The 276840-nt window shown below is 45.0% G+C and overlaps 8 protein-coding genes and 1 non-coding gene across 11 annotated transcripts; 3 read left to right on the top strand and 6 right to left on the bottom strand.

Annotated features, from left to right (window-relative positions):
- Positions 1-25862: 25862 nt before the first annotated feature.
- On the bottom strand, positions 25863-47845 carry LOC127586076 (proline-rich transmembrane protein 1-like). 2 transcript variants are annotated; one of them, XM_052043881.1, is made up of 4 exons: positions 47542-47845; positions 35000-35295; positions 28975-29160; positions 25863-26626 (listed from the first exon to the last, which is right to left on the bottom strand). In XM_052043881.1, exons 1-4 carry the CDS (start codon positions 47558-47560, stop codon positions 26450-26452), a joined length of 678 nt encoding a protein of 225 aa, XP_051899841.1. In that variant the 5' UTR covers positions 47561-47845; the 3' UTR covers positions 25863-26449. The 2 variants fall into 2 exon arrangements, with proteins under 2 accessions (XP_051899841.1, XP_051899842.1); XM_052043882.1 differs by lacking the exon at positions 28975-29160.
- A 13581-nt stretch (positions 47846-61426) lies between these two features.
- Positions 61427-116769, bottom strand: LOC127586077 (proline-rich transmembrane protein 1-like). Its single transcript, XM_052043883.1, has 4 exons — positions 116485-116769; positions 72681-72979; positions 71170-71349; positions 61427-70025 (listed from the first exon to the last, which is right to left on the bottom strand). Exons 1-4 carry the CDS (start codon positions 116501-116503, stop codon positions 69849-69851), a joined length of 675 nt encoding a protein of 224 aa, XP_051899843.1. The 5' UTR covers positions 116504-116769; the 3' UTR covers positions 61427-69848.
- A 13466-nt stretch (positions 116770-130235) lies between these two features.
- Positions 130236-134659, top strand: LOC127586068 (zinc-binding protein A33-like). The gene is made up of 6 exons (XM_052043866.1): positions 130236-130651; positions 130742-130837; positions 130930-131157; positions 132148-132170; positions 132268-132386; positions 133772-134659. Exons 1-6 carry the CDS (start codon positions 130241-130243, stop codon positions 134299-134301), a joined length of 1407 nt encoding a protein of 468 aa, XP_051899826.1. The 5' UTR covers positions 130236-130240; the 3' UTR covers positions 134302-134659.
- A 6900-nt stretch (positions 134660-141559) lies between these two features.
- Positions 141560-150536, top strand: LOC127586064 (nuclear factor 7, brain-like). Of its 2 annotated transcripts, XM_052043862.1 has the most exons (7): positions 141560-141975; positions 142068-142163; positions 142251-142484; positions 144551-144573; positions 144669-144787; positions 148987-149098; positions 149512-150536. In XM_052043862.1, the coding sequence occupies exons 1-7, from the start codon at positions 141565-141567 to the stop codon at positions 149648-149650; spliced, it is 1134 nt and encodes a 377-aa protein (XP_051899822.1). In that variant the 5' UTR covers positions 141560-141564; the 3' UTR covers positions 149651-150536. The 2 variants fall into 2 exon arrangements, with proteins under 2 accessions (XP_051899822.1, XP_051899821.1); XM_052043861.1 differs by having other exon boundaries at positions 148987-149651.
- Positions 150537-154120: 3584 nt separating this feature from the next.
- LOC127586069 (zinc-binding protein A33-like) lies at positions 154121-159376 on the bottom strand. Its single transcript, XM_052043867.1, has 6 exons — positions 158959-159376; positions 158782-158868; positions 158461-158694; positions 157029-157051; positions 156813-156931; positions 154121-155270 (listed from the first exon to the last, which is right to left on the bottom strand). The coding sequence occupies exons 1-6, from the start codon at positions 159367-159369 to the stop codon at positions 154738-154740; spliced, it is 1407 nt and encodes a 468-aa protein (XP_051899827.1). The 5' UTR covers positions 159370-159376; the 3' UTR covers positions 154121-154737.
- An 8169-nt stretch (positions 159377-167545) lies between these two features.
- LOC127585806 (zinc-binding protein A33-like) lies at positions 167546-193425 on the bottom strand. The gene is made up of 8 exons (XM_052043503.1): positions 193365-193425; positions 191141-191269; positions 181082-181548; positions 180897-180992; positions 180438-180671; positions 177481-177503; positions 177271-177383; positions 167546-170852 (listed from the first exon to the last, which is right to left on the bottom strand). Exons 1-8 carry the CDS (start codon positions 193423-193425, stop codon positions 170344-170346), a joined length of 1632 nt encoding a protein of 543 aa, XP_051899463.1. The 3' UTR covers positions 167546-170343.
- A 4725-nt stretch (positions 193426-198150) lies between these two features.
- On the top strand, positions 198151-198314 carry LOC127586142 (U1 spliceosomal RNA). Its single transcript, XR_007958647.1, has one exon. It is a non-coding gene; the product is annotated as a U1 spliceosomal RNA (small nuclear RNA).
- A 7756-nt stretch (positions 198315-206070) lies between these two features.
- On the bottom strand, positions 206071-237432 carry LOC127585805 (uncharacterized). The gene is made up of 14 exons (XM_052043502.1): positions 236785-237432; positions 231162-231246; positions 229186-229533; positions 226920-227204; positions 225343-225462; positions 222907-222933; positions 221059-221085; positions 218762-219346; positions 213686-214164; positions 213497-213592; positions 213184-213417; positions 209194-209216; positions 208985-209100; positions 206071-206795 (listed from the first exon to the last, which is right to left on the bottom strand). The coding sequence occupies exons 2-14, from the start codon at positions 231223-231225 to the stop codon at positions 206263-206265; spliced, it is 2937 nt and encodes a 978-aa protein (XP_051899462.1). The 5' UTR covers positions 231226-231246; positions 236785-237432; the 3' UTR covers positions 206071-206262.
- A 989-nt stretch (positions 237433-238421) lies between these two features.
- Positions 238422-275726, bottom strand: LOC127586060 (carnitine O-acetyltransferase-like). The gene is made up of 14 exons (XM_052043854.1): positions 275414-275726; positions 270729-271004; positions 267679-267797; positions 265063-265116; positions 262658-262823; positions 259887-260061; positions 257257-257435; positions 252861-252961; positions 251804-251923; positions 250604-250726; positions 247801-247936; positions 245205-245267; positions 243497-243634; positions 238422-239532 (listed from the first exon to the last, which is right to left on the bottom strand). The coding sequence occupies exons 1-14, from the start codon at positions 275441-275443 to the stop codon at positions 239317-239319; spliced, it is 1896 nt and encodes a 631-aa protein (XP_051899814.1). The 5' UTR covers positions 275444-275726; the 3' UTR covers positions 238422-239316.
- Between the last annotated feature and the right edge of the window lie 1114 nt (positions 275727-276840).

Raw genomic sequence — 276840 nt, 5'->3', positions numbered from 1 at the left:
CAACACTTAATTTCCCTACTGTGCAAAAATCTATCTAACTGTGCCTTAAACATATTTAATGAGGTAGCCTCTACTGCTTCCCTGGGCAGAGAATTCTACAGATTCACTGCTCTCTAGGGAAAGCACAGAGAATGTACAGTGCAGGCAGACAATAAGGTGCAAGGTCACATCGAGGTAGATTGATCAAGAATCAATTTTATAATACTAGGGGACCATTCAATAATCTTACAATCTTATAACAGCAGGATAGAAGTTGTCCTTGAGCCTGGTGATACATGCTTTCAGGCTTTTGTATCTTCTGCCCAACGGAAGGGGGAAGAAGAGAGGATGTCCGGGATAGGTGAGATCTTACGTTGGCTTCTTTACTGAGGCAGTGAGAAGTAGTTGAGGGCTCTGGGGAAAGAGCAAGTGACTGGGATGAGTTGGAGAACTCTTTCAAAGACTAGTAGATGCATGATGGGCCAAATTGCCCCTTACTGTGGTGTATTGTTCTGTGACTCGCTGCTAAATCTTCGGGTCAACTTACACATCTGGGCTCCTACTCACCCTGTGTTTCCTTCATCAATGCAGACAACCAGAGTGGATGGCATCCACCAGGATAATGATGGGATCACATATCAGATATCACATATCAGACAGGCAGCATTCACAAGAAAAATATGAATTAAACATAACTTAGACAAGAATTGTACAAGAAACACAATTAGAACCAAAAAAAAGCAAAGTATTTTATTGCAAAATGATCATAATGCAGCTATACCGAGGTAGTGATCAGTGTTGTGCCGGTTGGTTCAAGAACTGAATGGTTGAAGGGAAGTCGCTGTTCCTGAACCTGGTGGTGTGGGACTTCCGGCTTCTGTACCTCCTGCCTGATGGGAGCTGTGAGAAGATGGCACAGCCCGGATGGTCCCTGATGTATTGCACTTGTAGTTTCTTGTATTTCTTGTTAAAACTAATCTCTCCCTGACTCCACCTCCCCCCAAATCAATATGTGGTTTGCCGGTTTAAAGCCCTCTCTCCCAGTTCCACACCCATTAACAATTTCACTGCTTCCAGTTGTGTTTGCCTTGTGTGTCAGAGCCTTATCACTAGATACACAGAGCCGCAAGCTTTATCTGGGAAGGGTGGTTAATGAGTACAAGATCAACAAACATATTTCCAAACAGATGATGTTCACAGTCATGCAAAGTCTGGGGAGGAACAGTGACAGCTTTCCCAACTTTGAGAAGTCCCAATGCAATTGGCAGCCAATGAGGTGCTGTGTTTCCAACACAATCAGCCTGCAATTTTTGAGCTTAATCTTCTGGTGTGAGACTCGAACTTGCAACTTTCAGACTCAGAAGCAGAGCACTACCTATTGACCCACAGCTGATAAGCATATGAGGACATTTGGTTCTTATACCTGTACCAGTTCTTTGGAAGAGCACCTTGATTAGTCCTGACCACCCATCATGCTAATATGGCCTCAAACACCATGATCATTTATACTATATGTCCTGCTCTGTGCATCACCCACATCCCTTCATTCTCTCCAGGAAAAGAGGTAAGTCTCTGTACTTATGTTTGGGAGTTTCACCTTGCAGGAGTCTAAAAGAGGCACATTTGCAAGTTGTTAGTAGTTGATTGGTTTATTGGCTAGTTAAGAGCAGCCAATAAAAAGAAGTAAGGCTCAAGTGGAGTGGCAATTGTGTGAGGGAGGCCAGTGTTAGAGTGGAGAAGCTTGAGGCTTTGCCTCAGAGTGGGGGAATTGAAAAGGAGTGAGTCTCCTCATTTGCTTGTGAGCTTCACTTGTAGGAATTTAAGAGGTAAGTCAGCTGATTGTTAGTTAATAGGTGATTGGCTATTGATCTTATTGAATGGTGGAACAGGCTCAATGGGCCAGAGGACCTCCTCCTGTTTCTTATGTTCTTATATTCATGTGTTTATCTAAAAGCTTCTTAAACACCAACAAACTGCCTGCTTCCACTACTACCCTGGTAACCCTTTCCAGGCACCTATCACCCTCTGTAAAAGACTTTCCACTTGTGCCACCTTTAAATTTCCTCTCTCTGACCTTAAGAGCGTATCCTCTGGTGTTTGATGCTTCTACCCTGGGGAGAAGATTCTGAATATGTACCCCATCTGTGTATTGCATATCACTGATGTATGACATGAAATTTGTTGTTCTGTGGCAGCAGTGCACTGCAAAGTTGTAAAATTGCTATAAGTTACAAAAATAAATAGTGCAAAAAAAAAAGGAACGGTGAGGTAAGAGTTCATGGACTATTCAGAAATCTAATGGTGGAGGGGAAGAAGCTGTTCCTGAACCACTGAGTGTGGGTCTTCAGGCTCCTGTACCTCCTCCCTGTTGGCAGTGATAAGGAGAGAGCATGTCCTGGGTGGTGAGGGTCTTTGATGGATGCTGCCTTCTTGAGGTAAGATTATGTTGAGTGGAGCAGCTTGGATTCTGTCAGAGTGTGTGCTGAGGGGGTGTTTCCTCAGGTTGAAGAGTCCAGAACAAAGGAGCATGGAAACATACAAAAATTGGAGCATGAGTAGGCCATTTGGCCCTTCAAACATGCTTTGCCATTCAATATCATGGCTGGTCATCCAAATTCAGATGGTAATTGGTTTATTATTGTCGCATGTACTGAGATACAAAAATTGGAGCATGAGTAGGCCATTTGGCCCTTCAAATATGCTTTGCCATTCAATATCATGGCTGGTCATCCAAATTCAGATGGTAATTGGTTTATTATTGTCACATGTACTGAGATACAGTGAAAAGCTTTTGTTTTGTGTGCTATCCAGACAGATCATTCCATGTATCAGTACATTGAGGTAGTATAAAAAGGGAAAAAAGTACAGAATATAATGTTACGGTTGCAGAGAGAGTGCAGTGCAGGTGGTCAAATAAAGAGCTAGCACCATGACAAGGTAGATTGGGACACCAAGAGTTCATCTTTATTGTATAAGAGGCGCATTCTAGAGTCTGATAACAGTGGGATAGAAGCTGTCGTTGAGCCTGGTGTTTGTGTTCTCAAGCTTTTGTATCTTCTGCCCAATGGAAGGGGGGAAAGAGAATGACGAGGATAAGAGGGGTCCTTGATTATGTTGACTGTTCTCCCGAGGCAGTGTGAAGTGTAGACGGTCCCTGGAGGGGAGGCTGGTTTTCACTGTTTCATCTTTCTCCCCATACCCTCTAATCCCATCAGCCTTGGGGACATTGTTGCTCCTTCTTGAGGATGGTTAATGACTTGGCTTCAACTGTTTTCTGTGATGGTGAATTCCACAGGTTTACCACTCTCCAGGAGAAATTTCTCATCTCAGTCTGAAATGGCTTACCCTTTCTCCTCCCACTGTGCCCCCTTGTCCTGCTCTTCCTGGTCATGGAGAACATCCTTCCTGCATTTAAACTGACTAGTCCAGTTAGAATTTTGTAAGCTTCTATGAGATTCTCTCTCAATTGTGTAAAACTCAAGTAAATGCAGACCTCATTGGTCCAATCTCTCTTCAAACATCAGCCTGGTGAACTGATAGTCCTTCCATCCCTGGACTCAGCCTGGTGACGGGCAAGGTCTCAGGATAAGGTGGTTGGACATTTAAAGGAGAGATGAAGAGAAATTTCTTCTGAGGATTGTCGCCCTGCAGAATTTTCTCCCTGAGAGCTGTGTTATGGACTCAGTGAAAGTCCCTTTAAGATAGAGAGTGTGTGTGTGTGTATGTGTGTGTGGGGCGTGCTTACGTCAATAGAAGATAAAGGACGTAATGACGTTGTTGAAGAAGAAGAAAGAGAGAGAAGGGAGAGAGACACCAGCCTGCTAGTTTTCTCTATCGATGGATGAGAAACAATAACTGTGTCTGCCACTGAAATCCATGTATGGAAGTTGGAAGTAATCCGGTGGAGTTCACTTTGTTGCTGACCTGTAGAAGGAAACAGGTATTTGTGTGTGGACGACCACGGTTCGGATGCTTTTCGGGGTGAGGGAGTCACTACCGAGTAAACACTGAAGTGTCGTTTGGGTTCCATCGTGGAACATTTGGATTTCGTATTTACTCTCTCTATGTTTCTCTACATCTACGTCTTATCTTAAGACAATGGTGGTTGTTGAAGAAGCCCTTGCTCATGTTTCACCTTATGGCTTGTGGAACTGAACTTTAAGAACCATTCCTGAACTGGGAGTTTGTGACTTTGTCACACACACACGAAGAGTTTAGTTTTGGGGTTAACGTTCGAGGTTTAACATTTTTGAATTCTAACATACTAACATTTTTACTTTTATTTTACGTATTATCATAAGTAGTGATTAATAAAATAGTTTTTAACACTAAATCATGCTCAGTGTGTTTCTTTTGTTGCTGGTTTGTGACAGCTGTGGTGTTTAAGGCAGAAGTAGGAGTCCTGGGTTGTGGAGAAGTGGTGGGAGAGTAAGACCATGATCAGGTTGGCTGCAATTGTACTGAAGGGCAAAGCATGGCTAACTCCTCCCATGTGTGTTCTTGAGCAAATTGAACATCGCTCAGGAACACAATCTAACCTCTGCCAGCCCTGGTTACTGGAGTGATGAACAGACCATAAAAGCATCAAAAATTGGAAAGGGTGGACAGAGGACCAGGCAGTATCTGTGGAGAGAGAAATGGTGATAATGGGATTACTGTGATCCTAATTCTCTCAATGGGAATTCCATGGAATTGTCCTAGTTTACATTTTGCATATTACTACCTTCACTTCCCTGGATCATGGTATAAATCCACCATTTGCTCTCAATCCCATCATATTCCAATGGAAAAAGCAAACCCCATTTCTCGTCACCGACTGTCTGTCAGAACAGTAAAGAAATGCTGCTTTGTTTTACTTTGTTCATTTTGCCTCTGCCTGGTGATTATTACATGCCTGTGGGTGCAGGATGGGGTTAGGACAGGTCCAGTCACAAGCCCCTGATCTGGGGTACTGGGGCAGGTCTGATGGACCGGACAGCCTTTCCCTGTCTGACCTTCCGTGCCCAAAACCTGGGAGAATGCAGACCCTCCAAAAACTGGGTCACCAATAAATTATGATGGTTGCTGGTGAAAATCAGTCATTCACAAAGACTGCAGTAAGTGCCTGACGAGCTGAATACAACGCTCGGAAGTGATATCCAGCTCCTCATCCTCTGCCCTTCTACAGACACCAGCATGTGATAAGTGGCACTGATACTCCATCCTTCGAGCTCCCACAATCAGATTACCCGTATCGGAACTGAATTTGGTTACAGCCTGAGAAATTGTGGTGATCGAGCTCTCTGATGTTGTTTTCACTTTGAAGTGAACAGTTGTCAGTAGCCAATTTCTCCTGCTGAATGATTGATGTGTTCCTGACTTTGCAATGCAATTTATTCCTTTCCTTCATAAGATGGTGAATGTGCTGGATTCTACCTGCACCTGTCACTTGTTACTTAGATTTAGCTCTGAAATAAATACTTGCAGTGAGGCCCATTTGTAATTGACTGCTTATCTCTGTGTCACTCAAAGTAACACACAAACGTGGAGAAGGTTTATTAAATAAATAAATTCAGTATTGTTATACTCATCTCTGCTTCTAGTCTCAAAGTGGAATTCAATCCCCTTTATTGTCTCTCCCTTCCCTACCTTTGCAATCACTTCCAGCTCCTGAATCTCTCCAACATCTACCTGGACTCCTCCAATTCTGGCTCTTGATCATTCCTAGTTTTAAACATCCCATCACACAGTCATGTTTATGAGCTGCTAACCCTGAGAGTGCCCTTTTCAAACCTCTACCACCTCTTTGCTTCTCTGCTCCTTTTAGGACCCTCCAAAAAAAACTTGCCACTTTGTCCAAGCTTTGAGGTCACCAGTCTTAATTTCTCCTGTTTCTCAACGTCAAGATGTTGACTGATCTATAAAACACCTTGGAAGTTTGTGAAAGGATCAAGGTGTTACACAGATAATCATTCAAACCATTTCAGATTTCCAGCATCCTAGTTAGCCTTAAGGCTATTTGGCATTCACATGCTGTCATTTTGGGGGGAGGGTCACAAAATTCCCAGAAAAGTTTGGACCTGAACTGGTCTTTCTGGGGGGGGGGTCACTGTGGCTGTCAATCTTACATTGTCTCTTTGTGAAACTGAACTTCTCTCCTGTTTCAGGCTCAACAGCACTCTCCTGTGGTGAAACTACCAGCATGTGCTTCATTTATTTGCCATGTTTTGGGGTTGCATTAACAGTGAAACTTTAGTTCTTGTTGTCATTCCTCTGCTAAACTGATTGCAAATCCAGAACTTCCGTGCCAGTGGAAACCCTGAAGTTGCTGTCAGCAACTCAAAGAAGCCTTTGCTTCAATGTTGAAATCAATACTTGATTCAACAATGGAGCAAGAATTTTAACAATGGTTGCATGCTTGCAGGGGAAACTTGCCAGCTTGCCCCCATTGTATGTCTAGGGCTGGCATGCATTGTGGCAGGGACTGTGACACCAGGACATGTGCCCTCTAATCTCAGCTGACATGCATTGGGTCAGGTCAGTTGCACCCAGCATACATGCCCTCTGTTGTTTTCCTTTCACTAAGGAGGCTTATTCAGTGATTACAGCATCACATCATTATCATGCTACAGTATTCCACGATACACATTATTTACAGTTTCAAATTACAACAGTTATCACTATCCAGGATGCACTAGTGTCCCTGTTGTGCCCACTGGTCCCACAATCCCCCCATTGTACTGCATGCTCCTTCTCCAGGGACACACAGGCATAGACGTAACCCCAGAAGAGGGGCAGGCAGTCAGCTTGGGCAGACCCGGTGACTGCCCACCACCTGGACCCATGAATGGTCACCTTGCCCGGGCCCAAGAGCAAACTGACCAGGAGATCCCCCAAGTGACCCACCCTCCTGCACTGGGTGACTGAAGATCAGGAGTGTGGGGCTGAAGTGCAGCCAAAACTTGAGGAGCAGCCCCTTCAGATACTCAAACAGAGGTTGCGATCTCTCTCACTCCATATCCACGTGACACACCAACTCCTCCCGGCCCCAGAAATGGCAGGCGGCTGGGGAGTCCATAAACCTACGTAATAATCTTACACAGTACTGCTCTGCAACACGTTCTGCCCCAGCTCCCAATGTAAAAGGGGGAGGACTCCCGATACATGCCCTCTGACCTCCACTGACTTGTACTGAGGCAAGGGGCTGTGGCATTCCAGAGCACATTGCCTTCAAAACAACAAATTTCACATCATGTGATAGTGATAGTAAATCTGATTCTGATTCTAATCTTAGAAGCCTGGTCACTGAACCCGCAGTGCGTGTTGTACTGTGGGACTGTGACATCAGCTGGAGTCAGAATGGATTCAACTTTTGTGGTTGGTGCACAAGGAGTACTTGCAATCTCCCTGCAGAATATTTCTGCTGCATTGTCTGTGCTCGCCCCTCATTACATTTAAGTATCAGTACTCTGGCATTAAATTTGTGGATAGCAACAGTGTTATCAAATAGTGAGAAACAGGTGTGAAGAAGCCACCCAGGAAAAGGAACCATTGTGCCTTATCTGCAAAGCAGCATCTAATCACTGCAAAGTGAGAAACTTAAAAGGATCCCATTGAGTAAATGGCAACAAACTTTCACTTGGATTTCACCCAGGATCAGGAGCTCTGCAGCAGCTTTCTCATTGAGGTGGAGTGTTTGCAGTAGTGATGTGCTGTGTAAATGTGGTGCATGACTTGTGGTTCTTGACCTTCTGACTATTACTGCACCTGATTCCAAGAACCAGTGGGTTTGACCACCCCCAAGGTAGAGCCTGAATCAGTGCTTAAAGTAGGGAGCAATGTCTAATTTAGATTTTTTGCGTGTTAGGTGACATAAAGATCCTCAAAATAGTAAGTTATAAGAATATGTAAACATACAAATATGCGACACACACGTGGTTATGAACACATGCAAGAACCTGACAGGGTTGCTTTCTCAAGTTCAGCAGGTTTTGGAGAGATTTGATTGAAGTTTAATAGTGCAGGTACTTCGCCCAATTAGCAAATTATTTGATCTTTACCCCCAAATGATAGCTGGGCATTTACGTGCAGAGACATCCCACCAATGGCCAAATCAAAAGCAATCCTTTCCAACATTCACTGGATGAAAATGGGACGACTACAAGATTGTTACCTCCAACTTTCCTCCTGCCTCCATAGTCTGTATTGTTACCATAGTTACAGCTGGCAACCTCCTCCCCAGCCTAGGACTTATTCCAGCCCTCTATCTCTGCTCATATTTAAGCTGGCATGCTCTTGTGTTGATGCAGCCAATAATGCGACACACTTTTTGGTCTCATGCTAAAAGACATGCTTCAGAACTGTTACCTTTTTATTTCACACTCTCTGTGGGTAAGCAGCAGTGAGACAATGGCCATCAATGAGCCTGCCTTTAAGAACAGTCGCTCCCCTTCCCCGAATACAAATTGAACTGAATTCTCCATCATCCATCTCATAGGGGCCATTGTTTGATCCGTTCTTCTCTTACCAAGTGTGAGAGTCTCCAGAGGGACAATTACCTTCTCCAGTAGCAGCATGAAGTCACACAGAAACAGATTCAGTGAACAGAATGAGGAGCTTTACACCAGTCTATCACCCACTAATGCTCACAGTTGGTGATTGGAGATATAAGCTCCCTCTAGCAGTCTATCAAGATTGCTTGGCATTGGTCCTAGGTGCTAAGTGTTGGTCTTGGCATGTTCTGGTGGCATTGGCCACTGCTGAGAGGTTGGTAGCCATCTGCCCTGGGCATCTAGTGGACCTCAGCCCAGGCCTCCTGAGTCCTGGGTGTCAGTGTCGCTACTACAACAGATGTGAGGTCCAGGTTAGCGACAGAAGGTGGAGGGTGCAGATGAAGCCTCTGTAGTAAAGCCTCAGTGAGCAGGAGGAGGTCCACACCGGCCAAAGTCTCTCCAGAACAAACCCTGCGACCTGCAAACAGACAGAGAAGGGCAGCGGGCTTTAGTCGAAACCACGGACGGAAAGCCCTTGACTCATTCGAGTCTGCATTTCTGCAGCGCCACTGCAAAACAGTCCAGAGCCCGGGAGGTTTTCTGCATTGAATGAATGCAGTGAAGGGAATGTGGCAGATGGTTTCTGCCACACAGCAAGATCCCATAAACAAGATACCGATCAGCGGTTTTAAGCATGTTGTTTGAGGGGAAAAGTGTTGGTTCAGATGTTGGGGAGAGACTCCCTCCTTTCTAACTCCTTTTTACATCTGCCTGAGAGACCAGGGAGGCAGTCAGATAATGTCTCACCTGTGCCACAGTGCAGCACTCCCATGTCCAGGAGTGCAGAGCACACCCCACTAATAACCCTTCTTGAATCCCTCCACTCCCTCAGTACTGCTTCTCTGGCAGGACCTTATTAATACTGCCTGCTGCAAGTGCAGCTTCCTCAATACTGGCCCCTGGCCAGAGCAGCTCCATCAATAATGCACCGTCCATCAGTACTGCCCCCTCTACCAAATGCAGTGCTTTCTCAGTACTGCCCCTCCAATAGCATAGCTCCATCAGTGCTGCCCTGCTGACTGGGCGGCGCACAGACTTGCCTTCGAGGCTCAGAGATGGGACTTGAACCCGTGAACCATCTGGCCGAGAGGTGAGAGACCAGCTCCCTAAGCCGCAGTTGCTGCCTTCTCCCCCAGGTGATAGGTTGACAGGAAGGACCATCTGTCCAATCTAGAGCTCACCCAAACCGAATGGGATTGTTGCGGGGGAGGTTAGGCAATGGAATGTGGGGGGAAGGTGGCGCTTTGGAAATGAGCCCACATGGAGCAGGAGCCACTGGACAAGTGACGCCCAGTTAGAAGGTCACCGAGCTCTCCATCAATCCAACCTGTTGAGACTTAACAGCAGAACCTAACTAATGCTGGCTGCTTTTGGCTTCTCTCTCTGCTGCGCAGTATATCAAACGTAACGTGTTCTTGCCATGTGTACCTTGATGGGATCCCTAGCTTACTAATCCATTCACTCTGAAGTTTTTGTCTGCACAGCCCCAGACACGGGTAATGTGGATGGTGGGGGAGGGAGGGCAGAAGAATCTGGGTGGGGAACATTGACCAGAGGTTGTGACTCACTTTTCTGTCAAGTGACTTTCAAGAGTTTCACTTACACTGTACAAATGTTAGTCATAAAGAGCAATACAGCACAGATACAGGCCCTTCGGTCCAACCAGTCTGTGCCGACCACCCAACTAGTCCCAATTTCCTGCATTCGGCCCATATCCCTCCAAGCCCAGCCCCTCCATGTACCTATCCAAGTGCTTCTTAAGTGATATTGTTGTACCTGCCTCAGCCACTTCCTCTGGCAGCTCGTTCCATATACTCACCACCCTCTGCGTGGGGGAAAAAGTTGCCTCTCAGGTCCTTTTTAAATCCTTCCCTTCTCACTCTAAATCTATGCTCCCTAGTTTTGGACTCCCCTACCCTGGGGAAAAGACTGTTACCGTCCATCTTATCAATGCCTCTCATAATTTTAAACATTTCTATAAGGTCGCCCCTCGTTCTCCTGCATTCCAAGGAATAAAGACCTCACCTGCCCAACCTCTCCCTATAACTCAAGCCCTCTCATCCTGGCAGCATCCTCAAATCTTCTCTGCACTCTTTACAGCTTAATCACATCTTTCCTATAACAGGGCGACCAAAACTGTACTCAGTACTCCAAGTGCAGCCTCACCAACAACTCGTACAAATGCAACATAATGTCCTGGCTCTTATACCGAATGCCCTGATGGACGAAGGCCAGCGTGTTAACACCTGTTGTTGCTGTATATAATGTACAGTATGAGTAGCGTGAACTCTCCCCTCTGAGAACAGTGTACCATCAGCAGTGCGACAACTCTCCTCTGAGAGTGAGGTTGTGGGATGATCCTCTGTCTGACATGATTGGTCATTACTACCCTACCACCATTGGAAAGGATTGGGGCCTTTTGATGGCTTGTCTAATGGGCTGCCCCATCTCCTCGGGTGAGGGCAGTGCATTCCCAACCTCGTCACCAGAGAGATCCTGGGATCCAGGGCTATTTGGACAAGGCGAGGGACAGCTTACCCGCAGGGAGAGGTATGAAGGCATCCTGGTTCACACGCGTCCCCTCAACTTCCTAAAAGTGAGTGGAGCCCATCCAGTTTCTGCACAGAGATCGGCTGTAGCAGGGGGAAGGGAATGGGCTGGTGGCCAACTTCGGGAGACACTGGCACCGTTACCAAGCTGATGACCTCACAGTAAATCTTCTCCGTTGCTATGGTGACATGGCAGGCCTGCTGTTGCTACGATGTCATTACTCATTGCGATTTAGTCATGGACCTTGTTTATTTTTAACACTGTTGCAGAATTATTTCTTAATTGTTCTGAATTTGGACATCGCTGGCAATGCCAGCATTTATTGGCCACCCTAGATGCCCATGAGAAGATGGCAGTGAGCCACCACCTTAATTGCCGTGGTCCATTCTACTTTCACTGAGTCTCTTGGTGACCATTTCAGAAATCTGGGATAGCAGGCATGGTTCCGGCTACTGTAGCTGCGGTGTGCACCATGTACAAAGTGTCTCCATTTAGTTACTGGGGCTGCTCTCCCAAACCCACAAACACCAACACCAAGAATCAATGACAGCAAGCACATGGAATCCCACTCCCTGTGGATTCTTCTCAAAGTCACACACCATCCTGACTCTAAATATAACATCATAAATTATTAAAAACAACCCCTGTCCTTTGCAACAGAAATGCTCCAAGAAAGGGTGGAATTGCCTTGCAATGGTATTGCTGCTGTCTCACAGCTCAGGAGACACTGTTCGATCCTGACATCTGGTACTATCTCTCTAATTTCCATGTTCTCTCCGTGACCCCAATGGGTTTCCACTGGGTCCGGCTTCCTCCCAAATCCCAAAGACATGTTCGTAGGTTAATTGGCTGCTGGAAGTTGCCCATTAGTGTCGGTCAATGGGGAGTTGATGCTTATATTTGAAAGAATAAATTGCATGTCTACGGGGAAGTAAGGAGAGGGGATTTGGGACTAATGGGATTGCTCCACTGTGGGCTGGCATGAACCTCTTGGGCCAAATGGCATCCTCCTATTATAAGACAATTACCATGGTAATCAAACTAACCAGCAGTACAACAAGCATAGGCAAAGTATGAGACTGTTTAGCTCCTTGAACCTGTTCCATTATTCAATGAGACCATGGCTGAGCTGTGACCTATCTCCACATTCTTGCTTTTCTCTCGTATCTCCAAAGCTCTGTCATTCTCAAATTTAGAACTATCAATTGACCTAATAGGACTTTTGACGAGTGTACAAAATTATAGATGATCTGGACAAGATAAATATCAACAGATGTCAAGCAGCAAAACCAAACTGCAAATGCTGGAAATCTGAAACAGAAGCAGAAAATCAGAGGATACTCAACGGGTCATGCAGCATCTGTAGAGTGAGAGAAAGTGGGTTAATATTTCTGCTTAATGACACCATCAGGTGAAGACACAACAGTTGCTGGAAATCAGAAATAAGATATTTCTTTATTAGGCACATGTACATTGAAACACACAGTGAAATGCATCTTTTGTGTCGTGTGTTCTGGGGCAGCCTGCAAGTGTCGCCATGCTTCTGGCACCAACACAGCATGCCCACAACTTCCTAACCTGTATGTCTTTGGTATGTGGGAGGAAACCAGAGCACCCGGAGGAAACTCATGCAGTCATGGAGAGAACGAACAAAGTCCTTACAGGCAGCGGCTGGAATTGAACCCGGGTCGCTGGCGCTGTAATAGCGTCATGCTAACCACTACACTACCATAATAATAGAGTATGTTGGAAACAGCCAACAGGTCAGGCAGCATTCTGGGGAGAGAGAAAGTGAGTTAATGTTACAGCTGGGTGACGTTACATTGAACTGGGCAGTTCTAGTGCTATTTTGTTTTCCCTCTAACTGCCAGCATTCATCTTCCTTTAGTTATCCTCCCTCAGACAGATCAGCTATGTTGAAGCAGGAGTCACTTCCCTCTCTCGGAAAGGACCGATAAGTTGGTAACCTGGGCAACCTTGGTCTCCACATCCTATTGCCGACTGTTTGTTTGTTCTGTGCACCCATCCCTCTTCTCTGCAACATACAGCAAGTTTAATTTCTAACTTTTCCCTAGTTCTGATCAAAGCTCTTTGACCCGAAATATTAACTGTTTGTTTCTCCACAGATGCTGCCCGACTGGCTGAGTATCCCCAGTGTTTTATTTCTGATTGGCTGGTTCATGGACAAGTGAACACCAATTTATTATGGGCAAAAGGCATTGTGGGTGATGTGAGAAATTTCTTTCATGTAGAGATTGGCTTTCTGCTGTGAGGGTCAAAGTCAAAGTTGAGTTTGTCATCCACACAGGTGCAATGAAAAACTTATATGCAGCAGCATCACAGGCATCAGATAAAAAGCATTCACAAAATAAGCAAAAAATGAAAAATTTTTCCAAAATTTTTACAATTACAACAAAAAAAAGTCTAAAACAAAGGTGAATGCAGAGTCTACCAGGGCCTTCAAAAGGGAAGTAGATTAGTTCTTGAAAGAAAATAATTTGAAAGGTTCTGGGGAATGAACAGGGGAATGAGACTGATGGGATTACTCCATCCTTTTATTCCCTGCTGTCCGGCCAGAGGACACAGCTTCTCACCTTCCATCCTGTTAGAACAGAGTTTGCCGGAAACATTCAACAGGTCAGGCAGCACCTGCAGAGAGAGAAACAGAAATAAGCTTTCTGCTTGATGACTTTCATAAGGACTGGTAAAAGTTCAGAGCAAAACAACTTTAAGATGCAGAGAAGGTGGGCAAGAGGACGAGAGCCCAAAGTACGGTCTCTGGAGGCCAGGAGAAGCTGGCTGACAATGGGCACCTGAGTTGACAGTGAGAGGCTGGTAAAAGTTAGTGAATAACAAAAGGTAGGTTTACAAGCAGTAGTGATCTGGGGAAACAATTAAATGTAATGGGTGCCTGGAATGTGCTGTTGTGGGTGGTGGTGGAGTCAGCTACAATAGAGGTGTTTAAGAGGCTCTTGGATAGGCACATGAATATGCAGAGAATGAGGGATATGAACCATGTGCAAGCAGAAAGGATTAGTTTAATTAGATGCCATTAGCTTAATTAGTTCAGTACAACATTGCGGGCTGAATGGCCTGTTCCTGTGCTGTACTGTTCTATGTCGATGTTCTATAAAATAAATTGGTTTATTATTGTCACATGTACTGAGGTACAATAAAAAACTTTGTTTTGCATGCCATCCATACAGATCATTACATCACATCAGTACATTGAGGTAGTACAACGGAAAACAATCACAGAATGCAGAATAAAGTGTTGCAGTTTCAGAGAGAGCCAGACAACAAAGTGCAAGGCACTGACGAGGTAGATTGAGGTCAAGAGTCCATCTTATTGTACTAGGGAACCATTCAATAGTCTTATAACAGCGGGATAGAATCCGTCCTTGAGCCTGGTGGTACGTGCTTTCAGGCTTTTGTATCTTCTGCCCGATGGGATGATGAGGGAGAAAGAACATCTGGGGTAGGTGGGGTCTTTGATTTTGCTGGCTGCTTTACCGAGGCAGTGAGAAGTGTAGACAGTCCATGAAGCAGAGGTCTGACTTAAGAATTTTTTTACATCAATAACTTGCATTGCTGTAAATGTCACCAAGTATTGGCCCACTCCAGTGATGTTCCTTGGAACAGTGTACTCCATTAAAGTCTCTATATAAATGAAAGTCACTGTTATTGAGAAGGCCTTGGCAAAAGCTGAGACAGATGACTGGTTGTATGGTGCTATGCAGTGCTATGCCATTATTTTACCGGAAGGGTTTTGTTTCCGCATTAAATACAAGGTTAGACATCCTTGCTTCAGCTTCATTTGTGACTGAAACAGATGCTCTCACACTAATGATTCCATTCTTCTCTGCTTCATTTGCTTGATCATAGGCTCCAGCACTTAACCACCACACGTGTCAATCTAATGCATCTTTAATTCACAGGATCGCGCTTTCAAAGGCTGCAATAATATCAGCTCTTCCCCCAACCTCCTTGTGCTGCCATCAGCTGTGACGTGGACCTGGCAGTGTTCCACCCATATCTGGCCTCCTTTCCTCCAGCACTTCCCAGCCTGTTGCACCTGGTCTCGAAGCCTGACGCTTACTCACCACGTCTGGCTCTCAGCGACCATCCCTCTGTGAAAATGGAGCACATCCTGTCTTCCAACTGCCAGCACATTCTGGAGAAAAGGGACTGGAAGATGGTGTCGTTGGGACTGCAATAGGCTCCAGCACTTCCATTTATGTGGCAGTTTGCTCCCTAAGTCCAAATGTTCTTGACAGAAACGACATTGCCTAAGATTTTATGCTGAGATACGTATTAGGGCAGCTGACCTATTTGGTCAGAGATGGAGTTTAGGGACTGCCTTAAGGGAGGAAAGAGCAAGGGGATGAGGGAGGGGACCCTGGTGTTTGGGCCCAGACAGTGTAAGATGCAGTCACATACTATCTATAAATAAAGGAACATAACAGTTACACAATTAATTGCTGCACTGTTTGCTGTCACATTGTAAAATACTGCAGCATACAGTCACAGAGGTTGCAGTTACGTGACTTTCACAAGCTGCAGTGCTACAGTGTGCAGTTAAATAGTTATGATCAGAGTGCAGTCAACACGTGCACACACACTGCAGAGTGACAAGGCACATTGTCACAGACTGGAATTCTTGGAATTGGTTTATTATTGTCACTTGTACTGAGGTACAGTAAAAACTTGTCATGCATACTGTTCATACAGATCAATTCATTACACAGTGCATTGAGGTAGTACCAGATAAAACAATAACAGAATGTAGAATAAAGTGTAATGACTACAGGGAAAGTGCAGTGCAGGTAGACAATAAGGTGCAAGGTCTTAATGAGGTAGATTTTGAGGTCAAGTGTCCATTTTATCATACTAGGGAACCGTTCAATAGTCTTATAACAGTGGGATAGAAGCTGTCCATGAGCCTGGTGGTACGTGCTTTCAGGCTTTTGTATCTTCTGCCTGATTTTGGGGGGGGGGGGAGGGGGAGGAGAGAGAATGTCTGGGGTGGGGGGGGGGGTCTTTGATTATGTTGGCTGCTTTACTGAGGCAGCGAGGAGTGTAGACAAGAGTTCATGGAGGGGAGGCTGGTTTCTGTGATGTCCTGAGCTGTGTCCACAACTCTCTGCAGTTTCTTGCAGTCATGGGCAGAGCAGTTGCCACACCAGGCCATGATGCATCCAGATAGGATGTGTTCTCTGGTGCGTGCAATGATCGGTACGGACAGGGTCAGCCCAAGGGTGTGTTGCTGTGCTGTATGACTCTATGACTTTACCAATGTATGGCTGTGATTATATTTGACAATGATTAACACCACCCAGTCCGTCACAGGCTCATCACTTCTTTCCATCCCGTCTCTTCACCGTGCGTTACTTCAGGAAGGCTGATGGCATCGTCAAGGATGCCTGCCACCCTGGTCGTTCCCTTTCTCTCTTCCACCTTCTGGGAGAAGATACAGGAGCTCGAAAGCCCGGACATCCAGACTCAGGAACAGTTTCTTCCCCACTGCTGTCAGACCTCTGAACCAGTCACCTCTCTCACATCCCCTTCCTGGTGGTGCTGCCACGTTCTTGTGCTCTGAACTCTACCTCTCCTGGTTCTTCCACTGTTGTCACTTCAGCATTTTTTTTGCACTACTTCAGATTGCACTAATGTACTTTGCCCCATTCTGCTGTTTTGCACTGGTCACTCTATTGCTGTATTTATTATTACCCTGTGTACTGTTTACTCTCTGAGCTTCATGTGAACAAGGAATTTCATTGCACTCTGGTGGATATGACAATAACCTAATCTGAATCTGATCTAAATGACCAGAAATGGAGGAACACAGAGATCTCAAAGGGAAGTGGGCGGAGAGAAAGTTGCAGGGACAGGGAGGGTGGGACCAATGGATGGAACTGAGAACGAGGTGATGCTGAAGCAGAATCACAAGAGTGAGAGGGGAATGGGACCTGGGGCGAGTCCAATCTGTGGTTTACGTAGAACATTGCAGCACAGTACAGGCTGTTTGGTCCATGATGTTGTGCTGACATCTTATCCTGCTCTAAGATCTATCTAACCCTTCCCTCCCACATAGCCCTCCATTTCTCTATCATTCATGTGCCTATCTAAGAGTCTTTTAAATGTCCCTAATGTATCTGCCCCCACCACCTCTGCTGGAAGTACGTTCCACACACCTACCACTCTCTTTGTAAAAAAAAACCTACCTCTGACATTCCCCCTATACCTTCTTAAAATTATGCCCCCTCACATGAGCCATTTTTGCTCTGGGGAAAAGTCTCTGACTGTCCACTTGATCTATGCCACGTATCATCTTGTACACCTCTATCAAGTCACCTCTCATCCTCCTTCTCTCCAAAGAGAAAAGCCCCAGCTTGCTCAACCTGTCCTCATAAGACATGCTCTCCAATCCATCGAAACAATCCATCCATCCATTGATCACCGGTATCAAATGTTGCTCTGGTTAATGCTCCTGTGAGCCAAAGGTGCTATGTATAAAGTTGCTTTTGTTTCATAGAGTCAGAGTCATACAGCACAAAAACAGGCCCCCATGATAGATGGATGGATTGGTTAGATGGATTGGAGAGCATGTCTTATGAGGATAGGTTGAACGAGCTGGGGCTTTTCTCTTTGGAGAGGAGGGTGAGAGGTGACTTGATAGAGGTATACAGTCAATGTAAAGGCTGTGTGGGGAAGGACCACAGTCTAGGGTCCTTCCACTGCCACACATGGAGGGGCTGGGTTGGTGGAGAAGCTCCTCAAGCAATGAAAGGGTGGATCACCCCAGGGGGCCACATGAGTGGCAAAGGTGCTATGGTTTTTTCTTTTTAAAAGTTTGTGCTACTGAATGTAACGACCATGAATGTAAAGGTTTTGTACTGTTTCTTCTTTTGTCTATTTTTTTACCATGAATAAAGTTTACTTTTTAAATAAATAAAACCTGAAGTTTGTATCACCCTAGAGGGCCACATGAGTGGCAATGGTGCCGTGAACACATAAATGTGCTGACGCTACTGATGCATAGAACCAATGACACTGAATGTACAGACTGAACAACACTAGGAGTACAAAGAGCTTGGCACTGAGTTTTTTTCTTTGGTACATATATATATTTTTATTATGAATAAAGTTTATTTCTGAAATGAAAGAATCCCCTTAGAGACCAAAAATGTATCTTTTAAACATACTGAGCATTTGCAGTGCACAAAGGTAGAGAATTCCAAAGACTTATACCCTTCAGAGTATAAATCCTCATCTCACTACCAAATGTCCAACCCTTTACCCTCAGGCTCCAACCACTAGATTGTGACTCTCCAGACTAACCAAGCAGCCTCTCTCCCACACTCTCCAAAAACATTGTACGTTTAGGCTGGCACGGTGGTGCCACTGCCTCACAGTTCCAATGTCCCGGGTTCATTCCTGACCTCTGCACTGTCAGTGTGGAGGTTACACGTTCTCCCTGTGACCATATGAGCTTCCCCCAGGTGCTCCAGTTTCCTCCCACATCCCAAAAGTGTGAAGGTTGGTAGGTTAATTGGCTGCTGTAGATTGCCCCCCAATGGGTAGGTGAGGGGTAGAACTGAGAGGGGTGGAATTGATGGGAATGTTTATTGATGGGAACGAGTAGATTACAAAGAAATTTAGTGGGGTTCCGGGATTGCTCTGTGAGTTGGTATGGCTGAAATGGACTCTTTCTATGTCATAAGGAGAAATGGTTGGATGGTTTCATGATGACAGTTCTTTGATATAAGGACTGAAAGGGGGAAAGTTTAAAGGAGATATGTGGGGGGGGGGTGTTTTTACACAGAGAGTGGTGGGTGCCTGGAATGGGCTCCCAGAGTTAGCAGTGGAAGCAGACTGATAGTTGTGTTTAAGAGTGAATAAGCAGGGAATGGAAGGAAATGGATCATGTGCAGGCAGAAGGGACTTAGTTTAATTCTGCATCGTGTTCGGCACAGACATGGTGGGCCGAAGGGCCTGTTCCTGTGCTGTACTGTTCTGTGTTCTAATAATCTGGACAAGGTTGTGCTTGTCTTTGTGTCTGGGCAGTTAATTTTGGATATTTTTCTTCTTTTTGTTAAAGTAGGCTTTATGATGCATGTGCCATTTACAATATTGATTGTGAACGATCATGCTGTTTTTAGGTTGCTCCTCATTAAGGGTTGTGACATGTGACTCCCGCTCAGTGTTGCAGCCTTATTCAGTGAGGAGTTTGTCAGAAGCTTGTCTGTCTCCATGGTAGAAAGTCAGAGTGAGGAAATGCTGCCCTGATACTGGAAGTATTGTATTTTATTTATAAAGAACCATTGTTGGTTTAAATCACTATGTTCCAGCATCTTAGAGAGAGAGAGAGAGTGAGAAAGATTATAAACCTGCTTTAGGGTCGGCTATTCATGGGGAGGTTGGAGTGTTGTCTGCCCTGCTGAGTACTGCAGTAAATTCTTTTTCATCTGCAGAATATTTTTTCCTTTGTGAGCACTTTCCTTCTAAGGAAACAGTTGAAATTCACAGTAGTCGGCCGTTTCAAAGCTGCGTTGTCTGCCACAGTACCTGAAGTCATCCATTCCTCTGTCTACCCCTCCCCCAACTCCGTCCCTCCCTCAGGTGAAGAACTTGCATTATTCAAGCTTCACTACAGTTTACTAGCAATAACCCCAAGAGGTCTCAGTGTGCTTTCAGCAATGAAACCAGCTCTGGCGGCTGAGAATCTTGTTCAGAATAGGAATCTGAAAACTTGAGGGAAAGTAAATATGTGCCAGGGTAAAACTACAATAACAACATTCCAAAGACATTTGGATAGGTATATGGATAGGGGGATATGGGCTAAACACGAGCAAATGGGACGAGATTGATGGCACCTTGGTCGGCATGGATGAGTTGGGCCGAAGGGCCTGTCTCCGTGCTGCATGACTCTATGACTCTATAAGTAAACAAAAGAATTAGTTAGCACTGAAGGACAGTCTTCAACCTGAAGCATGAACTATGTTCCTCTATGCACAAGTGTTTCTGAGTTTTTGCAGCATTTTCTACTTATGTCAAATTTTCAGCACCAGCAGTTTTTTTGGTTTCCAATGGTGGGGTTAAGATTGGGCTTGCATGCAGAAGCCCAGCCAATCAGAGAAAGTCATCTGAAGGCACGGAAGGTGGGGGTGATGGACTGTGAGAGGCTGAGATAGAACATAGAACAGTACAGCACAGAACAGGCCCTTCAGTCAATGATGTCTGCTCTGAACACGACGCCAAATTAAAATAGATCTCTTCTGCCTGCACGTGATCCATATCCCTCCATTCCCTGCACATTCATCTGTGTACCTAACAGCCTCTTAAATGCCACTATCGAATCTGCTTCCACCACTCCCCCTGGCAGCCCGTCCCAATCACCTGTCATTCTCTGTGTAAAAAAACATGCCCTGCACCTCTCCTTTAAACTTTCCCCCTCTCACCTTAAATGCGTGTCCTCTAGTACTTGACATTTCTACCCTGGGAAAAAAAGGATCTTGAATGTCAACCCTATCTATGCCACTCATAATTTTATAAACTTCAATCAGGTCTCCCCTCAGCCTCCACCACTCCAGAGAAAACAACACAAGTTTGTCAAACCTCTCCTTATAGCTCATACCCTCCAATCCAGGCAGCATCCTGGAAAACCTCTCTTGTGCCCTTTCCAAAGCCTCCCCATCCTGTAATGGGGCGACCAGAATTGCATTCAATACTCCAAGTGCAGCCTAACCAAAGTTTGAGATAGTGGGTTTAATATCCATGTAAGCCAGGACAAGACCCTAAAGTACTTAAAATGCTATTTAAGTACCCTAATGAGCACAACTGTAGCACAACTAACTGGAATTCATTATGCTATTACATTATGATTTTCCCCGGAGAGTATATTTTATTTTGCCAATATGTGGGGATGTGCAGCAGAGAACTTCTAACCCTAGCCTCGGTCCTGTCTCTGATGTCACTGGATCTGAAGAGTGTAATCTGGGCACCCTGCCCAATGCCATACAACCTTTGGTTAACTTGGCATGAGAGCCGGCAATTGTTACTCAATCTACAGGAGATGTGTGGGACGGAATATGGAAGCAAGAGTTGGGGAAGGAACACAAGAGACAGAGTGTCCTCGACTTACTTGTTTTAACTCATTTTTAGGATCAGTGTATTGTTGGCAAGGTCGCCAATTATTAGTGCATCCCCAACTGCCCTTGAGATGGTGGTGGTGAGATGCCTCTTAAACCACCGCAGTCCTTCTTGTGAAGGTGCCTGCATGGTGATGCTGGGGAGGGAGCTCCAGCATTTAGACCCAGTGATGGGTAAAGGAACAGCGATATATCTCCAAGTCAAGATGGAGGGGAACACACAGCTGGTGATGTTCCATGCACCTGCAGCCTTTGTCAGTCTTGGTGGTGGAGGTCATGGGTTGGGAGGTGCTGTTTGGAATTCCTCTTGCACTTTGTGGACGGGACCTACCCGGGTAATGTTCCCACATGGTCCCGTGGACACTATTGGAACAACTTGGCCAGTAGCCCAGCTGGTCCTGGAGCGTAGATCTTTGGAATTTTGTCTTGTATCATAGTCCCTGCTGCACAGTTCTTGCCATTCATTGTCACTTGGTGTGAATCAAGTGCCTTCTTTGATGATGGGCATCTCAGGAGGAAACCGAGATCCAGTCAATACTGGCTGAACATGGGCACCTTGTCTTCTGTACTCAGAGGCTGGGCCCTGCCATCACCAAAGACAGGGATATTCTGGGAGTCTCCTCTTGTTAGCTGTGTAATTGTCCACCTCTGCATGTGATTAGATATGGAGGACTGCAGGACTTTGGTCTGTTGGCTGTGAGAGTGCTTCACCCTGTCTATTGCACTCTGTTTTTCTTCAGCTCACATGTTCTCCTTTAGACAGTTGGCTCCTCACTTTAGGTATGCCCGATGCTGCCCCCCCCCCCCCCCCCGACCTGTCCTCCTGCACTCCTCACTGAACCGGGGTTGATGACCTGGCTTGGTAGTGATGGTAGAGCGAGGGACATGGTGGGCCGCGAGATCAGAGATTGTGGCGGTGTACGGTTCTGCTGCTGGTGGCCCACAGCGCCTCATGTTTGCCCAGGTTGGACCTGCCAGATCTGTTCTGAGCCTATCCCGTTTAGTATGAATGGAGTCTCACACAATGGAAAGTGTCCTCACTGTGAGGACGGGACCTTGTCTGGTGGTCACTTCTACCAATGCTATCTGCCCCAGGTAGATTGCTGAGAACGAGGTCAAGTAGGTTAATCCCTCATACAGTCATACAGTATGGAAACAGGCCCTTTGGCCCAACTCGTCCATGCCAACCAAGTTACCTGCCTGAGCTAGTCCCATTTGACCCATATAACTCTAAACCTTTTCCAGCATGTACCTGTCCAAGTATCTTCTAAAAGGTTGTAACTGGACCCACATCTATCATTGCCTCTGGCGGTTCATTTCACCACCACCCTCTGTGTGAAAAAGTTGCTCATCAGGTCCCCTTTAAATCATTTCCCTCTCACCTTAAACCTGTGCCCTCCTGGGCCTCCCTTACCCTGGGGGAAAAGGCATTCACCTTATCTATGCCCCTCATGACTTTATAAACCTCTGTAAGTTCACCTCATAGCCTCCTATGCTTCAGGGAAAAAAAGCCCCAGCCTGTCCAGCCTCTCCTTATACCTCAAGCCCTCAGTCCTGGTAACATCCTCATGAATCTTTTCTGCACCCTTTCCAGCTTAATGCCATCCTTCCTATAGCGGGGCGACCAGAACTGCACACAATACTCCAAGTGTGGTCTCACCGATCTCTTGTATAGTTGTTACATGGTGTCCCAATTCCTGTACTCAATGCCCTGACCGATGAAGGCCAGTGTGCTAAATGCCTTCTTCACCACCCTGTCCACCTGTGTCGCCACTCTCAGGGAACTGTGTACCCTGGGTCTCTCTGTTCTACAACACTCCCCAGGGCCCTACCATTTACTGTGTAATTCCTGCCCTGGTTTAACTTACCAAAGTGCAACACTTCCCACTTTTCTGAGTTAAATTCCATCTGCCGTTCCTTGGCCCATTTTCCCAGTTGATCTCATGTTGGTTCACTCACGCCCTGTTTCAGACCCGGTCTGGCACCTCTATCCTTTAGGACTCGGCCAGATTAGTCAGTGTTGCTGCTACCAACCCACTCATGGTGATGGACATTGAAGCTCCCATCCAGAGTATATTCCGTGTCCACGCCATTCACTCTGCTTCCTCTAAGCGTTGTTCAACTTGGAGAGAACTGATTCATCAGCTGAGGGAGGATTGTAGGTGGTGATCAGGAAGAGGTTTACTTTCCATGTTTGACCTGATCCATGAGATCCCATGATAAGTGGATAGGGAGTTTCAGGATTTAGACCTAGCAGTGATGAAGGAACAGCTATATATTTCCAAGCCAGGATATTGTGTGACTTTGAAGGGAGCCAGCATTACAACAGTGACATCTTCAGCTGTGAGCAACCTTGAATTTTGAGAAGGCGCGAAAGAAGCAACCAACATGAGAGCTTTCATTTTCAATTACTGCCCTTCGGGCCGACAACCTTCCAAAGTCGCAACCACTTCCAATTCCGGCCTCCCGCACATTCCCAATTATTTACCGTTTCACGTCGGCAACAGTGCTTCCAGCTGCTAGGATTCCAAGCTTCGAAATGTTGTTCACCTCCAAACCTCTCCAACTCCCTCCTCCCCCCAACTCCTTTCCAAATGCTCCTTAAAACCCACCTCTTATCCCAAACTTTCAGTCACCGCCCCTCGCCATTATGTGGCATGGTGGCAAATCCTTGTCTGGCAATGCACCTTTAAAACCTAGGAGATATCGCTGTGTTACACATGCTGTGCAGAATGGCAAAGTGTGGGAGGTTAGCTGGCTGTAAATTTCAAGACACAACAAAGAATTGGCGATGACCCCTGGTGAAGCCCCATGGGACAGAGGAGGAATCAGATTGACAGTAAAGGACCTGGAGACACTTAGAATATGGAAGTTGATACCCAATACAAGTTTATTGTGACAGTGAGTTAATAAAAAAAGGGTTGACCCCAGTTGCAGGAGAGTGTAAGCTAACCAGATCAATATTTTATATTTGATTTGAATTTGGTTCTTTGGTGACGTGACTCATAGAATGGGAGCATTTCAACATTCCCTCACACTGCAGGAAATAACACAATGGTTAAAAAATCAGTTATCGAAAGATTTTGTAGTGCAAGGAGTAGAAATTCATACACAACAATACAATGGAGACAAAAGGTCCATTCATTTGTTGGGGTCTATCATCTCCGAGGCACAGCCTCACAACGAAGGGACGCCCGCTGAATTTCTTCAGCCAGTGGGTGGTGAACCTGTGGAATTCATTGCTCCAGAGGGTGGTGGAGGCCAAGTCAGTGGGGGTATTTAGGGCAGAGATTGATAGGTTCTTGACTGGTAAGGGGCGGTGAAGAGTTACAGGGAGGAGGCAGAAGAATGGGGTTGAAAAACAAATCAGCCACGATTAAATGGCGGAGCAGACTCGATGGGCTGAATGGCCTAATTCTGCTCCTATATCTTGTGGTCTTTCAGTCCACAGTGTGGGGTAGAAATTTGGGTTCAACAGTGGCACCGAGGGGGCACTATCACTCTGTGGATTAGGTGGCTGAATTGACACACAGTGAAGCTGGCCCATCTGCCACATCACCTGAGATGGATTTCCAGCTCAGAACACTTCACAAGTGAGTTGCATAAGCAGCTTCAAACACAATGATTCCAGACTGACATGAACTAAGCTGTCATTACGGGGCAGCTCATTCGTGATTCACAGGCAGCTGCTTCTCCTTTCAGATCACTTAAAGGGGCACTGCCACCATTCTGATATTTCTGGCCAAACAGCTCATGTTCGACCGTAGGGGGGAGGTACCGGGACACTCGGTGCCAAGGTGGGCACTGCTGATGAAAATCCAGGCCTTACTCTTCCATTATGGGAATGACAAGGAATCCAATGAGTCCCCCTCCCTGAGTTTCCCAAATATTTCTCCTTCCAGGGAGTGAAATGGACAAAGACAGAACTTCCATGTGGGATTTTCTAGCCTAAACTTCACAAGGGGAAAAGATAAACTTTGTTCCTCTCCTGCAGGAAGTCCCAGGCAAAGGTTACTTTTAACCCAATCCCCTCTGGCCATCTGGTGATACCTCCCTGTATGCAGTGTATTCTGTGTAGGTAACTTCTTTACACAGAGGGTAGTGTGTACCTGGAATGAGCTGCCAGAGAAGGTGGTTGAGGTGGGTACAATTGCAACATTTAAGAGGCATTCGGGTAGGTACATGGAGGGGAGGGGATTGGAGGGCTATGGGCTGAACGCAGGCAACTCGGACTAGCAGAGAAGATGCTGTGGTCAGCATGGACCAGTTGGACCGAAGGGCCTGTTTCCGTGCTGTATTACTCCATGACTCTATGGCTGTACTCACCCTGTAATCTGTAGCTGGTCTTATTTGCATGTTGTTCATTAAAGTGTCTATAGTCACTCTACTATTCCCACCCTGTGGAGAGTTAAATCTCTCCCACTGTCACAGCTGTCTGTGATGGTAGTGAATTTACAGATATAATCTGCATTATCTAACCATCCGCCGCATTGCACTTTTCCAGAGAATTAATCCTGCTTCTGTCGGGAGACTCTGCTGTAGATTTCAATATAAATTCTGCTTTGCATAGACTGCAGAGAAACCTTATGAATATTCTGCTTTTCTTTGTTTAAGTAGACAGTTTACAGTGAATGGACTATTTGCATTTTAGAAAACAGCTGTTTATTTTTCACACTTTAACTATTTGCTATTTATATAGACTCAGTCTGAATGCTGCCCTGACTCCAACAAACTGCCTGTCATACTCAGTATTTCTTTGAACGTTCACACAGCTACAGAACTGATCTCAAGCACACTGCAAACGGGGGAAGCAGCAGCACGTTGCTGGAGGTGCAGAAGTCTGCAGGAGTGATTGCTCTTCAATGGTGTACAAGCTGTAGGGTTCAGGAAGAAGTCAGCAAGGCAAGTGGGTTTGTTACATGTGGAAATGTTTGTCTTGAATGAATCAGGGCTGTAATGGATCTGCCATTGATCTCCACTGCCAAAGCTTTGGGATTGCCATCCTTGACTGGACATACTTTGAGAGTCTTTGTCACGTGACCGGCCCAATCGCCAATGTTTGTATCAATAAAAGCAGTTCAAAGAAAATGAAAGTGGATTCTGTTCTTGAATGCCTCGATGTTAAATTTCCTTGTCTCCGCTTGTTGGAGAGATAGATTTGAAACTCCAGGGTGATTGAGAGGAGCTGGCGACCCAACCACTGCGGAGCCACAGTTGCTCGAGCTGCTTCCCATGGGGCTAAGGGCCCCATTCAGCATCGCGGTGCTTGGCCTCAATCGCCACGACGATCACTAGGATGGCACAGAGGACCATGGCGGAGATGCCCACGGCCAGGCTGATGAAAGAGTAGTTTCGAGCCTGGCGGGAGGCGATCTGCGCTGAGAGGTGGTCTCCCCGTGACATTGCTGCCCGAGTCTGCAAAGACAAGAAGGTAAATTGGTAAATTGGTTTATTATTGTCACATGTACCGAGGTACAGTGAAAACTTTGTTTTGCATACCATCCATACAGATCGTTTCATTACAACAGTGCATTGAGGTAGTATAAGGGGAAAGTAGTAACAGAATGCAGAATAAAGTGTTACAGTTACAGAGAAAGTGCAGTGCAGGCAGAAAATAAGGTGCAAGGTCATAACGAGGTAGATTTTGAGGTCAAGAGTCCATTTTATCATACAAGGGAACCGTTCAATCGTCTTATAACAGCGGGATAGCAGCTGTCCTTGAGCCTGGTGGTATGTGCTTTCAGGTTTTTGTATCTTCTGCCCGGTGGGGGGGGTGGGGTCTTTGATTATGTTGGCTGCTTTACCGAGGCAGCGAGAAGTGTAGACAAAGTGTCCATGGAGGGGTTAAAGCTTGTCAGTCAAAGCTCTCCTGCCTTGATTCCTACTCACACCACATCCTGTTCACCCATCACCCTTTCTACAGAGAGCATTTTTTGCAAGCATCGATGTTTATGTGCCTCTGTACTGTTATTGCTGAAATCATTAAGAAATACTGCATGGAAACAGGCCCTCCGGCCCACCACTACCAAGTCCCCATCTCCCCCAGTCCCATTTACCAGCATTTGGTCTGTAGCCTTCTCTACCATGGCAATTCATGAGTTCGTCTGAATAAGTCTTCGATGCTGTGAGAGTACCTGCTTCTACCCACCCGTCATGCAGTGTGATCTGCCTCAGAGATTCTTCCTCGGATCCCCTTTAGACCTCTTTCCCCTCACCTAATACCTTTAACTTTTGGCACCTATTCCTGAGGAAAGTTACTTGTTACTACCATCGGGGAGGCGGTACAGGAGCCTGAAGACCCACACTCAACGGTTCAGGAACAGATTCTTCCCCTCCGCCATCAGGTTTCCAAACAGTCCATGAACCCATGAACACGACCTTGTTACTCCATTTTTTGTTGCACTATTTATTTCTGTATTTTATATTAATTTTATATCTTTGCACTCTACTGCTGCCGCAAATCAACAAATTTCACGGCATATGTCAGTGGTAATAAATCTGATTCTGATTCTGAAAGCTGTCCATTTCTTATCAAAAACACTGTGCATTTCCCCTTTAAGATGGTGTAGAGTTCTGAGCATGCCCAACGTCTCATGTTTACATTATGCTCAACAGTGAGTCTACACAATTAATCACAAATATAGGAGCTGAAACAGTCCTGAGTGCACGATGTATTATTCCTTCCTGGAACCAATTACAATTTATGCCTAACTCTCTGGTGCTTTGTGACAGGTGCTTCATTGATAAGCTTGGTATTTATTTACTACCATTTCCCTAGAGAAAGTGTCTCTAGTCCCACCGCCATCCCCAAGGAATGCCGGAATACTGGTTTCGATACAACAAACTGTTTCAGAGTGCCATGTGAGTCACATGTAGGCCAGGGCCAATATGGATGACAGAGTTCCCTCCCTGACAATGGTTTTTAATGGTGGTCGGGATGTTTCACAATCACCATTACTGAAATTAGCTTTTCATTCAAGCTTTATTTGATCAATTGAATTCCCTGAGCTGCTGTGGTGGGATTTGAACTCCTTCATGAATAGGCTCTTCCAGTTACTGCTCTTACCTACTGATTCAAAGCCTCGACCTCTGATACAAGAGGTTAGTGCTACTCACTGAATCGTGCTTACCCAAGAGGATTGATCCCGATTGGAGTGGGTTAATCCTCATGGCACCCCTTCCCATGCGGAGTCACTCACTAATGTTGGGAAGTGGAGTGTGTTATTGTTGCCAGAGCCGTCAGCACCAGGGAGATACACCAGCCTTGGTGTTTCCTGTCAGCAGGAACACACGGTTTACAAACCTGTTGATAGTTATTGAGCTGTGATTATTTCTACTGCTCACCCGTGGCAAAGTAGGTCACATGGGATTTCAAGGAAACTGCGTGCAGCCCGGAGTTTCTATTCATAGTTGCAAGTGAGTGACCAGCTAATGTGAAGTGATTGACCCTGTCACCAATCCTGGTTCATTTGCCAGATTAGACTCAAAACACTAATCAACGCAGATACAATGGGATAAACAGAGAGAGCATTTGTGGAAAAATAATCTGTGATGCGGCAGAACTGGCTACATTTACAGGTGTGTGAATAGGATTGTGGTGAGGTTGGACTGTAACACAGCATAGCAATCCCACTGAACTCAATTCACTAAATTTGTCATGAGTATCTCTCAGCATTGCTGGAACAAGGCCAATCGGCAGGACTACCTGCTACATTGATGGGTAATCCATGGGGAGTGAAATGATTGAGGCTGGCTTCATTTACCTCCAATGCTTTGATAATGGCAATGATCCCTGTGGGCCAGAAACAGCAAATGGTGGTCAACACAGCGATGGGGAGGTAGTCGTGTGGCGATCTTTGGGGCTCCATGATTCTGAATCCCGAAGGGATCCGGGGCTGTGGGCCATTTGGAGCAATTCCCGGATATCCTGGTAGGTATGGCTGAGGAGGCTGGAAGGAAACAGCACTGTGTTAATTCTTTCTCAGGATGCTTCCTGAGGCTCAATTGGCAGTCCTCTTGCCTCTTGAGCCAGGAGTCCTATGGCAGAGGTTTGCGTGCAATAATCTGGGTTGGCCTCCCAGAGGGAGCAGCGCACTGTTGGAGGTGCCTTTCTTCCACTGAGATGTTGAACTAAGGACCCTTCTGTTCTCTTGGGTGGAAGCGTAAGGTCCCACGGTAACCATTTCTACGAGGAGGTCTTCCCGCTGCCCTGGGATCAACACTTACTCCTCAAAGTCAACGCTATTAAAACAGACTATCTTTTCATGGTCACTTTGTCATTTATGGGAGCTTGCTGTGCACAAATTGGCCGCTGAGTTTCCGGCATGACAACATTGAAATTATTCTTGAAATGTATCCATTGCACGCAAAAACACAGCAAGCAATGTTTGCACAGCAAGATTCCACACAGCCAGGGCAAAAGATTGGCCTGCTCTGCTCTGAAATAGTCATGGAACCTGTCATATCAGTGGATAGACCAGAGCTTGAATTGCTCAACCAAAGGGCTGCACTTCCAACTGTGCAACATTCATGCTGTCCTGCACCAGAGTGCCTGTCTACATTTTCGCGCACTAAACCTTCTGACTCCATTCCTATTCTACAAACTAAGGTACAGCTGGCACTTTATACTCCGCTGAACACAGCTCATCAAATACTGCAGAGTAACTGCCGAGGGCATCCTGAGAGAAATGTTCTCCTGCAACCATAGAGTCATGGAGTCATACAGCATGGAAACAGGCCCTTCGGCCCAACTCGTCCATGCTGACCCTGGTGCCCACCAAGCTAGTCGCATTTGCCCGCGTTTGGTCCATATACCTCTGAACTTTTCCTATCCATGTACACATTCAAGTGTCTTTTAAATGTTGTTATTGTACCTGCCTCAACCACTTCCTCTGGCAGCTTGTTCCATATACGCACCACCCTCTGCATGAGGAAGTTGCCACTCAGCTCCTTTTTATTTCTTTCACCTCTTAGCTTAAAACTTTGCCCTCTAGTTTTTAATTCCCTTTCCCTGGGAAAAAAGACTATGTGTGTTCACCCTATCTATATCCCTCATGATTTTATACACCTCTATAAGGTCACCTCTCAATCTTCTACATTCCAAGCAATAAAGTCCTAGCCCAACCTCTCTCTATAACTCAGGCCCTCAGGTCCTGCCAGCATCCTCGTAAATCTTCTCTGCACTCTTTCCAGTTTAATGATGTCTTTCTTATAACAGGGCAGCCAAACTGTGCACAATACTCCAAGTGTGGTCTCACTAATGAGTTGTACAACTGCAGCAATCTGTCACAACTCCTATACTCAGTGCCCCTGACTGATGAAGGCCAGCACGCCATACACCTTCTTCACCACCCTGTCTACCTGTGGTGCCACTTTCAAAGAACTATATACTCGTACTCTTCGGTCCCTCTGTTCCACAGCACTCCCCTGGGTCCAGCCATTCACTCCATACGTCCTACCCTAGTAAACCAACTCCAACTTCGTTCCACCTCCAACACCCCATGAACTGGGACAAATTCTGTGCTTCCGGTTGATTGCAGGCTAAAAGCTACAAGCCCAAATGATCTGAGGGAGAGCTCTAAGCAAGTTATGGGAGTCCTTTTCACCCTATGCAAACTACCAGAAGCACAATCAACGGCTGACACTGCAGATTTTCCGAATGGTCCAGCAACTTATAAATTATTTCTTTACACATTCCTCTGTGGCCTCAGCCCTCCCCACCCCTGCAACATCCTCCTGCCCTACACTGCTCTGAGATCTCCTCGTTCCCAGCCACTTGCACAGTCCCCAGTGTAATCATTCCACCACTGGAAGCCCTTCATGTCTTTTCCAGAATATCCCAAAGCAATACAGGACCGGTAGAAATTAAATGATGGCCATTGAAACCTCCAAGCTGCCTGGGATCAAAAATCTGGCATTCCCTCCTTAAATCTCTCCCTCTTCTAAGACACTTTTTTGACTAAGTATTTAGTTACATCTCTCCTTGCCTTGCCTTTTGGGTCATATTCTGTTTGATAGTACTCCTGTTCAGGAGGTTTGAGACATTCAATTTAAATGATGACGCTTGATAAACGTATATTCACCCCAAAGTGCTCCAAGGGTGTCAAGGATGAACATGCCTGTGTACAAGTGACACTTCTGCCCACCAGCTCTTCATTTCCAAACCAGAATGCCTTTGATCTTCCAAATCAAAGTCTACTTGTTTGTAGGGTGTGGGCGTCGTTAGTGAGGCTGGCATTTATTTCCCATCCCCAATTCTCCCTCGAACTGAACGACCTGCTGTGTCATTTCAGAGGGAACTTTTAAGAATCGACCACATTGCTGTGGGTCTGGATCACCCCCTGATTGACAAGGGCAGCAGAATTCCTTCCCCAAATGACATTAGTGAACCAAATGGGTTTTTCACCACAATCCAATTACTGATAACAGCTTTGTAATTTCAGAATTCATTCAATTAAATTCATTAAAATTCCAGCTGCTAAAATGAGATTCAAACCTGTTTCTGCATCATTAAGTCAAAGCCCCTGGATTGTGAGACACTATCATGATTGAAGTGTACACCATGGAGAAGTTTCCTATCACTGCAGAGGGGGCTGCCCTTTGGCCCACTGGGTCTGTGCTAGCTACCAACAAAGTAATCCCGTCAGTCCCATTCCCCCCTCCTTATTTCCCTGCAATTTATTCTCTCTCACACGTTCCCATCAACTCCCCTTTGACTACTTTTGATGCAAAACGACACTAAGGGGTACAACAGTGGTCAAATAACCTGGCAGCGTATCACTGTTGGAGGAAACCTGAGGACCCAAGGGAAACCAGAATGGTTGCAGGGAAAACGTGCAAACTCAGCACAGATAACACCCAAGGTCAGGATCGAACCCAGGTCCTTGGAGCTGTGGGGTGGCAGCACCATCTGCTGAGACAGCAGGCCGCCCATAAACCAACAAATTGCTGGAGGAACTCTGCAGGTCAAGCAGCCTCAGTGGGGGGAAAGGACTTGTCGTAGAGTCAAAGAGGAACAGAGTCATACAGCATGGAAACAGGCCTTTGGCCCAACTCGTCCATGCTGACCAAGATGCCCACCTAAGCTTGTCCCATTTGCCCCCATCTGGCCCATATCCTTTCAAACCTTTCCTATCCATGCATTTATCCAAATGTCTTTTAAATGTTGTTATTGTACCTGCCTCAACCACTTCCCCTGGCAGCTCGTTCCATATGTACCATCCTCTACATGAAGAAGTTGCCCCTCAGGTCCCTATTAAATCTTTAACCTCTCACTTTAAGCTTATGCCCTCTAAATTATGGTTCCCTTTTACTGGGGAAAGGACTGTGTGCATTCACTCCGTCTATACCCCTCATGATTTTATACACCTCTCTAAGGTCATTTTCCTCCACAGATGCTGTTCGACCTGCTGAGTTCGTCCAGCAGATTGTTTGTTGCTCCAGATTCCAGTAAGTGCAGTTTTCGGTGTGCCTACAAACCAATGTATTTTCTAAAGAAACTCCAACTGTACAAATTGTCTCATTCTTCTTCAGTGGTCCCCTGGGGGGGGAGGATGACTTGCCTTTGCTCTTCTTCCATGGGCTCTGAGGTGGCTGCTAGTGATGGATCCTTAGACGAGCTTGAATGTCAGTGTGAAGCAGAGAATCTTGACACACCTCCCTGGGCAGCTGCACTCAGAAACTCTTAAGTGGTCAAGAAAGGGGTCTGCAAAGCAGCTGAAGGTTTTCCTACACCTTTCTTGAACTTTCAATGCTTCTCGAAAGCTTAAATGTGCAAGACCCCTCAAGCGACAGCGCCTCTGGGGTCTGGGACACAGCAAGTGAATCAGAACAGAGGGGCTGTGCTATCTATAATCAGATGCTCCATGAATAATTCAGAATCTCCCACCTAGTGCCAACCAACCGAGTAACACTCTGTGGCTTATTGCAATTGGCAATTAATTTACTTTTCCTCAAAAAAAAATTGAAACAAGAGGGTTGTTTGCTTCAATCTTTACCTCATTTCTAAATGTCACTGCTCAGGAGGTTAGCACTGGGTGGGAAATTCTGAATTATTCATGTCACCATTGTGCATCTGATTAGAGGCATTCCCTGTGCTGCGATTCAGTGGCTGCCTCTCAAACCCCAGGAGTTCTGCTGCTCCATGGGTTGAGGTCTCACCTCTTTAGTCTGTCCTTTCCCAAGTCACGTACTGGGGCTTCTGAGGAATTGTTTCTCCCTGTGGTACTTTCCAGTGGTTACAGCACTGTGGTTAAATTATTGGCCAAACACAAGAAACTGTGACTAATGAACCAGAAACAGGGTTTGAATATCATTAAAACTATAACCTTTTTTCTATATATCCACTGGAATGAACGGACGAGATCCCAATCTGTCACAAAGAACGTACAGCATGGAAATAGGCCTTTCGGTCCACTGAATCCATGCTGACCTTCAAGTACCCATTTACACTAAATCCCTCTTTTATTTATAACATAACATATCTTTACTAGTCACGTGTACATTGAAAGACACAGTGAAATGCATCTTTTGCGTAGAGTGTTCTGGGGGCAGCCTGCAAGTGTCGCCACACTTCCGGCGCCAACATGGCATGCCCACAACTTCCTAACCTGTACATCTTTGCAATGTGGGAGGAAACCGGAGAACCCAGAGGAAACCCACACAGACATGGGGAGAACGTACAAATTCCTTACAGACAGTGGCCGGAATTGAACCTGGATCGCTGGCGCTGTAATAGCGTTACGCTAACCATTACACCCATTCCCATCAACTCTCCACAGATTCTACAACTCACTCACACACAAGGGGCACTTTACAGTCATCAATTAATCTACCAACCCGCATGTCTTTGGGATGTGGGAGGAAACTGGAGCACCCCGGAAAATTCACCAGTCTCAGGGAGAATTTGCAAACTTCACACAGGCAGCACCAGAGGTTGGGATTGAACCCGGATCACTGGAGCTGTGAAGCAGCTGCTCTACTAGCTGGTCAAATATTTCACCCAGAAGCACCTCCAACACTGTTCCCTCACTCTGACGCTGGATTGTCAACTGAGATGAGGTCGCTGGAGTGCAGCTTTAACCCCCAACTTTTAGTCTGACACATTCAGGCACAGTGGGCAGAAGCTGTGGTCACAAAACAGAACCCGCATTATCCAGCTGTGTACCAACCCCACCTCAGGTCAACCACACACTTCAATTCATATTTCCTGATGACATAAGAAGCCATTGAGCCCAATGAGTCTCAGAGCAGTGGAGACACAAGAGACTGCAGATGCCGGAATCTGGAGCAACAAGCAATCTGCTGGAGGAACTCAGCAGGTCGAGCAGCATCTGTGGGGGCAAAGGAGTGGTCAATGTTTCAGGTTGAAACCCTTCATCAGGACTGAAAGTCTCAGAGAAATCCCATGCCCCCACTTGTTTCCCTCCACCCTCTTCTCTCTGGCATGCAATTTAACACCCACCTGACTCTCCCACCAGCTGCCTATAGTAGAAATAATTTACAGCAGAAATTACCCAACCAATCTGCACGCCTTTGAGATACAGGAGAAAACCAGAGCACTAAGGAGAAACCCATGTGGTCACACAGAGAGAACATAGACAGCACCTGAGATTAGAATCGAACCTGGGTTGTTGGAGCTGAGAAAGTACAACACTACCTGCAGCACCAGTCTGCTGCCCATTTGCTCCCGATTCCCTGCGTTAGTTAAGATTAGCATGACATTCGAAAATAATAGCGAAATAACCACAACAAGCTTATATCAGGACTGGATGACTGGGCGGTACTTACATTCCCAATGGGATAGATGGGAACGAGGGTTGTGTAGGGCTGAAGCTGGACAGCGTAGCCCGGAGGTGGTGGTGCGATGTAGGGAGAGGGACCCATGGGTCCGTGTGGCAGCAGGGTGGTGTATCCTGGGGCTCTGCCATGGAACTGTGTCTCCTGCATGTATCCCCGCTCGCCAACGGGAAGAGGGGGCATCCGCACCTGCACGGAGTAACCTGGGGACGGGGCATTGTGCTGCACCTCAATCACCTGACTGTAGGGGGGAGGCGATGATGTCTGCGGCGGTGCTTCAGACGGATCTGCAACATACAGAAAGAAGGGAACAATTCATTCGCGGCCTGACCCTTGTCCTTCCCCAAACACCACCACGGGGATCAGAGCTTCTTATAATTTCTGTAAATTATCTGACGAAGGCACCAAATTTGCTGATGACACAAAGATAGCTGGGAGGGTAGGTTGTGAAGAAGACACTAAGGAGGTTACAAAAGAGATATAGAGTCATAGAGTTATACAGGCCCTTTGGCCCAACTCACCGATACCGACCAAGTTGCCTCCCTGAGCTAGCCCCATATGGCGATTTTTAGCCCGTATCCCTCACAGAGCATTCCTATCCGTGAACCTGCCCAAATGTCTTTTAAATGCTGTAGTTTAAAGAACAGCTTCTTCCCCACTGCTCTCAGACTTCTGGACCAATCACTTCTTTCATTTCACCTTCCTGGTGGTGCTGCTACATTCCTCAGACCTTAATTCTACCTCTTTTGTCACTTTCTGCACTTTGCACCATTCCATCGTTTTTGCGCTCACCGCTGTATCTATTGTTGCACTCATGATTACCATGTGTACTATTCACTCTGCGAACTTCATGGGAGTAAGGAATTTCATTGCACCCTGGTGTATATGACAATAAACTAATCTGAATCAAATTGTACCCATCCCTACCATTTCCTCTGGCAGCCCATTCCATATCCCCACCACCCTCTGTGTGAAAAACTTGCCCCTCAGGTTCCCTCTACATCTTTCCCCTCTCGCCTTAAACCCATGCCCTCTAGTTCTAGACTCCCCTACCCTGGGAAAAAGTCTGTGACCTTCCACTGCATCTCTGCCCCTCGTGATTTTATATACCTCTATGTGGTCACCTGGTTAGGGTAAGTGAGTGGGAAAAGATCTGGCAAATGGGTATAAAATGGGAAAACGAGGGACTGTCGATTTTGGCAGGAAGAGTAAGAAAACATTTTATCTAACTGGCAAGAAGCTGCAGAGCTCTGAGATGCAGAGGCAGCCGTGTGTCCCAGTGCCTGATTGGCAAAAGGCCGGTGTGCCAATATGGAAACTAATTAGGTAAAATAGCAGACTTTTATTGTTGAAAAACACAATGATGCTGGAGGAACTCAGCAGGCTAGGCAGCATCTGTGGAGAAAAGCAGGCGGTCGATGTTCGAAGGGTCCTGACCCGAAACATTGACCGCCTGCTTTTCTCCACAGACGCTGCCTGGCCTGCTGAGTTTCTCCAACATCATCGTGATTTTCATCTAGATTCCAACATCTGCAGTCCCCTGTTTCTCTGGACTTTTAGTGTTTATCACTAGGGGAATTAAATTCAGAAGTGGGGGCGGGGGTGTGTGGTTATGCTTCATTTAGATAAAGCAAAGATAAAATCACATCTGGACTACTGTGTACTGTATAATAGAACATAGAACATTACAGCACAGTAAGGCCCTTCGCCCTACAATGTTGTGCCGCCATTCTATCCTACTCTAAGATTTATCTAACCCTTCCCTCCCAAATAGCCCTCCACTTCTATATCATTCATGTGGCTATCAAAGAGTCCCTCATGTATCTGCCGGCAGTGCGTTCCACGCACCCACCACTCTCCGTGTAAAAAACTTACCCCTGACATCCCCCTGTACAATGTGTACAATATTAGTCTCCTTATTTAAGGAGAAGTGTTAATGTATTTACAGCAGATCAGAGAAGTGTTATTAAACTGGCTTGTATTAAAAGGAAAGTTTGGACAGACAAGGTTTGCATCAGCTGGAGTTCAGAAGTGTGTGAGGGGATGTGATTGCAAGTACAAGATCCTGCAAGGTGTTGACAAGTTGTGGGAAAATCTAGATTAGGCATCGCCAATTATAAATAAAGGGTTAGACATTTTCAACAGGAATGAGGTGAATTTTTTTTGAGAGCTGTTGGGACTTCCTTCATCAAAGGGCAGAGAAGCAGAGCCCTTGAATATTGTTAAGTTAAAGGTAGATCCATGCTTGATAAGGAAGGGGATGAATCGTTATTATTGGACAGGTGGGATGCAGAGTTAAGAGCACAAGCGGATCAGCCATGCTAGTGTAAGCTTGAGGAGCTGAGTTGCCTGCTCCTGTTTGTACATATACAATGGGCCAAAGCACATTCGGTTCTAAGCAGCAGTTCCATCGGAAGCCATTAGTGATGTCCTCCTCACAGATCAGCTCATCTCTGGCTACTGTGTCTGCTCATTGAAAACCACAAGTCAGGAGCCCATGGAGGAGTTTGGATTTCCGTGCACGCAACTTACTGCTCTGTCACTACACTCGACATGGAGTCCCCATTGACTGCAGCCATTCCTGAACTGAGGGTCTGGATGCACTTTACATCAGACCCCTCAACAGGGACGACCGGTGTAGGCAGCACAACCGATTCACTCCAATGGGCCTGTGACCTTGAGTGAAAAGGTAAGTGGATTTATTTTTCCTCATCTTAGTTTTAAATCAATTTCCATTACTTTAAAATGTTTGTAATGATATCCATATACATTTTGTAAATACGGTAAAACTCCATTAACCCAACACACTCGGGACTTGGTGGTCCTGGATGAGTAGATTTTCTGGACTATCTGGTGTTATTGCATTAATACTCCAACACACATCTTTAAAAAGAAAGTATTAAAAGATGTCACACAGTAGAGCTGTAAATTTTCCAGTGAACCCAAATAGGTTTCAAGGGAGCATGGGAAGCAGAACCAGGTGAATTTCAAGAGATTGTGGGAAACAGAACAAGGTAAGTTTCAACGGAGTGTGAGAAACAAACCAAGTGAGTTTAAAGGGGTCGCAGAACGAGGCCCCAGTGAGTGGAAGGAAGTGCAGGAGCCAGGACCCAGTGAGTGGAGGAGAGCACAGGAACTGGGGAAATAATGAATGGAAGAGAGTGCAGGAACTGGGGCCCCAGTGAGTTGGTGAGCCGTCTGCAGTTGGATCAGGTTACCGCGGGCAGGCCCTGTGGATCGACGGGTGGATCAGGTTACCGCGGGCAGGCACTGCGGACGGACGGTTGGATCAGGTTACCGTGGGCAGACACTGCAGATGGACGGTTGGATCAGGTTACCGCGGGCAGGTCCTGCGGATGGACGGTTGGATCAGGTTACCGCGGGCAGGCACTGCGGATGGACGGTTGGATGAGGTTACCGCGGGCAGGTCCTGCGGATGGACGGTTGGATCAGGTTACCGCGGGCAGGACCTGCGGATGGACGGTTGGATCAGGTTACCGCGGCCAGGCCCTGCGGATGGATGGTTGGACCGGTTACCGCGGGCAGGCACTGCGGATGGACGGTTGGACCAGGTTATAGCGGGCAGGCCCTGCGGATGGACGGTTGGACCAGGTTACCGCGGGCAGGCACTGCAGATGGACAGTTGGACAAGGTTACCGCGGGCAGGCACTGCGGATGGACGGTTGGATCAGGTTACCGCGGCCAGGCCCTGCGGATGGACGGTTGGACCAGGTTACCGCGGCCAGGCCCTGCGGATGGACGGTTGGACCAGGTTACCGCGGCCAGGCACTGCGGATGGACGGCTGGACCAGGTTACAGTGGGCAGGCACTGCGGATGGACGGCTGGATCAGGTTACAGCGGGCAGGCACTGCGGATGGACGGTTGGATCAGGTTACCGCGGGCAGGCACTGCGGTTGGACGGCTGGACCAGGTTACCGCGGGCAGGCACTGTGGATGGACGGTTGGATCAGGTTACTGCGGGCAGGCCCTGCGGATGGACGGTTGGATCAGGTTACCGCGGGCAGGCACTGCGGTTGGACGGCTGGACCAGGTTACCGCGGGCAGGCACTGTGGATGGACGGTTGGATCAGGTTACTGCGGGCAGGCCCTGCGGATGGACGGTTGGACCAGGTTACAGCGGGCAGGCACTGCGGATGGACGGTTGGATCAGGTTACTGCGGGCAGGCCCTGCGGATGGACCGTTGGCTCCGGGATAATCCAGCCCATTATCCATGTAGCAAATATCAGGACTGCCAACCTTCCCACATTCAGGCAGCATCTCCAAATCCTGGTGGAGAGGTGAAAGCGACGGGAAGAGCTGATGATGATGAGGAAAACCGATGGGATTGGGAGGAGGGGTGGAACTGATCGCAGCGATTGATGGAAGTGAGGAGGCGGGTGCAGCTGATGAAAGGATTGCCGTGATGATGGCGATGGATGTGGCCAATAGGTGAGTAACTGGTGACACTGATTTCTCAGCGACTCTACTTCCTTAGAGGTTTAAGGAGATTCAGCATGTCATTGAAGCCCCTCACAGACTTCTACAGATGTACAGTGGAAAGCATGCTGACTGGCTGCACCACGGCCTGGTGTGGGAACTCCAATGCACAGGAACAGGAGTGGGTGGTGGACTTGGCCAGTTCCATCACGGGTACAGCTCTCCCCTCCAGCCAGGACATCTACAAGAGGCGATGTCTCAGGAAAGCGACATCCATCATTAGGGACTCGCACCATCTGGGCCGTGCCCGCTTCTCAATACTGCCATCAGGCAGGAGGTACAGGAGCCTGAAGACCCACACCTCACGGTTCAACAACAGCTTCTTCCCCACTGCCGTCAGGTTCTTGAACCGACCTGATAATCCGCAGCACTACCTCGGACTATATTTCTGTTCCTCTCTCTCAACTTGCACTAGTGTCATTATGTTTATTTTGTTGTGTAAGTTGTGAAAAATTTATGTTAATTTAAGTTTATGTTAACGTATGTTTGTCATGTCTGTAATGTACTCTGCTGCTGCAAATGCTGATTTTCATGGCGTTTATACGCTGTGTATTTATGCCAATGACAATAAACTTGAACTTGGAAAAGAACAGATTGGCACAACAGATGAGATTGAGACACAAGATACTGCGGATGCTGGAATCTGGAGCAAAAGACAGACTGGTGGAGGAAAAACACGATGATGCTGGAGGAACTCAGCAGGCCAGGCAGCATCCGTGGAGAAAAGCAGGTGGTCAACGTTTCGGGTCAGGACCCTTCTTCAGGACTGAAGATAGGAAAAAGAGAAGCCCAATATATAGGTGGGAAAAGCAGAGCAGTGATAGGTGGACAAAAGAGGGGAGGCGGGGTGGGCACAGGGTGGTGATAGGTAGATGCAGGTAAGAGACAGTGATAGGCAGATGTGGGGGAGGAGGGGAGAGCAGATCCATCGGGGGATGGGTCAGAGGTCTGGAGGCAGGCGGCCAGGGGGGAGGCGAGGGGAGGAAAGAGAAAAACAAGGAGATAAAAGTGAGATAGGCTAGGAAAGAGAAGAACAGAAAAGGCAAGGTGGGGGAGAGGGGTTGGTTTACTTAAAGTGGGAGAATTCAATGTTCATCTCATTAGGCTGTAAGGTCCTAAGATGGAAAATGAGGTGCTGTTCCTCCAGTTTGCATCTGGAATTCTCCTGGCAGTGGAGGAGGCCGAGGACTGATAATATCAGTGATGGAGTGGGAGGGGGAGTTGAAGTGACTGGCACTGGGGAGATGCAGATCGCAGTTATGGACAGAGCGCAGGTGTTCTGCGAAACGGTCACCTAGTCTGTGTTTAGTCTCACCAATGTAGAAAAGGCCACACTTGGAGCACCAAATGTAGTAGATGATATTAATGGAGGTGCAGGTAAATCCCTGCTTCACCTGAAAGGACTGTTTGGGTCCCTGAATGGAGGTGATGGAGGTGGTGTAGGGGCAGGTGTTGCACCTATGGCCGGGCCAGTGGAAAGTCCCCGGGGTGGGAGTGGGATGGGTGGGGAGGGAGGAGTGAACTAGGGAGTTGTGGAGAGAGCGGTCCCTGTAAAAGGCAGAAAGGGGTGGGGAGGGGAAGATATGCTTGGTGTTGGGGTCCCGTTGAAGATGGCAGAAGTGGCGGAAAACGATGTGTTGGATGCGTAGGCTGGTGGGATGAAATGTGAGGACAAGGGGGACCCTGTCCGGGAGGGGTGGGTGTGAGAGCAGAGGTGCGGGAAATGGCAGAGATACGGGTGCGAGCTCTCTCAACCCCAGTAGGGGGGAAGCCACGGTTAGTAAAGTAGTTGGACATCCCTGATGTCCTGGAGTGGAAAGCCTCATGACGGAAGCAGATGCAGTGGAGGTGGAGAAGTTGAGAGAAAGCAATAGCGTCCTTGCAAGAGGCAGGGTGGAAGGAGCTGTAATCGAGGTAGCTGTGGGCATCAGTGTGGTTGTAGAAGATGTCAGTGGATAAGGAATCTCCTGAGATAGAGATGGAGAGATCGAGAAAGGAGAGAGAGGTATCAGAGATAGTCCAAGTGAATTGGAGAGCAGGGTGAAAGTTAGTGGCGAAATTTATGAAACTGTCGAGTTCTGCACGGGTACAAGAGGCGGCACCAATGCAGTCGTCGATATAGCGGAGAAAGAGGTGAGAAATGGGACTGGAGTGGGCTTGGAACAGAGACTGTTCAACGTAGCCAACGAAGAGGGCCCATGCGAGTGCCCATGGCTATGCCTTTGGTCTGTAGAAAGTGAGAGGAATCAAAAGGGAAGTTGTTTAGAGTGAGGACAAGTTCAGCCAACCTGATGGAGGAACTCAGCGGGTCAGGCAGCAGCCGTGGATGGAGATGGAGAGTTGTCATTTCGGGCCGAGACCCTTCATCTGGGCTGAAAGATAAGAGGGGAGATAGCCAGTATAGAGAGGCGAAGGGAAGGGGTGCAGCAGGTGATGGGTGGGTCCAGGCGAGGATAGGTTGATGGGCAGAGGCAGGAGGGAGGAGTGGAAAAAGCGACCGAGCCTGGGAGGTGATAGGTGAGGGCTGCGGACGATGGAATCTGATAGGAGAGGAAGGTGCAGCATGGAACCAAAGGAGGGAGGTCGGGAGGGAAGATGGGGAGGCGAGCCAGCGGGAGGAGCGTGCGGGTGATGGGCAAATGGAGTGGGTGGAGGAGGGGAAAGAAATTGGGTGATAGGGGGCTGGGGGGCTGTGGGATTTGGTGGGCGGATCAGGAGAGAGTAAAAAAATGACAGCGAGAGTAGTGAAAGATGAGACTGAGGTTGATTAGGTAAATAGACACAGGGATAAATACATGGACAAACAGGTTGATCTGAAATGGTAAAACAGAAGGACAGGCAACAGCAGTATACAGATTTCTGTTGAACGATCAATAAGAGTTATCATTTTAAAAGATCGTTCTGCACACGGGAGCTCCTGGTTCTTCAATCATGTATTCAGGAATCCAACAAAGAGGTAAATGGATTACGGTTCAGCCAGATGGTTCCTGCTGTGCCTCTCCAAGGGTAACATCCTCCAATCAATTATCACCTCGCTGGCAGGGCTCCAAGCACATCAGGTGCTGCTCACACCTCCACAGAAAGACAAAGAGGCCTCACTCTCCAGTCACATGGCTGCTTGAGGTGGTGCAGTCCTGTTACCGTGTTCCTCCTGCCCTCACAAGTGAGAATGAAGGTTGCTATGGCTACCAGTTCGATGAAGAACAGGAGGAGTTCCTCATTGTCCTGATCAATTTCTGAAAATAATCAGACCTGAGTCACATTGCTGTTTGCAGGATCTTGCTGTGTGTACATCCAGCAGAGTTTTGTTTCATTGGCTGCAAGCTCTTACAGATGTTTCAAAAAGGGATCTGAAGTGGAATGAAATGGTAATGGGTGTCATGAAACCTTGTCACAAAAATCCCAGCTGCTTCATTTCTGTCCTCCAGGGAAGGAAATCTGTTAACTGTACCTCATCTGATGTGTGTGAGACCAGAGCCAGAGGAAAATTGCCTCTTGGCAATCCTCTATAATGGCTGCACGCCACTAATTAGGGATGGGTAATAAATGTTAAACTTTACCAGTCACAACCTCGTCCTTTGAATCAATAAAAAGTCTTTATCTGATTGAATCAACTTGTCCTTCTCTACTCTCAGATGGTGTGGCAGCACACAGTTAGTGCTGCTGCCTCATGGCTCCAAGGATTCCATCCTAACCTTGGGTAGAATTTGCACAATCTGCCTGTGGCTGTGTGAGTTTCCTCTACTCCTGGTAAAATGCAACTGAGGGGAGATTTAATTGAGGCATATAAAACTGAGGACTAGACTGGGGGGGGGGGGGGGGTGGGGGGAACAGAAAGGATCCATTGACAGAGAGGTCTGTCACCAAGGGCACAGACTGAAGGCTCGTTTTATCTGAAGAAAGCAACTGCAGTCCAGATAGTCTCTTCTCACAGCTATAATCCTCCAGCTCTGGCAACATCCTCGCAAACCTCCTCTGCCCTCTACCTTCTGTCACTCTAATTGGAAAGCTCATTGAAAGAGCCAGCACAGGCACAATGGGTCAAAAGGTCTCATATGCCAGATAGCAGAATGCAAGTAACAGCAGGGATGAGGGTGCTACCTTTCCTGCCGTATTTTACCTTACTGCAATAACTCCATTAGCAGAATGGTAACTCTGTCTGCTGGGATACATGGGCCTGTGTAAGGCACTGGATCCACAGTACATTTCATGATGAATACCCCTTCCTATGCATTTAAATTGCACCTTTCCTGACTTGAGATGTCCCAATAATCGAAGTGCAGTCACTGCCATTATATAAGATGCACTGTTGTGGGAACTTTCTGTGCAGCCGATTTGTGCCCAGCAAGCTCCCACAAACAGCAGCAGGATTAGGGCCAGACGACCTCTTGCTTGAGGGATAAGTGCTAAACAGGACACTGGGGAGAATCTCTCACTCTTCTCCAAAGTAAAGGTACTCGGCTGAAAAGGCCTCAGTTTATGCTCTCAATTTCTCTCTCTCTCTTTCTCTTTTCTCCCACCTTCCCCTTTCCCTCCTTTTCTGTCTGTCATTCTCCCCTTTCCCTCTCTCCACCTCATTTTTTTCTCTCTCTCCCTTTCTTCCTCTCTCTCTCTCTCTCTCTCTCTCTTCCCTGACTCCCCTTTATCTCTCTCCCCCATCCCCTCCCTCATCCCCAACCACTCTGCAATTCACCCCCCTCCCAATTTTTTTGTTTGGTTCCCCATCAAGAACCAGGGAAATGAAGACTTGGAATGGACCTGGAAGACAGATTTGGTAGGAACATTCAAAAGGGAATTGGAGAAAGGATGTGGTGGGCCATGAGCAAAGAGCAGCGGAGTCAAAGGTTACAGCAGGGGGAGAGACTAGTCAGCACATCAACCCAGGCTGTGGTCAGTCCAGCTTGTTCCAATCCCTACCCTCTCCTGAAAGCCCAGGATCCCTTTTCAACTCATTGTACAACTCCCTACCACCGTAACAACATCAGCCTCTACCACTCCCCCAAACAGCACATCCCAGAACCCAACCACCCACTGCAGAAAACAGCCGATCCTGGTATCACCTCTGGTTCTTCTATCAGTCATCTTTATTCCAACTTCCCTGGCCCTAAACCATCGATCAATGGGATTGGTTCCTACCCACTCTGTCCATTGCCTCCAAGATGTTAATAACTCTTTCAGTAAATAGGAAGTGATTCATGGGACTATTATTAGGTCAACCACAAAGCGATAAGTCCTTTAAGAGACTTTTGGAGAGGTACATGGAGCTTAGAAAAATAGAGGGCTATGGGTAAGCCTAGTAATTTCTAAGGTAGGGACATGTTCCGCACAACTTTGTGGGCTGAAGGGCCTGTATAGTGCTGTAGGTTTTCTATATTTCTATAAAGAAACAGATAATTCTGTGATTCTATCATGATGGTGCTCTGCAGCATACATGAGTCTGGAGTCTCTCTATCTGTCTCAGTGTAACTGTATCCACATGAGGCCCCTTTCACTGGCTCCAGCAAATGTCAGTTGATATCCACTGATATAGCTTGTCATTTTTTTCTTCAAGTATTCCTCATATCTCTCCCTGTGACCAGTTCAATAAGATGGGCTCTTGACCTCACAGTCTACCTTGTGGTAACCTTGCACCTAATTGTCTGCCTGCACTGCACTTTCTCTGCAGCTGTGACACTTTATTCTGCATTATGTATTGTTTTTCCTTGTACTACCTCAATGCACTGTTGTAATGAAATGATCTGTATGAACAGTATGCAAGACAAATTTTTCACTGTACCTCAGACAATAATAAAGCAATTACAATTCCTCTGCCCCTACTTCCCAGTTCCTTCAACTGCATTTATCCAAAATCAATTAACAAATTGCAATATCATGTTAAGGCATGGAAGGACATGATCCTAATGCAGGGAAATGAGGTTAGTGCAGATGGGCAAAAAGGTCGGCATGGACGTGGTGGGCAGAAGGGCCTGTTTCTGTGCTGTACAACTCGATGACAATGACTCAACTATTTCTCTTGGAAAACGTTGTCTCTCTGTCATACACACCCTGCAGTTCAGGCCTTCTGTACCCAAAGTCAGTCAGCCTCTCTGACAGACCTTTAACTGTATGCAGTTTACTTCTGTCCTTGAGGCAGTCTGTATGTCCCAGTCTCTCCTCCTCCTTATACAGAAGATTTCTATCCATCTCTCATCCTCCTAGTTCTCCACAGCCTCTCTCTCTCCCTCTCGCTCTCTCTCCACAGTGAGTCCCTCTGCGGTACATCCATCCCCCATCTCTCTATCTCTCTGCAGCATCTCTCTCTCTCTCTCTCTCTGGCTGCAATGCATCTCCCTCTTTACTTGGCTGCAGTGCACCTTTCTCCCTCTCTCTCCGCACTGGCCCTCTCTGTTTCCACCTCCACAACCTGTGCCTGGATTATCCAAACATTGCCCCCCTGCTCTGTTCCTGTCTGCAGGCCTCTCAGTTATCTCGCTCACTCTTTCGAGGGAAGGCAGTTTCGCACACGCACTCTGTGGCTATAAACAGACTCACGCCGGCCCTGGCCTGTTTCTGCATCACTCTCCCTGCATCAAAATGCAGATCTCTTCTGCTGTCTTGGTGCATTTACATCAGGAGCAACACTGGCACCGGATATTCCCAGAACTCGAATTTCATTGCCCAGACACCCACGGTTTATAATTAAAATCTGCAAATGGTTTTGGTAATGATTAGAGGCTCTGCGTGAAATCTGCTGTAACGTTGAATTCGGCTCAGCAAGTCGACAGACAAGTAGCAAATCACATCTCCCCCCCCACCCCCCACACCAACAAAAATTCAATAGACGTCAATTAAGTAATAAAATGATGGGCCTTGAAAGCAGTAGCGCCGTGCCACAGTCTTTCAATCTGGCAGAGGGGAGGTTGCTTGTATCTGTTTAATATTTTCTTCCCCTATCCACACCAGCCAAAAACTCCTGCTGCAGGACAGATTTCCCTGTGGAGTCAGGCACCCAGGCTGTGGCCAATAACCACACAACCGAGGAACAAAGCAAGTTATCGAAAAACAATCGAAACCACTGCGCAGCGAGAGGCACATGTCACAGACTCACAACAAATCACTCCCATTCCGGGGGATCCCAGCACACCAGCTACTCACTCTCGTCAAAATGTGCATGGTGGTCGTTATAACTAATACAACGCTGCAATATTAATAGCTAACACCATTACAATTGTTAAATGCGTTGCAATATTTCTGAGTTTAATAAGGTCTTCCAATTACTAACACGAATGGCACGTTGTAGTATTAAAACGATTAATAATGTATTGAAATATTAATAATAATGAAACTAATGTTACGATATTAATTCGATGAACAGGCTGAGCATTTTATTAACGCGCTTAATTTGCTGCAACATTAACACGGTTAATAATGTCATCCAATTATTAATACGGTTAATAACCTCACTAATAATTGGGTTAAAACAGGTGATATCAATAGGTTAATGGCAATTATTAACAGAATTAATATGCAATAGTATTTTACTAACAGCATTCAATCAATGCCATGTTGCAACAATATATTTTCAATAATATCAATTACTATTATATTGCAATATTAATGCAGTTAATACTATGTTGCAATATTACTAGGCTGAATACTGTATTGTAATATTAATGAAATCAATATCGTATCGCACTGTTAATAGGGTCAATACTATGTCGCAATATTACTACGATCAATAATGTGTTGCAAATATTAATACAATATTGCATTTTCAATATGAATATGGTCATTATATTGCCAGTATAACACAATTAACACTCCGCGATATTACTACGATGATTGCAATTATTAATACCATGTTGCAGTATTGTTGCGATAAACATCAGATTGCTTGGGGAATGACGCGCATTTGGTTTAAATTGTCACATCATCGGGACTGTTCCTTTAAATGATCCAAACACAACTCTCACAACCCTCTCAACTCAGCAGTAATCCGATCCAGAATCTGTTTGGGTTTGCAGACGTCAAAGTCAGAAGGGAAAATATGTTTACCTGTTTTTTCAGTAGACATGGTCTCTGTGTTAAAATGGGATTTTAAACAAATACACCAGAAGCCTCACATTTGTTGAGATTAAGGGGGGAAAGATCGATCTAAACAGAAAAAATGAATTCCAACAATCCCTCTGCCTGCCTGTATCGCCTGTTAGTGAGGATTGTACACGGTTGCACCCTCAACCTAACCTGGCAAAGCCTGCTTACCGCTCAGTGGTGCTAAAAGCACAAGGGCCCGCCCATTGATGCGAATACCCATTTCTGATTGCCCCGTCGCCACGTCAATCACAGACTTAGCAGGTCGTTAGTTCTTCTGTGTTCGCCTACGCCTCGCTTAACCCCTTGGCCGACTGGAGAATAGAGACCGCAAGGCAAAGGAACAGTGAACAAGCGGAGGACACCTACTCATTCCTCCACCCCCAGCCTGTTCCAATGTGCAATGAGATCAAGGCATGCACTCTAACGTCATCTGCCTTTTTTGCCCCAGATTCTCTGGTTTTCAATTCCACAGTTAACAAGTGAGCCAGTGTCAGATACCCTTGGGGACAGAAGGATTATTGTTATGTTCTATTATTTTCCTTACAACATAGAAAGAGGCCATTTGTGGACACCCTGGTGAAGAAAGCTCACCAGTGCCTCTGTTTCCTCAGGAGGCTAAAGAAATTTAGCATGTCTCCTTTTGACCCTCACCAATTTTTATCAATGCACCATAGAAAGTATCCTGTCCGGGTGCATCAGGGCTTGGTAAGGCATCCGCTGTGTCTAAGACTGCAAGAAACTACAGAGAGTTGTGGACACAGCTCAGCACATCACGGAAACCAGCCTCCCCTCCGTGGCCTCTGTCTGCATTTCTCGCTGCCTCAGTAAAGCAGCCAACATAATCAAAGACCCCACCCACCCCGACAATCTCTCTTCTCTCCCCTCCCATTGGGCAGAAGATACAAAAGCCTGAAAACACGTACCACCAGGCTCAAGGACCGCTTCTATCCCACTGTTATAAGACTATGGAGTGGTCCGCTAGTACGATAAAATGGACTCTTGACCTCACAATCTGCCTCGTTATGGCCTTGCACCTTATTGTCTGTCTGCACTGCAGTTTCTCTGTAAATGTAACACTTTATTCTGCATTTTGTTATTGTTTTCCCTTGCACTACCTCAATGCACTGATGTGATGAAATGATCTGTATGGATGGCATGTTTTTCATTGTACCTCGGTATATGTGACAATAATAAACCAATTACCAATTTTAATTTAATTTGTCCCATCGTCTATGCCAGTATTCAGAGCAATCCCATCAATCCAAATGGACCAACAAACAAACTGCTGGAGGAACCTGGCCCTCTGTCACCTCCACCTACCACCTCCCAGCTTTTGTCATGATTTCCACTCTTTCTGCCTCCATCTGCCTATCACCCCTCCTCGCCTGCATCCACCTATCACCTGCCATCTCTCGCTCTACCCCCTTCCCCTCACTTCTTTATGCTGGCTACCTCCCCCTATCTTTCAGTCCAGATGAAGGGTCTTGACCCAAAACGTCGACTGTCCGTTTCCCTCCACAGACGCTGGCTGACCCACTGAGTTCCTCCAGCAGTTTGTTTGTTGCTCCAGATTCCAACATTGGCAGTCTCATATGGCTCTATCAATCCAATTCCCTCTCCTGTTTCCCTGTAAACAACTCTCTCTCACATGCCCATCAACTTCACATCCACCTATTCGAGGGGTAATTTACACTGGTCAATTAATCTACCAACCAGCATATCCTGAGATATGGAAGGAAATTGGATCACCCAGGTGAAGCCCATATGTTCAAAGGGAGAACATGCAAACTCCACACAGGTAGCACCTGAGGTCAGGATTGAACCCAGGTCACTGGAGCTGTGAGGATTCAGCATTATCTGACATGTTACTGTGTCACACATTGGGTGTAGAAGTGTTTGCTCTCTGTCCTCTAGTCACTGATGAGCAAAAATAAGTTCTCTCTGCCTCTCCTATCGTCCCCTTTTAACTTCAATCTCCCACATTCCAGTGAACACATCCCCCCGTAATACCTGAAGTTGAGTCCTAAAGAAGGGTCCTGACCTGAAACATTAACTGCCTGCTTTTCTCCATGAATGCTGCCTGGCCTGCTGAGTTCCTCCAGCATCATAGTGTTTTTCCCCTGTCATACCTCCTCCTGATCTCAAACTTGGAATCCATGTATTTCACTGAAGGGTCAGAGCTTGGCACAAACTTGTGAAGGTTGCGAGGAATATCCTTCAGCACGTGTTTGGAATAATGACAACACTCTCAACCTGTCATGGTTTCATCATTAGAGTTCTCAAAAGCATAAAGAGGAGGCCTCTCATCCCCTCTGGCCAGACATTCAATAAGGTTGTGGTTGATCTGATCATTAAGTCATGTTCAAAGAGAGATACAGCACGGAAACAAGCCCTTCGGCCCACTGAGTCTGTGCTATCAACCACCCGTTTGTACACTCATCCCACCCTAACCCATTTTATTCTCCCCATATTCATATCAACACCCCCAGATTCTACCACTCGTCTACACACTGGAGACAATTTACAGTGGCTGATTAACCTAGCAGCCCGCATGTCTTAGGAGTGTGGGAGGAAAATGGAGCACCCAGGAGAAGGCCACCCAGTCATAGGGAGGGTGTGCAGGTTCCACACAGGAGGTGTGAGGCTGCAGCTCCACCTGATGAACCACTGTGACGCTCTGCAGTAGTTTGAAAAGAGACTCAACACAACTGTCTTAAGGGCAATTAGGGAAAGGCAATAAATGCTGGCCTTGCCTGTGATGCCCCCATCCATAAAATAACACGTACAGAAGTCTTTGCCTCAGCCCTGCTTTCCTGCCTCATCCCCATTACCCTTGATTACCCAGTAGTGGGTGCAGCATATTCATTGGGTCAACTTCCTCAGCTTATGAAGGTTCACAGACCTCAAAAATCTGTGTTTTGTCCATTTATGCTGAAACTGGTACTAAATAAATAACACGTCTCAATAACTGCAGTCAGGAATAGCAAACATGAATGGTCATAAAGCAGCTGATTTTCTGATGTTCCTCAGGAAAGAAATCAGTCATTTGCATTCAGACCCACCAATGTCACGGAGTCTTAGCCATTCTCTGAAATAGCCCAGCAAAAGTTTGCATTTCAAGGACATTTAGGAGTGGATATCATTGCTGACCTTGCCAACAATATTCAAATCCTATTGTCAAATGACAATGGTTGACACTGAGCCACATGTTGAGGAAGATAGTAGGCCATTAGGTCGATAATTATGTCACACTTTGAAGGAAGGAATACAGGTGGAAATGGATGGCAAGATTTAGAATTAGAATTCCAGGACTGAGGGTCTAATCAGCTGAAGGCAAGGCTTCCTGCTGAGAGCTGATTATACCACAGGCTGTGCATAAGGGCAGAATCCAAGGATGCAAAACCCTCAATGAACTGTAAGGGTGCAGATGGCTAGAGGGATAGGGAGGGAATTTAAATACTGGTTACAATGCCAGACTGAGGAATTTCATGCCATTGGGTTAAATCTTTGCTCTAAACAAGCAAAAGAATTTCTAGGCTCAAACCATTTTTTTGTCTATGTCACAATAATCATAAATGTTTATTTAATGAATGTCTGATGTTGACAACCCACTCATGCATTAAATTCTATTTGCTCTTTCCAGCCTGTTGTCGGGAGACAGCATTAACCCTTTCACACACGTAACCATGTTAACACTGACTCTGGCTTCTATGGCAACAGATGCATCAGGATGAAACATATAACCAGTTCCTTCACTTTCATGGTTATTTGCTCTCCAGAGTGTCATCTGCAGAGTGTGTTAATACCTTGCTATATTTACTTCTGCCAAGATGTAGTTACTGGTATTGTCTACACCTTAAGCTAAAATAAGTTCTGTGACCTGCTGAGATTGATCAGTTTACACCTTCTTGTTTGCTGGGACAGACTTTCTCACCCCTATCTTCCCATTTAGGTGCAGGCTCTGTTCTCACTGGTGCCAGCTGAGAAGCTACAGTTTGATGTCTGACATTGCAGCCACAAAGTTCCGGTGATTGATTGTCTGTTATCAGGGGACCCGTCTTCTATGGAGGGTACCAGTATTTGGCATTGGGACCAGGGGAAGTCAACCTGCCCCATTGAGCCTGTTCCACTGTTCCTCAGGAACATGGATGATCTTTTCCCTGGGCTCTGTTTTCCTTCCCTTATCTCATGTCCCTTAATTCCTTTAATATCCAGGTATCTATCCTGTCTCTGTTTTGAATGAACACATTGTGGAGCCTCCACAGCCACGTGAGGTGGAGAATTCCAACGATTCACCACCCTCTGATGGATGACGTTTCTCAGTCCTAAATGGCATACCCCTTGTTCTGAGACTGTGAGTCCTGGAGTCCCAAATATAGACTGGAACCTGCTTAGTGCCAAAGGTTTAGATGGGACAGAATTTGTTAAATGTGTCCAGGAGGGATTCCTGATGCAGTATGTTGACAGGCCGACTAGAGGGAATGCAATGCTAGATCTAATTTTAGGAAATGAACCGGGACAGGTGAAGGATCTATTGGTGGGTGAGCATTTGGGGGACAGTGACCATTGCTCCATAACCTTTAAAATTGCCATGGACAGGGACAGGTGCAGAGAGGACAAGAAGGTATTTAATTGGGGAAGGGCAAACTATGAGGCTATAAGGAGAGAACTTGGGAGTGTAAAGCGGGATGTCCTTTTTGAAGGGAAATGTACCATGGAGATGTGGTTGATGTTCAGGGATCTTATGCAGGATGTTAGGGATAAATATGTCCCAGTGAGGCAGAGAAGGAATGGCAGGGTGAAGGAGCCGTGGGTGACGAGAGAGGTTGAACGACTAGTTAGGGAGAAGAAGGTACAATACATAAGGTATAAGCAGCAAAGTTCAGACAGGTCCTGTGAGGAATATAGGTTAGCGAGGAAGGAACAAGAAAGGGCTGAGGAGACCTAGAAGGGGACATGAAAAGGCATTGGCTAGTAGGGTTAAGGAAAATCCCAAGGCCTTTTTCACCTACGTGAAGGGTAGGAGGATGGCTAGGGTAAAGGTAGGTCCGATTAAAGACAAAGGTGGGAGAATGTGCCTGGAGGTGGCAGAAGTGGGAGAAGTTCTCAATGAGTACTTCTCTTTGGTATTCACCAGGGACAGGGGTCTTGATGACGCAGAACGGAGTGCTGGTAAGGGTAATGTTCTCGAGGTTGTAGATATCAAGAGAGAGGATGTGTTGAAGTTGTTAAATAATATCAAGACGGATAAATCTCCGGGGCCTGACGGGATTTTCCCCAGGCTGCTTCGAGAGGCGAGGGAGGAGATTGCTGAACCGCTGGTAAGGATCTTTGAGTCTTCGTTGTCCACGGGGATGGTGCCGGAGGATTGGAGGGTGGTGAATGTTGTCCCCTTGTTCGAAAAAGGTAGTAGGGATAGTCCAGGGAATTACAGACCGGTGAGCCTTACATCTGTGGTGGGTAAGCTGTTAGAAAGGATTCTAAGGGATAGGATCTATGAACACCTGGAGAATAATGGACTGATTAGGGACAGCCAGCATGGTTTTGTGAAGGGAAGATCTTGCCTCACAAGCCTGATAAAGTTCTTTGAGGAGGTGACGAGGAAGATTGATGAGGGTAGTGCAGTGAATGTGGTCTATATGGATTTTAGTAAGGTGTTTGATAAGGTACCTCATGGTAGGCTTCTTCAGAAGGTCAGAGGCCAAAGGATCCAGGGAAGCTTGGCTGTGTGGATTAGGAATTGGCTTGCCTGTAGAAAGCAGAGGGTTGTGGTGGAAGGAGTGCCCTCGGATTGGAGGGCAGTGACTAGTGGTGTCCCGCTGGGATCTGTTCTGGGACCTCTACTTTTTGTGATATTTATAGATGACAGATGAGGGGGTGGAAGGCTGGGTTAGTAAGTTTGCGGACAACACGAAGATCGGCGGTGTTGTGGATAGTGTGGAGGGCTGTCGGAACTTACAGAGGGATATTGATAAGATGCAGAACTGGGCTGACAAGTGACAGATGGAGTTCAATCCGGAGAAGTGTGAGGTGGTACACTTTGGAAGGACAAACTCAAGGGCAGAGTACTGGGTAAATGGCAAGGTACTTGGCAGTGTAGAGGAGCAGAGGGATCTGGGGGTTCAAATTCACTGAAAGTTGCCTCACAGGTGGATAGAGCAATTAAGAAGGCCTATGGGATGTTAGCTTTCATAAATCGTGGGATTGAGTTTAAGAGCCGCGAAGTGATGATGCAGCTTTACAAAACTCTAGTTAGACCACACTTAGAGTACTGTGTTCAGTTTTGGTCGCCGCATTATAGGAAGGATGTGGAGGCGTTGGAGAGGGTGCAGAGGAGATTTACCAGGATGCTGCCTGGATTAGAGCATATGGAATATGAGGAGAGGCTTAAAGTGCTAGGGCTTTATTCACTGGAAAGGAGGAGGATGAGGGGAGACATGATAGAGGTATATAAAATATTGAGAAGAATAGATAGACTGCCAGCGCCTCCTTTCCAGGGCACCAATGCTCAAGACGAGAGGGCATGGCTTTAAGGTTATGGGTGGGGGGTTCAGGGGAGATGTCAGGGGGAGGTTTTTCACCCAGAGAGTGGTTGGTGCATGGAATGCACTACCTGGGGTGGTGGTGGAGGCAGATACATTGGACAGGTTCAAGAGTTTGTTGGATAGGCACATGGAGGAATGTGAGATAGAGGGATATGCGGGAGGAAAGGTTTGATAGTGTGAGGGTGGTTTGATGGATGGCACAGCATGGTGGGCTGAAGGGCCTATTTTGTGCTGTATGGTTCTATGGTTCTATGGTGCTATGGTTCTAGGTTCCTCCCTTAGGGGAAAGATTCACCTCACATCCAGCTTGCCAAGCCTTTTCAGAATTTTGTGTGTTTCAAGAAGATGAAACCAAGGGAGTGTTATGGAACAGAGGGACCTAGTACATAGTTCACTGAAAGCAGCATCACAACAAGATAGGGTGATGCAAAAGGCATTTGGCACGCTGGCATTCATCGGTTGAGGCACTGAGTATAGGAGTTGGGAAGTTATGTTGCAGTTATATACGACATTGGTGAGGCTGCACTTGGAGTACTGTGTACAATTTTGGTCATCCTATCATAGGAAAGATGTTATTAAACTAGAAAGAGTGTAGAAAAGATTTACCAGGATGTTTCCTGGATGTGGGAGGCCTGAGTTACAAGGAGAGGTTGCGTAGATTAGGACTTTATTCCTTGGAATGTAGGAGATTGAGGGGTGACCTGATAGAGGTATATAAGATCATGAGGGGCATAGACAGGGTGAAAGTACATCGTCTTTTTTCCCAGGGAGGGGGTGCTAAAAACAAGAGGGCACAGGTTTAAGATCGGGGAGAGAGATTTAAAAGGGACATTGGGGGCAGCTTCTTCACACAAAGGGTGGTGCTTACTTGGAATGAGCTGCCAGAAATAGTGGTTGAGGTGGGCACATTAACAATGTTTAAAAGCCATCTGGATAAGTACGTGGATAGGAGAGGTTTAGAGGGCTATGGGCCAAACACGGGCAGATGAAACTAGCTCGCTGGGCAACACAGTCGGTATGGACAAAATGGGCCGAAGGGCCTGTTTCCATGCTGCATGGCTCTATGACTCTATGGGATCACCTCTCATATTTCCAAGCTCTGCAGAAAGCAGGTCTGGTCTGTTCAATGTCTCCTCATTGAATAAATCTGTCATCCCAAGAACCAGTCATTGATCTTAGTTGCACTTCCTGTACGGCAAGTATACCTTTCTTTTAGTGGGACCAAGACCATATACAATACTCTAGGTAGAGTATCACCATGACACTGTATAATTGCAGTAAGACATCTTCACTCCTGCACTCCACTCCTCTCACAGTAAAGGCCATCACATAATTTGTCTTCCAATTACATAAGCTCCTTCTCCTTGGAGAGACATTCAGCACAGGGTGAACCACTTCAAGATAAATGGCTATAAAATCACACTGTCCCTCTTCTGAGTTTAATTAAAACATCATTCGAGAGAGGGTTTCGGTCTTCTGCATCTGATATGTGTGACAAAGAAACTGATTACATGCTGCACATGTTGGCAGCGTCAGCTGTGGCTCAGTGGGTAGCTCTTGTATCTCTGAGTCAGAAGATCATGGATTCAAATCCAACAAGGGAAGCTTGGGCACAAAGCTTCAGGCTGATTCCCCCACTGCTGTGCAGAGAGTACAGTGCATTGTCAAACTGCTGTCTCTCAGAGAAAACACTAAAAACAGATCACGCCTGCTGTCTAAATATCCACCTCTTGGCCTAATATTGCCATTTGTGGCTCACTGCCGGTCTTTTTCATTTGGTAGTAGGTGTTACTAATGCTCTACTGTGTATTAGTAAGTAAAGGTCATCTCTTGAGCTTGAGTTTGACCAATATTCTCAGCCCATAGGGTTGCCAGCTAATGGGTCTCTGTAACTCTCCATCACATCACTGTCTCTGATCCACTCAGATGCAGAGTAAGTACAGTGATCAAATCAAACTACTGTCTCTGAGATTGACCAGGATGTTGCCTGGATTGGAGGACTTTTGTTAAGGGGAAAGATTGGATAGGCTGGGCTTGTTTTCCCTGGAGTGATAGAGGCTGAGGGGTGACCTGATACTGGTATATAAAATTATATGAGGCATAGATAGAGTGGATAGTCGGAATCTTTTCCCCATACTGTCGGCATAGGATTACAGTGAGAGGAAAGGGTTTTAAAGGGGATTTGAGAGGAAAGCTTTTTTACACAGAGAGTGGTCGTTATCTGGAACGTGCTGCCAGAGGAGGTGGTGGACTCAGATACAATCATTATGTTTAAGAGACATTTAGGCAGTCACGTTAATAGGCAAGGTGTAGAAGGATACAGTTCTAATGCAGGCAATTTTGGTGTCATTCTCAGAGTTTGCTGAAGCTTGGTAGCCAGTAGTGTGGGACAAAAAAGTTAACACAAGTGCAGTGGCTTGAAGGGCCTGTTTCTGTGCTGTACAACTCCATGACTCCCTATGGCTCTATGACTCTCTCAGGTTGACCGGAATAAAATTGTAACTGTAAGGATAAAATATTTGGCTGGCCTCTTCCCTTGCAAGATGGAAAACACAGTAGCTCAATTTCAATTAAGATCTCTGTGTTTCGGAGAAACTGGTCAAAGTACCATCAGGTTCAAGCACAGCAACTTCCCTTCAACCATTCTGTTTTTGAACCAATCGGCAAAACCCAAATCACTATAGTTTAGGAAAACTATGACCACTTTGATCACTTTGCACTAAAATGGACTTCTGTTTTTTTTTCTGTTATAATTTGTTATTTCTTGTAAAAATTGTGTATAATTTATGTTTTTCTTGTGAATACTGAGGAGATGATGCTCTGCGCCTGTGATGCTGCTGCAAGTAAGTTTTTCATTGCACCTGTGCACACATGGACTTGTGCAGATGGCAATAAACTCAACTTTGACTTTGTATGGACTGAAGCTGGTGAATTCCTTGTGTGCTTGTCTGCACCCATATGACAAGCAATACTGGTGTTTTACCTGTCGATATTGGTGTTTCATTGTTTTATGTTGGTGTGGAGTCTGCATGTGCCGCCTCCTGTGAAGAAGAAAGGGCCTTACCAAAATACCCAATTCATCTGACATGCCAAATGAATGTAGTTGCTTCGAAATAATCAACAACAGTAAATTCTATTGTCTATTATCTTTAACATTGCAAAATGTCCCAAATGTTAATGTCCTCAAACAGAAAATTAATGCTAAGTTACATTAAGAGTTATTAGGCTGAGTAATCAAGAGCTTGGTCAAAGGAGGAGACTTTACATCCATCTCAAAGGAGGACAGAAAGCTAAAGAGGTTATTTCCAGAGCTTTAAGACCCAGGCAGCTAACAGTAGAGCAAATGAATTAGGAGATGAGTGAGAAGGCAGGACTGGAGATATCTCTGGGTTTAATGGTGGGGGAGTGAGGCCCGGAGGGATTGGCAAGCAAGGAAGAGAGTGTTTTTAAAAATTAAAGCCAGTGATTAATGGGTAGAACTTGGAGATAGCCGCAAGCAAAATTGTATTCACAGTTCTAGGGGAGGAGCTCAAGAGCACAGAAAGATTGAAATGGAATCAACAGCAGCTTAAATGCAAATAAACCCTTTTCCTGTCTTGAATTGATCACTTTCTGTAACATCTGAACTCACCACAGTAAACTATCCACTAAATCTCAACCTCCTCACCTGGTCAATCATTCCCACGTTCATCATACCTTCTGTATGATGACCTTATTTAAATCAAAACATATCTGGCCTTTATAAAATGCTCTTCCTCTTGTTCTACCGGCAGGCTAACCTTACCATAATAACCTGGCGAATCTTAATTCTGCCATCTAATGTTTAACATTTACTGTCTGAGATTGCTGAGGGTGCATTTGTGTTCAGGGTTCTGTTAACAAGTAAATTTCTTCTGTACCTGATTGCTGTCTCTGAGAGTTTGGGTAAGGGTTATGTACAATATGTCGGTCAAATTAACTTGATTTGTAATAACTAGCACTGTCCATTTATGTATGATCATTAACTACCATGTGTTCAAGTAATAGTCACCTGGTTTTGTGATCACAATGTCATGATATGATGTTTAGCAACAATATGCAGTTTCAGGCTACTTCTTCCTTAACATTACCACAGTTATAGTAATGCTACCAGAGTAAGTCAGAGGCTATGTGACTCACCCCCTGATATTCCAAAGCCTGACCACCATCTGCAGTCCTTGGTCAGGTGGAATGCTCTCCACTCGCTGAGGTGACTACAGCTTCAACAGTGCCTGAGAAACTAGTCGCCATCCATCCTGAAACAGCCCATTTGATTTTTACTTCATCCCTCACCCGACACATTCATTCCTTTCACCACTGTGGCTGCAGTGTGCACCACTTGCAAGATGGAGACCAAAGAGAGTGCAGATGCCCATACTCTGAAGCAAAAACCAAACTTCTGGAAGGGCTCAGCGGGTCAGGCAGCAACTGTGGAGGCAGAGAGATGGTCAACATTTTCAGTTGAGACCCTGCATCAGGACCATTTACAGGACAGTCTGCAGCAATATGCCAAGGTTTCTTGATGAAAGGGCACTTTTTAATGATATACTATGCAAGGGCACTTGTTAGTGATCTATAGTGTGAAAGGGCATCTGTAGAAGATCTAGTAATATGAGGGGGCACCTGTTAGTCATACAATAGTGTGAAGAGATAATAGAATAGGTGAAGACATAACAGATTGAATTGATGACCTGTTGATGATGTACTGTAAGGTCAGCTATTGATGATGTAATTATGACAGGGATGATCCATTCATCATACAATTGTGTGAGTTAATCTGTTGACATCATGGACAATTTCCTGTGATTTTGCCAGTGATATTGCAACAGGCTGCTGTTGAGCTGAGCTGTGATTGTCATGAATTACCACTCGGTACTGAGGATTAAAAAAAGCAGCAAATGCTTGTAACCTGAAATAAAAAAACAAAATCTGTTGGAAACTCCCAGCAAGTCAGGCATCATCTGTGAACAGAGAAGCAGAATTAACAATTCAAGTCGAAGAATTTCCTTGCGTCTTGGACCTGACATATTAACTCTCTCTTCCTCCACAGTTGCTGCCTAACCTGCTGAGATTTTTCTAGCAGTTTCTGTTTTTATCCCACTGGGTAATTGCTGGTTGGAATACATAATTGATTTTGTCATGTTTTAAAAAAATGCACCCCTGACAGAATAACCTGGAGAATGAGAAGTGTGGGAATCAATAATAACGTGTCATAGTCTTGCGGACGGACAGGGCTGTTACTCCAGTGCCATGGAAGCCACTCAATATAGGATGAACTGGGCAGAGTAGAGGAGGAACAATCAGTGGTTAACCCAGCACTCAGTTGGGTCTGATCTAGATCCTAAGACCATAAGGTATAGGAACAGAATTAGACCATTTGGCCCATTGAGTCTGTTCCACCATTCCATCATAGTTGATTTTTGTTCTCAATTCCATTTCCCGTCTTCTCCCCAGAACCCTTAACCCCCTTACCAATCAAGAATTTATCAATCTCTGCCTTAAGTGCACCCAATGAGTTGGCCTCCACAGCCCTCTGTGGCAATGAATTCCACAGATTTGTCCCCCTCTGGCTGAAGAAATTCCTCCTCATCTCAGTTCTAAAGGGACATTCCTTTATTCTGAGGCTTTGCCCTCGGATCCTGGACTCTTCCACTGAAGGAAACATCCTCTCCACGTCCACTCTATCCAATCCTTTCAGTATTTGGTAAGTTTCAATGAGATCGAGTACAGGCCCAGAAACATCAAATGCTCCTCATGGGTTAAGCCTTTCATTCCCGGGATCATTCTTGTGAACCTCCTCTGGACCCTCTCCTGGGATAGCACATTTTTCATTGATACGGGGCCCAAAATTGCTCACGATATTCCAAATGTGGTCCGACCAATGTCTTATAAAGTCTCAGCAGTACATCCTTGCTTTAATATTCTAGTCCTCTGGAAGTGAATACTAACATTGTGTTTGCCTAGCTGACCCAGCTGGTGTTCAATGTTGTCACGGCAAGCTACCAGTGAGATGCCATTGCCAGCTTAGACATCTGTCATCACCACAAAATTCAAATTCTTCTTAGTGTTACAAAAAAATGTTGATTACATGTTAGTTTTTTTGAGTAATCTCATGCCAAAATGCAGAGAGTAGTGTACTCTGCCCAATACATCACAGGCACATCCCTTCCCACCATTAGTGGTATCTACAGGAGGTGCTGCCTCAAGAAGGCAACACCTATCATCAAAGACCCCCACCATCCGGGCCATGCCATCTTCTCACAGCTCCCATAGGGAAGGGAGGTACAGGAGCCTGAAGTCCCACACCACCAGGTTCAAGAACAGCTACTTCCCTTCAACCCTTCAGTTCTTAAACCAACTGGCAAACCCTAATCACTAAAGTTTAGCAACACTGTGACCACTTTGATCACTTTGCATTGAAATGGACTTTGTTTTTTTTTGTTCTAATTGTGTTTTCTTGTAAAAATTGTGTGTAATTTGTGGTTAATTCATGTTTTTCTTGTGACTGCTGCTTATATGATGCCATGTGCCTGTGATGTTGCTACAAATAAGTTTTTCATAGTACCTGTGCACACATGTACCTGTGCAAATGACAATGAACTCGACTTTGACTTTGACTTTGACAATAGTGATCTCCTGATCTTTGCCAATGTTACTTTTTACTTATTCCTCTGATTATGTGATATTTGATTTTGTCAATAGCGATCATAGTTAATGGGTACATCCCATTAACCCCATGAGTTGCTGCTTGTATGTGACTAAGTTTGCTCACCTTTCTTTTGATTGGCAGAACTCTTTCCCAAAAGTTGACCAGATATTGGGTGATACAGTGGCACAGCTGGTAGAGCTGCTCCTTCCCAGCTCCAGCGTGAGGCAGGTTCGATCCTGGCCTCTGGTGCTGTCAGTGTCGAGTTTTGCAAATTCTCCCTGTCACTGTGTACATTTCTCCCAGGAGCTCTGGTTTCCTCTCACATCCCAAAAATGTGTAGTTAGTTCATTAGCCGCTGTAAATTGCCCCTAATGTGCAAGTGGGGGGTAATTGATGGGAATATGAAGAGAATAAAAATGGGATGACTGTAAATGGATGCTTGTTGGTCAGTGTGGACTCAGTGGACTGAGGAGCCTGTTTCTGTGCTGTAGGACCCTATGACTCCATTGCAACCCGATGAATTATCAGTTATAGCAAGGTCACAGGGGGAGTAGGTATGAACTGTTGAGATCACTGATTCACTTTGTGTTTACAGCTAAATTGGAAGAAACAAGCAAGGCAACAGAGAGCTAAATGGTAAAAATTGCAAATTTTTATTTTTTTTTTGTTTTTGACAGTTCCTGAAGTTAGAATCCACTGAAATTCAACACTGTGTCTTTGCTTGAGTTCGTTTGCCTATTCACTGTTTTATCACATCTCATTCTCAGCATCAGACTCATGCATGCACAACACACACACGTGCACACACACACGTGCACACACACACATGTGCACGTATGCATGCACGCGCGCGCGCACACACACACACACACACACACACACACACAGAGGGGGTGCTGTAATGGTGCTTTTGTTGCTAATGGACCTCTTTACTCAATGGGGAATAGGATGGGGGGAAGATTCTCCTTGGGTAGGTACTGGTAATTATTGGATCACATGGGAACTGTGAAAATTCAGGGGGATGCACACTTAGCCAACCAATTTTCCATCCAGTCACCTATTCAGTACTGACCAGTACCGACTTAGCTCCAAGTAATCCAATAATCCCAAATAACAAGGAAAATCATCCTCCACAATTTGGGCAGGATCTTTGGCACTGATCACTACTGAAACACTGAGGTACGAAGGAGATTGAACCAGCAAACCCTCGCACACACGGTGCTTAACTGCTTGAGCCGATATTTGCAGTGGGGGTGAGATCTCGAGTTCCATGTCTGCACTGAAGAGACCCCTCTGCTGGGTTTCCAGATCTTCCCAACTTTCTCCCACTATTCTGTCTTTGCTCCCCCACCCCTTTGCCTCACCCTGAAGCTTTTGATTTCTGACAGGTTGACGGGGACTATTCGGGCAAGTGACTCCTCACAGCTGAGTCCAATCCTGGCCACAGCCAATTGCCATTCGCCATCAGTAATAAGAACCAAATGTTCCATGCTCCTGGCTTCCAATATCACACGTCACATAAAACGCTGTAATAATGCAAGTTTAGTACTGGCAACAAAAAATGAATTTCTCCCCTATGACCAAGTATCCTGTAAGAACGACTGGTAATAATCAAAAACAGGAAGCCTGGCTTGTCTCCTTAGCTCCCATCTCCAACCCTGCCCCAGCACAGGACCTGATTGCCAAGTTCACCCCTATCGCTGATTCAGCAGATTTGAGTCTACCCTTGCAGGTTGTGAAGTGGCTCTGAGACCACTAGTATACAAATGATAAAACCTTCCCTTATCTAATTTTGAAAGCACTCATAATTTTCGATTTAATGAGAAAATGAACACTTCCATTAACAGAAGGAATTTAATACAAACAGGTTAAGTATTTGCAATCATTACAAAGGTATTAAGAGAAACTGATTGGGTATTTACGGTTGTCAGGGAGTCTGGGACTAGAAAGCAAAGTAAAAAATTATAGCCAATGTTTCAGGACTGAGAATAGGAAACACATTTAAGGCCCAGGGAAATTTTGCACTCTCACAAACTGCAGTTGGTGTTATCAATTGTTACTTTTACATCTGAGGTTGGGAGATTTTTGTTAACTGAAGCTGTCGAGGGATGTGGTAAATGGAATTAAGCCATGATTTCATTAAATGATAGAACAGACTCAAAGGGCAGAGTGGCCTCCAATTGTTCCAAACTTCCTTCAGTGCTGATTTTCAACAGATTCGAGCTGAAGGTGGACCAAAGGCCAAGCTAGCTCAGAACAGGATAGTAAGATCTGAACTCCAGACCCCCCCAGAGTAACTGGAAGACTGCAACATGAGGGAGCCATTCAGTCCCTTGAGCCCGTTCCAACATGCAGTAAGGCAGCAGCTGCTCTGTATCTTCATCAAATCGTGGAGGTTTATGGCACAGAAGGAAGCCGCTTGACCCTTCAAGTTGATACTGACCAAGATTAACCCCAATTCACAGCCCTCTGGATTTCTAAATCCTTCAACACCTTAATCCAACCACAGCGACAGTTTCAATTGGTTCTCTATCTCAGATGACTGGAAACAGGTTTCCACCACATTTTCTGACCTCCTCTTTGAGTGGTCTGTGCCCTTGCCCTGAACACCCCGCCACCTAGTTATTACCCTGTCAACTCCTACCTGAAACACTCTGGCTGGAGGGAATACAAACCTACTCTACATAGCTTGTCCCCATTGTTAAAGTGGTCTGCTTTGGTCATCTTGTACTGTGTCCACCTCTTTCCCTGCACTCTGTCCCGGCAGAGGTGATTTTCCAAACCTGAGTCTGGCAGTGGTGTCAGACTAGATTTGCAAAGGTTGGGTCTGTGCAGACCATGGTCTTCACCTCCCATTGTATGTTCTCCAATAATGAGGGCACTGCAATTTTCCCCGGCTCAGGAAACAGGAGACAAAGCAATGGGGGGAAGCCCCTTCCTATTGCAACCTGGTGACTGCCTGAGTAGCTCACACTTGGATCGGACTGAGTTGTGATACCCTCACTCTGATTTCCCTCCCAGCTGCACCTCCCCTCACTTCACACAACACAAAAATGAAAACTAGCCAGCTGGGAATGATAGCTGAGGCTTTCTGGTGATTTAGGGTGATGAACCATCAGGAGAATGTGGGGACAAAGATAAGGGCTGAAAGCACCAGCCATGATTTGACTTGAAGTACTTGGAGTGCCCGCACTTGGAGTATTGTGTTCACTTGTGGTTGTCCTGCTATCGGAAAGATGTTATTTAAACTGGAAAGAGTGCAGAAAAGATTTACAAAGATGTTGCCAGGATTTGAGAGACTGGGTTATAGGGAGAGGATGGACAGGCGATGACTTTATTCCTTGGAGCGTAGGAGACTGAGAAATGATCTAAAAGAGTGTAGATCTATGAGGGGCATAGATAGGGTGAATGAACTCAGTCTTTTACCCAGGGCTGGGGAATCAAGAACTAGAACACATAGGTTTAAGGTGAGAGGGGAAATATTTAATTGGAACTTTTTTTACACAAACGGTGGTCTATGTGGAATGAACTGCCAAAGAAAGTAGTTGAGACAGGTACAATAACAACGTTTAAAAGACAGTTGGACAGGTACATGGATTAGAAGGGTTTAGAAGGTTATGGGTCAAATGCTGGCAAATGGGGCTAGCTTGGATGGGGCATCTTGGTTGGCATGGACCAGTTGGGCTGAAGGGCCTGTTCCTGTGCTGTATGACTCTATGATTGAATGACAGAACAGGCCTGAAGGACTGAATGGCCTCTCCTAATGTACAAGTAGTCAGCTCAGCAATTTTGTTTGTTAATAGTAGAAGTTTGTTTGGGTCAATAGCACTAAATGGACACTAATATCAGCCATCCAATGTATGTTGGCCTGAATAACGGCTGCAAGGTGTTAGAAGGTCGTGACTGGTTTAGATGGAGGGAAGACGCTCCCATTAGCAGATGGGTCAAAGAGTCATGACACAGGTTCAAGCTGATGGGCTAAAGACACAGAAGGAATATGAGGAAAAATCAAGAACTGGAATGATCTGGCACTCACTGTCTGCAGGGGTGATGGAATCTGGGGAATTAGACAGGCACTTGAGAGAGAAAAAAAATGCACAGGTCCATGGGGAACAAACAAGGAAAACAAGTGAAAAAAACTTGCTCTACAAGGAGCCAGCATGAACTCAATAGGCTGATTAGCCTCCTTCTCTGTTGTTTAGGTTCTGTGAGCAGCCATAACAATCACATTTGTGCAGAGCTAGTGACCAAAGGTACATGTCTATCTCTAAGTCTCACTCTCCAAAGTCAAGGAAGTGTAGCAGAAAATTGTATGGAATAAGTAGCACTGATCTGATCAAACATGTATCATGGGTTACATTTATGCAGAGATTATGTTACAAAACTCATAAATCAGAAGCGTGCACTAATAATCCTAATGATGTGAGTTCATATCCTGACGAGAGGTATTTCACCTCAGCTGTTCAGAAAATTGACCACTGGACAATGTCAGATTGTCCTTTCAAACTCCCAGCTGGTTTACTGTTGCTGCTTAGGGTAAAAACCTGTCTATTATGTTCATTCTGGACCTGGATGTGACTCCAGACACAAAGCAGTGTGACTGATGTTCAAACTGCCCTCTCAAATGTTCTAGCGATCAATAGCCAGCAGCAGTTTCTGTGGGCAGTGCTGGGATCAGCAACCATTGCCAGACTTGTCCAGTGATACCCACATCTTGGGAACAAGTTTCAGGAAGGTTTGTGAGGTCCTGCACTTTCAACACAAAGTGAAACTTTCAAAGTGTTCTCCTCAAAAAAAACTTCCCAATCAACAATTCACTGTGGAATATCCCAACAGATCCAGTTAAATTTCACTGACCCATCCCTTTCAAAGTCACCTTTTCAGGTTACTGAATGGAAGTAGGAGAATTTGCTGGTTGCTAGCTGACAACATGCTATGGCGTTCCAGCTTTAACTCTTTAAGAACATCCCCAGAACCTTTGAGTGAATTACTTAAAATAATTTTTTTATTTGTTCACAGGGTGTGGACATTGATAGCATTTGTTGTTCTTCCTTAATCGTCCCTGAACTGAGAGGCATTTGAGAGTCAAATAAGTTTGTGAGTATGGAGTCACATCCAGGTTATAATATATCAATAATTTATAAAATATAATTTACTTAATCCAGATTTATTTAATCCCTTGTATTTAAATTCCCCAGCTGTTGTGACAGGATACGAACTGATTGCACTGGATCAGTGGGCTGGAATTCTGGTTACTGATCCAGTAACTCTCATATCCCTGGGCATGGGGAATGAAAATTAAACTGGCAGAGTCATTAGGATTATCCCCTGAAGAACAATTTGACATCATCGGGCCTGCTTAATTAACCAAATCAGTTAACTTTTATTGTCCTTTAACAGGAAGCCAATGTATCCTGTTTGGGCTTTTCCCTTTGGAAGGAAGATTTGGCACTCAAAACTTAGCAACTATGTTTGACAACTGTCCTGGGCCAGTTTCATTAGTGTATGGCCAGGGGCCAGTTCCCCCGGCCAGCCTCCCTTGCCCTCCCAGTGAATGACAGGAGCCCACATGCTCACTTGCTCACAGACACCAGATCTGTGCACCTACAAGGCACTATGTCAACCAGGAATGCTTGGTCACTTAAAGAGACAATGCAAATAATAATATTATTAATAATCTATTGGGAGATACCAAATACAGACAGACACCATTATGAGGAGCCCAGTTAGAGGGGCATGTTCAGGGTGAAGGGTGGCTTTGTTCCCTTTGTATCTTCCCTGCCAATGATATCCTACATTAACAACCTTTTAACATTGATGATTAAAAGTCCATTGCATAAAGAGAGACTGAGCCTGAAGACTGGGGAAACACGCAATTCAATTCCCAATGTCCTGTCCTGCCACTTTGTAATGTACTGCACTGCTGCTGCAAAAAGCTAACTTTCATGCCATTTATGCCAAGTGTATGTATGTCTGTAACAATGAACTTGAATCTTTGTAGCTTTGATACACAAGAACACAAGATTTCCCATCCCATTGCAACATTCTGAAAGGATAGTTCCTTGCAGGACACCTTTGTCCACTCCTTAATCACCACCAACACCCTCCCCATCTCCAAAGGCCCTGTTTGTGGAAGCACAGGAATTGGAAGTACCAGCACTTCCAAGTTCCCCTCTAAATCACACAACATCTTGACTTAGAGTATATTGCCCTTTCTTCTTCACCATTGAGTCTCACTCCACGAACTTCCGAAGCAACAGTATGTGGGAACTCCTTCACCAGATGGACTAGAGCAGTCTTTCACCAAGGGCAAGCAACATTTAGATCCTACGTATCAATAAGCAGTGAAATGCCTTGCTCCTTTACTTCCTGTCTTCCCAATACACATTCCCTGCTTGTGATGTGGTCTCCCACACAATAGCACAGTTTGGAATGAATGCTTTGCAGAACTCCTTCATTCAATCTTCTAGGTTGACCCCAAGCTCCCTAATACTCTAATTCTCCGTTATCCTCCACTCTGACCTCTGGGTTTGGTTTCCTGCACTTGTTCAATGAAGTCCAACATCAAGCATCAGCGTCTTATCTTCCAAATGGGCACATTTTAGCCTTCAGAACTGTCAGATGATGGTTCCACTCGTCCCAGTTATGTTCCCTCAGTGCTACCTTTTGCTTCTTGGATGTCATGTTTCTCCACTCTTTCGCTCTAATCCCTTCTAGCATTCAATTTATCCGACCTTCTCCCTTGTTCTCTCCTCCCTCTTACTCCTCCCCTTCATCTTAAAATTTATCTTATCTGAAACTTTTCCCAGTTCTGAGAAAGGATCGTTGACCTGAAACATTAACCCTGTTTCTCTCTCCAGAGATGTTGTCCGACCTGCTGAGCAGTTCCAGCAACATCTGTTTTTATTTCCCATCGCCAGTTTCTGTAATGACGTAGGAAACAGAACCAGAGACGGATGCAGTGCAGAGGGAAGTTAATCCGCCCATCAAACTGGAAACGTCCCTTCAGAAAGAATAAATTAGTCAGTCCCTCACCTAAATGTGGAACAGTACAGCACAAGAACAGGCCCTTCAGCCCAAGCTGTCTGTGCCGACCACGGCGCCTGTCATTTCTTCTCACGCATGAAATGATCCAATTGTTTTCTGAAAGTTGTTCGTGGATTTGCTTCATCTAGCCTCTCTAATCAATGTTTTTCTTTAAAAAGTATCTCCCCACAATAAGCAACTCGCAATCTGCTGGAGGAACTCAGCGTGCAGAGCAGCATCTGTGGGTGGGTGGGGGGAGGAATTGTCAGTGTTGCAGGTCGAAACCCTACCACGGGACTGGTATAGGGCTTCGACCCAAAACGTGGACGATTCCTTCCCCATCACCACCCCCCCCCCCCCTCAGCTCCAACAGATGCTGCTCGACCCGCTGAGTTCCTGCAGCAGATTGTGTGTTGCTCCAGATACCAGCATCTGCAGTCTTCCGTGTCTCCTCACAACGAGCCGGATTTTGTTTTGGTGATTGCCATGAACTAGTTATCGGCCCTGGAAATGGAACCAGTTTCAGAAGAATAGGGAATGTCCATTTGGTCCCTCAAGCCAGGGTTCGTCATCATTAGGACGGTGCCAGTACCTTCGATTCCCCAGTGCCTTAAAATCTATTAAGATCTTGAGCAGGCTCAAGGGACAGAGTTCTAGCGGGCAGAACATTCCAAAGGTTTCCGACTTTTTGAGTGAAGCAATCCTCTCTCTTCTCAGTCCTGCATGGCTGATCGCTTGTCCTGCACCCAGCGCTACCTGCCCTGCCTCTGACTCTGCAGCGTCTCAACCTTTCAGCCTCTGCTCAGCGGGCAATTAATGATGTATTTTGATTAGGAGGAGAAGCCTTGAAATCTGAAGTGAAGCAACAGAGCAGTCAATCAAAGACGCGGCAGTCCTTGCGTTAGCAACGGCGTGCTCTCAAAGCTACCTTCAGAAAGTTCAAAGCTATCGCTCACAGGAGGGAGAGCTTTCATTAAAAAGGAATATAACTGGAGATTGTCCAGGTAGCTTGACGCGAGATGAATGTTTGCTTGGTTATGTTGCTGAGATGGATTCAGTCAGTTGCAATCTCCGGTTGCTCTCCCCGTCACAGGCTCTGGCTGCAGGCGCGACGTTACTTCCCAGACAACAAGAGTCACCTTATTCATACTGAAGGAACCAGATGGATGCTACGCTGGACCAGGTATGCTTGGCTACCAGTCCGAATGGGCTGCAGTTAGACACTGATAGAGGGGGTGGGTTAACCTCAGGCAGAGAGTCCGTGCGTGAAAGATTTTCCCTCAAGTCAGCCGCGGAATTTCCAATCGTAGTTTTATAAGGAACGGTTTTCTTGATGAGAGGTCCCCTCTCCTGCATTGACCCAGTTGACTGCATTTCAGAAGGGCTTAATCGGGAATAAAATACGACAAACCATGCTGACATTTCAAGGAAAAAGCAAGCTTTAACTTTCTGAGGTTGCTTAGAACCTGGAACTGCGGTGACCGTCCTCTCGTTGTCCTGTTTTGCGCGTTTAACAGCAGCTGACTGAGTCCCTCTCTCCCTTTAGCGGGAGGGAGTCATGAATGAAGACCTCAATAGCATCCTATCGTACAAACCAAAGCAGAGATACCAATCACGTATCAACAGGCTCCACATTTGCCAAAAAAAAAGTTTCCCCCACCACCAACCCCCGACCCACCCCAGAGCTTTTCTCCCCCCTCCCGCCCTTGAGCTAATAGTTTAGGGGCTTGTGGCATCTGTCTGCATTTAAATTAAACACATGTAATCAGTCAGACGGAAAACGTTCTCCATCCCGTCGCTGTAGCCAGCCGAGTTAAATAGAAGGCTATTATTTTGGCAAAACTGATTAGCTGTTTGTCGCGCGGATGGTTGGTTAGATACAGACCGGGAGAGGGATAGGATCCGGAGATGGTGAAAGGGGATGAGACGGAGGGAGGGCAAGGTGTTGCGGTGATGCTTTGTCAAGGATTTCCTGCGCAGCTACGCCCGGGGCGGGGCGCGGAGAAGGTGCGGGGAGACGGGGCGCCGCGCTAAGGGTCCCACTCATCGTCGTGGTGTTGGGCGGCGATGACCACCACCACGGTCAGGATGGCGCACAGGACCATGGAGGCGATGCCCACGGCCAGGCTGATGAAGGAGAAGTTCCGGGCTTCGCGAGAGGCGATCTCCGCCGACACCATGTCTCCCCGTGCGATTGCGGTCCGCACCTGTTCTCCGGAGAAATGCCGGGCGTTAGTTACTTTCTGTATTCATAGTCACAGATTCATACAGCCTTGTTCCAACTCGGCCTCGCAGACCAAGATGTTCATCTAAGCCAGTTTCATCTGCCCCCATTTGGCCCATATCCCTCCAAACCTTTCCCAACTACCTCCCAGTCCAAATGTTTTTTCAATGTTGGTATTGTCCCTGCCTCAGCCATTTCCTCTGGCAGCTCGTTTCCCCTGGGTGAAGAAGTTGCCCCTCAGGTCCCTTTTAAACCTTTCCCCTCTCACCCTAAACCTATGCCCCCTAGTTTTGGATCCCCCCAACCCTGGGGTAAAGACTGGTCCCATCCACCTTATCTATGCCTCTCATAATTTTAAACCCTTCTATAAGATCGCTCATAAGATCCAAGGGATAAAGTCCAAGCCTGCCCAACCTCTCCCAATAACTCAGGCCCTTCAGTCCTGACAACATCCTTGTAAATCTTCTTTGAACTCTTTCCAGCTTAATGACGTCTTTCCTATGACAGGGGTGACCCAAACTGGACACAGTGCTCCAGGTGGGGCCTTACCAATGCTTTGTGCGACTGCAGCATAACGTCCCAACTCCTCATACCCAGTGTCCTGACTGATGAAGGCCAGTGTGCCAAATGCCTTCTTGACCGCCCTGTCGAACTGTGACACCTCTTTCACTACAAAATTCCTTTATAACATAGAAACGGCCATTCAGCCTATGCTGGCCCTCAGAGAAATTCCATTCACCCACTAATTTCCCCTGTAACCCATTCTCTCCACATTCCCACCAATTCCATCACCCACCCTCATTGAAGGTAAGTTAAAGTGGCCAGGTCTTTGGGATCTGGCAGGACACTTGGTGCATCCAGGGGAAGCCCCCGTGGTCACAGGGAGAACTTGCAACATCCACACAGATGGCACCGAAGGTCAGGATTGAACCTGGGTCACTGGAGTTCTGAGGCAGCAGCTCGACTCACTGCTCCGCTGCACCATGACAAAGACAACCCAATGGGTGCCAACAGCAGGGAGATTACACTGGGAAGGGGAACAGTTCTAAGATATAAATGGAATATTGGCGGGCATGTTGAGAAGAACTCCAGCCCAGAGTGGGTGAGAAGGCAAGGTGGACACTCACCTGTACGGCCTTGAATATGGCAAATATCCCAGTTGGCCAAAAACAGCACACTGTGGTCAACACTGCAATGGGAAGGTAGTCATGAGGAGGTCGTGGTGGGTTCATCATCCCAACAGAAGGGGGCACCTGCTGTGCACCCGGCGTCATCCCATTGTTTCCGGGGAGATATGGTCCCATATTCTGAGGAAGAGACACCAGTTTCAGATTGTTAATGGAGAGAGTCAGCCCTGAGATGAGCAGCAAAATTCTTGACTCCACTTTCCCACAGAGTAACTGGGGTTTTTGGTCATTCCATATACAACAGGTCCAGATTTCCCTTCACCAGATGTTGCCTGGGATGAAGCACTTCAGAAGTAAGGCAAGACTGTTACCATCAGTCTATAGCATGTGGAAGCACATTAAACCCTCTGTCATATTGGATAACCACTCCACCTCATCAGCCTGTGTAAGTGCTATCACAGTAAGAGCCATAGGGTTGTAAAACACAGAAACAAACTTCCTGACCTACTGTGTCCGTGCTGGGTATCAAGTACCTATTTCTATGAATTGCATTTTCCAGCACTCATCCTGAAGTTTTCTGTGCCATGGCATTTCACGTGCTCATCTAAATACTTTCCAAATGTTATAAGAGTACCTGCCTTCATCATCCCTCAGGTAGTACGTTCCAGATTTCAACCACACTCTTGTAGTGGAAATTTCTTCCTCAAATCCCAGTTAAGTCTCCCATTCTTTATCTTATACCCATGAGCTCTGGTCATAGACACCTCCATTAAGGGGAAATGTTTCCAATTATCTTCCCTGTCCATGCCATTCATAATTTTGTGTACCTCAGTGGGGTCACCCTTCAACCTCTCTGCTGCAAAAAGAAACCCTGCGTAACAGTCTTGCCTTACTTCTGAAATGCTTCATCCCAGGCAACATCTGGTGAATCTCCTCTGCACCCCTAATCACGTGTATAGCAATGAAACTGTACACAGTACTCCAGCTGTGACCAAACTAATGTTTTAAAAAGTTGTACCGTAACCTCCCTGCACATATATTCGTTGCCCCAACTAATGAAGCAAGTGTCCCGTATGCCTGCTTAACCTGTTTATCTACCTGTGCTGCTCCCTTCAGATATGCACACTGGTGTCCCTCTGTTCCTCCCATTTATCATGTATACTGTATCTTCGTATTACTTGTCCTTCCAAAATGCAAGACCTCACATTTTTCAAGGTTAAATTCCTTCTGCCTTTTCTCTGCCCTTCTTACCAACTGATCAGTATCATCCTGCAGCCAAATACTACCCTCCTTACTACTCACAACACCTCAATGGACGGTGTGGTCAAATGTGGCTTGTGGGACCATTAGTCAACCCACCATTCCTTCCTCCCACTTGGTATTCCCATAGGAAACTTCACTCAGGGTCAGTTGTGAAGACTACATCGACCCTGAGTGAACCAACAGAGACAGAATGCAAGGTCTTTCCCTCACCCCACTGTGTCACTCTTTTATACAAGAGCCTTACTCACATTTGCCATTGGGTAGACTGGCACATAGGCACCAGCGCAGGGCTGGTACTGCACGGCATATCCTTGGTGGCCATAACCCGCCAACCCCATTGGCCCTGCAGGGTGATTTGCAGGCATGGCATATCCCTGGGGCACGCTGCTGTTGAACTGAGTCTCCTGGATGAAGCCCTCGTTGCCCACTGCCATCGTGGAAGGGTGCATTGGCATTGGATAGCCTTGTGACGTGCCATTTGCCGAGGCCTCTTGCACTGGGTAAGGTGGAGGCGACATGGGTGCTTGATGCCCTCCATCCTGCAAGGCTTGAGGAGGAAACAAGAACGCAGTTACAGCCAAGGTACAGGAAGACTCCACGGTTCATTGATACCAGGCTAATGGTAAACATCTCCTTACATCAGAGGATTTTCACATGGTATTTCCACCTGCCTGCCCCACAGCAGCCCCCATTGAGTGAAAACATATCCTATCTGTAGTCTAATTCCATCCACCTGCCTTTTACCAGTAACCTTACTGAATCATAGCATTATTATAGCACAGAAGTAAGCCATTGGGCCCATCCAGTCTATCCTAGCTTCTAACAGAGAAATCCATCAATCCTGTTACTGTACTAGCCTGCAAATTACTCTGCCTCATTACCTTTCCCCTTCCCTTCTGAAAGTTGAATATCTTCAGTTAACAGAAGTCTGTGAATCTCTGATTTAAAATTAACCTCAATTGCTTTTTCAGAATCAGAATCAGGTTTGTTATCACTGACATATGTTGTGAAATGTGTTGTTTTGCGGCAGCAGTGCAGTGCAATACATAAAGACGGAAAACTTATTCTAAGTTATATAAAAAAAATAAATAGTGCAAAAGAGGAATAATGAGGTAGTGTTCAGGGGTTCAGGGACCATTCAGAAATCTGATGGTGGAGGGGAAGAAGCTGTTCCTGAAAAGCTGAGTGTGGGTCTTCAGGCTCCTGTACCTCCCCAAAGGTAGTAATGTGAAGAGGGCATGTCGTGAAAAGGAGTTCCAAATGGAGTGTAGAAGTACTTCCAAATTTACTTCAGAAAGTTCTGGTTTCTAATTTTTAGATTCCAGCAATACACTAAACACTGGAGTAAATCAGCGGGTCAGGAAGCATCTATGGACAGAAATGGACAATCGGCATTTTAGACTGGTCCAGATGAAGGGTCTTGACCTGAAGTATTAACTGTCCATTTCTCTCCATGGGCACTGCCTGAACTGTTGAGTTCCTCCAGTGATTTTTGTGCTGCTCCAGATTCCAGCAACTGCAGTCTCTTGTGTCTCTCTTTTCCTTTAATCTCAGATCCAATCAATGGAAATAGTTCCCCTCTGTTGACTCTGTCAGTTCCTCTTAATATTTTGAAAATATCCACAAACCTTCTGAATGCAAGGGAATATACCTTAAATGTCACCTTGTTATTTAACCCTTGGAGTCCCGTGTAAATCTGCGCTGGGCAACAACTCCCAGTGATCCAGGTGTGGTCTAACCAGGGCAGTGTACAGCTGTAATACAACTTCTGTGTTCATACAGAAATATGTAAATTTCTTACAAGGCTTGACAGGGTAGAAGCAGGGATGGTGCTTCCACTGGCTGGGGTGTCTAGACCCGGGCATCACAATCTCAAAAAAGGATGAAGAATCTTTGTAATTTTTTACCCAAGAGAGCCGTTTGACGGCTCAGTCACTGGGTTTTATTCAAGATAGAGGTCAATAGGTTTTTTGGATATTGAGTACATCAGTGGATGTGGGTTAATGCAGGAAAGGGGTGCTGAGGTGAAAGACAGCTGCGATCTACTAAATGATGGAGTGGGTGACGGAGCAAAATGCCCCACTGTTGCTACTGTTTCCCATGTTCTTAAACAGATGATTGCTTCCACTGAAGTTCCTTACAGATGTGCTTCAGTTCCGTGAGATTTTACCATGCAATCAGTAAACTGTGAGCTCTACTTGTAGGCAAGGGCAGGTGGACAGTTTATCCACTGCAGAATAGGATGGAACCAGGAACGGTTGCATTTCTCGATGTACATTAATGGCTTGGTCTTGTGCGCCGAGCACAATTCCAAAAGCTGCAGAGGTCACCAAATTGGGACATGTAGTAAATAGTGGGGGTGACAGTGACCAATTTCTAGAGATTATAGAGGGGCTGGTGGATTGGGCAGACATGTCGCAGATGAAAATTAGTATTGAAAAGTGTCAAGTGAAGCACTTAAGCCAGAAGTATGAGGGAAGATGGTACAATTCCAAACGGCACACAAGAGGCCTAATTGCAGTGCATTCTCTCTTCTCCCCCCTCCCACTGGGCTGAAGATACAAAAGTCTGAAAGCACATCCCATCAGGCTCAAGGACAGCTTCTGTCCCACTGTTATTATTGAACAGTCCCCTAGTACGATAAAATGGACTTTTGACCTCACAATCTAACTTGTTATGACCTTGCACCTTATTGTCTACCTCCACTGCACTTTCTCTGTAACTGCAAAACTTTATTCTGCATTCTGTTATTGTTTTCCCTTGTACTACCTCAATGCACTGTTGTCATGAGTTGATCCATATGAAAGGCATGCAAGACAAGTTTTTTTACTGTACCTCAGTACATGTGACAATAAATAACCAATTTACTAGTTACAAAAGTTCATGGGATACTGGACTTTATAAGCAGAGACATAGTGTGCAAGATCATTGAAGTTATGTTGAAACTCTATACAAACTGCTTAAATCACAACGGTTGCATTGCATCCAGTTCTGGTGATCACACAAGTCCTGGAGATGGTGTAGTGAAAAACTTACGAGGTTGTTTCCATAGATGAGAGACTGCAGCACATGAAGAGACCAGAGTTTTCTATTTAGGAGAGAAAGTTGATCAGATAGAAGTGTTCAAAATGACGTGGTGTCTAGACTGAGTCAATAAAGTGAAGCTATTTCCTTGGACAAAGGGTTGGGAATGAAATTTAAAATGACTGTGAAAAGCATCAGGAATTACATAAAGAAAAGCTACAAAGAGCAGTCATGAACTGAAATCCACTGCCTGAAAGGTGGTGAAAGATGGTCCAATCACTGCTTTCTGAAAGGACCTGGACAGATAACTACAGATCTACATGGCAAGAACAGGGGATGGGACTGACTGGATTGATCTTGTAGCGAGCAAGTCCAGGGTCAATGGGCCAAATGGCCCTCATTCTTTGGTATATAATCATTCAATGAACTTTCGATAGATCACACCAGGAGAAAGTCAAAGACAATAACCAGGCTTCGGACATACGTACGACAAAAGCAAATTACTGCAGATGCTAGGGACATGAATTAAAAACAAAAGTGCCAGCAAGTGAGACAGCAGCAGCGAAGAGAGAAGAAGAGTTAATATTTCAGTTTGATGTCTGTCCTGATGAAAGAACTTTGAACTGAAGGATTTGTTCTATCTATCTCTCCACACACACACACACACACACACGCACACACACACACACACACACACACACACACACACACACGCGTATATATATGTACTGTATATAATATAGGAGATAGATGGATATGCTTGCTGAGATACATATATTGACAACACATATAAATAAAGAGACAAATGGAGGTAGATGGATGGAGTGATGTTTATACAAATGTACAGCATGGATAAACAGATGCACACCTACACAGGCATCTGAAGATGCACAGAGCGATGGTGAATGTGTCATTAAAACAAAACTTGCTTGTATACAGTGCTTTTCACATTCCTAGACTGTTCCAAAGTGCTTCACAGCCAGCAAACTATTTTTGTCAAGTGCGGTCTTTGTTTGCACACAGCAAGGTTCCAGAAACAATCAGGATCTGAATGCTCAATTCATTGGATTTTGGCAGAGTTTGTTGAGGGTAAATCACGGTCAGGGCACCAGTTATTCTTGTGAAAGGATGAGAATGCTTTACCCTCCAGCCCAATAAGGTTTAATTTCAGACCTGAAAGCTGGCACTCTCTCTCCATACCACCCTGAAGCGTCATATTGGATTTGATGTTATAATTTAAGTCTTGGACCCAGAATGTTTTGGTTCGATGCTAAACCACGACCAACTGAGCTTTCTTTGTTCACTTCTTAATATTCACATGTATGGTTCCTAATTCAGAGTTAGATCGAGAATATTGTGTGTACAGAGGTATTGTGAAGTTCAATGTTAGGAAGTTTGTTCTAGGTGAGATCATATGAGAGCATTGAGTTAGAATATCAGGAAGTGTGGAAAAGTGAGGTGGTTACACTGGAAATGTTATGAAGTGTGGGAATAGGTCAAGTAAGCTCAGTTGGTCGTGGTTTAGCATCAAACCAAAACATTCTGGGTCCAAGACTTAAATTATAACATCAAATCCAATATGACGCTTCAGGGTGGTATGGAGAGAGAGTGCCAGCTTTCAGGTCTGATATTAAACCTTATTGGGCTGGAGGGTAAAGCATTCTCATCCTTTCACAAGAATAACTGGTGCCCTGACCGTGATTCCAGCCGGAACTCCCCATCAAAGTCTCTCATTCCTCACCATTTTCCAGATCTAACTTTCTAATGGTTACCACTTTACATTTCTTCATCTTTTAACTCAGTGCTTACTAATATTCCAGCTACAACTTCCTAATATGTTATTCCACAACCTGGATTTAACTTCCTAACATTTCCCACTCTTTGCCTCCTAATATTCTAACTCAGCACTTTCTCATTTTCCCACTCCCAGTATTCCAGGTTAAATTCCTCCTCTGTACTTCCTAACACTGACACACTGTATTTCCTAATATGTCAGAAATATCTTCTAAATATTTTATTCCATACAATAATATTTCGGCTCCAACTCTCTAAAGACCCTCGAGTAAGTGCAGAAAATCTGTACTGCAGAGGTTCCACAGTTGTGGGGTTTCAGCTCTGTTAGACTGAAGAAGCTGGGGTTGTTATTCCTGGAGCAAAGAAGCTTGAAGCAGGTAAAGGGGGCTGGTTTGGAGAGAGTAAACAGAGGGAAGCTGTTCCCGTTAGTGGAGACACAAGAGACTGCAGATGCTGGAACCTGGAACAAAAAACAACCTGCTGCAGGAACTCAGCGGGTCGAGCAGCATCTGTGTTGGTGGGGGGGGGTGGGGTGGGGGGGTAAGGAATTGTCAGTGTATCACATCAAAACCCTGCATCAGTCCTCATCCCAATCGTGGATGGATCAAGGATCAGGAGGCAGAGCTTTATAATTTTGGGCAAAAGATACAAGGGAGAATAGGAAGAATTTTTTTCCTATATGCAGTCTGGCTTTGATTTGGAACTCAATGTCGACAGGGTGAATGGAAACAAAATACATTTTTACCTTCAAAAAAGAATGAAGATACAAAGAATAATTTGCAAAGGATGATTTAAAACAGCAGAGGTATTTGATTGACAGGAGTTGGCATAAATCCGATGGGCTGAACAGCCTCATGAACCCTAAATTATATGCTTCTATGATTTCCAGTCTTCACATTCAAATGTTCATGTTCCAGCTTCCTACTGCTGTATGGCACAGTGCACAACTGCAGTGAACAAACCACCACGGGGTACCTTGCTGGATATGTCACATATTTCAAAGGGAATCTGGCTGCAAGAGAATTTCACTTTAATGCTAGGTCCTGCCACTTGTAATGCTACAAGGATAAATGCCTTCAAGGTGTGGGTGTGAAAGCAGTCTGCCTCTCTCCGCACCACCCGCTTGTGTGATTTTGATTACACAAGTCACAGGGTGAGAAGATGATTGCACTGTGCACGATTCACATTATTAGTGACAGCCATTACTCAGTGAGGAGCAATCTCATCTGAACCACAGGGTTGTGGGTTCCAGAGAGTCAAGGATTTTGGTCCAGACTGATGATTGAGGTAGTGCTGCAGTGTCAGAGGTGCCATTCATTAAAGACTCATTCAAAGCAAAACCCCCTCGAGGGAACATAAAAGATCCCAAGGCCCCATTTTGAAGAAGAGCGAGGGAATTACCCAGTGTCACTGGACACTGAGGGGTTGGGTCCAGTGTAACAGCCTCTCAGACACATAGTTAAAGGAGGAAACATGAGTGGTGTTGACACATTGTAAGAGAACGGTATTGATCGCTGGTACAGTGAATGCAGAGCAAGACATGTCCCCATTGTATTTACTGTATGCATATCATGAATAAGGTATTTTTTTGACTGGTTCCAGACTGTTAAAATTCCTGAAGAAACCACATAACTGGCTCCTTGGCTCAACTTTTCATGGATTTTCAGTGTCCTGCTGGAGTTATGGTAGGAATCTGGTACCAGAATTTAAGTATCTTCCATTGAAAATTGATCCAGTGACTCCCTGTGAACCAGGACCACTCTGATACCAGCTGTTTGTTCTACCCACTGGGAAAGTTTCCCGTCTCTAATGGCTACAGAACCTTGCACAAAATTCAGATTGGGACAATTTCTACTTCAATCACACCTGACACAGGCAATCTGCAAAATATTATTGAATGACTTCACAGGTCTTGCTGTGAGATTGTCTGCTATAGGCTGCTTCTCAGTGTGGCACACCCCCAGCATTAATGCATAAATTTTGACATCACACTCTTCACTTTAAAACGATGATTACTTTTACATGCCTGCAAAGAGGCACATAACTCACTGAGATGGACACACACACACACACACACACACACACACACACACACACACACACACACACACACACACACACACGCGGGTGCAGACGCACAATTCTCATGAGGTCAAGCTCTTTACTGGTACACACTTCCCTCAGGGTTATGGCCTGTCAGTGGGATATGCACTTCACAAGGGCACAGGGACACTGCCGTCACTGTGGTGGTGTGCATGGAGTTTGCACTTTCTCCCTTCAGCTGCGTGGGTTGCCCTCAGGTGCTCCGGTTTCCTTTCCACATCCCAAAGATGTGCTGGTTGTTCGGCCAGTTTGCTCCTGTGAAATGTCCCTGGGGTAAGTGGCTGTGGGAGAATTGGGGGGGGGGGGGGGGGGTAATGGGCATGTGAGAGTGAACAGGATTCAGAGAAATAAATAGGGGATTGGAATTGGAATTGGGTTATTGTTGTCACGTACTGAGAGAAACTTGTCTTGCATACCATTCATACAGATTAATTCATTACACAGGTAGATTGAGGTAGATGGGATTGCTCTGAGAGCTGGCATAGACTTGATAGGCCGAATGGCTTCCTTCTACATTGTAAATAAATGCAAGGTATGAGAAATATGGGACATACCCTCGGGACACATCCTGCATTTCCGTGCACCTCTCACTGCAGCACTCTTCTCACACAGCACTGTCAGTGATACCTCACCTTCATTGATAAGGAAGGCAATGGGATGGCAAATGGGGTCCAGCTGTTACTGTGGTCCAGAGTGGTGGGGACTCCACTGGAGAAGAACATGCTTTAAATGAAAACTTTAAAAGTTCAAGAGTCAGGAAGTTATATTGCAGCTTTATAAAACTCTGGTTAGGCTGCAGCTGGAGTATGCATTCAATTCTGGTCACCCCATTTATAGGAAGGATGTGGAGGCTTTGGAAAGGGTGCAGAAGAGGTTTACCAGGATGCTGCCTCGATTAGAGGGCATGTGTTATAAGGAGAGGTTGGGCAAACTTGGGTTGTTTTCTCTGGAGTGGCAGAGGCCGAGGGGAAACTTGATAGAAGTTTATAAAATTATGAGAGGCATAGATAAGAGTAGGCAACCGGTATTTTTTTCCCAGGGTTGAAATGCCTAATAGTAGAGGGCATGCATTTACGTTAGGAGGAGGAAAGTTCAAAGGAGATTGCGGGGCAAGTTTTGTACACAAAGAGCACAGAGAGTGGTGGGTGCCTGGAAGGGGATGCCAGTGGTGGTGGTGGAGACAGATACGATAGAGGTTTTTAAGAGTCTCTTAGATAGGCACATGAATGTGCAGAGAATGGAGGGATATGGGCCATGTGCAGGTAGAAGGTATTTGTGTAATTAGGAATCATTAGCTTAATCAGTTTGACACAACATCATGGGCCGAAGGGCCTGTTCCTGTGCTATACTGTTTTATGTTCTATGTTCTAAATTGAGCTCCAAACCCACAGTGACTCCATACATGTTTACACACTGCCTGCAGTTGAGCTATGCTGCTGTCATGGTGCATTACTATCCAGCACAGTATCTCTGTTTCCCTCACCACGGATGCTGCCTGATCTGTTGTTTATCCCCAGAACTTTCTGTTTTATTTCTGATTTCCAGCATTTGCAGTGTTTGATTTTATAGCTCCAGGATTTGGTCTCTCTACTGTGTCTGTGCTGTAGTCACATAATTGCACATTAGTTAATTGGAGACGTAATTTCAAGAAAATGCGCTGGATATAATTCTCCAGAGCCTTGACCCCAATGTGTCTTATTTTAATCATTCCCTCCAAACTTGCTTTTTCACCTTATTCCTTTCCATTCCCACTGGGAGAACTAGGCTAAAATTAGTTCAGAAATTTCCACATTGCAATAAGCTCTGTAATGTTCAGCTCATGCAAAACTTCGAGGATCAAAGCCTAACCCACCCTGTTCCAAACACCATCAATCTTGTGCTCTGTGACCAACTCTGAGTTATGGTCCAGTGACATCTCGGCGGTTAACCTTGTTTTTCAATCCTTCCATGGACTCTCTTCCTCCCTGTCTCTGTGACCCCGTCCATCAAACCCCCAACCCTCTTTCATCTCTCTAATGCCAGCCCCTTGTGTATTCCTAACTTCCATCACCCCACCAAAGGTATGCATGCCTTCAGCTGTCCAGGCTGTAAACTTTTCCTTTCTAAATCTCTCCTCTCTCTTTAAGCTATTCCTTAAATGGCTTCTACAAAGCCTCTTGGAATATTTCACTTTGTCAAAGGTGCTAAATAAACACAATTTGTTGATATTGCTGTTTATAAGGCCAAATTAAGAGATAATTCACTTTTTTAAAGCACTAAATCGAGCAAAATAGAACAATTCACACACAGCAACATAACTAAGAGAGCGGAGAAACAGAAGCAAATCACTCCCAGCTCTCTCTCAGCCTCAGCCGAGGCACTGCTGAGGGACATAATGTGTCAGTGCTGGAATATAAAACAGATGGAATTGTATAAATTGAACTGACAAGAAAATGAGAAATAGATTCAATTAAAGGAAATGCTCAAAAAATGGAGGGCAGCTAATCGAGGATATAATTGAACAATTAAGCAGATTCTAGGAGTTTTGTTCATCTTTATTGCATCCAATTTGTGAGCAATCACACCACGCACTCTCAAATTAGTGATGAAAGAGATCAATTTGGAGATGTTCATTGTAATGCAGTAGTTTTATTGTTGGAGGTGTCGTCTTTCGGAGGAGACGTTAAACAAGGCTCCTTTTTCCTCTTAGTTACGAAGTCCGTTATTATACTGAGCAGCAAGGGAGTTGTCTGTGCTGACAGAGCCAATATTCATCACTCTGTCAACATCACTGGAACATGTTATCATAAGAACGCAAGAAACAGAAGCAGGATTAGATCATTCAGCCTCTTGCGCCTGCTCCATTTAGTGATGGCTTGCCTCATTGCCACTCTCCTGTACTAAACCTGTGATGCCTGATTCTCTTAGTGTCTAGAAACTGAGTGAGTGAGCCACCACAGCATAGGGAAATACAATTCACCACCCTCCGGATGAAGAAACTCCTTCTCACCTCTGTTCTGTTTGAATGAATGGGTGCTTGATGGTCGGCATGGACTCAGTGGGCCGAACAGCCTGTTTCCATGCCGTACCTCTTCAGTACTGTGTGACTGACCCTTTGTTTGAGGCTGTGGTTCTGGTCCGAGACACTTTAACCAGGTCTGAGATCAACACTGTATCTGCCCTGGCGAGCTCTGTAATAACTTTGTACAGTTTGAAGGAAATTCATTTAAAATTGGGAGAGTGCAGGCCTTGTCTACTTCATCTTTCCTTACATGATAAACCTGCTTACACAGGAATCAAGCTGATGAAGCCTTGTTGCACTCCTTCCTATCGCAGGAGAATCCATCATTACCTAGTTACCAGTGCATGATGGTTTGTGGGTGTCTGCTGTGTGTGTGAATTGGCTGTCAATTTCCCTGCATTGCAACATGACTAACTTCAAACAGTTTTTCATTGGCTGTAAAGTGCTTCAGGAGACCTAAAAAGGGTAAGGGGGAAGAGATTTGAGAGGGGATCTGAAGGGGACCTTCTTCACCCAGTGAGTGGTGAGTACATGGAATACACTGGAGACACAAGAGTCTTCAGGTGCTGGGATCTAGAGCAACACACCAGGTGCTGGAGGAACTCAGCGGGTCAGAGAGCAGCTATGGAGGGAAATGAACAGTCAATGTTTCGGGTCCAGACCCTCCACCTGGACTTGGAATGCATGGCAGGAGACAGTGGTGGCAGCAGAGTCGCTGACAGCAGTTAAGAAGTGTTCAGATGAGTGATTAAATCATGCAGGCATAGATGGCTAAGGGCCAAGTGCTGGAAGATGAGATTAATATGGACAGTTCCCAGTGGTTGGTGTGGATATGGTGGGCCAAATGGCCTGTTTCTCTGCAGTATGACTGTTTGACTCTATGACTGTAAAAGGCTCTATAGGAATGCAGAATTTCATTTTCTCACCTTATAATGTTCTTGTTTCACAGATGCATTATTTAAGGAGGAAACATAGTGACATTGATGCATTGTAAGAGAATGCATTGAAGTGAAGGTAGAGGAAGATGTGTATTGATTGTATTTTTAATATTAACAAAGTCCATGTTTCAAATAAAAATAGAAGAAAAAAGAAGATGCAAGAGACCTCAGATGCTGGAATCTGGATCAACACACAAAACGCTGGAGGAACTCAGCAGGTTAGGTAGCATCTGCGCAGGGAAATGGACGGTTGATGTTTTGGGTCAAGACCCTTCATCTGGACTGGATGAACAAGGAAGCCATTTTCTATCAAATGCAATGCTGCTGAACTACGTCAAGCTCCGGACAATGGATGTTGGCCTTCATCAGTCAGGGCAATGAGTACAGGAGTTGGGATATTCTGTTGTAACTGTATAAGTCATTGGTGAGGCCGCACTTGGAGCACTGTGTACAGTTTTGGTCACCCTGTTACAGGAAAGACGTGGTTAAACTGGAAAGAGTGCAGAAAAGATTTATGAGCATGTTACCAGGACTAGAGGGCCTGAGTTATAGGGAGAGATCAGCCAGGCTAGGACTTCATTCCTTGGAATGTAGGAGAATGAGGGGGTGACCTTATAGAAATGTTTAAAATTATGAGAGGCATAGATAAGGTGGACAGTAACAGTCTTCTCCCCAGGGTAGGGGAGTCCAAAACTAGGGGGTGTAGATTTAGGGTGAGAGGGGAAAGATTTAAAAGGGACCTGAGGGGCAACATTTTCACACAGAGTGTGGTGAGTATATGGAACGAGCTGCCAGAGGAAGTTGTTGAGGCAGGTACGATAGTATCATTTATGAAGCACTTGGATAGGTACATGGAGGGGTGGAGCCTGGAGGGATATGGGCTGAACGCAGGAAATTGGGACCAGCTAGGTGGACAATATGGTCAGTATGGACTGGTTGGGCCAAAGGGCCTGTAACCGTGCTGTATTGCTCTCTGACTATGACTTTAATGTCTCCTGTGACTCCTTTCTCACTCACAATTCAATGCACAACTCATAACCATTCAAGACCCAGTATCACTGTGGGTCAACATCTTCATGGGATGTCAGTGTTATTGGCCAGAACAGCAGTTATTGCCCTTATCTCCAGTTGACCTGAAACTAAATAGTAGTTAAGTGTCAGCCACATTGCTCTGAGCCTGAGGTCACATAAAAGACGTAATTGGGTCAGGACAACGGATTGCCTTCCCTGAAAGACAGTGCAAACCAAATAGATTCTTACAACAAAATGGTAATCACAGTTGTCGAGATTTTGTATTGAAACACTTGAATTTAAACTTCCCAGCTGTCATGGTGGGATTTGAATTCACGACTCCACGTCAATAGTCTGGGCCTCAGGATATTCACAACCTAATTCCAGTGCTTTCAAACGTCAAAGAGGTGGGGATGGAACATCAATAACATGTATTCAGATCACAACCCGCCCCCACTGAAACATCCCAAAGGCTTAAGACATCAAGTTGCAAGCATTATCCAGACAGCCTTTTACCGTTTGCATTGATCTGTTGACTGGTGTATCTGACCGTTCTATTCCAGGTTCACATTCCCTCTGTTCTTTGTTTACCAGGAAGAGGGCCGGAGGATATCAACGTTTCTCCTCAGATTCTGAATGTGCTGCCTTGGCTTTCTCTCACTCTCTCCCCTTCGCAGCACCCCCTGGATGCGACTTGCCCGTTGCATGAATCAGCACACAGATGCAATCATAAAGGAGAGCGTGCCAGCGTCTTTATTTTCTTAGGAGGTTAAGGAGGTTTGGCTTGTCACCGAACACTCTAACAAACTTCTATAGATATACTGACTAGTTGCATGGTCTGGTATGGCTATCTGAATGTGCAGGAACATAAGAAGCTGAAAAGAGAGTTGTGGTCTCTGTGCAATACATCACAGGCACATCCCTCCCCACCATTGGTAGTACTTACAGGAGGCACTGCCTCAGGAAGGCAACATCCATCATCAAAGATCCCCACCATCCGGGCCATGTCATCTTCTCGCAGCTACCATCGGGCAGGAGGTAGAGAAGCCTGAAGTCCCACACCACCAGGTTCAAGAACGACCACTTCCCTTCATTTCTTGAACCAACCAGCAAAACCCTAATCACTACAGTTTAGCAACACTATGACCACTTTGACCACTTTGTCCTCCAATGGGCTTTTTTCTTTGTTCTAATTGTGTTCTTTCTTGTAAAAATTGTGTATAATTTATGTTTAATTTCTTTTCTTCTTGTGAATGCTGCTGCTCATATGCTCTGTGCCTGTGATGCTGCTGTAAGTAAGTTTTTCATTGCACCTGTACATACATGTACTTGTGCAGATGACAATAAACTCGACTTTGACTTTGACTCTTTAGCAATGTCCCTGAAGACGCCTGGTCCAACTTCAGCCTGAACCTCAGGCAATCTGAATCCCGCCTGCAACCAAAGAACTCATACCCATGGCTTTTCACTCTTGAAGTCAGTTGATGTTGTACAGAAGGAAACCAAGAAACCAACTTGGGCAATGTAACCTCTTACAAACAGTAATGCAATAATGAAGAGTTCACCCTGTTTAGTACTGTAGGATGAGGAATAGATGGGCTCCACGAACTCTAATGGGATATTTATGTCCTCCAGACGTCATATCCAAGAGGTGACAGGGCAGTGACTCGTTCAGCACCGGCCTGGATTATGTTCACGCCTTCTGAATGGGATTTCTATCAGCATCTGTCTTGGAAGAGAAAAGGCTTCCCACTAAGCTGACAGCTGGTTTGCAGCCGAGGCCTGCATTCTCCGTGCATCAAAAGTGACATACTCTAGCCCAGGCTCAAAGCACGCTTGTCTCCACAGTGGTGAAGGCAGTGAGAAGGTTTCCACTGATGTGATCCATGACTCAGTGAAAATCACAGTCACCTTTTGATCAGTTACAGCAGGAGATGGTACTTCAACATATCAGTAGCTACTGCAGTTACAAAGGCAGGTCAGAAGTGGGGTGACTCACCTCCTGACATCACAAAGACTTTCTATCAACTACAAAGGCACAAGCCAGGAGTGTATGGAATACTCTCCACTCACCTGGATGACTGCAGATCCAAGAGAAGTTTGACACCATCCAGAACAAAGCAGCCCACTGTAATAGAATCCCACCTATCAAGTTAATCATTCATGCTGTCTATCATTAATGCACTGTGACTGCAATGTGCGTCATGCCCAAAATGTACTGCAATGACTTGCCTGGTTTACTCTGATAGCATTTCCCAAACTTATGATCTGTCACCACCAAGGACAAGGGCAATAGACACATGGGAACTGAAGGTGTCATCCTGACTTTGAAATGTATAGCCAATGCTTCAGTGTTGCTCTATCTAAATTATGGAACTCTTTCTGAACACTGTAATACCGATCTAACACTTTCCAGCAACAATCACCTGTGGAATGTCCTGCAGACACTGCGGGACGGGGCTCCATGGATACTGTGAGGTGGTTTCATGAGCAAACTATCTAAATCATCTGGTGGAATGCTGCATCGCCAGAACTCACCAAGCACCAAGACCTCGCTTGGCTGGTGGTGAGAGGTGCCCTTAAAGTCAGATCCTTCCTGCACAGATTAAAAATATCATCACCAGTGCATGCTGCCTTTTGGACGGCTGGGGTGGGGAAGAGATGGTCACCCACCTCTTTGCAGATAGAACACAGAGAACATAGGACATTACAGCAAAGTACAGGCCCTTCAGCCTACGATGTTGTGTCAGCATTTTATCCTGCTCTAATATCTATCTAACCCTTCCTTCCCGCATAGCCTTCCATTTCTCTATCCTTCATATGTCTATCTAAGAGGCTCTTAAATGTCCCGCATGTATCTACCCCCACAACCTCTGCCAGCAGTGCGTTCCACGCACCCACCACTCTCTGTGTAAACAACTTACCTCTGACATCCCCTCTATACCTTCCTCCAATCACCTTAAAATTATGTCCCCTCATGTTACCCATTTTTGCCCTGGGAAAAAGTCTCTGACTGTCCACTCGATCTATGCATCTTATCATCTTGTACACCTCTATCAAGTCACCTCTCATCCTCCTCCTCACCAAAGAGAAAAGCTCTAGCTCGCTCAACCTATCCTCATAAGACATACTCTCCAATCCAGGCAGCATCCTGGTAAATCTCGTCTGCACCCTCTCTAAAGCTTCCACATCCTTCTGCCACTGCACATGGATGGGGTAGAGTTGGGTGGAGAAGCCCCACAAACACTGAAAGGGGGTATCACTTCAGGGGGCCACATGAATAACATTGGTTCTCTGGTTTTTAAAAATAAGTTAATATTACTGAATATAGTGAGAATGAACATAAAGGTTTTGCACTTTCTTCTTTTGTACATAATTTTTGTTATGAATGAAGTTTATTTTTGAAATAAAATTATCGATAACCTGTTATAACTTGCTCCATTGCAATGCCTCGCCGACGAATCCCACTGGAGGACAAGGTATTCACAACACTCTCAGGATGACAGTGAAGGACCTCGGCAAAGGGGAGCCCCTTCCACTGGTGAGGAAGGTCCTGATGGAATGCCTCAAGTTCAAGGCCAAGGACATCTACTGCCTCCAGGATTTCCCAGCTAACAGATATCCCAATATCCTAATAAAGACAAATGAACCTAGAGAAACAAAGGACTACAGATGCCGGAATCTAGATGAAAAACACGATGATGTTGGAGGAACTCAGCAGGCCAGGCAGCATCCGTGGAGAAAAGCAGGCGGTCAACGTTTCGGGTCAGGACCCTTCTTCAGGACTGAAGATAGGAAAAGGGGAAGCCCAATCTATCGGGGGGGGGGGGAAAGCAGAGCAGTGATAGGTGGAGAAAAGAGGGGAGGTGGGGTGGCCCAGGGAGGTGATAGGTAGATGCAGGCAAGAGATAGTGATAGGCAGGTGCGGGGGAGGAGGGGAGAGCAGATCCACCGGGGGATGGGGCAAAGGTAAGGAGGAAAGAAAGGTAGAAAAAAGAGGGCTAGGCTAGGAAAAGGAAAAAAAGAAGAGGTGTGGTGTGGGGGCGGGGTGGGGTGGGGAGGTTGCTGCTGAGGAGATTACTTAGTGGGAGAATTCAATGTTCGTGCCATTAGGCTGCAAGGTTCCAAGACGGAAAATGAGGTGCTGTTCCTCCAATTTGCGCTTGGACTTCTCCTGGCAGTGGAGGAGGCCGAGGACAGACAGATCCGTGACGTCCTCTACATTGGTGAGACCAAACACAGACTAGGTGACCGTTTCACCGAACACCTGCGCTCCGTTCATAACCACGATCTGCATCTCCCTGGTGCCAGTCACTTCAACTCCCCCCTCCCACACTCCATCACATGGCCATTTATGAAAATGGACTCTTTGTGGGTAATAATTCTTTTACCCTTCACTCTGTGCAATATTCAGTTTGCAAAGTTTTTGATAACTTGCCTTTTTCTTTCCATGTTCAATATTTGTATTTTTAATTGTGACACATGCTTCATGGCCCTGTTAATTGAAGAGACCAAAGCTCATGTCATCATCAGACTCTTCAAATTCTCCCTCTTCCTTCTTTTCCTTTTTCTCTTCAGCAACAACAGGAAAAGCAGGACCAGCAGCACCCCTGCCGCCACCAGTACTGCAGATCGGACCATTGATGTTAATGTTTGCCAAAGCCTCAGCAGAGAGACTGGGCGGGAAAGGCTCAACAGTAACTCCAGCTGCCCTGATGAAGGCGATGAGTTTGACCTCATCATCGTGCAGGATTAAGGCACTGTGAGCTTGGATACGAGATGCACCGGCACTGGGTGTCTGCGGGTTGGATGGTGTGAGTCGTTGGTTGGGATTCAGCCCTAGCTTCCATTACTTCTGAACCAAATTAACCTCTCGGTCAATTTATTGGATAGCTGTGCATTAATATGAGGGAACAGTCCGTTTAAGACTGGCCAGATTTTCACTCCACTGATTTCAAACAAATGACAAAAAGATCTGTTGTTTCTGCTGAGCAGGTCATTGGCTCCCATGGGTGTTGAATCTGGCACTCCGTTTCGCTTGCAGTGGTAAGTGACACCACTGTCCCAATCAGCCATGCAAGTTGGAAAACCAATCACACACATAACTTCCAAACATTCATAAGATAGTTGTTCATATGGCAAATCCAGCTTGCTCCACCTTTCAATAAGATCTTGACTGATCCTTTGTCTCAAGTTAATTTTCTTACCCAGTCCTAAACCCTGAATCCCTTCATGTCAAAAGGTCTCTCAGTCTCACTGAATGACTGAGTATCCACAGCTCTTTCAAATATCTTCAGCTCCCTGAGTGAAGAAATTCCTCACTGCTTCACTGAGAAATAGCTGACCACTTATCCATCTCCTGATTTTGGTTTATCCTGTCTGAGGAATCAGCATCAACCCAATCGAATCCATTCAGGTGTGCTTTAATGAGATCACCTCTCATTCTTATAAATTCCAACGAATACAGGTCACTTACTCACTTTCCTTGGAGGATTACACCTCATCCCAATAATCAATCCAGTGAATTTACACCAAGCAAGAATATCTGTTAACTCTTTTCCTCTTCCCACGGATGCAGCCTGACCTGCTGAGTTTTTATTTCAAATATCATAGAGTCATAGATCATTGAGTGTGGAAACAGGCCCTTCGGCCCAACTCATCCATGCCGACTGTGTTGCCCAGCGAGCTGGTCCCATCTGTCCATGTTTGGCCCATAGCCCTCTAAACCCCTCCTATCCATGGACTTATCTAGATGGCTTTTAAATGTTACTAATGTGCCCACCTCAACCACTATTTCTGGCAGCTCCTTCCAAATACACACCACCCTTTGTGTGAAGAAACTGCCCTGATGTCCCTTTTTAAATCTTTTGCCTCTGATCTCAAACCTCTGCCCTCTTGTTTTTAGCACCTACCTCCCTGGGAAAAAAAGACTATGTGCTTTCACCCTGTGTATGTCCCTCATGAACTTACATACCTCTATCAGGTCACCCCTCAATCTCCTACGTTCCAGGGAATAAAGTCCTAGTCTATGCAACCCCTTCTTATAACTCAGGCCACTAAAGTCCAGGCAACAGCCTGGTAAATCTTTTCTGCGCTCTTTCTAGTTTAATAACAAGGACTCGCCCACCAACATCTTTCTGTACACCAACATATACTCGTTTTTTTGCTGTTTAATAAACTGCTCTGTCCTTCTGTTCTTTCAAAAAGGGTGAATTTCTTGAATTCTCCTCCATCTGCCACTCACTTAACCTCTCTCTCTCGCTCTGCCTCACAGCTCACGTTCCCACTATTCTCAGAAGACTTGGATACATTATACTGTCATTTCATTAAGATCATTAACATGGGTTATGAATAGTTCAGGCCCCACAAGTGCTGATGTCTCCTAACCCATGTGACCTCTTGCTTTGTAAAACAATTATTTTAGTTTTTGGAATATTATAGAAAGTAGTATCAGTAGGAATTGTAGATTTGAGCTGGCTCCCTACAGACCCTGAACGTTGAGTAAATTTGATCACTAATCTGGTCTATTCTCCTCCCGCGTATTACTGCAATTTAGTACATTAAAAGTCTTACACCTACACATGCTTCCTGTCAATGTTCCCCCATAATAAAGTCCTATTTATAATGGGAGCTGACTGTGTAAACCTGTTCCACTGGTGAGAGGGTGTATTAAGCACAGTACATTTACATAAGCTGTTGCCATTAGAAATCAGGACATGGGAATTTACAATAACAAGGATAGAATGTAGAATTTTCAGTTGGAAACTAAATTACATCTGTATGCCTCAGATCAATCAGCCCACACTTTCTTGGAATCTGGAGAATAGGAGGAGGCCATTCAGCTCCCAAGCCTGTTCTGCCCTTCAGTGAGATCGCTGCCAATCTGTGATCCAGCTCTGTCCATCCACCTTTTCCCCACATCCCTTAATATCTTTGGTTAACAAAAATCTGTGGATACTCAACACCTTGCCTGGTGTCAGCTGCCATTAGTGTGACAGACTCCCAAATTTTGTTTCCTAACTTCACTACTGAAACCCAAGTTCAAGTACTTCCACATGCCCCCAGTTTCTCCAAAGCAAGGAATGAAAGGCTTTGTGTATGAGAAGCATTTGATGGCTCTGGGCCTGTACTCAATGGAGTTCAGAAGGATGAGGGGGGATCTCATTGAAACCTACCAAATATTGAAACGCCTGGATAGAGTGGATGTGGAAAGGATGTTTCCATCAGTAGGAGAGTCTAGGATCTGAGGGCACAGCCTCAGAATAAAGGGACGTCCCTTTAGAACTGAGATGAAGAGGAATTTCTTCAGCCAGAGGGTGGTGAATCCATGGAATTCATTGCCACAGAGGGCTGTGGAGGCCAAGTCATTGAGTGTTTTTAAGGCAGAGATTGATAAGTTCTTGATTGGTAAGGGAGTTAAGAGTTGTGGGGAGAAGGTAGGAGAAAGGGATTTGAAAAAAATCAGTCGTGATAGAATGGCAGAGCAGACTCGATGGGCAGAATGGCCTAATTCTGCTCCTATATCTTACGGTCTTATGGTCAAACAATGGAAAGACAGTTGCTGGAGAGACACTCTCAGTTCCTCTTGAAAACAAAATAAATCACCAGAAACCTTCTAAATTTTAGGATGCAACCCAAACACGGCTTCAGGTGAAAGCTAAATTTCATCCCAAATCTCTGTGTGTAAGTGTAATGATCTGTGAATCAACCTCATCAAGTAATGTTGGAGACACACAAGAGACTGCAATCTGGAGCAAAAATCAAACTGCTGCAGGAAGTCAAGCAGCATCTGTGGAGGGAAATGGACGGGTCGAGACCCTTCATCTGGATTTAATCAACTGATGTTCCCATGTTGTAACTGTTTCTGCGATTCCAAACATTAAAATAATTATTTTATAAATAAAACTTGAGGTTGTGTATGGGAATGGATATAAAATTGATATCCAAGCCAATTTTTATTCTCAACACATGAGGCCAAGGATGTAAATTAGAAGTAAAATTGCTACAAAACGGTGGGATCTTTCATGCCCACGTTTGTTTGCAAGTAAGAGTTGCATATCCACCGTAAAACAGCACCATCAACAATATAGCTCTCCCTCAGTTCTGCACTGGTTTCTACGTGTCAATCTGATGAGATGGCTTATTTATATTTTCCAATAATTGTGATGGTAAACCTCGTATGACCATCTCCCAGTGACACTGTCATTGTCAGACAGCTAATTCTGAAACAGGTGCAGGTTAACTCTTCTCCTGAAGTCAGTTGGTTAGTTATGCAGATACTGCAGATGCTGAAAATCTGAAATACAAACAGAAAATGTGGAAAACACTGACAGGTCAGGCAGCATCTGTGGAAAGTGAAACAAAGTTAATGCTTCAGGTTGAAGGCATCGCTTCCTCTTTCCATGGATGCTGCCTGACCTGCTAGGTGTTTCCAACATTTCCTGTTTTTTATTTTATATAATTACCACCATCTCTCAACCTTTTCCTGCTCTTTAACCTCTCCTGCCATCCACCCTTTTTCTCCCCCTGCCCCTCTTCCCTTGCTCTACAACCTAAAACTTATTTTGTCTCCAACTTTTCTAACTTCTCTCCAACTCTTGCCACAAATGGTCTAGTGGTAAAGTAAATAGCATGGCAGCCACACCGCCCCAGCAATCTGGGTTCGATCCTGACCTCCAGACTGTGCGGAGATTTCACGTTCTCCCTGTGACCATGTGGGTTTCCCTGGAAGATTGCGAAGAAGGACTCATCTCCTCATATCTCGACTCTATCTTGTCCTCCCCCTTTGTCTATTCCCTTCCCACCTACATCCGGGACACCTCTCCGCCATTTTAACCACTGCCTAAAAAGTAGTCCAGATGAAGGGTCTCAATCCGAAATGTCGACTGTCCATTTCCCTCTACAGATGCTGCCTGACCCACTGAGTTCCTCCAGCATCTTGTTTTTTACTGGTAGGTTAATTGTCTGCTTAGTGAGGGTACATAGCAAAATAAGTGAAGTTGAAGCTGATGGGGTATGTGGTAGAGAAAAGGTTACAGGGAAATAAGTAAGGTATTGGGACTTATTGGGTTGTTCTGAGAGCCAGTATAGGCTTGATGGGTCAAATGGCCTCCTGTGTCATATGCAATTTGATATCGATGCTTTCTGACCCGGTGAGTGTTCCCAGCATTCTCTTGTTTTATTTTAGACTTGCAGAGTTTTTTGAACCATAAGTGAACACAAAAAAAAGGAGGTTCTTTGGCCCATGACTCTCATGCTAGCTCTTTGCTAGGAAGCCAAGATTTATCCTGTCACCCAGCACTCTCTCTCAAAGCTTTCCTCTGCTTCAAATATTTGTCAAATTATCCTTCAAGAATTGCTTTCAGAATCTACAAATTATTCCTTGCACCAAACAATGTTCTGATGGTAAACAAAAATCTCTCCTAAACTCCCTCAATTTCTTCGAAAGGTGATTTTTAATTGAGTGACATTTAATTATTAATTCCTCTTCAGAATAAATAATCATACTCCAATTCAGTCTATCAAACTGCCTTATAATTAATAAAAACTCCCGTGGTTCTTACTCACAGCCCTGGTCTGCCATTATTCACATCAAAGAAAGACATTGCGAATAAAGCTTCACAGACTTAATAATTCACTGCTCAAATACAATGAATGTATTTGGTGATTGTTTATATTGCCAGGCCAGTGATTCTCTTTGTACAAGTTCTTTCCTTCACACAGACTGTAGTGAATTGAATGTTGCAGATTGCCCAGTGGTTTTGGAAGACAATTATCACCAATACTCAGATGGACATGAGGGTGAGACCAAGACTGCACAATCTAAACTGGCATCACAATTTTTCTATTTAGCAATCTCTTCCAGGTCGAATGAATTAAATTGATGTCTCACAAGAACAATTGAGAGCCTCTAATTATAATCAGTTGGCCACAAAAGCATGGTGGAGAAAGAACAAGGCCCATTGCACGCTCACAGGACACAGTCATACTCACCCTAAGACATGCTGACAGAAACACTCACCAGCACACTGCACAATTACAGACTCAGTCAATGCACATTCACAGAACTCACACTCAGTCCATTGCACACTTGTGAACACAATAACATGGCCCTCACAGGCTCATTGACCCATTGCAGGCACAAAGACATAATGTACACTCACAAGTAGACTCAGCCCATTGTACAATCACAGCCACATTGCATTTCCAAAGGTACAAGCTCAGACCATTGGTGGTATCTGTGTGGAGCTTGCACATTCTCCTGTGACTGTGTGGGCATCATCCAGGAGCTCCAGTTTCCTCCCATCCAAAAAGTTGGGAGGGTAACTGGTCACTGTAAATTGCTCATGGTGGCAGGGTGTGTGTACAAGAACACAAGAAAAAAGGAGCAAGAAGCTGCAGAGAGTAGTGGACTCTGCCTAATACATCACAGGCACATCCTTCCCCACCATTGGTAGTATCTACAGAAGGAACAGCTTCAAGAAGACAACATCCATCATCAATGATCTCCACCATCTGGGCCATGCCATCTTCTCACAGCTACCATTGGGCAGCAGGTACAGAAGCCTGAAGTCCCACACCACCAGCAACTTGCCTTCAACCATTTGGTTCTTGAACCAACCTGCACATCTCGAATCACTGCAGTTTAGCAACACTATGACCACTTTGACCATTTTGCACTAAAATGGACTTTGATTTTTTTGTTCTAACTGACTTGCTTGTAAAAATTGTGCATAATTTATGCCTAATTTATGCTTTTCTTGTGAATGCTGCTTAGATGATGCTCTGTGCCTGTGATGCTGCTGCAAGTAAGTTTTTCATTGCACCTGTGCACTCTTGTACTTGTGCAGATGACAAGAGTAGGACTTTGCAAGAGTAGGACACTTGCCTCTCAAGTCTGCTTCTCCGTAGCATGTGATCATAGTAGAATTTGGAAGCAAGTTGATAGGAATGTGGGGTAAATAAGATGGGTTCGCAGAGGATTAATGTGAACGCACAGGAGACACGAGAGACTGCCGATGCTGGAATATGAAGCAACACACAATCTGCTGGAGGAACTCAGTGGGTCGAGCAGCATCTGCAGGAGGAAAGGAAGTGTCGATGTTTCGGATCGACACCCTGCATCAGGACTGTGTGAATGAAAGAGCCTGTACAAAGAGAATCACTGGCCTGGCAGTAAAACAATAACCAAGTATGTGCATTGTACTTGTGGAGTGAATTATTAAGCCTGTGAAGCTTTATCACAATGACTTCCTTTGATGTGAGGAATGGCAGGTCAGGCTGTAAGAACCACAGGAGTTTTTGTCAATTATAAGGCAGTTTGATAGATTGAATGCCTCATTAATGGGAACATGGGTGCTTGATGGTTGGTGCAGACTCAGTGGTCTGGAGGTATTGTTTCCATGAAGTATCTCTCTGAGACGTCCTTCGTGTAAGAGGTTCAGACAGGGCAGACTTTGTTAGGTGCATCCAGGAGGGTTTCTTAAATCAATTTGTCGATAGTCCAATGAGAGGAGGGACTGTACTGGACCTGGTGTTGGGTAACGAGCCTGGCCAGGTGACCAACCTTTCAGTGGGAGAACAGTTAGGGAACAGTGACCACAACTCCTTAAGTTTTAAGATAGCTGTAGAAAAGGATAAGTATGGACCTTGCGGGAGAGTATTAAATTGGAGAAGGGCAAATTATGAGAGCATTAGGCAAGAAGTAGGGAGAATTAATTGGGGACAACTGTTTTTGGGGAAGTCCACATCTGACATGTGGAGGGTGTTTAAAGACCAACTGCACAGAGTACAGGACAGGGATGTTCCAGTAAGAAGGAAGGACAAGGATGGGAATGTAAGAGAACCTTGGATGTTGAGAGATGTGGTGAATTTAGTCAAGAAAAAGGAAATGTATGTAAAGCTTAGGAAGCTAGGAACAAGCAAAACACTTGAGGATTCTAAAGAAGCCAGAAAGAAACTCAAGAGGGAAATTAGGAAAGCCAGGAGGGGCCAGGAAAAGTCCTTGGCGAGTAGGATTGAAGAGAATTCCAAGGCATTTTATACATACATCAAGAGCAAGAGGATAACTAAGGAGAGGGTAGGACCACTCAAGGATAAAGGGAGGAATGTGTGCTTGGAAGTGGACGATGTGGGCGAGGTCCTTAATGAATACTTTGCATCAGTATTTACCAAGGAGAAGGGCGTGGCGGATAGGGAGATCATTGTGGAGCGTGCTAATATGCGAGGGCATTTCAAGATAAAGGAGGAGGTTGTGTTGGGTCTCTTGAAGAGCATTAAGGTGGATAAGTCCCCAGGGCCTGATGGGATATACCCCAGGTTATTGAGAGAGGCAAGAGATAAGATTGCTGGGGCCTTGACCAATAACTTGGTGTCCCCTCTAGCCACATGTGAGGTCCCGGAGGACTGGCGAGTAGCTAATGGTGTTCCATGATTCAAGAAAGGAAACAGGGATAATTCTGGGAACTATAGACCGGTGAGTCTCACATCAGTGGTAGGGAAGTTACTGGAGAGGATCCTTAGGGATAGGATTTTTGAGCATTTGGAAAACCATAGTCTAATTAGGGACAGTCAGCATGGTTTTGTGCAGGGTGAGTTGTGCCTTACTAACTTGATTGAGTTTTTTGAAGTGACGAGGGTGATTGATGAAGGTAGAGCTGTGGATGTTGTCTGCATGGATTTTAGTAAGGTGTTTGACAAGGTCTCTCGTGGGAGGCTCACGCAGAAGATTAAGATGCAGGGGATACAAAGTGAATTGGCCGTTTGGATTCAGAATTGGCTTGCCCATAGAAGACAGAGGGTAGTGGTCGATGGGACTTATTCTAGCTGGAGGTCTGTGATTAGTGACATTCCTCAGGGATCCGTACTGGGACCTCTGCTGTTTGAGATGTATATAAATGACCTGGATGAAAATGTATAGGGGTGGGTTAGCAAGTTTGCAAATGATGGTGTTGGTGGTGGTGTGGGTAGCGTAGAAGACTGGCAAAGGATACAGTGGGATGTGGATCAGTTGCAGATATGGGCGGAGAAATGGCAGATGGAGTTCTACCCGGCCAAATGTGAAGTGTTGCAGCTTGGGAGAAATGTGAAGAGACATTACACTGTTAATGGCAAGACCCGTAACAGTGTTGATGAGCAGAGGGATCTTGGGGTCCAACTTCATAGCTCCCTGAAAGTGGCTACACAGGGCATAAAGAAGAAGTATGCTAAGTATGCTTGCCTTCGGCAGTGGAGGCATTAAGTTCAAAAGTCAGAGAGTTGCTGCAGCTTTATAAAACTTTAGTTAGGCCGCATTTGGAGTATTGCATTCAGTTCTGGTCACCCCATTATAGGAAGGATGTGGAGGCTTTGGAGAGGGTGCGGAAGAGGTTTACCAGGATGCTGCCTGGATTAGAGGGCATGTGCTATGAGGAGAGGTTGGACAAACTTTGGTTGTTCTTTCTGGAGCGGCGGAGGCTGAAGGGAGATCTGAGAGAGGTTTATAAGATTATCAGAGACACAGATAGAGTTGACAGCTAGTACTTTTTCCCCAGGATTGAAATGTTTAATACCAGAGGGCATGCATTTAAGGTGAGAGGGGGTAAGTTCAAAGGAGATGTGTGAGGCAAGTTTTTAAAAAGGTTGTGGCGTGTGCCTGGAACGCGCTGCCTGGGATTGTGGTGGAGGCAGATGCAACAGAGGCATTCAAGAAGCTCTTAGACAGGCACATGAATGTGAGGGAAATGGTAGGATATGGACATTGTGTAGGTGGAAGGGATTAGTTTAGTTGGACATTTTATTACTAATGTAATTGGTTTGGCACAACATTGTGGGCCGAAGGGCCTGTTCCTGTGCTGTACTATTCTATGTTCTATGACTCTAGGACTCACACAGTCCATTGGAGACATACAGACACCTTCACTCCAAGTCCATTGTGTACACTCAACTCATTATTCACATTATTATGCACTAAGCTCCTTGCACACTCACACTCAGCCTGCCTTTTGCACGCTCCCAGACACAGAGAGACACAGACAGACAGATAGACGGGCACGCGCGCATGCGCGTGCACACACACACACGCACGCGCACGCACACACACACACACACACACACACGCACACACACACACACACACACACACAATTATTGGTTATTATTATTGCTACATGTACTGAGGTACAGTGAAAAACTTGTCTTGCTTACCATTCATACAGATCAATTCATTACACAGTGCATTGAGGTAGTACAAGGGAAAACAATAACAGACTGCAGAATAAAGCGTAACAGTTACAGAGAAAGTGTAGTGCAGGTAGACAATAAGGTGCAAAGTCATAACAAGGTAGATTATGAGATCAAGGGTCCATCTTATCATACTGGGGGACTGTTCATAGTCTTATAACAGCGGAATAGAAACTGTCCTTGAGCCTGATGGTTCATGTTTTCATGCTTTTGTATCTTCTGCCCAATGAGACGGGGGAGAAGAGAGGATGTCCAGGGCAGGTGGGGACTTTGATTATGTTGGCTGCCTTACTGAGGCAGCGAGAAGTGTAAACAGAGTCCGTGGACAGGAGGCTGGTTTCCGTGATGTGCTGAGCTGTGTTCACAGCTCTCTGCAGTTTCTTGCGGTCATGGGCAGAGCAGTTGCCTCACCAAGCCATGATGCATCCCGATAGGATGCTTTCTACACATATGCATGCGCGCGCACGCGCGCGCACACACACACACACACACACACACACACACACACACACACACACACACACACACAGAGGCACACATGCACACAGGCACACACGCACACACACATGCATGCATGCACACACACAGCCCTGTACCCTCTTGCTTATTGTATCTGTATGTTTAATGTTTTTTCTGTCTAGCGCAAGCCTCCTCCAGCATGGCTGCTCCCCTCCAATTGAATGAAGATGACCGGTATGAAAAGGAACTGCAGATACTGTAAATCTGAAACAAAAACAGAAATTGCTGGCAAATTTCATCGTCCAGCAGGGTCAGTGGAAAGAGAAATGATCAACATTTTGGGTCTGCAACCCATCGTCAGAACCGGGAATGAGAGGTGCAGGTAGGTTTTCAGTGGGAGGGTAGGTGGGGGAGGATTGCGAAGAGCAAGTGAATGTGTGTGAGTCAAAATAGCTGAATAGGGACAGATATCAGCACATGAAGCTGCTAGAACAACAAACAGTGCTGGAAGGACTCAGAAGGTCAGTGGAGGTAAAAGGGTGTAAGTTGACATTTTGGGTCGAAACCCTGCATCAGGACTGAGAGGGAACAGGAAAGATTGCCTGTCTATAGCAGTCCGAGGGATGGTGGGACAGACACTGGTTGGTTATAGGTGGAACAAGAAACAAGAAGCTGGAGGAACTCAGCGGGTCAGGCAGCACTTGTGGAGGGAAATGGACAGTTGACGTTTAGGGTCAAGACACTGCATCTGGACTGCACGATGACTCGTTTCTTGCTCCAGATTCCAGCATCTGCAGTCTCCAGTGTCTCCAAAGTGATAGGTGGAACCAGGTGGGGAGAGGATGATGGGGAGATAGAACTAGGAGGGGGGACGGGGGTGTGACAGAGGCTGCTGGTTCTTCCAGCATTGTGTTTGTTGTTCCAGATTCCAGCATCTGCATTTTCTTGGGTCTTCATTAAGCTGCTCGACCTGTGAAATGAGTTGTTAGTGGTATAATGGTGGATTTGTCAGTGAGGCTAGATTTAGGATTTTAAAAAATGGAAAATGCTGGAAATAATAAGCAGGTGCACTCCTTCTGACCTGGGAGTGCTCAGGGCTCCCTGTGCCAAAAGCAGAGTCATGTTTCAGTCTCCACCCCCCTGACTCTGATGAAATGGAAACTGCAGCAAGTTACATTGCCTGCCACTTGAAAGGACTTGATTTCAAGCCAATTTAATCTCTCAATCAATCTGCATGATGGTGAAAAAAGGAATATTGTGTTGAGTGTGGAGTTTGTGGATTAAAGTTAATCACACAATCTCCAAAACACAGGGCAAGTGACAGATTGATGTGTTTGTTATAGTTCTCGTTTGATACATGCAAGCTGAGCACTCAGGCAGAGCAAATACTCTGGCGGTTCTATTGTCAGATTGAAAATGTAAATTCCTGTAATGAAGCCTGACTTCTGGGCCAAGCACTTTGGTGCGCACAACAGCAGAGTGATAGCAAGTTATTGGATGAGTGTACAGAGGCCTGGACTCTTTCAGAAGCCTGAAATCTTACTAAAACATACAGTATTTTGAGCTAGGTCAAAAAAAACTGCAGCTGCTGGAAATCTAAAATGAGAAGAAAAGATGCCTGAAATATTCAGTAGCGCCAGGCCCTGTCTGTGGGACGAGAAAGAGAATTAATGTATCAGGTCAACTCTGAAATAAACTTCTTTTGTCTGCTTTCCAGTTCTGACGAAGTGTCTTCCACCTGAAATGTTATCTCTGTTTGTCTTCCTACAGATGCAGCCTGATATTCTGAATGCTTCCAGGATTGCTATGGGAAGTGTTATGGAACAGAGGGACCTTGGACTGCAAGCGCATAGTTTGCTGAAATGATGTCACAGGTAGATAGGGTGGTGAGGAAGGTGTTTGGCACACTGGCCTTCACTAGTCAGGGCATCAAGTATAGGAGTTGGGAAGTTATGTTGCAGTTATATAAGATGTTGGTGAGGCCTCACTTGGAGTATTGTGTACAGTTTTGGTTGCCCTGTTATAGGAAAGATGTTGCTAAACTAGAAAGAGTGCAGAAAAGGTTTACCAAGATGTTGCCTGAACTTGGGGGCCTGAGTTACAAGGAGAGGTTGCGTAGGCTAGGACTTTATTCCCTGGAATGCAGAAGATTGAGGGGTGACCTGATAGAGGTAGAGAAGATCATGAGGGGCATAGACAAGGTGAAAGCACATTAGTCTTTTCCCCAGGGAGGGGATGCTGAAAACAAGAGGGCAGAAGTTTAAGATCAGAGATGGGAGATTTAAAAGGGACATCAGGGAGATCTTCTTCATGCAAAGGGTGATGCGTATTTGGAATGAGCTGCCAGAAATAGTGGTTGAGGTGGGCACATTAACAATGTTTAAAAGCCATCTAGATAAGTCCATGGACAGGAGAGGTTTAGAGGACTATGGGCTAAATGTGGGCAGATGGGACTAGCTCGCTGGGCAACACAGTCAGCATGGATGAGTTGGGCCGAAGGGCCTGTTTCCCTGCTGTATGACTCTATGATTGTGAGGGAGCTGAGAGAATAACTGCTGAGAGGATGTTCTGCCTAGTGGGGAAATCTAGAGCTAAGGGGCATAGTTTCAGAACAAGGGGGGTCGCCCAACAAAGATGGAGATGAGGAGCAATTTCTTCTTTGAGGCTTTGATCCTCACTGGCACAAGAACTGAGAGGTTTCCCCCCGGTGTCCTCAATCTGCATCATTAAAACAGGTCATTATCACAATATGGGAGCTCGCAGTGTGCAAATTGGCCAGCTCATCAAAACAGTGGCTGTGTTTCATTAACTATAAAGTGCTTTGAAATATTGCCAAAGGCAAAACAGAGATGCAAATTCCTGTTTTATCTCTCAAATAAATAGGATCCCGCTTGACAGACCACTGCAGTTCTAGATAGTTATGCAACAGCAGAAACAGTAAAGCTGGAAGAACTCACCCTGTCATGCAGTATCTGTGGAAAGAGGAATCAACTAATATGCAGACCCCAGAGACTGCAGATGCTGGAACCAGGAGCAACCAACAAGATGCTGGAGGAACTCAGCGAGTCAGGCAGCATCTGTGGAGGGAGATGAAAGTCCATTTCCCTCCACAGACGCTGCCCGACCCAAATCAGCTAACGTTCCGGGTCGGAGGACTGTCCTTAGGACTAGGGGGGAAGAGTAGAGTGTCACAGTTGTCAGAGCAGAGCTGGATGGAGCAGTGAGGTGTAAGACAAGAGACTATATGGGTGTAGTTAAGCGAAAGAGGTTGCAGAAAAAATTCACAAGGATGTTGCCGGGACTGGAGGGCTTCAGTTATAAGGAGATACTGGAGCAACTAACAATGTGCTGGAGCTTCAGATTCCAGCATCTGCAGTCTCTTGTGTCTCCATAGGGAGGACTGCATAGGCTGGGATGTTTTCTCTGGAGTAAAGGAGGCTGAGAAGTGACCTTATAGAGGTTTATAAAATCATGAGGGGCAGAATGGTCTTTTTCCCAGGATAAGGGAGTCTAAAACTAGAGGACATATGTTTATAAGGTGAGAGGGGAAAGATTTAAAGGGGACCTGAGTGGGAAGATTTTCATACAGAGGGTAGTGGGTATACAGAGTGAGGAACGAGCTGCCAGAGGAAGTGGGAGAAGCAGGTACAATTACTATGTTTAACAGACATTTGGACAGGCACATGGACAGGAAAGGCGCAGAGGGAAATGGGCCAAACTCCGCCACATGTAACTAGCTCAGGGAGGCAACTCGATCGGCATGAACAAGTCGGACAGGAATTCGTGCTGTATAACTCCATGACTCTGTGACGATGGAGATTGTTTGAGACAGGTCAGGTGATATGGAGCATGATTACTGATTGTTGGGGGGGAGTGCACTTCATAGAAATGAAGTGAGAAAGAGACAAAAGGATAATAATGGGAACCAATGGATCAACTAGCAAAACCCTAATCACTACAGTTTAACAACACCATAACCACTTTGATCACTTTGCACTAAAATAGACTTGTGTAGCAACTCACCGTCCGAGCAAGCAAACCGGCTCGGCAGTCGGGTCGCGCGTCGTCGGAGCGACGAGGCCCAAGATGGCCTTGGGCCTTCGTCTTCGCTGAGCGATGGGGAGAACCCCCACGCGGGAAAAGTCTGATGACGTAGCGCATACGTCATTTCCGTTTTCGGTGGGCGGGAACCGTTCCTCTTAAAAGGCCCGCACAAGGCGGGAAAATAAATCAGTTTTTGTTCTGCAGCCCACCGACTAGTGTCTTGCTTTCACATCGCAGTAGCAGCCACTACACTTTGTTATTTTTTTGTTCTTTCTTGTAAAAACTGTATTATTCATGTTTAATTTATGTTTTTCTTGTGAATGCTGCTTATCTGATGCCGTGTGCCTGTGATGTTGCTGCAAGTAAGTTTTTCATTGCACCTGTGCACACATTGACTTGTGCACGTGACAAGCTCGACTTTGACCACAGTTTACCTGAAGTTAGAAAATTCAATGTTCATTCCAGAAACTTGCAAAGTGCCTGGAAGGAATATCAGATTTACATTGGCCTCACCTTGGCAGTGGAGGAGGGTGCAGACAGACAGGTCAGTATAGAATTAAAGGGCAAGCAAGAGGAAGCTCAGGATCTCCCCTGCAGACTGAGCGCAGGTCTGCAAGAGGACTGGTTTTATGCCGGGAGATTGGACTCACAGGGCCTGGGTCAAGGCTTCCCATGGGACCTCCACACAGGCTGGACATCCCATCAGTGGAAACAATTCCAACCCAAGTCTAATCAGTGAGGGAAAGGGAGAATACCAATCAAACATGGCTGTGTGGTCCCCAGCTCACCGAGTCCTTCCACAACTGAATTATTAACCTGATGTCGGGTCTTAATCTGAAACATCAACAAGTCCTTTCCCCCACAGATGCTGCTCGACCCACTGAGTTTCTCCAACAATTCGTTGTTTACTGCAGATTCCAGCACCTCGTTCCACTTGCCTCTCATATTTTCTCTCTCTCTTTGTCTACCTCCATCTATCATTCACATGCAACTCGTCTCCCAACTCCACCACACCCCCTCCCCTCCCCTCCATGGTGCAACCTGTCTGTCGTCTTTCACCCCTCCACCAACCACCTCAGACTCCTGTCTCACTGCTCCCCTTCTCCTCTTTATACTGGCCATTCCCCCTCTCCGCTCTCAGTCCTCATGCAGCATTTTGACCCAAAACCCTCCCCCCTGCCCACAGATGCTGCTCGACCCACTGAGTTCCTCCAGCAGATTATCTGTTGTTCCAGCATCTTCAGGCTCTTGTGTCTGCAAATCACTAAACTGCACTCTCTGCACAGGATCTCTCAAATTCCTTTGCAGCTTTAAGAACACATGATCAAGTCCTCAATGCAGCTATTAAATCCAAAAACCAAAGAATCATGGAACCATGGAATTGTAATGACGTGGATAGAGGACACTCACCTCAGCAAGTCTATGCTGGCTCCTATCTAGGCAGCCCCACTCCCTTGCTCTTTTCCCCCAGCCTTGCAAATCATATACTTTCGAGTGTTTCTCGGTTTCCACAAGCCAAGGTACCAAGTTCCAGATCATCACAGGAGACACAAGAGACTGCAGACGTTGGAATCTGGTGTAACACACAACCTACCAGAGGAACTCAGTGGGTCGAACAACATCGGATGGAGGGTTTCAACCTGAAACTTCGACAATTCTTCCCCCACCCCACCCCCACAGATGTTGCTCAACCCGCTGAGTTCCTCCAGCAGATTGTTTGTTGCTCCAGATTATCACATCTTTCTCTCTCTGCATAAAAATAAATGATCCTCTCTTGCTTCTCTGTGTCTTTGATTCTGTGTTCTCTGGTTCTTGAGATTTCCCTCAATGGGAGCAGCTTCCCTCCATCTGTCCTCGGTAAACAAGTCATGATCTTGGGTACCTCCATCAGGTTTCCTTTCAACCTTTTGTGCTTGTGGAAAACAACTGCAGCTACGCCAGTCTGACCTCATATGTTTCAGTGTTACAGCTCCAAACACCATGGTGCAAGGGGAGGATGGAACTGCAATATCTTATTAAAGGCAATCTGTTTGGTAATTTGGTCCCTCTTTCCTCAGTACATTCTGCAAGGTTGCTGCTGTTGTGGCCATTATCCCAATGCCCCCACCTCTCCCACTCATCCTCAGTGTCTCAGTACAGCTGTGGCCATTTCCAGTAACATCTGGCACTGGAAAACTGGCACCTATTGTGACAAATGGCAGCTGTTTCTTCAAAGAGCGACCTCTGCTAGCTGCCTGCTGCTGCTTCATGCGTTGGCAATATAATTTACATCTCTGAGTTGAAGGCTATAATTACTTCCCACCCTCTGTGCTACCCAGTAAAACATTTTGAAGAATCTGGATGCAATTTTATAACAAAAGGGAAGCTACCAGAAAAAAGATTACAACTGATATGCTTTTTTTAACTCTGTCTCTCGCTCTTGCTCTTTCTCTTTTCCTCTCTCTTTCTCTCACTCTCTCTTTCTCTCTCTCTCTGAAAAATTGAAAATTAAAAGTTGAAAGTCGAGTTTATTGTCATATACACAAATACATGTGTGCACAGGTGAAATGAAAAACTTATTTGCAGCATCATCACAGGCACAGAGCATTAGAGACACAACATTCACAAAAGAAATATAAATTATACCAAATTATGCAAGAAAGAACAGAGTTAGAACAGAAAAGAACAAGTCCATTGCAGTGCAAAGTAATCAATGTGGTCATAGTGTTGTTATACTGAGGTGGTGACTGGCTTGTGCAGGTTGGTTCAAAAATGTTTGCTTGGTATCTGAATTCCTCTTTGCTGTTTCTTATGATCTCCAGGCACCTATAAGTGCTAATAGAATGGGTGAACCACTAAGTTCCTTGCAGACTTTAATCCAACATCACCGGCTACAATAAACATACAGTAAAATTCTGATAACCCGGTACCCAGTTGTTTGGAAGGATCAGCGTCTGGCTCACTTATTATTTCAAAGTGTTTGAGCCAGGAGTCCAGAGTGAAAGTCAGGTGTGTGTATGGCCAGACCTGGTGGTCTGAACTGTAGGTCAGGTGTGTACCTGGATCTGGGGTGGGGACCCGGATCACCAGGGGTCAGGAACATTGGTCAGTTTGCAGCCAGACCTGGGGTATGGAGTGCTTGTATATTTCCTACTCCCTTTAAGAAGGAAACTATAGCCCAGCTAGCTTAATACAATTCAAGGGGAGATTGTTATAACCTATTATTAAATACATTGCAACAGAGCACTTAGAATAAACTCAAAGTAATCAGGCACCGTGGTTTTGTAAAAGAAAAATTAGATTTGATTAACTTATTGGAGTTCTTTAAAGTGACATTGATAAAATGGACTGGCATTTGGAGTTTTAGATGGCATTTTAAATATGCCACATCAAAGGTTATTATGCTAAATGAAATCTCATGGTGTTGGAAGTAACATTTTGGCACAGATAGCAGATTGCCCAGCTAACAGCATGCAGATAGTAGACAGAAGTGGGTCTTTATTTTTGTCGGCGAGACATAACAAGTGATGTGTCACAGGGATTGGTGCTGGGGCCTCAACTTCTTGCAATTTATATACATGACCTGGATGAAAGCATCAATAGTTGCTAAATCTGCTGATGACACAGAAACAGCTAGGAAAGTGAGTGGTGAGAAGGACTTAAGGAGACTACAGAGGAATAGAGATAAACCAAGTATTGGGCAAAAATCCGACAAACAGAATTTAGTGTGGAAAATGGAAAAATGTCCATTTTGGCAAAAAAAATAAGAAGCATGTTATCTAAGTGGTGAGAGGTTGCAAGCTCTGGGATCAGAGAATCTGGTGTCTTCGAGCATAATTTGCAGAATGCTAATTGGTTTATTACTGTCATATTACCAAGACACAGTGAAAAGCTTTTGTTTGCGTGACAATCATACAGATCATTCCAGACATAAGTACATCAAGCTAGTACAAAAGGAAAGCAACAAGAGGATGCAGAATATAGTGTTACAGTTACAGAGAAAGTGCAGCGCAGGCAGACAATAAGGTGCAAGGGCCATGATGAGGTAGATTGCAAGATCAAGAGTTCAACTTTATCGTATAAGGGGTCCATTCAAGAGTGTTATAGCAGCAGGGTAGAAGCTGTCCTGGAGCCTGGTGGTACATACTCTGAAGCTTTTGTATCTTCTGCCCGATGGAAAGGGGGAGAAGTAAGAATGACCGGGGTGGGAAAGGTCCTTCAGTATGAGTCCAGATGAAGGGTCTCGACCTGAAACCCTGACTGTCCATTTCCCTATATAGATGCTGCCTGACTCACTGAGTTCTTCTAGTACTTTGTGTGTTGCTCCAGATTCCAGCATCTGCAGTCTCTCTTGGGTCTCCTTATGTTGGTGGCTTTCCCGAGGCAATGGAAAATATAGGCAAAGTCAATGGAGGGGAGTCTGGTTTGCATGATGACTGCTAGGATGTAAGTACTGCAAAGAATTTGGAAAGCTGACAGATCGTTTTTGTGTATTGTGAGGAGAATTGCAGACAAATGTCAGGAAGTTATGTTGGGATTGGTCAGACCTCATCTGAGTGCTGTGCACAGTAATGATCTCCTTATTTAAGAAGAATGTAAATACATAGGACCCATTTCAGGGAAGGGATAGTTCATTTAAGAGAGAGGAAGTGAAATGTTGTCTGTGAGATGATAGTGAGTCTTCGGAACTCCCTTCCTCAAAGAGCAGTGGAAGCAGTGCCTTTACAATACTCTGAAAGCAAAGGTACATAGATTCTTGATAAGTGAATGGGTGAAAGGTTACTGGTGGCAGACAAGAATGCAGAAATGAGGTTACGGTATCACAGTGATATAATTAAATGGTGGAGTTAGCCTCTGACCTACTCCTGCTCCAAAGTTGTAATGTAAATAAATTGGTAAATTGCTTTATTATTGTCACATGTACCAAGGCAGAGTGAAAAAAATTGTTTTGCACGCCATCCATACAGATCATTTCATTACAGCAGTGCACTAAGGTAGTACTGAGAAAGCAGTAACAGAATGCAGAATAAAGTGTTACAGTTACAGGAAAGTGCAGTGCAGGCAGACAATAAGGTGCAAGGCCATAACGAAGTAGATTGTGAGTCAAGAGTCCATCTTATCATACTAAGGGACTGTTCAATAGTCTTATAACAGCGGGATAGAAGCTGTTCTTGAGCCTGGAGGTACGTGCTTTCATGTTTTTGTATCTTCGGCCCGATGGGAGGGGGGAGAAGAGAGAATGTCCAGGGTGGGTGGGTCTTTGATTATGTTGGCTACTTTACCAATATTGTGGGTTAAAAGTCAATCACGTTGATCTTAGCATTCAACATTCGGACAGGTGATTGCAGCATCTAAGTACCTTTTAGAAGACCCATTTCAGAGGACCCAGGTTTAATGCGATTGCTGGCACGAGGGATGCACTTCCTGAAAGGATGGTGGGAACAGATTCAACAGGAACCTCTTGCCCCCTACCTCAATCCACATAAATAAACCGAGCTGTCTGATCACCAGTGTATTGTTATTTTTGGGAACTTCATTTGCTTTATTTACTGACATTATAAAAACTTCATGTTACCATAAAGACCACTTAATATCTCAATGGCATAACACTATTACAGCGCCAGTGACCTGGGTTCAATTCCTACTGCTGCCTGTAAGGAGTTTGTACATTCTCTCCGGGTGTCTGCGTGGGTTTCCTGGTTTCCTCCCACATTCTAAAGACATAGGAGCTGTGGGCATGCTATGTTGACGCTGGAAGAGTGGTGACGCTTGTGGGCTGCCCCCAGAACACTCTCAGTAACGCAAAAAGACATATTTCACAGTGTGTTTCGATGTATATGTGACTAATAAATAAATATCTTATATCATAAAATACACAAGTCCTTTTGTTTCATCTTCAAGGCTCACTGGTCATTCTCTGCAAGCACAATAGATCAGGGATCACAGGGCACCAGGGAATATCAACAGTGTAAGGATAATCATTTCACTAAGCAAGAACGGCCCATTTCAGAGCAATTAAAATGATAAAAATATAAATATCGCGAAGTAATTTCATTTTAAATAGAAAATAGAGCGATCAGATTCATTAAATGTGTAATTGGAGTTGAAGCTGTTTTATACTGTATTTATGAAACCTAACCTTATTATGGCTCAGACATTAAGGTGTCCAAGCTTTCTAACTACATTGCATAAATTCAGCCTGCAAAATATAATGGGAAACAGAAGGTCACCCGTTAAATTGACGACAACCAGGTGAAGTTAGATAATTCCAGAATAAGTCCACATCTTTGTAGTTTAGATCTCTGCTCCAGGCACAAGTGGACAATCATTTGGTACTCTGAAAGAAATGTGGAGCAATGGACAAATGTAATGAGAACTATCCACAAACAAATTAAATGTGTTGATAATCCCCTTAACCCTGAAGCCCACTCTTGGTCATCTCATCATCTGCACTTTACTTCCTTCTCCTGTTCTTCTGATGACCTGTTCATTGTTCTCCTGATTTCAATTAAACCTGTTCCATCTCTCTCTAATCATTCAATGTTCCTCTTCCTCCATCTTTAGGATCTCTGTCCCACTCTTCAATCTCCAAGTGTCTTCAACCATCCATCTCTTGTGTCCCTCTCATCCCCTCTCCGGCATCTCCATTCCGCCATCTCCAACACTCACGTGACTCCATTCCCATCTCCATCCCCCACTGCCTTCATCATTCCATCTTCCTTGTATTTTATCTATTTCAGAGTATCCATTCCGCTCATCTCCAACCCTCAATATCTTCATCCCTTCATCAACAATCACTCTGTATTTTCTTATATATCCAGTCCTTCCATTTCCAATCCTCCAGCGTCCCCATCCCGCATTTCCAATCCCCCCCCCAAGTCTCTCCAGACCTCAGTCTCCAATACCCCAGCGTCTCCATCTCTCCATCTCCAAACTTCCAATGTCCCTATCCCTTCATCTCTAACCCTCCATTGGCCTCATTCCTCCAGCACGGATATCCCCAATCTTTTTTCAAGACTGTATTAAATACCTACAACCGCTTTTAAGGAGATTTTAAGGAGAATAGTGTACAGTTGCTAATACATCTGACATCTCCCAGCACAGGAGACGGAAATTATTCTATAGGTTTGGCCACAGCCCTTAGCCTGAGAAACTCAGTCTGTAAAAAACAAGGACACAGAGTTCGGCCACACAGCTCACAGGACAAGCAAACTGTGGAGTTTTTCATCTTGAGCTAATGGAAAGCACAGATGAAGCATATTGTTGAGGAATACACATCCCTGGATTTATTCCCAGAAAACCAGATTCACAGATGCCTGATGGTGTGTGAGGTGTGCGACACACAGTTTGTAACAGCACAGGATGTCATTTCCAATGATGAAGTACTGGGTGTAATCCTATGTATTCGAATAAAGTTGTAGGTATTAAACAGACTCTGACTATATTTTAAATCATTGATATCCACAGGCAAAATACATGATTCAGAAATACTCATTTGGAAATGGGTTAGCAGCTGATAAAACCTTGAAATGTCTCTGAGTTGCCATGCATTCACTGGGAAAGATTTCCATTGTCCCTGGCACTTGCTGGAGCACAGAGGTTACATTCCCAGCCCCTCATCTGAGAGCTGCTGCAGTGGTTTCCTTTAGCTTTCTCTACCCTGTGGAATTTATGTAAATTACCCTGCTCCTGCAGGACTGCTAAAGGAAAGGGAGAGCTTCAGGCTCACTGAGCAACGTGCCCACTGACAAGGTTTGTTCTGCCTAACTCTCCGATCATTGAAGTTCTGATGCTTCTGTGAAAAACACTGCGACAGGTGATCGTGTCATCCTATGGATTTGGTCATGTTTCTCGTTCACGTTTCTTGGACGACACTTGATCTCTAAAGATGAGAATGAGACAGAGTACAACATGGTTCCAAGACCAAGTCAGATTAACCTGTGGGGTTTCACACTATGGGTCAAAGGGTAGCAGTTGGAATTTAATCCCAAGTGTATGGTGATGAGGTTTGGAATGCCAAATAAGAGTAGGAGATATACAGTAAATGGTAGGGCACTAAGGAACGTTGATGAACAGATGCACAATGCTGTTCAAGTCCATAGTTCCCCGAAAAAGGCAACACAGGTAAATAGGGTAATGAAGAAGGCACATGCCATGCTTGCCTTCATCATTCGGGTCACAGAATATTTGAGTTGGGATGTTATGTTGCAACTTTACAAAACACTGGCTAGACTGCACTTGGAGTATTGTGTGCAGTTCTGGTCGCCACAGTATAGGAAGGGTGTGATTGTGCTTGAGAATGCAGAGGTGATTCACCACAGTGTTTTCTGGGTGGAAGGATTTTAGTTAAGTGGATTAATTAGACGTTGGTCTTGTTTCCCTTGGAGCAAAGGAGGTTGTGCGGTGACGCGATAGAGTATATCAAATTATAAGAGGTATAGATAGGGTAGAGAGTCAGAATCTTTTTCCAATGGTGAGGTATCAAAAACAAAAGGGCATCAGTTTAAGGTGAGAGGAAGAAGGTTTAAAAGGGATCTGAGGGGTAAGAGTTTTACACAGAGAGAGCTTGATATCTGAAACTCATTGTCAGAGGATGTGGTGGAATTAAATACAATCATGATGTGGCATTTAGACAGACACTTGAATAGGCAAAGCATGGATGGATGTGGCCCTAATGTGAGCAAATGGCATCAGTGTAGATGGGCAGAAGGATCGACATGGACATGGTGGGCTGATAAGCCCTGTGCTATACAACTCTATGACTCCTACCTCCTAGGCAGAAGGTTGTAGGTTTAAATACAGATTGATTGCAGAAACATGGATGGGCATTCAGTGCAGGACTGAGGAAGTGCTGCCTTTTCAAAGTGCACTAAGGACCCATTTGCCTTCTGACAAAAATCCCATGACTTGGTTCAAAGCATGTTACACAGGAAGACAGATTTCTGAGTGATCTCTCAGAGAAAGTGACCACAGGTCCTGGTCAATAATTATTGCTGGATCGGTGCCAGAAATTCAGGTGATCGCATGTGTCTATTTGTGGAAGCTTGCTGTGCACAGATTGGAGTCATGTTTCTCCAGAATTCAAGGGTGAATGCACTGCAAAAAGTCCTTGGTAGGCTGTCAATCTCCTCGAGATATCCAAAGATAACGAAGGGCCTGTTAGAAAAGCGAAGGTTTCTCGCTTTTCTCTTTGTTTATATTAATAGCTTTGTAAAGGCAAAACTTCCTTTCCCGTCACATTACTTCAATCATTCTGATAGTCATGCTTAAACCTGCTATTTCTATTCTCAAATGGGAATGTGGATTAGCTTGGACGTCACAGGCTCCTCGTTCACATCTTGTTTGTTTATTCTCTGCTGTCCACCTTTCTTGGTGAATCATGGAGAATGATTTATCTGTTTGGCCCCTCATTGTCTGTGCTGGTTAAAAAAAGAACCAGCCTGCCTAATTCCGCCTTCCAGCACTGGGACCACGGCTCTTCAAGTACACGCACGGGTACGACTTAAATGTGACAGGCGTTTCTACCTCCACCATCCTTTCAGGTGGTGAGTTCCAGACACCCAATGTCCTCATGGGGAAAAAAAGTCCTGTCTCCTTGCTAACCATTTCACCAATTACTTTAAATTCACACCCCTCCCCCCATCCCTCCAAATTTTTGTCCTGTCTGTGAAGGGAAATAAATTCTTCCTATTTGACTGGTATGGGCCTCTTTTAGCCTTAATCAAATCTCCCCTTATCCTCTGTTAGAGCCGTTCTGTCAGCAAGCCGGGTTGATTCCACTGGGAGCAGCACTGTGCTGCCCCATGTCTTGTTGATGAGCTGGGAGCCAGCCTCCTGGTGGAGGACTGCTCCTGTGAGCATGCTGGAAGAAAGAGTACAGTCCAGGGCACGTGTGACCAGCAATCCCAGGGCAGCAGAATATCACCCTGCTATTTAATTCCGTAGACTTCCATAGAAATGAATGTTAGCCACTGTGTATAATGGGTAGGAGAACAACCCCAGCCTGTGCCATCTTTCTCATGGTTTCATTGTTCATGAACTGGCAACAATCCCCTCTGCACCCCCTCCAGTTCAATCACCTTCCCGTTAACACAGTGATCAGAATGTCAGTAGACTTTCCCAACTCAAACTCACTTGCTCCCCTGTTGCCCCATCTTCCTGCTGCCTTTCACCAGTCCCTTGCTGCAGCCGATTCCTTCGACCAAGTGTATACCGAATATTCTGCAAATATCAGGCAAGAGATGATCAAATAACTGAGAGGTTTGAAAGTCAGGAAGAGGTAGTAAATATGAAGAGAGTTATGGGTTATTAACCTGTCTTGGAAAAACAGATGGGAACTAACTGGCTGTCCATAAATATAATACTGTACCTGAAATTCAGTTCCATTGGAACTAAATAATTTTTCAGTGCCAACCTGCTATGCCTAAAGAAACTCAGCTGGCACTAAAAATGTAAGGGGGAAGATGTGGAAGAAGCAGCTAGCATATTTATCAGTGCATTGTTGAATATATTGGCTTATCTCCAGTTATCATCTGTCAACAAGATCGCAAACAATATTCCTCAGACATAAAGCAGATGAAATGCAAGCATTTTACAGTTTGTGCACATTCTGAATGATTTCTGGAATCTGGTTAACTACAAAAAGAGGCTTCCGGGTCAAGTGCCATCCAGGCAAAGTTCAAGAATCTAACACAGATCTGGAATCAGAGCAAATTCAATCAGTTTTCTGCACAGTGATTGTGGTATATTCCAGAATCTGATTCACAGTAAAGCTGGGGTTCTGGAACTTGGCAGAGTAAACATGGAGCTTGCAGCACTGTGGAATATGGCACAAAAAAGTCAGGTTTCCAAAATGTGGCAAGCTCCAATTAATGCTCTAGAATCTGGCAGAATCTAATCAGGGTCTCATTACAGCAATTGTGGAATTCTGGTACCTGATCCCTACTAAACGTGGGTTTGCAGAATCCAGCCCACATGACTTCACAATCCAGTGCAGAGTGACAGCAGAGTTCCAGAATCTGCTACAAAGCAATCATTGATTCTGCAATCCATTATTAACTGGCAAAGGGAAAGAACTGCTGGTGTGGGTTAGGATGTCTCCAAACAACAGTCCTGAGGCAGGTTGAAAGTCCAGAGCAATCACATGTTGTAACTAGCTCCCACACCACAATAACACAACTCCAGAATCCAGCACAGGCAGCAAGTTGATATCCATCATCAAAGGTCCCCACCATCCGGGCCGTGCCATCTTCTCGCAGCTACCATCAGGCAGGAGGTACAGAAGCCTAAAGTCCCCACACCACCAGGTTCAAGAACAGCTACTTCCCTTCAACCACTCTGTTCTTGAACCAACTGGCAAAACCCTAATCACTACAGCTTAGCAACACCATGACCACTTTGATCGCTTTGCACTAAAATGGCCTTCGTTCTTTGTTGTAATTGTGTTCTTTCTTGTAAAAATTGCATATAATTTATGTTTCATTTATGTTTTTCAATGCTGTTTATCTGATGCTACGTGCCTGTGATGCTGCTGCAAGTAAGCTTTCCATGGCACCTGTGCATACAGGCATTTTTGCATATGACAATAAACTCGACTTTGACATGACTTTGAGCCCCTGTGTATTGTAAACCCAGTGTGTAGGAACCCTGGTCTGTGAATACAGGAACTTGTTAACAGAGGCTTCACCATGAATCTGGAACTGATGCAGAACAATAGAGAAGCAAAATGCTGCAGATGCTGAAAACCTGAAATAAAATACCCTCCCCCCTAGTGTTTGCTGATCATGTTGTCACCACAACAGTGGTTAATGAATGGTTAGTTCAGCAGTCATCCATTGATAAAATACCTGAGCAATCAGAACTTATGATAAGCATGGCTGCTTCACCAATGGCCTCCCTCTGTTCCTAAATCAGGTGTGGGGACGTCCATTCATGATTGTGCACTATTCAATTGCCTTTGCAAGTCCTAAGGAAATGAAGCAGCCCATGTCTGCAAATAGAAAGACCTGGACAACATTCAACCATGGGTTGACACGTGGAAAGAATCATTTGTGCCACAAACGTACCAGGCAATGACCATCTCCAACAAGACCATCTCTAAGCATTTACTCCTGACATGTACCACCATGCCCTCCGCTACCATTTGAGGGGCAAACGTTGACCAGAAACTCAACTGGACCAGACATTAACTACTGTGGCTACAAAAATAGTTCAAAGGTTGGGTGTCCAGTGACAAGTGACTGCCATGGGCTTCAGAGACCAGCCGATGAACATAATACTCTGTTGTTATCACAGAATCAAAATATAACTCGATTACTTTGTGCAAAACCAGCTCTGCCCAGCAATGCTGTAAATGAACGGCGGCCTCTCTGGTACTGGCTATTTCCCCTTGAGCAGGTTTCTGATCACATTAGCCCCCCGCTGCCTGCACAGCTCCAATCTCCAGCAATTCTTAATGAGATAAATAGAGAGATAGATAAATAGATAGTAGATAGATAGAGTTAGATAGATAGAGATAGATAGATAAATAGGTAGATAGATAGATAGATAGATAGATAGATAGATAGATAGATAGATAGATAGATAGATAGATAGATAGATAGATAGATAGATAGATAGATAGATAGATAGATAGATAGATAGATAGATAGATATAGATGGATAGACAGAGAGGAAGAGACGGGGGAGGGAGAGAGAGAGAGAAGAGCTTCAGAAATCAGAGGATCTAACGGCAATATTCAAAACAAACAAATTGTGGATTGCGGGAACTCCGGGCAGATGAAATATTGCTGATGAATAATGTGGACATTTGCCTTGGATGTAATTTCTCTCCACGATAATCCTTTATACGGAGAGATGCACCTTTCGTCACACCGATGCGATTAAAAACCCTAACATTGTTATTCAGATGACCGAGACCCTGCAATCAATGTTTCGTTTGTGCGGCTTCCCACTCTCTGCCAATTTCCAGTTTATACCCCGCACCATAACAGTCACGAAACAGCAAACTGTAAATAGACATCGTGTAAAGAATCCCGTGCACTATCAATTCCTTCACGCCAGGAGATTGTTGCAATTACGGAATCCATATGCCATTATTAAAATCCGGGGTGCCAAAAGATATTGATTTTGATTCCCCTTCAACTACCCCAACCCCCTCGTTGAAGCGCGTTAGAGAAACGCTTACGATCGGAAACAGGGAGATAGAATGTTGCAGTCTGCAGAGATCTGCTTTGATTTAACATTGTTGATCCCGGTGCACTTGACCGGCACGCAACCCATTAAAAAGCAACACAATAAGAGAGGAAAATCTGCTGCAATTAAATAAACAGCTAAGATATTACCCCTAGATCTGACCATCTAACATAGAACAGAACGTGGTGTTAGAACATTGCCTGATAACTGGCCCTGAAATGCATCTCTGTCTATCAGCACACAGCCCGCTGTTGACACACGGAGGAGGGATGCAGAATCACATACCTTGTTTTTCCGTCGACATCTTGCGGGTGAATGGAGAGCGATGCCGCAAGAGGTGATCCAGATGTTGTCCCTTGGAAAATAAACTGGGACCCTCTCAAACAACAACAAAAAAAAATCCGCGGCGAGAAGGGAATGAAGTAATGGTCACGGATGGAGCGGAAGGTTGAGACTTAAAGCGGGACCTGGCTGGGTGAAAGGATCATCGACTCAGAGAGAGCGCTTTGAAGAGCTAAAGGGGGGGGGGAACACTGCGAGACGTGGCTGTCTGATGGGGAGTTTTATCAATTTGCCTCCATGGATGATAATTACCGAGAGTCAATCAAGCGACAGAGGGCGCAATTTGACAAAGCGAATTAACCCTTTCCTACTGTGTTTAAAACACACTTTGGGGTTCTTTTCGCTATTCTTTTGAAATTGGCCAGAATTTATCTCCCAACGTTAACTGCCCTTGAACTGAGAATCATAGAAATCCACAGCGCAGAAGGAAATTCTTCGGCCCATCCTGTAGATGATAGCCTAAAGTGGACTCACTGTTTGTAATGCTCCCCAGCTCCCGATACCTAATCCTGCAGATTCAAGGCTCATCCAGGTAATTTGTAAATCTGGGGAGGGTTTTTGTCTTCCTCAGCCTTTCAGGCAGTGAGTTCAAAAACTCCGTCACTTGTTGACTGAAATAATTCTATTTTGGCTCTCTTCTAATCCTTCCACCAATTATCTTCAATCCGCTCTCTCAGTTACTGACCTCTCTGCTGTTCACCCTGTTCAGGCCTCTCACACCTCAATTAAGACACGAGACCACAAGAAGCAAGGACAGGAGGAGGCCATTAAGCCCTAGACCCCCTTCACCATTCAGTAAGATTATGCTGCTCCAACATTCCTCAACTCCACCTTCCTGACCTTTTTCCCATATCCCTTGATTTCCTTACAGATTACAAATCCATGAGTCCCAGCCTTAAATATACCCAAGGACGCTGTCCCCCACAGGAAATAGACTAATAACATTATAAGAAAATCTTCCTCATCTCAGCAACCAAATGCATCTCCTTATTTTGAGGCCATGTCATCTGGTTCTGGGCCCTCCCGACAGAGGAAACACCCTCTCAGCATTTACCACGTCCAGTCCCCTAACAATCCTAATATATTTCAAAAGATAGTCTCTCGTTCTTCTGAATACCAATTAGAGACCCGAGTTGTTTAACCTTTCTATGCTGGACAGTCCTTCCATAGCCGGGATCATTCTAATGAGTTTTCCCTGAGTCACTTTCAGTGAAATAATATGTTTCCTTAAATAAGGGGAACCAAAATTGTTCACATGACTCTATGCGGTCTCATTATTGCCTTTTACAGTCGCAGTAAAACTCCCTTACATTTATATTCCAACCCCCTTGAAAGCAGAACCAACGTTCCCTACTACCTGCTGCAGTTGTGAGGTCGCTTTCTGTGTTTAATATAGAAGGACCCTGCCAACCCTTTTCTGCAACTTCTCTCCATTTAAGTATCACTCTTCCCGTTTGCTCTTCCAAAATGAATGTCCCACGTTATACTCCATTTACCAACACTCTGCTCCTCACCTAACCTGTCAATATCTCTCTGTAAACGGCGTGTATCCTCCTCACAAATTTCCACCTATTATTGTGCCTGCCTCATATCTGGCTACCACACACTTGCTTCCTTCCTCCGAGTCATATAATGTAAACAGTTGTGGTCCAGCATTGATCCCTGTGTTCACACGTCACCAACCTCAAAATGACCCCCTGGTTCCTACTTGCTGCTTCCTCTCTGTTAACCAATCCCCCATCCATCCCAATAAGCTACCCCCAACACCATGAGCTATTTTTGCGAATTAACTTTTTAAGAAGCATTTTGTTGAATGCCTTCTAGAAGTCCAAATGCAATACATCTTCCAGTACCCCTCTATCCACTATGATCAAGAATTACTCAATTTAAAAAAATCTCGAATACATTTTTTCTTCATAAAGCCACACATTCTGTTTGATTAGGCTGATTGTCCAAATATCGTGCTATTATTTGCTTAATAATTAATTTAATCACATTTCCAACAATCGACGTTAGGCTAATTGGATGTTAACCTCCCTTTTTGTCCCCATCTATTTTTTTTTGAATTGCGATGTCACACTAGCAGTTTTCAAATCCTCAGTTACTTCCAGAATCTAAGGATTGTTGGAAAATTATGTCCAATGTACCCACTATCATAATAGTACTTCTTTAAGGATCCTACAATGCAAGCCATCCAGGCCAGGGGAGTTGTCAACCTTTAGCTCCAACAGTTTGCCTTACAGCGGTTCTCTAGAGATGATGACGGTAGTTAACTCTTGCCCAGTATTATTCAGTATCAATGGAAATTTTCAGTGATTTTTTACTGTAAAGAATGATGCAAAAAATCTGTTTAACCAATGCCATTTTCTCATTTTCATAACTCTTACCCCAGCCTCATTCTCTGGGGGGCCGGGGGGGGGGCAATGTTCATGTGGACCCCTCTCTTCCTTTTTATTTATTCAAAGAAATTCATATTGTCAATTTTTGTATTTCTTGCCAGTTTACTCTAATATTTTATTTTCCTTCTGGTTATCTTTTTGTCCTCTTTGTTGGATTTTGAATTTGTCCCGGTCTTTAGCTTTTTTTCTCTTTCAACTTAATACTTCCTTCACTTCCTTGGTTAGCTTTATATTGGTTCATCCCTCCTTTAGAATCTTACTGGGACATATATTGCAGAGTGTCGTGATTTACCTCCTGAAGTGTCTTCCACTGCTTGCCTACGCTTTTTGCTGCTAATCTATCATTCCAGTCCACTTTAGCCGAGTCTGCCCTCATTCGATTGTAATTCCCTTTATTTATGTTAAACATAGTTGTTTCTGAACCAAGTCTCTCTCTCTCCACTTGAATACAAAATTCTCATACTATGATCATTACTTCTGAGGGAACTTTTGCTCGGAGGTCATTTATTAAACTTGCTTCATTACCCATTACAATCCTCAATCATCAGTGAACAAACATGATGTGTCAAATCTCTCCTCAGTCAATTATTCTAAAGAACATGGTTTCAGCCGAGGTAACCCCCGATTATTATTGGACAGGAAGCTCCAGGATTTAGACCCAGTGATGATGAGTGTAAAGCAATTTATTTCCAAGTCAGGATGGGGCATGACTTGGAAAAGATCCTGTAGGTAGTGGAGTTTCCACGCCCTTGTTACTCTTACCCTTCTTGGTGGTACAGGTAGGATGCAACATCAGACTAGTCCGGGTTTGCATCTGCAATGTATTTTGGAAATGGTACACACTGAAGCCACTGTGTATCACTGGTGAAGGGAGGAGATGTTTACAGTGATGTATGGGGTGCCAATCAAGTAGGCTGTTCCGTTCTGAATGGTGTCAGGCATCTTGACTGTTGCGAGAGCTGAATTCATCCAGACAAGTGGAAGGGATTCCATCGCATTACTTATTGGTGTCTTGTAGATGGAAATCCCTTGGGAGTTTCAGGAGATGAGCTACTCGCTGCGGGATACCCGGCCTCTGACCCGTTGTTTTCGGCACAGTATTTATGTGACTGGTCTGGCTGAGCTTCTTGTCAGTGGGAAACATTAAGATGTTGGGGGATTCGATGATTGTAATGCCATCAATGTCAAGAATAAGTGTTTAGAATTTCTCTTGTTGAAGATGGTCATTGTTTGGCACTTATCAACATATGGCTGAATGCTCTAGAGTCATAGAGCAATACAGCATGGATACAGGCCCTTCGGCCCAACCAGTCCATGTCAACCATGTTGTTCACCCAGCTAGTCCCAATTTCCTGCGTTCATGCCATATCCCTCCAGGCTTCTCCCCTCCATGTACCTATCCAAGTGTTTTTTAAACGATATTGTTGTACCTGCCTCAACCACTTCCTCTGACAGCTCATTCCATGTACTCACCACCCTCTGCGTGAAAAAGATGCCCCTCAGGTCCCTTATAAATCTTTCACCTCTGTTGCCAAGGTCTTGCTGCAAACAGGGGAGCTGTGAATGGAGGTGAACATTGTGCAATCATCATCCCCACTTCTGACATGATAGAAGGAAGGCCATTGGTGAAGTTGTTGAAGACAATTGAGCCTGGGACACTATGCTGAGGAACTCCTGCAAATTATGCTCTGGAGCTGTGATGATTAGCCTCAAGCAAGCCCGACTACCTTCCTTTGTGCCAAGTGTGTGTCCATCAACTGGAGCGCTTTTATTCTTGATCGCCAATTATACCAGTCCCAGGACTGCTTGATGCCACACTCAGCCAAGTGCTGCCTTATTGCGGGCAGACACTCACAGCTCCCCCCTGGAGTTCAACACTTCACCATATGTTTGGACCAAATATCCAGACAACTAGACCAAGCCTCAGGACTGCACTCCAATACCACAAAGAAAACGTCGCAGAACCCCAGAGGACAAGAATCTGGTGAAGAGGAACCAGAGAGAAGAAATCGTTGTGTTCAGACGTTTTTGTCCAACTCACTCACCCGTTATTTCATACGTTGCTCAGCCTCAATGCTCTCCCTTCGGTTAACGGGTAACTGGGCGGAATTAATTCCCAAAGTGGTAGCGAGGCTGATGAAATGCGTTGCTCTTTACACATCAGTAGGAACATGCTGGCGCGGTGTGAAAGGATTAAAATCGGGCGCTGCCGCACCAATTAAAATCTGCAATTTTCACCATCGGCTGCACAACTCAGAGAGCGGCTAGTGGGGCAATGGTTTGGGGAACTGAGGACAAAGGTGTCAGTGTAGAATTAATGTAAAACACATCTGCCATCGTCAAAGTGAGTGGCTGAACAGGTTCAAGGGGACATATCGCCTGCTCTTAATCCTTCATCCGTGCCCATATCCTCATAACCCAAGAATAAGTTTTTTTTAATTGTGTAACTCCTTTGAGCAAATTTTAATGTCTCCGGTGTGGTGAGATTGTGAACTTCTCCGTGAAGATATCAATAAAGTCTTAATCAATCTCGAGCAAATTCACACACTGCCCGCAGTGAGGGAGGGAATTTGTCCAAAACTCGGTTACATCTTTGTTACGCACAGCGACCCTGAAAATTCTTAACCCTTGGAGTCAGCGGCCAAGTCTCTGCACGGTGTGATCAGTGAAAGGGTCCACAATTTTCCCTCTCCGCTTCCCAGCTTAAGTAATAGGACGCCGGGGATTTCCTTTAACGCTAAACAGAAGCTCCGTTTACAGAATGTAAACTAGGAAGAATATTCCTGACGATCAAACCCGCAACTACACGCCAAAAACAGAGCCGGTGGTTTATGGTGATTGGCGGAGTCCTCAGATGGAAGCGCAGAGTGTTTGGGGGCCGTTTGCTGGGTGCAGGAGCCGGGCAGTTAACCGGTCATAGAGTCGTCAGCATAGAAACAAGCCCTTCGGCCCACCGCGTCTATGCATATCTATATAACCCCACCTCCTCTTTCGTAATGCTGATATCCTCCGGGGTTTTAATTCCACATCCCTTGATGCCTTTCTCCTTGACCTACCTGTTCAGATACCTCCAAATGTTGTTACTGTTCCTGCCTCCACCGCCTCTTCTGGCAGCTCGTTCCAGATGCCAACCATTCTGTGTGAAAAATTACCCCTCAGATCCCCTTTCAACCTCCTCACATTCAACCTGTGCCCTCTAGTTTTAGACGCCTCCACCATGAGAAAGTTGAATCTGGTAATCCACTCAATCTATGTCTCTCATAATTTTATAGACATCTATCGTGTCACCTCTCAGCCTCCTTTCCTCGAGGGGAAACAGACCCAGCCTAAATAACCTTTCCTTATAACTCAAACCCTCCAATTCTGGCAACATCCTTGTGAATCTTTACTGCGCCCTCCCTGTCTTCGTCACACGTTTCCTGTAATGTGGCGACCAGAGCTGCACACCGTACTCGAATGACGACCGAACCAATGTTTTGTACAACTGTAATATGACGTTCCAACTCTTATACTCAGTGCCCTGACTGATGAAGACAATCATGCTGGACACAATATTTACCACGCTATCGACAGTGTTGCCACTTTCAGGTAACTATGTCATTGTACACTCAGGTCTCTCTATTCAGCAACACTTCCCAGGGCTCTATTCACGCTGTTTATCCTGCCCTGGTCTCACTTCACAAAATGTATCACTTTCTGCTTGTCCAAGTTAAATTTCATATGCCCCCTTGTTTTCCCGCTCGACTGGACTTAAAATACAATGGCCTGGACTGACGACTCCATGCGTTCAAACCCAGCAAGGCAGAATTAATAACAGTTGATTGAATAAATCTGGAAATCAATGAGGGTAACTCCGAAACTATGAAACCACCGGGGCACTGATATTCCTCAGGGAAGGAAATCTATTGCCACCATCCGATCCGGGCCTGTATGTGACTTCAGACTCTTGAACGCCAAACAGTTCAAAGCCAATTAAGGATGGACATTGCATGTTGAACTGACCAGTGAGACCCACATCCCGTCAATGAGTAATCATGACAATGACAATGAGTGAAATAAGTTGGGAGGGATATTGGTGCAGCCAGATGATCAGCTGATTCGAGTTCAACTGCATGTTTTCCCTGCCATGGGTTTCCTCCTACAGCTCAAGGATTGTTCGGCGAATTGGCCAATGAAAATTGCCCAGGGTATGTAGGTGAGTGGTGGGATCTGGAGGGAGCTGATTGGACGTGGAGAGGATAAAATACCATGAATGAAATAGTTGTTTGATGGTAGGCACAGATCCGATGGACCGAAGGCTGCATGATTCTATGAGAGGCCAGAACTGATGCAGAGTGGAGATCCCGGGAGTTGGAGGGATTGGGTCAGAGGATAGGAAAGGGCGAGGCCAGGAAGCGATTCGAAACATCCAACAATTTTTTTTTAATGTCAGGACATCGCTTATCCAGGAGACAATGCATCTCACTGAACATCTGGGAGCATGCCCAGGGAGAAAGGTTTCATCCACACTGGGATGCCGCAATGCAGCTACTGAGTTGTCGGTTGGGCAATGCAGACTCGCAGCCCCTTTCACCAGCTCAGTATGTCCCGGAGCAATTTACAGCCAGTGCATACTTTGTCCGTATAACTAAATAGTCATAGCTGTCTGGAGGCACAGCAGGATCCCATAAATAGCTATCTGAGACTCGCAATGGAAGAAAACTTTGCACCAATACAAGATGTCCCTAAGCTACTTACAGCTAATTCGCCACTTCTTCAAATATCATCACAGTTTTATGAAAGACACGCGGTAGGTAATTGCTGCACAGCAAGATCCCAAATTAACTAGCTGATAGTGACAAGTAATTAAGCACAGAGTTCAAGTGCAGGTTAACGTACATGTTAGCGTTAGGCAACCGATTTTTGTTTAACTTTCCCCACACCAAACAGCACTGGCCCCTCCTTCCACATTCTTCCCATCTGCCGCCCACCGCCGCTCTCCACCCCACCATCCAATCATCTTTGCCTGTGTTTCCATCCCTGCGAAGACAAAACTTGAGTGCAGGTGTTAGAATCTGGAACAACTAAACAGAACGCTGGAAGAACTCAGCGGGTCAAACAGCATCTGTGGAGGCAAAAGTTGTAAGTCGACGTTATGTGTCGGGACCCTGTACCAGGACTGAGAGGGAAGGGGAAAGATTGCCGGTACATAGCAGTACAAGGGAGGGAGGGGTAGAGGCTGTTCGGTGATACGTGGAACCAGATGCCCGGGGTGGGGGGGGGGGGGTCAGATGGAACCAAGTGGGAGGACGAGGAGGGGTTGGCAAAGATGAACAAAGGGAGCTGCAAGGAAACCCTGGGTAATAAGAGGGGATCGTGGAATCTGGAGCAACAGACAATCCTTCACCAATCCCCCACTGGCCCCTGTCACAACACCCCCACCCGCACCCCACTCTCTTTATTTTGGCTATCTTCCCTCTCTACCCTTTGTCTTAATTCGGGACTTCAACCCAAAATGTCGAAAGTTCCTCTCCCCCCAGATGCTGCTCGACCCGCTGAGTTCCTCCAGCAGATTGTTTGTTTCCTCGGTATTAAGAGTTAGTTCAGCCTGAGCACTTCTTATCATTCTGGACAATAATGCAACGGCTTCTTGGAAACCAGCTAAACCCGCCTTGTGGATCAAGCAGCCATACGAGATGTAACCTAGAAGAACAGTATCTTACGTTCCTTCTCAGTAGTCTACAACCCCACAGCATGAACATTGGATTCCCCATTTTCAGATAACTTACTTCCCCTCTGTCCCTTTCCCTCTCCTCCTGGTCTATCCAGGTCCTCCTACACAAACCCACCCCCACCCCAGCCCCCTGTCTCTTTCCCCTCCCCCACCCACTCCATTTGCTCGTTACCCACACACTACTCCCACTAGGTGACCTCCCTCCCCCCTTCCCCCGTTTCCATCTTCCCACCCCAGCTCCCCTATTTGGTTTCACGCTCCACGTTCCTTCCCTATCACTAAACTGGAAAGAGTGCAAATAATATTTACGAGAATATTGCCAGGACTCGACGGCCTGAGTTAAGGAAGAGGCTGGGACTTTATTCCTTGGAGCGTAGGAGACTGACCTTATTGAGGTGTATAAAACCACCAGGGGCGTAGACAGGGTGAATGCACAATCTTTTTCCCAGGAAAAGGGACAAAAGCAAGAGGACAGAGATTCGGGTTCAAGTTCAAGTTCATTACCATGGCCACACATAAACAGATTATAAATGCCATGAAAATTAGCTTTTTTGCAGCAGCAGCTCAGTACATCAAACCATAACAAACATAAATTACACAAACAGATTATACATGACTTACGCGACAAAATAAACAAAAATAAACATGACGACATGAGTGCAAGTTGAGGGAAATTTGGTCTGAGGTAGAATTAGGGTTTTTCAGGTCAGTTCAAGAAGTCGATGGCAGTGAGAAGAAGCTGTTATTGAACCATGAGGTGTGGGTCTTCAGGCTCCTGTACCTCCTGCTTGATGGCAGCATCGAGAAGGGGGCATGACCCAGATGATGAGGGTTCTTAATGATGGATGTCACCTTCCTGAGACATCACCTCTTGTTGACGTCCTCGATGGTGAGGAGACCTGTACCTATGGTCCAACTGGCTGAGACCACCGCTCTCTGTAGCCTCTTGAATTCCTGTGCATTGAATTTCCGTACCAGGTCGTGATGCAACCAGTCAGAATGCTTTCCACTGCACTTCTGTAGAAGTTTGTCAGAGTTTTTGGTGACGTACCAACTCTCCTTAAACTTCTAAGAAAGTAGAGACACTGATGTGCCTTCTTCATGAGTGTGTGCTGGGCCCAGGATAAGTCCTCCGAGATGATGACACCCAGGAACTTGAAGCTGCCCATCCTTTCTACTGCAGACCCTGCAATGAAGACTGATGCTAGTTCACTTGACTTCCCCTTCCTAAAGTCCACAATCAGTTCCTTCGTTTTGCTGACGTTGAGCTCAAGGTTGTTGTTACCACACCACTCAACCAGCTGACATATCTCACTCCTGTACACCTCCTCGTCACCATCCGCGATTCTGCCAACATCAGTGGTGTCATCGCCGAATTTGTAGATGGCGTTGGAGCTATGCTTAGCCACACAGTCGTTGGTACAGAGAGAGCAGAGCAGGGGGCTATGCATGCAGCCCTGAGGTGTGCTTGTGTTGATGGTCAGTCAGGAGGAGGTGAGGTTTCCGAGCTGTACTGATTGTGGTCGCCCAGTGAGGAAGTCGAGGATCCAATTGCAGAGGGAGGTACAGAGGCCCAGGTCTTGGAGCTTGACGATAAGTTTTCAGGGGATGATGCTGCTGAACGATAGACTGTAGTTAATGAAGAACAGCCTGACATGTAAGTTCGAGTTATCCAGGTGGTCCAGAGCAGAGTGGAGAGGCAGTGATACAGCGTCTGCTGTAGACCCATTTTGGTGAAAGGCGAATTGAAGCGGGTCCAGGTCCGTCCTGAGGCTGGAATTGATTCGAGCCACAATCAACGTCTCAAAGCACTTCGATGTAAACGCTACTGGACGGTGGATTTTTAAAGGGAGAGGGGGGAAATTTCAAAGGGACCTGAGAGACAACTGGTTCGTGTCGAGGGTGGTGAGTATATGCAATGAACTGCCAGAGAAAGTAGTTGAGGAAGGTACAATAACGACATTTAAGAGACATTTAGACAGGGACAGGTTTAGAGGAATATGGCCAAAGGGAAGCAAATGGGACTAGTTTAGGTGTGCACTTGGTCGGCATGGACGTTGGGCCGAACGGCCTGTGTCCGTGCTGTGTTGTTCTATAACTATCTCAGTCCATCATCTGCAGCCCTTTGTTGCCTCCGCCTAGCACCTCCCATCTTCTGTCACTGTTTCCCCTTGCTCCACCCCTACCCCTCACATCTTTTCCTGCCTCTCTCCCCCTCCCCCCTGAATCCAGATGAACGGTCTTGACCCGAATTTCCCTTTACAGATGCTGCTCGACCCGCTGAGTTCCTCTAGCAGATAGGTTTTTTTGCTCAATTTATTCGCAGTCCGTTGCTCCCCTTCCGTCGACTGCCCGACATTCCTCTTTTCTGTTTCAGGCATGTTCCGACTCATTTAATCTCTTTTCAATCGCTCCCCCATGTGGAATTCGCAGGAAGTAGCAAAGGGGACCGTCACCCTCGAGTTCAGTGTCGGTCCCGGAGCGCTGCTGCGGGTTTATTGGACAGTCGCGGTACTGCAGGGGTTCAGCAGCTCCCCGAGAGTGGGATTATTTTGGATCAGTGCCAGGAAAAAAACATTGCTTCGAAGCAACAGATCCAGAGTTTAACCGAAGAATTAATTTGTCCCATCTACCTGGAGATCTTCACCGATCCGTTGTCACTGGAGTGCGGATACAATTTCTGCCGTTTCTGTATCGCAGAGTTTTCGGAAAGTGAGGAGAGAAACTGCTGTCCGGAATGCAGTAAGGTGTTTGCAGACCTCACGCACTGCGTAAATCGGGCCTTGGCAAATCCGGCTGAGAAAGCTCAAAAATTAACGCTGGACCCTGAAGAGCAGGAAAGTAAACTTCACTGCGAAGAACATCAGGAAGAACTGAAGCTGTTTTGTGAAATGGACCAGAAACTGATCTGTGTGTTTTGCAGAGATGCACAGGAACACAGAGAGCACCGCTTCCTGCCGATTGAAGAAGCTGTTGAAATCTACAAGATAAAAAGTAAACATATTTTGAACACATTATTGCTTAATCGGATTTTTATTATTTAGCTCTTTCATTCTCTTTTTCCCTCGCAAATCCAATGTCAGGCTCAGTTGAACGTCCACAGAATCTACCACGAAGAAGAAATCAGCGATCAACGAACTGGAGCAACGACAGAAACAGAAGATTTCTGGAGTTAGGATGAGGTTTTCTCCTTCCACAGTCCTGCTTGTCCCTGATGGCAATATAATAACATTGGGCTTTCGTTTGACAAGGTGTCTCGCAGTCTGCAGTCCCATATCACATCTGAATTCACTAAAATGCAGCAGCTTCTGACAAAGGAAGAAGGGCAGGAGATTCTAAATCCGATGGAAATAAATCTTCGTCATTCAAGAGAAGTTAAATTCTTTGCAGCAGAAAATCCCTAAAAATACAGGAACAGTTGGATGAAAAAAGTGTGATATTTCTGAAGGTGAGAAATTACATTTCTGTTTAGTTCAGTGAAAGTCCACGGTCACATAATGCAACCTCCTCGGGAATTAGACGTTGGCATCTTGACACTGAGTGGCTGATTGTTTCTGAGTTTCAAAGTTTAAATACTCCCCTGAAAATGACACTAGAATCTAGATACACTTGCATTATATGAGCGGGAACAAACGGCGTCAGTGAGCGGGATCCAACGTTGAATTCCAGAGCATGACACTAAGATCACATTTATCATCTGCATCCGGGGTCCATCAGCTGTGTTGATTGACTTTGGTTCAATTTGCTCTGTCTGTCTTTCATCGAGCTCCCATCCTTACTAATCCCATTTACCAGCACTCGATCGTGTTACAGACTCAGTGAAAGTCCCTTTAAGATAGAGAGTGTGTGTGTATGTGTGTGTGGGGCGTGCTTACGTCAATAGAAGATAAAGGACGTAATGACGTTGTTGAAGTCAGAAGAAGGAGAGAGAGAGAGAGAGAGAAGGCAGAGAGACACCAGCCTGCTTGTTTTCTCTATCGATGGATGAGAAACAATAACTGTGTTTGCGACTGAAATCCATGTATGGAAGTTGGAAGTAATCCGGTGGAGTTCACTTTGTTGCTGACCTGTAGAAGGAAGCAGGTATTTGTGTGTGGACGACCACGGTTCGGATGCTTTTCGGGGTGAGGAAGTCACTACCGAGTAAACACTGAAGTGTCGTTTGGGTTCCATCGTGGAACATTTGGATTTCGTATGTACTCTCTCTATGTTTTTCTACATCTACATCTTATCTTCAGACAACGGTGGTTGTTGAAGAAGCCCTTGCTCATGTTTCACCTTATGGCTTGCGGAACTGAACTTTAAGAACCATTTCCGGAACTGGGAGTTTTGGACTTTGTCACACACACACACGAAGAGTTTAGTTTTGGGGTTAACGTTCGAGGTTTAACATTCTTGAATTCTAACATACTAACATTTTTTTTTACTTTTATTTTACGTATTATCATAAGTAGTGATTAATAAAATAGTTTTTAACACTGAATCATGCTCAGTGTGTTTCTTTTGTTGCTGGTTTGTGACAATCGGTAGACTTCTACGTTTTGGCTATTCAAGTTTTCGTACAGATGATTCTTAAATCTTGTGAGAGCCTTTGTCCCCACCACCTTCTTACGCAGTACATCTGAGTGAAATATCCCCTCTACACCTCTTATCATTTACCCTAAATTTATGCCCTTTAGTGTTAGATGCGTTTTCACTCGGGGCTAAAATTCGCAATGCTGGGTGGATCGATCACCATGTTAAGTGGGACAGATTTAGAATAGATGCGGTAACTCAGTGCTGGGTGTCCAGGGGTTGCTCTGGACTATGAACAAGAACACGATGGTATTCTACCACGAATTGCAAACTCTTAGCCCAATATTCCCCTCACTCTGCCTCTACTATTAAGTCAGGGACCCAATCCTGGTTGGATGAAGAGTTTGGAAGGACATGCCAGGACCGGCACCAATAGCTGACTGGAAATGGTGTCCCTCCTCCTGCCGACTGTACCTGATCTTTAGAGCTGTATGTCTTCACAGGTCAGCAAGAGGGAAATCACTTCCACTCTTGGGCCCACTGCAGAATAAGGGAGCTCAAGAATTACATCAGGGTGACATCACAAAATTCTTCACACGAAGAGCACTGGAAAACTAAATATGCCTCACCCTGAAACGTATAATTTAGTCTCTTGGTTCTTCTGCTGCCACGTCTCAATAGTGGTCACAGTATTCGTCACCTCGCAGCACAATATGTTCCCCAGATCCCCTGTTTTATTACAGATATTATTTTATTAACACTTGTTCTAAATTTCTGTTTAAGCATCGTTTCCCACACGTGCTCTAAAACTGTGTTGTATTACCAGTCCGGCTCTTCTTTCCTGCTTCTGTCATATTCAGGCCAGTTTAATGTCTTACCTATCCTTCCTCCTTGTGGAACTCGTCGGTAGTTGCCAGGTTAGATTTACTCTGCTCTTCTGCAACAACATTATCCCGTTTAGTTTTCATACCCTGAGTGCTACAACGCGTTTAGTGGATACATGCGGTACTGCAGTAGTTCGGCAACATACCGAAAGTGAAAGGATTTCGGATCAGGAAGTGCGCGAGTTAAAATGGCTTCAAAACAACAAGTTGAGAGTTTTAGCGAAGAACTAATGTGTCCCATCTGTCTGAATTTCTTCACCGATCCGGTGTCACTGGACTGTGGACACAATTTCTGCCGCCGCTGTATCACACGGTGCTGGGAAAGAGAGGAGAGAAACTCCTGTCCGGAATGTAGAGAGGCGCTTGTTGATCGGACCCTCAGGGTAAATCGGGCCTTGGCAAATCTGGCTGAGAAAGCTCGAAAATTACAGCCGAATCGGAAAGAGGAGGAAAGTAAATTTCACTGCGAGGAACATGAGGAAGAACTGAAACTGTTTTGTGAAACGGACAAGAAACTGATCTGTGTGATCTGTGCAACTGCGCGGGAGCACAAGTCTCACAACTTCATGCCGGTTAAAGAAGCTGTTGAAATCTACAAGGTAAAAGCAAACCTATTTTGTTCGCCTGAATATTTCATTGCATGTTAATGTCTAACTCTTTCATTCTCTTTTTCACAAATGCATCCTCAGGCTCAAGTTAAATCTGCCATAACATCTCTCAGGGAAAAGAAATCGGTGATCCAGGAAATGGAACGGGAACAAAGACAGAAGATTTCCAGAGTCAGGGTGAGGCCTCACCTTACCAATGCCGTCACCTCGCGTCGATTCCTTCCGCGTATTGCATCATAATAATATCGCCTTTAATGTGACAGGAACAGTCTCGCAGCCTGAAGTCCTACATCACATCTGAATTCATTAGAATGCATCAGATGCTTACGGAGAAAGAGCAGCGCTTACTCAGCGACCTCAGAGAAGAAGAGGGGAAGGTTTTAAATACAATGGAGAAACATCTACGAGACATTCAAGTGAATTTAAATTCCATGGATCTAATACTCTCAACGTTACAGAAACAACTGGATCAAGAAGACAACGCGATATTTCTGAGGGTGAGGGATTATATTTGTTTATTTACATAACAGAATATGGGTGATAATTCTGAAATAAATGCGCTATTTGCCGACTAATTTGAACTGATGTAAAGCAGACAAGTGCTTCATCCGTTTCAGGTTGTTCTGATATTGTTACCAAACTAACTGGCCTCCCGCAATATCTGTGCAAACCCACACTACCTGCCTCCCCCCACCCCACCCCCCAATTGGTTGCTGTGGTCTTGACACTAACCTTGTGATTCTTCCGTGTTTCCCACGGTTAATAAAATCCTCTGACACTGACATTAAAATCCATGCACATGCTGAATGTGTCGGGTGTGGTGGGTGTGAGTGAGACTGTGGCTAACATTGAATTCCAGGAATGTTGGTGAAATTTGCCCAGTCAGCTTCTGGCATCAAAACACATCCTGTTAGACATCAAAGATACATCTTTATAGCACATCAGCTCAGCGTCGATGCTTCTACTTCACAAGAACCTCCTCCCAACCTCAACATATATAGGCAATCCATAGAAGGATACGGTCATAACGTGAAAACATGAAATTAGTGTAGATGGTGAAAAAGGTCCATATGGGCGTGTTGGGACAAGACCCCATTTGTGTGTGTCTGACTCTGTGACTCTGTGTTGCACATTATGTTTACTGAAGTTCTCTTGGGATGTAGTAATAACCACTGCAAATATTTGGCGTTCAGTTTTGGTCTTCTCACATCCACCCCATGAAATCCATTGATGTTTTAAAATTCAAATCATTCCTTTCATTTGTCCTGGTAAAAAAAATGTCCAGTGCGTTCAATCCTTCTTGTTAGTTGCATCCCATCAGGTATAACAAAATGTTCCTCCTCCTTGCCTTTCTCCTGTGCTTCTACCTCCTTCCTGCAACTTCATCTTGTTAACTGTGTATCAGTAGTAGCAAGAATTTAACAGCTTGCAACAATTTGGGGGCAGTTAGTCTTAATCAATTCATATATGTGTTTTATTTGTTTCAGGAGGAAGCTTCTCGGAAGAGGAGGTAGGACGTGTTCCTTACTGAAACTCTGCGTGGATTTGTAAAGTAATTAGGAAAGCTGTTCATGTTCATTTCATAATCGGCTGTTTACTGTCCGCAGGATCAGTGAGGAGAATCCTGCAATGTCAGTTGCAGATGGGGTGCTGCCAGTTGCAAAATTCGATCACCCCTTTTTATTGAACACAGTTTTGTGCGAATCATTTGATGCCATTAAGCGAGGTAAATCTGACACAATATTTTTCCTGATTTGTCAATGATCTTTATACACTAGTTGGATGCAAAGAATGGATTGAGATACATATGAAGTTTTATTCCAGCACCTAACCCATCTGCTTGAAAGCATCACTTTCAAATAGTCAACTAGACTAACACAGGAGCACAATAGATCGGCACAGAGACAGGTCGCAGAACCATCATATCATGTTCCCATTCACGCTTTCCAAACACCCAGATACACGAACTGGATGAATTTTGAATCCCATCACAGCGACGGGCAAATTAAATCCAGTTAATTTACTCACTGGGAACAACAAAAAAACTGATATCAATGTGGTGGCTTGGATTGTCATAAAATGTATATGGATCACTGACGTTCTTCAGCAACAGAAATAGTGGCCCCTTCCCATGCGAGCCTGAAGGTGTATCCATGGCCTCGCTTACACTGCAGATGCTGATTGACTGGGACCTGCCCTCCACTAGCCTCACAGTTGTTATAAAACCACCACAGAGAAGCAGTCGAACAATGAGACTGGACAGACTACAATCAGCATTGACCTTGGCACCACATTCAGTGAGAACCACACCCAACCCAGTCGACCTTGCAAGGCTCCCCTCCCAAATAAATTCAAGAAGAAGTGGCCTCTTGTGGCCAAAGCCGCCATGATGCCCGTCCTTGCTTCCCCCTGTAATCTGGAAGCCAGTGCAGTATTTTTTATTTGTGGAACTCGCAGACCTGTCGCAGGTTCTCAAATGAACACCTGCAGCCACGTGTACAGACACACAGCAACACATACATGTATCCGGGTGATAATCACAAAACCAGTGATCATTACTCCAAACAGTACACACACAGAAGAACACACAAGCTTACACAAACACAAGTAGACGCTCTCATGCATTCAGAGAGTTGGAGCCACGGATCCTCAGGTCTCTTTCTCTGTCTATAGACACGGACTGAGCGTTCCCATCGGCTTCTCCTTTCAGTTCCTGTCTCATGTGCAGGTAGTTCTCCTTCACATTCGTCCTTTTCGTTGAGCCTGAAATCTTCCTGGTGGAGCAAACCCGGCCAAGGCTCACAGAGCAGCACAACCAAAACTCCCCCCTTAAATATTTATTAAAACTAAATAAACTCCATGACTAATAAAGCACAAACACTGCAACCTATACAACTTAAAATATTAGAAGTAACTAAAAAAATATATAATGTACAAATATGATGAGATTCTACTACAAATTGCCAGACACTGATAAAATCTCCATACGCCAAGGTTACATAAGCTACATCAAGTACCTCTACCCCCGCCCCCGCCGCCCCCTGAAACCCGGGGACTCTCTAACTGTCTGCTTCTCCTCCCCCTCTCCCCACCACCACCCCGACCCCCCAGTCCCTGTGACCATGGATGTGGAAACAGCGAATCCGGGGCTCGAGGTGTCTACAGATCTGAAAGGTGTGAGATGGAACCCGACCCGAAAGATTCTCCCTAATAACAGGAAGAGGTTTACATACTGGTCCTGTGTGTTGGGATCGGAGGGATTCACGTCGGGGAGACATTACTGGGAGGTGGAGGTGAGGTGGAATCAGGGCTGGAGGCTGGGAGTCGCCGCAGAGTCTGTGGAGAGGAAGAGAGACATCAGACTGATACCGGACACTGGATTCTGGACCATCGAGCGGGTTGATGACGTGCTTCATGTAAACACTTTCACTCGATCTGCTCTCCCTGCCGATCCCATCCCCAAGGTAGTGGGAATTTATCTCAGTTATGAGTTCGGGACAGTTTCATTTTACAATGCGGACACCAAGTCCCATCTCCACAGCTTCACTGGGAATGAATTCAAAGGGAAACTTTATCCTTTCTTCTGGACTTGGGATGCAAACTGTCTGAGAATCTGCTCCGGTTCTGCTCCGGATATGTAAAAGGGTCGCGTCCTAGGGTCGGCGTCAGGAGCGGGGCTCAGGGGCTGTGGGGCAGAAACCCCGTTGACAACAGGTTGGCGCCAAACGGGTCCCATTTAATCTCCAAAGTCCGCATTGTCAAACCCCAATGAGCCTGGAAATAAAACCGGTGTAAATATGAATGTGGGAAGTGTGAAATGGAAAGTCGTTGAAATGCGGTCTATACTTCCGTGATTTTAACGCGTGATCTGTATCCAAAAAACGGAAAAGAAATACTTCTGTGAAAATATAAATTTATTTTGTTCAGAAATATACGTTATTCATGAAATATTTGTGTATATAAAATACCGAAAATAAAAGACACTGCGATGTTTCCTTTACATTCATAATTTCGTCCAGTCTATAAATTCATAGTATTGTCTATAGATTCAAAATGTCATCCAGACAGTATATTCTATGTATAGTACAAATCACCAGTGCCCGTCATGTGCCCCCTTTGAACAACACACCCTTCAAGTGTTTGGGGACCTGTCACACAGGACCCAGCACCTCAGTGTCCAGTGGCAGCAAGTCCTCAGACTGCAGTCCTTCTGCACAAAGCCTTTCCATTAGCTGCACCAACATTGAATTTATCCCTTAGCAAGTTCTGCCTGGAATGTGCCAGGCGGCAGGATTTACTTGTAGATATCTCTCTGTACTGGAAGACAAGCAATACAGAGAGATCCATATTCTCTTTCAACTCATGTCTTTCAACAGCATCTGCAGAATCTCTTGTCTCCCTATTCTCTTTATCGATCCTGAGTTCCGAATTCAGGGAAAACAGGGAGGGTGGGAGTTTATCTCAGTTACGAGTCCCGGACAGTTTCATTTTACAGCGCGGACACCAAGTCCCTTCTCCACAGCCTCACTGGGAGCAAATTCACGGAGAAACGTTATCCATCCTTCTGGACTTGGGAACAAAACTAGCTGAGAATCTGCTCCCGTGCAGCTCCGGATCTGTAAAAGGGTCGCGTCCGGGCTCAGGCAACAGGAGCAGGGCTCAGGAGTTGTGAGGCAGAAACCCCTTTGACAACAGGTTGGCACCGAACGGGATTCTTCGCAGCATTGCCATTTCATTACATTTGATTCCGTCCTTATCTTCAGCAGCTAGTCACACGAGAGCAACTGAGAACCTTTCTTCCTTAGTTATATAGACATTTGCTGAGATATCTCTTTAAATATCTGTCACTACCATTCTGCGGCCTTTTCCTTTAATATATTTTCATTGTTCACTTCAGGCAATTCTAATCTCAATACCATTATAATTGTCTCTATTTCAATTTAGTACAATAGTGTCACACCCAAGGTTTACACCTTCAGATTTTCTTTGAAAGGTAATCGTGTTCCTTCATTTCAACTTGAGAATTTGAGGAGGGGATGTCTGATTGCTCCCCCTGTTCTAACGCGTTAAAAATGAACAATGCACCCAGAATATTGAATTTGCCTTTGAAATTCACTGTAGTGCCGCGTTCAACCAGATGATGGCGAGAGTCAGCAGTCCAAAGGTCTGTGCAGTTTCACGGCATAGGATCCCCACCTGCTGTTGGAAGCCGGTACTGCGAGAAGAGCAGAGGCAAAATGCTGCCACAGTGGAATGGAACAAGGTGGAGATTTTTTGTTGTTGTTCGTTTACGTAATAACAGCAGAGCCGGCAGAGTCAACATATGTTGCCTTCTCTAATGTTTTTGAGAAAGTGGCGATGAACCGCTGCTTTCCGTGTGGTGAAGGAGCCCCCACAGTGCTGCTGAGCAGCGAGATTTAGACCCAGCGACGGCTGATGTATTGTAAAGCCAGGGCAGTTAATGGACGGAAACGATCGCCAGAAACTGGCAAAGGTTTTCCGATCAGTACCCGGAAGAAAACCTGGTATTGGGAAGAAAACCTGGTATTGTAGATCGGGCGACTGATCACTGCCTCCGCACTGCAGTCTTTGCACCGTTCTGTTGGTTTGCGCTCGTCGCTACTGTTTACTCCGTGAGCTTCACGCGACCAAGGAATTTCATTGCACGCTAATGTATACGGCAATAAACTAAACTGAACTAATCTGAATCTGAAGCTTTATTCCCTCGGGACAAAATAATCCCGGGATACTACCATTGCCACACGCCAAAAGCAGACCTGAGTATCCCAACGTTGAGATCTGAACTCGTGTCCACAATAGCTGGAACACAGCACAGCGAAAAACAAGTAGGAAAGAACTCTAGTCGGTGAGTAGGGAATTTATTAACAGGATATTCATCGTGAATCTGGGACACGGTGCAATAAAAAAAACGGCAAAGTACTGCAAATGCTGAAAGCCTGAATTAGAAACCTCCTAACCTTCGTGTTGGTGGAACTTGTAGCAACCAGAGCAGTGCTGAATTCTTGATGGTCAACATTCTTCCATTATGTTAAGAAACAAACATCGGGAATTTACAGACATGCGGTAAAGTATAAAATGGGTACAATGATCACAGAGTGCGGGTGTGTCATTAAATCCTGTTAATTAATAAATAACAGGACTCCCGAGCAAGTTGATTGCTTTTTAACCTAGGAGTTGGGTCTGACCACAGTGTGCAATGGGAATCGCGGATTTTCCACCTGGTGTGCCCTCGGTTCCACGTGCAATTGATTGTTGTACGGAACACCATTGGTTTAAAGAGGATGCGTTAATGTACAGGTCATCGACACTTAGTTTAAGATAAGTTATGACAAAGATCCATAACGCCACAGTCATAGGTTCATACAAACACAGCTCTGGGCCCACATGCCCATACCGACCATCCAGCCCCCATCCTTACTAATCCCATTCACCAGCACTCGATCGGTCGACTTCTGTGTCTTGGCCTATTTAAGTTTTCGTCCAGGTGATTCCTGAATGTTGTGAAGAGACTTTGCCTCTAGCAGCTCCTTACGCAGTCTGTTGTAGATTCCAACCACCCTCTTGAGTCAAATATTCCTCTTCAGATCCCCTGTAAACTTTTCAGGCCATACCATAAACTTGCGGCCTTGAGGTTTATATGCATCTTCACTTAGTGCTAGAACTCACAATCGTTTGTGGAACGATCATCAGGCTAACTGGGACAGATTTAGCACCAGCTTCAGCAGTGAAGCAGCTCCAAACACTATCACTAACTTTTACGACCTCACCAGACTGCACCAACCGGTAGGAACTACAGAACACTCTCCTGAAACTGCTCAGAGAAATTCATCTCCATCTTACATTTGCCTCTTGATGACATGCGAGACACAATCGTAACCGCAAGGTCAACAGTCAAGTCAATATCATTGAAGGTCCGTCTCAGACAAGGTTACATCACTGTTCGAACGGTCTCCACGGTGGTTCTTGCCGCAATGTTGCCCCTCACTTCCAACAAGATACCCCTGTGACTGGAGATAATCTTCATACCTATCGGGAAATTGATCAATCTATGGTGACGTAAACTCCAGATTAAAGGTCACCTCAATCTCAGTGGTTGAGCTGCAGTGTGCAGACGATGCTTGTGTGTTCATGATGGAGACCGAGATCCAAGCCATCATCAACTCGTTGACTGAATCTCACGAGAGGGTGGACCTCACACTAAACAGCCGTAAGAAAAATATCCTCCTCCAACCTCACACACGGTACAACACCGCCCTCTGATGACAAAGGTTCGTAAAGAGACCCAAAACAATTTGGACCACTTCTTAATCCCGGCCCTCATCTCTCACTAAAGGGAGATATTGGGGATGCGATTCACAATTGCCTGTAACGCGCCAGCAAGGCATTTGGCGTTTGAGGAAGAGCTATCTGGATGTCCCAAATCTGCAAAATTCTCGCGTGCATCCGTTATGGTTCTGAGACATCCACTGCCGACAGAAGCCAGTTTAAGGCACTGGATATACATCGCCAAACGTGTATCCGCAAAATCCTCCGGATTCACTGAGGATAAGCAAACCGGTGTCTGTATCCTCTCGCAGGTCAAAACACCAACAGTGAGGTCCCACTCAGTTCTAAATTCAGAAGATGTCCGATCCGAGGCTGGAAGGACATGGTGGATAGTCAGATATTTCCACGGGTCCACAATACTCCTCAACATCTGTCACCTCGCAACACAACATTGTTCCCAGGTCCCCTATTTTATAACAGAAATTATTTTACTGAGTTGTTGTAAATTTATATTTAACGATATTTTCCACGCGTGTTCTAAAATTTATTCCCAGTCCGGGTTGTCTTTGGCTTTTCTGTTTCCGTCGTATTCAGGACAGTTTATTGTTTTATCAGCTGCTTGTGGAATTCGTTGGCAATCGCCTGGTTAGCTTCACCCTGCTCTCTTGCAGCAGAATTATCCACAGAGCGTTCATTCCTTGAGTGTTAGAGCGTGTTTTGTGGATGCCGGTGGTGCTTCAGGCGTTCGGCAACTCTCCGAAAATGAATGGATTTCGTATCAGGAAGTCCCAATATCTGTCACCTCGCAACAATGTTGTGTTGCGAGGTGACAGATATTGGGAGTTAATATGGATTCCAGGTTAAGCGTTTAACCGAAGAATTAATTTGTTCCATCTGCCTGGATTTCTTCCAGACTGCGGTGGGGGCAAGAGGGGAGCTTGCTGGGACCCTGACAGACTTCTGCAGCTTCCCGAACAAGAAGGACAGCAGGATTAAGCCGAGTAACAGCGACCAGCGAGTCAGATCGGTGTTAACGGAAAAGTGTCTGAGGAATGGGGACTGTATATCGTTGTAGTTGTTGTCGTATACCACGTGTACTGTTTACTCCGTGAGCTTCACGCGAGCAAGGGAGCTCATTGCACCCTGGTGTGTATGACAATGAATTAATCTGAATTTGAAGCTTCACTCCCACAGATCAAATTCAAAATCCAGCTCATAATAATCCCGGGATACGACCATTGGCCAAAAACAGGCGTGAGTATCCGGCACATACGGCAATTCTGAGATCTAGACTCATGAGCACCAAACCTGAAACACAACACACCGAAGAAAGCAAGTATGGAAGAACTCTAGTCTGTGAGGGGAGGGTTTGTTAACAGGATATTCATCGTGAATCTGTGGCGCGGAACAATAAAGCAGAAAGTTCTGCAAATGCTGAAAATCTCATTAAAAACCTCCTAAACTTCGTGTTGGCCGATTTTGTGGCAACCAGACCAGCGTTTAATTATTGATGGTCAACTTTCTTCCATTCAGATAAAATATTTAAGATATTTATTTATTAGTTACATGTACATGGAAACACACCGTGAAATGCGTCTTTTTTCGTTGCTGTGAATGTGCTGGGTGCCGCCAGCAAGTGTCGCCACTCTTCCAGCGCCAACATAACATGCCCGCAACTCCTAACCTGCACGTCTTTGGAATGTGAGAGAAAGCGGAGCACCCGGAGGAAACCCGCGCAGACACACGGGGAGAGCGCTGACAGACAGCGGCGGGATTGAATCCTGGTCGAAGGCGCTGTAATAGCGTTAATAAAAAAAAACAAAAATCGGGAACTCATATTGGTACAAAGATCGCCGAGTTGGGAGTGTGTCACTAAATCCTGTCAATTAATAAACAACAGGAGTTCCGAGGAAGTTGATTTCTTTTAATCTAGGAGCTGGGTCTGACTACAGTGTTGAATGGGAGTCACGGACTTTCCACCTAGAATATCCTCGGTTCCACATCCAATTCATTGTTGTATGGAATACCATTCCTTTAAAGAGGGTGCGTTAATATACAGTTAATCGAGGCTCTTGATTTAAGAGAAGTTCTGTCAAAGATCCACGAAGTCTAAAAATATTACAGTGAAGCGTTATAGAGCCATAGACTCATACAGAGAAACAGCTCTTGGTCCCACCGAGCTGCCACCCTTACTAATCCCATTCCCAGCACTCGATCGGTAGACTTCCATTCTTGGCTGTTCAAGTTATTGTCAAGACGATTCATAAATGTTATGAGAGACGTTGCCTCCGCTATGTGTTGCAGATTCAAAGCACTCTCCGAGTGAAATATTCCTCTTCAGATCCCCTCTAAACTTCTTACGCCTTATCCTAAACTCCTGGTCTTTAGGTTTATATGCGTCTTCACTTGGCGCTAGAGCCCACAATGCTTTGGAGAACACTCATTCTGCTAAATGTGACAGATTTAGAATAGATCCACTAGGTCAGTACTAGGTGTCCATGAGTCGCTGTGGACTATGAACGGGAGCACGATGGTATTCTACCACAAATTACAAACTCTTGGCTCGATCTGCCAGTACCATGAAGTCAGAAAGCCAACTCTGGTTGAATGAGGAGTGCGGAAGAACATTTCAGGACGGGCACCAGCGGGGTAAAACTATAACATCCCCGCTCTACAGGAAAAAAGATGGAGATTCTTCTTCTTCTCCGGCGGTACCTCAGGTCGAGGATATCTTGTTTCCACCCCGACTTTGTAGGTTCTTAGACGGTCCATAACACCAACGTGAGAACTGTTCTCTCTCTTACAGATGAGGCTCATATGGTGGGCAGATGCCATCCCGAGGTTCTCAATAACATCCCTCCTTCTCCAGTTCAAGCAGTGGACGGTAAATTTCGGTGGAAATGCTGCAATTTTCATGGCATTTGTCGATTGAGGTAGCGGTATCTGAATGCCTCAAACCTGAAAAATGCTCGTGTGCAGACGGCAGCCTGGGGTCACCAAAGAGGTCTCCATAACCTCCTCCAAATTCACTGAAGATGAGCAAACCAGTGTCTGAATCCTCTCCCAGGCCAAGACCCCAGCACTGGGGACCCAGTTATACTCAGTCAGTTCCACGAATAGGACACGTCACTCGCATACCCCAGAACAAGGAGAAATCTAACTGAAGCATGTCCGATCCGAGGCGGGAATGACGTGGTGGATGTTCAGATATTTCCCCCGCCGTATCTCATCGCCGTATCTGTCACCTCGCAACACAACATCCTTTCTAGATCCCCTGTTTTATTACAGGAGTTATTTTATTGAGTTGTTGTAAATTTATATTTAACGATATTTTCCACGCGTGTTCTAAATCTCCAACTTATTCCCAGTCCGGGTTGTCTTTGGCTTTTCCTTTCTGTTTCCGTCGTATTCAGGACAGTTTATTGTTTTGTCGGCTGCTTGTGGAATTCGTCGGCAATCGCCTGGTTAGCTTCACCCTGCTCTCTTGCAGCAGAACTTTCCGTGGAGCATTGATTCCTTGAGTGTTAGAGCGTGTTTTGCGGATACCGGTGGTACTTCAGGTGTTCGGCAACTCCGACAGTGAATGTATTTCGTATCAGGAAGTGTCGGAAGTTAATATGGCTTCCAGGCAGGAGGTTAAGTGTTTAACCGAAGAACTAATTTGTTTCATCTGCCTGGATATTTTCACCGATCCGGTGTCACTGGAGTGTGACCACAGCTTCTGCCGCCGCTGTATCACAGAATATTGGGAAGGGAAGGAGAGAAACTCCTGCCCGGTATGTAGAGAGGAGTTTGTACGCTGCGTCCTCAGGGTAAATCGGGCCTTAGTAAGTCTGTCTGAGAAAGCTCGAAAATTAAATCTGGATCCGATAGAGACGAAAAGCAAACTTTACTGCGAAGAACATCAGGAAGAACTGAAGCTGTTTTGTGAAACGGACAAGAAACTGATCTGTGTGATTTGCAGAGATGCGCGGGAACACAGAGAGCACCGCTTCATGCCGGTTAAAGAAGCTGCTGAAATCTACAAGGTAGAGACAAACAGGTTTTGATCACATAGCTATTTAATTTCATTTTTAATGATTAACTTTCTCGTTTTGTTTTTTCATAAACCGAATCTCAGGCTCAGACGAAATCTTCTATAAAATCTCTCACACATTATACATCTGTGATCAAGGAAATGGAGCATGAACAGAAACAGAAGATTTCTGGAGTTAGGGTAAGTTCTTTTCCATCCACAGCTGTGATCTTCTGTAGATTTGCTCCCCTTATGGCAACATAATTATACTCAGCTTTGATTTGACAGGACCAGTCTTGCAGTCTGCAGACCCACATCACATCTGAATTCAGTAAAATGCACCGGATTCTCATTGAGAAAGAGAAGTGCTTACTCAGAGATCTCAGAGAAGAGGAGGAGAGGATTGTAAACAGAATGGAGAAAAATCTTCGATACATTCAAGAGAATTTAAATTCTATGGATCAGAAACTCTCGGCGTTACAGAAGCAGATGGATCAAGAAGACTCTGTGATATTTCTGAAGGTGAGGGATTATATTTCAGTCTAGTAACGTGAAATTACACAGTCACAAACTGACGGGTGACTGTTCTGAAATAAATGCGCTGTTTGCCGATTAATTTGAACTGGCGTAAAGGAGCAGGAGCTTGATGGTATTCTTCCACGAATTGCAAACTCTTGGCCCAATATTCCCCTCACTCTACCTCTACTATTAAGTCAGGGAGCCAACCCTGGTTGAATGAAGAGTTTGGAAGGACATGCCAGGACCGGCACCAATAGCTGACTGGAAATGGTTTCCCTCTTCCTGCCGACTTTGCCTGATCTCTAGAGCTGTATGTCTTCACAGGTCAGCAAGAGGGAAACCATTTCCACTCGTGGGCCCACTGCAGAATAAGGGAGCTCAAGAATTACATCAGGGTGACATCACAAAATTCTTCACACGAAGAGCACTGGAAAACTAAATATGTTTCACCCTGAAACGTATAATTTAGTCTCTTGGTTCTCCTGCTGCCACGTCTCAATAGTGGTCACAGTATTCGTCACCTCGCAGCACAATACGTTCCTCAGATCCCCTATTTTATTTCAGATATTATTTTATTAACACTTGTTCTAAATTTCTGTTTAAGCATCGTTTCCCACACGTGCTCTAAAACTGTGTTGTATTACCAGTCCGGCTCTTCTTTCCTGCTTCTGTCATATTCAGGGCAGTTTAATGTCTTATCGATCCTTCCTCCTTGTGGAACTCGTCGGCAGTTACCAGGTTAGATTTACTCTGCTCTTCTGCAACAACATTATCCCCTTCGGATTTGTTATTGTTACCAAAGTAACTGGACTCCCACAATATCTGTGGAATCCCAGACTGCCTGTTACCTCCTGAAATGAGCGTCTGTGATCTTGACACTAATCTTGTGATTCTTCCGTGTTTCCCAAGTTTAATATTCCCCTGAAACTGACATATGCACCCATATGCACTTACGTGTTGTCACTGTGCCTGGTGCAGCGGGTGTGATGGGGACTGTGTCAGCGAGTGGGAACTAAGATTGAATTCCAGAACATGAAACCCACATCAGTTTTACATTTTATTTCTGGCTTCCATCGGTGGTTTTAGTAATTTTGGTGCAATTTGTTCAGTCAGTTCTCTTTTGGCATGAAATTACGTCACATCACAGGTCGACCATTCAGCCCATCTGCCCTGCGTCATCAGTGTTGTAACTTCACAAGAGCCTCCTCACACCCTGCACCTAAAAAAGAGTCTGAAATTCCATTTTTCCTGTGTGCTCAGCGGCTCCAGCTTAAATCTATCATCATGATTTGCTTCAACCACTCAGTGGCAGCGAGAGAAGCAGGCGAAGGGGTGGCCTTGTAAGAGTATAGAGAGTCACAGTTTGGAGCGATAGTCGACTTTTTTTTCAAATAGCAGGGGTATCAAAACAAAAGGGCATCGGCTTAAGTTGAGAGGAACAGATTTTAAACACGAGGTGAGGGGGTTCTTTTTACACAAGGAGTGGCTGATATCTGAAACATGCTGCGGGGGAAGGTGGAGAATTCAGATCTAATAATTACGTTTGCGAGGCATTTGGACAGACAGATATGGGCAGATCATGGAAGTATACTGTCATAATGTGGGAAAATAGAATTCGTGTAGATGAGAAAAAAGGTCTGCATGAACATAACGGCCGAGTAGCACATCTCTGTGTGTATGAATCTGTGACTCTCTGAGTTCCACATTCTGTTCCCTGTAGTACCCCTGGAATTTATTAATGACCACTGCATATATTTGGCATTGCGTTTGTTCTTCTCACAATAGATGTCATTTATCCACATCCATCCGATGAAATCTATTGATAAATTAAAATTCTAATCCTCATTTTTATCAATATGTTCACACTTTCCTGTTAATTGCATCCTTTCAGTTAAAAGTCCTATTTCTGTGGTTCTACATCCTTTCTGCAATTCCCTGTTGCTATCTGTGTCGGTCGCAGCAAGGCTTGGGAATTTTCAGAAGCTTGTAACAACTTAGAGGCAAGTCCTGCTTTCGGGATGTGGAAAGTCAGTCTCCATCAATTCAGATTTGTGTTTTATTGATTTTAGGAGGAAGGTCGTCGCAAGAGAAGGTAGGATATTCTCCTTACTGAAACCCTCCACAGTTTTGTAAAGTTGTCTATATTCATCTTATAACCTAATATTATAATCTATTTAATATTCTTAGGTATAGTGAAAAGGAATATCGATTGTCAGTCGCAGATGATGTGCTGCAGGTTGCAAAATTCGATCACCCGTATTTGTTGAACACGGCGTTGAAAGAAATGTTTGATGCTATTAAGCAAGGTAAATGTGACATAATTCATTTGTTCTGATGTATTCGAGATCTTTCTGTACTAATTAGATGTGAAGAGTGACGATAATAATGGACTGAAGTGGAACTGAAGTTTTATTCCAGCATCAAGCCCAGCTGCTTGAAAGCATCACTTTCAAATGGCTACCTTGAGATGTCACACCCCTAAACAAAATCAACACAGAAGCACAATATATCAATACATGGACAGTCAGATGAACCATTGTATTTTGTGAGAGAGAGAGAGAGAGAGAGAGAGAGAGAGAGAGAGAGAGAGAGAGAGAGAGAGAGAGAGAGAGAGAGAGAGTTGAATTCACTCCCATTTATCCTTAGCCGGTATAGTTAAGTATGCTGTGAAGGGAGACACGAGGGACTGCAGATGCTGGGATCTGGAGCAGGAAACAATTTGCTGGAGGAACTCGGTGGGTCTTGCAGCAGCTGTGGAGGGAAATAGGTGAAAGGCAGGAAACTGGTGAGGCCCAACACAAAATAAAGGAACAGCACCTCATATTCTGTCTGAGTAGTCTACAACCTAATGAATGAACATTAAATATTCCAATTTTTGGTAATCCGGTGGGTTTTCCCCTCCCCCTCTCTAGTCCTCCAGCGCTCCTATTTTTGTCCCCTTTCCCACCCCGCCCCTCCAGCTCACCCTCAACACCCCTGCGCATCACCCATCTTCGTCACCGACCATCTTTTGGTTCCATCCACCCACTCACACATACAGTTCACCCTCGGGCTCTTCTGCACCACCCACTCCCTGGCACCTTGTATAGTTTAGTTTCCATGAGACCATAAGATACAGGAGCAGAATGAGGCCATTCGGCCCATCGTGTCTGTTGCTCCATTAAATCATGGCTGATTTTTTCAACCCCATTTCCTGCCTTCTCCCCGTAACCCTTAACCCCCTTAGCAATCAAGAACCTATCAATCTCTGTCTTAAATACACACAATGACTTGGCCTCCACTGCCCTCTTGTGGCAACGAATTCCACAGATTCACCACCCTCTGGCTGAAGAAATTCCTCATCTGTTTTATTCTGAGGTTGTGCCCTCGGATCCTGGACTCTTTACTTATGGAAATACCTTCTCCACATCCACTCTATCCAGGCCTTTCAGTATCCGGCAGGTTTCAATGAGATCCACCCTCCCCACTCCCCCACCTCCAGTTTTTCTGAACTCCAGGCCCAGAGCCATCAAACGCTCCTCTTATGTTTAGCCTTTCATTCTTGTGAACGTCCTCTGGAACCTCTCCAGAACCAACACAGCCTTCCTTAGATACGGAGCCCAACACTGCACACAATATTCCAAATGCGGTCTGACCAACGCCTTCTCAAGCCTCAGCAATACATCATTGCTTCTATATTCCAGTCCTCTCGAACTGAATGCCAGCATTGCATTTTCCTTCTTTCCCACTGACCCAACCTGTAAGTTAACCTTGAGGGAATCCTCCTGGTCGACTCCCAAGTTCCTTTGCACATCTGATTTCTGAATTTTCTCCCCACTTAGAAAATAGTCCACACGTTTATTCTTCCTACCAAAGTTCATGACCATACACTACCCTACGCTGTATTCCATCTGATAATTCTTTGCCCACTCTCTCTTCCTATCCAAGTCCTTATGCAGACTCCCTGACTTTGCAACACTGCCTGCTCCTCCACCTACCTTTGTATCGTCTGCAATCTAGACCACAATGCTATTATTTCTTTCATCCAGATGATTAATGTATGAAGTGAAAAGTTAGGGTCCAAACACTGACCCCTGCAGAACTCCACTTGTCACCAGCAGCCATCCTGAGAAGGACCCCTTTAAGTCCACTCCCTGACTTCTGCCAGTCAGCAAATCTTCTATCCATGCTAGTACTTGTCTCTAACACCATGGGCTCTTATCTTGTTTAGCAGCCTCGTGTGAGGCACCTTGTCAAAGGTCTTCTGAAAATCCAAGTAAACAACATCAACTGATGCTCCTTTGTCTAACCTGCATGTACCTCCTCAAAGAAACCTAACAGATTGGTCAGGCAAAATCTCCCCTTAACGAAACCATGCTGACTTCGTCCTATTTTATCATATCCTTCCACACACTCCGAAATTTCATCCTTAATAATGAACTCTAAATTCTTACCGACCACTGGTCAGGCTAACCAGCCTATAGTTTTCTGTCTTTTGCCTCCTTCCATTCTGACTCAGCAGTGTCACACTTGCGATTGGGTGTAGTCCATTTGGTCCAGGTGATTTATCCACCTTCGAACTATTCAGCTTCCCCAGTACCTTCTCTTTCGTAATGGCCACTGCACTTTCTTCTGCCCCCTGACTCTGTTAAATATCTGGCACGTTACTGGTGTCTTCCACCTCCACCAATTCTTTGTTTGCCATTCCTACCTCTCCTGCATCATCTACGAGTGATCCAATGTTCACTTTTGCCTCTCTCTGACCTTTCATGTATCTAAAAAAAACGTTTTGAATCTTTTGAATCTTCTTTTATATTATTAGCCAGTTTACCCTCGTATTTCCTCGGTTCCATCCTACCATTCATTTCTCCCCTAATGGTTCTCATTATTGCCTCGTTTAGTTATTCCAGCACTGTTAGCCCTTTGTGTTCCTATTTGTGACCTGTCTTCACACTCCCCTCTCCCCACCATCCGCCTCTCATTGTTTTTCTCTCTCTGTCTGACTCCAATCATCACCCACCTGCCACTGTCTCCCAGCTCATCCCTGCCCCTCCCCTACCTTTCACTCATCCGCAGTCACCAAACACCTCGGGGTTCCTGTTTTGCCACTTCGCCTCTACCCTTTACAGAGGCCATCTCCCCTCTCCACTCTCAACCCTGATGCAGGGTTTCGACGTGAAACGTCGACAGTTCATTACCCTCCCCTCCCCCCGGCCCATAGATGCTGCTCGACCCGCTGAGTTCCTCCAACAGATTGTATGATGCTGCAAAGGAAAACCTACATTGTGTTTAGTTTCCCGGTGACACTCACTGCACTCTGCCCATAATGGAGACAGGAGCTCCTGGTTGAAAGCTATTTCAACACCCATTCCAATTTCCACATCGACCTGTCCGTCTTCGGCCTTATCCACTGTCAGAGTGAAGAACGGCGCAAACTAGAAGAACAACGCCTCAAATTCCGCCTGGGTATCTTCACAAGACAAAGTAGGCCATTCGGCCCTTCGAGTCTGCTCCATGAGCTAAACTAAAACTATCTACAATCCAGTGGCATCAACAATAAATATTCCAGGTTACCCCCATCTTCTGTGTTCTCCTCTCTCTTCCTCCTTCAGCTTCAACTCTGATCCATTTTTGTCTCCTGCCCCACCCACCCCGTCCCTCCAGTCCCCATAACCCATTTTCTTTCCCTTTCCCTCTTGGTTCCATCCGTCCTGCACCCACACACTTGACCCACCAGATCCCCTCCCCTTTCCTGTTTCATCTCCCCTTCATCTCTCCCACAATAGTTCCCATTGTTACCCTCCTTACTTATCAGATTCCAGCCTTTGTCTGAACCTTTACCGTGCCTTCCCCCACCTGGCTCCATCTGCGCTTTCTTTGTCTGCTTTCACTTATCACCTGTCTGCCTCTGCCTACCAACTCACAGCCCTCCCCTATCGCACTTCTTCTGCCCATCGTCCCCCACCTCTCCTCGGTCCACGTCACCTCCCGGCCCCTTGTCTCACTCTCCCACTTTCTTCACACCGGCCATCTCCCCTCTCCACTCTCAGTCCTGATGTAGAGTGTCGGCCCAAACCGTCGACAATTCCTCCCCACCCCCCACAGGAGCTGTTTGACGCGCTGAGTTCCTCCAGCAGTGTGGCTCCAGAAGCCTTCATTCTGATTCCAAACTCTCTGCTTCATCCATCCTTACAAATCCCTGCTTTCCCCTTCCGCTCTCCCACGCCACTCTCTTGTGTCTTGTGTCCCCGCCACTCGCACCCCTTTCTCCTTCTCTCCGTCCCCTTGCCCTTACTTTCCCCTTTGGATGTCTCTTCCATCGATCATTATCCATCTGCCAGAAAAGAAAAGCCCTTGGCGGAAATTTATCCATCCGATGAAGATGGATGAAACCCCGAGCAAGGTTTCTGTCGGCCGCCTGACTGTTCCTGAGGCCGAGCGGCCTCTCCGCCGGGGTCCTGGGCCGCGTTGCCCGAGTCTCCCCCTGACCCCCAGGGGCTCTCTAATTCTCTGCTTCTCCCCCCAGTCTCCGTGACTGTAGATGTGGAAACGGCGGGTTCGGGGCTCGAGGTGTCTGAGGATCTGAAAAGCGTGAGAGGGACCAGGACCTCGAAGGATCCCCCCAACACCAGGAAGAGGTTCACAGACTTGTTTTGTGTGCTGGGATCGGAGGGATTTACATCGGGGAGACATTACTGGGAGGTGGAGGTGGCGGGGAATCAGTGGTGGAGGCTGGGAGTCGCCGCGGAGTCTGTGCAGAGGAAGAGCGTGGTCGACCTAATACCGGAGAATGGATTCTGGACCATTTGGCGACGGGGTAATAAGTCCAATGTGAACATCTTCACTGAATCCCTTCTCCCTGCCGGTCTCATTCCCCGGAGGGTGGGGGTTTATCTCAGTTACGAATCCGGGATAATTTCATTTTACGACGCGGACACAAAGTCCCATCTCCACACCTTCACTGGGAATAAATTCATGGAAAAACTTTATCCTTTCTTCGGAACTGGAGATGAAAACCTGTGGCTGAGAATCTGTTCCCGTTCCACTGCAGGTCTGTAAACGGGTTGGGTCCCGCGACCGGCATCAGGAGCGGGGCTCGGAGGCTGTGGAGCAGAAACCCCGCGGACAACAGTCCGGCGGTGAACGGGAACCACTTAATCCCCAAATTCCGCATTGTAAAACCCCAATGACCCTGGAAATGAAACCGATATATACATAAATGTAGGGAGAGTGAATTAAAAGGCTCCTCAGATTAAGACTATCTATTCATTTATTTTGATACGTTAATTGCGTCCCTGAACCGAAAATACATACATTTGTGAAAACTGTTATGGAGCAAGGGGGAAGCTTGCTGGGGCCCTTTCGGCAGCTTCCCGAACCAAAGGTGAAGTACCCGATGACTGGCGAACAAGAAGGGCAGGATTAAGCCGAGTCACAGCAGGCCAGTGAGGCAGATCCGTGTTATTGGAAAATTGTCTAAGGAACGGGATTTATTTATACTTGGGAAAGCATGGAGAGTCAGTATGGCTTTCATTTCGTGGAAAATCCTGCCTCATTAATTTGGGTGAATTACTTCAAGGCGTATGTTGATGAAGGCAGTGTGGTAAATGTTGTCTGCGCGTCCTTTAGCAGGGCCTTTGACAAGGTCCTGTATGTAGGTTGGTCCAAAGGGTTAGAATGCGTGGGATCGAAGTCAACCTGGCAAGTTGGATCCAAACTTGACCTGGTAATAGGAGACAGAGAATGGAGGTGCAGGGTCACTTTACTGATTGGGAGTCTGTGAGCAGTTGTATACCACGGGGATCGGTGCTGGAACCCGTGTTGTTTGTGACATAGACTATCGGATATGAATGTAAGAGGCAATATCAGTACGTTTGTAGATATCATTAAAAAATTATGATGTTCCAGATACGAGGAAGATTATTTTGAGGTGCAGCATAACCTTGACCAGCTGGAATGCTGGGCGGGGCAATGGTATTTGGAATTTAATCCTCACAAGTGCAAATTGATGCATTTTCGAAGGTGAAATGAGGGCAGAACATGCACGGTTATTATCAGAGCCGGTGCACTGCGACACCTTGGAAAAAAGTCTGCAAATCTCTGGGAGTACACAGGTGGATAAACTGGTGTCTATCAGCCTTGGCACAAAATATAAGAGCAGAGTCGTAATGTTACAACGTTGATTAGTCCAGGACATTCAGCTGTGACACTTCAATCTGTGCTGTTATTGTTTTTACCTGTACTACATCAATGCACTCTGTACTAACCCAATGTAACTGCACTGTGTAATGAATTGACCTGTACGATCGGTGTGCAAGACAAGTTTTTCCACTGTATCTCGGTACAAGTGACAATAATAAACCAATACCAATATACCAATACGTTTTTTTTAACGGCAGGACAATAACCAGACTTGAGAATGCACCGCACGTATCAAATGTGGATGTCAGAGAATACAGAGTAATACAGCAAAAGAACAGAGCCCTTCGGCCCAGTTCGGCGCCGACCGTGATGCCAGTGTAACTAATCTCATCTGCCTGCACATAGTCTGTATCCCTCCATTCTCTGTCTGTTTATGTGTCTGTTTCAAGAGAGATGGTAGATGCTGCAATCTGGAGCGAAAAATAACTGCGACTAGCACCTAGCCGGTCAGTCGGCATCGGTGGAGGCAAAGGGATCGTCAGTGTTTGGGGTCGAGACCTTGCATCAGGACCGACAGCGCAGAAGGCAGATAGCCGGTATACAGAAGCGAGAGGGAGGGGTGAAACAGAGACTGGAAGGGGATAGGTGGGACCGGATGAGGGGTGGGTGGGAATGATGGGCAGATGGAGCCAGGTGGGGAGGGGCAGTGTTCAGACAGAGGCGGGTGGATGATAGCTGGAAAACAAATGGGGACAGAGAGGGAAAAATAGGCCGATTGAACGGGATAAGGGAGGGGAGGGGTGCAGGATAGAAACAGAGGTTAGTGGGTGATAGATGGAAGCAGGTGAGTGGGTGGGACCAAGTGGGGCAGGGATAAGAAAAGTGAACCAGGGTATAAATAAGAGAAGCCCGGGCGGATGGGTGTGAGTGTGATGGGCAGATTGAACCGGGCGGGGGGAGGGTTAAGAGTAAGGACAGGGGCGTGGGGAGGGGGAAAGGAAAGGTGAACAAAGAGAGACTCCGGGTGGACAGATGGAAATGAAAAATAAACGCTGGTTACCTGAAGTTGGATATTTCAACATTCATGTCTAAATGCCTTTTAAACGTTCTATCGTATCTCCTTCTACCTCCTCCCAAGCAGCGCGCTCTAGATGCCTACCACTCCCTGCGTGTAAAAACACTCACAATTTCATTTAAACTTTCCCCTTCTCACCTTAAATCTATGCCCTCTAGTATTTGACATTTCTACCTTGGGAAAAAAGATTCTCATTATCTACCCTATCAATGCCACTGATAATATGTTTCTATCAGGTCGACCCTCAGTCTCCGACGGTGCAGACTCTCCTTACCAGCTAATACTCTCCAATTAACGTAACGTACCTGTGAACCTCTTCTGCACCTTCTCCAAAGCCGTCACATCCTTCCTAATAGTATGGCGACCAGAACTGTACACAATACTCCAAATATGGCCTCACAGAAGTTTGAACAGCTGCCACATGACTTCCTAACTTATGCCCCGACCGATGTAAGCAAGCATCGCTTAGGCCTTCCTTACCACCTCAGTCACTTGTGTAGTAACTTTCAGACAACCATAGACTTCAACGCCAAGATCCCGCTGAATATCAATGCTCCTAAGATTTCTGCCACTTACTGTATATTTTACTTCTGCATTTGCTCTCCCAAAATACATTTCCTCACCCTTGTCTGGAATAAACTCCCTCTGTCATTTATCCAAGCAAATTTCCAGCTCACCTCTATTCTCTAATTTATCTGACAACTTTCCTCACGACCTACAGCTCCATAAATTTTTGTGTATTTTGCAAACTTACAAATCAGATCATCTACATTTTTATCCAAATCATTTGTATATTTTACAAACAGTAGAGGTTCCAGCACTGTTCCTTGTGTAACACCGTTGGTCACAAACCTCAAGACAAAAAACACCCCTCCACCGCCATCCTCTGTCTTCCATGACCATGCAACTTTGTATGCAATTTACCAATGTACCAACTCACTGTGGATCCCATGTGACTTAATCTCCTGGAGCAGCCTGCCACGAGGGACCTCGTCAAATACTTTACTGAAGTCCACGTGGACAACATCCACTGCCCCCCACCCCCCATCAATCATCTTTGTCACCTTCGCAAAAAACTCCGTGAGACATGACGTCCCCCGCACAAAACAATGCTGACTATTCCTAACAACTCCGTACTTTTCCAAATGCAAGTAAATCTTGTGCATGAGAATCTTCTCCAATAATTTCCCTACCACTGAATCAAGCTTTAGTGGCCGATGATTTCCTGGATTATCCCTGTTGCCTTAAGAAAGTAGAGGAGCAACATTGGCTATTTTACTGTCTTCTGGCACCTGCCTTGTGGCTAAAGAGGATAGAAAGATCTCTGCCAAGGCCCCAGCAGTCTCCTCCCTTGTCTCCCTCGATATCCTGGGATATGTTCTACTAGACTCTGGGGACCTAGCCATCTTAATGTTTTTGAAGACACCCAACACCTCCTCCTTCTTAATATCGGCATGCCGAGAACATCAACATACCTCTTCCTGAGCGCACTGCCATCTATGTCGGTCTCTTTGATGAATACCGATGTGAAGTACTCATTCAGGACCTCGCCCACTTACTCTGGCTCCATACCAACTTCCCTCCTTTGTCTTTGAGTGGACCTACCTTTTCCCTAGATACCCTCTTGCTCCTAATATACAGTACGTGTAAAATGATTTGGGGTTCTCGTTATATCTACTTGCCAAGGATATTTCATGGCCTGTTTTAGGCCTCCTAAACCTTGCATATGCTTCATTTTTCTTTTTAACTCAACTTATAATTCTTGCCATCCAAGGTTCCCAAACTTTTCTTCCATCCTCGCAGGAACGTGCTGGCCCTGAACTCTAACCGGCTGGCCTTTAACAGGAGATCCACCCCGGATCTGGTAAAAACAAATACTACACTTGATCTTAGCAAAAAGGCCCAGAAGTAATCTTTACAAATGTTTTACTAATGATTCTTAGTTTAATGTAAGACACAAAGGTGATGGCATGTGGTGAATGCAAAGTATTCACCATGTTAATAAATAGCAGGGCTCACAGGATCTCCATCACTTTTTAAGGTGAATGTTGGGCCTCGGCATTTTCTGTACTGGGTTTCATCCATGTCCCACTGAGGCCATGCTTTTCAACAACTGGCCCTAGCAGCCGACCCTCCCCGAATTGAATGCTGCAAATTGGCACAATCCGGACTGCAAGTATATGTGCTGAGGGATGCTCGGTGCAGTCAGTGCGAAGGCTCTATGGGGAATGACTGCAGTCTGAGGTCCTTTCGCCACCACATATTGAAGGTGTAGAAACATCTCAGACACTTGAAGGTTGTGTCATCTCCGAAGTCCACGCGTGCCAACGACGCAGAATGTGCGCACACTACAGATGTATAGAACCGATAAGATCGTGAATTTTTAAGATTTAAAATGTCTTTATTAGTCACACGTACGTCGAAACACACAGTGAAATGCGTCTTTGCGGATGATGTTGGGGGGTGGGGGGGGGAGGGGCACCCTGCAAGTGTCGCCACGCTTCCGGCGCCAACATACCATGCCCACAGCTCGTAAACCTTTGGAATGTGGAAGGAACCCGGAGCACCCGGAGGAAACCCACGCAGTCACGGGGAGAACGTACAAACTCCTGACAGACAGCGACCAGAATCGAAGCCGGGTCGCTAGCGCTGTTGTAGCGTTCCGCTACCGTTACACTACTGAGCACCGAACGGCGCTACGAATGCAAAGAAAGCAATGCACTGCTTGGTTTAGCATTTATATTTCTTGCATATATATTTCTACGAATAAAGTCTAATTATGAAGTGCAAAAAGATTGTTTCAATCTTTATATTTTCACAAAAGTATTTCTTTTCCGTTGATTGAAGCTATTCATGCGCTAATGTTAATTAATCGCTGTTCTAAATTTAGGTTTCTACATTTAATTTCTTCCACCATTTTATTTCCGGACACAATGGGGTTTCACAATGCGGAATTAGGGGATTAAATGGGACCCATTCAGCGCCAATTTGTTGTCAACGGGATTTCTGCCCCACAGTCCCTGAGCCCGCTCCTGACATCAGTCCCGAGACCCGACCCTTTTACAGAACCAGGGCGGAACGGGAGCGGATTCTCAGGCACTGATTCTTATCCCAAGTCCCGAAAAAAGGATAAAGTTTCTCCGTGAATTTGTTCCCAGTGAAAGTGTAGAGATGGGTCTTGGTGTCCGCGCTGTAAAATGAAACTGACCCGGATTCGTATCTGAGATAAACTCCCACCTTCCCAAAGATTGAATCAGCAGGGAGAAGAGATGGAGGAGAAGTGTTTGCATAAATCTCGTCACCAGCCCGCTCCATGGCCCAAAGTCCAGTCTCCGGTCTCAGTTTAACTTCTCTCTTCCTCTCCACAGACCCTGCGGCGACTCCCAGACACCAGCCCCAATTCCCCTCCACCTCCACCTCCCAGTAATGTCTCCCCGATGTGAATGCCTCCGATCCCAGCACATAAGGCCAGGTGGTAAACCTCTTGCCGGTGTCAGGGAGAATCCTCCGGATCCCAGTCCATTTCACACTCTTCAGATCCTCAGACACCTCGAGCAGCGGACCCGCTGTTTCCACATCCAGGGTTACAGAGACTGGGGAGAGAAGCAGAGAATCAGAGGGTCCACGGGGGTCGGTGGGGGTGGTGGTGGTGGGGAATACTCGGGCAGCGCGGATCCGGGACTGGGGGAGAAGCCGCTTGGCCTCAGGGACAGTCAGGCGGACAGCCCCAGGCTTCACCCAGCTACATCGGACAGATAACAAACTTCTGTCAAGGTGTACTCTGGTCTGTGGAGGTGAGATTGTAAAACGAAAGTAAGTGTCAGTGGGCTGAGAACAAGTTGGGTCGGCCGAGGAGAGTGTGGGGGTAGGGGTGGGAAAAGGGATTGATTTGACACAGAAGGTGCAGTTGGGATTAAGGGTTTACATCAATCGTCACAATTTGTAATGATTTGCAAGACAAGCCTTCGTTAACCTTCAAGGGACAGGGGACAGAACTGATCACCCGATCAAATGGGCCGCACTCCTCCGGCTGAATTGAATTCGGATTCAGAGTCAGAGAGCAATGCCTGTGAGTTGAAGTTATGGTTATCATCAAGAAGTTCTGTAAATGTTTTGGAGTATTGAGAATTTATCAAGGCATGGAATTTTGTGGTAGATTTTCGTTGTATGTGCACAACATATCATTTGTTCAGTTACGTAATATTTTAAATTTTGTTGTTTGTCGTGTTGTTAGTCATAGTGTTTACTTGGTTTTAATTAACTTTCTTTAAAAAAAGTCCTAGGTTGTGATGTTCTGTGAGTCTTGTCTGGTTTATTCCGCCTACATGGTTCCAGGATGAACACAAATAATGATTATGAAGGAGATTTACCTACATGCGAGAGAGGAAATAAAGAGAGAAGTTGCTGAGAACACTCCGAGGTCAGTCAGTGTCTCTGTACAGGTTTCAGGTTTGACAACATTTCATATGGGGAGGTTTGAGAACAACTATAAGGCTATCATGGCCATCAGAGGAGAGATCCGAGTCAATCAGCATCTGGACCACACGCCAGACATGGTAAGTGGGCAGATTCTGCAGATGCTGGAATCTGGAGCAACACACAAAAAAATGTGGCGGAGGACCTCAGCAGGTCAGGCAACATCTGTGGAGAGAAATAAACAGTCACCGTTTCGGGTCGAGACCCTTCATCAGGACTGGAAAGGAAGAGAGCAGAAGCCAAAATGAGAAGGTCAGGGAAGGGTGAGGAGTACACGCAGGCGGTAGTTCGCACGCATTTTTATAACAATCCCAGTCACCACATTGACATTAACTTTTTTTATTCCCAATGTGTAGATTAACTGGATTTAAATTCCCTGGCTACTGCAGCGGGATTTGTGTTCGTGTGTCTGAATGTTTATAAAGTGTGAATGGGTACAGAATGCAGGGGTTCTTCACACAGGGCAGATATTGATTGTGTTGTGTTCTTGTGTAGTCTTCTCCGACCGACTATTTGAAAGTGATGTTTCCCAGCAGGTGGGTTTGAGACTGGAATTAAACTTCAATTTCACTTGTCCATTATTTACATTATTCTTTGCATCTAATGAGTACTTCGTGATCTCTAAGAAATCAGAAAAAAATGAAATGTGTCAGTTTTACCTTGGTTAATGGCATCAAACATTTCTCTCAAAGCTGCGTGAAACAAAAACGGATGATCGAATTTTGCAATCTGCTGCACATCATCTGCTACTGACAATGCCTGTTCCTCATCACTAATTCTGTAAATATTAAACAGCTGGTTATATAATGAACAACAAGACATTTCTGAATTATTTTCTGTAACCATGCAGAGTTTCAGGAAAGAGTATGTCCTACCTCTTCTGCTGACGCGATTCCTCCTGAAATATATAAAACACAAATCTGAATGGGTTGAGACTGACCCTTCACTTCAACAGAAGGAATTTTCCGCAAATCATCACAAGCTGCTGGAAATTCCCAGTTCTCCATGCATTGACACACAGATAGCAAGGATAAATTTCTGAAAGAGTGTATAACCACAAGAGAGAGTACAAAGAGGAAGACAATGTTGTGATAACTGAAAGGATGCAACTGACAGGGAAGACTGAACACACTGGACACTTTTACCTGCATAAAATAAAAGGAACGATCTGATTGTAGACCTTAAATTATCGATGAATTTCATAAGACGTATGAGGAGAAATGATATCTACTTGTAAGAAGACTCAAAGCCCAAAGTATGTAGTGATCATTAATGAATCGACCCCACCCACCCGCAACATTCTTTCTTCTCTCCTCTTCCATCAGGTAGAAGATGCAGGAGTCTGAGGCACGTACCACCAGACTTAAGGACAGCTTCTACCCCACTGTGATAAGACTAATGAATGGTTCCGTTACACAATGAGGTGGACTATGCCCTCACGATCTATCTTGTTGTGAACTTGCAGCTTATTGCACTGCAATTTCTCCGTAGCTGCGGCATTTTACTCTGTACTGTTATTGTTTTTACTTGGACTACTTCAATGCACTCTGTACTAACTCAATGTAACTGACCTGTACGATCGGTTTGTAAGACAGGCTTTTCACTGTACCTCGGTACAAGTGACAATAATAAACCAATACCAATACCAGTCCCAGTGGAAGTTCAGAAGGAAAGTCTGGAATAAGCTACTACGGGAGTGTTTGAAACAAGGATTTAAGGGGGAACTGGATGAATACATGAGGGACCATAGAACAAAAGGCACTTCTGGCGGTAGGGTGGTCCGAAGCTCTTGTGAAGTAGGAACATCGGCACAGAGCAGAACATCCTGCGATCCAGAAGAGGATGTAATTCCATGCAGAATATATTTAAACAAACAGAATGGGCAAATTATACCAAAATGATTAAAAACAGTCGATGGAAGTCAGATACGGATACATCTATTGTAAGCGTCATGTTCTGGAGCTCACTGCTAGTTCCCCTCAGCGACACAGTCCCTCTCACACCCATTACATCAGACACATGGACAGCTTGCTTTGGATGTGGATTTGAATATCAGGTTCAGGGGAACATTAAACTTGCGAAACACAGATAAAACCACACTGTCAAAGTGTCAAGATTGCAACAGCTCATTCCCCAGGGGGTTGGAGGATTTACCAGGGTTGTACGGGTATTGTGAGAAGCGAATCAGTTTGCTCACATTGGTCTGATTTAGATCAGTTCAAGTTAATTGCCATTTATTTCAAAACTGTCACCTACTGCTTTGTGACTGTGCACTTTCCCTGAACTAATCTGAAATACAACCCTCACCTTCAGAAACATCACACCGTCTTCTTGATTCATCTGTTTCTGTAACTTTGAAAGTTTTCGCTGTGTTGAATGTAAATTCTCCTGAATCGCTCGAAGATTTTTCTCCATTGTATTCTGAATCCTCTCCTCTTCTTCCCTGAGCTCTCTGAGCAAGCGCTCCTCTTTCTTGGTGAGAATCTGGTGCATTTTAGCGAATTCGGATGTGATGTGCAAATGCAGAATGCTTGACTGCTCCTGTCAAATGAAAGGGGAATATTATTGCGATGCAATTAGGGCAATAGGTCGACACAAGGTCACGGCTTTGGAAGGAGAAAGCCTCACCCTAAGTCCAGACATATTCAGTTTTTGATGATGCTCCATTTCCTGGAGCTTTCTTGTAAGCGATTCTACGGAAGATTTCATCTGAACCTGAAATTAGGTTTGAGAAAAAGAGAATGAAAAAGTGAGATATTAAAAAAAGCAAATAAATAATCACGTGATTAAAATGTTTCCTTTTACCTTGCAGGCTTCAACGGCTTCTTTAATCGAGGAGAAGCGGTGCTCTCTGTGTTCCCGCGCAGCTGCACAAATCACACAGATCAGTTTCTTGTCGGTTTCGCAAAACAGCTTCAGTTCTTCATGATGTTGCTCGCAGTGCAGTTTACTTTCCTTCTCTTTCGGGTTCAGAATTAAACTTTGAGCCTTCTTAGCCAGACTTGCTAAAGCCCGACTTGCCCTGAAGGTGGGGTCGACAAACACTGCTCGACAATCCGGGCAGGAGTGTTTCCCCGTCCCTTCCCAACACCGTGTGATACAGGAACGGCAGAAGTTGTGTCCACACTCCAGTATAACCGGATCGGTGAAGAAATCCAGGCAAATGGGACAAATTAGCTCATCGGCTAAACTCCTAACCTGTTTATTTGAAGCCATTTTAATTCCCGACACTTCCTGATCCGGAATACTTTAACCGCAGAGGTGTTGAACTGCTTTGCCTAGATCAGCCTCCCACGGAACCCGGAAATAAAACCAGGGCTAATTTAAATATCGGAAATCTGAGATTGCAGGTCACAGAAATTAGGACTGTTGATCCATTAATGTTAATGCGTTAACTGCGCCCGTCAACGAAAAAATTAAATGCTTTTGTGAAAATATAAACATTGAAGCAACGGTCGGCGAGTTCTGAGCTCCCCCGGGTTCTACAATCCTTTGATCCAGTGTGAATGACGCGAGTTCTTTTTTCCCCTCAGAGGCAACGTTCAAATGAGTCTGCGAATGTACAAAACTGCAGGGACTAATGAAATTAGAAATTACCACAAGATATTACCAGGATGCTGCCTGAATTAGAGAATTTGTCTCATGAGGAAAGGTTGATTGAGCTAAGGATTTTCTCTTTGGAACGAAGGAGGACGAGAGGCGACTTGAAAGAACTCTATAAGATTATGAGAGGCATAGACAGAGTGGACAGCCAGCACCTTTTTTCTCAGGGTGGCAATGGCCAATACCAGAACACATCCGTTTAAGGTGAGTGGAGGAAAGTCTTGAGGAGATGTCAAAGGTAGTTTTTTACACAGAGAGTGGTGGGTGCCTGGAACGCTGTGCCGAGGGTGGTGATAGAGGCTGATACAATAAAAACATTTAGGAGACTCTTAGATAGGCCTATGGATGTAAGAAAAATGGAGGGTTATGGGCTGTGTAGGAGGGAAAAGTTAGATTGATCGTGGAATAAGTATATAGGTCGGCACAACATCGTGGAACGAAAGGCCGTACTGTGTTGTACTGTTCTATGTTCTGTGGATACAATGAATGAGTGCTGGGAGTGTGAGATACAAGGAATTGCTGATAATGTGAACATGCTGAATTAATTGTTGAGTCCTGAAGGCCCGGTCAGATGCTGAGGTTCTGTTCCTCAATCTTGTGCTCGGCCTCCTTGCAAAAGTTCAGGAAGTCAAACACAGAGGTGTGAGTGGGAGTGAAGTGGGTAACTAATGAGAGGCAACTGGAAGCTCCGGGTCACCCTTAAAGACTGAACACTGGTCTTCTGCTTTGAAGTCACCCAATCTGCACTGTGACTCCCTGATGTGATACAGAACACGCAGTAATCACTAAATAAAGCACTGTAGGACTGAGGGACGTGGAAATCACCCCTTGATTTTGAAGGAACGGTTGGGTCACAGAATGGTGGGCAAGGAGAGATGTGGCATCTCCCGCTGTTGCGCGGGAAGGTGTTATATGGTGTTGGTGCAGGCCAGTGAGTGGACCAGAGCCTTAGTGGGGGAACGGTCCCTTTGGATTGCTGAAAGATGAGTTTGGAGGAAACTTTGCCTGGTGCTGGTATCAAGTTGTAGAAGTAACAGAGGATGACCTGCTCACTGGGAAGGCTGGTGGGGTGGAGGCCGAACGGAGCCCTGGGTGAGAGGAAAGAGACAACAGGGTAGAATAGAGAGAGACATGACTGAATTTCCAGACAACGCCAGTGGTTGGGAAGCTATGATCAAGGCCTGCTTTTGCTTCAAAGACAAGAATTATTTAAAGGAAAAGATCAAGTATCTAGAGTACTTTTTATTTGATGTAATTGTAGAATATTACTAAACAAGGTGAAGATCGTTGGCCAAATGTCCCTTCACGATACCTAATCCCCATTCTTCTGCTCCTTAAACTTTCCACCCATTCTTTAAATAGAATAAGTGTGCCAGATAATATAAGCAGGGGACAGTGGAGCAGCTAATAGAACTGCTGTATCACAGCTACCGCCATTCAGGTTGAATCCTGACCTCCGGAGCTCCATGTGGCGTTTGTATGTTCTGGAACTTGGTATAGCCACTGCAAAGACTTTGTGGGGAAGTACTGCAGTTCAAGGTCTTGTTGCTACCTCAACCAAGGAGCCGGGTTCTGTGTAACGGCCCCACAAACACTTGAAGGCATATTGAGGAGCGATGGATTTTGCACACAGAATGTGTTAACTTGATGACACTACGAATGTACAGACTTGATAACATTATGAATGTTGTAGACTGGACGACCCCATTAATGTAAAGAAAGCCATATATTGTTTTGTATTTCTTGTACGTATATTTTATGAATAAAGCAATTTTTGGAATAACTGACATTAAAACAGAGATGATACTCTTACATTCAATGTCACGGAGTCCCTAACAGTAGATGCACATGGGAACACTTTTGCTTGAGAACTGTTTGCTTCTTGGATTAACTGAGTGAATTTCCCTTTTGAACCACAGTCACAGTTCTTACATTGTCTGTTCCCCTGGGTTTTCACCAGCAGAGATACAAAGAGACTTGTGTTCACTTAAAATAATCAGCTTGTTGCTAATTGCTTAATATATTGAATAAATTGATCGGATCAGAAAAATTCTGTAATAAACCAGTGCTCTGTAACACTGTACACGACGATCAAGGGAATTTTCGGAGTCATACAGTATGGAAACAGGTCTCTAGGCCCATAGAGTCTGCGCCAACCATCAAGCACACATTTGTACTAATCCTGCACTAATTATATTTTTTATATTCAACTCCCCCCACCCCAGATTCTACCATTCATCTGCACACTAGGGGCAGTTTACAGTGACCAATTAGCCTATCAACAATTGTATTCTACTTCAATCTGCAAACTTCTTATTTAATACAATCATGGACTATTACTGTCTAAGGTGAAGGTATTTGGCCCGTTGTTTCTTTTCTGACTCCCCATTCTTCTACCTCCTTTCCCTTTTTTTTCCACGCACTGGTTGATTAGAACAGTAGTCCAAGAAAATATTAGGATGACACTGTCACTGGAAAGCGGGAACAGTACTGGTGAGAACGGGTCTGTCCCTATATAAGATCGAGGTAAAGTATTGGTGGGCAAAGCTCCGTCACGTTATTATACCCATGTTAAGTTCTGATGGGCACAGGTCTTGTCTCTATATAACATTCACGTTTGGTACAGTCGAACCTGAATCTGAACAAGTTAACATTAAGGTACTGTATCACTGGGTACTAGTCTATCACTATTTAACACCAGTGTAGAGTATCTGTGGCCACAAGTCTGTCACTGTATAAAATGGATACAGTACTGGTGGGCACAATCCTGTCACTGTACAATATGGGTACTACTGGCAGGCACAGGTCTGTCATTGTATAATACTGTGGTGCAGGAGAGCTTGGCACAGGAACCTCAAAATCAGAAGGAGCAACCGATATGTGGCGAGTGAAGTCGTGAGAAATCAACAACTTTTATATTTCTATCCTCAACTGTGGTGAAAATAACATCCTCATGTTATGTGTGGTTTTCATGAAGCGTGTATTAGCCAACGCCCTTGGAAGTGATTTGGCAACAGATCTAGCTTCCTTGCCAATTTTTTGGGCAGCGTTGCCACCGAGGGAATGCAGCCTGATCCGCATTTTCAAATGCATCACTAGAAATAAAAATGGCAAAGTGTTTTCCGTCGGACCATTTAATTGTGTTGGGATTCGTTTGAGTTTCTGCAGTGCACTGAAACAGACATTTTTTTTTGTAATTGTCCATCAGCGAGAATGAAATGTCCTGGGTCTCTTCCTCCAGTATTTCCCATCCACATGTGTTGGGTTAACTGGCCGAAATTTCGTCCTTTCTCTCTCCTTCCTTTCTTGAATAGCCGTGTTCCATTTGCTGTTTTCCAATCCTCTCGAGTTCCCAGGGGATTTACATTACAACCAACATCCCCAGCCCTTTGACTATCTATTGCAATTGGGTCGTTTTTTTGTGTCATTTAACTGTAACACTATATTTTTTTTCTTTTGTTCTTAAATGTGGAAGTAATCTCTCTGGGTGGCATGCAGACTGTATATTGATGACAATAATAAATCAATTACCAATTAAATAATTGTTTCGATGTTGTGCAGTTCCTCTGTTTTCCATTATTAATTCCCCAGTCTCGTCTTCGGTGGGACCAAGATTGTCATTCGGCTGCAGAAACTCTAAATTTTTTTTTTCTGTTTTTAACTTCCTCAAGTAGTCATGAATGGAACACCAGAGAGCCTTTCTTTCAACAGAATATACCTATGCTGAGATTTACGAAATACCTCTTTAAGTATCTGTCACTCCGGTTTCAGAATCTTACCCATTAATATATTTTCCTTTTCCGTTTAAACCAACCCTGTCCTTATACCATTGTAATTCCCTCAATGTAAGTTTGGTACGCTGGTTTCAAGCCCAAGTTTCTGACTCTCAAACTGAATTTGAAATTTGATCATGTTTCTTAATGTTGACGGCAGTCAAAGGGGGGAATCCGATTGCTGACACTGGCACCCAGTGTTGAAAGTGAATACCGCTCCCAGCGTGTTGAACTTGTCCGTGCAGTTATTCATTATTAATCAGTGTACAGTTAACATGGATAAGGATAGATTATTTAATTAGATTATCAGAAGTAAATAGATTAACCAATTACATTTTTTTCGAGAAGGAGTCTCTTGGCCCACAGTGAATGTGCCGGATCCCGAAGCATCTCACCAGTCCCGTGTCCCACATTTAACCGTTCTCTCTCTCTCTCTCTCTCTCTCTCTCTCTCTCTCTCTCTCTCTCTCTCTCTCTCTCTCTCTCTCTCTCTCTCTCTCTCTCTCTCTCTCTCTCTCTCTCTCTCTCTCTCTCTCTCTCTCTCTCTCTCTCTCTCTCTCTCTCTCTCTCTCTCTCTCTCTCTCTCTCTCTCTCTCTCTCTCTCTCTCTCTCTCTCTCTCTCTCTCTCTCTCTCTCTCTCTCTCTCTCTCTCTCTCTCTCTCTCTCTCTCTCTCTCTCTCTCTCTCTCTCTCTCTCTCTCTCTCTCTCTCTCTCTCTCTCTCTCTCTCTCTCTCTCTCTCTCTCTCTCTCTCTCTCTCTCTCTCTCTCTCTCTCTCTCTCTCTCTCTCTCTCTCTCTCTCTCTCTGTCATTCATTCCCGACTGATGTTCTTAGTACCCACCTGGATTAGGGGCAATTCACAGTGGCCAACGTTAAAGGACGGCCTGTCTTCCAAGCTCGATTTGTACGAGTAGAACAAGACAAAGCTGGGTCAACATGATACAGAAACAGAAAATGGAAAACGCTGGAAAAGCTAACTAGGTCAGGCAGCATCTGTGGAAAGAGAAGCGGTTAAAGTTTGAGATCAGTTGATAAGGAGTGAGTACTGACCGTTAACAAGCCGGATTTTGGCATGGACCAGTTGGGCCGAAGGGCCATTTTCCATGCTGTGTGACTCCGTGACTCTATGAGTGAGTAATGGACATAAACATAGTCATGGGAAACGAGGCGAGAACAGTTTGCCTGAAGATGGAAAATTCAGAGATCATTCCAGAAGGTTGCAAAGTGCCTGGACCGAAGATAAGATGTTGTTCTTTTGGTTTGCATCAGGCCTCACTACGGCAGGAGGCCACAGAGAGGTCGGAATAGGAGTAGGAATGGGAATTAAAATGGCATGCCTCAGGAAGCGGATTGAGCTCAGGCGCTCCGCAAAGCAATCGCCAAATCTGCCTTTGATTTCTCCAGTGCACAGGACGCCACATTGTGAGCACGGAGTGCAGTGCACCAGACTGGAAGAAGCGCAGTCGAATCGCTGCTTCACCAGAAATATTCGTTTGGATCCCAGGGATGATGGGAAGAGAAGACCGTCTGCCAACTTGATCCCACATCCCAGTCACATCTTCCCCTATTTGAGGGGTCAACTATCCAGCATTGAAAGGAAAGAAAACTTCTTCATGCAGAGACTGGCGAATCCCTGGGATTCTACATCCAAGAGGGCGGTAGAAGCTGAGTACATTCAGTCGAGAGATCGACTGAAGGTTAGTAGAGGAAAGTGGTTCTGAGATGGGATAAAATTTAAGCCATGATCTCAGTGAATGGCGGAGCAGCGGTTCACATTTTCTCCCACTTCTCCTCTTAAGCATGGATTTGCCTTGCCATTTTATTCGGCCTTCAGCCTGTCGGATTCGACAGAGGAGCGGGGAGAGCACCAGAGATCCCATCAGCAGCCGCTGCGGTGCCGTCTCCTGGCAGCAGGATGTGGCTTTAGGAGCCAGCTGCAGACAACACGCCCCGACCCGTGGCTGGGAACGGCCGCTGACCCTCCGTGTGGCTAAAAGATCTCACGGAATCTCCGCCACGGTCTCTTCACAGAAAGGTTTCGCGGCCCCGGCAGGTGTTGCAGCCAGAGGTGCAGCTTAAGCCACGCCCACTCTCACACCACAGCCAATCATAGCCGGCCGGGCTGCCACAGCCGTGTCGATGATTGGCTGTGAATGTGTCTTGGGGGCGGGCCACCTCCGTGAGTTGGAGATGTCAGTCTGGGGGAAGCGTTGACAGAAGCAGAGAAAATGTCGCACAAAGAGGCAGGTGAACGGATCAAGGAGCCTGTACTTGTCGAAAAAGAGCGACCCGGCCCAACCTGCCTCTTGCAGTGCGCACCCCATGCAGTTCCACTGCGATGAAGCAAGTTGCAGACAGAAGATGCAAAGGAGTTGGGGACGGGACTGGGCATGGGAGAAGGAAAATCCTGACCCGCTCTCAGCCCCGCATCGCGACTGGACATTCTTTGGTCAGAAACTTTTTTTTCACTTTCAAGAATACACTTTATTCACCATAACGTTAGGTATTTATTTTATCATCAAACGAATGCATCCTCTTAAACTACGCTATGGGCCACTCGCGTTCCTGTTGCAAACAATACACCCATGCAGTGTTTGAGAGGCTGTTGCACCGGGTCCGGCCCTTCAGTGGCGGCAGCACTCTGACCCTTCCTCCCAGAGCCCTTGCTGAGGCTGCATCAAGCTTCAGTGCATCCCTCAGCAGTATTCCTGCACCCTGGAATGTGCCAATCGGCAGCATTCCCTTCTCTTGTGTCTCCCTGGCGGACATCACTTTACACTTGGAAGACCAAGAAGTTTCCGGGCAGACCAAAGTGCATTTTTCTCCCATTTGATGATCTTCCAGCAGTTGATGTTTGTCTCAGTGTGTGTCCTGGACACAGCCTGCAGACCGGTGTACACCGACATGACTCCATCACAGAGTCTCCCATTACACAGCTGTCCTTGGTCAGGCCTTTCTCAGCCAGATAGGCTCAGGTAGTTGCCTCGGTCTCTCTGTGCAGCCTTCATTCAGTCAGTTTGTATTTATTCTTCAATAATAGCCTGACGGATGTTTGATATAAAGAGAAATAATCTTTTATTAAAGTTTAAATTTAATTTAAAAAAAGAGCAACCCACCCTCATCAGGAACAAGTTTTTAGACAGTTCCCTCAACCATCACAATAGTTTTACCAACGTGATACATTGCATTCTCTGCCTTTGCAGCTTTCATGAAATCTCTTCCTCTTTAACTCATTCTTCACTCCTGCTGTATTTCCATCTCTTTCACACTCTCACCATTTAGACCTGCACTTCGTCAACCCTGCCACCCATAGGCACCATCCCAGTTGCAATTGACCTCTCTGTCTGTGGCCCCATGCACGGTTACAACAAGGCCCAACGCAAGCCTGAGAAACAGCATCTCATCTGCTGTCTGGGCACGTTGCAGCCTGCGGCACTCAAAAGTCAGGTTCTCCAACTTCAGTAACTTGCTGTTTCTTTCTGTTTGTATAACCACCGGCTACATTTGCTTGCCCTCCATTCTTTCTCTTCCTTTGTCTAGTCTGGTCTGCTGGGCATATCCCAATAGGACACGCCATGTAACATTAGCAACATATTATGCAGACAAAGGAGCATAAACTGATTTTAACTGCCCCTCAACTGCACCATTATCTCACCCTATCAGAGAAATTTCCTTTGCTCGACCCACTGTCCTCCCCAACTTCTCTACTTCCAGGATTAACTTTTTCTCAGTTCCAATGCGGGATTCCAGACCTGAATTGTTAACTTTCTTTTCACAGATGCTGAATATTTCCATCATTTTCCACCTTTTATTACAGATTTATAGCAGCGTTTTTTCGATTTTCATAGATACCTATGGTTGTTTACAGAATACAAATCAATGCAAGATAAACCAGTGAACATGAAGTGTGAGCAGACACAGACTAGGACAGAGATCTTTCTCAAAATTCCTTGCAATCTATATGGAAACACACCCTTTGATTCATAAAAGTTCCAAAAGGTATGAGCTTTTAATTTCACCAGACATAGCAAAACGAAGAATTTTCTTCTGTATTATCTTGTATATTACCCATGACTGCAAGAAATCCCCACCCTGGCTCCAGGGAGGTACACTCACCAATATCTGCACAGTTTACATTTAGGCCCCCTCTGCAGCAGTTCAGAATTCTTGCTGGGGGAGTGGCAACATTTTATCCCACAGAAATAAAACACTTAGTATTATATTTATATCACTTTTAGCAATTTACATAATACAATAATTTGGAGCCTATGATTGACAGTAGATTAAGGCATATACAGGATAATAAAATATTGACAGTATTTTTATGGTCTACATAAATCTGATAGGATATGCAATCTATGCGATACATTGATAGAGCTTTTATGCAACACAATGTATTTAACATTTTGCTGGTAGACTCATATACACACTATAATCGTAAATGGAATTGCTGGAAAGATTCTGTGGGAGTTGAAGCAAATAATAAGCAACACAAAAGTGAAATTGAATTTGTTAGTCATGTGCAATTCAATAATATAAAGACAAGGAATCAGAGCAGGACCCAGCCATTTGATCCCTCAAGACTGCTCTCCCATTCAATAAGATCAGAACTGTTTTCTTGGAATTGCTCCTGTACATTGAAGGGTCGCAAATGTATTTTAAATATCTATTTTAAAAAAAGGAGGGAAAGAGGAAGTAGGTGGATCCAGCTAATACCAGTGGTGGGGAAAATGCTGGAGTCTATAAAGGATAAGACAAGAGGACATTAAAAAAAATCAATGGAATTATCAAGTCATAGAGCAATACATTGGCCAACCAGTCCACACCAACCTTGGTGCCTGCCCATCTAGTCCCAATTTCCTGCATTTTGCCCATATCCCTCTAAGCCCCGACCCTCCATGTACTTATCCAAATGCTTCTTAAATTATACTATTGTACCTGTTTTAACAACTTCCTCTGGCAGCTCGTTCCATTTACTGTCTCTCTGCATGAAAAAGTTGCCCCTCAGGTCCCTTTTAAATCTTTCCCCTCTCACCCTAAGCCAATGCCCCCTGGTTTTGGACTCCCCTACCCTGGGGAAAAGACTGTTACTATCCACCCTATCTATGCCTCTCATAATTTTAAACACTGCTATGATGTCACCCCTCATTCTCCCTCATTCCAAGGAATAAAGACCTAGCCTGGCCAACCTCTCCCTGTAACTCAGGTGCTCTAGTCCTGCCAACATCCTTATAAATCTTTTCTGCATTTGTTCCTGTTTGACCAGTTCCTTTCTATAATAGGGTGACCAAAACTGTGCACAGTACTCACAAGTGCGGCCTCACCACCTGCAATATAATGTTCCAACTCCTGTACTCAGTGCCCTGACTAATGAAGGCCAGCATACTAAATGCCTTTTTCACCACCTTGTTTACCTGTGACACTGCTTTCAACAACAGAGGGACCTAGCAGCACTTGTACTGCTAGGTCCCTCTGTTCCATTACACTCCCTAGTGCCCTACCATTCATAGTATAAGTCCTGCGCGGTTTGACTTTCCAAAATGCATCACCTCACACTTAGCTGCATTGAAATCCACTTGCCACTCCTCGGCCCACTTCCCTAACTAATCAAGATCAGAAATTGGGCAAAGTCAACGAGAATTTTTCAAAAGGAGTTTCTTGAGGATATATCTGGTAGAGTGGATAAGTAACCTTAAGGTAGATGGAACCAGGATTTGGATTTTCATCAAAGGTTAGTGTGCACAACTAAAGCTCATGGTGTTGGGTCAATGGATTGAAATTCATTAACAAGTAGGAAATAGAAAGTGGGAGTAAATGGGTCTTTTTCAGGCAACAACCAGCGGTGTACTACAGGGATCTGGGCCGAGAACTCAGTGATTTATAATACATGAATAACTTGACTGAGGGAACTAAAATATTTCAGAGTTTGCCAATGACACTAAATTGGTAGGATTTGCAATAAAAAGGCTTCAAAGAGACCTCAAGATGAATTAGACACCACATGTGAGTGGGCAAAAGCATAGAGACATAGAAGGCTTAAAAGCTTGTATCAGTGGACAAAAGCATAATGCAGATAAATGTGAAGTTATTCTTTTTGGTAGAAAACAATGAAGGTAGTGTATTATTTAAGTAGCATTAATTCAAAAGTGTTGAGGTGAAACAAAACTTGGGTGTCCTTGTGCACTAGTCACTGAAAGCAGACGTACATGTGCAGCAAGCAGTTCAGAAGGCCAGCAAAGAAACACAGCAAAAACAAAACTGCTGGAAAAACTCAGAGATCAAGCAGCATCTGTGAAGGCTGTGAATAGTTGATATTTCAGGTTGAGACCTTGCATCAGGACTTCGGACCACTCTCTATCACTATCTCCTGGCTGAAAGTGGCACTACAATGAACTGCAGTGGCAAGTTCAACACTGGGGCAATTTTTACTTCCTGACAAAACAGGCATCAGCAACTCGAGGACCCCCCTCGGACACTCATGGAGCAAAGCAGAATCACGAGTGCAGTCAGGAAAGTAGATGGTATAGGGGAGGGAAATGGATGGATCAACTGTCCTCAACAGGGAGTAAATGAAGGATAGGGAGACCTGGGAGACTTCAGTTTCAACCTTCCTAGTGTTTTAATCACAGGCCCTAGAGGTTTAATAATGCTGAATTTGGGGGTTATGTGAGAACTCTTCAACGGGGTTTCTATGACATGCCCTGACCCTTGCTCCTTATACAAACCCCGGGACAGAAACCCTGAGCAGAACTGCAGCAGAATTAAGATCCCTCCCACCACAGTTGCTGCCCGACCTCCTGAGCATCTGCTTTTATTTCAGACTCTCAGTGCGGTCTTTTCATCCAAAGTCCAGAAGAAAGGATAAAGTTTCTCCATGAATTCATTCCCAGAGAAGGTGTGGAGATGGGACTTGGTGTCTGCGTTGTAAAATGAAACTGTCCCGGACTCGTAACTGAGGTAAACTCCCACCTTGCTGGGCATGGAATTGGCAGGGAGTGGGGATGGAGGGGAGGAGTTTGCATTGAACCTGTCACCAGCCCTCCGGATGGTCCAGAATCCATTCTCTGGTGTCAGGTCAACCTTCCTCTTCCTCTCCACAGACTCTGTGGCGACTCCCACGCTCCAGCCTCCATTACCCGCCACCTCCACCTCCCAGTAATGTATCCCCGACATGAATCCCTCTGATCCCAGCACACAGGGCCAGACTGTAAACCTCTTCCCGGTGTCAGAGAGTCTCTTTTGTTTCCTGGTCCACCTCACACTCTTCAGGTCATCAGACACTTCGAGTAGTTTGTTGGCTGTTTCCACATCCAGGGTCAAGGAGACTGGGGGAAGAAGCAGAGAATTAGAGAGTCATCAGAGGTGTGAAGGGAGTCCCTTAGGCTGTAGATGAATGCTGGCCTGGCACTGCTCAGTGAATGAGTCAGGCCAGTGGCCAGGTGAACCAAGTGTTCCCACGCTTACTTCTGACTGCCTTGCAGTGAAGAAACAGACTCCTGAAAGATTGTACAATAATTACATCTGCTATGAATTAACAATCTTGGCTGTGGGGAAGGTTATTTGAGTATCTGGGATAATCCTCTGGCCATAAAGCCACTGGTGTCGTGTTTGTTGACTCAATAAAATGAACCATTCTGAGGGAAAAGAGCCATTCAAAGAAGGATACAGAATCAGAATCAGATTTATTATCACTGATTTGCATGTCATGAAATTTGTTGTTTTGACCCATGGATTACCAGTCATAGAGTTATACAGCATGGAAACAGGCCCATCAGCCCAACTTGTTCCTGCCGACCATGGTACTAGTCCCATTTGCCTGTATTTGGCCCATATCCCTTTACAACCCCTCATATCCTAGTCCATTAACACAATAATATGCAACCAGTGTTTGCTTATGTGCATCTGTGAGGCCACGTACTTACAGAGAATGGGAGTCTGTGGGACATATTTATGGTTCAACAGTCCTAGATTTTTATCATTTATATAAATGTCTTGGATGAAGACTCAAAGGGTATGGTTGTTAGATTTGCTGATGTAAAGCAGGTAGAGGGGTAAGTTGTGAAGTGGACATAAGAAGATTACAGAGGATATAGATGGCTTAAGTGAGTGGAAATGGTCTGAGAAATGGAGTCTAATGTGCGAAAATGTAAAATAGTCCACTTTGTCAGGAAGGTTAAAACTATTACTGTCATATCGGACCCATCTCACAATATTACTAAATGGTGAGAGATTGCAGAGTTCTGAGGTGCAGAGGGATTTGGGTGTCCTAGTGCAAGATTCAAAAAAGGTTAGCATGCAGATACAGCAAGCAATTAGGAAAGCCAACAGTATGTTATTATTTATGGTTGGGGAGTTGAATACAAAAGTAGTGGATGACATTACAGTAGTATTTAACATTATGAGAGGCATAGGTGGATGGTAACAGTCTTTTCCCCAGGGTAGGGGAGTCCAAAACTAGGGGGCATAGGTTTGGGCTGAGAAGGGAAAGATTTTAAAGGGACGTGAGGGACAACTTTTTCACACAGAGGGTGGTGAGTATATGGAACGAGCTGCCAGAGGAAGTGGTTGAGGCAGGTACAATAGTATCATTTAAGAAGCACTTGGATAGGTACATAGAAGAACGGAGCTTAGAGGGACATGAGCCAAATGCAGGAAATTGGGGCTAGCTGGGTGTACACAATGGTTGGCATGGACTCGTTGGGCCAGATGGCCTGTATCTGTGCTGTATTGCTCTATGTCTCTATGACTCCAGTGAGCTCATGCTTCAGTTATATTGGGCATTGGAAGCAGGTCAGAAAAAGGCTCATCAGGTTTGGGCAGGGTTAGTATTCACTGGAGTTTAGAAGAGCAAGAGGGGATTTGATTTTAATATGTATGATCATGAGAGGGCTTGACTGTGTGAATGAGGAGAGGATGTTTCTTCTTGTGGGAGAATGCAGAGTTAGGAGCCACTGTTTAAAAATACATGTTTATCTCTTTGAGGCAACACTTTTCTCTCAAAGGCTGGTGAGTCTTTGGAACTCTCTTCCTCAAAGGGCAGTGGAAGCAGAGCCTTTGAATATTTTTAAGGCAGAGGTAGGTAGGTACTTGAAAAGCAATGGAGTGAAAGCTAATGGGGGACGTGAGGATGCGGGGCTGAGGTTACAGTCAGACCAGTCACGATGTTATAAAATGGCAAAGAAGGCTTGAGGCTCAAGCAGCCTACCCCCTGCTCCTAACTCGTATGTCCACAGTTGAATGTATAGGCTGCATCCCAGCTAAATGGGAGAAGTAAGGATGGAAAGTGTGAAGGCCACAGCTTCCAACCCTGCCTTTTCACTGAGGATGGGAGAATAGGGTGTCTTACACCATTGTTTGAACAAAAAGGAGACAAATGCAAAATTGCAGCCCAGGCAAGTGGACATTGACACTTGGGAATCTCGCAGACATATTTATCCAAGTAACATTAACAGCTGGTAACTGAATGTTAAGGTCCCACCTGAGAGACTTAGAACAAAGAACAGAGAACAATACAGCACAGGAACAGGCCCTTCAGCCCACGATATTGTGCCGAACTATTAAACTAGTAATTAAACATCTAACTAAACTAATCCATTCTACCTACACAATGTCCATATCCCTCCATTCTCTACACATTCATGTGTCTATCTAAGAGCCTCTTGAATGCGTCTATCGTATCTGCCTCCACCACTACCCCAGGCAGAGCGTTCCAGGCACCCACCGCTCTCTGTGTAAAAAAAACTTGCCCTGTACAACTCCATTGAACTTATTCCTTCTCACCTTAAATGCATGCCTTCTAGTATCAGACATTTCAACCCTGTGAATAAGATACCAGCTGCCTACCCTATCTGTGCCTCTCATAATCCTATAAACCTCTGTCAGGTCTCCCCTCAGCCTCTGCCACTTCACAGAAACAACACAAGCTTATCCAACTTCTCCTTATAGCACATGCCCTCTAATCCAGGCAGCATCCTGGTAAACCTCTTCTGCACCCTCTCCAAAGCCTCCACATCCTTCCTTTAATAGGGCAACCAGAACTGAATGCAATACTCCAGATACAACTTGTCAACAAAATTAAAACACTTTCCATGAAGAAACAGTGACTTCATGGACACAAAACAGCCCTCTGGTGATAATACAGAGACTGGTGGTGAGCATTTTGTTTTATGTATTTACTGCAACACAGAAGGAAGGCCGACGTCATTGCCCATCAGTCCCATTCCACCCTCTCCTTATTTCTCCGCATCCCTGTAAACTAGTCTCTCTTTCATACCCATCAACACCCCTTTGGTTATTTTATTTTGCCACTTCCCTACATTAAATAATAACTTATGTAGTCAATCAATCTGCCAGCACATCTTTGGGATGTGGGAGAAAACCAGATAAAGCTCACGCAGTTACAGGGAGAATGTACAAACTCCACACAGACAACAGCCAAGGTCAGGATCGAACCTGGGCCGCTGGAGCTGTGAGGCAACAGCATGAACTGCTTTGCTACTGATAAAGTTTTCAGACTAAAGGGAAGTTCGGAATCAGAATCGGGTTTCTTATGTCATGGAATGTGTTGTTTTGTGGCAGCAGTACAGTGACGTTGGTGCCCGGGCTTCAGTAGACGGGGCAAAAGTTCAAAATTTATCAGTGATATAAAACACTAAAATGCAGTAAACAATTAGGAAGATTGTAGCAGATTTAAGGAGTATTAAAAGTTGACCAATGAGATGGATGATCAGCTGGCAATGAAATTTAACACAAAGGTATGTGGTAGAACAAGCTGAGCAAGCTGTTACAAAGGAACAAGATCCTTATTCTCCCAAAGGGAAAGTAGATAACAGATTGTAAGAAGACAAAGAGTCATTCATATGACCTCTCGAGCCTGTTCTGCCATTCAATAAAATCATGTCTGAACTAATCTTGGCCCCTTCTCAGTTCTCCTGCTTGATTCCCATAACCCTTGACTCCTGTGCACTATTCCCCTGCCTTGAATATGTTCTGTGATTCAGTTTCCATAGTTGGCTGGATAAAGAATTTCAAAGTTGTAGCCCCTCCAGGAGAAATTCCACTTTTTCTCCATCTTAATGGGCAACCTATTGTTCTGAAACTATACCCTTAGTTGTAGACTCCCCCATGATCTCAATGTCTATCACGCATCCTCCTCAGAATATCATATGTTTCAATCACATCACCTCATAATTCTTGCAGACGGCAATGTACAAGTTCAATGCTGCATCACAAGGCAAACCCTTCATTACAAAAAACAAGAGAACCTTCTCTGAACTGCCTGCAACGCCAGTGTGTCCCTCCTTAGACCCCAGCCAAATTCTACTTGCTCCCTAATTACTTGCTCTACCTGCATGCAATTTTTCTGTGTTTCAAGAACAAGGGTGTCCACACCCTGTTACTACTGCAATCAATTCATTCTCTCTCTCTCTCTCTCTCTCTCTCTCCCTCTCTCCCCCCCCCCTCTCTCTCTCTCTCTCTCTCTCTCTCTCTCTCTCTCTCTCTCTCTCTCTCTCTCTCTCTCTCTCCCCTCTTCATAACCTGCTTTCCCATCTATCTTTGTATATTTGTAAATTTGACTATAATGCATTTGGTCCCCTAATTTACCATTAATATAGACTGTATGTAGTTACATCCCAGCCCTGATATCTGTAAGATCCCACTAAGTACAGTTTGCCAATCCAAAAATGACCTATTCATCCATTCACTTTGTTTTCTGTTAGTTAGCCCATGTTTTAATATCAACCCCAGAGTACTCAATCTCGTGGCACCATACTGATTGCCTTTTGAAAATCTGAACACCCCACATGGACTGGTTCTCTTTTATTCCTCTTGCTGGTTACATCCTCAAACAACTAAATTTGTTGAATATGTTTTCACTTTTCTAATACCACATTCACTCTGCTTAATTGTTGTATTATTTTCTGAAAGTCCTGCCCTATTTCCTAGAAAATGGATTTCAGCATTTTCCTGGATTTTAACCCCATGATTTCCTGCTTTTCCTCCTGAGAATCTAAAGGATCTTGGTAGTTCACAACCAATCATCAGCCATCTCTTTTAACATACTGAGACACTGGGTAAGAGGTCCTTGTCATCCTATTGATTTGCCTCGCGTCTTTTCTAGTGATTTAACTTTCTTCCTTTTGCTTCGCCCGAGTTTCTACTTTTGTTGGGAATGCTTTAAGTTCCTTCTGCTGTGGATGGTTAGAAAATATTTGCTCAAAGTCTCTGCCAGTTCCCTATTTCATTAATTAATTCCTCAGACTTATCCTCTTTGGGACTAGTGTTTATTTTATTCCTTTTTATGCACTCATAGAAGCTGTTACTGTCTGTTTTTATATGGAGTCATAGAGTTATGCAGCATGGAAACAGGCCCTTCAGCCCACCTGGTCCATGCCGATCAAGGTGCCCTATCCAAGTTGGTCCCATTTGCCAGCAATTGGCCCATAACCTTCTAAGCCTTTCCAATCTACGTACCTGTCTTTAAAAATTGTACCTGCCTGAATATAATGAAATATTTCCTTAAGTGTCTACCCTTGTTTATCCACCATCTTGCTGCTTATCTGATGCTCTGTGCCTGTGATGCTGCTGCAAGTCAGTTTTTCATTGCACCTGTGAACACATGGACTTGTGCAGATGAAACTCGACCTTAACTTTTAACTTGAATTCTTCCTTTGATCTATTTTCCCAGTGCACTCTTTCTTCATACTTCTGTAATTGACTTGATTTAAGACAATTAGTTTCTGAAAAAAGTTTCTCACTCTCAAAGTGAATGTGATATTTTATTGTGCTATAATCATTCATTCCCAGAGGATATTTAACTGTTATATCATAGTATTCTTATCTCATTACATATGACCATATCTAAGATAGTCTGTTCCTTGCTTCCTCCAGAACACAGTGTTCCAGGAAGCTGTCTTGGACACAGTTCATGAATTCTCAACATTACGTTATTCCATTCTACACAGAGATTAAATTCACCCACAATCTTTCTCACAAACCTCATTAATTCACTTTCACTGTTCTACCACATGATTACTGTTAGAGGGCCTACACACTACTCTCATCAGTGACTCTGTTCCTTTGGTTCTTTGTACATACACCAAAACTAATTTTACACCTTGGAGTAATGCTGGAATCTGGAGCAACAAACAATCTGCTGGAGGAACTCAATGGGTTGAACCAGAATCAGGTTTATTATCACTGAGTTATATGTCATGAAATTTGTTGTTTTACAGCAGCAGGACAGTGTAAAGACATAAAAATTACTATAAATACTATAAATTACAAAATAAGTAAATAGTGGGGAGTAGCAACTGTGGGAGGAAAGGATTTGTCAACGTTTTGGGTCAAAACCCTGCTGAAACAACAATTTCTTTCCTCCCATTCTCCCACAGATGCTGCATGACCCACCGAGTTCTTCCAGCAGATTGGTAATTTTACACCTTCATCTCCCAAGTCTCTCCAGCTGTCGTTTCAATTTAGTTTAATTAAATAAATTAAAATTCCCCGGCTGCCATGGTGGATTCAATCTCTTGCCTCCAGATGTTGGCAAGTTATGAATAGCCACACACAATACATCAGTTTTTGCACCAGCCATGCTTGGTAAACTGGTAATGAGCGCATAAGTAAAACCCTAAATCCAGTCTAAACTGCATTCTATAATTAAGGAGAAATTAAATTTGATGTCATATTATTTATATACTGCAAATCAAGATATAGCATACGTCAGAATAAGAGTTTTACCTGGGTTAATGGCTTCAAACATTTCTCTCCATATAACGAAGAAGGGTTTGTCGAATTTTTCAATCGACAGGGTGCCATCTGCTACTTGCAGCAGATTATATTCATCGCTAATCCTGAAAGTATTAAGCTGTTAGTGATAAATTAACCATGAATTCTTTTCTGAAATATTTTCCCAGCCTGTGCAGAATTTCAGCAAAGAGCATGTCTTACCTGTTCATCTGACAAGTTTGTTCCTGAAATAAAAAAAAGACAAATCTCAATATTCAGGGAATAATTACCTATGCCCAGACAGCAGGCAGTACTCACACACAATTGCAAGATTCTTAGAATTTCATATTTTCTCTGCCACTGACATATAGAAAAGCAATAACACAGAAAGTTAAAGAACCATTGGAAAGACAAACAAGAATGACGACAGGACTGAACAAATGCAAATAACAGAAAAGATGGATGAGGTCTTGCAGTTTGCTTTATATAAGTGGAGAGTGAAAGTTTACTGATTGGGGACTTCAGTTATGAATGGAGAAACAAAGGACTGCAGATGCTGAAATCTAGATGAAAAACACGATGACGCTGGAGGAACTCAGCAGGCCAGGCAGCATCCGTGGAGAAAAGCAGGAGGTCAACGTTTCAGGTCAGGACCCTTCTTCAGGACTGAAGATGGGAAAAGGGGAAGCCCAATAAATAGGAGGGAAAAGCAGAGCAGTGATAGGTGGACAGAAGAGGGGAGGTGGGGTGGGCACAAGGTGGTGATAGGTAGATGCAGTAAGAGATAGTGAGAGGCAGGTGCAGGGTAAGAGGGGAGAGCAGATCCACTGGGGGATGGGTAAAAAAAAGAAGAGAGAGAAAAAAAGAGGCTAGGAAAGGGAAGAAAAGAAGCATGGTGGGGGGGGGGGGGGGTTGGGGAGGTTGTGGGAAAGGGGGGGGATTACCTAAAGTGGAAGAATTCAATATTCATGCTGTTAGACTGCAAGGTTCCAAGACAGAAAATGAGGTGCTGTTCCTCCAGTTTGCGCTTGGAATCCTCCTGGCAGTGGAGGAGGCCGAGGACTGACATATCAGTGGTAGTGTGGGAGGGGGAGTTGAAGTGACTGGCAACGGGGAGATGCAGATCGCAGTTACAGACAGAGCGCAGGTGTTCTGTGAAACAGTCACCTAGTCTGCATTTGGTCTCACCAATGTAGAGGAGGACACACTTGGAGCACTGAACACAGTAGATGATATTAAGGGATGTGCAGGTGAATCTCTGTCTCACCTGAAAGGACTGTTTGGTTCCCTGGATGGAGGTGGTGTAGGGGCAGGTGTTGCACCTATGTGGGGGCAGTGGAAAGTCCCCGGGGAGGGAGCGGGATGGGTGGGGGGGGGGGAGGAGGAGTGAAAGAGGGAGTCTTGGAGAGAGCAGTCCCTGTGAAAGGCATAAAGGGGTGGGGAGGGGAAGATATGCTTGGTGGTGGGGTCCCGTTGGAGATGGCGGAAGTGGCGGAGGATGATGTGTTGAATACGTAGGCTGGTGGGATGAAATATGAGGACCCTATCCCTGTTGGGTCTGGGAGGGGTACAGGTGAGAGCAGAGGTGCGGGAAATGGCAGAGATACGGATGCAAGCTCTCTCAGCCACAGTCGAGGGGAAGCCCCGGTTAGAAAAGAAGTTGGACATCTCGGATGTCCTGGAGTGGAAAGACTCATCATGGGAGCAGATGCAGCTGAGGCGCAGAAATTGAGAAAAAGGGATTGCATCCTTGGGACAGGGTGGGAGGAGATGTAGTTGAGGTAGCAGTGGGCGTCAGTGGGTTTGTAGAAAATGTCAGTGGACAAGGAATCTCCTGAGATGGAGATGGAAAGATCGGGGAAGGAGAGAGAAGTGCCAGAGAGAGTCCAAGTGAATTGGAGAGCAGGGTGAAAATTAGTGGTGAAATTTATGAAACTGTCGCGTTCCGCATGGGTACAAGAGGCAGCCCTAGTGCAGTCATCAATATAGCAGAGAAAAAGTTGAGGAATGGGGCCAGATTGGGCTTGGAACAGAGACTGTTCAATGTAGCCAACGAAGAAGCAGTCATCACTGGGGCCCATGCGAGTGCCCACAGCTACACCCTTGGTCTGTAGAAAGTGAGAGGAGTCGAAAGTAAAATTGTTAAGAGTGAGGACAAGTTCAGCCAGGCAGAGGAGAGTGTTCAAGGAAGGGAACTGGTTCTATCTCTGGTCAAGAAAGAAGCAGAAGGTGGTGAGGCCGTCGTGATGGGGAATGGAGGTATATAAGGACTGGATGTCCATGGTGAAGATGAGGTTGTGTGTGCCAGAGGAATTAAAGCTATGGAAGATTTGGAGAGCATATTATGTGTCACGGACATAGGTGGGAAAGGATTGGACCTGCTGAGCAGGGATTGGCCCTGCTGAGTTCCTCCAGCATCATCATTATGAATGGTTTTGATTGAGTGGATGTGGAGACTGGTATGGGAGGGGAGGGGAAGGATGGGCTTTGTAGACAGTAGCCTCTAAAATAATCCAACAGAGAAGTCAGGGGAGATTTGTTTCAACAAGTTGTAAGAATGGGATCCATAGCTACAGAGAGTGGCTACGACAATCCTGCATTTAAGAGAAAACTGATAAATACATTAAGGTGAATGCAGTAGCAAGTGTTGTTTATGGGGTGATGGGGAGGCTCACGTGGAGCAGAAACAAAGTGGTGTTGAGCACGATGTCTTGTCTTTGTGACATGGATATATTCAAGAAATAGGCAACAGAAACTGCACAAAAACATTTAAAAGCAGTTGACAATAGGTCTAATTTGTCAAATTCTCGAATTCAAGATCAGTTCCCCTACGGATGTAATGGATCTCACACCTACTTTCACTGACGTGCTCACATCATGTCACACCTAAACTGGATAATAAGGTGAGTTTCAGCATGATGTTAACTTTGGCCAACCCAGCAATCATTATAAGTATGAATATTACGGCATGTTATTCCAGGGGGTTGTAGGTGTAGTTATTGTTAGTTGCCAATGAGTCAGTGACAACATCAGATCTGCCCCAGAATATACAGAACAATCAAATCGGTTTAAATGTGTGCCAAATCATTGGGAAATGCTGCACTTATTTAAGGATTCTCACCTACCATTTTGCAACAATGTTCACGTTCACAGAACTAAATTAAAATACAGTCCCTCACCTGCAGGAACACCACACTGTTTTTTTGCTCCATCTGTTTCTTTAACTTTGAGAGTTTCTCCCGAATGGCACTTAAGTTCACTTGAATTTCTTGAAGATTTCTCTCCATTGTTTCCAGAATTCTCTGCTCTTGTTCTCTTAGATTTTTGATGTACTGTTGTTCCTTCTCAGTGAGAAACTGGTGCATTTTAGTAAACTCAGATGTGACATGATTCTGCAGACGACGTGACTGTTCCTATAAGTGAAATATGAAAATTAATAAATGCAAGAGAAAGTAAATCACTGAGAATCCCAAAAAACAACTGGAATTGGAATCGGTTTATCATCGTCACATGTACCGAGGTACTGTGAAAAACTTGTCTTGCAGACCGTTCATACAGATCATTCCATTACGCAGCGCATTGAGGTAGTACAATGTAAAACAATAACAGAATGCAGAATTGGGGACCGAAGACTTTACCCTGATTTCATTAATCTTTTGTTTCTGTTGCTTCTCAGTCTTTGAAACCACTGAATTCTTCTCCATGAGAAGTTCCAGGGAAATTTTCACCTGAGCCTAGGATTGAGATAGAACATCACTGAGTAAAAGCAGCAGAGGAAGAAAGCCTTCAGAAATAATTGGGTAATCAACTCTGCTTTCTTTACCTTGTGAATTTCAACAGCTTCTTTAACCGGCATGAAGCGGTGCTCTCTGTGTTCCCGCGCAGTCGAACAAATCACACAGATCAGTTTCTTGTCACTTTCACAAAACAGCTTCAGTTCTTCCTCATGTTCCTCACAGTGAAGTTTCCTTTCATCCTCTTTCGAATTTAGGCTTAATCTTCTAGCTTTCTCAGCCAGATTTGCCAGAGCCCGATTCACCTTGAGGTTTCTGTCTGGAAAAGTTGCCCGGCATTCTGGGCAGGAATATATCTTCCTTTCCTGACTCTGACTGATACAGGAGAGGCAGAAGTTGTGTCCACACTCCAGAGAAATTGGTTCAGTGAAGAAGTCGAGGCAGATAGCGCAGATTGTCTCCTCACTCCAATCCCAGTCCTGTTCCCTGGAAGCCATGATCACATCCAGCACTTCCTTTTTCAAAACACTTTCAGTTTCAAGGTGCTTCTGAACACCTGCAATTCAACAATTGTCCACAAGATCTTTCACAATTCTCAGGGAATTAGTGCTGAATGTTAGCTTATATCTACAACTATTCGCACTAATAAATTGAGAGCAGAATGAAGGAGTGAAGGAGGAATAGTGTACAAGGTGAATGAGAAATAATTCATCTCGGGCAGGGAGGGTTAGGATCCGTGAAATGGTATTGGCAGGGAGCAGGGAGACTGGGCAGGGATCAAGTGGTGGCCTTGGCATTTTCTTTTTCATTAATTTACAAAATATTGTTCAAACTTCATGACTGTGTGGCTAAGCACAGCCCGAACACCATCTATAAATTTGCTGATGACACCATTGTTGTTAGTAGAATCTCAGATGGTGATATAGGGGTGAGACAGATCTGCTGGTTGAGTGGTGTCGCAACAACAACCTCGCACTCAACGTCAGCAAGACCAAGGAATTGATTGTGGACTTCAGGAAGGGGAAGTTGGGAGAACACACACCAGTCCTCTGAGGGGTCAGCGGTGGAAAGGGTGTGCAGCTTCAAGTTCCTGGGCATCAACATCTCGGAGGATCTATCCTGGGCCCAACACATTGATACAATCACAAAGAAGATACGCCAGTGGTTCTACTTCATTAGGAGTTTGAGGAGATTTAGTACATCACCAAAGACTTTTACAAATTTCTGTAGATGTATGGTGGAGAGCATAGAGACTGGTTGCATCACAGCCTGGAATGGAGGCTCCAAGGCACAGGACCGCAAGAGGCTGCAGAGGGTTGTCGACTCAGCCAGCTCCACCACAGGCACAACCCTTCCCACCTTCAAGGACATCTTCAAGAGGCAGTTCCTCAAGAAGGCGGCATCCAGGCATCCATCACTAAGGACCCTCACCATCTGGGACATGCCCTCTTCTCGTTACCATCATCGGGGAGGAGGTACAGGAGCCTGAAAACCCACAGTCAATGATTCAAGAACAGCTTCTTCCCCTCCACCATCAGATTTCTGAACAGTCCATGAACCCATAAACACTGCCTCATTATTCCTTTTTAAAATTTATATTAATCTTTATATCTTTGCACTGTAGTGCTGCTGCAAAATGACAAATTTCACCTCATATAAGTTAGTGATAATAAATCTGATTCTGAAAGACCAGTTTTTGTTATTCATCCTGACCACGTGGTGGTGAGGTGAGCTGGTCCAGTCTTTCTGGTAAGGCGTTCCCATTGTGCTATTGGAGGATGGCAAGTTCCAGGATATAGACCCAGCAGTGACAAGGGAATACACTTTCAAATCAAATTGGGTTATGTGCGACCTGGAAGGGAACCTGCTGAGGGTGGTGTTATAGGTCCGTGCTGCCCTTGTCCTGCTTGGTGGGAGAGTTTGGGAAGTGCTATTGTAGAAGTATTTGTGAACTATTTATTTTATGGATGGTGCACACTTTGTGCTCTTGGACTGCTGGTGGAGGGACTGAAACTCTAGAGTGGTGGATGGGGTACCAACCAATCAAGATAAGATATCTTTATTCGTCACATGTACATTGAAACACACAGTGAAATGCATCTTTTGCGTAGAGTGTTCTGGAGGCAGCCCACAAGTGTCGCCGTGCTTCCAGTGCCAATGTAACATGCCCACAACTTCCTAACCTGTACGTTTTTGGAATGTGGGAGGAAACCGGAGCACCCAGAGGAAACCCACGCAAACACAGGGAGAACATACAAACTCCTTACAGACAGCGGCTGGAATTGAATCCGGGTTGCTGGTGCTGTAATAATGTCATGCTAACTGCTACACTACCGTGCTTGCAGTTGTTCAATTATTCAGCATGGAAACAGGCCCTTCAGCCCAACTTGTCCACGCCTACCTGACCTCGTCCCATTTCCCTGTGTTTGGCCCATATCCTTCTAAACCATTCCTATCCATGTACCTATCCAAGTGTCATTTAAACATTGTCGCTCTACACGGAAGCCCTACCACTGCTTCTGGCAGCTCATTCCACAGGTCCTTCAGCCACTCTGTAGAAAAACTTGCCTGCAGATTCCCTTTAAATCTTACCCCTCTTACATTAACACTCTGTCTTCTAATTTTAGACTCCCCTACCCTTGGAAAAAGAATGTGACCATTCACCATATCTATGCCCCTCATGATTTTATATACCTCCATGTCATCCCTCAGATCCCTACGCTCCAGGGAAAAAAGACCCAGCCTATCCAGACTCTCCTTACAACTCAAGGCCTCCAGTCTCAGTAACATCCTTGTGATTCTTTTCTGCACCCTTTCCAGCTTAATAACATGCTTCCTATAGTCCCAGTTGATTGAGATCCCTTCGTAATCTTAGATAAGCTCTTCGCCATCACTGTACCACCAATTTCAGTGCCACCAGCAGACTTACCAACCTTGTCAACTGCATTCTCATGTAAATCATTAGTACCAGATGACAAACAACAGCAGACCCAGCTCTGATCCCTGCGACACACCACTGGTGACCGGCCTCCGATCTGAAAAACAACCCTCTCCTACCACCCTCTGAATGGTGTCATGCTTCTTGAATGTTGTTGGAGGTGTAGATTAAATTTTCATTTATTACTATAAAGGGCATTCATCTTTCCCTTTGATTGAATTTACTCACCTAAAGCTGCCTGAACCCATAGCCACATCCCACATCGAATGCTACAAACTTGGACCATCCACTTAAGGCCAAAGTCACTGGCAATTGAGCAGACGCAGCAACAATTTATCGCTCAAGTTGAACTTCGCACAATATTATAAAAAAGCAATGGAGCGTTTAGTGTTGGTGGTGACCTTGAAACAATCCCATAAAGACAAAAGGTTTAAACCAGCTGTTACTGTCGTGGGGATGCACCTTGGTAACTCTACACACCTGAAAAAAACAAGATGCTGGAGGAACACAGCAGGCCAGGCAGCAGTTTTGTGACCCGAAACTTTGACTATCTACTCTTCTCCATGGATGCTGCCTGGTCTGCTGAGTTCCTCCAGCATCTTGTTGTTTTTTTCATCTAGATTCCAGCATCTGCAGTCCTTTGTTTCTCGAACTCTGCACACCCCTTCCTGGTATGTTGGTTGGACTTGGAACATCACAAAGCCAGTTTTACTGTTAACAGTGACAGGAGCTATCAAACAATGGCTTAATGTATTTTTTAATTTATCATTTATAAAATATTTCAGACTGTTGATGTTTATTTCCTTGTTTCCCCAAAAGGTCTCCCTGGTCTGATGATCCAGCAACATCTGAGCAGCAGTTCATCACACACACACCCCAGCTCCCCAACATCCCCTGGTTCTCTCTCACTTTCCTATGGACTGGGGTCAATATGCAGTGGCCAATTGATCAACCACCCCACATGTATTTGCTTTCTCAGCTGGACATAATTTACATTTACTGCTCAAACAACCCTTCCTATCAGCAATCAACTCATAAATCACAAGACAATTTATATAGAGGAATAAGGAAATGGCAGAGAAATAAACAAATATTGTACCTCTACATGAAAGAAGGTGCATAAAATCCAGGGCGATTGAGGGTTGCGATGTATGGTTGAGAGCATTCTGATGGGTTGCATCACCACCTGGTACGAAGGCTCCATTATGCAGGGTTGAAAGAGACTGCAGAGGGTTGTAGACTCAGCCAGCTCCATCATGGGCACAACCCTCCCTGCCGTCAAGGACATCTTCAAGAGGCGGTGCCTCAAAAAGGCGGCATCCATCATTAAGGACCCTCTCCACCCGGGACATGCCCTCTTCACGTTACTACCATCGGGGAGGAGGTACAGGAGCCTGAAGACCCACACTCAACAATTCAGAAACAGCTTCTTCCCCTCCGCCATCAGATTTCTGAACGGTCCACGAACCCATGAACACCACCTCGTCATTCCTCTTTTGCACTATTTATTTTGTAACAGCTACAGTGGGCATCAGACAGTTACTGTACGATGCTGGAGTTTGGTGGTTAAGTTTCTGGGCCAGAGGTCAGAGTTCTGGACCATTGATCAGGAAATCAATCCGTTCAGTGACAGTGAGGGGCAGAAGGCAGTGGGGGGGACAGAGGGGAGGTTGTGGAACATGGAACAGTGCAAAGGAGGCAGTGAGGCGTAACTGCAAGTATCAACATTGGGATTCATACGGTTAGCATTAAAAAAAAATTGTGAGCTACCCTTAGAAGTGGTTTAGGTTATAAATCTGGCTCTTACTACTAAAATGTTATGCATTGATGATTTAAGACAAAGCTGGATAATGCATGAGGGAGCATGGAATGTGTTTCTGATGGGTGTGGTGAGTAGGCTGGGACTAAGTGACCTTTCAGGAGAACTCCTGAAACTGTCAGGGATTGTTGGGCAGGGATGTCCTTCAGGAAATATGTGGAGAGCAGGCATTAATACAAGTGAGGCACAAGAGATTCTGCGGATTCTGGAATCTGGAGCAACACACACAGGAAGTGCTGGAGGAACTCAGCAGGTCAGGAAGCATCTACGGAGAGAAATAAACTGTTTACTTCAGATGCTGCCTGACCTGCTGAGTTCCTCCAACACTTCTTGTGTGTATTAATACAAGTGAGAACCAGTCTTCAAAATAAAACTGTTTAAATGTAAACTAGAAGCAGTAATCAGTTTTGAAATTAAAAGGACAGCTATGCAAACAAACTATCCTGTCTACGGAGCACAGGCTACTGGCCCACAGCAGGAGGCTGCTCAAGAGATTTGGTTTGTAAACTAGCGTGACCGTGAGTCGTTCTCTCTCATACATCAGCCTAACGTAAGAAAATGGGAGTATGTTAACCGGCCTACATCGAACCAGGCATCAGATGTCTTCAGCTAAGTTATTTTGCACCATTGTGACTTAGATCAAGGAAGGTTCCAGAACAGATGGATAATTTTGTATTTGGCACATCACAGTTGGAGGCATATTTGCTCTATCAGTCATTGGGATATTTGTGTACCCAGATAGTCAGCCTTCACAACACTAATTTTGGGTGCCTGAGGTTTCTGTCCAGAAGCTTTCAGATCATCCGTGTGAATTAGTTTGTCCCAACAAGATGGTTTGAATACTCAGAGATATCTTGTCAGTCAAGAGGTGTTCCCATGGTGGATGTGTAAGTTAATGGAACCATTTGTCGGCACCCAAAATATTGAAGTAAACTTTATCTGCATAATTACTGAAGTTGCATTCAAACACCTGTTCTTAACAGTATAAAAACCACATCTCTTAAGAGTTGATTAACCCTGAAAATTTTCTCCTAGAAACTCTTCTTGCCATTCCCGGTAGGAGTTTATCTCCTTTTCCCAGCATTTGAGGAGCAACAAATGTCGTGGACACACTCAGAGGTGAAAGTAAGATGGTCAGTGTCTGACATACTGGTGGGAAAGTGCCCGACACCATCAGGAATATTATCAAGACAACCACAGAGAGCCGTAACCCAGGATAATTGTACTGGTGAACTGGTCGAGGCAGATGAGATAAGTTAAATCCTTTGTGAATCTGCTGCCTTGCTCTCTTGTTCAAACCAACACTTCTGGTAGATGCCTGATTCCTTCAGTCCAGTGAATATCCAGTAAACACTCTGCCATACTCAGGGAATGGAGACAACATAATACTCTAACACGTGGTGATAAAGCAAAAAGAGTCCATGAGAATTCAGCCTTTGTGCAAACCCAGCCAAACTGCAACTCACCTGAAACATTGACTGTTTCTCTCCTCACAGATGCTGTCCGACCTGCTGAGTTTTACCAGCATTTTCTGCTTCTGTTTCAGATTTCTATCATTTCCAAATGGAGCCACAAATAGTGACAGCTTTGCAATTAAGTGCGAGTTCAAATCCTACGGATCCCTCAATGGATTGAGGGAGGATTCCTGCCCGGATGTGGGAAAGACTGCCAGCATTTAGTTTTATTTCAAAAATTATTACTTTATTTGCAACTGCAAATTAACAGTGCATTCGCCATACCAAGTACATTGCACATGAGAACCAGTCTTTAAAAGAAAGTTTAAAAGTAAACTAGAAGGAATAATCGGATGGTTCTCTTTACCTTATATCAGCATGGCAACCATTTTACTCTTTGTCCCTTCCCTGAGTGAAGTCTGAGGGGTCTTTTTAAACATGGGTTCCAACGCCTCAGTGCCCAGAGGCAGGAAGGCCTCCACAAAGCCATTGTAATAGTTGCACTGAACTTCAGTGCACCCCTCAACACGTACTCTTGAACCTTACGATGTGCCAGTTGCAGACATCTCCATGTACTGGAAGACCAACAGGTTTCGGGCGGGTCAAAGTGTGTCTTTCAATGAGATGATGAACTTCCAGCTGCAGGTGATGTTTGCCTCAGTGTGCTTCCTGGGTCACTCAGCTGCTCGGGATGGATCCCAACATAGATCCCTGCCTCCCTTTCCTGATCCTCATGGCAAACGTACATTCCAGAGGGAGATGGGCGAGGATCTCATCTGCACCACAGCCTCGAGGGAGAATGTGGTGGGATTGAGACTCTGACAGAGTAGCTCCTTCACACCAGCAGCCAAGCGAGGTCTTGGTGCTTGTTTGAGAATTCTGGTGATTGGTGATTCTGCCAGGTTACTGTCAAGTAAGTGTTTCATTGCACCTCTGCATCTTGTACTATGAATATGACAATTAACTCATCTTTGACTTTGATTTTGCAATAGTCTGCTCGGGGAAACACCCAACAAAATTCAGTTTCCTTCTCCCTCAGGGTGTCCAGGACTTTCAGGACTGCCTGATGGACTTGTGCTCATAAATGCAGAACCTTTTCTGCAAGAGACAGGTGGTGTGGCATGGTCCAACTGAATGGAGTGTTACACAACAGCAAGGCCAGACCCATCCCTCGTAACACTGGGGATGGGAAGGACCTCAAAACATAATGACACTCAGTGTTTGTGTACCCAGGGTCTGTGCTTGTTGCAGCCACACACAACAATGGCCACCAGGATGAGGGCCTTACTGAGTACATCCCTCTCCCCCTTTCTCTGGAGATCAGTACTTCACACCCCTGTAGACAAGGTCCATTCTGGATCTCTGGATGAAATGGGAGATGGATCAGGGAACTTGCGGAGACTGAGTGGGGAAAAGCAACACTGGGTCGTATACAGCAACACCAAGAGAATTTGCCCAGCTTCTGTTTCACCTTGGCTATATATTCCACACGGCATCTACACCGGCTCCTCCAAACCATGTTCCCAGCACTTCCAGGTAAACAGAGGTGGTGGTGAAAGGATCAATGTACCAGTCAGACCAGTTGCCGAAAAGACTGGCCTCACTGTTGCCGTGATTGACTTTGGCCCCTGAGGACACATCAGATTGCAGGTTCTCAAGATGGTCCATGCACAGGGAGGCTTTGACTTGAGTACATCTGCTGCCTGGGACCATCACCCATCTTGCACCTGCATCCTTCCTGATGAGCTCAGCAAACAGCTCAACACAACTCACAAACAAGACCATGGGGAGAGGATGGCCTTCCTCACTCCACATTTCCCAACCATGGATGAGGGTTACACAGCAGGTGTCCGTAGGGAGAAGTCATATCCAGTGACAGACTGCTTTCCCAAGGTACATTACAGAGTGCACATCCATCTTGTACATGTTGGATATTCTGTCAAAGTCCTTCTCCTAGTCCAAGCCGACCAGGGAAATGTCCACCCTCCTGTACATTAGTGATTGTTTCCCTGAAAAGCTCAAGCCTGACTGAAACCTTCCTGCCAGTTATGGCTTAGATGTGGTCCAGGTGAAGCTACATTTCCTTATGAAATGGAAGGAGGCCATTTGGCACATTGAGTCAATGCCAGCTCATTGAGCAATCCCATTCCCCCACTAACTTTCCCTGTAATCTTAAGTCCTCACATTCCTATGAATTCTACAACCCTCCTACCATAGGGACAACTTACAGTGACCAATTAACCTTCCAGCCTTCCACCCCACCAGCCTCCCATCCAAAAAAATTTATCTGACACTATTTGTGACGTCCAGCAAGATTCCACCACCAGTCTCACCTCCCCCCTAACACCCACCAGGATTTTGGAGGGATTTCTCCCTCCATGAACCCCTGGTCCACCCTTCTGTCCCTGTCCTATGACATTTCCCTGTGCAACCACAGCAGATGTAACACTCATTCTTTCATCTCTTTCCTTCCCAGCATCCAGGGTCCCAAACAGTTCTTCTTTCAGGTAAAGCAATGATCTAATTGCATTTCTGGCAATACAGGGGATGTATTTGGTGTTCACAATGTGGTCTCCTCTACAGTCAAAGAAACAGAAACAGGAGAAAGATATTTGGCTTCATGAGCCTGTTGCCTTTCAATAAGATCTCTTAGATCAGTGATACCTTCCTTCAACAGCCTAATACTCCATGATTTCTTTAATACCAAAAGCCATGTACATGCTGGATTTAGGGAATTGAGTGCAGGTGTCAGGACATCATGTTGCAGTTGTATAAGTCCTTGGTGAATTCGTACTTGGAGCACTGTGCACAGTTTTGGTTACCCTGTTATAGGAAAGATGTGGTTAAACTGGAAAGGGTGCAGAAAAGGTTTACGAGGACATTGCCAGGACTAGAGGGCCTGAGTTATAGGGAGAGGTTGGCCAGGCTGGGTCTTTATTCCTTGGAACGTAGGACAATGAGGGGCGACCTTATAGAAATGCTTAAAATTATGAGAGGCATAGATAAGGTGGACAGTAATAGTCTTTTCCCCAGGGTAGGGGAGTCCAAAACTAGGGGGCATAGGTTCAGGGTGAGAAGGGAAAGATATAAAAGGGACCTGAGAGGCAACTTTTTTAACACCGAGGGTGGTGAGTGAATGGAACGAGCTGCCAGAGGAAGTGGGTGAGGCAGGTACAATAGTATCATATAAGAAGCACTTGGATAGGTACATGGATGGTCGGAGCTTAGACGGATATGGGCTAACGCAGGAAACTGGGACTAGCTGGGTGGGCACCGTGGTCGGCATGGACTGGTTGGGCTGAAGGGCCTGTATCCATGCTGTATTGTTCTCTGACTCTATGACTATCGATCGAACAAATGAGCAAAGGCACACATTTTTACTTCACACTTCCCACATTTATATTTACACCGGTTTCACAATGCGGTTTTTGGGATTAAATGGGACCCATTCAGCACCAACCTGTTGCACATGGGGGTTCTGCCCCACAGCCCCTGAGTCCTGCTCCTGACGCCGGTCCCGGGACCCGACCCGTTTACAGATCCGGAGGGGAACCGGAGCAGATTCTCAGCCATTGCTTTTCATTCCAAGTCCCAAAGAAAGGATAAATTTTTCCCATGAATTTATTCCCAGTGAAGGTGTGGAGATGGGACTTGGTGTCCGCGTCGTAAAATGAAACTGTCCCGGACTCGTAACTAAGATAAACTCCCACCCTCCCGGGGATGGGACCAGCAGGGAGACGGGATCGACAGAAGGTGAATACATAACACCCATCACCCCACCACCAGATGGTCCAGAATCCAGCCTGCAGGATCAGGTCGACCTTTCTCTCCCTCTCCACAGACTCTGTGGCGACTCCCAGACACCAGCACCGACTCCCCGCCACCTCCACCTCCCAATAATGCCTCCCCGATGTGAATCCCTATGATCCCAGCACACAAAGACGCTGGATAAACCCCTTCCCAGTGTCAGGGAGATCCCTCTGGGCTCGGGTCCATCTCACCCTCTTCCGATCCTCAGACACCTCGAGCTCCGGATGCACCGTTTCCACATCCAGGGTCACGGAGACTGGGGGGAGAAGCAGAGAATTAGGTCGTAAGATGACAGGCTGAAGGGGTCATCAGAAGCCATGAGATTACTGTGACAAAGATCGTACTGGTTGCTGGAAAGGATCTGCAGTGGAACGGTTGAATGAGAATTCTTGACCAGTGATCCCGGGGACAATTGTTGGCTATGACCTGCCCACAAGATCCTTCATGCACAGATGGAGCCTCAATTTCACCGCTCGCTACCCTCGAGAGCGGATGGGACCATCGTCCACCTCCTTCCGGACTGTGCGTTTTCCAGGAAGGTCTGGAAAAAGGCGTGATGTTCCTGAGTGAAGATCGCCCCAAGCAGCTGTATAACAGAGAACCCTGTGGTCTCTGGGCTGTTCTCACTGAGCACAACATAACAGAGGACTCTCTATTGGCTGATCCCACTGAGCAGAACATAACAGAGGACTTTCTACTGGCTGATCCCACTGAGTGTGACATAACACAGGACTCTCTATTGGCTGATCCCACTGAGCAAAACATAACACAGGACTCTCTATTGGCTGATCCTACTGAGACCTAACAACAACTGCTTCATGAAGGACAACAACTCAGTGAAAGGTGCACGTTCATCTGCCTGAAATTTATTGGTCTTCTCTTGTGAGGAGTTGTCTCCAAGGTGTAGGAGTACGTGCTGAAGGACGCACTGAAATGCAAAGTAGCCACTGCGAAGGCTCTGTGGGGAAGGACCATGGTGTAGGGTCCTGTTGCCACAGAGTGTCGAGGTGCTGGGTCCTGCGTAACACTTCATGGGTTCATTGTTTAAGGAGGAAACACGAGTGGTGTTGATGCAATGTATTGATACATAAGGACACAAGAAAACAGGAGCAGAAGTAGGCCACTCGGCCCCTCAAACCTGCCCCCCCATTCAATATGATCGTGGCTGACCTACTGCTTTTCTGTGCCAGTTCCCCATTACCGCTAATTCCTCGATCTTTCAAACACTTACCTACCTTCACCTTAAATCTATCTAATGGTCTAGTCTCCACCACCCTCTGGGGCAGAGGATTCCAGAGCTTCACCACCCTCGGAGAGAAGAAATTTCTCTACTCCTCAGCTTTAAATCATCAGCCCCTTATCTTGCAGCTACGTCCCCCTGTTTGTGACTCTCCCACTAGTGAAAACATCCCAACATCTACCCTGCCAAACCCCCTTAGGATCTTGAATATATTGGAAATGAATTGAATGAAACAAAATGTGCTGGATTAATGTAGATAAATCCCAACTGTAATTACTGTTTATATTACGAATAAATTACATTTCGGGGAAAAAGATGATCTGGAGCACCTTGGCTGCACTCCCTCTACCGTGTGTACCCTTCCTCAGGTAGGGAAACTGGACCTAAATGCAGTCTTCCAAACACAATCTCACCAAGGACCTGCATGGACTGGTGTAAGACATGTCTCAACTTATGTGCAAATCCTCTTGCAGTAAGTCAGAATCAGAATCAGATTTATTATCACTGACACACGACGTGAAATTTGTTGTCTTGCGGCAGCAGTACAGTGCAAAGACATAAAAATCTATAAATTACAGAAATAAATCAATAGTGCAAAAAAAAGGAATAACGAGGTTGTTTTCATGGGTTCATGGACCATTCAGAAATCTGATGGCAGAGGGGAAGATGGTGTTCCTCAGTCATTGAGTTTGGGTTTTCAGGCTCCAAGATTCATAGAGTCACACAGCATAGAAACAGGCCCACCAGCTCAATTCATTCGTACTGACCAACACGTCTACCTGAAGTAGACCCATTTGCCTGCATTTGGCCCATATCCCTCTAAACCTTTCCTATCCATGTACCTGTCTAAATGTATTTTAAACATTGTAATTCTACCTTCCTCCACAGATTCCTCTTGCAGCTTGTTCCATATACCCACTGCCCTCTATGTGAAACACTTGTCTCTCAGGCCCCCACTGACCTTAAATCTTCATGCTCTATTAGATTCCCCAACATGGGAAAAAGGCAATTTCTACTATTTACCTTCCTAACAGCTCTCAGCACCTACAGATAAGAAGGATGCCCCTAAACGTCCACCAAAACCTCCCCACCCCTCCCACAGTGGAAGAACCTGCTGCTCCTGCATTGGCCTCATTGGTCACCTTGGGGACGGCAGCCCGGAGTGGAACCATGTTGTCCGTGATCCTGGGGAAGTGCCCAAAAAGAAGATGGCTGCACTTCCTTCACAGATCTGCTCCCTTTTCCTGTAACCTTCCCCTGAATCAGTCATGTCTTTGACTTTCTAGTTGAAACAAACTTGCTTCCCCACCTTGTTCAAGAGCCATTCAGCAGGGGATAAGGCCCTTCAGCCTATTCTTTCCATGCTGACCATCAAGCACCCATTTATCCAATCCCAGACAAAACCACTTTACTCTCCCCACATTCTCATCCAGGTTCTACCCCTCACCCACACACTGGGGGCAATTTACAGTGGACAATTAACCCACCTAACTGCATGTCTTTAGGGTGTGGGAGAGAACTGGAGCACCTGGAGGAAACCCATGTCATCAGAAGGAGAACATTCAAACCCCACACTGACAACGCCCGTGGTCAGGATCAAACCCGGGTCACTGGAGCTGTGAGGCAGCGGTTCCAGCACTGTATGCCCCGTGGTTTCTTTCTTCTGTGGTTGCATCAGGCCAGGCATAGACTCTGACTCCTGCAAATGTCGAGCGTCATTACGTGCTGAGCTTCCGTCAGTCCGGAAGGTTCTGTCGGACATCTGTTGGCAAGGATGGGTGTGGGTGGGGCACAACTTTTCTGTCAGTCAGACCCTGTCAATCCACCAATCCACTGTTCAACACTTTGTCTGAAAACACAACCTTTGACCACGAGTCAAAGGTGGTCAAAGTCACATGGAGGCCAGTGACTAGTGGTGTGGCACAGGGTCGTTGTTGGGACCCTTGTAATTCATTATAGATTTGGATGTGAATGCCCAAGGATTTATCAACAAGTTTGCAGATGACAGGAAATTAGGAAGTGTTGTTTATAGTGAAGAAAGTTATCGTAGATTACAGGGGGATCTTGATCAGTTAGGGAAGTGGGCCGAGGAGTGGCAAATAGATTTCAATACAGATAAGTGTGAGGTGATGCATTTTGGAAACTCAAACCAGCTCAGGACTTGTACTATGAATGGTAGGGCACTAGGGAGTGTCATGGAACAGAGGGACCTAGAAGTACAAGTGCGTAGTTCATTGAAAGCAGCGTCACAGGTAGACAGGGTGGTGAAAAAGACATTTAGCACGCTGGCCTTCATCAGTCAAGACATTTGAGTACAGGAGCTGGGACATTATGTTGCAGTTGTATAAGTCGTTGGTGAGGCCGCACGGAGCACTGTGGACAGTTTTGGTCGCCCTGTTATAGGAAAGATGTTAAACTGGAAAGAGTTCAGAGAAGGTTTACGAGGATGTTGCCAGGACTAGAGGGCCTGAGTTACAGGGAGAGGTTGGCCAGGCTGGGTCTTTATTCCTTGGAACATAAGAGAATGAGAGGTGACTTATAGAAGCATTTAAAATTATGAGAGGCATGGATAAGGTGGATGGTAACAGTTTATTCCCCAGTGTAGGGGAGTCCAAAACTAGGGGGCATAGATTTAGAGTGAGAGGGGAAAGATTTAAAAGGGACCTGAGAGGCAACTTTTTCCACGCAGAGGGTGGTGAGTATATGGAACGAGCTGCCAGAGGAAGTGGGTGAGACAGGTACAACAGCATCATTTAAGAAGCACTTGAATAGGTACATGGAGGGGCGGGGCTTGGAGGGATATGGGCTGAATGCAGGAAATTGGAACTAGCTGGGTGGGCACCGTGGTCGGCATGGACTGGTTGGGCCGAAGGGCCTGTATCTGTGCTGTATTACTTGATGACTAACTCAAAGTGCAGCTCAGAATGAAGCAATGGCTCCTGTCAGATCCTTCATAAGGGGATAAAAAACAGAAGGGATTTCAGGGACCCTCGTGTCTGCTCCTTCACTCAGTGAGATCATGGCTGGCCTCTTACCTCAGAGCCACCTTCCTCACTAACCCCACAAACCCTTGATATTCCAAGACTTAATGATCTCTTCCTTGACTGTGCTCAGTGACTGCTCCCCACAGGCCTCCTGAGCTGAGCCTGCCAAAGATTTGCCACCTCTCTCAGTAAAGGAATCACTCTTTGCCCAGAAACACGCCCTTTGGTCCTACTTGTCCATGTAGACAGAGACCCCTGTCTCCGATGATCCCATTTTCCTGAGTTTAGCCCACATCCCTCTACTCCTTCCCTCATGCTTTCACAAATACTGCAACTGTTCCTGCCTGTACCACTTCCTCTGGCAGATCGTTCCACATACCCACCACCCTCTGTGTGAAAAACTTGCCCCTTGGGTCTCCTGTAACTATTTCCACTCTTACAAATGTATGCCCTCTAGTTTTAGACTCCCCTACCCTGGGGAATGGACTGTAACCATCTCTCCTTTTTATCCCCCTCATCATTTCCTAAACCTTTATAAGGTTTAGGAACCTTTATAACCCAGCCTGCTTCTGAATGGCCAGGCCTTTGTTTTGAACCTGTGGTTTGAGATGACCCAGCCAAGGGAAGCTTCATCCCTGCACCGGCCTAGTCTGTTTCATTGAGACCATCGTTCTGAACCTATGTGAGGAGAGTTGAAGCCACCGGGGGCCTATGTTGTCCAGTGTAAAGTCCCAGCCTGCCAGAACCCTCATTCCACAATAAACCCGTCATCTCAGCAATCAGTCTGATGCACCTCGGCTGCACCTCCTCTGTCACAAGTGTGTCCTTCCTGCAGCGGAGAGGCTGGAGCTAACTGCAATCTTCTAGATGCCATCTCACTGGGGCCATGGAGCAAAGCATGTCTAATCTTAATCACAAATCCACTTGCCGCAAAGGCCAACGTCCGACTTGTCTCATTAATTGTTTGTGTTCCTGTGTGTTAACTTTCAGTGATTAGCGCACAGGGACACCCAGGTCCTTATACCATGAAACGGACTCTGACCTCACGATCAACCTTGTTGTGACCTTGCACCTTATTGAGCTGCACTGTCTCTGCAGCTGTGACACTTTACTCTGTACTGTTGTTGTTGTTACCTGTACTACATCAATGCACTCTGTATTAACCCAATGTAACTGCACTGCGTAATGAATTGACCTGTACGATCGGTACGCAAGACATTTTTCACTGTACCTCGGTACGTGACAATAATAAACCAATCCCAGTACACCTTCCAGACCCTCACCATTGTACAGTGTACCTCCTTTTTTCCATCATAGTGAATGACCTCTGGTTTTTCCACATTTTCTTCCAACTGCCATGACCCCCCCCCCTCCCCGTCTACCTCACCTGTCTGCACCTCTGCAGCTTCTCTGCACCTTTCTTGCCAGTCACACTGCCTCCCAGATTTAAATTATCAGCAAACTTGGGCCACAATTGATCTCCCTCATTCCAAATCATTAATTTTCAATGCAAAGAACTGGGGTTCCAGCACTGATCCCAGCGGAAGGCCATAGTCATAGAACATGGAACACAGAACATGGAAGACAGAACATGGAAGACAGAACATGGAACACAGAACATGGAACACAGAACAGTACAGCAGAGGAACAGGCCTTTCCATCCATGATGTCTGTGCTAAACACAATGCCAAATTAAACTAAGACAAAAGAGATTCTGTAGATGATGGAATCTGGAGCAACACACACAACGTGCTGGAGGAACTCAGCAGGTCAGGCAGCATCTATGGAGGGAAATAAACAGCCAATGTTTTGGGTCGAGACCCTTCTCCAGGACCGCCAGATTAAACTAAATGTCTTCTGCCTGTACATGATCCATACCCTTCATGTTCGTGTGTCTATCTAACTGCCTCTTAAACACCACTGATGTATCAGCTTCCACCCCCACCCCTGGCAACTCATTCCAGGCACCCACCATTCTCTGTGTAAAAAATTTGCCCCACACATTTCATTTAAACTTTCCCCCCCTCACCTTAAATGTATGCCCTCTAGTATTGGACATTTCTACCCTGGATAAAGAAACTGACTGTCTACCCTATCTATGCCTTTCATAATTTTATAAACTTCTATCAGGTCTCCCCTCAGCCTCCAACTTCCAGAGAAAACAACCCAAGTTTGTCCAACCTCCCTGATTGGACAGACCCTCTAATCCAGGCAGCTTCCTGATAAACCTGCACCCTCCCCAACCTCCGCATCCTTCCTGTAAGGAGGCGGCTAGAACCGCACATGACACTCCAAATGAGGCCTCACTGAAGTTTTATACAGCTGCAACATGACTTCTTTCCTCTTATACTCAATGCCCCAGTGATGAAGGCAAGCATGACATGCCCCTCCTTTACCACCCAATCTACTTGCGTGGCCACTTTGAGGGAGCTATGGACTTAAGACTCTGTACATCAAGCCTTCCAACCCAAAAGGGATCTGTATGACTTGTAAGCAATATGCTGATTCCTCATATGTCAGCCGTCATATATTTTCATCTTGTTTCCCAATCTACCATAGCCAATTAACACCAGATGCCCTGCTGAATTGCTCCAATTAACACAGAATGGGTGGCACTGAGTCATTCAGCTGGTGCTGGATCGGAGTGACACCTAGAGGTAGGTTTCAAATATTGCAGGTTGGCCGCCGGCGCGTTGCTTCCTTATAAGGAAGAAATGCAAATAAGAGGGCCGCATAACGTTTTAACAAAACAGCAAGGAAAAATAAACAAATGAAAGGTGGAACATCGATATTAATTACTTTCTAGACTACTAGTGGCAAAGAAAGGCGAAATAAGATGTTAAAAGTCTAGATCGTGTTGATGTTAAAGTGTAATGAGAGTGGTTGGCTGCGAGCAAGCGACCCTATTCAAGCATACTTACCTGGCAGGGGAGAGACCGTGATCAAAAAGGCGGTTCTCCCAGGACGAGGCTATCCCATTGCACTTCGGGTGTGCTGACGCCTGCGATGTCCCCAAATGCGGGATACTCGACTGCAAAATTTGTGGTAGTGGGGGACTGCGTTCGCGCTCTCCCCTGATATCCAACTGAAAGATAGAACTTACGGCACGACTCGCCGTCTGCTACCGCAGCGGGGCGCTTGTCGACAAATAACACGGTAGCGCTGTTACTGCTGTGTTACCAATACTAGTTATTATATACGATGGAGCTGAATTGGTAGAGGGGGTGCGTTGTTTCATAAAGGTGGTCATCAGGATGAGGGTATCGTTGGGTACACTTTTGCCCCCATTCTCAGGGGACCTGTGCAGCGTGACCCGTCTGACTATCATAGCAGAACCAGTCTTCAGTTCTTAATGTAAATTGCAAGCAGTAATCAGTATGAAGTTAAAGGACAGCTTTGCAGATAAAAGCACCGTCCACAGACTGGTGCTCAGGAGATGTGGTTTGCAAAGTGACCGTGAGACGTTCTCGTCTGCATCAGCTAAACTAAGGCAATGAGGTTATGTTAATTGGCCAACATCAAAACTGGCAACATGGGCTAAGTCATTTTACACCATTGTGATTGAATTCAAGGAAGCTTGCAGACCAGACTGCTGCTATTGTCGCTTAGCACTAGGGAGTAATGGAACAGAGGGACTGAGGAGTACAAGTACATAGTTTGTTGAAAGCAGCAGGTTAGTGAAAAAGATGTTTAACACGCTGGCCTTCATCAGTCAGGCCAATGAGTACAGGAGTTGGGACATTATGTTGCAGTTGTACAAATTGTTGGTGAGGCCGCACTTGGAGCACTGTCACCCTGTTATAGGAAGGATGTGGTTAAACTGGAAAGAGTGCAGAAAAGATTTATGAGGATGTTGCCAGGACTGGAGGACCTGAGTTATAGGGAGCTTTATTCCTTGGAACACAGGAGAATGAGGGGTGATCTCACAGAAATGTTTAAAATTACAAGGGGCAAAGATAATGTGGATGGTAACAGTCTTTTCCCCAGGGTAGGGGAGTCCAAAACTAGGGGGCATAGATTTAGGGTGAGGGGGGAAAGATTTAAAGGGACCTAAGGGGCAACTTTTTGGTGGTGAGTGTATGGAACGAGCTGCCAGAGGAAGTGGGTGAGGCAGGTACAATAGTATCATTTAATGCCCACCCTGCCTCCCCTCTTTTGTCCACCTATCACTGCTCTACTTTTCCCTCCTATATATTGGGCTTCCCCTTTTCCTATCTTCAATCCTAAAGAAGGGTCCTGACCCAAAACGTTGACCGCCTGTGTTTCTCCACGGATGCTGCCTGGTCTGCTGAGCTCCTCCAGCATCAGAGTGTTTTTCGTCTAGATTTCAGCATCTCATATCTCTCTCATTTAAGAAGCACTTGGATAGGTTCATGGAGGGGCGGGACGGAGGGATATGGGGCAAGTTAAGGAAATTGGGACTAGCTGGGTGGGCACCGTGGTCGGCATGGACTGGTTGGGCCGAAGGGCCTGTATCTGTGCTGCACTGCTCTATGACTCTATTGAACATGCTCACAGGCATATTTGCTCAATCAATAATCAGGATATTTGTGCACAGACAGTCCTCACAGCATTAATTTTGGGTGTTTGGGATCTTTGCCCTCAGAAGCTTTTAGACCATCTGTGTGAATTGAGGCGTCTCCCATGGATGCTCTGTGCCTGTGATGCTGTTGCAAGTAAGTTTTTCATTGCACCTGTGCACATGACAATAAACTTGACTTTGACTTTGTTAACTTATGTTTGTGCTCGTCTTGTAATGTACTGTGCTTCGGCTGCAAAAACCTAACTTTAATGGCATTTATACTCTGGGTAGATATGCCTATGACAATAACCTTGAGACTTTAACTCGGAGCGGTTCAAATAGCTTACACTGGGGGTCTTGAAGATGACAACACATGGCAGTAGACAGCAATGAGGAGGGTATGCAGTGGTGTTTCTTCTGAGTCAAGTAGCTACACCAAAATCCGAACCCAAGTTCGATTTTCGGTGCTTCTCTTTCAGTTCTGCAAACTAAAAGGTGCTGCCTTCATTGTCTGATCAGCCCATTCATTGCCTGATCACCATTTCCTCTGCTCTCCCCGCAGTACCGGTTTCCAGCAGCAGGTGGGGATCGTGCTCCATGAAACGGCACAGACCTTTTGGACGGCTCGCCACCACCATCTTGTGGCTGGAAGCGGTACTGCAATGAACTGCAAAGGCGAGTTCAACACCCTCCATCCCAAGGATGTTGCTCTGACTCCCCTGTAGTCCCGGGAAGTTCCCGGCCACCCGAGTGCGGACCTAGGGGAGACACGGCCTCCAATCCCAGGCAGGAACAAGCAGTCTGAATGCGGACCTGGGGGTAGACGCTGTTTCCACTTCACGGTCGGCAGAGCATCTCACAACCACCTGCCTCCTGCAAGAATAATGAAATCATAGAAATATTATAACAATTTACAAGGCCATTCGGCTCATCACGTCTGTGCTGCTCCTTTTTGTTTCAAAAATAAAGTTTATTCATAAAAATATACAGAGAATGCAACACAAACGGTTAATGTCTGGTTACATACATAATGTCATCAAGTCAATACAAAGCACCAATGCCACATATGAGACCAAACGATGGACCCATCAGGTGTTAGAGAGGCTGCCACACAGGACCCAGCCCCTCAGTGTCTAGTGGCTGCAGGAGCTTAGACTGCAGTCCTTCCCCACAAAGCCGTTGTGTTGGCTGCACCGAGCTTCAGCACTTACTCCTGCAAACGGGAATGCAGATGCCAAAGTGGGACTGGAGCTGTAAGTGAAAGGGCCACGTTTGCCCAGGAGCCGGTTCACCCTCTGTCCCGATTGGGGAAAATCACTGCTTTCGTTTCCACCCCCCTCTCCCAAGTGCCGGACCTGGGGGAGACACGGCCTTCACCTACATCGAGGACAAGCAGCCTGACGGTGGACCTGGGGGGAGACCACTATTTCCCCGCCCTGTCCCCTGATAAGACTCTCTCTTTACACCGCTTTCAAAAACAGTGGAGAAACAACCCACAGATTGGCGGGCTTGTGTCAGCAGTTTTGTTGTTGAGGGAACTGAATGCAGCTGACAGGGAAGAATACGTTGTTCAAAATGGAACTGGATGTGTGCTGGAAGCGGGAAAGTTTGCAGAGAAGTGGGTTCACTGATTGGGGGAAATTTGCTGCCTTTACTTCCCTGGTTACTGAGAATGTGGACCTGGGGGAGACACAACCCTCACTTGCACAAAGGACCGGCGGCCTGAAGGCGGACCTGGGGGAAGACGCTGTTGTCCCCGCCCCCCCCCCCGTCACCTCCTTTCGTCACCTTCCCACCCACCCCCACCCCGCCATCCGCCAGAATTTCTCTCATTTTCTCTCTTCCTGCACCACCAAATAAAGAAACCATCCGCTGGTGGCCTGGTGAATATCAGCAGTTCTGTCACTGCCCAAGTTTGGATCTAAATATTATGAATTGCACTTAGACAGATCGTACATCAACTATTCCAACTTCTTAAATATATCTTTAGTTTGAGATTAATATTTGTCTACAACTTACCTTAAACAGTAAAGCTAGTCTTTTTTAAATTTTCCTGTTTATTTTGGTTGTAGGTGAATCTTAAGATATTTCTTTATTAGTCAAATGTACATTGAAACACACAGTGAAATACATCTTTTGTGTAGCGTGTTCTGGGGGCAGCCCGCAAGTGTCGCCACGCTTCCAGCACCAACGTAGCATGCCCACAACTTCCTAACTCGTATGTCTTTGGAATGTGGGAGGAAACCCACACAGACACGGGGAGAAGGTACAAACTCCTTACAGACAGCAGCCAGAATTGAACCCTAAAAGTGGATACATGGAGGGACATCCCATACCCATGGACAGGTCACTTGTGGCACCTGAGAGTAGAATCAGAGAACAAATTGGGAGGCCATGTGGCCCATCATGTCTGTGCTACTGGGAAACGAGGCAGATTTATTCCACCCCAGAGTTCCTGGTCGCAGCTCCTCGAGAACGCAGCCAAGTCCTGTTTACATGTGAAGAAAGTTTGTGCTTATGCTGACCTCTCAGGCAGAGGGGCTCCAGATTTCTTTGGGTGACAACTTGTTTTTCTCAGCTGTCCCCAACCCTTCTCTCAATCTCTTCTGCTTAATTACTGACTCCTCTTCTGAGGGAAGTCGGTCCTTATTCTTTACTTTGACTTGTCCCCTCAAAATTTATGCGCTTCGATTAAGCCACCCCTCAGCCTCCCCGTTACTAAAGAAAAACAAACCTCGCTCATCCAGTCTTCCCTGAGCTTTTATTTTTCGGTCTTCGCAATATTTTACTAAATTACTTTGCACTAAAATAGACTTTGTTTTTTTAATTCTAATTGTGTTTTTCTTGTAAAAATTGTCCACGTTTGAAGGATGTCTGTGAGCTGTTTCAACCTTTCTAACATATTTTCTGATTTAAGATTAATATTTGAAATCCATACTTTCAGCTTAGTATGAACCACGAAGCGAAGATAGTCTAAAGAAAGCTCATCTTTATTTCAGTGGTGAGCCATCAAAAGGATGCAGAACATGGAATCTCATGCCCATGGAACACAGCCCCTGTGACCTGTGGGAATACGGGAATCATTGAAAAGTTATAATAAGGCAGGAGAGAGCATGTGGCCAATCACGTCCATACTGGTCGAAACCTTCCAGCAATACTGCAGGTCACAGCTCTTCAAGTACGCATCAAGCAAGTAGTGTTTAAATGTGACGAGGCTTTCTACCTCCCCACCCTGGTGGAAGTGAGCTCCAAACACCCACCAACCTGAGTAAAAACTTCTCCTCTCAACCTTCCTTGCCCTCTCTTCCAAGGAAGTAGGTGCTTGCTCTTTACCCTGTTTTGGTCTCTGATAATTTAATATATCTTCTCACTCTCCTCCTCCCCTATGCCATTTAGCCTACTCTGTTAGGAAGAAAGCAACCTTAGCATATCCAGTCTTTTTTCGTAGCCACTATTTTCCAGTCTTGACAATATCTTCGTAAATCTCCTCTGCACCCCTCCCAGTATAACCACATCTTCCCTGTGACCAGAGCAGTATGCATGGCCCAATTCATTGTGCACATCTAATGTACCCCTCTGTTCTAATAATATTTCTTTATTAGTCACACGGACATCAAAACACACAGTGAAATGCACCTTTTGCATAGAATGTTCTGGGGGGCAAACCCCAAGTGTTGCCGGGCTTCCAGTGCCAACATAGCATGCCCACAACTTCCTAACCGGTCCATCTTTGGAATGCCGGAGGAAACCGGAGCACCCGGAGGAAACCCACGCAGACACGGAGAGAACGTACAAACTCCTTACAGACAGCAGCCGGGATTGAACCCTGGGAGAAGATTTTTTGATAAGTGTTCAGAAAAAGACGTTCATGACACCTGGGGTTTCAGGCTCAGTGAGAAAGGAGGCTCTGTTCAATTAAGGTAATTGATGAAAAACCCTAAGTAACTGGATTAACTTTTCTCCTGCACAGCAAAGGATTGAAGTTTGAAAATGCGGGGATATAGAGAGGGTCGAGGGGGCGGAGTCTCCCCCAATGCGGACCTGGGTGAAGAACCCGCTCTCGCCTCCGTAGGGAACAGACTGGCTGAATGCGGACCTGGGGGGAGACACGGTCTCCCCCAACGATGGGCAACACGGTATTAAAACGAGTGACATCACCCAAGGGCAGTCTACTGATTGGCTGCTTTGACACGGCACCTTTGCAGCTGGATATAAACATCATGAATCGCAATTAGAGGGAAATCTCGGTGGATCATCGAAAACGCGCAACGAATGAGCAGAATAGTCGGCCCATCACGTCGGAAAAGAGCTAGCCCACTTTCCGGCACTAAATGCGCAGCCAGGAGAGTTGTGCCTGTTCAAGTGCTGATTAAATGTAATGAGTAAAGGCAAATTCAACCCAGGGAAATAAAAGATTGGAGATGCTGGAATCTAGATGAAAAACACGATGATGCTGGAGGAACTCAGCAGGCCGGGCAGCATCCGTGGAGAAAAGCAAACGGTCAGAAGGGTCCTGACGGATGCTGCCTGGCCTGCTGAGTTCCTCCAGCATCATCGTGTTTTTCAAATCCAACCAAGGTGTTCGGAAGGGAAACATAAGACTGCAGATGCTGGAAACTGGAGCAACAAATAACCTGCTGGAGGAACTCAGCGGGTCGAGCAGCATCTGTACGGGCAGAGGGATTGTAGACGTTTCGGGTCGAAACCCTGCCCTTGGAAAGTCTCTCAATAGATTCTTAACGGCACCCAGGCAGGTCAATCAAGTGGCATCAGGGATATTTTTCTTGTTCGAGGTGCAGAGTATTGGAACAGAAGGGTTCATTAGACGTGCACAATGCATACTGCTCTGGTCACAGGGAAGATGTGGTTATACTGGGAGGGGTGCAGAGGAGATTTAGGAAGATATTGCCAAGCTGGAAAATAGTGGCTACGAGGAAAGACTGGATATGCTAAGTTTTTTTACGTAACAGAGTAGGCTAAAGGGGATAGGAGAGGAGGAGCGTGAGAAGATAAATTATCAAGCATTGGGGCGAGGGAACGGAGGCGACGTGGATGCGGACCTGGGCGGAGACGCCGCCCTGGTTTGACTGAAGGACACACTCGGGAGGCGGACCTGGGGGAGACGCCGTCTCCGCTCTCCGTTTCCTTCTCTTGGGGCAGCGTCTTAATATTCAAAACAGCCGCGAATTAGTGACATCACGGAATAGCAGTCTGCTGATTGGCTGGTTTGTATCTCCAAGGTGTGTTGCCATCCAAGTTTGGATGTAAACATTTACAATTGTATTTATAGGACGATTGCACTAACTGTTTCATAACCTCGCAGTTTTCCACACTCCATTTCACCTGCCGTATTGTGTCTATATTCACTTGAAGCCTCTTTGCATCCTCATCATCATTGTGACAACAGCAAACTTGGAAATGTTACATTTAGTCCTGTCAGCCAAATCATCCATATAGACTATGAATAGCTGGGGGCCAAGCTCCAACCCTTTGGCACTCCGCTGGTCACATCTTGCCAACAAGAAGGACCAATTCATTCCCACTCTTTGCTTCCCACCTGATAACCAATTCTCAGTAATATATTGCCCGCAATTCCTTGTAGTCCAACCTCAGGTGTGGGACCTTATTGAAAATTTTCTGTAAATCCAAGTGATAGAAGTTTTGCACTTTCTCACACCAAGTTGTCTCCGAGCTGAACGAGCAGGTAAGCATTGGGGCGAGTTCGAAATGATTCATGCTGTCCAGTTCTTTGGACGGCTCACCATCTCCATCTCCTGGTCGAAACGGGCACTACAACAAACAGCAAAGGCGTGATCCCGAGACAGGAGGTTCTGTAGATGCTGGAATCTGGAACAACACACGCAAAATGCTGGAGGAACTCAGCAGGTCAGGCAGCATCTATGGAAGGAAATAAACAGTCGACGTTTCGGCTTGAGATGAAGCGCCTCGACCCGAAACGTCGACTGTTTATTTCCCTCCAGCATGTTCTGTGTGTTGTTCAACAATCTGGGAGCAATTCTCAATCTTAAGACCAGGTGCAGAACAGGCGAGGTTTTCCAGGGTGCAGAGTGAGAGGTGAAGACAGAAGGAATCTCGGGTCCAGGCAGGTGAAGTCAAGTCAAGTCGAGTTTATTGTCACCTGCACAAGTCCATGTGTGCACAGGTGCGATGAAAAACTTACTTGCAGCAGCATCACAGGCACATAGCATCAGATAAGCAGCATTCACAAGAAAAGCATAAACTATACAGAAGGAGACTGTGTGGATTGAGTGAGTGGGGCATGGAGTAAATGAGGGAGGAGAGACCCAGGAGACCATTCAATTTTTATTTACTTTTCTGACCTTTATATTTTCGCTGGTTTTATGTACAGGCTCATTGGGGCTTCACAATGCAGAATTTGGGGATTGAATGGGACCCGTTCAGCTCCAACCTGTTGTCCACGGGGTTTCTTCCCCACAGCCCCTGAGGCCCACTCCTGACTCCTGTCCCGGGACCCGACCCGTTTACAGATCCGGAGCGGAAATGGAGCAGATTCTCAGCCACTTGTTTTCATCCCCAGTCCAGAAGAAAGGATAAAGTTTCTCCGTGAATTTATTCCCAGTGAAGGTGTGGAGATGGGACTTGGTGTCCGCGTTGTAAAATGAAACTGTCCCGGACTCGTAACTGAGACAAACCCCCACCCTCCCAGGGATGGGATTGGCAGGGAGAGGAAATCCAGGGGAGGTGTTCACATAAAACCCGTCACCAACCCGCCCGATGGTCCAGAATCCGTTCTCCGGGATCACTCCCACCCACCCCTTCCTCTCCACAGACTCTGCGGCGACTCCCAGACTCCAGATCCGATTCCCCGCCACCTCCACCTCCCAGAAATGTCTCCCCGATGTGAATCCCTCCGATCCCAGCGCACAAGCCCAGTCCGAAAACCTCTTCCCGGTGTCGGGGACACTATTCCAGGTCCCGCTCAACCTCACGCTCGTCAGGTCCTTGGACACTTCCAGTCTTGGATTTGCTGTTTCCACATCCAGGGTCACAGGGGCTGTGGGGGGAGACAAAGGAGAGATTTAGAGAGGTTCCCCAGGAGTCCAGGCAGAGGGAGCCCTGTTGGTGAGTGTCCATCCCAGCCCTGGTCAGGAGCTCCCTCCCCTAGCTGTGATCCAGAGAGGCACCACATTTCGGCAGCTTCTGAAACCATTGCAAGCTCCCTGCTCACTATACTGGCTGACATAGAATCTCAAGTGTACTTCATGTTTACTTTTCCTACTTAGGCATCAGCATCCTTGCAATTGCTGAGAGACTCTCTGGAGATGTGGGGGGGGGGGGGGGGGGGAGAAACCCTTGGAGGAATCGGTGCTTCTGAATTAATTTCTATGAAAGAGATTTCCCCAAAGGGAAGGGTGATGAGCTAATGTCAGCAGAAGACACTGTGACATCCATGGGGAGAGGTCTTGCCTTCTGAAAATAACATAGCTCCGCTCTGCATTGTAGAGGGCTAGAAACACAGGCTGGCAGGTGACAGGTGAGTCCAGGTGAGAGGGGGAAGGTGGGTGGGTGGAGGAGGGGGATGAAAGGGAGTGACGTGAGAAGCTGGGAGGTGATAGGTGGAAGAGGCAAAGGGCTGCAGAAGATAAGAGAGGACAGTAGACCATGGAAGGAGGGGGGGCAGGTCGTTCCCTGTTTGACGCATCTTAACATGGAGGTTAAAATACCTGAGGATTAAACCCACAAACCTTCCCAGATTACTGACTGAGGCATCTCACTCTCTGGGCCTGAGTGCATTTGGGTGTGTGTATGAATATATTGTATATGGGCCTCTTTAATCTGGCGTCTTGAGATATGTAGGATCGCTCTTTCCTGAAAGTTAATAACCCAGCTGCCACTTCTGCTGAGTCACTTCTGCCTGTGGGATGGGACGTCCCAACGGAGCATCGTGGTGGAGTCTGTATCCTTCAGCCAAAGGAATGAGGCTGTGAGATCCTGGAACAGTCTATAGGACACAAGCTCCCAATCTGGACACCATTCCACAGATGTTCCAGACCACAACTGTGCTGGATCAACGAGGAACATGGTGTCTTGTCGTACCTGAAAACTGTATCCAACTCAATGATCTTGAGTTTGATTTTATCCTGCTTTGATGCAGCAGTTTGATCCAAAGAAATTCTTGATGGACCAATTCTGAGAGCAGTTCAGAAGCAGCTAGGTTTCTTTCAGAGGAGTGGATTTAGAGAAGATGTTTTGCACTTGTCGGAAGAGGAAAATGAAGGTTCATAAATATGAGGTCATTTTACAAATAAAAAATCCAAAAAGAATTGCAAATGGAGAGATGTGAAACTTGCTTCAATGTGTACAGTAACTGATGGAAACCCAATATGAATAGGAATCAGGTGAATGTACAGGCCACATGGGTGAACCGTGACCAATATTAGCATTTTATAACATTTTATTTAATTAACTGATTAAAATTCCTCAGTTGCCATGATGAGATTTGAACTCGTGTCTCCAGATGTAGGTAAAGTACATGTAGACTCTGGAGGGGGCACCAGTTAATTTAACAGTCCCTACAGAAGCTGTAAATGATTCTGTATTGGTTCTGTTCAGAGAAAGACACTTTCTGTTAATTAGTCATAGGCCTGAGTTATGGCGAGAGGTTGGCCAGGCTAGGTCTTTATTCCCTAGAATGCAGGAGAAGGAGGGGCGACCTTATAGATGTGTTTAAAATTATGAGAGGCATTGATAAGGTGGATGGTAACAGTCTTCTCCCCAGGGTAGGGGAGTCCAAAACTAGGGGTGAGAGGGAAAATATTTAAAAGGGACCTGAGGGGCAGCTTTTTCACACAGAGGGTGGTGAGTGTATGGAACCAGCTGCCAGAGGAAGTGGGTGAGGCAGGTACAATAGTGTCATTTAAGAAGCACTTGGATAGGTACATGGAGGGGTGGGGCTGGGAGGGATATGTGTCGAACACAGGAAATTGGGACTAGCTGGGTGGGCACCATGGTCGGCATGGACTGGTTGGGCCGAAGGGCCTGTATCCATGCTGTATTGCTCTATGACTCTAGTTTAAACTGATGCTTTTTAGAATTTCATACAAAATAGAGGTTAGATTTAGTGTATGAATAAAATTTTGGGGTCATTTACATCTATCATTAACTCCAATCTCTGTATCTTTATCTATAAAGATATTTTATTTGAAAAACAAATCAGGATAAAGGAAGCTGAAAGAGGTTTACCAGGGTTAAGGGCATCGAGCATTTCCTTCCACGCTATTTTCAAGAAAGGGCCTTTGAATTTTGTTACGTTCAGGGTGCCATCCTTGACTGACAGTTCCTGGCTCTCATCTTTTATTCTGTAAATATTAAACACAATCACAAATTAACTATCAACACACTTTTGAGTAATTTGTGCAAACTATCCAGAGCTTCGATAAAGAACGTCTCACCTTGCATTACGCCAAGATTCCTCCTGAAATAAGTAAGCACAGATGTGAATTGATTGGGTATGACCATCTGAATTATAACAGATTACTCCTAACTTGCTGCAGGGTGCTGGTAATTACAGATTCAAAATGCAGTCTAAACACAGAGAACAAGTTCAGAAAAAAATCATGAGGAAAATTGATACAAACAACACCAGACAAACAAGAAAGGCTGAGAATGTTGGGGTAAATTATGAAGGCAGATTGCGGATGCTGCAATCTAGATGAAAAACACGACGATGCTGGAGGAACTCAGCAGGCCAGGCAGCATCCGTGGAGAAAAGCAGGCGGTCAACGTTTTGGGTCAGGAGCCTTCTTCAGGACTGAAGATAGGAAAAGGGGAAGCCCAATATATAGGAGGGAAAAGCAGAGCAGTGATAGGTGGACAAAAGAGGGGAGGCGGGGTGGTCACTGTCACTTCAGCTCCCCCTCCCACACTATCACCGATATGTCAGTCCTCGGCCTCCTCCACTGCCAGGAGAATTCCAAGTGCAAACTGGAGGAACAGCACCTCATTTTCCATCTTGGAACCTTGCAGCCTGACGGCATGAACATTGAATTCTCCCACTTTAAGTAATCCCCACCCCCCATTTCCCCACAACCCCCCCCCCCACGCCCACCCTGCTTCTTTTCTTCCCTTTCCCAGCCTCTCTCTCTTTTTTCTACCCCTCTTTTTCTCCCTCTCTCTCCTTACCTTTGATCCATCCCCCAGTGTATCTGCTCTCCCCTCCTCCCCCGCACCTGCCTATCACTATCTCTTACCTGCATCAACCTGTCACCACCCTGTCTCCACCCCGACTCCCCTCTTTTGTCCACCTATCACTGCTCTGCTCTTCCCTCCTATATATCGAGCTTCCCCTTTTCCTATCTTCAGTCCTGAAGAAGGGTCCTAACCCGAAACGTTGACCGCCTGCTTTTCTCCACGGATGCTGCCTGGTCTGCTGAGTTCCTCCAGCATCAGAGTGTTTTCAATTATGAAAGCATTCAGAGGAGTGAATTTGGAGATGTTTTGCACTTGTGGGGAGAGGAACAACAAAAGTTCATAAATATTTGGGTCATTTTGCCAATAAAAACCCCACTGGAGTTCACAAATGGAGAAGTGTGAAATTCCCTTCAATGTGAACAACAGCTCACCGAAACCTAACGTGAATGGGGACCTGATTTTTGTGTGAATCTTTGGAAACACATCGCAGTCCAAATCTTTAATGTTTAACTTGGCCCAGTGCAGAAATAATCAGATGTTGAGATTAAAGATGACAGGAGTGTAGGAAAATGATGGGTGATCTTATAGAGGTGTATAAAATCACGAGGGGCAGAGATAGAGGGTTGGGGAATCAAGAGCTAGAAGGCATAGGTTTATGGTGAGAGGGAATAGGTTTAGAACACAGAACAGCGCAGGAACAGGCCCCTTGGCCCACATTGCTGTGCTGAACTAATTAAACCAACGGCTCCCAATTAATTGAATCTCTCTTCCCTGCACATTGACCATACCCCCTCTCTGCATATTCACGTGCCTATCTAAGAATCTCTTAAACACTCTTATGCTATCAGCTTCCACCCCCACCCCTGGCAGCGCATTCCAGGCACCCACCGCTCTCTGTGTAAAAAACATCTCCTTTGTACTTTTCCCCTCTCACCTTTAAATACCTGCCCTACTAAACAGTTCAATCCTGGGAGAAAGGTACTAGCTGTCTACTTTATCTATGCCTCACATAGTTTTATAAACTTCTATCAAATCGCCCTCAGCCTCTGCTGCTCTTGATTAAACAGCCCCAGTTTGTCCAACCTCTCTGCTCATAGCACATGTCCTCCAGACCAGGCAGCATCTGGTAAACCTCTTCTGCACCCTCTCCAAAGCCCCCACATCCTTCCTGTAATGGAGTGACCAGAACTGACTGCAATACTCTAAATGTGGCCCAACAAGAGTTTTATAAAGCTGCAACATAACTTCCTGGCTCTTGAACTCAATGCCTCAACTAATAAAGGCAAGCATGTCATGCACCTTCTTTGCCACCCTATCTATCTGTGTGGCCACTTTTAGGGAGCCACGTACCTGCACCCCAAATCCCTCCATTCATCAACGCTGTTAAGGATCCTGTCTTTAGCTGTGTGCCCTCCCTTTATGTTGGATCTCCCGAAGTGCTAGACCTCACACTTGACTGGATTAAACTCCATCTGCTACTTCTCTGCTGATATCTGCAACTGATTTATACCCCACTGTATCCTTTGGCATTCTTCTGTGCAATCCACACCACCACCAATCTTTGCATTGTCTGCAAACCTACTCACTCACCCTGCCATATTTTCATCCAAATCATTTATACATATGACAAACAACAGAGGTCCCAGTACAGATCCCTGCAGAACACCACCAGTCACAGACCTCCATCCAGAGCAAGACCCATCCACCACTACCCTCTGTCTTCTATGGGCAAGCAAGTTTTGGATCCAATCTGCCAGGTCACTGTGGATCCCATGCATCTTAATTTTCTGGATGAGCCTCCCATGAGGGACCTTGTCAAGCATCTTACTAAAATCCATGTAGACAACATCCACAGCTCTACCTTCATCAATCACCCTCGTCACCTCAAAAAACTCAATCAGATTAGTCAGACATGACCTGCCCCACACAAAGCCATGCTGACTGTCCCTACTTAGACTGTGCTTCCTCAAACGCTCATATGTCCTATCCCTAAGAATCCTCTCCAATACCCTACCACCGACGTGACACTCACCAGTCTATAGTTTCCTGGATTATCCCTAGTTCCCTTCTTGAACAACGGAACAACATTAGCTACTCACCAGTCCTCCAGGACCTCGCCTGTGGTGAGAGAGGACACGAAGCTATTTGTCAAGGCCCCAACAGGCTCATCTCTCACCTCTCTCAATAACCTGGGGTATATCCCATCAGGCCTTGGGGATTTATGCACCTTAAGTTTTTCAAGAGACCTGACACTACCCCTTTCCCAAACTTGAAGCGCCCGAGCATCCTCGCATGTTCACTCTGACCTCACTATCCTCCACATCCTTCTCCTCGGTAAATCTCAATGCAAACTACTCATTTAGGATCTCACCCACATCCTCCACCTCTAAGCACGTCCCCTCTGTTCTCGCTGAGCAGTCCTACCCTCTCCCTAGTTATCCCCTTGCTCTGATATTTGTGTGGAATGCCTTGGAATTCTCTTTAATCCTACGCACAAGGACTTTTCATGGCCCCTCCTAGCTCTGCGAAGTCCCTTCTTGAGTTCCCTTCTGGCTCCTTTAAAGTGTCCTGTTCGATTCCAGCTTCCTCAGCCTTACATATGCTTCTTTCTTCTTCTTGACTAAATAAACTGCCTCACTCGACATCCAAGGTTCCCGTCCCTTGCCATCCATGTCCTTCTCTCCTGTACTCTGTGCAGTTAGTCTTTAAACAACCTGCACAGATCAAATGTGGATTTGCCCAAAAACAGCTGTTCCCAATTCTCCCTCCCCAGCTCCTGTCTGACGCCCGCATAATTTGCCCTCCCCCAATTTAGGAGGAACCTGAAGAGCAACTTTTTCACACATAGTGTGGTCTGTATATGGAATGAACTGCCAGAGGAAGTGGTCAAGGCAGGTACATTAATATTTAAAAGGCACTTGGACAGATACATGGATAGGAAAGGTTTAGAGGCATATGGGCCAACTGTGGGCAAATGGGACTCGCTTGGATGGGCATCTTATTCAGCATGGAGCAGTTGGGCCGAAGGGCCTGTTTCCGTGCTGTATGACTCTATGATTCGATGACATTCCCAGAGAGGTTACAGGCAGTCTGGTGATTGTGTGACAGAACTGCCCAGAAGAGATAAAGTAATCAATTGGTTTAAATCTGATGTGAATTATTGGAGAATGCTGCCTTCATGACTAAATTCAGGCTCAACATTTAGTAACTCTGTGCACATTTAATGAACTCATCGTAAATACAATCCTCACCTTCAGAAAGAGCATACCGTCTTTTTGATCCACCTGTTCTCGCAGCTTTAACAGTTCCTCCTGAATGGAGTTTGAACGCTCTTGGATTTCCAGAAGGTTTTTCTCCATTTTTTCTAAAAGCTCCCCCTTCTCCTTTTGGAGATCAGCGATTAACCCTTTCTCCTTTTCGGTTAGAAACTGGTACATTTCAGAAAACTCCGACGTGATGCGTTTTTGCAGAATCTGTGATTGGTCCTATGGAATGAAATGCGTCAAATAATAACATGGTCCCGCAAAAGAGACAAATAGAAACCCCAGCCGCGGGAGACTTTACCCTAATCTCAGAAATCTTCTCTCTCTGTTGATGCTCCATTTCCAAAATCGCCAATTTCTTCTTTGTGACAGAGTCTAAAGAAGATATCACCACACCCTGAGATTGGAACAGAATTTTAAAAAAAACACAGGTTAACATATTGGAGCATGAAAAAATATGATAAAATAATCAGGCGTCCAAACCTTTTACCTTGTAGATTTCGACAGCTTCGTTAACCGGCATGAAGCGGTGCTCCCTGTGTTCCCGCGCATCCCTGCAGGTGTAACAGATCAGCTTCTTGTCAGTTTCACAAAACAGCTTCAGTTCCTCCCGATGCTCCTCGCAGAGGAGTTTATTCCCTTTTTCTTTTGTCTTCAGGTTTAATTTCCGAGCTTTCTCGGACAAATTTGCCAAGGCCCGACTGGACCTGAGGTTTCTTTCTGCAAACTCCTCGCCGCATTCCGGGCAGTAGTTTTTCTCCTTCTTTTCCCAAGACTGCGTGATGCAGGAGCGACAGAAGTTGTGTCCGCACTCAAGTGACACCGGGTCGGTAAAGAAATAAAGGCAGATGGGACAAGTTAAATCTTCTGTTAAACTCTCATCCTGCTGTGCGGAAGCCATGTTCACGCTCAGCACTTTGAGACTGGGAGGGAGAAAAAAAAGTTCAGTCTGAGAGTGCTGGTGGATTCCTGCACCACAGATTGTCCACTGAACGCACTGCATTCCCAGGGGAGGAGGGGAGGAGGGGAGGAGGGAGGGAGACCTTGGAGCAACAAACAATCTGCCGGAGGAACTCAGCGGGTGGAACGGCATCTGACGCAGGGTTTCCAGCCGAAACATCGTCAATTCCTTTCCCCACTCGACCCGCCGAGTTCCTCCAGCAGATTGTTTGTTGGTCCAGATTCCAGCGTGTGCAATCTGCCTGTGAATCTGAAGGAATCCGCCATTAATCCGTTTAAAACATCCAGTTGTGCTTCCATCAGACTCGGGCAGATTCCCAACAACTTTCTTCTCCGTAATCCAGATCCCCCCGTGTACAATTGGCGAAGATAAAACATCGCTTTAATGGAACAGCGGACTAACGAGGGGACATAATTTTAAGGTGATTGGAGGAAGATATAAGAGGGGGATGTCAGGGATAAATTCTTTACACAGAGAGTGGTGGGTGCGTGGAAAGCACTGCCTGCAGAGGTTGTGGGGGCAGATACATTAGGGACATTTAAGAGACTCTAAGATGGGCACAATGACAGAGAAATGGGGGAGGGCTATGTGGGAGGAAAGGGTTAGATAGATTTTAGAGCAGGATAAATTTTCGGCACAACATCGTGGGCCGAAGGGCCTGTACTGTGCTGTAATGTTCTACGTTCTATACCTCTGGTTCAAATCCAGGGCCGAGGAGTGGAGAAAGCTCGGAATGATGAAGGAACAAATGTCTGCATTCAGTTAAACCAAATATGGTCCAGAAATCCGCCGGGAGTATTTTTTTTAATCATCGCACAGGACATTGATTTTCAAGTGTTTTAAACTGATGAATGGTCTCTGGTGACAGGTGAAAAAAAATACACCGAGATGCTGTAGGGACTCAGCAGGAGAAAGGTCCTGACCCGAAACGTTGACCGCCTGTTTTTTCCCACGGATGCTGCCTGACCTGCTGAGTTCCTCCAGCATCTTGTTGTTTTTTCGCCTGGATTCCAGTACCTGCAAGTCGTTTGTTTCTCAGATTACAGGTGGTCTTGCCGACGCTCTCCTGTTGTACGGGACAGTCACGTTGGGAAAGTTATGTTTGCCCAACGTTGCAAAGGTGGAATTTCTCAAGAGGACTTCGTGTGGGCCAATAGTACCGAAGGGGGGAAGCCCGCGATATCTTTGTTTTGTCCCCATCGCCTTCTAGTTGTGAAGTAAGTCGCTGCCTCTGTCGTCCGACCAGGCATCTTGTATCCCTGCTCTCCCCGCAGGTACCGGCTACCAGCAGCAGGTGCGGGCCGTGCGCCGTGAAACTGCACCGACCTTTGCCTCTGCAGCCTCTTGAGTCTCCTGACCCTGGGACAGCTCGTCATCATCTCAAAAAACACTAGCACACGGGCCGGGAATGTGAAAATAAAGCAGGGGGGGGGGGGGGAAGCGCCAGAGACACTTAGCACGGGAAGAGGGGAACAGGATTAATATTTCAGGTCCATAACCTTTCATCAGAAGCGGAAAAAAATGAGAAAACAAGCGTGTTTTAAGTGACATAGGTCGTGGAGAACATCAGAGTCAAAAACTATTCCAGCACGGAAACAGGCTCTTCGGCCCTACCTGTCCATGCCAACCATGGTGCCCATCTAAGCTAATCCCATTTGCCCACGATTGGCCCACATCTCTCTGAACCTTTCTATCCCTATACTTATCCAAATGTCTTTTGAAGTACTTGGAGCACTGTGTACAGTTTTGGTCACTCTGTTAGGGGAAAGACGTGGTTAAACTGGAAAGAGCGCGGAAAAGATAGGGCCTGAGTTACAGGGAGAGGTTGGCCAGGCTGGGTCTTTATTCCTTGGAACGCAGGAGAAAGAGGTGCGACCTTATAGAGGTTTATAAAACTATGAGAGGCATCGATAAGGTGGACGGTAACAGTCTTTTCCCCAGGGTAGGGGAGTCCAAAACTAGGGGGCATAGGTTTAGGGTGAGAGGGGAAAGATTTACAAGGGACCTGAGGGGCAACTTTTTCACGCAGAAGGTGGTGAGTATATGAAACGAGCTGCCAGAGGAAGTGGGTGAGACAGGTATAACAGTATCATTTAAGAAGCACTTGGACAGGTACATCGAGGGGGTGGGGCTTGGAGGGATATGGGCCGAATGCAGGAAGTTGGGACTAGCTGGGTGGGCACCGTGGTCCCTTTTAAATCTCTCACCTCAAACCTATGCCCTCTGGATTCCCCAGTCCTGTAGCTATGCCTGTCATGATTTTATACACCTCTATAAGGTCACCCCTCATTGTCCTACATCCATCTTCTTTAATCTTAACTTTTTGGTTCTCTTTCCGTGAGTAAAAAGACTGTGCGTATTCACCCTATCTATACTCCTCTTGATTTATACACCTCTATAAGGTCACCCCTCATATAAGATAAGATAAGATCTTTATTAGTCACATGTACATTGAAACACACAGTGAAATACATCTTTTGCATAGTGATTTTGGGGGGCAGCCCGCAAGTGTCGCCACGCTTCCGGCGCTAACATAGCATGCCCATAACTTCCTAACCTCTACCTCTTTGGAATGTGGGAGGAAACCAGAGCACCTGGAGGAAACCCACACAGATACGGGGAGAATGTACAAACTCCTTACAGACAGTGGCCGGCTTTGAACCCGGGTCTCTGGTGCTGTAAAGCATTATGCTAACCACTATGCTACCTAAACTCTGAGGAATAAACTCCCAACATATCTGGAATTTTAGATATAGGAGCAGGAGTAAGTCACCAAGCCCTTCGAGCCCCCTCGGCTGTTCTACAAAATTCTGGCTGATCTTCTACCTCATTCTTCTGCATTATCCCCATATAACTTAATTCCCTTCATATCCATAAATCTATTGATCTCCTTTCTGAGATCAATTCTGAGATCTGTGACTACCACATTCATCTGGGTCAGGAATTCCAAAGATTCATCAGGCGAAGAAATTTCCCCGACCCCTAATTCTGAGATTTTGACCCCAGGACTTCGAAAACTCCTATGGGGCGTGACAGGCTGGATGCAGGAAGGACATTTCTCCTGGCTGAAACTTTCAGGGATCTTGGGGTGCAAGACTGTACCTCCCTGAAAGTGGCCACACAAGTAGTTGGTGAAGACTTTCCTCTCTCCACAGATGCTGCCCAGCTCACTGAGTGTTTTCAGCAATGTTTTTTTATTTCAAACTTCCAGTTCTGGCATTGCTTGTTTTTTCATTTCTTCCACCTTTATTCATCTCCCTCGAGTTACACGTCCTCCAGACAGATCAGCTTTAACAAACCTTCACCAACAACATGCATGTCACCTGTAGGTCATCAGAGATCCCCACCATCCGGGCCATGCCATCTTCTCACAGCTTCCGTCGGGCAGGAGGTACAGAAGCCTGAAGTTCCATGCCACCAGGTTCAGGAACAGCTACTTCCCTTCAACCATTCGGATCTTGAACCAACCTGCACAACCCCAATCACTTCAGTTTAGCAACACGATGACCACTTTGATCACTTTGAATGAAAAATGGACTTAGTCTTTTTTTTGTTCCAATCCTGTTCTTTCTTGTAAAATTTGTGTATAATTTATGTTTTTTCTTGTGAATGCTGCTTATCTGATGGTCTGTGCCTGTGATGCTGCTGCAAGCAAGTTTTTCATTGCACCTGAGCACACATGTACCTGTACCTATGATGATAAACTCCACTTTGACCTGGATTGTCTTCATCCCCACCCTATCAGTGACTTTCCTTTAACTGTTTGCATTTCTCCCTCTTCTTGCAACGTTAAATGCCTGTGTTCTCATTTCTATGATTAAGGTAATCGATGTTCTGATAATCAACTTGAAATATTAGCTTTGCTTCTCTCTCCACACCTGCTGCCCAGCCTGCTGAGTATACCCTGCTTTTATACCACTCTCCCTACCTTGTGGCTGGGAGCGGATGTTCGGTGAGCTGGAAGGGTCAGTGGCCACAACATTCAGGCAGAAAAGTGGCTCAGGAATCCCTCCGCACTGAAAAATGGAAACCCACCAGAACTCAAGTCCAGGTAAGGATACTATTTTAATAAGTTCAAAATATTTATTCATAAAAGTATCAAATGTACAATACAGAAAATTCAATTTACAAGTTATATTATTCCAATTGCTTAATGTTAGCACAGCATGGATTATTATTTATAAGGAACCAGGGTGCATTAACCAACTGAAGCAGTGATCAAATGAAGCACAAAGACTTTTCATCTCAAACTGTACAGGTATAACGTTTGGCATTGAGGATCTGTTGGAATGCAAATATGTGACTTCAATCAACAACATTCATTGGCTCAGCAACAACGTAATACACTCATTAGCTGACAAAAGAATATTCTGATGCCTCAGAATAAGAAGACCTTATACTAGTAAGCTGCTGAGTATTAACAAATGTATCCTTTTTTTAATATATTCTTTTTTTCCCAGTAAAAAATACTTTCCACAGACCAAGAGTGCTATCTAACACACTGCAGATAGCAGAGGTATATACAACTCCACTGATACTTTGCAATGGAGTATTTCAGCATAAATGCAACTCATTCAGTGCAAACCTGTCATCAATAGGGTTTACTGTTCCACATCCTCCGAACCCTGGTCTTGAGGGTGGCCTGAGGACGTGGCTCTTTATGCAGATCCAGAGCAGAACCAGAGGACATTTTCACCCACTTGTCAACATCGCCGGTCCTGAAGAAAGGATAAAGTTTCTCCTTGAATTTGTCTACAGTGAAGGTGTGGACACAGGTCTTGGTGGCCACATTGTGAAATGAGATTCTCCCGGACTCATAACTGAGATAAATTCCCAACTTCTCGGGGATGGGCTTGGTCGTGAGGGTGACAGGAGTTGAGTCATTTGCAATAAACTCATCGCCATCCCGCTGGATGGTCCAGAATCCATTCTCCGGTGTCAGTTCAACCCTTCCTTTCTTCTCTACAGACTCTGTGGCAACTCCCAGACACCAGTTCTGGTTCATCGCTACCTCCGTCACCCAATAATATCGTCCTGATCTGAATTCGTCCTGTCCCAGCACAGATTCCAGCTCTGTAAAGCGCTTCCCAGTGTCAGGGCGATTCTGCTCCGAGTTGGTCAATCTGACGCTGGTTTGATTTTTCAGCTCCAGCTTTGGATTCGCTGTTTCCTCATTGAGGGTCACAGAAACTAGGGGGGAGAAAAAAAAGCAGGATATTAGATAGTCCTCAGGTTGCACAGCACAGAAACAGGCCCTTCGGCCCAACTCATCCATGCTGACCATCTAAGCTAGTCCCATTTGCCTGCGTTTGGCCCATATCCTTCTAAACCTTTCCTATCCACCGACCTGTCCAAATGTCTTCTAAATGTCGTTAGTGTATCTTTTTGTTAATTTCAAAAATAAACTTTATTCATTATAAAATAATATATGCAAAGGAAGAAACGTTGCAAAATGTTTACATTCATGGTCGTTACATTCAGTAGTGTAAACTTTTTGAAAGAAAAAAAACCCATAGCACCATTGCCACTCACATGGCTCCCTGGGGTGATCCACCCTCTCGTTGTTCGAGGAGCTTCCCCACCAGACTCAGCCCCTCCCTGTGCGGTAGCAGAGGACCCTAGACTGTGGTCCTTCCCTGCAGAGCAACTGTCATTATTGTACCTGGCTCAACTAGTTCGTCTGGCAGCTTTTGGGTGTGCCAGGGGAACCCCAGGGAGAGCGAGTGAGTGAAATCTAAGTGCCCATTATAGTCTTGGGTTGTCAGGCCAGTAGTCCGGTGAATCCTGTATTCCCTTTCTCTCCCGTAGTGATTCACTGAAAGAGTACACCACCACACCACCTTAAACTATTGCAAGCTCACTTACCTGTTAATGTATTTCAGTAAAATGTTCCTACACTTTACAATGCCTGACCACATCTGATTTAACAAGATATTGACCGGCAGGGGGAGTGGGAGGGGAAGAAATTGACTGGAGATCCAAGAAGGTCACCAGAGATACAGGAGACTTTCCTTAGAGTAAGAAGTAACTCTGAAGAACATGACCGTCAGAAGAAGAGGCTGCAGTACATTCCGGCCAACGTTGCCTCCCTACCTCACAATTACAATTTCCTTCCCCTTATTAAGATCCTTCCACACCCTGCCCTCCACCATCTCTCCAAGCACCACCAGCCCCACCAGTCCAAGATCTCTGGACACATCCCATTCTGGCCTCTTGGGCATGCCCAGTTCCCTCAGCCCACCAGTGGAAGCCACGCCTGCTGTTCTCTGCAGCCTCAGCTCCAGAATTCCCCACCTAAACATCACAAATTCCCTCTCACCATCCTCCTTTCAAATCTCCACAAATTCAACCTCTTTGGTGAAGCTTTTGGCAACTTATCTTGACAGGGAGGTACAGGAGCCTGAAGACCCACACCTCAAGGTTCAACAACAGCTTCTTCCCCACTGCAGTCAGGTTCTTGAGCCTGAGAAACCCTAACACCACCTTGCGCTAGATTTCTTCTCTCGCTCTCAACTAATGTTGTTATGTTTTTGTTTATTTTTGAGCACATGTAAATTATGTAAATTTATGTTAATTTAAGTTTCTGTTAACTTATGTTTGTAATGCACTGTGCTTCTGCTGCAAAAAGCTAATTTGCATGACAATTATACCCTGGGTACATACACCTATGACAACAATAAACCCAAATTTGAATTTAACATCCAATGAAACTTTAATCTGATGTTGTTTGACCTGCTGAGACTTCCCTGCATTTTCTGCTTTAATTTAACATTTCCTCATAAAACCTGCTCCTCTGATAGTAACCACGAAGCAACTTTGGATGCTTTATCATATTTAAAAACATCCATATAAATAAGCATGATTAGTTATGTTGTATTTCAGTGGTGAAACTCAGTACTTACCATCATTTATTTCCTGATCATTATAACCTGTTAAGAAAAAAAAAGATCATTTTGTCATTTCATGTTGATCATTATTAGAATCAGTTTTTTTTACTGCAGTAAGTTCAGAACAAAGCGACTTCTCCTTCAGCAGTCTGCACTAAAATTCACTAGGGACTGTGTGATCCATAATAAGGGAAGATTCTCTTCTGGCGATTAATTTGCCTTTATTCACTGTGTCCAAATAGAACATAGAACAGTACAGCACAGGAACAGGCCCTTCAGCCCACAATGTCTGTGCCTACCATGAAGCTAAATTAAACTAAATGTTTCTGCTTTCATATGATCCACATCCCTCCATTCCCTCTAATTCATGCGTCTGTCTAAAAGCCTCTTAAACGCCACTAGCGTATCTGCTTCCTCCGCCATCCCTAGCACCTGTTCCATGCACCTACCATTCTATAAACTCACTTTAAAGCTATGCCCTCTAGTATTTGACATTTCTACCCTGGAATAAAGATTCTGACTGTCCAACCTACCTACACCTCTTGTGGAGTTTGTGTGAAAGAATACGAACAACGTGGTTGTAAAAGGCTGCACCTCCTTGCTGCAGCACCACCAAATCTATCAAGAACCTATAACTGCTTGAATGAATTGAGCCTTGTGCAGGGATGAGTCTGTTTATTGTATCTCTTTGCCTTTGCCTGTCTGCATCTGATCTCTGTGACCTAGCACAGGTCATGGAAAGTTACCGAACAAGAGAAGAAAAACCTATAACAAGAGGGAATTGTAAGAAAGGGGGCGTGAGTTAGTTTTGGAAGAGAGCAGGGTGCTTTCCCTAATTGCTCCCTTGCCAGCAAGACAATAAAAGAAGGATTTCGCTGTTGACGGTGTGCTCGAGTTATTTACACCACTCTCACAACTTTTAAAATTCTGAGGTCTAATCAACAAATGAAACTGAACAATCTCAGGTGCTCCCAACATCAACCCTTAGGGTCATTATTTCATGTCCCTAGCCCATGAAACATTTTAGGTCCATTCAACCACTTCCTACCTATGTTACCACACTCACTGTAATATCACCTGCTTTAATTCGACTGGCAGACTCCCCTTCGCAGTTCGATATCAAGATCTTTTTCTAAAATATCTCATTGTCAGAGACACACAAGAAAAGATTCTGGCCAACAATGCACTGAAGCTCTGTGCCAAAGTTTTCCAGTGGAGGACCACAGCCGAGAGTTCTGCTGCCGAGGGACTGGGTCCTGTGCAACAGCCTCTCAAACACACCTCCATACAATGAGGAGGAAACAGGAGTGGCGTTGATGCATTGTAAGAGAATGGAAAGGATCGATGGTACAATGAATGCAGAGAAAAATTTCCCAAATTATTCAGAACATAAATAGTCAATACAAGTATTTTCTTGGGTGAAAAAAGCAACTAGCTGATCACAAATTCACACTGGCTGGACTTAATTAATCCAAATTTTTTTGTGGTGACAGTTAATTTTATCTTGTAATAACGATTAAAGGAATTTATTCATTACAGCTATAAGCTAGCTGTTTTGTTCCTGTTCCTGTTTTGGAACAGATCGCTTAGCCTCCCCCACAGGCCTCTCCACGCTTCGTAGTTCTTGGGCAAGTTCCGTATACAAATGTGTCTGAAAGACTGTGGTCAGAGCCACTCCTGATCCCATAACATTCCTGGATGCACACACTCAGGACCTGGCATTACTTCAACTTCACCGATTATTTCAGTAGTTGTGAAAATATACAGAATTGCACAATCTTTTCTTCCATTCCTTAAATTCTATGCATTTAAGTTTGATGAGTCAGCAATTGTAAACAGGGATTCAGTTCAGAGAAAACTTACCTTCCAAAGTGCAAAACAACTTCAGTTCTGAAAGTCAAGAACATAAAGATTTGTCAGCCGGAGAGATTCTACAGCTAATGGCACACACTAAAGGATTGTTTGATACTCAGACAAAGAGCAATCTATTTCTCATTGTGCATTAGGGATTAGTTACACATACAATCTTAAAAATAAGTACATTAGTATATAAAGTGTCACATCTTCTACAACTGTGTCTGCAATTCACCAAAGATTTAATTGGCTTTAGAGCACATCAGGACCTTCTGATGTTATGAAAGGTGCAAATTAAATGAAGGCCTTTCTTTTGGGTTTTATATTTGTTGGAGAGTATTCTCTAAATTTCATCAGTGGCAATGAAAGGAGATTACCTGACTATCTGCAGCTTATAAACTAGATTCTTTCCTTATAAAAAGTATATGTCTTAAAACTGTCCAGTATTGTGGGAGATCAGTTAAATATCAGAAAAAAAGTAAGATCAGTCCTTCAGCAACCACCTGATCTCATTGGGAAGTACATTCGTGCTTCCTGTTTTATTTTGCTGTGTGTGTGTGATGGCAAATTTGGGAAAAACAGAAGTTTCACTATTGTTTCAGACAGCCATTTCAAGCACTCACTAGGACACAGTGGTGTGTACACATGCTGCTGTAAATGACTGCTTGATGGAGGCAAGTTACAACAGAACCAAAAGGGAGCTGATGGACATGTGAGAAAATAAGCCTCAGTCCAATGAAAAGGAGATGGATGGGATTCCTCTGCTGGGAAGCAGCAAGGATCTGATGGTCTCCTCCTGTGGTGTAATGTGTCAGTAATCCATGTCTCCAAGACATCACGCCTTCCTATCCTTGTGACCTCCTCCTGCCAGACAGCAACCTCTCCTTTCACCAGTTTCTATGCTCCTCCATCCCCAGTGACTGAATCATCCTCAGTTTACCTTAAGATATCTTTATCAGTCACTTGTACATCGAAACACACAGTGAAATGGATCTTTTGCACAGAGTGTTCTGGGGGCAGCCCGCAAGTGCCGCCACGCTTGCGGTGCCAACATAGCACGCTCACAACTTCCTAACCTGTACGTCTTTGGAATGTGGGAGGAAACTGGAGCACCTGGAGGAAACCCACGCAGACGCATGGGGCGAACGTACAAACTTCTTACAGACAGCGGCGGGAATTGAACCTGGGGCGGTGGTGCAGTAATAGCGTTACGCTAACCACTACACTACTGATCGACCCCTGGTGGCTGTACCTTCAGCTCTGGCATTTCCAACTTAAACCTCACCATCTCTCGACCCTTGTATTTTAAAGCACTCAGCAAAGTCTGCCTCTTTAAACAAAGTTTTCATTATCTGCTGCTATGACTACACAAAACTCAACATTAAATTTAGATTCTTAATGCTCTTGAGAAGCAGACTGAGAAGATTTGCTATTTTTAAAAGCGCTATACAGATGGATATTTTTGTGTTTGTCGTTTAGCTCGGAGTCCAAGCATTGGGAATATCTGGCATATCAATGTCATAGGTCAAAATAGCTGTTTCTTTTTGCTGAAACGGTTTAACTTTATGTTTTGATAATTGAAATCTATTCTGGAAATATTCAACCATTCAGACAACATCTAGCAAAAAAAAGTAAAATATAACATCTTGGATTCACTCATTTCCAATGAAAGGCCATCGACCTGCTGTTAGGTACTGTAGCAGTATGAGTAGAAACATATTCTATAAATTGTCGTTCATATATCTGTGCCCATGCTCCAAATGCACCTATGTGAGCTTAGACTGTGTCTGTGTGTGTGTGGGCGTGTGTCTTTCTCTGTGCATGTCTGTGTAACTGTCTGTATCTGTGTGTGTCTGTCCTGTGTGTGTGTGCCTGTCCTGTGTGTGTGTGCCTATGTGTGTCTGTCTCTGCCTGTTTGTGTGCATGTCTGTGTGTGTGTCTGCGTGTCTGTGCATGTGTGTCTGTCTCTGTCTGTGTGTGTGTCCGTGTGACGTGTAGCTGGGCATGCAGTACAGCCTGATCTCCGATTACATTGGACCTCCTTGCCATTAGACCAAGACCTCATTCTGTGTGATAGATCGTGCAGCAGTCACTTACATTAAAAGCATTCACACACAAGCACCTTCCACTCCTCAGAACTGAGTGGAAACAAGTCGGCCTCGACCACAAGAGACTGCTTGAGAAGAAATCATCTGCAACTCAGATACGAGGTGTGTTCAAAACACTAGGGGTGAAAGTTAACCAGATTCTCAAAATCATATTTCCTATCTAATATTCAACATGCCTAACATTAACTTGTATGGAATTCAATAGAAATGTTCATCAGGCAGGACACTTAATGAAAAGAGTGTCCTCATTAATGTCCAATTTCAACCGACTGATTGTGCTTCCAAGGATTTTACAGACCCTTTAGTGCAATAACGCTGAACTATCAGTTGCACCCACCTTTAACCTTTTCACGCTTTCTTCTGTGGTGAAATACTTCAAAGATAATGGCACCAATCACAAGAATTAAAAACACGCAGAAAGCTACCATCCAAGCATTAATCTTAGGAAAGAATACGCCTGTAAAATAAAATAAAAAGCATCAGTGTCTGGCCCATGGTCTACAATATTGTGCAATGCAACTTGGGTCCCCAATTTATTTAAAGACCTTCAGAGACATCGAAAGCTTTAAACATTGCAAACTGCTGGTCCAGATCACCCATAACTGTATCAAAAATCCTGGGATCAAGGCATTTATTTAAATTGTGGAATATCTATGATCACCGTCACCCAACCTGGGCTCAGGGTTTATACGAAACCAGTTTATTACTGAATGCAGGTCAATAGGAGTTACAATATACTTGCATATAAAATGTTGAAGGAATTAAATGTAAGGAATTAAACTAACCAACTACAACAAGACTTAAGTTTGGTACCACTTGCCAACATTCTGATATTGATATCGATGTATCTGACATTGGGTTCCCAAACTATAAAACTGATGAAACAAGCAGAAGTAGGAATTGAGATTCAATGGAGGGGAGAGATTCTCCACTTAATGTGGCTGCAAAAGCACAGAGCAGAAAGGAAACACTTATATTGCACTTAAAGGAACTTGGAAGAAGGTTAATTAAGAGAAACCAGTGTGTAAATAACTTAAATGACCAGAAGAACATAGATGTCATTTCTTATCCAATGTTGAATCAGTCAGTCACAGCCAAGAGAGCAAAGGACCAACACTATTAACGAAGGGAAAGGAGGAAATCTGTGTTAGATTAGCTTATCCTAGACCTTACTGCTCTAATATTCATTTATTAAACGTGGGCATCACTTGCAAGATCCATGTGTGGCTGAAGTCCACGTGCCAAAGGTAATCCCGCAGTACCATCGGGATTTTAATCCTGCACAATTGAAAGATTTGGCCGTGTCTTGGTAACAGCCTTACAGTTAGCGACATTTGCCCCAAGAGGTGCAGATTGTAGGCTTGTGAAGTGCAGTCAACGAAGCCCTCGCAAGGTGTTGCAATGCACTTTATAGGTGACAGACCAGGAGGCATCAGGGGTGAATGTTTACGGTGACATCTAAGGTATCAGCACAGTATCAGGAAGGCACTGAAAAAATTTGGGGGAAAAAACCTGCAGATGTTGGGAATCTGAAATAAAAACAGAAAATGCTTGAAAACTCAGCAGGTCGGGCAGCATCTGTGGGAAGGGAAATAGTCAATGTTTCAGGTTATCAGAACTGGGAGAGAGGGAGATACAAGTTAGTTTTTAGTCGGGGGGGAGAGGCAGGGGTGTGTAGAACAAAGGGAATGTCTGTGATAGGGTGAGTCAGTATGGCTTACTAGCAGCAGTTACCAGCACATTAAGCTTCTCGTCTGTGTCATGTGTTGTTAATGGTGAAGTTGTGGGACCTGCCCAGAAGGTATTCCCAGGAAGAAAAGGTGCCGAGAAACCCATATCCTGAAACAGCCGGCACCTACCAGTCAGGACGAAACTAAAGTTTTATAACAAGACAATGAAAAGTTGCTCACACACCTGATAGTTGGAGTTGGGCTCCTTCCTCTTTATTCAAAACATTGTTTATCATTAGACAGGAATATCTGTTCACAGAATCACTTGTTACATCAATCTGATTCGAAACAGCAAAAAGGCCGCTGGACTGATCTTTTTGTGTCGTCACGGATTGTCCTGTCACATTTTCTCCATTCCCATTCAACCAATATACAGTCGGCACAGGGTACCAGCCGTCAGATTTACACACAAGACGAACTCCCTGTTGATGGATTCCTTCCAGGTGAATCAAAGGCTGCTGTCCCATACCTGCAATTTAAATATAATTGTCAGGGCAGGATCACACAATCAAGGAAAGGTACTCGATGTTTATTGCCCAGTTGCAAAAATGCACTGTAATTGTAGATGATGAACTGCTTGTAATGCAAGAAGAGAGTAGGACTTAACAAAAAGACTGGGCCAGAGTGTAAAGTGGTGTCCTTGCTTCAGCAACTCATTTGCATTTTCCACAATATTTAAAGATAGAGCCAATATATTTGGATTTTGCATCCCCAGACAGGGTGAAAGCACATCATCTTTTTCCCAGGGAGGGGTGCTAAAAACAAGACGGTTAAAATCAGAGGTGAGGGATTGAACAGAGGCATCAGGGGCAACTTCTTCAGACAAAGGGTGGTGCAGATTTAGAACGAGCTGCCAGAAATTGTGGTTGAGGTGGGCACATTAACAACATTTAAAAGCCATCTAGATAAGTACATGGATAGGAGAGGTTTAGAGGGCTATGGGCCAAATGCAGGCAGATGGGACCAGCTTGCTGGGCAACACAGTTGCTATGGACGAGTTGGGCCAAAGGGCCTGTTTCTATGCTGTATGACTCTATGATTTCTACGACAAAGGAGGTAATAGGAACAGTACCTGTTGTTCCCCCTTCAAGTCACAGACCAACCTGACTTGGAAATATATCACCGTCCCCATACCATTACTAGCCCAAACACAAAGCCTTATAGCTACCTTCTTGAGAACAACAAGAGAAGGCAATGAAGATTGGTCTTGTTAGCAATGTCTACATCCTGGATTTAAGGTGAGAGAGGATAAGTTCAAAGAGTGCCTGGAATGCGCTGCCAGGGGCGGTGGTGGAGTCAGATACTATAGAATTGTTTAAGAGTCTCTTAAATAGGCAAAGAAATGTGCAGGAAATGGAGGGATATGGACATTGTGCAGGCAGAAGGGGTTCTTTAGGCTAGGCATTTAATTACTAAGGCAAGACATCACAGGCCGAAGGGCCTGTTCTTTTGCTGTACTGTTTTGTGTTCTATCCTGAAAAATGAATTAAAAACTCAGCAGCAATATCCACTTCCCTCCCTATTTCTCATGTTATACATGGAAGACTGATTGCATCTTTAATAGCTTTATACTCGAGTTCCCTTGAAATTCAAAGGCCTTTGCAATTCTGCACAAGCTCTTGCCAAGACTGCGTTGTACATAACCTGTTCCACAACATCAAGCATTCCTCTCATTCCACCATCCTCAATAAAATATCCTTCTCCCTGAAACTCCACAAATTTGAAATCCCTCACCACACTTTCAAATTCTACCGTGGCCTTGCCTCATATACCTGTGTATGACCTTCTCACTTTTTATATTTTCCTTCACCATCTCGGCTCCTGTGTTCCTACCCGAACAGAGCCCGGAGTGGCTTCAGACCTATTCTCTGCACCTTTCTGCCTCCTTTCCTCATGCTCTTCCCTGACCATCAAGCTTCGCTCACCTTTGCTCATCCCTCTGCCTTGGCATCAACCACCTTACAAATGGATACTGATCTTGTGGTGACAACTCTGGTTGCAATGATGCAGTTTCTACCTGCAACTCAAAAGATTGGTGGTTTACGTCACCCTTCACAGACTTGAGCACTTTTAAGTAAAGGGGTGAGGGGGAGGTGTTGGGGAGGGGAGGTTTACAGGGGGAGACTGCTCTGCAATCCATGAAACAGTCATTCAGGTGAGGGTTAAACCATTGGCATTGCCTGATCTTGGAGGTGAACTTGGCACTAATGTGAACAGGAGGATATCCCTGGTGTCCTGGCAAATACTTACCCTGCAAACCAACCAGGAGAACAGATTATTGAATTGAACACCTAAAGATGGCTGTGATTTATCAATAACTACTTTTCGGTTTTAGAGATGGGTTTTGGTTGTTCAACATCTCTGAGTTTGCTAATTAATTAATTAATTAATTAATTATATATTTCTATTTTTAAAAAATAATCATAAATATTGTAATTAGAGAGTCTAACCTCCAACTTTCAGCAGGACCTTTGTTTCATCATAGTCTTGTTTGAAATCGATGAAGCACTTGTATTCTCCATCATCATTTGCATTTATTTTTTTCAACTTGAGTGAAGCATTTCCATGGGAAAGTTCTTGCTTGAAAAGCTCTGTCCTGTCTTTGTAAGCTACATCCTGTTTAGTGGGTTGATCATGGCCATTACTGTATAAATGCACTGGTGTAGAAAAGTCATTTTTAAACCATCGAACCTCTAGATCTTTCAGGGATGTGTTTGGTTCCGTTCTGCACTCCAGCAACACATCTTCACCCACTGAGACGATAGGGGAGACTTTCGGCCCAACAACATGAAACTTTACTGGTAAAATAAAACATTTCAGACAACATCAGTTATAGCACAGAAATATTTCTGTTGCAGCATCTTTGGGTGGAAGGATGAGGAGATGCCCAGGAGAGGGGAGGAGGTAGGGTTAGGATGATAACTGTCAGGAGGGGGAATTTAGATCCTTGAGGATTGGGTCAGGTGATTCATAGGGATGGTGGTGAGAGCAGAATAAAGTTCAGTTCCATTGAGTAGTACCCCTACAGAGTACGTAACTCAGTGTTTTGGTGCATGTGGAAATTAGATGAATTTCTAATTCTTGAAGAGAAAACAGGTTTGATTAAAAACCACCTATAGTGGAAACCCATATCAAAACAGGTCAAATTTTAATGTCTAATATCATACGAAGGCTGCAAAATAATTGGCTGGTAATCATTGCACTTCTCATTCATTCTATCTTAATTATGAACTTAATTACCAATCTACAGGTCCCTAATAGTAGGGAAACTGCAGGACTGAGACTCGAAATAACATGGGCTTGTGAATAAGTCATAGGTGACTTTAATCTTACACAAATCAAATAAGCAAAGGTAGCTAAGAGAACAATGTCACGGAATGTATTTAGGACAGTTTCTCAGAGCAAAATATTGCAGGACCAATTAAAGAAGAGGCTGTTTAGATCTGGTCATGTGTAATGAGACAGACACAGGGAAAGAACAATCATAAAATGATAGATTTTCATAATCAGTCTGAAAGTGAGAAACTTGGATATGAAACTTTAAAAATGGTAAATGCAACGATATGAAGTCAAATTGGTTGAAGGAGATTGGGGAAATAGAGTAAAAGTTGATATAGCAAAAAAGCAATGGCAGATATTGAAATAGATATTTTGTAATTATCAACAACATATTCTATTGAAAAATGAAGATACGACATAAAGGATGATCCATCCATAGCCAGCTGAGGATAAATTAAACTCATTGGAATTTAGAAGAATGAGCAGAGATCTTACTGAAATTCATTATTCTGACAGAGTTTGACAGGATAGATGTTGAGAGGATATTTCACCACTTGGGGATTCGAGAACTAGGAAGTATCGTCCCAGGAAAAAGTTTTGCCAACTTTCACCTCTCACAGGGTTGTGAATCTTTGGAATTTTTTACCTCAGTGCCTGTGGCAACTACGATGTTGATTATGTTGTAGGGCCAAGATAGGCAGATTTTGGACTATAGGAGAGTCAGGGGTTAAAGGGCAATTGGTTTCCTGCACGAGACTCCAAGCATGGAATCCACCCAGGAAGACTCCCTTCAAGGATCACACAAAGCTGGTCTCACACTCAGAGTGAAGACCGGCTTCTGTGTGGGAAGCCCAATGTTATCTACAGCTGCACAAGCATCGACAAACAATGTTAAGCATTACAGCTCGAGGCTGTGCATCACTGTGCCACAGGGTTTCATTCTAACAGAGGATCCAGAATCAAAATAGCAAATTCAGTTATAGACACAGTAAATATCCATTCATGATTGTTAATGTTTATCCGATAAGATTCTATTGCATGGCACATATAAACATTTTGGATCCAAGCGATTTAGTCTATTCCAAAAACACGCATTTAATATGCTTACACCAAAAAATGTAATTAAAATAAGAGCAAGATATCTTACCTGATAATACGGTTTGAAGACAGCAGGAAAGGAACAAAATACCGTGGCAACTTCTTTCCCACATTGTAAAGAATTAATTGATCGCCTAAAGAGAATACATTATTTTTCTTGAGTGGAGATAATATCGTCAACATAAATAAGGCATCACCAATAGTTTCCTATTTCCATAATATTTCCAGATTCCACAACTAAGCTCAGCTCATCCACTGATGAAAAGATCATCCATACATAAACAAAACATGAATGAAAATCTTTTTAGCCACCCGAGCCGGTTCCATTATTTAATGAGGGAAACATTGATGTTGGACTGCAGATGCTGGAATCTGGACGAAAAACACTATGATGCTGGAAGAATTCGGTAGGCCAGGCAGCATCTGAATTCCTCCAGCATCGTAGTGTTTTTCATCCATTATTTAATGATTTGTGCCCCAACTGCTGTACTTATGCATGGAATGATCTTGTTTGGATGGCATGCAAACAACACATCTCACTGTATCTTGGTACATATTCAATAATAAACCAATTACCATCTCCAGATACATTGGCTCCCTGGGTTACGAAAGACCTGACTTACAGAAATCTGACTTTACGCAGATCCTCCCAGACTCTGCTGTCAGGTATAGTACTCCAATCTCTTCACCAGGAAACATTGCAGGTATCACCAACAGAACAAGCCAATGCCTTCTCCAAACTCTCCATCAGGAAAGATCAAACATTATGAACCCTCAAGCCATCTCTTGTTAGTACACGTTTTCTTTTATTAAACTACCAATAGTTTTATCACTGATTAGCAGATCAGTTCCCCGTCACTCCAGTCGGGCTACATTCAGACAATCACTTGTCATGGTTCACTTGCTGCTAACACCTCCTATCACCTACAATGACCTTCCCTCACCTATTCAAATCCGTCCCCAAGACCCATCAAGGCTAAAGATTTCATGTTACTATTTTGGAGGGAAGTTACTCATTTCCAACTTACAGAAAATTCAGTTTACAACTGTTGTCAGGAGTAGAATCGTTACGTAACCCAGGGATCCCCTGTACTTACATTTTCAATATATCCCTTTATAAAAACTGCCAATGTCTGATTTAAAATTAATAATTGCCCATTGTCCAAGTAGAAGTTCTCCCTCATGTCACTCCTGAAATGTCCGACTCTCATGCTTAGACATTTTTTTACCAAGTACTTTGTAACCGGTTGCAACCACACAAGTGGATAGGGTGGTAAAGAAGGCAACCAGCATACTTGCCTTCATCGGTTGGGGTGCTGAGTATAAATGTTGGCAAGTCATATTGCAACTTTATAGGTCACAAGTGGAGTATTGTGTGCAGTTCTGCTCTCCACATTACAGGAATTTATTTTAGTTATCTTTATTAGTCACCTGTACATCAAAACACACAGTGAAATGCATCTTTTTGTTTAGAGTGTTCTGGGGGCAGGCCCTTGGAGCAGAGGAGGTTCACCCGGAGGTTGCCTGGTTTGGAGAGGAACGAGAGGTTGGTCGAACCTGGAGAGTCGGAGGCTGAGGGGCAACCTGATAAGGACATGGATAGTGTAGATAGTCAGAGTCTTTTCCTAGGTTGAAATGTCAAATACTAGACGGTGGCACAAGAAAGACTACAGATGCTGGAAATCTGGAGCAACACACACAAAAAGCTGGAGGAACTCAGCAGGCCAGGCAGCATCTGTGGAGGGAAATGAACAGTCGACATTTTGGGCTGAGACCCTTTACCAGGACTGGAATGAAGGTATTGGTCTGAAACGTCAACTGTTTATTTCCCTCCATAGATGCTGCCTGACCTGCTGAGTTCCTCCAGCACTTTTGGTGTTGCTCCAAGTACTATAGGGTATAGCTTTAAGGTGAGAGGAGGAAAGTTGAAAGGACATATGCAAGGCAAGTTTTTTTATACATAGGGAGAGTGGTAGCTGCCTGGAACACACTACCAGGAGAGGTGACGGAAACAGATATGACAGCAAGTTTAAGAGGCATTTAGACGGGCACATGAACAGGCAGGGAATTGGGGGGATATGGACCATGTGCAGGCAGACGGGATTAGTTTAAATTGGCATCACGGTCAGCTCCTGTGCAGTCCTGTTCTACGTGTCCCCAACCAGAATTGGTTTCACTCTATCTACGCTGCCATTTCCCTGTAACATCTTCAAATCTTCAGATGATCTAATTCGTAGGGAATAGTTTACATTAAGACTTGGCAGCCAAGTATCATTCCTGGCTTTGGTCTCAATACCTTAAGCTGTGGTGGACAGTATTCCAGTCCTGCGCCGTGTGTGGTCTAACGAAAGCTTTGTACAAGCAGTGTATCTTCTTCTACAGTGCTCTTGTCCTCCAGATACAAGAGCCATTATTATTCCAATTCTCCCACTTGGTGATCCTGACAACCCACCCCCCCAACCATGCCTCTTCTTTTCTTCCCTTCCCTAGCCTCTTTTGTCTACCCCCTTTTGTCCTCTTTACCTTTGACCCATCCCCCAGTAGATCTGCTCTCCCCTCCTCCCCCACATCTGCCTATCACTATCTCTCTCCTGCATCTACCTGTCACCACCCTGTGCCCACCCCGCCTCCCCTCTTTTCTCCACCTATCACTGCTCTGCTTTTCTCTCCTATATATTGGGCTTCCCCTTTTCCTATCTTCAGTCCTGAAGAAGGGTCCTGACCCGAAACGTTGACCACCTGCTTTTCTCCACGGATGCTGCCTGGCCTGCTGAGTTCCTTCAGCATCATCGTGTTTTTCATCTAGATTCCAGCAGCTGCAGTCCTTTGTTTCTCTACTAATCTCAATGTCTATCTGCTCAGCCTTCCTTGTTATAGCCACCATAAAATCATATTCATCCAAAATCCAGCTGACTGCCTTTAGACCAGAAGATACAGGAACAGGATTAGTCCATTTGGCCCATCATGCCTGCTCTGCTATTCAATCATGGCTGATTGCTTTTCTCACAATGTAGAAGGTGGCCATTCAGCACATCTAGTCCATGCCAGCTCTCAGAGCAATACCATTCCCCAAATTATTTCCCAGTAACCAGTTTTCTCTCACGTCATAAATTTCCCCGCGGGGTCACTCTTGTGGACTGAACATAAATGTCCTGCAAACTGGAGACCCAATCTGTGTTTTGTGTCTTCAGTTTAGAGGACACCACGATGTGAGCACCAAATGCAGTACACCAAACTGGAAGTGAACCATTGTGTTAGCTTGGTGTTTGGATTCAGGATAGTAGTAAGGATAGAGGTAAAAGGGCAATGTTGCTTCTCCTGTGGTTGCATAGGAAAGTATTGTGAGAGGGGAAGAGGTTGTTGGTGGGGTTGGAAGAGCAAATCAGAACATCGCTGATGCAACGGTCCTTCAAAATGCTGAAAGGGAAGAGGGAGGATGCGTTTGGTGGTGACATTATGTTGAAGGTTGTGGAAGTTATAGACAATGGTTGGTAAAGATATATAATTGGTTTATTATTGTCACAGGTACCAAGATGGAGTGAAAAGCTTTGTTTGTGTCCCATCCAGACAGATCATTCCATACACAAGTACAACAAGGTAGTACAAAGGAAAATAGAATGAAGAATATAGTGTCACAGCTACAGAGAAAGTGCAGTGCAGGTACACAAATAGGGTGGAAGGGCTGTGACGAGGTAGATTGAGAGATCTGGAGTTCTTTATCATTCAAGAGGTCCATTCAAGAGTCTTATAATAGTGGGATAGGAGCTGTCCTTGAGCCTGGTGGTACGTGTTCTCAACCTTTTGTATCTTCTGCCCGGTGGAAGGGGGGAGAAGAGAGAATGACCCGGTAGGTGGGGTCTTTGATTTCATTGGCTGCTTTCCTGAGGCAGCAGAAGTATAGACAGTCAATGGAGGGAAGGCTGATAGACTGGGCTGTGTTTACAGCTTTCTGCATTTCTTGCAGTCTGGGCTTAAATATGGAGATTGACAGACTTGGAGAGTGATGGCATGGGGAACAATCCTTCTTCTAGGTGGCACGAGAGGGTATGAGAGCAGAAGTACAGCAAATGGAACAGAGATAGCTAACAGTCCTGCCAACTATAGTGGAGGGTAAGATAGTTAAGCAAAAAGACATTTTGCAATCAGTGATGTGGAAGGTATTGCAGTTACAATGGAGTCAGAGCAAGTGGGAGAAAGGAAAGGAGGTTTTACCGGGAACAGAGAGTCTAGTCAAGATCGCAGTGGTGGTCCTTGGGCTTGCAATGGATATTGTTTGTGAACCCAGACCAAGACAGAAGTGGGGGAAACTGAGCAAAAGACAGAGTTAGACCATGTGAAAGATAGCAGTGAGGAAATTGACAGCAAGGTCATGAAACTTGAGTTCTGGATGAGAATGAAAAGCAGCATCAATTAAGGTATTAATTTCCTGCATTCAGACCATATCCCTCCAAGCCCCACCCCTGCATGTACCTATCCAAGTGCTTCTTAAATGATACTATTGTACTTGCCTCAACCACTTCTTCTGGCAGTTCGTTTCATATACTCACCACGCTCTGCGTGAAAAAGTTGCCCCTCAGGTCCCTTTTAAACCTTTCCCCCTTACCCTACATCAATGCCCCCTAGTTTTGGACTCCCCTACCCTGGGGAAAAGACTTTTAGCATCCACCTTATCTATACCTATTTATTACATAAATATGAGCATATGTATGCATACGCAGTTATGTTGCAGTTCTACAAGTCATTGATGAGGCTGCACTTGGAATAATGTGCACAGTTGTGGTCACCCTGTGATAGGAAAGACACAGCTAAACTGGAAAGAATGCAGAAAAGGTTTATGAGGATGTTGCCAGGACTAGAGGGCCTGAGTTATAGGGAGAGGTTGGCCAGGCTGGGTCTTTATTCCTTGGAACATAGGAGCATGAGGGGTGGCGTTATAGAAGTTTAAAATTATGAGAGGTTATAAAATTATAAGGGGGATGGTAACAGTCTTCTCCCCAGGGTAGGGGAGTCCAAAACTAGGGGGCATACATTGCAGTTTTCATAAAGGGATGTTTTGGTTCAGGAAGTTTCAAAGTAGTGGAGTGCAGGGATATAAATGGGAAGAGAATGGGGAAAGGGAGAGAGACAAAAGTCATGCTAGAAAGTAGCAAGTTCCTTCTTATGAGGACTGAGAAGTCCAAGCCAGTGGAGAAAGGATCGTCAGAAGGTTAACTGCATCTGGCGGACCATGGTCTTTCAAGAAGCACTTAGACAGGTACATGCAGGGGTGGGGCTTGGAGGGACGTGGGCCCAACGCAGGAAATTGGGACCAGCTGGGTGGTCGGCATGGACTTGCTAAGCCGAAGGGCCTGTATCCGTGCTGTATTGCTCTATGACTCTATGGTGGGGTCATAGACAGGTGGCTCCCTCACGTCCGTTCAATATGTATCACCCTTTCACCGAGGGACAAGTCTCAGACACCTCCCTGACCCTCTCCCCATTCCCCTGAACGGACAGACTCGCCGCTCCGGCTCCGGGAACGAAAGCGAAGCCTCCGCCGGAGCCGCCCTCGGGGACCGTGGGCCGGCCCGGGGCAGCAGTTTTCCCTTTCACTGACTCCCGCTGGGAAATAGGAAAGTGACCGCTTGGTGCCAGCGGCTCCCGTGCGGTGAAATGTTCCTGAGCCCACTCACCTGATCAGTCCGTGGAACAGCCGCTTCCCCTCTGGCCGACGCCCTCCTCAAGCAGAACTCGGTGCCCGCACTCTGTCCCCACTCCCCGTGGGGGGTTTGTAACCTGCGCCCAGCAACAACGTGAGATAAACGGCCTCAGAGAGACTTTCTTCAGTGTGGGGTAGGGGGACACCCCACGGGAGGGGGAACGGCAGCGTCTTGCGGATAGAAAAATAATTACACTTCCGCAAAATGGCTCGTAGATGGGCGGGACGGTGAAACTGAAACTGTACCGAAGATTGGAAAGGACATGGGTGTTAACGGCGACCTTTCAGTATGGTTTGTAATTGTTAAACTCAACAGGTAGGGGTCTGCTCAACTCCAGAGTCGCCACAATCCATCACCATCCCTTTGGTCCCTATGTGCGCCTCTCCCGGCAGGTCACCATGTCTCGGAGCGGGAACCCCCGACGACCCAGCCCCTGTGGGTATGGACAGAGCCGCAGAGACTGGAGTGATCCCAACCGAGCTGACTCCGGGCGGATTAGCTCATCGGTCCCAGGCCCTTGAAACCCCGCTCGGAAGATGGTCCTACACAACTGCACCGCGTCTCAGAAAGGCCAACCGTGCTATCGCACACTGCAGGAAGGCGTTTCCTGCATGGACTGCTCAACACACACCCCACCCCTCCTCATCCCCACCTGCCATCGAACACACCCGGGCGGAGGCTTTTTTCTGTGCAGTAGTCCTTCCCCCGTCTACACTGGGGGCCTGGATGGAGAGAGTTGGACATGTTCTAATCAGCAAATTATTAAACTGATTCATGGATTCAAAGTCAAGGTCGAGTATGCACAGGTGCAATGAAAAACTTGCAGCAGCAACACAGGCACATAACATTCATATAAGCAGCATTCACGAGAAAAACATAACTTATACAGAATATTTTTTACAAGAAAACACAATTAAAACAAAAAAAAACAAAGTCCATTTTAGTGCAAAGTGATCAAAGTAGTCGGAGTGTTGCTAAACTGTAGTGATTAGGGCTGTGCCCCTTGGTTCAAGAACCGAATGGTTGAAGGGAAGTAGCTGTTCTTGAACCTGGTGGTGTGGGACTTCAGGCTTCTGTACCTCCTGCCCGATGGTAGCTGTGAGAAGATGGCACAGCCCGGATGGTGGGGATTCTTTATTTATACACGTTGCCTTCTTGAGGCAGCGCCTCCTGTAGATACTCCCGATGGCAGGGAGGGGTGTGCCCGTGATCTATTGGGCAGAATCCACTACTCTCTGCAGCTTCATACATTCTTGTGCATTTGAATTGCACCAGTCAGTCTGTGCAGTGGCTGTCAGGCTCATGAGCAGGGAACATCTCAGCTCCCTGACCTTGGCCTCTAGACTAGCCAATGGCAGGCAGATTTTAATGGCTGGAATTTAGAAATATGCAACATTGTGGCCTCAGGGGAAGTTTGAAGATGGGGCTGAGGGAGAGGGGTCATAATAATGCTCAGTATGGCCATTGACACTTCTTCTGATGCACTTGAATTTCTAGGCATAAGACTTTTTGTTCCATTTAATAACTAAAACTTTTCACAAATGCAAAATAGCAGCAATTCCACTTATTGAAACAACACTTTGAAATTGATACCAATACAAGGAAAAATTAGTTGTAAGAATCTATTTATTCAAAATATTGTTACATCTCACCACTTCTTGTGAATAGAATCATTCACAAACCTTGAAGACTAAGAGAGCCCAGTGTGGCATTTAGCCTGAATACTTGCAAGAAACGTCAAACAATGAGCAAAGTATATGAAATATTCTAATGTTGGGAATGGCAATTATGTTTACTTTCTTTGGATTTGAGCTTCAAATGCAAATCAAAATGCACAAAATGAATATTCCATATTGGTCAACCTCCAATGCAACAGTAATGACAATCCAGATCCCTGTACAAAGGGGTGAACAGAGATAAAGTAATTAAAGAAATGAGCTTTGTTGATTGGGGAACATGCTGAGTTAGAATTTCAATGGACTGTGAACATAAAAGGCAATAAGAAAATGTAAAAATGTGTGTGTAAAGATGATAAATTACAAATAACGGCTGTTAATGTATAGTTGTAACAGGTTTATTGCACGTTTAGTGTTCTATGCAGTGAAAGCAGTACCTTCACATGTTAAGTTGTAAGAGAAGCTGCCAATAAACACTATGCAAAGAAGTCCAATGCAGATAATAAATGAAGCTCACCTTTTCCATCCTCACAAACACACTTCATTTGTAACAGATAAATGCAGATGAATTACAAATGACAACTTGGGGTTCATCAAACATATTAAGGGATATTATACTTTGACCTTTGAATACTGAGACAGAAAGCAAATTTCTGGTTGTAAACAGCTTCCTGCATTGTACATGTATGAATACCATTAGTTCAGCTGCTGGATCCAACAACCATCAGCCTTAATAAATCATGTTAGTTCAGATTACAAGGTGACCTCTCAGTAAAATGCTATATTGCTGTCTTTGTACAGGAGACTGGCTCTTCCTGACCGATTTTCCCTATGTGGTCTGACCAGATGCCTCCATAACTAAGTCCTGCATGTCTGAGAGTGCAGTCTCCAGTGATTTTGAAAACCATTCTGCATTAGTCTCTTCACAACAATTGAATGCAGAGACAGAGAAATTGATGTGATCTTCTAAAGGATTGTACCAAACCCCATATCCGTCTGGCTCCATGGGACCGAAACACATCACACAGTCTGCCCTGGCAGAAACCTATAGGAGAGAACAGGTTCAACATTGAGCACTCAGTCAACATTCAAATATGTGTCACACGGAAATTCATCACTTCTTTTACCAAATTTGTCATTTTGGACCCCAAAAGTTCAGAATACTGAAACCGCATACTGCTGTCAATATATCATCCTCAAGGCTTAACCTCTGACCCAGAGAGCAAGGTGTCAGAGGTTATGCCTGGGTCAACATATCTAGTTTTGCATGCCTGCTGAGGTTGAGAGGATTAACTAAATACTGGGTTGGGATTAGACGACAAAAAAACTTGTAAACCAGACAGAGAACAAAAGGAGGTTGATTGAAAGGAGTTGCTTTGGTCAGGTTGTGGTTAGTTCGACACCATTGATTAAATTATCAAATTCAGCTTGTTGAACCAAAAGCTGCTGTGCATGCCAGTGGCTCTACTTCATTAGGAGTTTCAGGAGATTCTGTATGTCACCAATGGCTCTTACAAATTTCTACGGATGTACGGTGGAGAGCATCCTGACTGGTTGCATCACAGCCTGGTATGGAGGCTCCAATGCACAGGATCGCAAGAGGCTGCAGAGGGTTGTAGACTCAGCCAGTTCCATCATGGGCATAAGCCTCCCCACCATTGAGGACATCTTCAAGAGGCGGTGCCTCAAGGAGGTGGCATCCATCACTAAGGACCCTCACTGTCCCAGGACATGCCCTCTTCTCATTACTACCATCGGGGAGGGGGTACAGGAGCCTGAAGACCCAGAACCAATTATTGAGGAACAGCTTCTTCCCCTCTGCCATCAGAATTCTGAACAATCCATGAACACTACCTCGTTATTCCTTTTTTTTTGCACTATTTGTTTTTGTAATTTATAGATTTTGTATCTTTGCACTGTCCTCATGCTGCAAAACAACAAATTTCACATCATATATTAGTGATAATAAATCTGATTCTGATTTTGAGGCATTGACAAGCCGGGTCGGTCCTTATGACTGTCACTCAAGGGCAAACCTACTTTCTCTTGTCATGGTGGGGAATTGGGTTGGGTGGTAATTGGTGCTGCACCAACTATCCCATAATTTACTCAACTTCAGGCAGTCATGAAGAGCCTTAATTTTAAGACTCCTCATCCTCTTGCTGGATCCACACGCAGCAACTCAAGACTAGTGGGTGACACTGTGGCACAGTAGATATGCCTTGTAGCTCTAGTGACTGGGTTCAATCCTGACCTCCAGAGCTATTTGTGTAAAGTGCACATTCACCCTGTGACTGCATGGGTTTCCCTGGGGTGCTCTGGTTTCCTACCACATCCCAAAGACGTGTTGCTTGGTAGGATAATTGGCCACTATTTATATACTAAATTTCGTATTCAAATAACTATCAAGTTAAAATGATTGTCTCCACATTCAACCTCACATTCAATGTTTCTCCAGTATAATGTTCCTCATATTTCAATCAACTCCTCCTGTTTACATCAACTCCAGACATACCTTTCCTTATTCACAAGCCTGTCCCTCTCTTCCAGCCAGCACCACATCTCCATGTTATTGTAGATCTTTTTGTTTTTCCTGCCCCTCTCTCCACTTCCCACCAATTACTCTGCAACTTTAAACTTGTTTAACTTCTTACTTTTTCCAATTCTGTTGAAAGATTATGAAACATTAACTCTCCTTTTCCAATAATACTATCCAGCATGCTGAGTATTTTCAGTGTCTTCTATTAACGTTTGATTTCAGCATTAATCTAAAGACAATGGATCCACCCCAAATAGGTGGCTCATTTTTGAAAATAGTCTTATCACCTACATTTTATGGTTTTGCAAAATGACACCATCCACTCTGAATCCAGGCTGACACTCCAATGGAATCTCATAGCCAAATTACCTCAGCATCAATCCCATCACTGAAGATTCTGCCTTTTGCTTGAGATGTTAAAATGATGTTCTGTATCCCTATTCAGAGGGACACCAAATATCCCTGACATTATTTGAAGAATAAGACAAGAATTCTCTGGCCAACTTTTACCCCTCAGCTACAACTATCAGTAAATTCATTTGCTAATTGTGTGCTGAGGTACAGTGAGAAACTTGTCTTGCATACTGTTCATACAGATCAATTCATTCCAACAATGCACTGAGGTAGAACAAGGTAAAACAATAACAGTGTGCAGAATAAAGTGTTACAGTTACATAGAAAGTGCAATACAGGCAGACAATAAGGTGCAAGGTCATAATGAGGGAGATTGTGAGGTCAAAAGTCCATCTTATCATACTGGGGACCATTCAATAGTCTTATAACAATATAGGTGCTGGACATTTTTATTCACCTGTCTATTTCCATCTGTTTTTCAGAATTACCTGGCTGTTAAGCCCTTTGAAATTGAGTCACTCAGTGCAGAAACAGGTCTTTCTGTTTGCTATGTCCTCACTAGCCATCAGGTACCTGTCCATAGCAATCCTATTCTTTGCTTTTGCATCCATATCAACTCCTCTCCCCTCCAAATTCTCCCGCCATCCACCTTCACTGGGGGCAATTTCAGTGACCAATTAACCTGCACATCTTTGGAGTGTGGGAGGAAACTGAAGCATCCAGGGAAACCCTTGTGATCACAAGAAGAATATACAATCATATATATGCAACAGGCTCAAGGACAGCTTCTATCCTGTTATAATGACTACTGAACTGTTCCCTGAGATGGACTTTTGATCTCACAAGCTACATTTTTATGACCTGCACCTATTGTCTGCCTGCATTGCACTTTCTATGTAACTGTAACACTTTATTCTGCACTCTGTTATTGTTTTCCCTTGTACTACCTCAATGCACCGTTGTAATGAAATAATCTGTATGAACGGTATGCAAGACAAGTTTTTCACTGTACCTTGGTACATGTGACAATAATAAACCAATTTACCAATCTACACCCTGACAGCACCAGTGGTCAGGACTGAACCTGGGTCTCAGGAACTATGAGACAGCAGGGCTAACCACTGTGCCATTACGTTCTGAGAGTGTGAAAGACACTATAACAATTAAAGATCACCCTTTCTTTACTTGTCCAGCTTACCAGAGAACAGCAGGAATTAAAGGCCTTCACTACAAATTGCAAGGAGATTTTCCTTGAGGTGAGGAAAAACCTACTGAGGACCATGGTTTTAACCACACACCCAGGACATTTCAGCCAAGTATCTCATCATGCCTCATGTACAAAAATTGATTCAGTCACTCTGATGCAGGTGGACACAGCAATTAAATGACAGAAACAAGTTGTTTTTTCATGAAGAATTTCACTCCCTCTCTCTGTTCTTTTTAGCATACTAGCTAATTTGTGCTCAGTTCTGTTCTAAGCATTGTAGGAATATAGCTTGGACATGAGCATGCAAAAAAAATTGAAGTAAATCTCATGATGTACAATTTGAAATTGAACTGAGTTGTCAATTAATATTTAACCACAGATTTCCAAACAAGAGAACATTTTCAGAGCCCATATTGCTATAAATCTATTCGAGTCATAGAGTCATACGGCACAGAAATGGCCCAACTTGTCCATGCTGACCTGAGCTATTTGCTTGCATTTGGTTCATAACTGTTTGAACCTTTCTTAATCATGTACATGTCCAAATGTCTTTCAAACATTGTAATTGTACCTGCTTTCTTCAGTTACAATTGAGTAAATACCCTTGATAATTACAATTCAACTAAAAATGAAATTTACCATAGGACTGTGCTGAAGGTACAGAAGGGTAGATTTTCCAACGCATTATGCCACTGACAGAACCTCGTAGGCAGGTACATTTGCAAAAGCCAATTGCGTGCTGCTTATAATTTTCCATCAGACCTAATGGTACCTCAGACTCTTCAAGAATGAGGCAATGAAGACTGTTTGGGACTAATGGTTTATGGTAATCCCAATGAGGATTCTGGTGATTCAGTTAAAGGGTAGCAGTGAAATTGCTAGAACTCCCTGTTCACAGCTTAGACGTACCTGCCCTGTCGAGAGCCTCCAGTGTGTTGCTACAGCAAAAGATGTGTCCATAAAGATCTCCGGCACACTCAGACCTTCTTCAATAGCCTGCAGCTTCAGCCCCAACAGGTGTCTGTCAATGGCCAACCCTTTAAGTGTCTGGGGGTGAAACAAAACAGGTACATTTGAAACAGCATTCTGTACAAATTCCCAGAACAGATCACAAGTGCTCACGGCTTCAATCATTTTACCTGGTTATCTGTATAAAGCAAGTTCTAGCAATTGCTCAACAAGAAGCTTGAACTGTAAAGTGCATAAAACCATCTAAAGCAGGATGTTTCCTGAATTAAAGTTCCAGTAGCAGAGTGGTTGTTACTGATCAAGTATCTAGAGGATTATTAATCCAGAGATAAAAGTTCAGATACCCTGCCCACTCCATGGCAGCAAGGAAATGCAATTCAATTAAATAAATAATGTAATTAAAACCCTCACATTGGCTATCATGTGGATTGAAACTACCAACTTGTTATGAAACCCGTCTGGTTCACCAATGCTCTTCCCCTGAGGACAGACCCACCAGTGTGGTTGATTCCTCTGTTCTCTGGAATGATGTGTGAAACATTCAGTTCAAGGACCCATTAGAGATGGATAAACCATACTTCTTTTGCTGTCAACATCCACATCCCTCAGAGTCAGAATCAGAAGCTATCCATCAATGACTTAAAAGATCACGTCTCACTTATAACAATCATTTGCTAACAGTAACGCGGTTTACATATTGTTATATATGGTTAGAGAAGACTTACAAGCTCAATCAATATGCCCAATAATAGGAAAGGTATCTTCCTTTGTTTGACTTTGGAGCACAAACCATCATCACAATTTTAATTTCAGGTGCCCTGCTGGAGATCAAGTTGTTGCCTTGAAGTGTGTTGGGACAGGATGTTATTGAGTGTCCACAGTGTTTCCACTGCCTAGAGATGTTTGAAGATACCTCTTGTGCATCAAGTGGCCACATCAACGATGACCAAATAAGACAGGAATTCAGTGCTCCAACATGACATAAATATCAAAATAACCAACACTTTCATCCACTTTGCTCAGTTGGTGGCAGGACTCTTTTTAAGTTCCATTGTCTATCCATTCTTCATTAGACTCTGTTTAAACTCTGGTAGATCATCATGGATCACAGTCTCAATTGCAGCTCAACGGTTGTCACTGTCATGCTCAAGTCTCACCGAGGCTAAAGAGCACAAAACCGCAGGCTGATGGGCACTACGGTACTGAGGGAGTGCAGTAATGTCACTAGTCACACCTTTCAGATGGCCCCTTCTGTTCTCACAGGGGGATGTAAAAGATACCAAGGGTCCACTTCAAAAAATGAGGAGGGGAGTATCCCTGGTACCTGGCCAATATTTAATCCTCACTGAATTAGGATTATCACATTGCTGATTGTGGAAGCTTGCTTTGCACAAATTGACAGCTATGTTTTCTACATTACAGAATAAAAACTTATTTCATTTCTTCCTGAAAGGGAGATGAAATGTGCTGCATAAATGCAATTCTTTCCTTCTTTCACAACATAAATATTTTGTTCTAATCCTTTATAGCTACACGATTTCAGGTAACTCGGTCACCAAACAGCAGCAAGAACTGGCAAACCAGACCCGAGCTGAACTGCAGAGTTCACGGAATGGTTTGGGTGCGGCTTACCCTTATCTTTTCTTACCATGTCAGTATATGCACTGTGGCAGTCAATGGCTCTCCTCAGTGCTGCTATCTTCTGCTTTATCTGAGGGAAGAAAGAAATGCAGTACTAATCATGGTGACACTCAATGCATTTGAGAAAAATAATTCTGTTATTTGTTTTAGAATGCAGTGTTTTCTTGTGTCCTTTGTGCCTGACTGTAAAATTCGTAATCAGTCTGTATCTGATTGGAACCAGCATTGTGGACACAGCATTAACACTGGCCTCCTGTTCTTCAGTCTGAAAACACATTTGGGTTTGAGCATTGTCCACTCATGATGCTCCTTCACACGTGGAGAAGAGATTGGTCAGGAAATCTTTCTGCATGTCAAAGCAAGAGGTTTAAGAAGCATTGTCCAGCGGAACTGTGGCAGGTTTGAGACCTCCACAGTGAGTGATATTGAGCATAATGCACTGCACACATTGGAATCATAAATCTTGGACGTTCTGTTCAACATCATGCAGAAATGGCACGTTAGTTTCAAGTACAAAAAGCACAAGCTTTAATTTGCAATCTCTCACCATGCCAGGGGTTTTGTGTGGGGCCAGCACAGAACAAATGAGTCCTCAGGTGGTGGGGTGGTGATGGGGACTGGTGTACCCTTGATGGGATAATGTATGAAGTTGGGATATTGTATGGAGTTGGCCTCCAGGGGCAGAGATCGTCATTTGTATCACCTCCAAGAGAAATCCTAACTAGCCGGGGGTGACATCGGGACCTTACTTGAAAATTCCCAGGCACCGTTTCATTACCAGGCTCAACAAGAGCTGCTCAGATTGACATGGGCCCTTAAACACAAACGCAAGCTTTCACCCTTCATGGCAGGCCATCTTCTGCCTTCAAAACCCACACTATTTGCGAATTCCCACCAGAATTTCACAATGGTTATGTCAATTGTAACCTTGCTTCCTCTGATATTAATTGCACACCAGTTAGTCAAAGTCAAACTTAAAGTTAAGTTTATGCACAAGTACGTGTGTGCACAGGTGCAATGAAAAACTTACTTGCAGCAGCATCACAGGCACATAGCATCAGATAAGCAGCATTCACAAGAAAAACATAAATTATACAAAGTTATACAAGAAGAAACACAATTAGAACAAAAAAAAGTCCATTGTAGTGCAAAGTATTCGAAGTGGTCATGGTGTTGTCATACTGAGGTTGTGATTAGGGCTGTGCAGGTTGGTTCTTTGATGTTAATTGTGCCTTGCTTGTATTTACACCACCCACTGTGTATTGAGCAACCTCTAGGCTGAAATGGGTCATCAACATTGGTATTGGTTTATTATTGTCACTTGTACCAAGGTACAGTGAAAAACTTGTCTTACAAACCAAACTTACAGGTCAATTCATTACACAGTGCAGTTACATTGAGTCAGTACAGAGTGCATTGATGTAGTACAGGTAAAAAACGATAACAGTACAGAGTAAAGTGTCACAGCTACAGAGAAAGTGCAGTGCAATAAGGTGCAAAGTCACAACAAGGTAGATCGTGAGGTCAGAGTCCATCTCATTGTACAAGGGAACTGTTCAATAGTCTTATCACAGTGGGGTAGAACATAAGGTACTGCATGGGGCTGGTGATTCCAGTGAGCAATCAGTTTTCAGATTTAAAACACTGATGCACAGTTAATAAAAAGGTTGCATGACACAATAGAATTTCTAGTCCATTGGACAATATTTAATTTTTTTTCCTCAACAATTTTCTTGAATGCTCATTCAAGCTTCTGCTGAAAATTTCTGAAAGGAAATTCAGTGAGATAATTTTAAACATAGCAACACGAGGAGGGGGTTTTAGCTCCTCTGCCTGCTCCATCATTGACTGAGATCATGTTTGGTCCAAGACCAAAGTCCACATTCCCATCTTTTCCTGCAATATTGAACATCCCTTGTTAACAAAAATCTATCAACCTCAGACTTAAAATCAACAATTGACCTGCCGCAGATTTCCATTTGTGGGAGAGCTCCCAACTTCTTCCAATCTCTCCAAACTTCATTCTTAGGTCTAATTTTTAAACTCTCCACCCCAGCCCTGATAACCACTAAGGGACAAATAGCTTGAGGGGTCATTAATACCTTGACAACTTCAACTCTTAAACCTAAATTCCAGCAAATACGACCCTATCTTGTGTAATCTCCCCTTATAATTTGAGTCAAGACATCATCTGATAACTCTACTTGCACTGCTTCTATGGACAATACATCTTCCTAAGATACAGTGGCCAGGTCTGCTCATAGCACTCCAAATCCTTCTCCAAGGTTTATCCAGGAGGACTTCATGTCTGGGACTCTTGGTAAGTAAGGAAACAATAGGGGAATACAATATTGTATATGAAGAACATGTTACAAACTGAAAAAGAAGAAGATTTCCACTCTAACCTCAGATATAACAACTCTGCATGACCTCTAAATTCTACATGGACACAGAATTCCAGTGGAATTTTAAGGTCACTATCATATTTTACAGAAAACGACTGTTTTCATCATTGCCAGTTCAAAGGACGGTTAATGTTGAAAAAGTCAGCAGTGGCTGTTAGTCAAACACAAGATATTTTAAAATTTCTACAGACAAATTACCTCTTTTCCTGGATCATCCATACTTTCCACGAACTCCAAGGAATCAGTAGATGATGACCGAACTACATCAGTGCGTCCCAGATGGAAGTTTCTCAGAGAAACAGTCTCACACGTGGAACATAGCTCCTTGTACATTCTGAAAGTGGCAGCAAAGAGATGAGACAATAACTCAGGAGTTACAGGGGGCCGGTCATTTAAAACATAGGCAAGTAGAAATTCCTTTTCGCAGAAGGTGGTGAATCTCTGGAATTATCTACCCCAGAGGCTAGCTCAAGAGAAGTATTTAAAGAGATAATAAATTTTTGGAAGGTCAGGGATTTGAGGGCTCAGGGGAACTGGCACAGAAGTGGAGTTGAGGCCAGCATAGATCAGCCATGATCATATTGAATGGAGGGGGCAAGTTTGAGGGGCCGAGTGGCCTCCTCCTGCTCCTATTTTCCTGCGCTCCTGTCAGGATTCACTAACTGGACAGTTCTAGTAACCAATTTGAATAGATAGTTTGATAGGAACATGACAAATTAAAAGAGGAGCTGGCTCTTCAGCCCCGGCTGCTTGTTCTGCTGATCTTTTAACTCAATGCCACTTTCCCTTATCTTCCCTTAATACAGAGTCATACAGCACAGAAACAGGCCCTTTGGCCCAACTGGTCCATGCTGACCAAGATTCCCATCTAAGCGAGTCCCATTTGCCCACGTTAGCCCACATCCCTCTAAAATGTTCCTATCCATGTACCTGCTTAAGTGCCTTTTAAATGTTGAGCTGCCTCAACCACTTCCTCTGGCAATTCATTTCATATACTGACCACCCTCTAAGTGAAAAAGTTGCCCCTCAGCTTCCTAGTAAATCTCTCCCCTCTCAACTTAAACCCATGCCATCTAGTTGTTGATTCCCCAACCCTGGGAAAAACACTGTGTGCATCAACCTTATCTATGCCCCTCATTATTTTATACACCTCCATAAGATCACCCCTCATTCTCTTATGCTCCCAATGAATAAAGTCCCAACCTCCTCAACCTCTGTCCATAACTCCATCCCTCGTGTCCCAAGTGATCTACAGATTTATCATCCAAAGCAAAGTTTTCAACACTGTACCAACCAGTCTAGGGTATTCTGCACACAGGGACTACAGTCTCATGGTCCCAGTGGGCTGGATGAGAGCAAATGTAACTCTGCTGCGGGAGAGGGGAAGGGAATAGAAAGTAGAGAATAGTAGACTGGTCAGTCTGATATCACATCAGGAGAATATGGGGTCTATCACCAAGCATAGGATGGTTGGAAAGTATCATATTGGCAAGCAGAGTCAACATGTTTTTATAAAAGGGAAAAGGTCTTTCACAAATCTAATAGGTTTTTTTTGAGGTTATGACTAGCAGTGTGGATAAAGGGGGACAGTGGATAAGCTGCATCTAAATCTTCAAAAGGCATTTGATAAGGTACCACACAAAAGGTAATGTAAAAATAAAAATGATGAAAAAACTAAGGTTTTTAGGATAACGATTAGATCTGGAGGAGAGCTGAAAGCATTTCCACTTACCAATCATGGGCCACATACAGAAGATAAATCCATTGGGAAACTCAAGATAAAAACATCTTTTATCAGTGAGAATGGGAACATTCCTACAGGAATAGCTGAGGAAACTCACAGGGAACAGTGGACATCAGGAAAAAGTTGATAGACAAATGAGGGAGAATGGAATAGATGGGGTGAGATGAAGAAGCTCATGTGGAGCATAAATAACTGCATGGAGCAGAAGGGCCAAATGGCCTGTTTCCATTCTGCTATTACTTTGTGTGGTTATAAAGGGAGATGATGTACCTGTGAACAAGAAATCAACTGATTTCAAGGAACGTTAATTTGACCATCCTACATCAAAACTGAAGTCATGTTTAACAAGGGAAGTTAGCGTCACCAGCTTTAAGGTTACACTGAGGAATCATTTACTGTGAAGTACTGAATACTCCAACACCACTGCACAGGAAGAAAATGATTTTCAAAAGTGAAAAATGCCAAGTTGGCCTCATGAAATTAAAATCTTAACAAGGACACCTTGTATAATTTGATACATTACACAGTAGATGTAAGCCACCAAACCTGAGTAAATAAAGCTCAATGAATCTGTATGGATTACTGTAGATTGTTTCATGATACAAGACCTCCTGGCGATTAATGATAGGGTAGAGTTTTGTTTTGAGAGGGGGTGGGAGATGGATGGAGAGAGACAGAGTCAGGATTGGGGTGGGGAGGGGAAGGGGAAGGGAGATTCCATTTCTCACTGATGAAGTCAGACCAACTACAGCAGCTCAAAGTTCTACAGGCAAGTGTTCTTCAATTGAAACATACAAATCACTCCTTCAAAAATAAAACTTCTTTTCACCAATCTTTATAAAAAGATGATAGAAAGTATAACTCTATAAGAAAATGGAAAGCAGAAAACTGCAGACAGTGGATCTCTGAAATAAAAACTGAAAATGCTGGAAACACAGCAGGACAGACAGCATTTGTGGAGAGAGAAACAGAGCTAATGTTTCTGATTGGTGACCTTTCATCAGAACCATTCCTTAAGGAACTTCTTTAAAATGCTGAGCAAAAATACAAAGTGTAAAATTTAAACATGAAGATGATGAAAGTACAAAACAGAAATTTTGCAAGGAAAAGTTAAAGTGTGAAGGCTTATAACAACACCTTACGTCCATATTGTTTGAATAAATTTAGAACACAGATAAAACCAGATTTACTAATAAGCTCACACCAGCTTAAAGGGTTAATTAGGACCCCACCTGAATGTCATCTCAGAGTACATACCTAAAGTAGGCCAACTGTAGTGCCATCTGAACAAAGGAGTCCGGGCTCATGCCATGTTTTTTGGGAAAGTCTTTGCCAAAGTTTCTGTAGGTGAAGCAGCTGATGTCCAAGTCATTGACTAAACTGGAACAAAGGTACAATTTCATCTCTGTGAGTTTTGGAAGTAACTAACCTTAAGACAAAAGCTACTCCAAAAGCAAGAATCTGTATTAATGAGACATCTCTAACCAATATAGGTCGGCACAACATCGTGGGCCAAAGAGCCCGTACTGTGCTGTACTGTTCCATGTTCTATGTAATAATGTGCCCAAGGGTGTTCACAGGATTATCAACAAAACCACTCAATTAGATATGAAGGTGGAGGACCAAAAGCTGGTCAGAAAGGTGGGGTTTAAGAAGCAATTTAAAATAAAAGTGGAAAAACAAAGAGGTTTAGGCAGGGAACCTCCAAATGTAGGACCCTGGCAGCAGAAGGTACAGCTGGCAGTGATGAAGCAATTAAATTTAGGCATAATCAAGAAACTGGAATTGGAAGAGTGGAAAGATCTTGAAGAGACAAAGGGCTGGCAGAGATTACAGGAAAAGGGAGGGGCAGTATAGTAAAAACTGAAGACTGCATCTAGCCCACACAGAAAGGAAGTCGTGTGGTCACAGTGATATTCAGGTAGGTATGGTCTATCATATTGTATCTGCTACAGTGGTTACATTACACAGCATACATGGCATTCCCTTCATCCAGTCACTTCCATAAATATAAAGTTATCTGGAGGATCAGAGTTTTTCCATTGACAAATGAACTTACAACAGAATAGTCAGTATCCAGCACCATTTGAGGTAACACATGAAAGCAAATACTGAATTTAGAATAACATTCAAATTGTCCAAAATATCTTCACCGCTGGTTTATGCAATTTAGAATCAATGATGTGGGAGACACGGTGGAGAAAATCTTCAGGGACACAGTTTCACCACACAGAGAGGAAATCTACCCAATTCTGAGAGATTTTATGCCTTTAAGAGTCATTGAATCCACCAGTCAGGGTGGAAGCTCAGGAAATCATATCTCAAGAGAAGGAATGCTTCTAGGGTGACGGATTCTGCTGAATGACCGCTATACTTTGGGAGCTAAATATCTGTGTTTTCTTTAGGATTCTGCATCCAGTCCAACAGATACACACAGGTAACAACTGTGCTACTCACATGTCCAGATGCTGTTTTGCATGCTCAATGTCCCGTTTTATCTCTGGAGTGATGTAAAAGTAAAGTTTCTTGGGTAATGGCAGAGGAATCATTGGAGCTCGAACTGTATCTGGGTCCTTACTATAAAAGGCAAAGTACGAAATTAAGATTTTGAATCAACGACAATACTAATTAAAAAAAAGACACTACGGTGTGACATTTTTAAAGAGTTAGGTATTACACAAAGGAAATGCAAGATGTGAAATGTTACTTATCACCTTGTTGAGGTTACATGAGCCTGAGGGAGGAACTGTCAACAGCACAGTATGTGTTGCTTCTCCCCATCCAGTACAAAGGGTAGCAGGTTCAGTAAACCGCCTTAAAATTGGCTCTCATCCAACCAACCCTCACTTTGGACTTAGAACCCACTGGTGGAATATTAATTACATTGGAGCACTGCCCAGGGACTTGGACTATAACCTCCCAATGGAAGAGCAGTATTAAGATTGATCAGAAAAGAAATCTGTCTGACTGTGTTTACCAGATCAAACTGAATTTCAAACATACATTAAGTAAGAATATACAAAACGTTCAGCTTCTTGATCAAACTGGATGCGTCCTTATTGCTGAATATGTTACGAATCAACTCATTCAGTGGTCTGCAGACTGAATTCAATTGTTGCCATATTAAAGACACTGGGAAACCAAACTTTCTGATCATTATCCTGCAGTAATTTTTAATAGAATACCAGTCATGAAGAAAGAAAGACCCAGTGGTGGTAAGAATTGAACCACTGTGATATGGATAGGCAAGGTGCTCCTCCTGGTGGTCTAAACCCATTTTACACTAACAAGTTGGTACAAATAAAACAATGGACTAAAAGAATGCAAGTTGTGCACATCCTCTGACATTACCAACCACAACCTCCAGTCTTCTGCCTCAAGATCACTTTCAGGCATCTTCCATCTCTCAAGCTCAGGCAGTACAAGCAAAAAATGGGGTCATATTCAGAGAGTAAATAATATCCTCAATAAGTCACTAAAACAGAGGAACTTGCTTCCTTCTACATTTTCTTACCAATAATCTAGAACGTGGTCCAATATGGTAGCAATGGGTGGACCCTCTGCAGAAGATTGTTCGTAGATAACACCACAGGATCCATCCTCGCCAACAATGAACTGCAATACAACCAGCAACCCTTAGATCCATTGGATACAAGATCAATTAGCAACTAATGATTAATTTGGAGACTCGGCGGCCAGCCATTTTAACCACCATACCAGCCGGGATCTGCCGGCGGCCAGCGATTTTATTTCCACTTCCCAGTCCCTCACTGACACATCTGTCCATGGCCTCCTCCACTGCCGAGTCGAGGCTAGACACAGAGTAGAGGATCAGCACCTCATATTCCACCTTGGTAATCTCCAACCTGATGGCATGAACACTGAATTCTCTAACATCCAGTAAACACTCCCCTCTGTCCCTTCCCGTTTTTTTCCCTGATGAAACTGGGCCCCTTTACCCTCTCCCTTTCCCCTCCCCCACTCTCTCCATGTTTCTTTTTCAATCTTTTTATTAAATTTCAAATTAATTCAAATTGATGTACATAACGTTAATAATTCTACATATGATACAAAGAGATTGGGATAACACTAATAATAGTTGATATTTATACTCACAAGGAGTAAAATATGTAATCTAGACCTCCCGCACTCTTGCTAAGTGTACATGATGGAAAAAAAATTGAAAAGAAATTTAGTTATATGAAAAGAAAACCCCCAAATCAAAAAAAAAGTATAATATTAAACAGAAACAAACCAAAAACTTCAAAGACAAAAAAACTGGACTGATATTTCTTCGATTAAAAAAAACACATTCTCATGTCATCAGCTCCGCTCCTCTATATTCAAAGGTTATTGAAGGGGATTCAAAAACTCTCTCCATCTCCCCATCACCCACACACTCCTCCCATCAGATCTCCTCCCCACTTCTTTCCCTTTATTCCATGGTCCACTGCCCTCTCCTATCAGACTCCATCCTCTTCAGCTCTTCCACCTCCCAGCTTCCTACATCGTTCCCACTCTCCTCCCTCCCTTATCTGCCTATCACCCTCCTCACCTGGATCCACCAACCACCTGCCAGCTCTTGCTCCACCACCACTCACACCCCCCCCCCACCTTTTGAAACCAGCTATCTCCCCTCTTTCTTTCCAGACTGTCCTGATGAAGGGTTTCAACCGGAAACGTTGACTGTCCATTTCCCTCCATCGATGCTGCCTAACCCGCTGAGTTCCTCCAGCTCCATGGTGTGTTGCCAGTGATTAATCTTCTTCAATGGTTGTTCACCAGGCAAACTCAACCATTTAAATCAAGTCTGGAATCAAAAAATCACAGCATTGGAAAGCCATCTGCTTCCTCCTCGCAGCAGATACCTCCAGGCCTTCGCACCACGGCTATCTTTGTTATTTGAGCACAACCGTGCAGTGAATGGACTGGAAACCAAGTGAACTCGTGTTCTGCCATGGCAGGTGCAGAACTTCAGGGTCAATGGGTCTGGCCATTTGGCAACCTTCAGGGGACCAGGAAGGGAACCAACATGCCATTAAGACTTAAGCGGTCCACTGGGAAAAGAATCTGACACTTCCATTTGGTCTGACCTCACATGACTACAGCCTCTCTGTCAGTTTGGTACTCTCGACTGGAAAACCAGTCAGATTTTTTTAAAGCCTATTAGGTCTGCCCTCACTGTCCCCATTTTAAGGGATAAAAAAACTCCCACATGCATCCTCTCCAGATCTTTTTGTCAGCACATCACCCATTTCATTCTCTAACCAAACATCATATGAACTTATTTTTAAGTGAAGGATCCAATAACTTAGTCAATATGTCCCACCAGTGCAGTCCTTGTACAAGAGGCATAAAAATGGTTAGTACAACTTGAATGATCAGTGTGTGTGGCGGAGGAAACAATATTAGGAGGGAAGCCAAGACTAAAGGTATCCCCCATTCATACAACTAACTTCTCATAAATATACATTGATCAAAACCTCTTGCACCTCCTGGACCAATTAGCAGGTTTACTCCAAATGTCAGTCACGGCTCAATAGTTAGTTCACTGGCCCAAGATTCAACAAGTCATAGTTTCCACCACAAAGACAAAAATCACTCTGGTCCATGACTAGAGGCCGTGGGGCAGAAGCAATAAAACCCCACGCATTCTACACGTATTTGGAGAATAGGAGGATGATTAGAGTGAGGGTAGGACCGAACAGGGATAAAAGAGGAAAAACACAATGATGTTGGAGGAACTCAGCAGGCCAGGCAGCATCTGTGGAGAAAAACAGGTGGTCAACATTTTGGATCAGGACCCTTCTTCAGGACTGAAGATAGGGAAAGGGGAAGCCCAATATATAGGAGGGAAAAGCAGAGCAGTGAGAGGTGGACAGAAGAGGGGAGGCGGGGTGGGCACAAGGTGGTGATAGGTAGATGCAGGTAAGAGATAGTGATAGGCAGGTGCGGGGGAGGAGGGGAGAGCAGATCCACCGGGGGATGGGTCAAAGGTAAGGAGAGAAAGGGAAAAAAAGGTGGAGAAAAAAAAGAGGCTAGGAAAGGGAAGGAGAGAAGAAGCATGGTGGGGGGTGGGGGTGTTGTGGGATTACTTAAAGTGGGATAATTCAATGTTAAAAGAGAAAACATGTGTCTTGAATCGGAAGAGGTAGGGGAGGTCCTTAATGAATACTTTGCTTCAGTATTCACCAGTGAGAGAGACCTTGATGTTTGTGAGGATGGCGTACTGCAGGCTGATACGCTAGAGCATGTCGATGTGAAGAAAGAGGATGTGCTGGAACTTTTGAAAAACATCAGGATAGATAAGTCACCAGGGCCAGACGGGATATATCCGAGGTTATTACAGGAAGCGAGGAAAGAGATTGCTGCGCCTTTGGTGATAATCTTTGCATCCTCACTGGCCACAGGAGTAGTGCCAGATGATTGGAGGGAGGCAAGTGTTGTTCCTTTGTTCAAGAAAGGAAGTAGGGATAACCCTGGGAATTATAAGCCAGTGAGTCTTACTTCAGTGGTGGGCAAATTACTGGAGAAGATTCTTAGAGACAGGATTTAGAGAAGCATAGGCTGATTAGGGACAGTTAGCATGGCTTTGTGAGGGGTAGGTTGTCCCTCACGAGACTGATTGAATTCTATGAGGATGTGACAAAGCACATTGATGAAGGTAGAGCAGTGGATGTGGTGTACATGGATTTTAGTAAGGCGTTTGATAAGGTTCCTCATGGAAGGCTCATTCAGAAAGTCAGGAGGCATGGCATCCAGGGAAACTTGGCTGTGGGGATTCTGAATTGGCTCGCCCATAGAAGACTAAAGGTGGTTGTAGATGGAGCGTATTCTGCCTGGAGGTGGGTGGTGTTTTGCAGTGATCTGTCTGGAACCCCTGCTCTTTGTGATTTTTATGAATGACTTGGATGAGGACGTGGAAGGGTGGGTCAGTCAGTTTGCTGATGATTCGAAGATTGGTGGTGTTGTGGATAGTGCAACAGGTTGCTGTAGCTTATAACAGGATATTGATAGGATGCAGAGCTGGGCTGAGAAGTAGCAGATGGAAATCAACCCGGATGTGTGAAGTGATACACTTTGGAAGATTGAATCTGAAGGCAGATCGAATCAGAAGGCATTAACCTTATGGTAGGACTCTTAGCAGTGTGAAGGAACAGAGGGATCTTGGGGTCCACGTCCACAGATCCTTCAAGGTTGCTGTACAGGTTGATAGGGTTGTTAAGAAGAACTTCATTGGTAGCAAAGTGGAATGTCCTGAAAGGGATGTGAAAGTTGCTGTAAAAATGGAAATATTTCTTTCTACCAAAGAAGGGCAGCTCTTTTCACACAATTAAACTTGGAGGATTGTGTTCAGTTTTGGTCACCCTGCTATAGGAAAGATGCCATTAAGCTGGAAAGAGTAAAGAAAAGATTTAACAGGATGTTGTCAGGACTCAAGGGACTGAGTTATAGGGAGAGGTTGGACAGGCTAGGACTTTCTTCCTTGGAGCATAGGGGACTGAAGGGTGATCTTATGGAGGTGTACTCAATCCTGAGGGGCATAGATAGGGTGAATGCACGCAGTCTTTTTCCCATGGACGGAGAATCAAGAACAAGAAGGCATAAATTTAAGGTGAGTGGGGAAAGATTTAATAGGAATCAGTGCAACTTGTTGTTTGAAACACAGAGTGTGGTGCGTATATGGGACGGCTGCCAGAGGGAGTGGCCGAGGCAGGTACAATTACAACAGTTAAAAGACACTTAGAGAGGAACATGGATAGGAAAGGTTTGGAGGGATATGGACCAAACACAGGGAAATGGGACTAGCTTAGATGGGCATCTTGGTCAGCATGGATGAGTTGGGCCAAAAGGCCTGTTTCCGCATTGTATTACTCAAATTGGTCAGCACACCATCTTTTCCCTTGTACCTGCAGCGTTTTGTCGAACCAACGGTTGCCGCTGTTGGAGTAGCTTCCTCCTCCGTGTAGCATCTGGGCTGCCATCCGGCTTGTGTACTTTTCCTCAGAGATTTTCAGGACCGGCGAGTCCAGGCACACGGTGAAGATACTCTGCTGAATGGCCCGGACCGATTCCCTGTTCAGCTTGTCTGAGGGAGACACCAACGGCCGCATTCCAGATCACGGTTTTACCACACAGACTTTCATTCACTCACCTTGACCCACTGCTTCATATGAATAAAAATCTGACCATCTCAGTCTTTACAACTGATTCCCACCATCCACAGTCTTTTGGGCATGAGCGCTACAGATTTCTGACACACTTGTGTAAAAGAAATGTTTTCGACATCACCCCCAACTTCCTGGTTTTAATTTTAAAGATCCTGCCCTTGTTTCCAGTCCCACACCAGAGGAAATAATTTCCCTGTCTAATTGGTCTTGCATAGGTGACATTTTACGCTTTATAAAAAGGGAGAGAATATAACAATAAGGCCAAAGATACAAACATTAATTTTTCCCTTTTTCTGCAGCTCGTTCATGATTATGAACCAGTATCTGGAGCAGAAAACATGACCAGCAGTGGGTCGACAAGGTAACAGAAATCAAAAATATACAAGGTTCAGAACTGGAATGGAAGGAAGTTCCAATTCACCATGCACAATGATATTTACACTTCAGGTCATGGAGCCAGATTATACTCACAGCACATGTGCAATGGTGAATCTTCAGAAAACTGGACAGCACACATTCTCCTTGTTATAGAATTACAAAAGCAGCACTTGTATAGTCACATGCTGATAACCTACCCCAAACCTAATTCCTCCTCCACTCACTGGTGCACATGGTATAAATTGAGTCACCGAGATAACTTTGGCCTGGAGCAACACACACGAAGCTGGAGGAACTCAGTGGCTCGGGCGGCATCTGTGGAGGGAAATGGACAGTTGACTTTTTGGATCGAGACCCTTCATCTGTCCATTACACTCCACAGATGCTGCCTGACCCACTGAGTTCCTCCAGTTTTTTGTGTGTTGCTCTAGATTCCAGCATCTGCAGTCTCCCGTCTCCACAAGTTTAGTCTGCACTGATTTAATTGTTGCATTAACAAACTAGTTGTCTATCTTCCAGAATTTGATAGAATTTTATGATTATTTTTTGAAGGAATTTTATATTACTTTCAGAAGTAATTTATTTAATCCTAAACCAAGGCCTTAAATCTAAACAAACTACAAAAGTAGCAGGTGTGATTTGGCTCCAGTAGATTGGTAAAATATATTGAAAGATATGTCTAGACAAGTAATGGTTATCATTTAATACTTTATTACATAGCTTACACATATTTATCCCTTGAAGACACAAAAGCACAACAGGAAAAGTGCTCCAATGTGGCAAACAAGAGAAATTAGAAGGATTAAATCTGCGGAAAGTGCTTGTAATGTTGTCACAAAAAAGTAAGCCTAAGGATTGGGAAAATTTCAAAAATTGGCAAAGGACAATCAAGAAAGTTTAAGGAAAAGGGAATGATAGTAATCCCAGTGAGAAATAAAAACTGTAAAGAGAAAAAGGAAAGGATCAGCAAAACTTATTGCAGATCCCTTGCAGACTGAGACTAGAAAAATCAAATTGGAGAATGACAGAGAAGTTGAACTAATATTTTGTGTCTGCATTCATAAAAGATGACAAGAACCTCTCCAAACTAGTGGAGAGCAAGTCTAGAGTGAAATAGGAGCAGAAATAAATTAGCAATAGTACAGTTATTTCTCCAATAACTGTACTATAGCTAATTTATTTGATCTGCACCTTAAGGTTTTGGAAGAGGTGGCTATGGAGGTAGTGGATAGACTGGAGTTGAGAATTGTTCCCACAGACTGGTAGATTGCAAATGTAATCCCACTATCTAAGAGAGGAGGGAGAGAGCAAACAAGGACGTACACCAATTAGCCTGACATCAATGGCAGGGAAATGCTAGACTCCATTAAGAAAATTGTAACAGTGCATTTAAAAATAGTAACAGGGTTAGGCAGTCAACAGGAGTTCATGAGAAGAAAATCTTGCCTTTTGAATTTGCAATTAGCGGAATAGCCCCCTTTGCGGGTGGGGGGGGGGGTGTGGCGGGGTGGGGGGTGGGCTTGATACATTTCGACTTTTGGAAAAGTCCTTAAATAAGATCCATTTAAGCAGAATCAGATAATTTGGTCCTACCTGCCTGCTCTACAATTCAAGGATCTCATAGCTGATCACTCACCTTTGTGCCACCATTGTGTGCTAACCCTGCATCCCTTGATAACATCCAGTAACCTGTCAATCTCCAATTTGAATATTGAGTGAATCTACCCACTCTTGGGTAGAGAATTTCAAAGATTCACTAATTCTGGGTGAAGAAATTTCTTTTTGTCTTAGTCCTGAATTACGGAGCCTTTATTTCAAGACTGTCAGGACAAAAGTGGGTAGATTTTTATGAAAATCAAGTGATATAGGGTTAGTGCAGGAAAGTGGCACTGAGGGAACAGATCAGCCATGAGGTTGGAAGCTTGAAGGGCCAAATTTATTTAGTCACAATACCACATTCATTTGGCATTGTGATCGTTCCGAGGTTTTACCTTTCATGAGGGTATTGTAGGCCTGGCCCCAGGTATTCCGGTGATCGCTGGTCAGAACTCCCAGTGGCTCCTTGTCTGTCTTCCAGGAGAGATTCCTGATGCGCTGCAGCTGCATGTGAATCTGGTCCACAGTTAGTGGGGAGCCATCACTGTTGTACACATCCAGGTGGAAGAACTGAAAGCACGAGTCAGTGCATGTGTTAGTGCAGCCCTCAACAGGGTCAGCAAAATCCAGAGCTACCGTCACGGCTTACAAATTAAAATTAAAAACCTACCGCTGCTGGAAATCTGAAATAACAACAGAAAATGCTTCATTCATCATCCCACTCTGACTTGTCTGTCTCCTGCACTGTTGCAATGAGGCTCAATACAAAGTTGAGGAACGGTCCCTTAACTTCCATCTGGGTATGTTACAGCTTTCTGGACTCAATAGTGAATTCTACAACTTTAAGTTATTCACTTTTTCTTTCTGTCTGTTTCAGAACTGGCCATTTCTGTCCATCATCATTTTGGCTCAGTTTTTCTTTTCCTTTTAGTTTATAGCCTGGCCTGCCAACAGGACCAACAATTTTACAATTAGCGACACATTACATGGAAGAAGGAGCCTAATCTGATCGCAACTGTGAACTCATTTACCCTACCAGAGACATTCCCTCTGTTCTGTCCATTCCCCCCCCCCCGCCCCACTTTCTCTGCCACTGGAAATTAACTTGCTTTCTCTCTATCCCAGTTCTGAGGAAGGTCCTGGACATGAAATGTTAACTGTTCTCTTCCCATAGATGCTGCCTGACCTGCTGGGTGTTTCCAGCATTTTCTGTTGTCATTTCAGGAGCTAACTACCCACAGACTCACACTCTCGCAGAATAGAGGCCAATGAAGTACAGACTCGTACAGTGGTAGAAGGAGGCCAATATAACATGGACACAAGCAGGAGAGACCAATAACCCAAAGGGCCACAGAATAAAGACCAATAAACCACAAGTCTTTTCCCCTCTTCCCTTGGTCTCCTCCAGTTTAGGGTCCCTCTAGTAGGGCGGCACGATCGTGTAGTGGCTATTACAGTGCCAGTGACCCAGGTTCAATTCCCGCTGCTGTCTGTAAGGAGTTTGTACGTTCTCCCCGCGTCTGCGTGGGTTTCCTCCGGGTGCTCCGGTTTCCTCCCACATTCTAAAGACGTACAGATCAGGAGCTGTGGGCATGCTATGTTGGCGCCAGAAGAGTGGCGATACTTGCGGGCTGCCCCCAGAACATTCTTAGTAATGCCAAAAGACGCATGTCACTGTGTGTTTCGATGTACACGTGACTAATAAATAAATATCTTATCTTATCATTGCTCCTGCCCTACAGCACATCCGTCACCCGCCCGGAGGAATCCCACACGGTCACAGGGAGAATATGCAAACTCCACCAGAGGTCAGGATTGAACCTGGGACTGCCACTGCGAGGCAGTGACTCTACTAGTTGCACCACTCAAGAGACACTGCCGTTCCTTTTTAACTTAGATTTATGGACTTGGCTCAAAGTTCTCGTCTTGTTGCGGGCTGCCTCATCTTCAGTAGAAAGCTCCCAGCACTGTTTATGTTTTGAGAGTTTATTGAGCCTGTAAGACTGCGAGAAATTGAACAAAACTGAGGGGATTCCTGGTTTAGTTTCTGGATTGATTCAGTCAGCTGGATTCAGCCAGGACAGAGGAAGGGACAAACACCTCAGCAAAAGGAAGGTGACACAGATCAGGATGCTGGCTTTTTTAAGATTATTATTTATTCATGGAATGTGGACATCTTCTGGCCAGGTCCAGCATTTATGCTTCACCCCCTAGGCTTATGATCTGAAGAGGCAGGTAAGAGTTAACCACACTGCTGTGGATTCTGGAGACAGATGTTGGCCAAACCAATGGCTGCTTCCTTCCTTGAAGGACACAAGTAAACCAAGATTTTTTTAAATTTCAATCCAGTTGTTTCATGGTCAGCAATAGTAATTTATTGTTATCCATATGTATTCAATGACTACATTTACATTTGCTGCGGTGGAAATCAAAGCAAATATCTGCTTCAATGGTCCAGACCCTGCCTCAGTAACAACCGCTCTGCCGCAGTACACCCAACCTTTCCCCCTATCCAGCAACCTGTGCAGTTGGATCACCTTTAGCTCTGATGCCGAATGGCTCACACACACTTGAAGAATGTTCACCTGTGTGATATATGAGGAGCCAGGAAAAGAAGGGTTATAAAAATGATTTTCTACCAGTCTCTAGCATAAGCCCATTATAGTCCAGGCATGGTAGTGTAGTGGTTAGTGTAACGCTATTACAGCACTAGCGACCCAGGTTCGATTCCCACTGCTGTCTGTAAGGAATTTGTACGTTCTCCCCATGTCCGCGTGGGTTTCCTCTGGGTGCTCCGGTTTCCTCCCACATTCCAAAGATGGACGGGTTAGGAAGTTGTGGGCATGCCATGTTGGCGCCAGAAGCGTGGCGACACTTGCGGGCTGCCCCCAGAACACACTACGCAAAAAATGTATTTCACTGTGTGTTTCGATGTACATGTGACTAGTAAAGATATCTTATTTTATCTTATCCTCAAGACCCTCTGGACATTGGAAAAATATAGCAGCCAGTTTGTGCACTGCCCAATCCCAGTGGCGATAATGGACAGCTAACTTTATGATCAAAGGATAAGCATTGTGCTAGACAGTCATTAACGAAACAACAGCAAGGTTGCAGGGTTTCATTCAGAACGATTAACATCTGCGTCAATAGTTTTAGACTTTACCTGGAAGTTACGGACAACTGTGATGTGTGTTGGTGGACTCCGGGTGTAGCCGTAGTTTATCAATGTGTCATGCTTGGGTCCAGGGATGCGACAGGAAGACAGGATTTTGGCGTACAGATCCATGCAGAGGGGCTTGCCCCGGCTATACTCGGTTGGAAGTGATTGGCTAAAGAAAACAAAATGGAGAATGAAATGGCTGTGTCAACATCCTGGATACTTGTGAGACACGGTTGAATGACCACTTTAAAGATAAATCTGGTTCTGTCAGGCTGCCAACTTAAGTGGATCCAATAAATTCACTTTGACAAGACAGACCAAGCATTGTTAATGTGAGGCACTAAGAGAGGGAAAAGAGGTGTTCCCGTTTGTAAGTTAGTGCTTGGAGTAAACCGTGAACAAACTTGGTGGAAACAAGAAACTGCAGAGAGTTGTGGACACAGCTCAGCACATCACGGAAACCAGCCGCCCCTCTATGGCTTTTTTCTACACTTCTCGCTGCCTTGGTAAAGCAGCCAGCATAATCAAAGACCACACCCACCCCAGACATTCTCTCTTCTCCCCTCTCCCATCGGGCATAAGATACAAAGGCCTGAAAGCATGTACCACCAGGCTCAAGGACAGCTTCTATCCTGCTGTTATTTGACGATTGAACCATCCCCTAGCATGATAAAATGTACTCTTAACCTCACAATCTACCTCGTTATGACCTTGGACCTTATTGTCTGCCTGCACTGTGCTTTCTCTGTAGCTGTTACACTTTATTCTGCATTCTGTATTGTTTTCTTCTGTACTACCTCAATGCACTGTGTAATGAATTGATCTGTATGAACAGTATGCAAGACAAGTTTTTCACTGTACCTCGGTACAAGTGACAATAATAAACCAATTCTACTTCCAGATTCAAATTTTAATGGCAAAAGCAGCAGGGAGATAGGGGAAGGAGTTTTCCTTCCTTGCAAGTTTATTAGGATCTGGGACACACTGGCTGAAAGGGCAGGGGGAGCATTTTCAAAAGTAACTTTCAAATGGAAACTGGTGGAATAGTTGTCTCCATGTTGGCTGATACAGAAGAGTGATCTAGGGCAACTTCAGCTCTCAATTCACAGCCCTGCAGGTCACAATCCTTCAACGACTCATCCAGGAACTGTTCAAATGTGATGAGAGGTTGGGCCACTTTTTCAGGCAGCAAGTTCCAGACCTTCTGGGTGAAAAAAAAATGTTGCTCAACTCCCCTCTAACGATGCTGAGTGAGAGATCTGTATTGGCCGGTAAACTGCATTGATTAGACCTTGTATTCCTGTCAAACCCATCACCTTCAGATTCAGGCGTGGAACTGCTTCCCTCTGAGCCTCAGCAGATACTGCATTCCAAGGATGAATCATTAGTTGTTCTGAGAAGTAATATTTAGAGCAGACAGATGCTTTTTGACAGCTGGGCTGTACTTTACTCAGAAGGAATGTTTGAGTGGCTGTGTCACCAGCTATTCACAATGGTGGGGCCAGCCATACACACTGTGAAGTGGGTGCACCCTACCGATATCACTTGTATGAAGCTACTTGTGTGGATAGCAGCATTACAGAGCAAACCCACCTGCATGTTCACCAGTTCCTGTTTAGTCCTTTAAATGTGCAAAATTACAAAAGATAAACCAATAGCAACTACAGCCACTGAGAACGTTAAACTGATCCTTTCTAAACACATGAAAGCAAACCCTACCAGAACGGAATTATCAGGAAACCAAAACTGCAAACCATTTGAAAAGGAGAACTCAAAGAAAAAGCTTCTATTAATATCAAGATGCAGTCTCGAGGTGAATGGCAAAAATGGGAAAGAGGAAGGAATTTTTCAAGTACAGACTTGCAATGATCTTGGATATGGAGCAGATTCGATGTTAACTTTTGAAAAGAGAACTGGATAAAAGTGCAAGTGGAGAAAATGTGTGGGGCCATGAGAAAAGAAAGAGCCAAATAGGACAGGAGACACAAGAGACTGCAGATGCTGGAATCTGGAACAAAAAAACAAACTGCTGGAGGAACTTAGTGGGTCAGGCAGCATCCGTGGAGGCAAAGGGATGGTCGACCTTTTGGGCTGTGACTTTGCATTAGGACACCGATATGATTGCTCTTTGAAAGAATGGGCAGGCACACTGCACTGAGTGGCCTCTTCCTGTGCAGTATCTTTCCATGAAACTATAAAATTACTGATGACAGGCCATTACACCACAAAATAAAATCCAAAAATTCAGCAAATATTAAGTGATATTAAAATAGCATTGCAGCTTTACACTCAGAATGGTGGAACTAATCATTTGTATGTCAAGTTTTCCAGGGACCTTGCCACACTTGGTATTGACAAATCAGATGAAAAGTCTGAGAAAATCGAACACAGCCAACACGAAAACTTGCCTGTCAAGCTTAGACTTGAAGTCCAACACTCCAGCGATTAACTTGGCTGCAAATCTGAGGGACAAGAAAATGACAATAAGAATCCAATCAAGTGAAGTCGAGTCGAGTTTATTGCCATGTTCACAAGTACGGTGAGGTACAGGTACAATGAAAATCTTGCTTGCAGCAGCATCACAGGCACGTAGGTACAGACAACAGGCAGAATATAAATTATACAAGACAGTAAAGAGAGAGAGCGAGAGAGAGAGAGCGCAGGAGAGAGAGAGCGCGCGCAGGAGAGCGTGCGAGAGAGAGAGAGCGCATGCAGGGGAGAGAGCGCGTGAGAGAGAGAGCGAGAGAGAGAGAGGGAGAGGAAGAGAGAAAGACTATGCAAAACCAAGAACTTAATGTGAAAAATCAGAGACCAGCCCATGGTAGTGCAAGAAGTGGTCTGTAGTGTTCGTTGCTGAGGTAGGGTTAGGGTAGTGCAGGTCGGTTCAAGAACCTGATGGTTGTTCATTACAAATCAATACAATCATTACAAAGTGAATGAAGTTACCCGGAGATATTGGGCTTGGAGGGACCAGCATTTCACTCCAATTAATACACAGTAAAGTCAATTGTTAACTCCAATTCCACGTTAATTTAGATACATTTAAAACACCCAAGAGCATAAATCATAACAAATAATTTTCATAGTGCTTTGCTTTAAACTTCAACGTCAATTATACAGTGAGGAAAAATAGTTTTGAAACAGGAGTGTGGGGTTAACTTGTACAAAGCCAAAGTTCTTTTGGCAAAGGGTCTCAGTTGACAACCTGGGAAAAAGAAATACTCCTGAACATAGTTTTAACATCAGTTAAAACACAGTTTTGGCATTTATAAATCAAAGTATTGAGTACAGGAGTTGGAATGTTTTGGTGAGGTTGTATAAGTCATTGGTGAGACCAAATTTAGAATATTGTGTGCAGTTCTGGTCGCCGAATTACAGGAAGGATGTCAGTAAGATCGAAAGAGTGCAGAGGAGATTTACTAGAATGTTGCTGGGTCTTCAGGAATTGAGTTACAGGGAAAGACTGAGCATGTTAGGACTTTGGAGTGGAGAAGAATGAGGGGAGATATGATAGAGGTTTACAAAATGATGAGGGGCATAGACAGAGTTAATGCTAGTAGGGTCTTTCCACCTAGATTAGGAGAGATAAGTACAAGAGGACATGGCTTTAGGGTGAAAAGGGAAAGGTTTAGGGGGAACATTAGAGGGAACTTCTTCACTCAAAGAGTGGTGGGAGTGTGGAATGGGCTGCCATCTGATGTGGTAAATGCGGGCTCGCTCTTAACTTTTAAGAGTAAATTGGATAGATACATGGATGGGAGAGGTCTGGAGGGGTATGGGCTGGGGGCAGGTAAATGGGACTTGCAGAATAATGTTTCGGCAGAGACTAGAAGGGCTGAATGGCCTGTTTTCTGTGCTGTAGTTTTCTATGGTTTCTAAAACAAGGGACAAGGGGGTCAAGGACTGACCTCTTGTGAGTGAGGAGAATTCTTTGTCCCAGAGGGCTGGGGCTGCTTATTTGCTGAGTGTATTCAAGGCTGAGGTTGATAGATTTCTGAGCAACGAGGAACCAAGAGATACACAGTCAGAATGTGATGACGTGCATGGACCAGAATTGTATTGAACGCACAGCAGGGAGGAAGATGGAATATTGTACTCCTGTTCCTAAATTCCTGTATTCCTATGAGCAGGACATGACAAGTGGTGTTCGGTGGGAATCACTTCCACAGCATCAACTTCCCACCACATTCATTAATGTCATCAGTCAGGCTGTGGACAAATGAGAGGAAATCTCTTTTGACCAACATGGTGGTGAATCTTTGGAATTCTCTGTCTGAGAACTGTTGAAGCTCAGTCACTGAACACATTGCGGGAGGGAGGGAGGGAGGGAGGGAGGAAGAGAGAGACAGAGACAGAGACAGAGAGAGAGAGAGAGAGAGAGGGGGGGACAGAGAGACCGATGTTTTAGATGTTAAGGCAATCAGGGGTTAAGGGATTAGTGCAGGAAAGTGGTGTTGAAGTGGAAGATCAATCATGACCTTATGGAATGGCAGAGCAGGATTAACCTATTCCTGCAGCAACACACAAGATGCTGGAGGAACTCAGCAGGTCAGGCAGCATCTATGGAGGGAAACGGACAGTCGACGATTGGGCTCGAGACCCTTCATCAGGACTGCACTGTGTCTCCTACTTCACCTTGCATTCTTATGAGCGAGTGTGGGAGATCACGAGAGTAAGAGTGATTTCCAAGTTTGTGAATGGCACTGGCATGAGGATCAGAAGTTACTGCGGGTGGAGCAGAACACTGAAGGTGAACATCGACTCATCAAGTGAGTGGACAAAATCCAACATAACCCACTTTAGAATCAAAAATTATAACTGTACATATTTTCCAAATAATGAGAATCCAGGGGTTGTGGAGGAGCAGAAGGATGTGGGAGTCCAAGTATGCAAGTTATTGAAAGGTGGTTAAAGAAACTGAACTCACATGTTGAGCTTTATATCGAGCACTGGAACTCAAGATTGACACTTGATGAATGGTGAACGAGTGATTGGCCCATTACCCTGGTGTGGGCTGTCCCTACCTGAGCTGTCCTTTCCAGTCATTGTAATCCTGTTTGGGCAGTACCACGGCTGGGTTTGAGTGAACAGCCAGGGGAAGCCGACACGTGAGGTAAGCGCTCTGGATCCACCAGTCGGTGAGCTGAAACAGAAGCAAACGTGTGATTGGAGAGTCAGGGCGAGGGCCGGGAGTGATGAGGGCAGGAGGGAGAGGGCCGGGAGAAGGAGCAGACCCTTGAACCTGCTCTGCCATTAAATAAGACAACAGCTGAGCTGATCCTGGTCTCAGTTCCACTTTCCTGTGTTCCTCATAATCTTCGACTCTCATGTAAACCAAAAAATTATCTCAGTCTTGAATATACTCAATGATTCAGCCTCACAGCTCCTTGGATGAAGACCTCCTCAGATTCAAGACCCTCTAAGAGAAGAAATTTCTATGTCCAAAATGACACACCCTTATTGTATATGCTCCCAGGTTCTAGATTCTATCACCAGAAAGGAAACATCTACTTTATCGAGTCCATTGGTATCACCCCTCACTCTTCTACATTCCCACCTGCTCAACCTTTCATCATTAAAAACAAATCCCTTGACATCCCAGAAATCAACTTAGCAAACCTTCTCTAAACTGCCTTCAAAGTAAGCACAACCACCCCACCCCCCCTTAGATAAGGATAAACATTTTTTGTCTCCTTACCCTGCATAGTTGCAAGAATACTTTACAACCTTAATATTCCATTCCCCTTGTAAATGAGGGCAACATCTCAATGGCTTTCCTGGTTAATGCTCTGTCTGTGTCCACATATGAAGACATCCAGATCTCTTTGAACAAAAGCACCATATGGTCTCCATTGCTTTTTGACTCCTCTTACCAAAGTGAATAACCTCACATTTCCCCACAATGTACTTCATTTGCCATCGTGTTCCCCACCATGCCAACCTTTCTTTGCATCATCAGCTAATTTAGCTACAAAACACTCCATCCCTTCGCCTAAGCCATTATTATAGGCCTTAAGTAGTTAAGGACCCAGCCCTAATCCCTGTGGCACACATGCCAACCTGAAAGTGACCCATTAGTCCAGATTCTGTTTTCTGTTAGCCAGCCAATATTCTCTTTATTGGTATTGTATTAACCCTGCTGCCAAAAGTTTTAACCTTTTTATGTGGCACCTTATCAAATAAGTTCTGGAAATTCCAATACACTTCATCTACAGTTTTACATATATCTGGTCATGTATAATATATTGACCCTATCTGTTAGATCTTCAATGATTTCTAATAAATTAACATATATTATTTCTCTTCCATATAACCATGAGGACTCTGCTTGATTGAATTATGATGTTCTACATCCTCTACTTGGAATTCCAGCATTATCCTAAAGTCAGATGTTTTCCCTCCTTTCTGGAGCAGGAGAGTTACATTTGCACTTTTCCAATCCGGTGGGAACTTTCCAGAATCAGGATAATTTTGGACTACCACAACCAATAATCCAGTTTGGCACCCACTTCTTTCAAAACCATAGGATGCAGGTCATCAGGTCCAGGGAGCTGCCAGTCTTTAGTTCCATTTGATTACGTAACTTTTCTCTCGTAATTATGTTGATTCTATTTTGTTGGTTTCTCTCATTTTCCCAAATTACTCACCCACCACTAATCTCCACAACATGGTATGCTTTTTCCTTCAAACTGATGCTATCTTTAACTTCCTTACATAGCCACAGATGGATAATTCTTTTTGGTGAGTCTTTATTTCTCAATGGAATATTCCTTCATGAAGAATTTCAAAATGTCTCCTTAAACGTCTGTCACTTTTTATCCACCATATTACCCATCAGTCTTTTTCCAGTCCACCAGCCAATTCTGTCTTCATACCTTATGTATTTGGCTTTATTTACCTTTAAGATGCTAATTTCAGTTCTAAATGTCTCACTTTAAAATTGAATGCAATATTCTATGTTATTGTTTATCTTCCTCAGAAGATCCTTTAGAATAGGGTCTGTAATTAAGCCTGTCTATGGAGGCTCCAGTGCACAGGAACGCAAGATGCTGTAGAGGGTTGTAGACTCAGCCAGCTGCATCACGGGCACAACCCTCCCCACTATCGAGGACATCTTCAAAAGGTGGTACCTCAAGGAGGTGGCATCCATCACTAAGGACCCTCACCAGCCGGGACATGCCCGCTTCACGTTACTACCATTGGGGAGGAGGTACAGGAGCCCGAAGACCCACTCTCAACGATTCAGGAACAGCTTCTTCCCCTCCGCCTTCAGATTTCTGAACAGTCCATGAACCCATGAACACTCCCTCATTATTCCTTTTTTTGCACTGTTTATTCATTTTGTAATTCATAGTAATTTTATGTCTTTGCACTGTGCTGCTGCTGCAAAACAACACATTTCACATCATCTAAGTCAGTGATAATAATCTCGATTCTGATTCACATGACCAGATCTAACACAACTTTTTTCCCGGCTTGTGAAACAACATATTGTTCAAAAAAACTGTCCTTCAATTGACAGAGGGAGGACAAGGGCAGGGAGTGTGGACAGGAGGGGGCAGGGAGAGCTAACTGGGAGGGCAAGGGCAGAGAGCGCCAATGGAGGGAAGACAATTAGATATGCTGGATGGTCTGACAGCCAAACTCAATCCATTCATCACGGTAGTGTGGCGGTTAGCGTAACGCTTTACAGCGCCAGCGATCCGGGTTCAAATCCGACCACTGTCTGTGAGGAGTTTGTACGTTCTCCCCGTGTCCGCGTGGGTTTCCTCCGGGTGTTCCAGTTTCCTCCCACATTCTAAAGACATATGGGTTAGGAAGTTGTGGGCATGCATTGTTGGCGCCAGAAACATGGCGACACTTGCGGGCTGCCCCCACAACACTATGCAAAACGATGCATTTCACTGTGTGTTTCAATGCACATGTGACTAATAAAGGTTCTTATCTTATCCAATGTTCCTTAGACTCATGATGTTCAGAAGCTTCATTCCAATGTGAGCACACCTCCCTCTATTCCCCCTTGAGGTTTCATGTTGTTCTGAGGAGACCACATTGAGTGACTGCAAGCACTTACCCAGTTCTCAGTTCTCTTTGAACGTTTCTCCAGCCTGTCCTGTAGCTTCAGCCCGAAACCATGTGGTTTACTGAACTCTCTCACCATTTCCCGTGTCTGCTCCAGCTCCTCGGGGGTCACCAAAGGCTGCAATGCCAGCAGGTAGCGCTCCAGTGTGTGCCTCAGCGGAGGTACCGGCAGCTGGGGCAATGGGATCTGGGCAGAGAAAGGCCTCGCGATGGGGCGGCAGAGGCCAGGAGGCTTGACGAGGAGCGTTGGTCGCCATAGTCCAACTGTCTGCAATAAGGAGGAGCATAAAGACATAAAGCACACACTAGGATGGATGAAATCAGTGGGGAAGGGAATACAATGGGTCAGAGTGAAGCAGCAAACCCCGTTTTGCAACCTGCCCAACTTTCATTGCCATTCACACCAATCAAGATGAAATATGTGGCAAAGCCCATTACAAAGACCCCACCTACCCCGGACATTCTCTCTTCTCCCCCCTCCCATCAGACAGAAGATACAAAAGCCTGAAAGCATGTACCACCAGGCTCATGGACAGCTTCTATCCCGCTGTTATAAGACTATTGAACGGTTCCCTAGTACGATAAGATGGGTTCATGGCCTCTACCTCGTTACGACCTTGCATCTTATTGTCTGCCTGCACTGCACTTTCTCTGTAACTGTAACGCTTTATTCTGCATTCTGTTACTGTTTTACCCTGTACTACCTCAATGCACTGTGTCATGAATTGATCTGTATGAACAGTATACAAGTTTTTCACTGTACCTCGGTACAAGTGACAATAATAAACCAATTCCAATTCCACAGAGGGCCAATACAATAGTGTCACCAGAACCACTTTCTGCTCACAACAATATTGGACAACCCTCTTGAATTTGTAAAGGATGAACACTGGACAATGAAAGCAAAACACTGTTTAGTCCTTATCAAGGATGCAGGCATCATTAACAAGGCCATCCTCCACTACCCATCGCTCATTGCCCTCGAGGTGGTAGTGGAGAGCTACTGAAGGCTTCTCTTTGTTGTGTGATGGATTTTCACTATCCAGAGTCAGGAGGCTTTTTGCTGAGCTCAGCTTTTTAGCACACCAGAAGAAACTATGTAAGGTTCAAGATGTTTATTGGTAATCCTTAACTATTACTCTTTACCCATCCTCTTGAGAAACAATACTGTCCAGGTTCAGGAAGCCTAGTATTGACCTAACTGAGATTGCAACCTAATCAGAAGACACCACATTGTCTTTGTTAGCCTCAGGCTCCTGTCACCTGAGCTGATTAGTGCAGTTGTGAAAACATCACATGCAGATGAGATCATCACTAGACGACTGCAAAAAAAGGATATAAATATTAGAAGGCAGGAAGGGTGGGGAGAAGTTACAGAGATGAAGACAGAGAGCACTTCTCAGCCTCGACCTGAGAAGGATCTCCTACTAGAGCCTTCTTTTTGCACAGGATGGCATGTTTCTCTGCAACTCATTGGTATGGGTTTCTAGTTTATAATAATTGAACTTGTGTTTGGAAATTCTTTGTAGAATTATAATCTCTGATAGAATTACTCCTCAAAATAAATGTGCTCCATTAAAATAAAATAACTGTGTTTAATCTGCTTCGTTAGCTGGAAGTATCTCCTCCTTGGGTTGGGGGAGAACCCACCACTTGAAACAGTGATTATTGACAGCTAAACCCTTCAGAATAGAGACTAAAATAGTTAAGTAAATTAGTCTTTGCATTATAGATTGATACAGTATAATCTCCCTAAAGTGAGGGTACTGATAGACACCTATAAACTATAAGACTTGGCTTAAGTTTAGGACTCTAGAACAAGTACACTCAACATCATCACAGATGCATTTATCTATTTCAAAATCTTCCCAAAGAACTATAATGAGTTAAATTGATTTATTATTGTCACATGTACTGAGGTACAGTGAAAAACTTTCTTTTGCCTGCCATCCATACAGGTCATTCCATCACATCAGTGCATTGAGGTAGTACAAGGAAAAACAATAACAGGATGCAGAATAAAGTGTTACAGTTACAGAAAAAATGCACTGCAGGCAGACAATAAGGTGCAAGGTCATAACGAGGCAAACTGAGAGGTCAAGAGTCCATTTTATCATACTAGGGGACCATTCAAAAGTCTTATAACAGCGGGACAGAAGTGTAGTTACTGGTGCAGTGTGGTGTTGTTCACAAATCAGGCAACTTGTGCACCGTAAGCTCCCACAAACATTTTGTAAAACCACCTGGCAGTGCAAACAGGGCATCTGCTAACAGCTCATGTGAAAGATGGCACCAACAACACAGCACTCCCTTGGCATTGGAGACTTGATTTTTGACCTCAAGAGAGACTTGTAAATGTGAACTCCAAACAAGAGGTGAGAAATTGATTAAATGTGCCTTGAGTCCAAATCAGGATGTGTGCAATCTGGAAGGGAAGTTTGCCATCAGTGGCGCTGTCCTTGTGCTTTTAAGTGTTTGAAGTGACAGGTCTGGGTGGTGTCATCAGAGCCTTGGAATGCTATTTGCTGTAATACTAAAGCATGAGAGCACATACCACCTGACTCGAGAACAGCTTCCATCCCACTGTTATCAGACTCTGAATGGACCTCACATCAGGCAGGCAAGGTAGTGTAGTGGTTAGTGTAACACTATTACAGCGCCAGCAACCCAGGTTCAATTCCGGCTGCTGTCCGTAAAGAGTTTGTACCTTCTCCCTGTGACTGCATGGGTTTCCTCCGGGTGCTCCGGTTTTCTCCCACATTTCAAAGATCTATGGGTTAGGAAGTTGTGGGCGTGCTATGTTGGCGCCGGAAGCGTGGTGACACTTGGGGGCTGCCCCCAGAACGCTCTACACAAAAGATGCGTTTCACTGAGTGTTTTGATGTACACGTGACTAATAAAGATATCCTATACATTAAGAAATGAACTCTTGATATTCCAATCCACCTTGTTGTGGCGCTTGCACTTTATTTGTCTGCCTGTACTGCCCTTTCTCTGTAACTGTAACACTATATTCTGCATTCAGTTTTCTTTTTACTACCTCGATGTGCTTATGTATGAATGATCTGTCTGGATGGCAAGTAAAAGGAAACCTTTTCACTGTATGTCGGTTCATGTGACAATAATAAATTTTTGGATACAATGTCTTTCAACAAAATGCCACCAGTGTCAACTCCAGAAAGACAGCAGTCCCACGTTGGTTGACCTTGAAAAAGTTTGACCTCTCACTGCCCGTGGGTTTGTTTGGCTACTGGTTCATTGGGTGTAAGTCAATGTGGCCCTAAGTTATCTGCAGTAATCAAATAGAGCAATGGAAGGTCAATTGTATTCGAATAACCTTGAATTATCAGATTTACTGATGAATAAATGTGATTATACCCAGGGGCCTTTACACAATACAAATCACATATTGATCTTGACACCCAGAAGCTAACACTGTAATATAATGCCCAGGGTAAAGACATTATCCTCTTGTACCTTTTGGACACAGTTTACCAGAACTATGCTGCGCAGTTTTACAGTCAATTTACACACTCCGCCCTACATTGCTCCTCCCACCATTGTCAAAAGGCCTTATCCACAAAAAAGACTCAACCATTGCTACTTTAAACTGATATTAAAGGCAAATCTCATGAATAGTCGCTGAGATGTTCACGGTCTTCGGGGAACATTTGGGGTGTAAATTTGACTTATTCTGTTGTACTAAGTGTGGGGATATTGGACCAGTTGCAGTCAGTAATTATATTAACTGCGGTGGAATGAAGCATACGGTGCTCTATCGCACACCCAGTCTAATATCTCCGCCCCAAGCTTTTCAGCTGGGGTGAACTTTAAAAAAAACCACACGCTGATACTGGAGACATGAAATAAAAACAAAGTGCCGGAAACACTCGGCACTATGGGCAACATTTGTTGAGCAGGAAAAAGTTAATCTTCAAGGTCCTTAAAATGTGCCAAAGTCGTGGACCTGAAGTATAAACAGAAAGTTCTGCAGGAACAAGCGTGTCCAGTGTTTTCATTTCAGATTTCCAGCATTTGCAGTTTTATTTTAATCATTAACTTCTTTTTTGAAGGGAGGGGGGGGGTTCTCTGAGGGTTGAACGGCCTCTGTTCCGGTCCTAAATATTGTCACTACTCCTTTCCCGTAGCTGTTTTGCTTTGTACGGCTGCTGTGAAGCGAACTGGGACACTTGGTTACCTCAAAACCAGTAGTACATTGCAAGTTAAAAAGAGCAAACAAAAAGTGTTGTGAATGCGTTTTCTATCTTTCCTCCGCTTGTTCAATTGTTGCCGTGGGTGGGCTAAAACTCGTGCCTCACAGACACAAGCTTCGCAGCAAAAATGCAATTCAGATCTCTGGTGCTCTTGCGGCCCTGCACACTGGACAATCCCAGCAATTTCTCGGGGGTAAATGGTGGGGCTGGCAGCAAGGCACGTCGTTCCTGCAACCGCAGCCGAGTGACATTCAACACGTGTGCAATGCCTGCTCTTCACTCTGACTTTGAACCGTGCAAAAACGGCGGAGAGTAACTAGGTAACCGAGTAGAATAGTGGCTACAATGTGCAACATTTTATACTTCCTCCTGCGCCTTCTTCCCCTTGGAATAAATACAACCCCAGCCTTGCTACAAATGTAACCAGCAACTACCGGAGTGGAACTGACCATCAGAAACTCACCATGAGGCGCGTGGACGCCGTGAGCATCATGATGAACCTTCCCTGGGAAGCATTTATTCCAATGCAGGGCGCATTTTAAACAAGCAAACCAACCAAAAATAAAAGATAAATTAAGTTGCAGCTTGCTTTTCCCCCCCAGCTGCCAGGGGGTGCTGGAGTCGGATTCAGGAAATGGCAGGAGTTTAGAGTTCACCGGAGTCTCTGCTTCCTGCCTGCGTGTGTTCAAAATAAAGCGAGGGATGACCGAAACGTGCGGGAATATCTGCCGGCGATGGAGGCGTTGAAAATCAAAGTGCACTGCTAAGTGGAATGTCACCCCACTATTCACCGTCTTCTGGGGGAGAATATTTTCCTTAAAAAATACAAAAATTCCATGGTAAATGCACATTCAGGTCCTTTGTAATTTTATTTGCATTAGGTTCATGTCAGGGCGGGTCATCAATGATTTATATCTCTCGTTAACACCCATTATTTTTACCTCATCTTCTCAGAGCTTTTATTTTCCCTCGGTTGCAATGGTACGTCCGGGCCTTTAACACCAAATGTCAACAAACAAACATTTGCGAGGTCAGGAGAAGGGAGATTTCTCCAGCGAGGCACGGGTTACAAAGAAATCCGGTACAACCTGTTTACAAAAAAGCGTGGAAAAGATACGCGCCCAAAACCTGTTCAGGGAAGGCAATGTGATCTGACAGTCCAATTTGCAAAGCAGCTCGAAACAGAACATAGTGTACCTTGAAGTACATTGAAAAGTCAGGGGTGGGGTAACTTTTGACATGAGCCTTAGTATTGACAAACGCCCTGCCGATTCTTCCAGCTGAACTCATTTCGGCGTGAAGTGGAGAATTTTACATCGCAGTGCTGGGGAATTTCATGTCAGCAGGGATGGTATGGGTAAATTATAGAGAATAATACTTACCCTTAAATTATGTCCTTCACGACCTCAGGAAACAGTAAGTAACTTTACAACCAGTGAAATATTATTTGAAGTGTTGTCATTCTTGCAATGTTACACATGAAATTTCCACAAACAGCAATAGTCAGAAAATCTGCATTGTTATTTGCTGCCGGTTAAAAAGTGAATATTGTCATAGATCCCCTGGCACCTCTTCACAACAATGCCCTGGGTTCTTCAACAGAGCAAATAGGGCCTCAGTTTCACATCTCTTCCAAAGATGATATCCCCAAAAATATAACACTCCCTCGGTATGGCTCTTGAGTGGCACATTAGATTTTTGAGTTAAAAGCTCTGGAATGTAAGAAATAGAAGCAAGTCAAGTTTATTCTTGTCACAGGCATACACACACAAGGTATAAATGCCATGAAAATGAGCTTTTTGCAGCAGCAGCACAATACATTACAAACATGACAAACATAAGTTAACATAAACTTAAATTAATATAAATTATATATAAATTAATATAAAT

Source organism: Pristis pectinata, chromosome 34, assembly GCF_009764475.1.
Source record: "Pristis pectinata isolate sPriPec2 chromosome 34, sPriPec2.1.pri, whole genome shotgun sequence".
Classification (NCBI taxonomy): Eukaryota; Metazoa; Chordata; class Chondrichthyes; order Rhinopristiformes; family Pristidae; genus Pristis; species Pristis pectinata.
Note: the sequence above shows the minus strand (reverse complement) of the source record. Positions and strands in the feature narration are given on the sequence as shown.

Coding starts and splice junctions, on each gene's coding strand:
- LOC127586064 (XM_052043861.1), top strand. CDS start 141,565: ATGGCTTCCAGGCAGGAGGTTAAGTGTTTAACCGAAGAACTAATTTGT. Junction 142,164..142,250: donor AGAAGATTTCTGGAGTTAGG/GTAAGTTCTTTT, acceptor TTGATTTGACAG/GACCAGTCTTGCAGTCTGCA. Junction 144,574..144,668: donor GAAGGTCGTCGCAAGAGAAG/GTAGGATATTCT, acceptor TAATATTCTTAG/GTATAGTGAAAAGGAATATC.
- LOC127586068 (XM_052043866.1), top strand. CDS start 130,241: ATGGCTTCAAAACAACAAGTTGAGAGTTTTAGCGAAGAACTAATGTGT. Junction 132,171..132,267: donor GAAGCTTCTCGGAAGAGGAG/GTAGGACGTGTT, acceptor TACTGTCCGCAG/GATCAGTGAGGAGAATCCTG. Junction 132,387..133,771: donor ATTTGATGCCATTAAGCGAG/GTAAATCTGACA, acceptor CCGACCCCCCAG/TCCCTGTGACCATGGATGTG.
- LOC127586060 (XM_052043854.1), bottom strand. CDS start 275,443: ATGATGCTCACGGCGTCCACGCGCCTCATG. Junction 271,005..275,413: donor CGGCGTCCACGCGCCTCATG/GTGAGTTTCTGA, acceptor TCCTTATTGCAG/ACAGTTGGACTATGGCGACC. Junction 252,962..257,256: donor GGTTCGACAAAACGCTGCAG/GTACAAGGGAAA, acceptor GTTGTATTGCAG/TTCATTGTTGGCGAGGATGG.
- LOC127586077 (XM_052043883.1), bottom strand. Junction 71,350..72,680: donor CAGTCTACCCAATGGCAAAT/GTGAGTAAGGCT, acceptor TCTCTTCCTCAG/AATATGGGACCATATCTCCC. Junction 70,026..71,169: donor CCATATTCAAGGCCGTACAG/GTGAGTGTCCAC, acceptor TCCGGAGAACAG/GTGCGGACCGCAATCGCACG.
- LOC127585806 (XM_052043503.1), bottom strand. CDS start 193,425: ATGGTTCCACTCCGGGCTGCCGTCCCCAAGGTGACCAATGAGGCCAAT. Junction 191,270..193,364: donor GGCCAATGCAGGAGCAGCAG/GTTCTTCCACTG, acceptor TTCTCCCCCCAG/TCTCCGTGACCCTGGATGTG. Junction 180,993..181,081: donor AAGCTGTTGAAATTCACAAG/GTAAAGAAAGCA, acceptor TCTCAATCCTAG/GCTCAGGTGAAAATTTCCCT.
- LOC127586076 (XM_052043881.1), bottom strand. Junction 29,161..34,999: donor CCATCTATCCCATTGGGAAT/GTAAGTACCGCC, acceptor GTTTCCTTCCAG/CCTCCTCAGCCATACCTACC. Junction 26,627..28,974: donor CCATTATCAAAGCATTGGAG/GTAAATGAAGCC, acceptor TTGTCTTTGCAG/ACTCGGGCAGCAATGTCACG.
- LOC127585805 (XM_052043502.1), bottom strand. CDS start 231,225: ATGTGGGAAAGAAGTTGCCACGGTATTTTGTTCCTTTCCTGCTGTCTT. Junction 214,165..218,761: donor GGTTCGGAGGATGTGGAACA/GTAAACCCTATT, acceptor TCTGTGGTGCAG/GAATCCACCAGCACTCTCAG. Junction 213,418..213,496: donor AGAAGATTTCTGAGATTAGG/GTAAAGTCTCCC, acceptor TTCATTCCATAG/GACCAATCACAGATTCTGCA.
- LOC127586069 (XM_052043867.1), bottom strand. CDS start 159,369: ATGGCTTCAAATAAACAGGTTAGGAGTTTAGCCGATGAGCTAATTTGT. Junction 158,695..158,781: donor TGAATATGTCTGGACTTAGG/GTGAGGCTTTCT, acceptor TTCATTTGACAG/GAGCAGTCAAGCATTCTGCA. Junction 155,271..156,812: donor GTTTGATGCCATTAACCAAG/GTAAAACTGACA, acceptor TTCTCTCCCCAG/TCTCTGTAACCCTGGATGTG.